Genomic DNA, 242,454 nt, shown 5'->3' with positions numbered 1-242,454 from the left:
CTCTTTACAATTTAGGCCCATTCTAGAGAATGGGGGCACTGATTTTCCCAATCCACAAAAACAGAATACCATAGTAAAACTATAATTTATTTATACAAATGGTGTGTTTTTACAAAGGCCATCTGTCAGTTGACTCTCTGATTTAAAACAAATCTGTTTGTTCCCCAGAAGAAATAACATGTCTGTTGAAAAAGGATTTATGGACGACAGGCTGCCCAATCCACCAGCCATTGGTAAAATAGTAACTATTTATGATATATTTACTTCTAAGCGAGTGCTGTGAGTGGAAACTATTACTTGTAAAGTATGGTAATTAATTTTTCATTACCTCAAAGCCAAGAAATGGAGCCCAGTTGCATTTAACATTGCTGCATGAGAAACATGTTTCTTCTGGAAAAAAATATGCAAATAAAAAAGCATTCCGAGAGCTATGGCCGTGTGGTAGCTCACTGCTCTGCTGGGTGGGGATAGGACCATGGGATTGAACTCAAGCCCTGGGTTCGTTTTTGGAGAACAGGAAGACAAATAACTATTGAATGACTCTGGCCATTTAATCTCTAGGCACCATTGATGGTCCTTATCGAAAATTAGATCTTACCATTAATACTGAAAGAAAAGAGGACTCTAGGCTGGGAGAAACAGAAATGAAAGAGAAAGGAAGACCCCTACACAAAGGGGACACTCGAGAGCATATTTATTTATATTTTAACATTTACTTTGGAATGCAATCTAATATTTCTTAATACGTATCCTCTTCAAGGAACTGGGCCAGGGACCACCCAGCTGCCGAGTGGTTAAGTTTGCATACTCCGCTTCAGCTGCCCAGGGTTCGCCGTTTCGGATCCTGGGTGTGAACCTAACACAGCTCTTTAAGCTATGCTGTGGCGGCATCCCACATATCACAACCAGAAGGACCTACAGCTAGAATATACAACTATGTACTGGGGCTTTAGGGAGAAAAAAAAAAGAGGAAGATTGGCAACAGATGTTAGCTCAGGGCCAATCTTCCTCACCAAAAAGCATACCTTGAAAAAAAAAAAAGAAAGAAAGAAACTGGGCTAGGTCACATGAGAGCTACAAAAGGCATGTTCTCTTCTCTCAGGAAGCTTGCAATCTACCTAAGTCGGAGCATGAGGATCGGTACAGACATTACCCTGACATTATCAGTGAAAAATGGTTACCAAGAGGCAGTGGTTAGCTTATCACCCAACATGTTTCTTAAGTTAACACCAATTCTTATATTTTTGTTTTCCAAAGCATTCTTAAAATCAGCCAAACCAGATTTCCCCCCAAATATTTTATTTTATTGACTTCCAATTAGTTTTTGTTTTTCAAACATTTTAAAAAAATAGGTAATAGTTGAATATGATACACAAATAAAAAGGTACAAAGGTAGACGATCCATGGGGTCCTTTGCCCCGTGTCACCCAGGCGGCCGGTTGCCCTCTCCAAAATAACCAAAAGTATTTCTTCTGTGTCCTTCCGAGCAAGTACTTTTCTCTCGTCTTTCTCTTTGTGGACAGAGGTCTTGTTTGTCTTTTCCAGGAGACACTGGAGGAGTCTTAATATTCAAATCCCAAAGGGGATAGATTCTAAGATGGCACCTGTGCTCCTGTCTGCTGAGGTCTCAGGCAGGGGAGGACCCAGAGGCTCAGAGGCAAGATGTCGGTGAGTGTCTTGATGCAGGATGCCCTGCTGGTGCAGTGGCAAAGTGAAAGGCCCCCGTCTCCAGATCTAGGAAAATCCCCACAGGACCTAAGTCAACGCCCAGGGACACGGCTGGCGCTGAAATACATTTTGTCTCTCAGGCTGACAGTCTAGGATCCCAGCTCTGAAGATAAGAGGACCCTCTCTTCACCCCTTGATGGATCCTTGAAGATGCTCAGATGCCACTCCCCTCTATTTCCCACAAGTACCTCCCAGTAGTGGGGCTAGAGATGAAGTGGGGACTACCCCCAGCCCCCATTATGTAGACAAATCTCTCAGGACAATTGGACTGAGCCTGTTTGCCCCCAAGCTCCACGCTGCAAAGGGCATCTGAAATGATGAGGTGGTTGTTGGCCGGGGTCACATCCAAGCTCATGTCTGCTTGGGAGCTCTGCAGCCTGGTCCGTGGACAGGGTCACCTTCAGCTGGGCCTGCTGCTCTCTGGTTTGGGCTATCGACCTTCCCATCTGGAGGCTGGGTCTCAGCTCAGCCTTGAGGGATCTGAGGGTGGTGGGCCAGGGCACAGCACTGCCCCGGGGCTGCATGGGAAGGAGGTTGTTATAGCCAAGGTGCTCAAGGAGCGTGGCTTTCGGGAATAGTATGGGAGGGGGAGCTCATGACTTCCTGCAGGCGTTCAGCTGTGGCCACCTCAGGTCTGGTTCTCAGCAACCCTCCTGCCTACCTCCTCCCCCTTTATAGACGAATTCTGATGTCCACTCCTGGGCCTCAACACACCACTCCCCACCTCACCTAATTATTCCTTCCATTTCATTTGGGTTGGGGAAAGGTACTCAGACTGAGAGGGTAGAGAGTTCACACCAAAGGAGACTCAGTCACTCACACCTTTGCTCTTAGAGGTTTCTGCCTTGATTTCTCTCCCTCTCTTTCTTTCTCCCTCTTTCCATTCCTTCCTTCCTCTTTGAAATTCTTAGCTTGGGTTCTTGGACATGCAAAGGTCCACCAAGAGCTGTTAGGGCTCTTGGAAGATACTGAGGTTCTGCAGCATTCTTTGCGTATGTGCATTTCTGTTGAGAAGTTCCATCTTATTTTTTTGGCAGATTCTCAAAGGGATTTCCACCACAAAAGATAGCTAATGCCGACTGTCTTTCATCTTGCCCCAGACTCCCGTCCTCAGCAGCTGAGCCCTGGTTCCTCTGTGATGTGCTGTGAGAAAATGTTACTCCTCCCTTTATAGTAGAGATTGGCACTTTTTCTATAAAAGGCCAGAGAGTAAATATCTTTGGCTTGTGGGCCAAGAGGCAAAATGGAGGATATTATGTAGGTACATATATAACAAGAGAGACAACAAGTTTCAACAACTTTTTTATTAATAAAATTCTAAATATAATAATAATAGTATATAATTTTTTTGGTAATATATGTCTACTCATGAGAATAATGGAATTCTGTCTTTTTTTTTTTGGAAGAAGATTAGCCCTGAGTTAACATCCGCCACCAATCCTCCTCCTTTTGCTGAGGAAGATTGGCCCTGAGCTAACATCCATATCCATCTTCCTCTACTTTATATGTGGGATGCCTCCCACAGCATGGCTTGATAAGCGGTGCATAGGTCCATGCCTGGGATCTGAACTCACAAACCCCAGGCTGCCGAAGCAGAGTGTGCAAACTTAGCTGCTGCACCATCAGGCCAGCCCCAACAATTCTCTTAATTGAGGTTAAAATTTAGTGTTCACTGTCATCAAAATGGATTGCAAGTGCTCATCTATCAATGCTGGTCTGTAATGAGATTTTAACATATTAAATCTAAAAAATAAAATTTGCGTATCATGTAATTTTCATGCACCACAAAATATTATTCTTTGTTTGATTTTTATGCAAACATTAAAAAATGTAAAAATCATTCTTAGCGTACGGGCTGTACAAAAACAGGGAGTGGGCTGGATTTGTTCTTAGGGCTGTGGTTTGCCCATTTCTGCTTTATAACACTCACACAGCTATGGTATACACCTTTGTTTCCTCCTCCATCTTGCTTTAAGCGCTCATGGTTAAAATGTTAAATAATCCTAAAAGTCTTTTAGTGAAAAACAGTATCGATCTGGTCTATTTCTCCCTACCCCACTGCTGCTCCCCAGAAGCAACTACTTTAAATTCTTAGCTGTTTTTTCTGATATTTATCTATATAGGTCTAGGAAGAAAGAAAGAAAGAAAAATAGAAGGAAGGACGGAAAGAAAGACAGAGAGAAAGAAAGAAAAGAGAAAAGGAAAACATTAAAATGAATATAGTGCTCTTTCTTGATTTTTCAATTTTAGACACTATACCTACTGACTTACTGTGGAGTGAGATTTTAGTTCTCTTACACTCCTTCTCTCCTCCCCAAGTCCTTTCCTCTCATCGTCTCACGATTTTTGGTTAAATTAATATTCAGTCTTTATATTATTGTGATCATAGAGCTATTACTCACAGCAGAGCCACGTAGTATACTATAACTACATTTCCTATTTTGCTCAACATTTGTTTTTCCTAAAGGTAGTACCTGCCCCTTTTTTGGCTTAATTGTCTTTGTACTTAATTGTTACAGTGTTGTAATGCAACTGCACGTGGGTGATGCCTAGTCATTTTCAGTATAACTCTGGATGGTATAGCAAGACATAGCTGGTGGTGTAATGTGACGGAATTGTACCTGCAGCCAGGATGTTAGCTCCTGTGGCTTGTGCAAGGTGGTTTTACAATCACGTGCAGTGATGATGTTGGGGTTCCAGGATGACAAGGATGGAGGCAGGAGAGACTTCGTCAGTGCCTATTTAGCTTCCTACAACTTGCAGGATGTCACTGTAAACAAGCAGAATGTCTGTACCACCTTGAGAACACCTGTGAGGACCTGGAGACTTGAGGAGCCACCCACACCCCACACCCCACACTCCAACCAGCCTGACACCCTCTTCCCTCCATTACCGGCGTGGTATTCTTTCAGCTTGCTGTAGTGAAGTGTTGCTTGTATAAGATTCCTGACTGAACATAACTGATCCCCCAAACTCACCACAGATCTCCAGACGTGCTCTCAATATGGCGAACCAAGTAGATAATCTAGCAGCTGTTGTTGTTGCTTCTCCTCCTCCTCCCCTCGCCCCTCTCCTCCCCTTCCTCCCGTCTTCCCCCTCCCCTTCTCTCTCTTCTCCTTCTTCTTCTTTTTCTCCTCCCCCTCCTCCGCCTCTCCCCTTTCTTCCTCTCTTAGACATTCCTCCTGGATTGCTCTCCTTACTTACTGCAGGGGGTGCAGGCTTTCTAGGATTTGCTATCTAATTATTTACCTTTTCCATCTTCTTAACTACCTTTACCTCTTTATTGTGTTGGATCCTCTGTCTTCCTCTTTCTTGATTGACTTCTTTGTTTTAGTGGGGCACATTTTTCAGGAACTTCCTGAGAAAGGGAGTATGGGAGGTAAAATATTTGCATGTCTAAAAATTTTTTTATTCTACCACCACATTTGATATCTTTCATCTGTGGTCGTTTCTCTTACTCTTTTTTCCTTAAAGGTTTATGTCTTTAAACTCTTGTACTGTCATTTTAATGGAGTTTTGGGAGGGAGTAGAAAGAAACATAGATAACAGAGTTAGATGATTTTCACCTGCTATTCAATGTCTTTTTCCTTTATTAATAGAACCCTCCCCCCCCCCCATTTAGCTAGACAGCCAGAATAACCACTGCATCTCCCAGCTTCCCTTGCAACTAGATTTGGATGCGTTGTTATATTCTGACCAGTTCTGCACACATTATATGTATAACTTCCAAGTCAGGCTATTAAAGGCAAGAGACAGGTCATCTCCTTCTCCACCTTGTTGCCTGGACCTGGTCATGGTGATAAACCATCCTCAATCTTACAGAAGAGGGTGGTGCTCTGGGAAGGCTGAGCATCAAGAGAGAAAGAATATGGGTCCCCAACATAGTATGACACCTTATCAGCCTTGGCCTCCTGAAGCTCCCTGTGATGTGGGAGAGAATTATATCTCTATCTTGTTTAAGTCATTATTAGTAGAACCTACATCCTAACTAATCCACTGCATGTGTTTGATCTGCCATGTTTAACTGGAGGAGATCCTTCATTACATGTAGAACAAATTTCTTCTCTTTTTCACAGAAGAGAAATAAAAGGCTCAGAAGTGGTAAGCAGTGGAGGAAGAAACACATGGCTCAGTTGGGTGAATAGATGAACCACTGGCATACTACCGCGCTCAAAACTTATTTCATTTTTATTCACATGGTTCATGCAAGGAAGAATGAGCTTAGAGATGAAAGATTTGGTTCAAGTTCTAGCTCCTCCACGATGTGACCTTGAAGGTAATAGAATCTCTTCAAATCTTAGTTTCTCCATCTATAAATTATAATAGTGGTTAAGAATTGGGGGGGGAGGTTTACCAAATTCTACTTGTCTAATTATGTCTTTAAATATTTGCTCTAAAGTGAATCTAAAATGAATGTTATTTAATATATAAGCTTAATGTATTATAGTATCAATAGCTGTTATTTATTTATTTAACTTTTTGAGGAAGATTAGCCCTGAGCTAACTACTGCTAATCCTCCTCTTTTTGCTGAGGAAGACTGGCCCTGAGCCAACACCCGTGCCCATCTTCCTTTACTTTATATGTGGGATGCCTACCACAGCATGGTTTTGCCAAGCAGTGCCATGTCGGTACCTGGGATCCAAACCGGTGAACCCCGGGCCCCCAAAGTGGAACGTGCACACTTAACTGCTGCACCACCAGGCCGGCCCCTCAGTAGCTGTATTAATTGAACATTTTCCATGTGCCTGTGACTACAAAGTGCTTTAATAATGGTACTGATGTTAATAATAATAAACTCACTGCATGCCTGCCAGGTGCCATATACTGCACTAACGCTTGTGTGTATTAGCTCACATACTCCTTACAACAACTGCTCAGGATAGTTCCATCATCAACCCGCTTTACAGAGAGGACAGTGAGACTTAACAGTTACGCAACTTGTCTAAGGAAAGGATTCATACCCATGTCTAGCCAACTCCAAAGTCTTTGCTTTTTTCTTTACTTCTTTCCACCTTTCGTAAAATGTTTTATCTGATTTTTTAAATAAAAAATTAAAACAGGCAGGTAAGATTAGAGAACCACAACCAGACCTTAAGCAAAGTTTGCCTCTAACTTGAAACACTGTTTTGAGCCCGTGGCCACAACACAACTTAGAATCATGGAAGGGGTGTGGAGTCGTCTGTCCACCCTGCCACCCAGCATGGGAATTCCCTCTGTGACAGCCTGGACAGATGGCCACCCAGCCTCTGTTTTCACACCTCAGTGGCTGCTTTATCAGCCTGGCTGTGCTGCTGTTAGGGAACCTCAGCAACACCAGTTTCCAGACTCGAGCCCCGATGTGTGCTGCCTTCGCAATGCTGAAGCCATCGAGTGCTGGCAAATCTCCCTCCGGCTCTCATCTCTCTCCCTTTTCCTCCAAAGTCTTTGATAGAGAATTTCATGAAGAAGATGGCATTTGAGCTGAATGTGGAAGGCTGTGTGAGATTTCAGCGGGTGAAAGTGACAGGAAGCAGAGGATAGAGGCGGAGGCTGGAGGTGGGCCAGGTGGGGCTGTGGTCAGTGTCCCAGCTTGGCAGGCCATTGGGTGCCCAGAGAGCAGCTTAAAAGGAAGGAATCTTGGGAAGGGCAGGTTGAGGCCTTAATGTGAGGAGCCTTGAAACCGAGGGTGAGGGCTTGCTGTTTACTATGGTAAGCAGTGAGATCTTGGAGCTTCTTATGAGGAGGAGAGCGGACAATCTGAGAGCCATGCTTTCAGGAGATTCCCCTGACAACTATGTGTGCACAGTGGCTTGGCAGAAGACCTTGGAGCAGAGACCAGCCCTTCCCAAGCCGCTGGGGCAGGCCCTCCTTGGCTCCACTCATCAGCATAATCACTTTTCTCTTTATACAGTAGCATTTTTCTTTCCCCTACTGTATAACAGAACAGCTGATTACATTTTTCAAAACTGAAGATGTGCCTTAAAACAAGCATTTTGAATGAGAAAAGACAGACAGCCTTTTGCAACAAATCATTGAAATTTACCTGGGGCACTTTCCTTTCTTCTTCTAGCCCTCTCTGAGAATATTTCTGACAAGAGGCACTCTTACTTCACAGCCGTGGAGAGACTTGTCTTCCAACCTTGTCTTGTGGACCCAAATTCTCATAGCCAGTTAGTGGCCCAGCAGGCATCAGAACTGGGGCTTTCCGATAGAGATTCCAAGGTTCTTTCCATTCCACCTCACTGCCCCAGTTAATCTCGCTTACCATCATTATGTATGTGTGTGTGTGTGTGTGTGTGTGTGTGTGTGTATGTATCAATCATATCATATCGTATCATAGGCTAGAATCTAAGGCTCCAAAATAATTCAACCAAAGAATTTTTGCAATTGGGTTTTATGTGGAGAAATGAGAAGGTTCCAATCTCTTTATTTACACATACTTATTTTCATAAAATGATACTCTTCAAAGAGACATTTGAAATATTTCTACCTAGAATCTTATGGCATATTGACAGATTTACGACTGATAGATTGTGCAGTCACCCACTTACTGATGAAGTTATCTTATCTGTACCAGGTGCCAGCAGCCTGCCCTCTGCGTCCAGTTTTGCCAGGAGGCCCAGTTCTCTTCCTAGTTCATGCTGCCTCTCTCTCTGTGGTTCCTTTCATCCAGCCCGTTAGATGAGGGTATTCTCCACTTCATTCTGTGCTGATGGTCGTGAAATTGAGTGCTCCTAAATAATATGACAAGTGAGCAAGAACAGCCTTACTTAGAGCCAGAGGGGATGGTCACAGTTAAGATCTATAAGAACTTTCAGAAAGATGTCCCTGCAGAGTGGCTGTGACAGCTGCTGCCCATAGAGATGAGGCACCGTTGGCTCAGAACCAGCTGGTTCTGAACAGCAGGGTTTCCTGTACTACTCCACGGTGTTTATTTCTTTCCACGGTGGCTGCTGAAATGCAGGCTCTAGGAATCCTTCTTTAAATGTGCAGCTGGGGACCCTGGGCTATTAAGGGTTATTGCTAGTGGTCCTCTAGCTAGGAAATCATTCTAGTTCTACATAATCCTTCTCTGAGTTGACTTAAGGGATTGCATGTATTAGTCCAGAGTGTTGTAGTGATATACATGCTAGCGTTGGTAACCCAGATAGTCATTTGTAATGAGAATTATGTTGAGGACATTATAGCGCATAACCCAAAGAAGCAAATGCTCACCCATCAGATGCTCTCGTTTTTTTTTAGAATAAACTCTGTAGACTAACCTTCACATGTATTTTTTAGAATAAACTCTGTAAACAGTAACATGTTTCTGTTTTCCAAGCAGAATGAGTGTTCAGATTACAATTAGCTCACACTTATATATCCTTAAAATGGTTATGTGTATTAATGGTTCAATTGAATTCATTTGGAACTATTTAAAATTTTCTTATATTGCTCCAAGGTTAGATAAAATTCCAATTTTTGAATTCTGTTATCATGAAATAAACCCTACGTTATACTTAGTGAGAAGAGCACGTGACATCTCATGGCCATACCATGTTCCTTTTCGCATTCGTAAATGTTTTTTAAAAATCAATAATCAAACGTGGCATTTTTTTTATTTTAAGTGCACTGTAGTCCCTTTGCTAATCTTTGAATGTGTGAGGCGTTTTCTTGGGAAATGCTATAAAGCTGATATTCTGTGTGGCTAATCTTACTTGACCCACCCCTAGTCATTCACAAACAACAGATGTTCATAGTATATTTTTCACTTTCCTGCTTGCTCTGTGAGCAATTAAGTTTGTAGTAGGCTGTGTGTTTGTCAGGCCCTCAGATTTCTGGTCAAAGCTGGTATTTTCCTCATGCTGAGTTTTCTTCCCTTGGGATATAGTCTTTCGGTGAGGTTAGAGGTTTGTGGCAGTCTTCATTTAGGTTTGTTCTTGTTTTTGGGTACAGCTAATTCAGGCATAAGATTTCTGTCAGATGAAATTTAGAAGCTCTCTATATTTCTGTTTGGAATACTGAAAACACAGGGATCTTTCTACAGAATTTGTAAATGCAGTACCTCAATCTGGTTGTTTATAAAACAATCACAGGATCTTTTGGACATGGCCACAGCCTCCCAGAGGAACCCTCAGGGTAGCTGACTGTCAGCTCTGGCCTCAGGATACCCCTTCTTCACGCCCCATCTCTCAGCCAAATCTTATTATTAATTAGAACAACAGATTCATAAAAGTGTGACTTTAGCTGCCTTTAATTCCGTTCTGTACATGAACGTTTTTGAATGCCTGCTCCTTACTAGATTCTTGTTCTTAGCACGAGCCACAAAGCAATTTGGACAGGAATGGACGGACTGATGGAATCATAGCAAAGAAGCAAAGACTGTCGAATGAGTCCAAAGGTACGACTTTTGTTCCCGAGGGTCATACATACAATTTGTGGATAAAGTATTTTCATTCAGAATATTTATTGGTTTTATTTATTTTTTCTTGATTACAAAAGTAAATACTGTTCATTGTAGGCATTTTGGAAAAAATAGAAAAGTAGTTATCATCCTTAATCTCAGCATCCATAAAATAACCATCAGTGACACTTTATTTCATATCCTTCCTTTCTTTTTTCTAAGCATGTCCATTCACTTTATATTGTTTTTACAATCTTTCTATTATAAAATAAAGCCTATATATAGAAAATGACACAAATGTATGGCGTAATATCTGTTATCACAAAGTGAATGTTCTTATAACCAATACTGAAATAAAGAAGTAAAACTGACAACAAAACCAGAAGTCCTTCAATCTACCCATTGCCATCTCACCCCCTTCGCTTCCCACGAAAGTAGCCACTATTCTGGCTTTTATCATGCGTAACATTTTATCATTTATAATTTCTACATACATTATAAGCTACATAATACATTGTTATTATCTTTGCATTAAACTGTCAATGATCTCTTAAAGAGACTTAAAATATAAGAAAAACACTTTTATATTTACCCCAATACTCACCATTTCTGGTGCTCTTCATTCCTTTGTATAGATGCAGACTTCCATCTGCTATAACTTTTCTTCTGCCTGCTGGACTTCCCTTAACATTTCCTGAAGTGCAGATCTGCAGCTAATAAATTCCTTCAGCTTGTTAATGCTTGAAAAAAATCTTTATTTCACTTTTATTTTTGAGAGATATTTTTTTCCAGGAATAAAATTATAAGATGACCTGTTTTTGTCATTGTTAAGTATTAAAAACGTTGCTCTGTGGTCTTCTGGCTTGCGTCTTTTCCATCTAGAAGTCAGTTGTATTCTTAGCTTTATTCTTCTCGCCGCTTGTAAGATTTTATCTTCATCACTGGTTTTAAGCAATTTGATTACGATATGCCTTGGTAGAGTTTTCTTCTTATTTCTTCTGCTTTGGGCTCATTGGACTTCTTGCATCTATGGTTTAATAATTTTGATAAAATTTGGAACAATTTCAGCGGTTATTTCTTCAATTAGTTTTTGACCGCCAAAACCCTCTTTTGTCTCCTTTGAGGACTCCAACTGCACATTTTTAGGCTGCTGGAAGTTAGCCTGCTGCTCGCTGATGCTTGGAGTTTTCTTCAGTCTTTTTTCTCTGTGTGTTTTTCATCTTGGGTAATTTCTATTGCTGAGTCTTCACATTCATTAATCTTTTCCTCTGCAGTGTCTAATATGCTGTCCTTCCTGTCCAGAGTGCTTTAAAAATCTTGAATGTTGCAGTTTTAATTTCTATAAGTTCATTTGTGTCTTTTAAAAGTATATCTTTCGTATCTCTACATGCTCAATCTTTCCTCTATTTTCTTGAATATATGGACTATAATTAGAACTGTTTTGTGTTGTTGTCTACTATTTCTATTTCTATCATTGCTGCATATCCTTATTATGGGTCATATTGTCCTGTACCTTGTTGAGCTTGGTAATTTTTTAATTCACTCCAGATATTGTATAATTTGACATGCCGAATATTTGGCATGTGTGCAGATGTTCTTGAGTTCATTCCTGAGAATCAGTGAAGTTCCTTGGAAACAGTCTGATCCTTGTGAGACTTGCTCTTAAGCATCGTCAGGTGGGACCAGAGCAGCTTTTGTTCCAGGGCTGATTTTGCCTCCCTACTTATTGCCTCATGAATTACTAGGTTCTTCCAGTCTAGCTGGTGAAACCATGGACTTCTGGTTCTATGTGAGCTCCAGAAATTGTTCACCTTGCTCCTTCTGAGTGGTTCTTTCCCCAGATTTGGGTGGTTTCCTTACATCTCTGTGCCGACCAGTGCTCAGGGTTGCCCTTTGCAGATCCCTGGAGCTCTCTGCGCACTCCTTTCCTCTCCTGTACTCTACCCTGGCGACCCTTGTCACATGGTCTCCTTGAACTCCTAGCTTTGTCTCCTCAACTCAGGAAGGCTGTTGGGTTACTTCTTTCTGAATTCTGGCTGGATGTTTTCTCCAGACAGTAAGCTGGGGCAATTTTAGAGTTGACTTCATTTGCCTCCCCTCTCTCAGGGATCGCTGTTCTGTGCAGCCAGATAACCAATGTCTAAAACTAATTTTCTTCCTTCATATATGTTGCCTCGTATTTTACTTATTTCAGGCAGGAGGGTAAATCTGGTCCCTGTTACTCCATCTTGATCAGAAGCAGAAGTCCCTTTCCTGACTTTTATAGTAATCACTTCCTTATGCTGCTTTGTACTTTTATCACCCATGTGCACATCTCTAGAAACTATAGTTTACTCTTGCCCTTTGAAAAATTATTATACATCTTTTAAGTCTTTTTTAATATACAGAATCCTTCTCCCTGCCTTTCTGTTCTTTTATCTGTGGAAGAACTGGCCTGTTTGAACTGCAGTTTCATGATGCATATTTGTGGTGCAGCTCATCACATTGCTCCAGTCCTTTGTCTTTCCTGCAAATGGGCAACAGATCCAGCGGTTTGCTCAGACCTGGGCTCAGTGTCTTTGGCAAGATTACAGGGCTGCTGTGCTCCTTCACCAGGAGGCACATAATGTCTGGTTGTCTCTCTTTTTGTGATATTAGCATTAATGCTTAATGCCTAAATTTATTAACTCATTGAGGATTGCAAAGTGATGGTATTCTAATTCTTTAATTTCTTTTTCGTTGATTAGATGGAGTACCTTTATAAAGAGATACATATCCTCATTACTATTTCATTACCCATAGTAGTTTATATGGGAAGGCAGAATAAATGATTCATTTAAGATAATGGATTGTTTCATATTATTCTTTCAAGATGACCCACTCGTTTTTTAAAAATCATTTTTAATATCATTATTAACTCAGTGATTGTTGGGTTTTAATCAATTGCAATTATTATTCTTTTTGAGGCTCAAATTGTCCCATCTCTGGCTGGGAGGAGCACTTCAAGTGGGCTCTGAGTCCTTTTAACACCTTAGTAGCTTGATAACTGCCTCTCTATGTAATGTGACAAGATATTCCAGGCTCATTTTGTGCAAATCTTGCCCCAAACCAGGAATAGTAACTTACCCAAGAAGTCCTAATTTCTTTTTGTGGAAAATGGTATTTCAAACAATCTGTGTGCTAGGGCTGATCGTAGCTATTAGGTTGATCTTGTTTTCAGGCTTCTTTACTGAAGAGAGCTAAGATTTTATGTGTGTGTGTATTTATTTTTTCTTTTAGAAGATAAATTATCTCATGAGTTCATATTGATGCTTCTAATTTATAACCACAGAGATATAAAATTCAGCTTCTTCTATATTGCCTCTCTGTCTCCTCTCCTCTATACCAAGAACCTTGATTCTCAAGGATGCAGAGATGGTAGAATTGGAATATCCCTTAATCACTCATTTACTTTACCCCTCACTCACACAAAGCATCCTCAGAATAATAACTGTACTACTACTACCACCAATGTTATTATTAAGAGCACTTAAAATACTTTTTTCCATATTTTCTCTCCATTCTACCCTCATTTAAAAGTAATTAACTGTATCTACCTTGTTTGAACCTCAGCCAATGCATACTATAAAACTCTCCCTTTTAGGCCTTGTTTAGTGTGATTTCTATAAATAATTGCATGTTTATTACTCATCATCAGTCCTTGTGTTAAATGTTTCTTTGGTCATTTTGCTTGACTGAAGCTCATTCTTCAGTATATTTCTCAAGGAGGGTTCATGGGACCAACATTCCCTACGTTTTTACGTGTTGATAACATTTTTTGCCCTTTATACTTGAAAGTCAATTTTGCTGCCTATGAAATCCTTGGCTCATATTTTCTTTCTTTGAGTATCTTAAAAATATTCTCAATTTGCATCTGAAGAAATATTAGTGTAGAACTCTTTCGTGATAATCTAATTTTCTTTCTCTTATAACTCATCTGCTGTTTTGACTAGATGCCCAAAGTATTTTTTCTGTTTTCTTTGAAGTTTAGTAATTTCATTAGACTATTTTGTGAAATAGGTCATTCTGGATTGGTAATCTTAGGTCCATGGTGTGTTCTTTTACTTGTATATATATTTTTTTGGTGAGGAAGAGTCGCCCATAGCTAACGTCTGTTGCCAATCTTCCTCTTTTTTTACCTTAAGGAAGATTAGCGCTGAGCTAACATCCATGCCAGTCTTCCTCTGCTTTGTGAATGGGAGCCTCCACAGCATGGCAGACAAGTGGAGTAGCTCCACGCCAGGGATCCAAACCTGCGAACCTGGGCCACCGAAGCGGAGCGGGGTGGAACCTTAACCACTCCACCACAGGGCTGGCCTCCATGGTGTGTTCTTTTAAAATGTAGTTTCAAAACGTTTTTTTTTTTTTCAAGAAAGTTTTCTTGAATTACGGTTTTTGGCATTCATTCTGTTCCCTTGCTTTAGAATTCTTCTTTGGAGACTTCTGTTACTCACATATTGAATCTGCCTATATTCAGTATTTGCTGCCTTTTCTCTAAACTTTTACGTCATTTCTGAGGTTTCTTTTTTTTTAATTAAGGTAAAAATTGGTGTATAACAATGTATAAGTTTCAGATGTACAACATTATAATTCGACATCTGTATACACTACAAGTGATCACCACCAAAAATCTAATTACCACCCATCACCATACACTTGATCCCCTTCACCCATTTCGCCCAACCCAACATCCCCTTCCCCTCTGGTAAACACCAATCTGTTCTCTGTATCTATGAGTTTGTTTTTGTTATGTTTTGTTTGTTTTTAGATTTCATATAAGTAAAATCATGTGATATTTGTCTTTCTCCGTCTGACTTATCTCTCTTAGCATAATACCCTCAAGGTCCATCCATGTTGTCTCAAATGGCAAGATTTCATTCTTTTTCATGGCTGAGTAGTATTCCGTTGTATAAATATACCACATCTTCTTTATCCGTTCATCCATCTATTTATCCTTTAGATGTTTCCATATCTTGGCTATTGTGAATAATGCTATCATGCATATATCTGTTTGAATTAAAGTTTTCATATTCTTCAGGTAAATACCCAGAAGTGGAATAGCTGGATCATATGGTAGTTCTATTCTTAATTTTTTGAGGAATCTCCATACTGTTTTCCACAGTGGCTGCACCAATCTACATTCCCACCAACAATGTATGAAGGTTCCCTTTTCTATACATCCTCTCCAACACTTTTTACTTCTTGTCTATTTGATAATAGTCATCCTAAAAGATGTGAGGTGATAGCTCATTGTGGATTTGGCTTTCATTTCCCTAATAATTAGTGATGTTGAATATATTCTCATGTGCCTGTTGGCCATCTGTATATCTTCTCTGGCAAAACGTCCATTCAGATCCTCTGCCTGTTTTTTAAATCAAGTTGTTTGGTTTCTTGCTGTTGAGTTGTGTGAACTCTTTACATATTTTGGGTAGTAACCCCTTGTCAAATATATGATTTGCAAATATCTTCTCTCATTCAGTAGGTTGCCTTTTTGTCTTTGTGATGGTTTCCTTCACTGTGCGGAAGCTTTTTAGTTTGCTGTAGTCTCATTTGTTTATTTTGCTTTTGTTTCCCTTGCCTTTGGAGTCATACCTACAAAGACATTGCTAAGACTGATGTCAAGGAGCTGACTAAGTTTTCTTCTAGGAATTTTATGGTTTCAGGTCTTACATTCAAATCTTTAATCTATTTTGAGTTAACTTTTGTGTATAGTGTATGATAGTTATCTAGTTTTATTCTTTTGCGTGTGGCTGTCCAGTTTTCCCAGCACCATTTATTGAAGAGACTGTCCTTTCTCCACTGTATGTTCTTAGCTCCTTTGTTGTACATTAATTGTCCATGTATGTGTGAGTTTATTTCTGGGGTCTCAGTTCTGTTCCATTGATCTGTGTATCTATTTTTAGAGTCAATTCCATACTGTTTTGATTACTATAGCTTTGTAGCATAGTTTGAAATCAGGGAATGTGATACCTCCAGCTTTGTTCTTTTTTTCTCAAAATTGCTTTGGCTATTCAGGATCTTTTGTGGTTCCATACAAGTTTTAGAATTATTTGTCATAGTTCTGTAAAAAATGCCATTGGAATTTTGATGAGGATTGCATTGAATCTGTAGACTTAATTCTTCTAATTCATGGGCACAGAATAGTTTTCCATTTATTTGTGTCTTCTTCAATTTCTTTCATCAGTGTCTTATTGTTTTCAGAGTATAGGTCTTTCACCTCCTTGGTTAATTATTATTTTTTTGCTTGAGGATGATTAGCCTTGAGCTAACATCTGTGCCAGTATTGCTCTGTTTTGTATGTGGGATGCCTCCACAGCATGGCTGATGAGTGGAGCAGGTCTGCGCCTGGGATCTGAACCCACAAACCTGGGTGAACGGATCTTTCACCACCCAGTCACTGGGTCGGCCCCTCTTGGTTAAATTTATTTCTAGGTATTTTGTTCTTTCTGATGCAATCGTAAATGGGATTGTTTTCTTAGTTTTTCTTTCTGATATTTCATTATTAGTGTATAGAAATGCCATTGATTTCTGTATATTGATTTTGTATCCTGCAACTTTACTGAATTCGTTTCTTAGTTCTAACAGCTTTTTGGTGGAGTCTTTAGGGTTTTCCATATATAGCATCATGTCATCTGCAAATAGTGACAGTTTTGTGTCTTCCTTTCCAATTTGGACACCTTTTATTTCTTTTTCTTGTTTAATTGCTGTGATTAGAATTTTCAATACTATGTTGAATAAAAGTGGTGAGAGTGGCCATCCTTGTCTTGTTCGTGGTCTTAGAGGAAAAAACTTTCAGCTTTTCACTGTTGAGTTTGATGTTGGCTGTCAATTTGTCATTTATGGCATTATTATGTTGAGGTACATTCCTTCTATCTCCAATTTCTTGAGAATTTTTGTCATAAATGGATGTTGAATTTTGTCAAATGCTTTTTCTGTGTCTACTAAGATGATCATATGATTCTTATCCTTCAGTGTGTTAATGTGGTGTATCACATTGATTGATTTGTGGATGTTGAATCATCCTTGCATCCTTGGGATAAATCACACTTGATCATAGTGTATGATCCTTTTATATATATTGCTGAATTTGCTTTGCTAGTATTTTGTTGAGGATCTTTTTTAGATAGACTTTATTTTTTAGAGCATTTTTAAGTTCACAGCAAAACTGGGTAGAAAGTAGTGTTCCCACATGTCCCCTCCCCCACTATTAGCATCCAACACTGACATGGTACGTCTGTTTCAACTGATGAAACTACATTGACATGTCATTATCCAAAGTCTGTAGTTTACATTGAAGTTCACTCTTGGAGTTATACATTCTATGGGTTTTGACAAGTGTATAATGATATGTATCTACCATTATAGTATCATGCAGAATAGTTTTATTGCCCTAATAATCTGTGCTGGCTATTCATTCTTTCCTCTCCCCTAACTCCTGGCAACCACTGAACTTTTTACTGTCTCCATAGTTTTACCTTTTCCAGAATATGATACAGTTGGGATAATACAATACATATCTTTTCAGATTGACTTCTTTCACTTAATTATATGCATTTAAGATTCCTCTGTGTCTTTTCATGGCTTTATAGCGCATTTCTTTTTAGTGCTGAATAATATCCTATTGTCTGGACGTACCACATCTCATCTATTCATTCACCTACTGAAGGACATCTTGGTTGTTTCCAAGTTGTGGTAATTATGAATAAAGCTGCTATAAACATTGGTCTGCACGTTTTTGTGTGGACATAAATTTTCAGCTTATTTGGGTGAATACCAAGGAGTGTAATAGCTGGATCATGTAGTAAGAGCATGTTTAGTTTTATAAGAAAGTGCCAAATTGTCTTCCAATGTATTTGCACAATTTTTCATTCCACCAGCCGTGAACAAGAGTTGCTGTTGCTCCACATCCCGGCCAGCATTTGGTGTTGTCAGTCGTTTGGATTTTTGCCATTCTAAAAGGTGTTTAGTAGTATCACATTGCTATTCTAATTTGTAATTCTCTAATAACGTATGATGTTGAACATCTTTTTATATGCCTGCCTGCCACCTGGATATCTTTGGTGAAGTGTGTGTTCAGATCTTTTGCCCATTTTTCAATCAGGTTGTTCATTTTCATTGAGTTTTTGTTGAGTTTTAAGAATTCTTTGTATATTTTGGGTAACATGCCTTAATTAGATGTATCTTTTGCAAATATTTTCTCCCAGTTAGTGGCTTGCCTTTTCATTCTCTTGATAGTGTCTTTCACAGAGCATAAAATTAAAGATGTCTTGGGGCTGGCCCCGTGGCCGAGTGGTTAAGTTCGCGCGCTCCGCTGCAGGTGGCCCAGTGTTTCGTTGGTTCGAATCCTGGGCGCGGACATGGCACTGCTCATCAAGCCACGCTGAGGCAGCGTCCCACATGCCACAACTAGAAGGACCCACAACAAAGAAGATACAACTATGTACCGGGGGACTTTGGGGAGAAAAAGGAAAAAATGAAATCTTTAAAAAAAAAAATGGTGATAAAAAAAATTAAAGATGTCTTTAATTTTAATGAAGTCCAGCTTGTCAATTATTTCTTTCGTGGATTGTGCCTTTGGTGTTGTATCTAAAAAGTCATTGCCATACCCAAGGTCATCTAGATTTTTTTCCTATGTTATCTTCTAGAAGTTTTATAGTCTTGTGTTTTACATTTAGGTCTATGATCTATTTTGACTTAATTTTTGTTATGGGTGTAAGGTCTCTGTCTAGATTCATTTTTTATTTTTGGCATGTGGATGTCCAGTTGTTCCACACTGTTTGTTGAAAAGATGATCTTTTTTCCATTGTATTACCTTTGTTTCTTTGTCAAAGATCAGTTGGCTGTATTTGTGTGGGTCTATTTTTTTGGTTCTCTATTCTGTTCCATTGATCTATTTGTTAATTTTTTCACCAATACCACTCTCTCTCTCTTTTTTTTTTTGCTGAGGAAGAGTGGCCCTGAGCTAACATCTGGGCCAATCTACCTCTATTTTTTTTTTTGAGAAAGATTAGCCCTGAGCCAACATCTGCTGCCAATCCTCCTCTTTTTGCTGAGGAAGACTGGCCCTGAGCTAACATCCATGCCCATCTTCCTCCACTTTATACTTGGGAAGCCTACCACAGCATGGCTTGCCAAGCAGTGCCATGTCCACACCTGGGATCCGAACCGGTGAACCCTGGGCTGCCGAAGCAGAATGTACATGCTCAACCACTGTGCCACCAGGCCAGACCCACCACTTGATTACTGTAGCTTTATAGTAAGTCTTGAAGTTGAATAGTGTCAGTATTCTGACTTTGTTCTTCAATATTGTATTGACTATTCTGGTTCTTTTGCTTCTCCTCATAAACTTTAGAATAAGTTTGTTGATCTCCACAAAATGGGATTTTGGTCAGGATTGCATTGAATCTGTAGATCAAGTTGAGAAAAACCTACATCTTGACAACATTGAGTCTTCCAATCTATGAACATGGAATATTTCCTCATTTATTTAGTTCTTCTTTGATATCTTTCATCAGAGTTTTAAAGTTTTCCTCAAATAGATCTTTTATATAGTTTGTTAGATTTATATCTAAGTATTTCAATTTTTGAGGTGCTAATATAAATGGTAATTTGTTTTAAAATTCAAATTCCACTTGTCCATCGTTGGTATGTAGGAAAATGATTGACTTTTGTATTTTAATCTCGTATCCTGCAACTTGCTGTAATAGCTTTTTAGTTCCAGAAGGTTTTTTGTCAGTTCTTTTGGATTTTCCACATAGACCATCATGTCATCTACAAACAAAAAGAGTTTTATTTCTTCCTTCCTGATCTGTATATCTTTTGTTTGCTTTTCTTATCTTACTGCATTAGCTAGGACTTCCAGTGTGATGTTGAAAAGCAGTGGTGAGAGGGGACATCCTTGCCTTGTTTCTGATCTTGGTGGGGAAACTTCAAGTTTCTGACCATGAAGTATGATGTTAGTGGTTGGTTTTTTGGTAGATGTTCTTTATTAAGTTGAGGAAATTCCCTCTATTCCTAGTTTGTTGAGAGTTTTTATCATGAATAGGCTTTGGATTTTGTCAACTGCTTTTTCTTCCATCTACTGATATGATCATGTGACTTTTCTTCTTTAGCCTGTTGATATGATGGATTACATTAATTGATTTTTGAATGTTGAATCAGCCTTGCATATCTGGAATAAAGCCCACTTGGTAATGATATATAATTCTTTTTATACATTGCTGGATTTGATTTGCTAATATTTTGTTGAGGATTTTTTGCATCTATGTCAATGAGATATATTGGTCTGTAGTATTCTTTTCTTGTAATGTCTTTGTCTGATTTTGTTAGGAGGGTAATGCTGGTCTCATACAATGAGTTCAGAAGTATTCCTTCTGCTTCTAACTTCTGAAAGAGGTTGTTGAGAATTGATATAATTTCTTCCTTAAATGTTTGGTAGAATTCACCAGTGAACCCATCTGGGCTTAGTGCTTTCTGTTTTGGAAGGTTGTTAATAATTAATTCAAGTTCTTTAATAGAGATAAGCCTATTCGAATTGTCTACTTCTTCCTCTGTGAATTTTGGCAGATTGTGTCTTTCAAGGAATTGGTCCGTTTATCTAGGTTATCAAATTTGTAGGCGTAGACTTGTTCATAATATTTCTTTATTATCCTTTTAATGTCCATGGATTCTGTAGTGATGTCTTCTCTTTCATTTCTAATATTACTAATCTGTATCTTCTCCTTTTTTTTCTTAGTTAGCCTGGCTGGAGGATTGTTGATTTTATTAATCTTTTCAAAGAATCAGCTTTTGGTCTTGTTGATTTTCTCTATTGATTTCCTGTTTTCAATTTCATTGATTCCTACCCTTTTAATATTATTATTTTTTCTCCTACTTAATTTGCTCTTTTTTTTTTTTAGTTTTCTGAGGTGGGAGCTTAAATCATTGATTTTACATCTTTCTTCTTTTCTAATATATGCATTAAATGCAAAAATTTCCCTCTAAGCATAGTTTTTGCCTCATTCCACAAATTTTGATGCATTGTATTTTTGTTTTCATTTAGTTCAAAATATTTTAAAATTTTCTTAAGATTTCCTCTTTGACTCCTGTGTTATTTAGAAGTGTGTTGTTTAATCTCCAAGCATTTGGGGATTTTCCAGCTATGTATCTGTTATCGATTTCCAGCTTAATTCCATTGTTTTTTGAGAGCAGACATTGTATGACTTCCTTTCTTTTGAATTTGTTAAGGTGTGTTTTATGGTCCCAAATGTGTTATGTCATGATTAATGCTCCATAAAAGCTTGAGAAGAGTGTGTAATCTGCTGTTGTTGGATGAAGGAGTCTATAGATATCAATGATATCCAACTGGTGTTGTTGAGTTCCCTTGTGTCCTTACTAATTTTCTGCCTGCTAGATCTGTCCATTTGTGATAAAAAAAGTGTTAAAGTCTCCAACTATAATAGTGGATTCATCTATTTCTCTTTTCTGTTCGATCAGTTTTTTTTTTTTAAAGATCTTTTTAGTTTTCCTTCTTCTCCCCAAAGCCCCCAGTACATAGTTGTATATTTTAGTTGTGACGCCTTCTAGTTGTGGCGTGTGGGACGCTGCCTCAGAATGGCCTGATGAGTGGTGCCATGTCCGTGCCCAGGATCTGAACCAGTGAAACCCTGGGCCACCAAAGCAGAGTGTGTGAGCTTAACCACTCGGCCACGGGGCAGGCTCCTATCAGTTTTTGACTGACGTATTTTGACACTCTGTTGTTAGTTGTATACACATTAAGGATTGTTGTGTCTTCTTGGAGTATTGACCCCTTTATCATAATGTAATACCACTCTTTATTCCTAAAAATTTTCCTTGCTCTGAAGTCTGCTTTGTCAGAAATTAATAGGGTTACTCTCGCTTTCTTTAGATTAGTGTTAGTATGATATAACTTTCTCCATGCCTTTACTTTTAATCTGTATGAGTCTTTACATATAAAGTGGATTTCTTATAGATAACATACAGTTAGGTCTTGTATTTTGATCCACCCTGATGATCTCTGTTTTTTCATTAGGGTATTTAGACAACCGATGTTAATATAGTTGGATTCGTATATACCATATTTATTACTGTTTTCTACTTGCCCTTGCTCTTTGTTCCCATTTTTGTCTTCCACATCTTTTCTGCTTTTTGTGTTTTTTTTTTAAGAATGGCACCTGAGCTAACAACAGTTGTCAATCTTTTTTTTTTTTTCTGCTTTATCTCCCCAAATCCCTCCAGTACACAGTTGTATATCTTAGTTGCAGATCCCCCTAGTTACCACATGTGGGACGCCACGTCAACATGGCCTGATAAGCGGTGCCATGTCTGTGCCCAGGATCCGAACTGGCCAAACCCTGGGCCACCACAGCTGAGCACACGAATTTAACCACTTGGCCATGGGGCCGGCCCCTGCTTTTTGTGGCTTTAAGTGAGCACTTTATATGATTCCGTTTTCTCTCCTGTCTTAGCACATCAGTTATACCTTTTTTTAAAAAGCCTTTTTTAGAAGTTGCTCTAGAGTTTAGAAGATACCTTCACAACTAATCCAAGTCCACTTTCAGCTTCATGAATAGTGCAAATAACTTATATGACAAAATAATCCTAATTCCTCCCTCCAGTCCCTTATGCCATTGCTGTTGTTCATTTCACTTATACATAAGCAGACATAAGCCATGTATATACACAGGTATCCATAATCCAATACATTGGTGCTATTATAATTTGAACAAACTGTTAGCTGTTAGATCAATTAAAAATAAGACAAATGAAAGTTTTTGTTTTACCTTCACTTGCTCATTCTCTGATATACTTTTCCTTTGTGTGTGTTTCTGACCTATATCATTTTCCTTCTCTCTGAAGAACTGTTAAAATTTCTAGCAAGGCAGGTCTACTAGCAACAAATTCCCTTAATTTTTGTCTTGTCTGAGAAAGTATTTCTCTTTCACTTTTGAAGGATAATTTTGCAGGGTATAGAATTCTAGGCTAATGTGTTTTTTTCTTTCAAGATTTTAAATATCTCACTCCACTCTCTTTGCTTGCATGGTTTCTGAGAAATCAGAAGCAATTCTTATCTTTGCTCCTCTATAAGTAAGGCATTTTTTCCGTCTGACTTCTTTCAAGATTTTTTTTCTTTCTTTGATTTTCTGAAGCTTAGATATGATATGCCTAGGTGTAGTGGTTTTTTTTTTTTTTGTTATTGTTTTTGCATTTGTTCTGCTTGGTGTTCTCTGAGTGTTCTGAATCTGTGGTTGGAGTCTGACATTAATTTGGGGGGAATTCTCAGTCGTTATTTCTTAAGATATTTTTTCTGTTCCTTTCACTGTTTCTTCTCCTTCTGTTATTCCTATTATGTGTATGTTACGTGTTTTGTAGTTGTCCAACAGCTCTTGCATATTCTTTTCTGTTTTTTCCTGTCTGTTTTCTCTTTGCTTTTCAGTTTTGGAAGTTTCTGCTGTCATATCTTTGAGCTCAGAGATTCTTTTCTCAGCTGTATCCAGTCTAAAATGAGTCCATCAAAGGTATTCTTCATTTCTATTACAGCATTTTTGATCTCTTGAATCATCTTTTTGATTCCTTCTTAGAATTTCCATCTCTCTGCTTACGTTATCCATCTGTTCTTGCATGTGTCTACTGTTCTTGTTAATGCCCTTAACGTATTGATCATAATTTTTAAAAAGTCCTGGTCTGATAATTCCAACATTTCCTGCCATATCTGATTCTGGTTCTGATGCTTGTTCAGTCTCTCCAAACTGGGCTTTCTGCCTTGTAAATTTTTGTTGAAAGGTGGACATGACGTGCTGGGGAAAGGGACTGCAGTCAATAGGCCTAGTGTTGAGATGTAGGGGAAGGGAAGCCTTCTGTAGTCTTATGATTTGGTCTCAACCTTTTGGGGAGCTCATGTCCCTGGACTGTGAACTTCACCAGTGCTTCCAGTGCTCCCAGCCCCTTAGGTGGGACAGGATGGCTAGAGGGGGCTGGAGCTAGGTATCTCCTTTCCCCCATGTGAAAGCCTAGAGAGAGCTGGGGTTGAGTATTCCCTTTCTCCAGGCCGGTTAGGCTCTGATAAAACCCTAGTGGGTTAGGCTACGATGAAATACTTCCTCCTGAGGGCAGGCTTTGTTAAGAAAAACAGAATGGTCTGACATATTTCAGAACATTTCTTTCCCTTCCCCTGCCAGACACACAGGTGGATTTTTCTCTGAAACTCATTTTGAGGACCTTGTAGGGCTCCTAGAGGTAAAGCTCACAAAAGTGTGGGGGTTGTCCTATGACTGGGTTCCCCTCGAGTTATTCACTCTCAGACTTGTCCACACTGAGCCTCCAGCAATTCATCAATTACAGTTCAGGTTTTCCCACCCCAGCACTCGTTCCCACAGAAGTTTCTACTTGGGGTTTCTGCTCTAGTACATTTGTGATTCTCTATATCCACCTGTCTGTGTCTCCAATTTGGGGGGGGGGGGGGCGTTCCCTCTTCCTTTTAGCCCCTCAGAGCCTCATTTGAAAAATCTTACATAAAGACGTAAACTCCAATTTTGGTGGCCTAAACTCTAATTTCTGTCCTTCCAGTCAACTGGGGGTCAGTGAGTCACCTGAGCAGCTCTGCTCCTCTTCTTAGCTATTGTTTTCAAATTAGCAGATAGTAAGGGGAAGTTGGGCCCAAGGGTTATATTCTCCTTTCTGGGCTTTCCTTTATTCTGAGTTCTTGGTTCTGTAAGTGCTAACTACTTTGATAGCTCTCCAACACCTTCAAATAGGTTAAAAAATATTTAGTCCAGCATTCATAGCTGTTTTCAATAGAACCAAACAAGCTAGCCTGTTGTTTTCAGAACAGAACTCACTTCACTGAGTTCTAATTTTGGCAAACATTTAAAATTTTTTTAAGGATTTCTAATGGCTTATTTTTAAAAATTGATCTGTTTCATAGTGTCATGTTTGTTCAGTATAGTTTCTGTGTCTAAAAAATAGCTCTTTAAACATTTTAAATATATGCTTTTTATTATATCTTTCAGAATGTTCTGTTGCCTTTCCTTCTTAGGATAGTATTTCTTGTTTATGGAGATTTGTGCCTCATTGTTTTATAATTTTTGATTGTGAACTAATTTTCACCAAGAGTCTTTTCGGTTGGAGTTCTGATATGGTTTGTAGAAGTTATCTAACAAAGAAGTTAGCATTTGCTTGTGGTAATACTCTAGGAGTTTCACTATCTCACACCAATTTTAAAGTTAATTCCAGATTTATAGGTGGAGGGGGAATGGAAATTACTGCTAATAGTAATGAGGTTTCTTTTTGGGGTGATGAAAATGTTCTGGATTAGATAGTGGTGATGCTTCCACAACTTTGTGAATAAGCTAAAAACCACTGAGTAGTGCTTTTTAAAGTGGTGTGAATTTTATTGTATGTGAACTATACAATAAAAACAAAATGTTTTTTAAGTTTCTGTACCATATAAGTAATGTAAATTCAGACTGCATATCCTTACAGAGGCCCAGGTGGACAACAAATTTCTTTGCTGCATCCTTAGCCTGTGGATAGTGATTTTTGGTCCCTATTTTAAAGACAAAGGAGCAGTTCAAGAGATTTTTATTTCAGCTCTTGCCTCACACAAACCTTAAACCTTTGTATCTGCCTTTGGTGGGTTTTAAAATCCGAACCTCAAGCTCTTATGTCTTAAATCTAATACCCCTTTAAGCCAAAATGATGTTTCTTCCTTCCTACCCTTCTAATTTGAATTCTCTTTTCATTTTTGGCCCTGGGGATTTTTTTTTTCTTGCTTTAGAGGTATCTCTCTGGGTTAGCTAATTGTTCTTGAAAGTTGGTTGATATATCATAGTATTACTATAATACATTTATATTTGCCACTGCTGATAACACTACAAGAAACGTCCTTGTACATATGTTATTATAGGATGATTCTTTTCATTTTTTGTAAGGTTGAGTCCCATAGGTGGGACTGTTGTGTCAAATGTGTATGCATTTTGAATGTCAATAGCTATTGCCAGATAACTTTTTAAAAATGTAGAATTCCCTGCTCCCACTAGCAACGTCTGAGACAACCCTAGCTAGTGTCGTAGAAGCTGCAGCCGCCTTCTCTCAGCTTGGCCTGAGGAGCAGGTTTGGAATGTCTTCATCTGAGTAAGCTTCCATGGAGTTTATGGGCGGTGAAGGTGGAGCAGATAGAGAGAGGATACCTCAAGAGGGGTATATTGGACTGCTTCTTATTGGGCAAGTTGTGGTCTGAATAATTAAATTTGAAAAGGGAGAGAGAGAAAATTTGTCAAATTTGTGGAGCAGGTCTTGTCAGCTGTAGAAGGTATACTTTGTACTGAATATTAGGCTTGTCCACGTTTTAAATCAGATGCTTTTAAGTCATGCCTCATGCACCAGTTGGCCCTTGAGGATAACTCCAGGCCCCTATGAAAGTGGTTCTAGCTTGTTCTGGAGCTGCTGGAGCTTCAGTTCAGTTTTATTAGTCTTACTCTTTAGATCTACCTCTCGATTTTTATCCCCAAAATGACTGACTTTAGCAACTATTATCTCTGGGCTAGGCTCCAGACTTCTCCCCCTCAAGGATGCTGGCTTTCTTTTTCTCTCCCAGTGTTTGACTGTCTTGGGATGTGACCTTTGCATACACTCCCTAGTATTCCACCCCTAAGTTACACCCCTGGCACACGTGGTGGGTTGGAGTTGGAAAAGAATAGCCATATAGTCATTAAAACTTGTGAATATTTCTGCTGCTATCATGGAAGATAGCATTGGGAGTTGCGGAGAAGACGAGTTATAAAGATGAGTGTCATCTTGAGAATATTCATATAGAAAACTAACATTGATGTTTTTGAATGAATGGTAAGGAAACAGAGAGAACTGGCTAATGACAAGTGTGATAATGAAGCTGTGAGTTTTAAGCACAGAGGGTTTATTAGAAAACAAAGTTATTGGGCAACATTTTGCAGCTCATTTCGATAGTTTTTAAATTAGAGGAGATGCAGTAGCTGTTATATGCATAAATGTTAGCAACACATTTCAGTGTTTGAAAATTTTGCTAGAAAAATTTAAGATGCCTTGGATTAGAAACACAGTCACATGGTTTGCAATCTGCTTGAAAGACTATAAATTAAAAAAATGGTATTGTTTAGTAGTTGGTTGAGAAGTTTAACAGAGGTTGTAGCATCTGAAAATTATTGGTGGAATCTATATTTCTTAAGAAAAATATCTGGGAATTTCAGGAGTTTCTGAGCAGTATATCTGTGGGAAAAGAAAGAATTTCAGTTCTATCCTCTTGGAAATCTTGAAGTGTTGGGAGAGCCAACTGTTGAACAAGGTGGCAGAGGTGGACAGTGCTTTATGGAAATGGGCATTTGATGTTCAGCTGGGGCAACCAGCATGGCCCAAGAGTTGCTCCACAGGGATTCATTCTCTGTGGTGGCTGATGGTTTCCTAATCTAACTGTTGTAGGGATTCAGAAAGATTATCCTATAGATGAGGATTGTTTGTATTCCAAATTGTTATCGTTTATTACATCCATTTTCTTGAATAACTTTTGGGGTTATTTGTCTGTTGTACTGATGTCATTTTTGATGATAAAAACCCCCAAATTTTGTTATTCAGGAATGGTCTGCATTCTGTTTTTAATTTCTTCCAGAAATGGAGATGTTTGACAGACTTCCTTTGGGAATGCAATTATCCAGTCAATCTTAGTGTGCTGTAGGAGGAGGTTACAAAGCTTTTCTAGGTCTTGCCTTAGTTAGCTTGGGCTGCTGTAACAAAATACCGTAGGTTGGGTGCCTTACACAACAGACTTTTATTTCTCACTGTTCTGAAGGCTGGATGTCTAAGATCAGGTGCTGGCAGATTCGGCTCCTGGTGAGAGTCCTCTTCCTGGCTTGTAGTCAGCTGTCTTCTCGCTGTGTCATCAAATGGCAGAGAGGAAAGAGAGAGCTGTGGTGTTTCTTCCTCTCCTTATAAGGACCCTCCCATCATGGGGACCCACCCTCATGACCTCATCTAAACTTAATTACCTCCCAAAGGCCCCCCCTCCAAATACCATCACATTTGAGAAGACGGCTTCAACATAGGAATTTTGAAAGGACACAAACATTCAGTCTATAACAGATCTCGTGCCTACAAATTTGATTCCAAGGAAACGCCCCCCAACTCCACACTTCTAATGGAAAAATAGTTATCTATCTATCTAATATTGATATGTGATATATAGAGAATACTAAAATATTTTGAAGTTGTACAAAGGGCAATTTCTGGAACCATTGATTAGAGTTTTTCTGTTTTTACTTGTAATAGACAATACCTGTCTTCCAGCGAAATTGTTTCCTATTTATTTTCTGCTCATTTCTTTTTCTCTTTCTTTCTTTTTTTTAGACTGGCACCTGAACTAACATCTGTTGCCAATCTCTTTTTTCTTCTTCTTTTCCCCAACGCCACCCCCAGCCCCCAGTACATAGTTGTATATTTGAGTTGTAGGTCCTTCTAGTTGTGCTATGTGGGATGCTGCCTCAGCATGGCTTGATGAGCAGTGCTAGGTCCACACCCAGGATCCCAACCGGTGAAACCCTAGGCCACTGAAGCAGAGGGCATGAACTTAATCATTCTGCCACAGAGCTGGTCCCCCATTTCTTTTTCTTCCCTGTGGTTTTAGCTATTGTTAGAATAATTTTAAAAGAAACATAAAAAAATCATTCGTAATCCTGTCGCTCTATCTCAGGACTTTTTTTGTTGGTAAGTTACATTTGCTAATTTTGTCCATATGTACTTGGTTCCTACCCTCTTGTTTCCTGTTTAATTTTATTCCACTTGAAACATCAAAAACATTTCCCTGTGTAGTTACACAGTTTTTCATTGTCATCTTTATCATTATCATATGGTTTTATGGCTGCATGATAATCTGAAAAGATAAAGTAGCAAATTTCCTTAACTGTTTTGATGGAAACCATTCTCAACTGCAATAGAGAGAGATGTCCCCACCCTTTTCCCTCAAAGATGCATGAGTCTTTTGGTCTCTATTCAAAACTACTAGGCTATTTTTGGGATATTAGTCTGAGAAATAGCAGGTGCTCAGAGATTTTACAGTCCAGCTCAGAGACAAGTTTTTAAACAGTTTTTCATTCTAAAAGCAAATCAGTTTTGTTACAAAAAACTTGGAGAGAAAAAAAGAGGAAAAATCAGGCTTAATTCCACCATTGATACCACTGTAGTATTTCCTCCCACTTTTGCTTTTTGTATTAGTACCTTTCCCCCTCAATTTGGTTTCTTTTCTTTCCTTGTCGTTCATCTTAAAAATACAGAACATGGGTACATCCTTACTGTAAAAGGTTAAAATAATTATTAAGTGGAGAGGAAGCAATAAGGCCCCCCTTCATTTTAGTTCACTAATCTCCCCTCACTCTAGCAGTAAATTACTGTTAAATGTTGGATGAGTATAATTCCAATTTTATTTCTTTGTAGCTACACACATATAAGTACACACATACAGTTATTTCTGTTATTTTACAAATAGGATAATTTCCATATTGTTCTGTATCTTGCTTTTTCAGTTTACAATGTATCACAGAGCTAGTTTCATGTTAGTACTACATTACTTTCTTTAACAGCCATTTAATATTCCATAGAAGGGATTAAGTCAGAATTTTTAAAATATTTCCTCTGCTGATGGACGTTTGGTTTTGTTCCTACTTCTTTTTTTCTATGCAGTGAATACTTCTGTGCTTTTTTGGAACATACGTGAGAATTTTTATGTGGTATGTCCCTTTAAGTTGAATTTCAAGTTCACATAGTACACGTTAAAACTTTGAGATGTTGCTGAACTGTCTTGAATTTATAATCTTTCTAATAGTATATTGGAATATCTGTTTCCTCTTATTTCAAATTTCACATTATAAACAAAATTTTTTTATTTATTATTTGATTAGGAATGCTTTATTCTTGTTTTAATTTATATTTCGTTGTGTTATGGCAGATCTGGCTTCTTTCAGTAGGCATAATGTTTTCAATATTCATCCATGTTGTAGCATGGATCAATACTTCACTCTTTTTTTTGGCTGCATAATATTCCATTGCATGGATATACCACAATTTGTTTATCTATTCATCAGTTGATAGACATTTGGGTTGTTTATACTTTTTTAATATTATGAATAATGCTACTATGAACATTAGTGTACACGTTTTTGTGTGAACATATATTTTCAGTTCTCTTAGGTCCATTCCTGGGAATGGAATTGCAAGGCCATGTGGTAACTCTGTGGTTAACTTTTTGAGCAGCTGCAAAACTGTTTTCCAAAGTGGCTGCACCATTTTGCATTCCCATCAGCTGTTTATTAGGCTTCCAAGTTTTCTAGATCCTTGTCAATACTTATAATTATCCATCTTTCTGATTATAGTCATCCTAGTGGGTATAAAGTGATATTTCATTGTGGATTTGATTTGCATTTTTAAGATAGCTAATGATGTTGATCGTCTTTTCATGTGCTTATTGGCCATTTGTACATCTTTGGAGAAATGTCTATTAAAATTCTTTACCCATTTTTAAATTGAGTCATTTGTCTCTTTACTGTTGAGTTGAAGAGTTCTTTACATATTGTAGATGTAAGTCCCTTATAGATACACATTTGCAAATATTTCCTCCAATTTTGTTGGTTGCCTTTTAACTCTCTTGATAGTGTCCTTTGAAGCACAAAAGTTTTTAATCCTGATGATGTTCAATATATCTTATTTTTTCTTTTGTAGCTTGTGCTTTTGATGTCACATCTATAAAGGCTTTGCCTAATCCAAGTTCATGAAGATTTTATCCTATATTTTCCTCTAAGACATTTATATTTTATGATCCATTTTGAGTTAATTTTTGTAGATGGTGTAAACTGAGGGTGCAAATTCATTCTTTCACGTGTATATATAACCATGGTTGCAACACTATTTGTTGAAAAGATCATTCTTTCCTCATTGAATTGTCTTGGTATCTTTGCTGAAAGTTAATTTATGTGAAGCTTTACTTCTGGACACTTACATTGATCTATTTGCCTACCCTTATATCAGTACTATATAGTCTTGATTACTGTAGCTTTGTGGTAAATTCTGAAATTGGGAACTGTGTGTTCAACTTTGTTCAAATGTTTTTTGTTGATTCCATGTTCCTTGAATTTCCATAGAATTTTAGTTTCAGTTTGTCAATTACTGTGAAAATAAAGCAGCTGGGATTTTGACAAGGGTTGCATTGAATATGCTGATCAATTTGGGGAGTATTGCCATCTTAACATTGTTAAGTCTTCTAATCTATGAACATCGTATGTATTTCCATTTATTTAGGTCTTCTTTAGTTTCTTTGAATGATGTTTTGCTGTTTTCAATGTATAAGTCTTGTACTTCTTTTGTTACATTTATTTCTAAGTATTTCATTCTGTTTGAGGCTAATATAAATGTAATTTTTTAAATTTTCTTTTCTTTTTATCTTGTAGTGAGTTAATGATAGGTTACAATCTTGTGAAATTTCAGTTGTACGTTATTGTCTGTCAGTCGTGTTGTAGGTGCACCCCTTCACCCTTTGTGCCCACCCCTCACCCCACCTTTCCCCTGGTAGGCACTAATCTGTTCTCTTTGTCCACATGTTTAAATTCCTCATATGAGTGGAGTCATACAGAGATTGTCCTTCTCTATCTGGCTTATTTCACTTAGCATAATTCTCTCAAGGTCCATCCATGTTGTTGCAAATTGGATGATTTTGTTCTTTTTCACGGCTGAGTAGTATTCCATTGTGTATATATACCACATCTTCTTTATCCAGTCATCTGTTGATGGGCACTTAGGTTGCTTCCACATCTTGGCTATTGTAAATAATGCTGCAATGAACATTGGGGTGCATGGGACTTTTTGGAATTGCTTCAAGCTCTTTGGATAGATACCCAGTAGTGGGATGGCTGGATTGTATGGTAGTTCTATTTTTAATTTTTTGAGGAATCTCCATACTGTTTTCCATAGTGGCTGCACCAGTTTGCATTCCCACCAGCAGTGTATGAGGGTTCCTTTTTCTCCACAACCTCTCCAACATTTGTTACTATTTGTTTTAGTTGTTTTTGTCATTCTAATGGGTGTAAGTTTTAATTTGTGTAGTTTTGATTTGCATTTCCCTGATGCACAGTGATGATGAACATCTTTTCATGTGTCTATTGGCCATCTGTACATCCTCTTCAGAGAAATGTCTGCTCATGTCTCCCGCCCATTTTTTGATTGGGTTGTTTGATTTTTTGTTGTTCAGTTGTGTGAGTTCCTTATATATTATGGATATTAAGCCTTTGTTAGATGTATTACTTGCAAATATTTTTTCCCATTTAGTGGGTTGTTTTTTAAATTTCAATCCTGTTTTCCTTTGCCTTGAAGAAACTACTTTTTGATTTCTTCTTTAATTTCTTCAATGATCCATTGCTTGTTCAATAGCATATTGTTTAGTCTCCACATCCTTGTGCCTTTCTCAGCTTTTTTCTTGTAATTAATTTCTAGCTTTATAGCATTATGACCAAAGGAGATGCTTGTTATTATTTCAATTTTTTTAAATTTGTAGAGGCTTGCCTTGTTTCCCAACATATGGTCTCTCCTTGAGAGTGTTCCATGTGCACTCGAGAAGGACATGTAGTCTGCTGTTTTTGGATGGAGTGTTCTATATATGTCTATTAAGTTCAAGTGTTTTAGCTTTTTTGTTTAGCTCCACTGTTTCCTTGTTGATTTTCTGTCTGGATGATCTGTCCATTGATGTGAGTGGGGTGTTGAGGTCCCCTACTATTATTGTGTTATTTTTGATATCTTCTTTTAGGTTTGTTAAAAGTTGTTTTATGAACTTTGGTGCTCCTGTGTTGGGTGCATAGATATTTATAAGTGTTATTTCTTCTTGATGAAGTGTCCCTTTGATCATTATATATTGGCCCTCTGTGTCTCTCTTTACCTGCCTTATCTTGAAGTCTGCTTTGTCTGATATACGTATTGTGACACCTGCTTTGTTTTGTTTGCTATTAGCTTGGATTATTGTCTTCCACCCCTTTACTCTGAGCCTGTGTTTGTCCTTGGAGCTGAGGTGTGTTTCCTGGAGGCAATAACTTGTTGGATCTTGTTCTTTAATCTATTTTGCCACTCTGTGTCTTTTTATTGGAGAGTTCAATCCGTTTACATTGAGGGTGATTATTGACGCATGAGGGCTTAATGCTGTCATTCTGTTGCTCGTTTTCTGGTTTTCCTGTGTTTCCTTTGTTTCTCATCCTGTGTGCTTTAGCCTACCCATTGACTTCTGCAATTTCTTATGCTGGGTTTCTTAGATTTTTCCTGGTTTATGTTTTGTGTCTCTGTTCTGTTCTTTAGTTTAGTGGCTACCCTGAAGTTTGTATTCAGAATCTCGTGTATAACAGTCCATTTTCTGGTGGTCTCTTACTTCCTTAGCCTAGACTGTTTTAGTCCCTTTCCTCCTCCCCTCCTAAATTATTATTTTCATCTCTTATTCCAACTTGTGTTGTGAGTTTGTGGTTAGAGTGATAAGATTGTCTTTGCTTTGGTGATTTACTTCCCTTTATCCTAATGCTATAGTTATATATTTGCTATCCTATTCCGATTCTATCTATTTGTCTGCCTACTCTGTGTTTTGTGACCCCTTTCTCCCTTTTTTTCTTTTTTCAGGTATGAGAGCCTTCTTGAGGATTTCTTGTAGTGGAAGTCTTGTGACTACGAAGTCTCTTAGCTTTTGTTTGTCTGGAAAAGATTTCATTTCTCCCTCATATCTGAAGGATATTTTTGCTGGATAGAGTATTCTTGGCTGAAGATTTTTATCCTTTAAGTTTTGAATATGTCACTCCAATCTCTCCTAGCTTGTAAGGTTTCTGTAGAGAAATCTGCTGAAAGTCTGATAGGGGTTCCTTTGTAGGTTATTTTCTTCTGCCTTGTTGCCCTGAGTATTCTTTATTTGTCATTCATTTTTGCCATTTTTACTTGCCTTGCAGTAGGTCTTTTTATATTGACATATCTAGGAGATCTGAAAGCTTCCTCCACACACATTTCTCTCTCTATCCCTAGATTTTGGAAGTTCTCTTCTATTAGTTCGTTGAGCACACTTTCTGCTCCATTTTCCTTTTCCACGCCCTCAGGAATTCCTTAATTATTCTTAAGTTGCATTTTCTCATTGAGTCAGCTATTTCTTGGAGATTTTCTTCAGTTTTCTTAATTCTTAGTCTCTTTCTTCCTCTGTCTGTAGTCATTCAACCTGTCTCTCCTCAATTGTGCTAATTTGCTCCTCTATGGTGTCTACACGTGCATTCAGGGAATCCATAGTCTGTCTTATCTGATCCATTGTATTTTTCATCTCTAGTGTTTCTGATTGATTCTTCTTTATTGTTTCAATCTTTTTTGTGAAGTAGCTCCAGAACTCATTGAGTTGTTTCTCTATATTTCCCTTTACCTCATTGAGTATTTTGATGATAGCTATTTTGAACTCATTTTCACTTAGTTTACCTATTTCCAAGTCCTCAGGACATACTTCCATGTTTTTATTGTTTTCATTATGGACTGGAGCTTTTATAAATTGCTGGATGGTAGAGGAGCAGTTTTTGCGCATGATGCTGTTAGTTGATTGCAGTTACAGCCTGTCGCCACTAGATGGGGGTCGAGAGCTGCATGTTCTGAGCCCTCCGCCTTCAGCTGCAATGGCAGCAGCGCAGTGTGGGTTGGGGGAGGAGGGGCACTTTCTCTTGCGTGCCGACCTGCGTTCAGATCAGCTCTCGCTCTCTGGTCTCCCTGGGCCCTGGCTTGATGGGGTTCCCCACGCGAAAGCTTTCGTCCATTAGAGGGTTTTCACTGCACAGGCGGTGGGAGTCCTGGAAGATCCGCGGAGGCGCAGCCCCTCCCCCACTCCTTCCCTCGCCCTTGGCAGCGATCCTAGTCTCTAGGGGAGGGAGCAAAGTTCTCTCCTACCCTGTTCCAGCTCCTCCAAGGGCGGCTCCAGCCTCTCCACCCTCCGTAGTTTGGCTGCTGTGGGTCTCTGACGATTTCTGTTATTAGCATTTTTTTTGGTTGGAAAGAAGTTGCTCTTTTTGGTTGTAATTTGGAGGGGAGAGAGTCGGGGGTGAGCTCACGCCACCATGTTGCTGACGTCACTCTGTAAATGTTTTCTTAATTTCACTTTCAGATTGTTCTTTGCTAGTGTATAGATATACAATTGGTATTTTATATTTGTCTTGGATCTTGCAAGCTTGGCAACCTCATTTTTTTTTTTTGGTGATGAAGGTTGGCCCTGAGCTAACATCTGTTGCCAATCTCCCTCTTTTTGCTTCAGGAAGATTGTCCCTGAGCTAACATCTGTCTCAATTTTCCTCTATTTTCTATGTGTGATGCTGCCACAGCCTGGCTTGATGAACAGTGTGTAGGTCTGAGCCCAGGATCTGAACCTGCAAACCCTGGGCCACCAAAGCAGAGCACACAAACTTGACCACTATGCCACCAGGTTGGTCCCACGAACTCATTTCTTAGCTCTAACAGTCTTTTGGCGATTCCTTACTATTTTCTGTACACAAGATCATTTCATATGCAAATAGAGACGGTTATACTCTGCCTTTCCGTTTCTTTCTTGCTTAATTGTTCTGGCTAGAACTTCCAGTAAAATGTTGAATAGAGGCGGTGAGAGCAGTCATCTTTGTTTTCTTATTGATCTTAGGGAGAAAGCTCTCAGTCTTTCATCATTAAGTATGATTTAACTGTTAGTTTTTCATAGAGGATCTTTATTAGGTTGAGGAGGTTTCCTTCTAAATAGTTTTTGAGTGTTTTTATTGTGAAAGAGAGTTGGGTTTTGTCAGTGCTTTTTCTGTGTCTATTGAGATGCTCATGTGTTTTGTGTCTTTTATTATAGTAACACAGTGTATTATATTAATTGATTTTCACATGTAGAATCAATGTCGTATTTCTAGAATAAATCCCACTTGGTCATGATATGTAATTCTTTTTACATGTTGCTGGATTCAGTTTGCTAGTATTTTGTTGAGAATTTTTGCATTTATGTTCATAAAGGATATTGGTTTTCTTTTCTAGTGATGTCTTTGCCTGGTTTTGGTATCAGGGTAACACTGGCCTCATCGAATGAGCTGGGAAGTGTTCCTTCCTCTTCTATTTTTTGAAAGAATTTGTGAAGGATTGGTATTGATTTTTCTTTAAAATTTCGATAGAATTCACCTGCGAAACCATCTGGTTCTGGGCTTTTCCTTTGGGGAAGTTGTAAAATTACTAATTTAATCTCTTTAATTGTTATGGGTATATTTGGATTTTCTCTTTCATCTTCAATTCGTTTTGATAGTTTGTGTCTTCAGATTTCTTCATTTAATTTAGGTTATCTAATTTGTTGGCATAATAGCTCATAGTATTCCCTTATAATTCCTTTGTTTCTATAAGGTCAGTAATAATGTCCCTCTTTCATTCTCATTTTAGTAAATTTGAGTTTTCTCTCTTTTTCTTTTGTCAGTGTAGCTAAATCATTTTTTTAAAAAAATTTTTGAAGAACAATTTTTATTTTCAATGATTTTCTCTTTTGTTTTTCTATTCTCGATTTCATTAATTTCTGATTGAGTCTTTATTATTTTCCTCCTTCTGCTTTCTTTGAGTTTAGTTTGCTTTCTTTTCTATTTTCTTAAGGCACAAATTAAGTTATTGATTTGAGATTTTTTTTCCTTTTCCTTTTTTTTTTTAAATAATATAGGCACTTGCAGCTGTAAATTACTCTCCAAGCACTGTTTTAGCTGCATCTTATATGTTTTGGTATGTTGTGTTTTCATTTTCATTCACTCAAAGTATTTTTTTTAAAGATTGGCACCTGAGCTAACAACTGTTGCCAATCTTCTTTTTTCTTTGTCTTCTCCCCAAAGCCCCCCAGTACATAGTTGAATATTCTAGTTGTGAGCGCCTCTGGTTGTGCTCAAAGTATTTTCAAATTTGCTTGTGATTTCTTCATTGACCCAGGGGTTATTTAGGAGTTGTGCTGTTTAATTTCCTCATATTTGTGAATTTTCCAAGTTTCCTTCTGTTACTGATTTTTAATTTCATTCCATTGTAGTCAGAGAACATAGTTTGTATCATTTCAATCTTTTCAAGTTTATTGACACTTGTTTTGTGGCTTGACATGCAGTCTATCCTCAAGACTGTCCTGTGTGGACTTGAGAGGAATGTGCATTCTGTTGTTCTTGGATGGAGTATTTCATAGATGTCTATTAGGTCTGGTTAGTTTGTAGATTACTCAAGTTGTCTAGTTTCTTGTTGACCTGCTGCCTTGTTGTTTTACTCATATTGAAAGTGGGGTCTCCAACTGTTGTTTTTTAGTAGTCTGCTTTTCCCTTCAATTCTGTCAGTTTTTAGTTTATGTATTTTGGGATTGGTTGTTAGGGGCATATATGTTTATAATTTTTATATCATCTTGCTGGATTGACCCTTTTATCATTATAAAATGATCTTCTTTATCTCTAGTAACAATTTTTGTCTTAAAGTTTATTTTATTTGATATTAGTATAGCTGCTCTACTTCTCTTTTGATTACTGTTTAGATGGTATATTTTTTCCATACTTTTACTTTCAACCCATTTGCATCTTTGAATTGAAAACGTGTCTCTTGGGGCTGGCTGGGTGGCATAGTGGTTAAGTTTGTGCACTCTGCTTAGGTTGTCCAGGGTTCTCAGGTTCAGATCCCAGGCTTGGAGCTATGCACTGCTCGTCAAGCCATGCTGTGGCGGCACACCACATACAAAATAGAGGAAGAGTAGTAGAGGTGTTAGCTTAGCAACAACCTTCTTCAGCAAAAAGAGGAAGGTTGGCAACAGATGTTAGCTCAGGGCCAATCTTCCTTACCAAACCAAACCAAACAAAATGTGTCTCTTGTGGATAGCATATATTTAGGTCATACTTTTAAAATCTATTCTGACAATCTCTGTGTTTTGATTGGCAAGGTTAACTCACTTACCTTTAATGTAATTATTGATAGGTTACTATTTACATCTGCCCTTTTGCCCATATTTCTTTGAATATTCTTTCTGTCCTTTTTACTCTCTCTTTTCCTTCTGAAACTCTCAATATTCACGTTAGTATGTCGATGGTGTCCCCCATGTCCTTGAGGCTTGTTTAGTTTTATTCCTCATTTTTTCTTTCTGTTCCTCAGACTGGATAATCTCAATTGACTTATCTTCAATTTTTCTAATTCTTCTGTACACTTAATTCTGCCATTGAATCCCTCTAATGAATTTTTCATTTCAGTTCTTTTTTTTTCTTGATGAGGAAGATTGACCCTGAGCTAACATCTGTGCCAATCTTCTTCTATTTTGTACAGGGGATGCTGCCACAGCATGGCTTGATGAGTGGTGTGTAGGTCTGCACCCGGGATCTGAACCCATGAACCCTGGGCCGCCAAAGTGGAGCACACGAACTTAACCACCATGCCACCAGGCTGGCCCTCAGTTCGAGTTTTTAACCTTAGAATTTCTTTTTGTTCTGTTTTATAATTTCAATAATTTTTTCATATTCTCTATGTGATGAGAGACTTTTTCATAGCTTCCTTTAGTACTTTAGCCACGGTTTGCTTTAGTTCTTTGAATATCCCTAATACAGTCATTTTAACATCTTTGTCTTGCAAGTCCAGTGTCTGGGCTTCTACAGGGACAGTTTCTAGTGCCCAATTTTTTCCTGTGCACGGGCTTGCTTTTTTTTTTTGCATATCTTTTCACTTTTTTTGAAACAGAACACTTTAAATAATATTATATGTCATCTCTGGGAATTGAATTCTCCCTCCTCCCAAGGATTTGCTGTTGCTGTTTCTTGTTGTTGCTGTTTGGGTTTTTATTAACTTTTCTTTTTTTTCTTTTTTTCCTGAGGAAGATTCATCCTGAGCTAACATTTGCTGCCAAACTTCCTTTATTTTGTAGTATGTGGACCACCAGCACAGCATGGCCACTGACAGAGCAGTGTAGGTCCGTGCCCAGGAACTGAACCTGGGCCACCGAAGCAGAGTGCACTGAACCTAACCAATAGGCCACCAGGGCTGGCCCTTTATTAACTTTTCTGGATAATTCTGTAAAGTCTGTATTCTTTGACATGGGTGGCCACTGAAGTCTCTGCTCAGTTAGCTCAAACGTAGCTAATGAATTGACAAAGATTTCCTCAAGTGGTTAGAACCAATAAGTCTCCCATTTTTTCCCAAGGGTCTCTGTGTATGTGTTGGGGCTTGCCTTCAAAACTCAGCCAGGTAGTTGACAACTCTGCCTTAGCCCTAACTTACTGCTGCACAGGGCCTCAAGGTCAGCCAGAGGCGATAGCCTAGGACCTTCTTAGGTCTTTCTTGAGCATGTGCACAGCCCCATGCATGTGTGGCCTTCTGCATTACTGGAATGATGTTAGAGCTTTTAGAAGTCCTCATGGACATCTTATTTCCCAGATTTTCTTTTAAAGCTTTTTAGTTAGACTGCTGTTTGTCCCAACAGTTATCCACCACCCAGGCAGCCTCAATGTTAAACAATCACTGCTGATGGTTTTGACAAATGTCCCTGGAGAAGAGGCTTTTTACACTGGGATAACTCTGAGTCAGGTCAAATAAAGATAGACCTCTGAATAAGGCCTTCCTGGGAATGACCAGACAGGTCAGAGAATGGCAATTCTCTGGAAATGTGTCCTTGAATGAGTTCCAACCTGGTTCTGCCTCCCAAACACCCTCCCCCCAGTCCCTCCCCTCAACACAAGTGGCTGCTGCACTGCCGGTTTTCATTGTGCTCTCAGGCTGTTCATTTTCAGTCCTCTGCTGAACTGGGGAGGGGGATACAGAAAGAGGGCAAGTCAAAGGTCAGCCAATTTTCTTTAATAAATGCTCTATGGATTGCTGCAAACTTTTCATGCATTTCTAGGGTTCTGAAAAAGTTGATTCTGATCATTTTTGCCATTGTTCTAGTTGCTTGTCCGTGGGAAAGGATTCTCAGCGCTCCCTACTCCACCAGCTCTCTGAGGATTCTACGGGTGCCTTTAAATTTCAGCACACAACATCTCCTGTGGACGTCCACAGTTACTAGTGTTTCTATCTTCTTCTTTATTCAGAGGAAAGAATAACCTGGGGATGATTTTACTTTCTGTTTCCCTAGGTCTCTGCCACTCTCTTTGTTGAGAAAAAAATTCTCAAAATTGGTAATTTTGTTTGTTCTAGATTGCTATCAATAAAACAACAATTATTTAGGCTTAACTATATATTTTATTTATTTCTATACACATACCAGTTTCTTATATCCCATATCACCCCTTTTTGCTGGAGCACACTTTCTAGTAATAATTTCAATAATAGTTCATAGTCTAAGAAATATTCTGAGTCCTGGATATCTGGACGTGTCTTTATGTTTTTCTAATGCTTGAATAATATTTTGATTGGATATAAAAATTTGCTTCAAAATTATTTTGTCTCAGAATTTTGAAATTGTTCCTGCATTGTTTTCTTTTTAAACATGTTTTTTGAAATAATTTCAAAGAAAGAAAAATTATAATAGTGCAAAGAACCCTGCATCTCCCTCACTCAAATTTACTGCTTGTTCACATTTTCTCACATTTGTTTTATTATTTTGTTTTTGTCTTTATCCCTTTCTACTTTTTTCTTAGTTAATATTTTTTATTGAGATAACATTAGTTTATAACATTATATGAGTTTCAGGTGGATATCATTATATTTTGACTTCTGAATATGCTACATTGTGCTCACCACCAAAAGTCTAGTTTCCATCCTTCACTGTACGCAGGTGCCACTTTACCCCTTTTGCTCTCCCCCCACCCTTTTCTCCTCTGGTAACCACCAATCTGTTGTCTGTCTCTAAGTGTTTGTTTGATATTGTTTCCTGTCTTCCACAGATGAGTGAAATCATATGATATTTGTCTTTCTTTGTCTGACTTCTTTTGCTTAGCATAATACCCTCGAGGTCCATCCATGTTGTTGCCAATGGCAAGATTTCATCATTTTTATGGCTGAGTAGTATTCCATTATATATATATACATCCTCTTTATCTGTTCTTCTGTTGATGGGCATTTATATTGTTTCCATGTCTCAGCTATGGTAAATAATGCTGCGACGAACATAGGGTATACATATCTTTTTGAATTAGTGTTTTTGTATTCTTTGAATAATAGCTGGACCATATGGTATTTCTATTTTTAATTTTTTGAGAAATCTCCCTACTCTTTTCCATAGTGGCTGCACCAGTTTGCACTCCCACCAGCTGTGTATAATGGTTTCCTTTTCTCAACAGCCTCTCCAACACTTGTTATTTCTTGTCTTTTTAATAATAGCCATTCTGATGGGCGTGAGGTGATATCTCCTTGTGGTTTTGATTTGCATTTCTCTAATAATTAATGATGTTGAACATCTTTTCATGTGCCTGTTGGCCACCTGTATATCTTCTTTGGAAAAATGTCTGTTCATATCCTCTACCCATCTTTTAGTTGTATCCCTTTCTATTTTTTCTGAACTATTTGAGAGCAAGTGGTAGATATCCTTCCTCTTTACTTCTAGATACTTCTGTGTGTATTTCTAAAGGTAAGACTATTCACTTATATAACCATAATATCATTATAAAAATAGGAAATTCAATGTTGATACAATACTACTATCTAATCCTCAGACCATGTTCAAGTGTTTGCCCTATAATTAATTTTATAACATTTTTTAAATCTGGCCCAGGATCCATTTAGTTCTCATGTCTCTTTAATCTTTGTTTTTTGTTAATCTGGATCAGTGCCTCAGTCTTTCCTTGTCTTTCAGACATTGATATTTTTGAAGAGTACAGGTCACTGTTTTTGTCGAATCTCCCTCCATTACGTTGTATCCTGCATCCAGGGTTGCTAGTGAGAATTGGGAGGTAAAGGGACTGGACAAGAGTGCATTTAACCCACTCTCACTCTTGAAAAGCCAGAGAGATAAACAATCGACTTTTGGAATATCCAGTACCAAACTCCTCAAGGCCTGTTCAAACTCAAGAATCCCTGGACATGCCATTTAATAGCTCATTTTGGGGAGTTTACTGCTCTCTCAAAGGGCGCATGTGCTGGGAAAGAGATCTCTGTGAGCTGGCTCTATCCAAGCCAGTCTCTCCTCAGCTGCAGCGTTACAAGTCTAATCTCTGAGAGGTTGTACAGTCTTTTCGACCACATTCACAGCTGTCAACAGCAACTATCGTCATATCATATTGAAAATACCAGTGGCCACAATGTATCTCCAGTTATCACTGCAGGCCACGATAGTATCAGAAGAGATTTAGAGTTCAATAACTCCACTTTATGAAGAAGTAGCGGCCTTGGGACATGAGGAGCTGGTGAAGGCCACGTAACTTGTTAGTGCCACAGCCACATTTTGAATTAATATTCCAATTTATTATTTAAACTTGAAATGATCCAACAATCCTAGAGAAACCACTGTTCAGCAGTGGCAAGGATACAAAGGCCACATTAATTAAATTAATACTGGAAAACGGGAGGAGGGACACATAGTTCCTGTCTCCGTGACTAAGATGCTGTGAATTTGCCATTCTGATTAAAGAGGCCAGGTGGGTGATATGCATAAAGTATCATTGGAGGGGGCTCTCTGAGGTCAAAAAAAGAGACTGCAATTCATTCTCCTAAGAGCATCTTAACTGTCGGCACATTGAATTAAGGGGCCAGTAGCAAAGAGGTTCTTCCCAGTTCACAGCCACAAATGTGAAGGGTCAGGGGTCTTTAATTCAGAGATTTACTGTTCACCCAGCAATGAGTGCAGTGGAATCCAGGGTCAACATCCTTCACTACATCTGCTTTTGATAAGCTCTGCGGAGTTAGTTACTTCTGTCAAGAGTTCTTAGCCCCAAGCAAAGTAGGGGTGGGGGAGGGGTGGACAGATGGTAAATGGAAGGGGGAAGGGCACAGAGCTACTGGGGTCAGGGGTTAATATTCACATACAGGGCTCCATCAATATCTATCTGCTCAAGGGTTTTCCTGATTACACTTTTACCAGCATAATGTATGAGTTGAAAATGATGATGGTTTTAATGTCTGTAAAACAAGTCTGGATATTAAATAAAGCAGACCATTGCTTTACCGTTGTACAAAATATTTTTATGTTTTCAATGGAAAACTTCATCTCAGCCTATTCTAGACCCGTTCATTGTCTTTGAACTATTTTACAACCCTTTGTAAATTGTAGGTAACTGATAAATATGTAAATTCTGTCCTGTCCGATCATGGTGATTGACTTTGTTCTATTTGCAATTCTCCTCAACATTCCTTTACTCTTTACAAATTTGTGCTTTTTAAACTTTTTCTCCTGACTAGTTAAAACATCTATCTGGTTCCTTCATCATGAGTCAAATAAAATCTTCAACACATGTTCATTTTTATATCTGTATGAGAGTCATGATTTTACCTGTTCCTGAGCATTATCTTTTCACACAGACCCTTCTGCAGCCTAACTGCTCCTGCAAAGCTCGGCTGCTCTCCTCCTCCTTGTCTTTCTGAGATTCCGTTAAGCAGATCAACTCTCCACAGACTTCTTCTCTGGAACTTTTAAACATCAGTCATTTAAAACAAAACATAGCAGCAAACCCCTTTTTTCTCTTTTGATGCTCTTTTCTGCACTGTTGGGTTTATTAGTTAGAAATCACAGGACTATGTGTCTGTAGTACTTGCCTGTTTTACCAATTTTGCATCAAGGAGCCGATAGCATTGGTGGGGGTGGGGGGACGACCTGAAAGAAAATGTCAGGAAACGGAAAACGGAAGAGGTACTTTTATCTGCCTCCCCCCCAGTGTGGGCATCTCAGAGCGGGAAGGGCTCCTGGTGGCGTTCAATGGCAGACTCAGCCCTGGAACCTACATCTCCTGGTTGCAGGTCTGCCCTGCTCTTCAGAAAAGGAGGACAGGAGGGGTAGAGGCCTTTACTTTTAGAAGCCCCTCATGCAGACCCCCAAACTGTACAGTGCAATGGCTGTATTTCTGACGCCCTAATCTGACGGTGGAGGGCCCGGAGGTGACTGGAAGATGGAGGCAGCACGCTTGCTTCCACCTGCCCTCCGTGCACATCATCCTGAACAGCAGGCAGAGAGGGCGGGGCTGCTCCAGAGAAGGGCCCGGGTGGTCCCTTCAACCTAGCTGTTCCTCTCATGCGCTGGAGGGAACGTGATGCTGTGACCTTGGTGGAGCCACCAAAGTTCTCAGTCTGTCATATACAAGATGAGGTGCAGATGGTCTCAAAGGCGTGTTTCTACTCGGACATGGTGAGAGTCCAAGGCCAAGCCTTTTTTTCTGTGAAGAGGGAAGCAACCTGCTCTTCCTCATGGCTTCCTCCTGAATTGTAGAGTTTCGGTTCGGTCATCCACAAAGGGTAAGAAGGTACTGCTCAGTCTGATGGACTTATATGCATGATTTCCTTGGCTCAACCATAGAGTCTGCCTGGGACATTCCATGAAATTCCTGCCCACTTTGGATGGACTGTCAATTCCAGGTCGTTTGGTTATATTTCTGCCTTGGTAAAAGTCTTCTTGATGGGGTATTAGACGCTGATGAAGAAACTTTCGTCAAACCAAGAACATAATCAAAGCTTGAGTATTTTGTTAAAAATTGTTGAAACAAGTCTTTCCTAAATCTTCTTAAAGCTAATAAAATAATTCCAGTTCTTAATCATGGGTCTTTAGAAGTACCAACAGGAAAAGTTAACTTCATACTCAATTTCTTTTGGGTTTTGTCCCAAAGTAGAATTTAAGCAAAATAAAATATTAAACGTAAATCTCCCTTATATAGAATGTCCATACTCCAACCAACTGACACGATTAAAATTAAGACTTAGTAATTCCATGTGCATCTGTTACCTTTCCAATTTTGAAACTGTGGCAGCTGTTTTTGTTTTTATTATTATTTTTCATTTTTTGATGAGGAAGTCTTGCTCTGGGCTAACACCTGTTGCCAATCTTCCTCTTTTTATTTTTCTTGAGGAAGATTGGCCCTGAGCTAACATCTGTGCCAGTTGTCCTCTCTTTTATACGTGGGTCACCACAACAGCATCGCTTGAGTGGTGTAGGTCCATGCCCAGGTTCCGAACCAGCAACCCCAGGCCTCTGAAGTGCAGTGTGCTGGACTTAACTGCTACACCATGGGGCTGGCTCCCGTTTTTATTTTTAGCTGAAGCTACAAAAGGTTAAGTGATTTAGTTTCACATCTGTTGATGAAGAGTCAGAACTAAAACCCACTCTCCTGACCCTTCATCTTTTCCTCTTTATACACCACCATCTTACTTCCATTACTTAGGAATGAAGGCTCCCTTTAATCATGAAACTCTCTTTCCCTTCTGAAATCTATTAAAGTAAAGGTATATAATTTCAAAAAAAAGAAAGGGACAAGATGTAGATGATTTGTAATTTATTACTTAGATCAACTTTCATTTTAGAAAAGAAGGAAACAAAATATATAATTCATATTTACATTTTTTACAATGGAAAGTATTTACACCATAGATATTAAGTACAAAATAGCATATAAAATTCTAGGAAGGCACAAAGTAAGGACCACAGTTTCAGCAGGAAATTTTCTGGCTGTCTTTTTCCTTACAAGTGGAAGTGCATTAGGCTAACTGTTGTGTAACCGTTTTGCTCATTTAGGCACTTAATTTAGGCCTTTTTAGCTTGATGGCCTCGTCAAAAGAGCCTTTGTTTAGTGTAATTAGTAATTGATTTTCCCACACCCCCTCTTGGGCTCACCTTTAAGCGTTAGGATACCTGTTCCATCATTGTGGTTCAGGCCATTGCCCCTTGTGGGTTTCCAGTGGCTAGGGCCTTCTGCTTAAAAGAGCAATTGACCCGTTTGCTAGAATCCTCCCCATCTGGGCTGCGGGGCGACATAGAACCAGCCATTCCTCTCAGTTTGTGTGCCAGGTAACAGCATATTTCTTGCCAATTGAAAGCTACATTTCAAGGAATAGGCTGCTTTTACAGCTACGTCTCATGCAGACTATTCGAGTTGCAAAGAATGTCCAGCTTTACCCTTCATAGAGCCAAGGACCAGAAAGGGCTGTCATGTAGCAAACCAGTGGCACAACTGGGACTAGACCCTGGGTTCTGACCCCCGTGCAGGACACTTACCCTGGCGTCACACTGGCTGGGATGGAGTTGTTCAGAATTACAGGTTGCAGCCTACCTAGATGTGTCAAAGTGGGAGGCAAAAAGTTTCAAACAGATGTGGGTATGGGTTAGCTAAGGGTTCTGCCCTCTACTTCAAAAACAATTGAGAAGCCATTTGTGAAGCCATCTGGTCATAGTCCTTAGGCAAACCCTGACCGCCTGGGATATTTTCCTTGTGGTTAGCATTTAGCCTGGAAGTTATTGGGATGGAGCAAAGGCCCCACCACTGAGGAAAAAACCCTATCTTTGTCCGAGTATATTTAGGTATTGGCAAATTGATTCACCACAAAGTCAGAAATAGGAAGAACAGAATATTCCAGCAGAGAAACAGGTTTTGTTGAAATAGGACCTGGCAATGAGAAGAAAACCAGATAGGTAGCATTTAAAAGGACTAACCTTTTAATGTCAATATCTGTTTATTGAAGAGCTTGCTCGCTACTTAAGCAAAGTGCTTTCCTACTACGTCCACTTACATAAATAACATATTTCTGAAATATCAAAGGTGATTAGAAAAATAAATTGAGTGCACCAGAAAAAATATCCAAAATTAAGCATGATAATAGAATAATAGTGATAATATCACAATAAAAAAAGAGACAGTGCTTAAAACACCGAGATATGTCAAAAGATATTTCCACATATGAACTTAGCAACAGCACAACATATATAAAATGGATGTGTAAGATTTAAACCTTTCTGAAATTATCTGAAGGCTGTGACAAGTGAGAGAAAATTTGTTCCTTTATCAAGCTCATTACGGAAATAAAGCAGTGTGCATATAAACATTGTACACCAAATGCACCAAATAAGAAGGAAAGAAAACTAAAATGAAAATAAAGGTAACAAATGCACAAAAGCCAATTGCTGCAGTAAACAGGCTGGAAAGATCAGCCTGAGATTGCCGTGGAAGTTTGTGGTGTGCAGGTGGGCAGAAAGGAAGTGTTGGGAATAAGGGAATCAGGCACCTTGCCCTTGGTATTGTTTTCCTTGTAAAATAACATTTTTACTGAATCACTGAAATATGAGATTCTATAGTCTTTCTTATAGAGGAAGCTCTCAAACTTACGGAGTAATTAAAATTCTTTGGAGCCCTTCTTAGATCATTAATGGAAGAGGCCACAGTGCTCGGTGGTCTGGTGTAACAGACAGGTTGCTGGAGAAAAGCCACAGTCTGAGGCTCAGGGATTCAGCCCAGAAGGGGTCCCTCTGGTCAGTAGTGGGAGGCCGAGGTGGAGGCTAGGGCCTGGAGAGGCCCATGAAGGCCGTCGTGCTCCTGGGTCACCACCATCCAGTGGGGTGACTTTCTGAGGCTGGTGGTAGAAGCCCAGGAGACCTGAGGTCCCCAGAAAGGCTTCTTCCGCCCACGGCGGGCACTCTGGTGTGGCTGTGCTGAGAGCGGCGAGCGTTGGCCTTCAGAGCCACACTCACTCTGAAGAGCCCAGTGTGAACGCCTCACGCCCTGGTGAGGGACACTCGCACGACGGCTGTTTCAGAAAAGAAAACTTTAACTGGGGAAACCAGACTTCATTCAGGACCCCGTTCCGAGTGAGGACACCCTCAGTTTATGATTAGGTTAATGTCTGGACTGGGGGACTGGAGGCTGCGCCCCAAGATGGAACCAGCCGGTTCCTCTGAGTCTGTGTGCCAGGTGACAGCATGTTTCTCAGCCAGTTGGTATAGCGGGACATTGCTCTGCTCTGCCTCTACGCCTGCTGGGCCAGGGCTCATACGACACGTGTTTTCACGTGGTCCATACACAATCACACCTTCAGAGGCAACTCTTCCTCCTGCACGAGCCTGCGGTAACACCTTCCAGTAGCACATGAAGCACAGGGCTTAATTCCTCTTAAGCACAGTTAGTATAAACCCTTTTGGCCATACGACAGTAATATCCACTTAGAGATTTACATTCTTACATTGATCATTCTAGAGCACACACACTGACCTCTAATGGCCGTGGTGACAGGAAGCCTGCAGACCGCTGCTCGCTCATGGGAGGACTGAGGGCCTTTCACCGGGGTCTTGCATACGGCCAGGGGACTGGCTTACTTATTTTCGGCTGAGCCATAAACCAAAGGGTTGGTTTGAAGAAAAAGATTAGCTGTTTTTAAAAAGTTAGCTCTGTTTTCTGCCATAAAATACCTGACATTAGGTTTCTCTGAACGTCCCATCACTGACAGGACCTCATCCCAGATTCCAGCAATCTATGCACTGAAGGGAACCAGGGGGCTCCCGAAGGACAAGGGCAGAGCCAGCCTGGGGGGTTAGCCCCTCCCTGTTCACTGCGGCTTCCCATCCAGGTTTGGTGGGGAAAGGGCTTTACCAACTCAGGCCTGAGCCAGAACACCTATTTAAATGAGAAACAATAGACACTATGTGGTAGAAAACAGAACAAATCCCTGATAGGCATGAAGAAAAGTGTGTTTGACCTGCTGAAGTCAATGAAAAAGCTATTGCATTACGGATTCACAAAATGATACGTCTAGTCTCACCCTTTCATTTTAAAGATGGGGAAACTGAAACTCTTTGCACCATAGCCTCTGCCCTCCTCTGGAGATGTGGCATGTCATAGGGCTGCACGAAGAAGTTTGCTGTGACATATTGAACTTAAAACCAACAGGAAACCCCAGAGACTTCACTAATGACCCTGAAACCAAAAATCAAAGAAACCAAAGCATTTTTTCATCAGCAGGTCCTAATAATAATGTTTTATCAGATTTAGAGTAGAAACTAAACTAAAATGAAAGTGTGTATTTCTCTTCTTATGAGGAACATAGTAAGATAAATGATACATTTGTTGAAGACTATTTAAATGAAAGTCACCAGGAGCACTTGGTAGGAAAACAAAACTGTCACACAAGTTGACCAGATTGCCAGTCTTTCTCCCCAGGGGACTGGCTTTGTAGAGGTAGCCATAGGGATGTGCAGTGACGCTCAGTGAACTGGGGGCAGAGTTGGAGAGCTCTGGGGGCAGAGGAAGGGAATGGAGACCGAAAGAAATGGGACGGGGACAGAGGAGGAAGCCAAGTGATCTGAGGGTGAGAAGTGAATGGAGAGAGAATGAAAAACAAAGAAAACAGAACAAGAGCAGATGCAAGAAATCCTTAGGGGGTGCCAAAGGGAGAGGGGACAGAGCGAGGAAGAGGGGCCAAGAAGACCATGTGTGCTGACGGGGTCAGAGGTTGCTGAGGGGCTCCGGGAACCATTTGGGAAGGTGCCAAGGCAACAAGAAGGTACAACCCCTCCAGGCTTTCCCCGTCTGCTTGGAGGAGAGGCAGGTGCTAGGGCACCAACTGGATGTAAAAACGGGGCCCATGGAGACCAGTGACGGCCTTGGAGCCCAGGAAAGGTCCTGCGTGTAGAAAAATGGTCTCTTTTTGATAAAAGGCACAAGGGTGTGAAAGGGGTTCTGGAGAGGGTCAGGAGGGGACAGCCGTGCGTGTTGCTCAGATACCTGGGGTGAGGGGCACATATGCCTCACTCCGGGGGGCATAGCACCAGGTTGCCTTCACAGGAGGCGCTTTTGACCCAAAGAAGAGCTCAGGAGAAATAACTTTTTAAAAGTCATAGCAAAAATACAGCAATTAGTAAGAAGAAGACATCTTGCCTGAACATCAAAACAGAAATGATAGAAATCTTAAACCAATAGCAAACTATATGCAGGTAAACGTTTTCTTCTTCCACGGAAAAGACCCGCTGCCTGCAGTGTGGACAGGTCCTTACCGAAATAATGACCACAAGGAAACAAAGTCATCAGTGCTTTTATCATCTAGGGATTACTCTTGAAAACCGCTTTTTCCTACCACGTGATCGGTGTATAATCAGTCGGATAAACTGTTGACCTTCATTGTGTACTTCTGAAAATTAGCTTCTGACTCACTTAAAAAAAATACATTAAATCCTCAATTAACTGTGCTGAAGTTTCCTGCAAAACACAATGAAATAGAACTTCTTCTACAGAAATACTGAGGTAATGATTGTGAAACTTAAGACGACAGACTGACCGCGTGGGGGTCTTGCCCACAGGGTCTAAAAGGGCACATGTTGGGGTGGAAGGAGGGCGGGAGGCTGATGGGAGGCGGAAGCAGCCAGGATCAATGGCCATCTCGGGGTGGAGCCAACAAAAGGGAAAATCCTCCTTCAACTAGGAATATGGGTAACTAGAATTTTAAAGAAAGATTTTTAAAAAATTGTTGATTTTTCTCTTTTAGGAAAAAAAAAAAAACCCCTATAAACATTTACAGAACTTAGTTTTAAAAAGCAACTTCCCAGGGGGCGGTCCACACCCATCTTCACGTCCCAGGCCCGGTCGGCCACAATTTCTACTCCTCCAGTACACAGCATCCACACTGTTTGTCAACCAGGCCCTCTGTGTGGACGCAAGAGGGCCTGTTTTGAACCTAACTTTGCCAGAAATTTTAATGAACCTTTCTCAAGTGACTCCAGCTAATTGAGGTCTGACTGAGAAACACAAGGGTTTTTCTGAACAGTGACCACTAACCATCGGATTGTCTGGCCTTGACACAGCTCTTCCTGGTGTCCCGAGTCCTTTCAGAGATGCTCCACCCATCACCTGTGAGGCAGGCAGCACCTGCCTCAGGTTACTGATGAGGGGAAGGAGGATCAGAGCGCAGGAGGTGCCTACCCAAGGTCGCCCAGCTGGCAAGCTGCTGTGGGGCCAGCTGCAAACCCCCTTCCTCCGGGCAGAGCACTTTCCCGTTGGCTGCGGGAGTTGAAGTCACATTTATTTTGGCGGCCATTTGCAATAAAACATTTTGTCTTTGGAATGAGTGGAGTGCAACAAAAATGTCTCTTAGCAGGTGGTTTCACTGCATTTCTCACTGGGAAGTGAGCCCAGGGACAGGCAGCTCCCTCTCATAGACGGAGGCCGGAAGGAGTCTGTCTCCCTTGACCGCTGCTGGTTCAGAGCAGGTGGTTTGCTGGCAGGCGAGGAAGACCATTCGACTATGTACAGTGTCCAGGATCCTGTGAGTCATCGAAAGTCCTCAAACCCACTCACTTAAGTGTCATGTCAGAGAGCGATGCTTTGTATTTCTCCCAGGACGCGGAGATGGCAGGAGCGTTGGGCAGCTGGTTCACTTGGCTGTAAAAACCCCGCGGTACCCACTGAGTCCAGGTCATGTCTGGATCACCTTCCGGGACCATTAGCTCTGATTTTGCCACATTCAGTTATGCACATGCGCCCTGACCCTGAAGGGGGCTGAGATGGACCCATGCCATTTGTCGCAGCCCTGGATGTGCTACTTCTATCAGGTAAGGAGGCCACTGTTCCTACTTGCAATAGGCATCCGGTGGAGCTCTCAGTGAAGGTCGAAACTGCGATTGACAGCTTTGTGGGCCAGACACTATGAATGGGAAAAAAAGTAAACTTGCTCTAAATGCGTTTTCTTTAACCCACAGGCTGACGGAAGATGTTGTTAGGATTTAAAGTCAGAATGCGTGTCCTGGTGATCCAGCCTCTCCATTTTGGAACTGCCTTGGGGAGGAATTCCTCTGAGATGTCAGTTTATTTAAGAAGACATTGCTTTCCTTTGAAGACCCACCACCCTTTGTTTCTGCCTCCCTAGGGCCTGCCCTCCCTCCTGAGGCAGGTGTCTTTGGGGTCTGCCCTGATCTTCCCATCAGAGGTGAGTGGAGGTAAGAACAGGGGCATTGACCCTTGCTCCCCAAACAATGTCCACCTGGCTCCCAGACACCTCAGGCCCTTGGTAAATGGCTGCAGCTCTAAGTTAACAGGAGGTGTCGAGTTGTTGCCAGAGCTTGACCTGGAAGGGCTGGGGATGACCTGTGGGCTGGGTCATGGACAGTGTGAGCCCACGTCCCGGTTTGCCAGGTGACATCTGTTGTTAGGGCATAATTATTAGCTGTGCTTTCCCTCCCCTGCAACGTGTCCTGGACTGAACAAGAGAATATGACCACCCTATTCATGGAAGAGGCAGAAAGCAGGGTGGTCTGCATATGGCGACCAAGGGAAAAGGCGGGCAGTGGGGGAGTAATTTCCAGGCCCCGTCCTTTCAACAATCTTGCTAAAGGAAGAGCTTATTTCAGATCCTCTTGAAAAATCTGTCGATGGCTGCGTCTCTCCGTCGTGGGCAGCTCGGGACTGGCTGGGGCCTCTCAGGGCCAGACCGGCTGCGTGAGGCCCTTGGCTCTGAGGGCCAGCCCAGGCATCCAACCTCAGCACTCAGTCTTGCTCGTGGGTTTCTCTCCTCTACTCCGTCGTCGTGCCTTCCTCCAGAAGACAAATGCTCTCTGCGTTTCCAGCTTGGTACACTCATCAGCTTTGGACATTTGAAAAAGCCCAGGAAGTAGAGGGCTTAACGGTGGCAGCACCAAAGGAAGTTACAGGAAATCTGTTGAGAAGGAGCTGGGAACGGTGACAGGTCCCTGGCCACAGCTTCTTGGGCAGGCTTTCCATGGTCAGAGCAGGACAGTGTTGGCAGCCCTTTCTGCAGAGAGGTTGCTCAAAGAACCTCAATTCTCCAGAGAAGGTAGCAGCCCGGAGCCCTTGCAGAGGCCCCTCTGCGGGCGCCACAGAAACCCCACAGGAGTGGGAGTGGCCAGTCTTCACTCTGGCTGGGCTCTGGACCCCGGAGAGGGCAGCCGGCCCACGCTCTCCTGTGGTCACCCTCTGGTCCTGCCCTCAAGCCAGGTCCCCGGGAAGGGTTCGCCCCGCGACCCACTGTCCAGGGGCAGCTCCATCTTCTCCCTCCTCCGGGGTGAGGTGCTTTCCCCAAGGCTCTGGGCTGGCTTCACTTCTTAGCCACTAACCATGGACTCTGGCCCTTGAAGAGGGATAGAGAAGATGTCTGAGAAGGAGCCTCGTTGGTGATTGGCACGTGGGAGCCCCCTGGGCTGAGGGGATCCCACAGACCCGCCGACCTTGGCAGACGCCCTGCGCCCTCCCAGTTTGGACCTGCCCTCTCTAACCCCTCTCTTCCACCCCAATCCCATTTGCCCTCCCCTGACTTGAGAAGCGAGCATGGCCCAGGATCACGCTCACTGGAAGATTCCAGCAGGGAAAGCAGACAAGGAAGGGAACCCCCTGTCTGTGGCGACTAGTCCTCCCTCTCTGCTTTGAATCCCTCCCCAGCCCACTCGGTCCTCTCTTCATTCCGCCATGCCAGCTGCCACAGCATCCTCTGGCTGCACCCTCATTTAGCACTTCGCACGTACGTCCTGGCACTGCTGGGTGTCCCTGTTAGCTCCTGGAGGACAGGCTGGGTCTTACAGTCTTTCGTAACCCCTCCTCTCCCTTCCCACTGCCTGCACGTAGTAGGTGCTTAATGAAGTAGGTTGATAACTCAGCAGGTCATAGATGTTTAGAAGCCCCAACCACTGCAGGGAGACACTGAGCTGGGACCCCCCCAGGAGCCTGACGGGTAAGAAAACCTCTCCCTCTGAGAGTTCACTGTCTAATGTGGGAGACCGATTTTCTGACTCTAACAAAAGGTGGAGGAAGAAAAGGACACAGAGTTCCAGGTCGTTCCAAGGAGGGAAGACTCATTCAACTGAGGAACCCAGAAAAGTCTTCCTGGGGCCATGGAGTCTGAGCTGGACCTTGAAAGGAGGGTAGAACTTAGGGGAGAAAGAACCGCATTCCAGGCCAGGGCCCAGCACGGGCAGGGGGATGGGGGGCAAGTGTGTGGAGTGAGGGGACCTTGGGAAGAAGGGGGCGTGTTGGGGAGGCACCCAGGGTGCTGAGGCTTTGTCCCGGGCTCAGCTCTGCTCCATCTGTCTGCTTTCCACAGCCGCGTGGCTGTTCATTGGAGGCAGGGCTTTTCCAGGAACGAGAGGGTCACTGTGTGCGTGGACTTCTGCTTCACTGTATGAAATCCAGCTCCCTTCCTGTGCCCTTCTCCCCAGGCCTCCAGCACAGCGGGGAGCAGGCCGCTTCAAGGACACTCCACCCTGGAAAATTCTGCCCCTTGGAGAAGTGAGCGGCTGGTTCCTCCCTTGTTCCTGCCTTCCTCCTCTGCTCTCCACCTCCGTGTGCATCTCCTCCTCTGTTCTGGTTCACTCACCAGGGGCCTGCCCTTCTCGTCTGTTGCAGTGGTGTGGAGTCTTAGGTGCTTGATGTCTCAAGTCCCCTGAAAATGTGTCAAGGTTTGGGCCCAGGCAGGGCCAGGCTGTGGAGTACGGGGTGGTGCACGGGGAGGGGCGCAGAGAGCCCGAGATGAGGGGAGGCCGGGGAGCTGACCACGGCATCACGGGGTCCTTGAACACTTGTGGGCTTTGGGGAGCCCCTGCGTGCTGAGTGCTTACACCTGCAGTGCTTAGTCTCTGAGGAATTCAGCAGCGTAGACACCAGTGTGAGAAGCACCCTCTGCGGCCAGGCCTCCCTGGGGAAGCTGGTCACACTCACCGCCTCCCGCGCAGCCCAGGGCCCCCTGGAGTCTTGTTATTCAGGGTTACAAAGCACACACATGCCGCACACAGTTTGCAATGCCAACTCCATGCATAACACCACTGCAGCCAAATAACCCCAGGGGGAGGGGCATGGAATGCTCCAGGGTCCCAATCCTCCCAGGAGCTGACCGGTCACTGGAATCAGAGGGTTTCTGGGTGTCAGATGTCACCCAAGTCAACTTCCTCATGTGACACTTTGGGAAAATGAGACCTGGAGTAAGTTGCCCCATGCCGGATAGTTAATGGTGGAGAAAGGACTGGAAGGTGAGCCTCCTGACTTGCTGGCTGGTGCCTTCCCCTTTCATGGGCTAACCCTATCCCTCCCCACGTCTGGAGCATTACATTCTCACAGGCGATGTCAGGGCTGCGGGGAAGGATGGCCAGCCCTCGGTCTGGCAGGGAGGAGGCATGGGGGAGGCTAATCTGGGGGTGTGGGCTGTGTGTGGAAGGGGCCCTCTCTTCCTTAGTGAGTGGGGTCCCTTTTGGCCCATGTGACAACAGAGGCACAAGTTGCTGACCTTGGTGACAGCCATCATTAGGGCCTAGATCACCTGTTACACTGTCACCCTTGGGGGCACAGGCTCAGTCTTTTGTCAAGCCAGGTGTTTGCAAGTCTCCAGGTAGACAATGCTGGACAACAGTGTGTCCCCTGTGCCAGAACACGGAGCACTGGACACCAGTGAAGCACAGAAGGCTATGGGCCTCAGGACCCAGTGCCCTACAGTTCAGACAGAACGTTCACCACTAGGACCGTGATGTGCCCTGTGGGGCAGGGCTGGGGCATCGCTGGCTCCCTGGGCGGGCAGTCCTCACCAGGAGGGGAGGGAGCGTCTCGAACCTCCCTCTGGCTGCCAGCCCCGCAGCGCTGCCCTTCCCAGAGCCATCTCTCCTGCATGCGCCTATGCCTCCCCTTCAGGCCCGATTACTCCTGTTCTCCTGTCTTCCAGCAGGAGTTCTCGTCCCAGCTACTCTGCAAACTTCTTGCCCATCTGTTCCCTGCTTCTCATCTCCCTGCAGCACATTTGACACGGAGTTGAGTTGAATTAAGGTCCAAGTGGAGAGGCCCAGGGGGCCCCGAGACCCGGGATGTGGGGTGTGCAGCTCGCAGCCCTGTGACGAAGGAGGCGGGTCCTGGCTGAGGATACACGAGGCACTCAACTACGTGGGGGGACAGTGTGTGCATGTGTGCGGGTCAAAGCTCGGTGAGATGGGAAACGTGCAGAGCACCGTCCCTGGTCTGCCCAGGGCTCTCCTGCCACCTCCTCTGTACTTATTTTTCGTTGACTCTGCCTTTTAAACTTTCTTTACAAATATTTCTATTTTATTATCTATATTCTTGCAAGGGACTCGGAATCCCTTAGGGTATTAGCTGAGGTGTAGTAAGTCAATGAATAACACCAGGACTGAAACAAAGTAAACGAGGTTTCTGTTTGCCCCAAGTTATCCAGGAGATTCAGCTAACACAGAACCTCAGCTTCCGGAGCTTTCCAGGTAATGTGACTATTTTGAGGCCATCAGTGGGTTCTGATTGCTGAACGAGAGCCTGAAAGGGAAGGAGGCAGTGCGTCTCGAAGAACCAGGTTACTCTGATTCCTCAGGGCCTCCGACGGGGTGGGAGGGGAGGAAGCAAAAGAAAACGGTGAAGAGGGTGGCGTTGGAGGCGGCCTTAGTCGGCGGAGTGGGGGGAGAGCCAATCTCAAGGAGCAGAGGGTGTGGGTAGGGCTGCACTGTGACCTTCGTGGGCTTCCTCCTCCATACAAAATGCAAGAAATATTTTATGACTGCTCTGGTAGAAGGATGAATAAGACCCTGGCTGGATTCATGATTATATATTCATTTTTTTCTTCTGAGTTTAATAGAAATGAAAATTAAGATGCTTTTGTGGCCCCTGAAAGTACCATGGGCATAGGCTTGTGTCCCTGCGCCTGATGGAGGTGGGCCCTGGACGGGGCCCTGGGAAGCTGGCTCTGGATCAGAAGCATCCCTGGGCTCAGGATTATTCGGAAAGTGCTACAACCTGGAACTCTCCCTCAGTAGGAAAAGCAACTTGTGCCAGCTGGTGGCTCGGGCCTGGGTCCCTCACGCTCCTGCCATGTGGGGAGGGGACAGATGAGCTCCATTCGATGACCACGAGATCAGTTCCAGTTCAACAGCTTCACTCTCCAAGCGCGGAAGCCAAGACTCAGGAGGAAGCTGTCTGATTTCCAAAGTGTCTGAGTGGATGTTCTGAGTAAGAAAGCCTGTGTGGTGCCCTTGGGTCTGGGCGGCATGTGGTCCATCGACACCGTGTGGCAGGGGTCTCCTGAACGCGGAGCCCGCTAGACTAGGGTGTGCGTGACTGTGTGCACAGGGTCTGGGTTTAGGTTTGCCATTGTACTGTCTATGGAGAAAGGATATATTAAGAAAAATTAAAATGTAAATAAAAGGAGGAGGGTGTTTACCCAAGCCGTTCACTGTTTTCAAGCTCTTTAGAAGCACCAATTCGTGTTGTAAAACATCTAACCATAAACCTGTATGCTGCCCCACAGGGAATGCCCACCTAGGCTTTAAAGCAGGTTTCCTGAGGCCTTTACCAAAGAGTGTACTATGACTAGAACTCTACAATTTATTAAAAATAAAAACAACTTCAGATCACCAATCTGGCCCAGATTTGTGAGTCTTTTCTGAGTGTTCTTTGCTGGCGTGGAATGGCAATGAGGCGAAATTTTCAGCTGCTAGTTGTGAGTGGACCTTGTAAATCTACATCAAAGGAATGACCAGCAATAGCTGTTACTAGGGACTGCAGTTCAAAAGGAAGAAAAACAAAAAAACCACCAAAAACACAAAAGCAGTAGCAAATAGCCCTTTGTAACCCTGGGGACCCCAGGGGGGTTTCAGCAAAACTGAACCTTCAATGCTCCACTGGCGCGGTAGTGAACTTGGGCCACGTTACAGTAGGCGTTGCTTCACAGAGTCCCCTCCGTCCCTCTGGTGGACTTAACATTTCAAAACCTTGCTCTCTACTTCTGAGGACCCCTGCTTTGGGGACTTCCTGCTTTCATGAGAAAGAATGTATTTAATTTAAGGATCAATCAGGATCATGAATTGCCATCTTTCTTTCTTTTTTTTAATGATGAAAATCCACAAGAGTGTAAAATATTCTTAGACACACCTAGCTTGGCAAATACCGCGGAACTCCACGTTTCTGTGAATTCACACACAAGCTAGCTGGCCCCTCAGTGCTGGCTGGCCCCCTTTGGCAGCGAAACACAATAATTTATTAAGCTTCAATACTTAATAAGTGTGCACAAATATCATGCAAACGTATGACCGTACTCAAAAACAAAAGTGTATTAGAGTCGTAGACTTATACAAAACATCTTGTAAACAAAAGGGAAGAGGTTGGTATTTTCTGTACAAAATAGGCAGGTTTTCCTTTTTTAATAATCTGTAAGATGCATCATACTTCTGGCAATTTCAAAAAGTGAAAACTGTATAAAAATAAATATTCTATGTACAAACACACACACAGGCCAGTCCCAGGTTAGAGGCATCACTGTAAGACAAAAACAAACACAAAACAACACAGAGTTAGCGTCGGAGGTCTGCGGGTGCTCATCTCCTTGGTGGGAAGGAGGTAGATGCTGTCGTGAGATGGATGGGGGCTCTGGATGGGGGACCTGGGGGAACCATGAGCCCAGAGATGGAAGAGCCTAGCGCTGACTGTCCATGCCACTTTCTCTTCCAGTCACTCCCCTTCCTGGCCACTAGAGGGCACTTGCTCTCTATGCTGCCCCGGGAGGCCTGGCAGTTGCTGAATTACTGCATCTTCCCAAACTGAACTTGACGGCGTGAACCAACTGACACGAGGCTCTCTAGTTGCTTCTCCAAGACATTGTAGCTCTCGACAGTGGCTGTTCTTCCCCTGCTAAGCTTAACCATTTCTATCTCCTAAGCATCAGTAGCAACCTTGAAGACGAAAATCTTTTTCTTCGAGGGCATGGGGTCTTTTTTGACACAACTCTCACCTGCGCCTATGGAGCCTTAACTGGGTGCAGGGGAGCTCACCAGGAGGATGAGGCTCGGCTGGAGGCACAGATCCTTGGGGAGGCATCTCCCTGAGGGCTGAACTTTTCCTTCTCTGGTTAGGCGTGCTCTAGGGACCCGGGTGAGCAGGCACTCCACCAGGGCCTGGGGTTTTGGTGGTTTCACTTTTACCCCATCCTGTGGACTAGTGAGTTCTGAGTGTTTAGCACAGAGGAGCTCCTCATCTCATTGTACGTGTACCTCTACTGCCCCGGGACAGGACTAGATTAGCTAGGCACGATCTCTTGGACAGCTTGGGGTCTCCAGCCCTTTTATGAGGATGAACCAATACCTTGAGACCGTGGTGGTGGAGGGCTGGTGAGAAGTCTTTGAGGGGAAGCAAGGTGGAGGGAGGCTGTGGGTGGACAGCATGGCAGCTAGCAAACCGAGGGCCCTGGTCAGGCTGGGGAGCCCTGCACTTTGGGGCCTGTGGCTGAGTGGGGTGATTGCGTGCCAGGGCACAGCCCAGTGGCATCAGATGGCTTTAATGGTGGCAATGCCAAGGCAAGTGCGGACAAATGAACGTTCATTGTTGGCAGGAATTCTGGACACCTGGAAGAGGTGGGGCTGCAGGTCTCCTGTGTGGAAGCATGAAGCTCTGATGGCTGAAGTTCAAGGGGAAGGGGAGAGTGGGGAGCCAGCCAGTCTCTATGAAGAGGTATAGAAGCCATGCGAGTTTATAGTTTAAGCATCTTAGATTTCCTCCATCTGGATAAATGTCATCATATGGCTTCAATGACCTCATATGAACCCTATGAGAACAGCTAATGATAACTGATTTTAAAACATGGTCTAGAACTCTTTGGAGGAAAGGTACTGTATATATTAATCACACAAAGCATAAAGATGTCATCTGTGTGGCTACATGGAAATTCCATACACTGAGATTTGCTGATGCCTTAAAAAGCATTTTTAAAGGTTCTCCAAGTGTGTGTGGTACGTGAGATGTGGAATGGGCACCCTGCCTTTGGTATCACCCCTTTTTGACCTATTTCTTGTTGCCTCATCTGCACAAAGGCCCGGAATGGAAATTGTGCATGCTTTATCACACATGTGGAGAAGGGAGCCCCAATACCTCTGTGCCCCCGAGGCACTTGCAACCCCCTGGGAAGCCTTACCTTGTTCCAGCAGCCCTGGACGGGTAAGCCGTCTTCGCCCTGCAGTGAGGAAGGAAGGCAGACGTTCAGACTCTCCAGGACGGCCCACCAAGGAGGCAGGACGGGGACAAGGGCCACACACATTGTGGCAGTTGATCAGCATGTGGCCCACCTGTTACTATTCCTTTTCTTATCCCAGGGCAGAGCCTTGGAAGCAAGCATGAAGTCAGTCGGCCTCTTTGCCCATCGGCCAGGATCACACGGAGTCACCGTGCAAGGCAAGGCCAAGAGGGACTCTCCTAGCCTGTGGGGTCAGCGAGCAGAGGCAACCTGAGTGTCCTGGAAGGACAGCCCAGAGACCCAGTGGTCTCTGCTCTAGCCATATTGAGGCTGGGTGCTCATGGGCAAGTCACTCAGTACTTGGTGGCCTTAGTCTCCTCCTCCGTAAAACCTGGGGGAGGTGTGGCAGTGTGAAAAGTCTGCTAAGGTGTCCCCCCACCCCAAGTTCTCCCATTCTTTTATTTTTCTCTCTTCCTTCACAATGGGATGAGGAAATCTAGGTGGTTCTTATCTGACAATTGATAAGGAGGAGGAGGAGCCTCAAAAGGACAGGCCCCTCACCCTCGTGCGTATTGCAGATGGCCCTCAGGTGCCGTCAGCAAGGAGACAGGGTTCCCGGCACAGCATCAGCCATTGCTGGGAATTCGGGGGGAAAAGGCAGCAAGATGGGAATTAACTGTGTGCCATTTGTCCCCTTTGCTGATGGCACCCACAGAGCGCCTGTAGCCTTCGGATGCCCCAAGTCTTGTCGGGCCCTGATCTGATATCCTGGCCTCTCTGCACACCCAGGGGGAATCTAGGAGTCTTCAAGAGACAGGTGGAGAGGGGGAGGCTGAACCATGGCAGAGATCTGGTTCCCAGTTACGTCTACTAGAATTGTAGCCCAGATTCCAGAATCCCAGACTCTAGAGCAGAGAAAGAGATGGACATAGGGTTTCAGGGGACTGGAGCAAGTGGTCAGCCCCAAGGAGGTTGAATGGGAGCCCCCATGCCCTGGACCAACTTCATCCACCGTGGCAGGCGCCTAACGCTCTCACCTGGTGTTCAGCAGGCAGCAGGCCCGACACGGAGGGCCGAAGAAGTCTAGTTATCTTGTACTAAAAATCATGATCAATAGCTCCCGTTGCCCCCATGCCCACAATAACACAGTGCAGGAGACAGGGAAAACAGCAACAATGAGAAACAAGACAGGGAAGACACGTACACTTCCACAGCAAAATTAATAGACAAATGACGCATCCATATGGGATGTTACTGGAAAAAATGCCACTTTGCATTAAGGGTCAAATAAAGATGACCTTTGTTGTCCCCTTTGGGTTGGGGAGGGGCTGCAGGGGGAGGCGGTGCCTTCCAGGCCTCAAGAAGACCTTCCGCCCCCTTCCCCAGCCCGCCACGGGGCGACACTTCACACGGACTCTGGAAGGGAGAGGAGCCTCCGCGGGCCATAGCGGCATTCCCATTGGCACATGGATGGTGGCAGAGGGGACAGAGGAAGGCGGGCAGGCAGAGGAGAATGGCCATGTGTGAGAGAGGAGCACGGCGGCCAGGGCTGCACCCGGCAGAACTCAAGGTGCTCAGACTGTGGAAGGGATGTGGCAGAGAGGAGACCTGGCCGACGGTTAATGGAGGCGCTTTGGAGGGACTGGGAAATTCCAGGGTTGAGAGAGGTGCCTGTGCATGCTGCATGCTCGGGGTTCAAGAGGCGGGGCCCGTGGGGGCTGGGGCAGCGAGTGAGGGGTTCAGTAGTGGGGGCAGGAAGCATGCTATTCTGCCCTCTCCTTTTGCTGCATATCCTGGTCCCCAAAAGTCCCTTCGAGGGGCTCTATGGTCACGTCTCAGGATCACACAGCATATTTTCTTATAACTTTTTCTCTTCTGTTCAAAGATAATTCCTGTGTGACCCGTGGGTGCGGATGTGGGGCCGGGAATTTTCATCTATTACTGGTATGAAAATGGGTCCCTGAACTGCAAAGCTGCTGCGGAAATTCAGGAGAGCAGGAACCTCATGAGTCTGCTGCTTTGGAATGAAGTGCCATCTTCTGCTTCCCTCGCCGTCAGCTGAAGAGATTGCTGCGAAGGCCTAGAAAGTTCCTGCCCGAGAGGGACTGGGTCCTGTGGGATCGGAACTGCTGCCACTCAGGCCGGGACATGCTTGGGAGGGGGGTTGTAAATGTCACCCCTCCTTCTCTGCCTTCCTGTGTCCTCCCTTTTCTTCCTTAACTACATTCTCAACCTTTCCATTCTCTTCCAGACTTTTTGGTGTGAACCATATAAAGATGAAAGAAAGGGAAACCAAGGGATGGTCCTGTAGTGCCTTTTGGGATTTAAGCAAAAAGGACGAACCCTTTAGGATCTAAAATCCTGATCTTGGACCACTCCCTAGTTCTGGTGGTGTCACCAGGGCAGCGACACCAGACCCAGTCTGGAAGAACAGTCAGGGTAGCCCCCCGCTCTGCCTCGGTTCTAGAACTCCTCAGTGTACCCCATGTTTATGAGCATGCCCGTCTGTCCCCTGCCAAATTGTGAGACGGCTGAGCGAGGAGGGATGTGGGCCCACTCAGGCATCTCATTTGAATGTTTTGCCAGACGCTCAGCCAATGCTTCCAAACTAACTGCAGTGTGAGAAGACAGGACGTCACAGTCCTAAGAAACCGTCCAGAAAACCCACTTTCCTTGTTTTCTTTCTGGTGGCTGATTTGTTTAGAAGCAGTTCTGAAAGGTGGGTCAGATGCAGCCAGAGCTGGCTTCAGGGTAGGAGAGATGGCTCACGTTAAGGTGATATGTTTTTGAAGCAGCTGCAGGGGGAAGCCAAGAAAACATCCTGGCGCACACTGCATGCAAGAGGGAGGCGTGGCAGGGGCCGAGGACCAGCCGGGCAGGTGGCACTTGGTGTCTACAGAGTGGAGAGGCAGGAAGTGGAAACTGGAGGGACGGAGAAGGAAGAGTGTGGAGAGGCACGCAGGCAGGAACCACACAGTGGGGAAGCCCAAGTCAGCCATGCAGGCAAGGGAAGGTGATGCCATACCAATGGGCACGGGGCATCCAGTCCGTCCAGCCCTGGTAACCCCGGCTCCCCTTTCTCTCCTTTAAAACCTCGGTGTCCCTGTTCACAAAACCAAGCACGATGATTATTTAGGTCAAGGCTGGCAGCTCCAACTGTGGAGTGGAGAGGTCCCGTCCTACCCTGGCCAGGATGTAGGTCCTTTGGGTCATATTGACAAGTAGAGCCCAAATCTCTGGTGACCACCATCTACCAAATTCAACCTCTGTGCTCTCTTTTGCTTCTAGGAGAGCTGAGCTTTGAAACCCCTACAACCAGCCCCCTGTCCACTTAAAGACTCACTTGGAGTAAACACAGATTAACTTCAACATTGGTGCATCACAATTTTCAGAACCTTCAGATGGCATGTGAAGGCACCTGAGGAGGCCAGCAGATGTGCCACAAATCAGTCCTTACTGGCTGGTTGGGGAAAGGTTCCTGGGGGTGTCTGTCTACTGATTCTGGTCTGCAGCTCTGCATGTTTAGCCGGATGGCCTTAGCGGGGACGCTAAGTCCCCTTGCTGGCTTCATTCTGCCCAGTTTTGGGCATAGGTGGCCCTCAGGAGACACTAACCCTGGCATCCTGCATCCTGACCAAGTGAGGATTCCGACAACTTGAACTGCTGGCCACAGAGGTGGCCACCAAACGAAGAAGGCAAATGCGTGGCTCACAAATGCTACACTGGCTTCCGAAGCCATCCTTGGCGCTAAGAGCCGAGTCCTTTTCCAAAATCGCTCTCCTCGCGGTTTTGCCATTCCCACACACCAATTGTTCTGCATCTTTAAAAGAAGGGGATTTAGCCAGAATTATGTGCAGCTGCGGTTTTAGGGCAACACCAACAGCAGGCAGAATTTCCCCGGCCGGATGAACAGACAGATTTTAGTAGCATCAGTGTAAGCATTCGGTTCTCATCTTATTTGCCTTCTTTGTTTCCAACTTGCAAACCTCAAGGAAAAAAACCAGAACAATACAAGTGACAAATGAAAACATACCAACGGACAGGGGGCATCTAATCCAGGCGCTCCTTGGTCTCCCTTATCCCCTTTAGGCCCTCTAGAGCCTTTCTTCCCCCTCTCCCCCTGTAAACAATGGATTAGTCCGAGAAAAAAAATATCAAAACTTTAGGATCATTCATGTGTTAAGGTCAGAGAAAAGGAAAAAGAAAACAAAATTAAAGAGGGAAATATAGATTATCTCAATTAGGATATTCTCCCCAATAGGATTTGGGGTCAGTACCCACCCCACCCTTCTAAGAACCTGAGAATCCAGCTAAGGCAAGGGGCAGGGAGCTGGAGGGCTAAGAGCTGGAAGCGGAGCGAGACGCAGGCGAAAGATACCGGTGGCCAGTTTTGCTAACACCGAGCCCGGAGTGGGTCTGTGATGAATGGGAGGACCCACTTTCTCTCTTTAAGGGTCCATTTTTGAAAGACTTTGGCTTGACAACTTTTGTCCCAATTGGCTGTCATCCTTTGATATTCTATCAGGAGGCAAGGTGATTTTGTTTAGAGCCCTGGGGTATGTGTTTGTTGGCAGGTGTGTGTGAACACAGCATGTATGAATGTGTGTACATACAAGGCTGTGCACATGAGTGTATAGTGTGTATGTGCTCCTGCACGTGCACGGGTGCATACATGAGTGTGTGTATGTGCATGTAGGAGTGTGTGCTTGTGCATGTGTGCACAAGTGCATATATGCACGTGTGTGTCCAGGGCTCATGGGTGGCCCTGGGTCCTCAGCTGGGTCCTCTCCTTCTATGTGTATCTCTGGCCCATCCTGGTTTGAAGTCATGGGCAGCTATTTGTATCTGGACACGCTGGTTCAAGGAACTCAATTGTTTCTGAAAAGCTTCAGTAAATATCATCTTTCTAAATTGAAATCCATTTTGTATGTGTCATCGTCTCTCTCTAACTAAAGAAGGGCTGTGGGGAGTTCTTTGTAATGAATTTGAGTTTGGATTTTCCTGTGCTGGGTTCCTTAGAAAGGGGCCCTGTGCCCCGGGGGAGTCTTCCCGGGAGCGCTTCTCCTCTCCAGCAGGCCCATTGTCCAATGCTGGGGGACTTCCACAGCGTTACTCCAGGCAACAAGACCTTGAAGGCGGCAGCACGTTGCTCAGGGCAAAGACTCAGAGTGAGAGCAGATTCTGCCCGCGATCAGAAGCGTGACTTTGGGAAATTACTGAACCTCTCCAAGCCTCAGTTTCTTCACCTGTAAAATGTGGATAATAACCCCTGCCTCAAAACCTTGCTGTGAGGTCTTCATGCACATTAAGTGCTTAAGACTGGCGTACAGTATGTGCTCAGTACACGAGAGCTGCCTCATAACGGGAACAGTAACGACGATCATTTCTTGTTAGCTAGTGTAGGATCCAAGGCTGCCACCGGAGGTGTGGTCTTGCCATGTCCCCGTGTCCCCGTAATGGAAGGGTGCAGGGTTCCTTAGAGGCAGGCAAAGGATAAGAATATTTTTGATGTTTCCCTGGATCTTTGGAAACTACTCAGATTTCTTGATTCCAGAGGTTTCCTGTAGTTGCCAATGCTTTGTTTTAAGTAAGTTTCCTAAAACGCAAATGTTTGCTTGGAAAATAATACGTTTTTAAGAGGAAATGTGCATGCATACTAGGTGTAATTTCATTGGCTCTGAGATACGTCCACCAATGAGAACATCATGGCGTGAATGATCCCCAAGCAGTGGACAAGCAAAACCAGGAGCTGTTGGCTGGGGAAGCCCTGGGGTAAACTTTCTCAGGAGTGTGGTCCCTCGTTCTCCTCGGGTCAGGCCAGTGTGAAAGTGAGCACAGTTTCCTAAGTTCAGAGGTTGGGCAAAGCTCCAGAATAGTGGGGGTCACAGGTCCTGGAGATTTGCCTGTGGGTGACAGAGGGTCTGCGTGGCCTTGACTTTGAGAATGGGTAACTCACACTATGGGGCTGTCTTGTTGTAAGGGCAGAGGAAATGGTCTTAAATTGGGTGTCCTTTGAAGACATTAGAGTGGAAGCTTTACCTACATCCTTCTTGCCTCCAACCCCAAAGAGTGACATGAAAGAGGCCCTGGGGAAGGGGGAGCTCTAGCTTGTACAGGGAAAGGGGCTCATAACATTGAAGTAGCAGAGAATTCTTTAAAAAAAAGTATAAAAATTGATTTTTGAGGAAATAAATTGAAGCTGGGGAGTGGAAGGGAAAGATGGAGGGACATGGGATATTATAATGGGGTGAACACATCTAGGGGGAGCAATGCTGAAGGAGTGAAGGAAGGAAGAGGAAGGCCAAGGCCAAAAAAGATGGGAGAGGAAGGAGAGGTAAGGAGGCGGGGGGGACCTGGAAGCAAGACACACACACACACCCCCACACTCACACACGTATGCACATGCCTGTGCACACACCCACTCCTGCCCATTCATGCATGCACACTTTCACACACACACACCCCCCATACTCACACATGTATGCACATGCCTGTGTGCACACCCACTCCTGCCCACTCATGCACATGCACTCTCACACACACACACTCTCACGCCCCGCAGCTGGCGCGTCTTGGAGAGGGACAGCGCCTCACTGCATCTACTTAGACCTTTCAGTTGGCTGGCTTGCAGGCAGCTCCACGGTGACACCCAATTTTCCTGATGCCCAAACTGCTAAATTCTTTCTACCCTTTATCCTTTGACCAATTTTTTCATCCTAAAAGTGGCTCCTGGGCCAGATTCATGGAGCTGCTAAGGGACAAGGGGGAGCCCTTAGTGACAAGGGCAGAACATTCTTTTCCCTGACGTGTCTCCCCTTAGAGAATTGCCTGTTTTGGGCTCTGGGGCTTGCCCAGCACTATGCGACCTCCCTCCTTCCATGGACAGGAGAAAGGCTCCACGGCGGTCCTTGGGTGGGACATGAAGAAGCACTATTTTCAGATTGTCTCAGTTCACTGTGAGATAGAACAGCAGGCTGGGGCGCACCTGCTGGAGCCCCTGGCGTGGGGCAAGGTTTGGGAGCGGCTGTGCAGGCAGCCCCCTCACACCTGGCGGGGGTGGCGGGCTTGAACTTCTCCAGCTTCACCTTCACAAGCAACAATGAAGCTTCTAACCAGAATGTCATCTAGGCCCTTCTGGCTTTTTACCTCGTCCAAGGTGTCAGTATTCTGAGCTTCCAGGCATCAGAAACAGGTGTCCATGGCAAAGCGCTGACTCTGCTTGGACCTTTCTTTGTTTTGGAGGCTTTCTTACCAAGCCCTCACATCTCCCCCCAAAAGCTGTGTTAGGGCTGCTAGTTAGAGAAGCCTGAATGAGGCGGGGACATGTAGGGGGACTCTTCCAGGACATCCTGGCATCTTCAGAGTCAAATCTCTTGGATAGAGAGAATAAACTGTTCCTTGATCCAGAAACCTGCTTTTTGGAATAAGTCAGCTGGTCTTTACGGTCTACTCAAAGAAAGAAGCTTCACGCAAATTGACTGCTTTCTGGACTCGACTTAAGAGACATATTGTTAATTTATATATGGGACGGGGAAAAGTACGTAAAACCTTAGAGAAGGAAAGTGGAGAAGAGATATTTCCCACTGATTCCTGGAGTGTTCCTGGCTGATTCCATGACCTCAGTTCCTTAAACATCAGAGCTTCCTGCTCCCCACCTCCCCACTGCCGGTGATAAGGGCACAGGCCTGCCCTGCCCCCACCTCTAGAGCAACACAGTGACCGTCACTGCAAGGGCTGGCCTTGCAGCCTGCAAATGGCTCAGTGCCTCAAGCCAACTGAAAAAGTCTTAAGAAATAGGTTTAAAAAGTATTAATTGAATATAATAAAATCAGAACACTAGAAATAAATTAGAAAGGAAGTTAGCATGCCAACTAAGAGGAGGAATGATCAATTTTTTTAGTGGCCTAAGTTCTTTGATGCCACAGTAAAGAAGGTGGGCTTCCCAGTCTGCCTTCACAGGCTGGTGCAGCTCTGGATGGAGGTCTGTTTAATGCCAGTGGTTTCCAGACTTGGTCTCCCACGGACGGTCTGGTGGGGGAGCTCTGCCTGCTCCTTCTTCTTTACAGAACATATGGGACAAACTGAATCACTTTTGACCAGCTTCCAGAAAGGAGAATTTAGGGATATAGAATTACCCAACAAATACATCTTAAATTGAAGACACTGGAACTAGTGCCAGATATAAGCATACAGATTCTGGCAATTTCTATTCATCAACATGGTTATCAATGTTCAAAGATCAGCCAGATGACCTGGGTTCTAGAAGCCACTGTTCTGCCTCCAACGCTCCGGGAAGCCAGTATATTTAACATCCATCTGGGCCTTGTTTCTCCATCTGTTTTTCCTGCCCCTTCTCTTCTACCTCTAAGGCCCTTGGATATTGTGACCCACTAGAAGACGCTCTTGCCCCTCTAGGGGGCGTGTGTTGTACTGTGCGGACCACTGTGATGAAGCGGCAGAGGAAACATTCTAGAAAGGCACACAAAGGTCATCTCTTGGTCAGATGTAGTTAAATGATCCCTGCTGGGCCCAAATATGTCATGTGTCATATACATGGCATGCGTCATATAGCACTGTGCTGTGGACATTCAATAACTGTGTCCTGGTGAAGATGGCAGAAACCAAAGGGAGAGCAAGGGGGCCTCGGAAGGCACAATTTGTTTTCCAGTCCTGCCGACTCTTTCCAAGAGAAATAGTGGCTGTGATTCTTTTTAAAGGATTGGCCGCTTGCAATAGTTGTCTTCTTGTTCTCAGAAATGAAATTTATTTTCTCTCTCACCAGTGGCCTGGAATGCCTGGTGAAACTAAGTTTCAGAAGGTAGGACTAGGTAATGATGGATTTAAAAATATCATTTAGGGGGCCATTATCAGGGCAATATAGAGAGAGCTGGGCACGTGACTCCCATTACTGGATGGCAATGCTAACCTGATGGTCACTGTGGGATTCAGTCTCCCCCCGTCATGCAGAAAAACACATGCTTCAATTTCGAGATTAGACCCCAGGCTCCCTGCATGCCATGGATTAAGCCCCTCACTATAAAGCCTTTTAATTTAGGATGATTTATCAGGAAAAACTGTATTTGCCGCGCTGGGTCAGGAATTACCAATTGATCATTCCACCACATCATGAAGGCATTAGTAACCAGAGCCAAAGTGCGGAGTTCAGACTCACCCGGTTTCCTTTGTCCCCGGGTGGTCCATGTAAACCCTGCAGTAAATCAGAGAAATGAAGACACGTTAATGAGAAAACGCAGGATGGCCATTCATTCCTTCCTTCCAGGCTCTTCACTGATGCCTAATTCATCGGAGACAGGTTTAATTATCCCCATTTCACAGAAGGGGGACAAAGCCGAAAGCTGCCCAAGGAATGTGACCGAGAGACACATAATGAGTTATGGGCCAAGCCCAGAACACAGTTCTGGTTTTCTTGCTGTGCAGCCAAGCCCTGGCCTGAGGCGGTGTCCTTCTAGAACACTCACACTGAGGAGCGACTGGTGCTGAGGACAAGGTCTGGGCGCCAAGAACTCTCCTGTCAGGGGAGGTGCTCATATGGCTCTCCGGCCAGGCTCTTGCTAGAAAAATGACTCCAAAGTTCCTCTTTTCAGGTACGGGCTGCTCTCCATGTCTTCGGCTTGGGGAATGAGCCTGAGGCAAAGACTGGCCAAGCTGCCTACTTAGCCAGAGCAAAGCCGCCCGGTCAGGAGAGCACAGACCAGAGAGCAGATGTACAGCCTGCAAGGTGTGGGAGACAAAAGTCCTGGCTTCTCAGGCCATCAACTTTGATAACCAAGCATTGGGAAAACCTGCTGCCGGTGGAAAGGTAGTCGCCTGGGAAAGCTGCTCCTCTCACGAGGCATCTCCGTCTTGCGTTACAGTGATCTGGACTGGATTTTGCCCCTCCTCGAGGGCAGGGGCAGTGGCGCATTCATTTGTGAGACCCTCACTGCACTGAACTCAGAGAGTTGCCGTGGAAGAGGCTCGGGCGTGTTTGCTACATCCCGTTAAGACGGTATGTACACTCAACTGAGGACCCAACCCCCCACAGGGGCCACGTGTCTCGGGGTTCTCTTGAGCGGTGCCCAGCAGGGAAGGTCCAGTGCCGTAGATCAGTGGGCTATATTGGCAGCTTCTGTCATAGAAACGAGAATCCTCCCTTGGCCCTAGATTTTTTGCTCCAGGCTTTGGGTACCCTGTTTTGACACTGCTTCTGTTGGGGGACGGGGGTTAGTAGAAAGAAACCTCTGATCCCAGGAGACTTACAGGAAGCCCAGCTGCTCCTGTTGGTCCTGTTATCCCAGGGTCACCTTTGCTGCCCTGAAATGGGAGAAAGAGACCCATGAGCCCTTCCTGACATGGTAACAACCTTCCATCAACCATTTTCTTTTTTTGTATGAAACCTGGGAAAAATTCTCCAGTCCCCTCCAGGAAGCAAGGGCTGAACAGAAAGTGGGGTGACTAGTGTGGACTTTGCCCTGGGGAGGGGGCTTGGAAGACCCCCTCACCCTCCCTCCAGCAGGGACTTTCCCCCAAGACCCTCTGGAAGGACTGGCAGTGTGCTGGGGACACTGGCTGGCTGGAGGCATAAACAGGAGAACAAGGAGGAGGAACTGGGCACGGACAGGAAGGAGAGAAAGGGAAGAGAAAGGCAGCTTTGATTTCTTCTTTGAAGCTGCAAGCGTCACCCCTCAGAGCTGCCATCCTGGTTCCCCAAGTGGCTGGTGACCTCCAGGATTTTATGCTCCCACACTCTTCAAAAGCTCCCCACTTGGCTGTGCGGTGTGGGAGCGAGGCGGGCAGTACCTGCCCTGGGCAGAGTCCGAAAGGTGGGCGGCCCGGGAGCAGGGAGAGGAGCTCGCACAGGCCAAGCTGGATGGCCGCCCACTCGGAGGGCCAGCACCAAGGCCATCCACGCCCTGAACATGTGGAAACCGGGCCAGCTGGGAGGAGTGGACATGCAGAGGACACGCAGCTCTCCCGTCTCCTCTGTGCTGCCGCCCGCACCCTCACCTTGCGTATACCGCACCCCGCGGCTGGAGCTCAGGGGACGGGGACCGCGGGGCCCGCCTAACGCCTGGCCTCCTGACTTCTTGGTGTCCCTAGGATTTTTCACACCACCTGGCACTCTCTCCATGCTGTCTCTAAATCATAGGCCTCTCTGGTGCCAACCGCGCCCAGGGCCTTGCCAGACTGAGCCTGTGACTGATGGCAGGTGACAGAAGCTGAGAGGAGGAAGCTCTCCAAGCCTCTGTCCACTCGTAGCTACAAAACGAACCCCCGGGCTGGCCGGCTCCCCCAAGGCTCTGGCGAGGATCATCAGGAGAGACGGATGGAGGTGTAGGAGACGCGGGCGAGGGCTGGGACTGGGGGCTGACGTGGTGACCTGAGGGTCACAGGCACCAGGGCTGAGGACGGGCCGCTTCCCTCCTCCTGGTCGCCCAGGCTCCAGCCCACTGAGCACTCACCCTCTCGCCCTTTGGTCCCGCCGGGCCTGGGACTCCGATTGGTCCTGGAGTACCCTGGGGAGGTGAGAGAAAGCAGAGGTGAGGGCCCTGACGCTGTAGGGAGCCCTGGGAGGCCCGCCCGACGCCTGGAGATGAGCAAGGTCCAGAGGCCCAGTTTTCAGGGTTGGCGAGGCCAGGCTTGTTCGGGGCGGTCATTCGACTGGGCCGCATTCCTGTTTGGGTTTGGGGGCCTCGGGAGAGAGTGCCTCTCCCCTCCCTCAGAGCCAGATTCGAGGAAGGAAACCCTTTTGCTTCACAACCAAGCTTGCCAAGGCTGAAAACGGTAGGAGAATGGTTGCTTGTTTTGCTCCCAGAAGCGCTTGGGAGGGAGTTGATGCCATCCCAGGGGTGGGGGCCGGGGGCTGGCACCCCTTTGCTGTCGCAGCTCCACATGCAGCAGGAGGGTCTTCATGCCACAGAGACCAATGCAGACGCACAAACAGAGGCAGGCGTGGGAGGGTCGTAAGCCATACCTCCCCCACTCCCACCGTGGCCTATCCCTGGCCTTCAGCCTCCGGCCGGGCCTTCCGTCCTCACTCCCAGGCCCTATGGAACAGGTGGACTGGACAGTGAATTAGCATGCCTTGGGGGGCTGCTGACACTGGCCTGGCAGGGAGGTGTGCCGTAAGTGCTCCTGACTAGGGACAGCGGGGGCGGGGGGCCGGGGTGGGTTGGGGCAGCTGGAGTGACAGGAGCTGCGTTGCTTAGAGACAAGCAGGGCTTCCTAAGCCACAATTAAACATCTTCCCCAGGTTCCCAATTTGTGGCCTCACGACATAGAGTCTGTATTTCAGAGCTTCCTATGGCTCTGCCTCAGTGTTTATATTTCCTGCTCAGATGGGGCCATGAAGACACGGGGCTGGGCCTATGGGCAGTGCGTGGTGGTGCTCCGCCACAGCTACGAAAGGCCGGGAAGGAGCAAGTGGGGAAATGCTGGTTTCCTTTACATGGAAGAAAAAAAGAGCAATAAGACGTTCTCGGTGCCCCCTCTACAACCACGAGAGAAAAAGGAAAGCTGTGGGCATCTGGGACACAAGAACATCAAAAACGAACGAGGCCAGATCAGGGTGACAGTTCAGAACTCCAGAGGCGCTGGTCACCTTCAAGTCCTGCCTCGAAGGCCTATAAACTCTGAGATACGGGAGAAGTTTCTCGGCCTTCCTGAGGGTCAGTTTTCCCACCTGTAAAATGGGGATGATAACAAGTGCCTACCTCCTAGGCTGCTGTCAGGTTAAAATGGGTGAATGCATGTCATGCGTTTGGCAATGGGCCTGACACCAAGGAAGTGCCCAGTAAACGTTAGTACTGGCAGGCAGGACTATTCTTCCCACAAACATTTTCCTTTAAGGTTGTGATATTGATCTTATGAGAAAAATAAAACCTCAGGTCCAAAGAGGACAGAATATATGAATTTTCACTGCTCTCCTCTGTCCAACATGAATGGAATAAGTAGTCGAGAGGAATGTCGTGTCTCTCTGATTCATCCCCTAGCCCTGACGGGCCACCTGGGAAAGGTGTGACAGGAGCGAGGAGGATGGAAAGGGGGGACTGTGATGGAGAAGCAAAGCCAAAATAATGTCTGCAAAATTGGTATCTTCTCTGTCGGTCAGAGTCTACAGCATCAACTCCATAAATGCGTGGGGAGAGGGGCTCAGAAAAAGATGTCACCTTGGGCAGCCACGTCCCCTCCTCTTCTTTATGATGGCACAGAACAGGCATGCAGTAGGACGAGGCCCTGAGTGGGGTCACTCTCGGTCATCTGACTTTGAGAGCTCTAGGCTTCTGCTGGTGTCAGTTCTGAGGCCCACCTCCAGGCCCCGGGACGTCCTGCCGCCACGGTGCTCTGACATCTCCCTCCGCCCTGTGTGCACGTCCTCCCCTCTGCAAACGAACCCCTGCAAGTTCTCATCTTCCCCGAGTGTCACTCCAGCCAGCTCATTAGAACCTCGTCTTCTAAGCAGACCAAGCATCTGTGGCCTCAAAAGTGCCCTGAAGGGGCAGAGCTGGGGCTCACCGGCTGACCAGGGCTGGGCACACGGACAGCTCTGGTTACGGCTCCCAAACAGGCAAGTCCAGCCTCCTGGCCATTGATGGCCAGTGATCCCTACATCATGGGAAGGTAACAGGCTTCCGTCAGGAATGCCACTGCCCTGAAGACCTCATGGGGTGCTCTGGGGGGACTGAAAGGTGGAGAAGAGGGACGTGCCTTTTGATGCTTCACTTGTTTCTCACAAGAAGGCCAGGTGCTTTTTAGTCATGAGTAGGTGATGCCTGTTTTCTGGAGTCAGGAAGAATGGAGAAAAAGGGGACCAAAGTGTCCCTCATTTGCTTTGTATAAACCCCTTTGTTGGGTTGCAGGGCAGCTGTGGCACCACAGGAAGTGAAAGGTCAAGTTGTAAGATGCGCATGGAACACTGAGCTGGGACTGGCCCATGTGCTCCCAAATGCTACACCTGCCCTCACCTTTCAGTGCTGTCCCCACCCATACACACCAGGCTGGTGGCTGCACAGGACTAGGAAGCCCTCACCGGCAGACAGGAGATGAACAGAGCTCACAGCATGAAGACAACACAGCACGACGGGCACATACAGAGACTGTTGTGTTTGGTGGGGATGTGTCATGGTCCAAACCCCCAGGGCTGGGCTCCCAGGCTGAACTCAGCATTCTTTTAGGAACAGAGGCTGGGCTGCTGGAGTGGCCTTCTACCCCCTGCCCAGCAGAGCGGAAATTCAGATTTGAGGACCTTGAGTGCATACTATGGACGGGCGAAGTCAGATGAAGGCCACTCTGTTTGGTCAAGAGGCCTGCATAAGCACTTCTGAACTGAGCAAAGCTGGTACCTTTGTGGTGTCAGTGGTGGGATAAGGCATGACTCACTGGGAAAAAAGGGCCACAGCGGGACAGACGAGAGGGATCACAGGCTGGGGGTGGGGTGGGGTGGAGTGAGGGGTAATGGAGAAGTGACACTCACCGGTGGCCCAGGCCTGCCGTCCAAACCTGAAGCTCCCTGGACGAAGGGAACAGTTTGACCAAAAGAAGGGGAGGGGAGGAATGGGAGGGAGAAAAAGGGACCGGGGAGGGAAGAGGTGAGTGAAGCAGTGACTCTGGACAGACATAAATGCTGGTAATCAAACAAAACGGGAGAAATAAGCTCAGGAGGACAGGTGATGGTATTCACATGGAAACCAACAAAAACACGGAGACGCTGAATGCAGTGTGGCCAACTCCTGAGCAGGCTGGGTCCTGATCAGTGCAGACGGCCGTTCTGATCCTCTGTGCCCCCTGCTCCGCTCTCTCCTTTTATCCCTTTTCAGAAATCCCCCTCCCAAGGGGTTGCAGGGCTCCGGGGAAAGGGATCAGAACGTTAACTCATGAGAGGAGTCTGGAACCAGAGGGAACACATCCTTCCCAGGACTAGTCTCCCTGGGGAGGGACAAGCCATGGAGGTGGGGCCCCGTGAGGGTGGTCTTCCCAATGTCTTTTGCATAGCTGTTGAGAATAGGCCACACTGGGGAACCCCAAGAGGATCAGCACTGGGGTACAGCACCTGGCTTTGAAACCTGGGTAGAAGCTGGCCCACTTCTGCTTCAGCCGGGTGGGAGGAGTGGGCCTTGAACGATAATACTAATGACGCCTGACATTTCCCTGGCCCTTCACAGTTTCCAAAGGTCAACACAAACTCAATCCACTTTTATTATCCCAGACAAGGGCTCTTCTATAGGAAAAGGCTTTGGGGGCAGCTGACTGGGACAGAGGTCTGGAGTAAACTGGCTGGCAGGCGGGATGCTATTAAGACCCACTCACTATGTGGCAGCCAGTGACATATGCAGTGGGAATGGGAGCTCTTGCTCCAGTGCTGGGCTATGAAGCGGCCCCTGTGACCCACCTAGGAGGTCGAGGGGGAAATAATCTGATGATTCCAACGTGACAAACCAGGGAGAAGGCAATGGGGGCCCTCTAGCCCAGAAAGGACTGAGTTTTTGAAAACTGCTTCTGACTGAGCCTCAGAAATGAGCTTAGGCCTCAGGATCTTAAAGGTGGGGCAATGCTTCCAGGAAAGGGAGGGCAGGGGGCTGCTCCCTCCTGGGGAGAGTGTGTTGGGTAGGAGGATCCTACAGGGCCTCGCTTCTCAGTTTTAGGACCACATAATTCGGGGACGATCTTGACTCATAGTCTAGAGAGCTGTGGTTCTCTCTTGGCTGCAACATCAGAGTTTTCTGGGGGTGATGTAATGTCATACAGATGCCTGGGCCCCACCCTGGCCCAATTTAACCAGAGTCTCCAACAATGAAGCCAGGGTAACGGCACGTTTGAAAGGCTCAGGTGACTCCGATGTGCAGCCAGTGTTGAGAGCCACTTGTGTGGGGCAAACAGGAACTCAACAGGCTATGCCAGGAAAAAGAGGCTGCTGCTATATGGAAGAAAATGTTGAGGTGAAGCCTAAAAATAGAACTGTAGCTAAATATCCACAAACTTTGTCTATGTAGCATTAATACTGAGTTATCTGGAGCACGGGGCACAACTGCAGGTTTTCAAGCCGTATGTGGGCCACTGACATTATTTCGGATGGTCTGCAGTGTTGCAAGTAATTTTGATTTAATGTTAGAAAATGAGAGAGATTTCACATAAAATGCCAGATTTCCAGCCTTCTTTGAAAAACTAGAAATTTTTCAGAAATATGGGACCTTCATTCCCCTAGGGCAACAGTGCGCTGAACTGAGAAGTGGCTGCTCTCTTAAAGAAGGGACACATGGTCTCCAGTGCGCCACAGTCCTCACCACTCCCTATTGTTCTCCAAAGTCCATGTTAGTTGCCTCCTAGGAATATGCTTGCTCTGTTGTTTTCTTAAGGTAGCAAAAGTATTTCTCTATAGCCATGTCTCTAACAAAAGCTGAAAAATTAAAGACAGACTGGATTCTTTGTCTTTCCTCTGGCACTTTCTCTGTTTATGTTACCTGTTTGGTCTCTGTGCTGTCTCCTTTTCAACCCCTGACTGAATTCTCCAATGTTCACCAGGGCTGTTGGGGCCATGAAGGTGGACAAGGAGAGAGTTGTGGTTGGGTGGGGGCAGAAGGCTCTTTATTAGTAAGGAGCACTTAATCATTCCTGACGCAGCCTAAGACGTGGGAAAATGCCTGCTAAAGTCATCAGTCCTCTGCAGTCTGTCAAGTGCATCAGCTCCTTCAACGGTCCGCATTTGACGCACTAACGTGGCTGTAACATACCTTCAGCTCTAGCTGTTCAGTTGTTGCGATGACATTAACCAGACCTTCAGGCTCTGCCAAGCTGGGGTAACTGGGCTTCCCATTGTTCCCCTGCTCTTTACAGCTTCCTGGGGTGGGAACTGGCCCGGTGCCCGGGATAGAGGAAGCCCCAGTGGCTGGAAGGAGCCCCTTTAGGAGGCCGTGGCCTCAGTGGATGAGCAGCCTGCAGCTTGGCCCAGCCACCGACTTCATGTATGACCTCAGGTGACTCACTGTCTTCTCTAGGCTTATCAGTAAAATGATTAACTGGATTGCTAAAGTCCCTTCCAGATCTTGAAAAACAAACCAAAAAGACTGCCCATCTCACTGGGGTGTGGTGAGGATGAGCCCAGGGCTCCAGGATGGCGTTGAGATACGCTCACCTAGACGCAGGTGAGGCCCTGATGAGGCCATCAGCCCAGGGGAGCTTGGGGCAAAGGATTCACCCAGGCTGCGCGTCTGGAAATGCGGCGCCTTCTGAGCAGCCCCCCACCCCTGCCCAACCTGGGGTCTCTAGCTGAGACTGAGGTCGGAGACCTCGTGGAACCGGGATCTGAGTGGCCTTAGCCCACTGGGACCAGAGAATCTGACTTTTTACAAGCTTTTCTGCCATGGCCAGTGCTTAAGAGCAAAGAGTGGGGGCTCTCTTGGGGTCCCTCAGGGAAAACAGGAGAGAGATGGCAAACACTCCATTGTCCCACTGCTCCCAAGTCCTCCAAGCCTGGCCCCTGCAAGGGCAGATTTTAATCAGCCACGAGAAGGGCCTGAGGCTGTTGTCAGGCCGCCTTTGACTCTCCAGCTGGGTGCTCCTTGGGGTGGGGGACCCTGTCCTTTTCCAGCTTTGACTTCCCCCCAGACCAGGGCCTGGCCCAGAGGAGGCCCTCAGTGAGAGGATTAGAGCCTACGGTCCTGCTCAGGTGGGAAAGTGAAACCACACAGAGCTTGGGGATGCTCAGAACTTTAGAACCTCGAGTTTTCCAGGGGCCTTCTCCCGGGGCCCTGCCCAGCCCCTCATCGGGATCACCCGTCTGGGCTCCTCACAAGAGTCCAGCTGGGTCCGCAATACTTACGGGTAATCCCAGAGGACCTCGGTCTCCTTTTTCTCCCTGGACGCCCTTCTCTCCTTTTGCTCCATCTAGTCCTGCTTCCCCCTGAAGGAAAGGGAGACAGGGGAGATCACAGGAGGGCATGTCCCAGACCACACTCATTCTTGCATTCTGGGGTCCCGGAGACAGGGGTGGGAGGTGATGGCGGGGCAGGTAGAGGAGGGAGGAAGGAGGAGGTGGAGGGGCCGGCACAGGGGTGGTAGGCTGGTCCTCCAAGAATCCTTGAATTCTTAGCCTGGCTCTGCCTCTGCTAGAGACCCCTGCATCCCTGTAGTAACTCTGAGGTCCCCAAAGGGAAAAAGGATGAGTGGAGTGGACACAAGCCGATGGTGCAGTTCCAGGTCAGGCTTTGGCGTAGGTGACCGTTTGCATGGCAGGTAAATTGGGACCCTGCAGAGATTGGCTGGCAGATGCTTGAAATGCTACCACTGGAGCTCTGAGGCTCCCAAATTATTTAGGAAAAGAAATTGTCTAATAGTCTCCTGAAGAATGTCAGGGCAGGAGGCAAGGGTCACTGTCATACCAGCAGCCTCCAGTCTCCCTTATTCATTTGAAATGCTTTGGGAGGTTGACTGCGAAAGCCCCAGGCCAGAGTCCAGCAGGCTTGGTCCCTGGGATGGGTCCCATGCTATGTCACTCTCTGTCTCCCACCAAACTTCACGGGGAGTGAAGGGTCTGGGGCAGGATACATGGTAAGAGGATTTCATCATTTGCTAAGACTCTAACCTGTCACTTGGTAGGGTCGATTGATGGATGGGAAAATTCTAAACCCAAAGCACACAAGGTGTCAATGATGGATGTTAAAGGGACCACAGGACTTCAGTCTATCCTGACCATAGCCTACTGGCTGGAGTGTCACATGATTCCACTTAGGGAAGGGGTCAGCTGGGCTGCCTGCCTCGGAAGCACCTTCCCTCTTTTCTGCCCTCACCAAGATGCAGCCCCCTCCGTACCCCTGGGCCAGCACCTGTCATAGGACCTCTTCTTACCTTTGGTCCAGGAACACCTTGGAGCCCCTGCATTTGGAATCAAAACAAGGCACCTCAGAACCGCATTTCTGTTTAAGTCAACTTCCTTGTCCACAAGTTGGACCATAAAACAGCAAGGGCTTGAGGCGCAGAGCCTGGCCAGGGGTCCCTGCTGGGGAGGTGGAAGTGGATTGAAGGGGGGCTGTGCTGGGGGCTCGCTGGGGTGGGGCTGAGCCAGGCTTCCCCAGCCTGGCACTGACTGGGAATCTCTCTGTGGCCCCCATGGCTGAACCAGAGTCTCATGATTTGCAGAGACCCCCAGGAAAAGTTAGAGAAATTAACATGTGCAAAGTGCTTACAGAAGAGTCTGGCACATAGCAAGTTTCAACACACATTGGCTTCTATCATTGTCACTACTACTGCTACTTCTACCAGTGACAACAGGTGACATAGTGTCACAGGGACCCTGAACTCTGCAGGGGCAAGGACCAGCATCTGTTGGTTTAGGATGCTTGGGGGCCCTCTAGGTGCAACACAAAGAGGTCCCTTTAAAGGCCTCATCTTATCATCTGTAACCATGGAGAGGCCAGTCCAGTGGGGCTGGTTCTAAATGGCCCACTTTCAGTTTTAATCCTGGTCTTCCTGCCAGCTGGTTAGCAGGAAGGAGGAAGAGAAGGAGCAGATGTCTGATGGCAAAGGGCAGAGTTTAGTGACAGAGCAACTCCTGCAGGGCTGTGGGACCAGACCCTGGGCTGTTGTGCCCCTCAACTGTTTCCAGCAAACTGGGCAAGGCCCAGGCTCCTCAGTGTCACCGAGAAGGTACCTGTTTAACGTGGGAGGGAAGAGGAGCTGGGAAGGATTTGTGGACGAGAAAATCCGCCCTGGGAGGAGAAGGTGGTATGAACCAAGGCTCAGGTTGAGCCCAGTGACTGCTGTGGGGAGGGGACATTAGGGACACAATCACAGTGGACTGAAACACTGACAAGCCCTCCAAACTTACCGGAGGTCCAGGAGGCCCCTCTGGCCCTGGTGGCCCAGGAACCTAGAAGCCAAAGGGAGATAGTTAGCCCATCCTCTGTCATACTCTCAGGGGTCCTCCCTTCTCACGTGGCCCAGGGTCCAGCTGGGGACTGCAAAACCAGAGGAGGACAGAACTGCCCAGCATACAGTCTCCAAATGAAGGCTTAGAACAGGTCAGAAACTCAAAGCAACTCCTGAGCCTGCACAATGTTGAAAAAAAAAACATTGCCAGGAAATGCCCTCAAAATGTCCATTCTTCCAGGTTTTCTTGAAAAACCAGAAAATATGGCAGCGCTATGTTCTTGTTCATGCATGGTCATAATTGCCTGGAGCTGAATAAGAGCTCTCCCCTCCAGGTGGGGCATGAGATCTTCAGTCTACCCCGGTCCCCACTACTCCCTATTGTCTTTTACCTAGACGTTTATATTCATTTGTTGCATGCCTGGCCCTTGTAGCCATTTGAATTTGAGACCTTTGGCTTAGAGGAGGAGAGATTGGTTATCTGGAATGGGAGGAGGCTGAGATGTTTCTAAAGAATATTCCTCAAGTCCCCTCAGGTTTGTAACAGAGACTACTGGTCTGTTTACCGTGAAGGCAGGCTGAAGTAGAAGAGATTCAGAGTGGACAGTGAAGACGGAGGAAGCCAGGGCACTCTTCCTCTCTGCGGAGGACGGTGTGCATTGCAGATTCTGTCTCTGACAAAGATGGACATCTATTTGTCCACACTCAGCCACCCAAGAGGCAGGAAGGAGAGCTGCCTGCTCCTTTCTGAGCTGTCAGCCCACTTCGGCTCCAGGGCTGTCCTCCGGCACCTCGCCTTCCCAGGGTCAGAATCCCCTCGAGAGTGGCCCGGGCGGGGATCCCTCGTCAGCCCGCCATAGAGGGAGCCCCCGCACTGGGCAGACAGGGCATCACTAACGTCCCTTGGAGCTGTGGCCTTCCAGGTCTGTAGTCCCACAGTCTCCTTGGAGGGAACTCAATCTGCAGAAATTCCACTTCCTTAAAAAAAAGTTCCCTGCTTTTTTTCTTACTATAAAGAATTCATTATCCTGACTGTGGAAGTAGTTATACAAATCTAAGCATGTATTAAAATTCACAGAACTGTACATTGCCCCCCCAAGTCAGTTTTACTGGATAATTTAAAAAATAAAAAATTTAAAAAGAATACAGACTCATTAGAATGTTTAATACATTCAAGAGAATTGAAAGAACACAAAAGAATAAATATCTCTGAGTAATGCTAATATTTTGCTGTATTTCCTTCCACTCTTTTTTGATGCATAAAATGTATTTAAATATGTCTACACTTTTGATGATATTAGGTATACAGCTTGGTTCTCTGCTCTTTTTCACTTAACTTGAAACCTATTTTTTCTGCTTTTTGTATGTTCCCCACAAGCCTCCTTTTAGGCCGATGTGCTGCTCGTGGGCGGAATGAATGTGCGTGGTTACCCAGCCAGGGCTGGGAGCAGATCTTGGCACCAGGGCAGCTCTCCAGCATGAGGACTATTATTACCATTAGTATTGTTGCCATAAGTTATTTATTCATTTCCGTCTTGTTAGAAATGTCGGCTGTTTCCAATTTTTACTTTAAATATTTCTGGAAGGAACGTTTTTGTGCATAATGCTTTTCCTGAATTTCAGAGCATTTCTTTAGGAGGCCATCCGTCTCCAAGTAAGTAACGCAGCGGTTATATGATCAGGTGTGTTTCACTAAGTGCAGACGGGGCTTGGTGACACTGAAGGTGACAGGGGCCAGGGAACCTCTCTGGGGACTGAGAAGATTTAGTGGTCTATCCCTTAGCTCTGTAGTGGGGTCTGGGGGAGCCCAGGCCCACCCACCAAACAGCCTCTCCCTTGTGCATCCTTGACCTCTTGCTTTCCTGGCTCTTTCCCCCAACCCTACAAATATGCCTGATTCCCTCCCACCTGATGATAACCTGGCCTCTATCCTGACTACCTCTCCTCTTCCCTTTACCATCACACTTCTCAAACGATAATGTCTCCCTCTGGAAATCCTACCTTGGGAGCTTCTAGGCAAACTCCTACAAAGTCTTCAAGACCCTGCTCAAATGACCCATCTTCTGGGGTCCTCACCTGACTCCTGAGCAGCTGCCATTCTAGCGTCCACTACTGGGGAAGTTGCTGCACAGGGCTGGTTCTGCTTATTTTCCTATCTCCAGGCTCTAGCACCGGGAATGAAATATGGCGGGGGCTCTGAGAATGCCGTTGAGGGATTTGCTTAATGGGGGAACTGGGGAGCAGCCCTGAGGTTCCATGGCTGACCCACGTGGTGCTCAGAAACCTTCAGCTTCTCGCCCCCTCCCCGAATCAGGCAGTGGCGAGTTTCATTCTAGAGTCAGGACACGCTGTGCCCACTGGAGAGACTGTGGTGGGATGAGGTCCCTGACACAGAAGGCAGAGCAGACACAACCTACCTCCACTCCCGGGTCTCCCTTCTCCCCGGCTTCTCCTTTCTCTCCCTGTGGGCACAAAACAGCATGGCGTGGGTGCCAGCACTCGGGGGAGCCTGGGACAGACACATCCTCAAATCTGTGGCAAATCAGACCTGGACTAGACTAGGCCTGGGTGTCAGCAAGGAACACCTTGGACGGAGGCTGTGGGGGTAGTCAACCTGAAGGACGAGGACCAGGGCAGGGCCCGTGATCACTGTCTTCAAGAACCTGAGGTTCCAGCACATGTGAGGAGAGGCTGATATTCTGCACGCACCCCGCAGGGCACAGAGCCTGGGGTGGACCTGTGACTTGTTTCTAACCAACAGAATTTGACATATGGCAAGTGTCGGGATGTCACTCCTGTGATTATGTTGCAAACTATAACGCACGTATGTTATATAAATGATACCATGTAACATAGGTGAAGATTATGTTACAGATATGTTACACACAAACACACACACACACACACACCACACACAAAGAACTTTGCCTTGCTAGCACACACTGAGAGACTCCTGCTGGCCACAGCCTTGAAGAAGCAGCTGCTATAATGTGAACCGCCTACAATGGGGGAGGCCATGCGGCAGGGAACGGTGGGCGGCCTCTGGGAGCTGAGGGACGCAGTCCCACTAGAGCAAGGAACAGAGTTATGCCAACCGCAGCAAGCCTGGAAGAGGACCCAGCTCCAGATGAGCATGCAGCTGGCCCACAGCTTGACTGCAGCTTGTGAGGCCCTGGGCAGAGGACCTAGCTGAGATGTGCCTGGACTCTTAATCCACAGAAACTATGAGATAATAAGTATGTGTTTTAAGCCATCAAATTTGTATGATTTGTTATCAGCCACAGAAAACAAATATGGCTCTAGAAGCAGAGTGAGGGCCAATGGGGGAGGTTGATGAGGAAGCTTCCACACCACATCCAGGAGCATCCCCCTGGCTTGGAGCTGCCCCACGGTGGAGGTGCCATGTCAGGAGGCCGTGAGCCGCCTGCCTGTCCCAGCTGAGGGGGGCAGCCACGGGCAGGGGCTCCTGAGAGATTCCAGCACCGGATCAGAGGTGGGACCGGCTGACCTCTGAGGTTCTTTGTACTTCTCAGAGAATTCTCGGTCTAAGATCCTAGCACCTTTGACCTGGATTGGCGCCTGACGACAGAGCCACCATGCTGTGAGCTGAAGAAGCTGGAGCCCCTGTTTACACTCAAATGCCCCCTAGGGAGCAGCTGCTCATCCAGAGGCACCCCTCTCCCCTCCAGGCCGGGCAGGCAGCCTAGGGGTTAGCGCAGCCTCACTGTGAGGCCAGGCACCCGCTGGGCTGGAGACCACACTGAGGGGCGCCCCTGCTCGTTTGCCCTCATCCACAGCTGCCTGCTGACAACCTTGACACCAGCCCTCTCGCCTTACTGTAAATCCCGGGAGCCCGATTGGGCCAGGCAATCCTGTTGTTCCAGGTCTCCCTTGGCCACCTGGTTCTCCTTTCTCCCCAGTTGGGCCGTCTAGACCCTACATATAGACAAAGATCTCTGTTAGTCAAGTGCAAGGTCGTCACGCTGAGCACCCGTGACCAACGGTGGCATGCACACATGGCTCCTTTCCTCCAAGGGCAGTGTCTGGGATGGTGCCCACACTGGAAACCACTGAGGCTCAGAGAAGGCTTCCAGGTCAAACCAGCAGCCTAACAGGACTGGGCTAAGGTCCTTTTTGTGTCCGTGCGACTTCTTCTGGTATAGAGATTCTGCATGCTTTCCTGAGAGGTAGATTTACACCCGTGACCTCATCGCCTTCCCAACAACCCAGCCTGGTACCCAGGAAGGCACTGTTCTCTCCGTTTTAGCGATGAGGAAACCGAGGCTCTGCCAGACTCACTGAATTCCCTTAGGACACAGACAGGAGGTGACAGAAGAGGACCCAGGAGTCTTAAAGTGGGAAACTGGCCTTCACGAGGTAAGCGGCTTGAGGGGAAACTGGGTGAATCCCTCGCCCCCAACTCTAGGCTCCAGGTTCCCAGCCCAAGCGGCAGCTGGCACCGGCACAGTGTGGCGCTCATGCTGGGGGTGGCGCATGCATCACAGGGCAGAGTTGTCTGGCAGCCAGCCCGGGCACTCACCGGGGGGCCTGCCTGCCCCGGCTCCCCTTTCTCCCCCTTCTCTCCCGGGCTCCCCGTGTGTCCGTCTTCTCCCTTCGTTCCTGCAGGCCCAGCCTTCCCAGGGGGGCCTTGGGGACCAGGAGGGCCCATGTCTCCTGGTTTGCCTCGAGGTCCCTTTAGAAAATATCAACCACACTTATTAGATACACTAATAGAGAAGAGAGGAGAGAGAACAGGAAAGAATGGGAGGTCCAGAGGACCCAGCTCCTCGTGCTTGAATGGACCAGGCAGAGAGCCCAGCCCAGCGAGGGTCAGCTGGCTCCCCTGGGCCAGCAGTGTGGGGATCAGCTGGACTTCTGCAGGGTCCGCCCCCACTCTCCTCCCCTTCTCCCTTCTCCAGGCTCACGCTGGGGCCTCTTCCAGGGCCTTCTGCCCCCTCCCGCCCTGAGCAAGGGCCATCCTGAGAGGTTTGTCTGAGTGTCTGTTCTTACCTTCTCCCCGTCGTGTCCTGGAGGGCCTGGCAGTCCAATCTCCCCCTGCAGCCAGAACGTGTAAAGGTCAGCCTCAGAGCAGAGCAGAGGGAAGCTGTCATGACGCAGCAGCACCGCCCACGGGCCAGCGCCTTCTCAGCGCTGTCCCAGGAGCTCTGTGCTTGCATTGTGTCCAGTTTACAGGTAAGGACGCCAGTGCAGAGCTGGGGGCCCAAGACCTGGGGTTGGTGAGGGGCAGAGCCAGATCCAAGCTGGGGCCTTCTGGCTCCACAGCCTCACACGGCTGCCTCTGAGGGCCCTGGGCATCCCCCGCTGCTCCACGGGAGGGGGTGCTTCCCTTCCTGCCCCCTCAAACCGCGCCCTCCTGTCCTGGCTGCCCCACAGGCAGCTCCCTTCATCTTCACATCAACTTGAGCCCCTTCTTAGTTCAGGAGGGAGATAAAGGAGGCAGGGCCTCTGAATGGGAGGCCAGGTAAACAACCAGCCGCATCCCCAAGGCAGAACGTTGTAGGTGCTGTGAGCGGAGCGGAGAGGAAAGGGCAGTGAACACTGCCTGATGCCCAGGGAAGCCTCAAGGAGGAGGGGCCTTTGAGTTGGGCTTGAATTGCAAGGACTTTGAAAGGTAAGGAAGAGGGGAAGGAACGTCAGGGCAGGGGCCTCAGAAGAAGAGGAGTGAGGGGCAAACATGAAGGGGCTTTTTTTTTTTTTTTTGAGGAAGACTGGCCCTGAGCTAACATCTGTGCCCACCTTCCGCTGCTTTATATGTGGGATGCCTATCACAGCATGGCTTGCTAAGCAGTGCCATGTCTGTACCTGGGATCCGAACTGGTGAACGCTGGGCCACCGAAGCGGAACGTGCGAACTTAACCACTGTGCCACTGGGCAGCCCCTTGAAGGACTTTTTGAGAAACTTCACAGGGGTGAGGGGCAGAGTATAAAACGAGCAGAGGCAGGGAGCGAGGGAGGGTGAGACTGGGGAGGAGCTCAAGTCCCTGATGGCGGGTTGGGGTCCCCGCTGTGGTCCGGGTGGGGCAAGGGCTCTTTTAGACCCAGGCTCCACCACAGAGGAGGGCCTGTGAATTCCAGGAGCCCCTGACGGAGAGCAAGGGAAGAACTGAGCCCAGGAGGAGAGGGAGCAGCTGGGATGTGGGTGAGCAGGGCTCGTGGGGCCTCGTGGAGCATCGGGAGGAACTACCGCTCAGAGTGCAGCGGGGGCTGTGGGAGGATGAGCGGGTCACAGGACAAGGGGCAGCCCTGAGGTCCTGTGCTCAGGACATACACAGACCTCTGCAGGGTCTGCATCCCTGTTGTCAAGACAAGTGTTACCTTCTGGCCTGGGATCCCTGGAGCTCCTGGTGGGCCGATCTGCCCGGGAAGACCAGGGGGCCCCTACGAAAGAAAAGAAAGATGTGTGGAAGAACTTTCTGACAGAGGAGAGGTGGCCTGTTGCCAGAGGAGTGTACGTGCAGGCTGGTTTATAGATATCAGTCATTTTCAAACTTTTCTTCCATGGCAGGAACACTTTTTTGCAAAGGAAATAACATGGAGACCCCACAGCAGAAAGCAGATAAGCACTGAGTATATTTGGGTTAAAGTGGGGGGTGGGGATCCTAGAGCCATGCCCAACAGCCTCTCCCCCTTCTTCCCTCTACAGCACCCATGGGGGCTCCTTGGGCTCCAAGAAGGCAAATCTGACCTTCCCTGACAGTGATTTAAAAACGTCTTTGGGAAACAACCCAAATGTCCATCAATAGGTGAAGATCTGGTACATCCATTCAATGGAATACTACTCAGCATTGAAAAAGGAAGCAGGCATTGGTACATGCCATGGTGTGGAGGAAACCCAGACCCATTACACTGAGCAAAAGAAGCCAGACACAGAAAACTACGTACTGTGTGATTCTATGCCTAGGAAACTCTGGAAAAGACAAATCTAATCTGTGATGACAGAAAGCAGATCAGTGGTGGCCTGGGGTTGGGGGTAGGTGTGGGATTGACTCCTCAGGCCATGAGGAAACTTTCTGGAGTACTGGGGTGGTGCATATGTGAGTATATACATTTGTCAAAACTCCTAGAATGGGTACATTTTATTGTATGTAAATTATACCTCCACGTTGATTAAAAAAAAAAAGAAAAGAAGTTTCCAGGCAGGTTTGGCTTCCAACACCTATTTCAAATAATATATTTTAATGTGCCCATTAAATGAAGCTCATTGATTCCAGAATCATGTGGTTCATACCACTTTCTGGGGTTGGGACGTCAGATGACTGGTGTTTGATTCTGGGTTTGCGTCATCCCTAAGTGTGTTCTGTGGCATGCAGCCACCAAAGATATTAAGTGAAATGAAATTCCAGTAGTTTGAGAACTTTGTGATTTCCCCTCTTCTCTCCACCTGGAAGTTAAACCTGGTGGCAGTCGTTTTAACTACAAATATTAACTGAGAGCCTGAAAAAAAAAGGCTTGGAAGTCACTGGCTTTCCAAATGCAGATAATGAAACTGATTTCTAGGGAAGGGGGAAATGTGGAAGGTTGCTACTGATTTTTTAAGTTGCTGGATTTTATTAGCTGAAGGTTGAGAAAAAGGAGAAACATGACACTATCCTCCCTTGTATCACTGTTTCCTCGACACAGCTGTCGACAGAACCCAGCATTTATGCTCTGACAAGAGAGCAGAGCTGAGTCGTGAAGAGCCGCTCCAGCAGACGGCCATGACCCAGGGGCGGGCAGCTCCTGAGACCCCCTGCTCCGGCTCACGTTGCCCTCTGCCCAGCACCATACGGTCGACCCTAAGCCAGAAGCCCCGTGTCTGCTTTCTGGAGGCGAGAGCTCAAGTCCTTGCTTCCAGGCTGCCTCCCCCAACCCTGGCCTGGGGCCCGAGGAGAGCACGCAAGGAGGAGGACTCACCATCAAGGCCAGCGTTCGGATCTCCTGAAAAACCAACACCACGCAGTCAGCTGAAGAGCGAGTCAAGAGTCGCCCACCGTGTCCCCTCAGCCCAGTCATGGAAACATGGCAGCAGGGCCCCTCCAGGAGCACAGCAGAGGTAGACGCTCTAGGTGGGCTCTGTGCCTCCCAGCCCCATGCCACCCCCACCTTTCCCAGAGGTTTGTAATCATTGGACAGAGAACACGCCACCTGTCACCAAATGCTGCTCTGAAGCTGTCCTACAACAGGCTCAGCCGTGCCCTCCAAGGACGGCAGCCTCTCCCTCACTCCACCAGAGACGGAGGGAAGCACTATCTCCTGTTCCTTCCAACTGCTGACGGGGACCCTCCCTGTTCTCTTGTCTTCTCCCAGAACCCAGCTCAAGGCTCTGACGTACTTCCTTTAAATAAACAGATGTAGTATAGCAAAATATGGAACCACTCAAAAGTAAATTACAGGGACAACTGTTAGCATTAAAAAAGAATTTACACCCTATAAGCGGATTCACACAGGTACAAAGATTCTTTAAAGGAGCGGGTCTCAACCTGGTGCAATTTTGTCCCCCAGGGGACATCTGGCAATGTCTGGAGACATATTTTGGTTGTTAGAACTGGGAGTGGGGTGCTACTGGCATCTAGTGGGTGGAGACCAGGTATGCTGCTAACTATCCTACAACAGCCAGGACAGCCTTCCCCACAGCCAAGATCATCCAGCCCCAAGTGTCAATGGTGCCAAGAAATCCCACTTTAAAGGGTGAGTACCATGTGAATGTGAAATATGACTAAATTGACACAAAGGGAGATATATTTCAGAAAGACAGATGCTACTATGTGCAAGGGGAATGTGTGCTGAAGAAATGGGGCCAGAACCCTGGATGGGCCAGCAGCCCACAGGGTGCCAGATGCTCCAGTTACGACTCTCAGTTATCCAGAGCCATAACGGGCCAACTGGGTCCAGACTGAGAGCCAGGTCACCTGGATGCCAAACGAGGGGGCTGTTTGCCTGAAGGCTGCGTGGTGGCAGGCCAAAGGAGAGAAAGCAAGGGAGAGACTGTCCTGGAAGCTCTGCCTGGTGGCCTGGCGTCAGGGACACTAATCAGTGCTGCAGTGCCCTTCGTCAGGGCCCGGTGCGGATCCCGGAGGCCCACGCACACCTCCAGGTCTCTGGTCTCTGGGCTGGCCCACTCACCTGGAGAGCCTCATTGATGTTTCCATTGTAATCCACCATCTCTTTCCCCGGTTCTCCCTTGGAACCCTACAAGACAATGGGATCTCAACGCAGGCCCGGGCCAGCAGGGACCTGAGGACCAGTGTCACCTGCTCTCCATCAAATGGGACCAGGGCCAACAGTGGCTGCACCTGGCTGCACACAGGTGGATGCAGAGTGGCAATAGAGGGAGCCTGTCAGGGGATTGCAAACACTCTCAGAGGATGCCCAGGGGTTCTACAGCAAACACAGAAGACACCATGTGAGAACTCTGGACTAGACAGACCTGCAGAGGACAGACCGATCACGGCTGCAGTGTCAGACCTCCCATCTGGGGCCAGAATGCTCTTCCTCTTCCTCCCCCTCAAGACCCCAGGGACAAGCCACTTCACGCTGAGACCCCAGGGCGGTGCTGTAACTCTGGGTGGGAGATGCACGTACCTTGGGGCCAGCTGGTCCCTCTTCTCCAGTTGCTCCAGGCTCCCCCTGTTGCATGACAAAATTGGAGTGAAATGGGGATAAAGCCGGGTATCAGAAAACGTGTCCCCAGATGGGTCACCTGTTAGGGGCTGTGGAGCGGCCAGGAGCCTTATCTTCCTCAGGAGCCCTGTGCATGAAGGGCAGGCTCCACCCCTCAGGAAGCACCTCCTCCTGCCCCTCCCTCCAGTCCTCTAAGTCAGCCCCCTCCTTGGGGGCAGGGACCAGGCCCTTTGCTTCCCTTCATTTCCAATCTGCTCAGGTAACAAGGGCTCAGTAACAGTTTGCCCATCGCCTGGGTGGTGAGTAACTGCCAGAGAGCCTCTGTGGTTCTCTCCGGGGCCTGTCGGCTTGCCAAAGACCCCAAATGCAGCGGAAACACGGGGCCAGTGTTGGGTATTAGGAACCAAGGCAGGGCGGGGCTGGGGGGACACCTGTTCCTGTGCAAACAGGACAGAACTATGGGGAATAAACGGAACAGTGGTGTAAATCGTGCAAAACAAACCACAGTTCCATTTGTTCTGGGATGATGGTAACACTGAAGACAATTTTTTAAAAACCAACATAGAAAGTAAAAATAAAAGAAAACAAACCCTTTCACATAACTCAACCCCTGGTGACCCTGCCGTTGGCCAGCTCACAGAGCGCTGAGCCACTGCCACCTCCAGTGAGCTGCCCCTACCTCCCCGCCCCCACAGCACTTCAGTCCAGGGGTGCCTGTGTGGGACCCAGCGGCACTGACCCGACCCTTCCATAGGGAGCACCTGGAGAAGTGGGAGCCCCGCCTTCACCAGCGGCTTGGAAGCTAACAGAACAGGGGTCTGTGTTACTCCCACCCAAGTGTCGCGCCCCTGGGCCAGCCTCTGCTTGGCTGCTGTCCCAGTGGAAGGTTCTCCAACCCCAGGCAACCAGGAGAGACGGCAGCCGGGAGCCACTGCCCATCAGCCTGTGCCCCAGGGGTCCAGCTGCAGGGACGGCCGGGGACTGCTTCTCTCTCTGAGCTGGGGCTTGAACTCCCAAGAAGACCCTTATTCTGCAGCTCTCAGATCTGCGGGCCTCTGTACCTTGTCTCCTTGCCGTCCTGGGGGCCCGGCCCGGCCTTCGACACCAGCTTCTCCCTGGGGAAGAGGAGGGGGATGGGGTGAGGGCACGCAAGGCAGCTGAGACAGCTGCTTAAGGGGGCAAATATGGTCTTGCTCTTGATGTCCTGGTAGTACGTGTCTTTCGGCCTCTGTCTTCTTCCCCGCTGGCTTCTACCAACTCACCCAATTCTACCTATCTGACTCCTACCCACCCCTGGGCCCGGCCCGGGTCTCACCTCTTCCTGGCTGCCCTCCCTGTCTACTCCCTTTCTCCCCTGAGTTCTGCACTACTTGCTGATGTCCACCCGGCACGGCCAGGCCCTCCTGGGTTCTCGGTTAACACACAAGCCCAGCTCCATTGCAGCATCTGTGGACTGCCATCAGCCCCTGGCTGTGGGAAGGCAGGTCATTTTGGAGCCTGGAACACCTGTCAAGGCACCTCAACAGGTCCTGCCTGGGAGCCAGAGGGGAGAGTGAAGGCCCTGGGCAGGTGGGGAGGCCCCAGGAGGCCTCGGACAGGAGGGGCAGGGAGAGGCAGGAGGAGGCCCTTCCAAATACCTCACTTCCTCAACATCTGCCTCGTCCTGGAAAGAGGACACAAGTTTCTTCCAGCTTTCCTTCCCTTTTGTCCCAGGATGCAGGTTTCCCCAACCCCAAATCAAGACCCAAGATGTGCCAGGTATCCGTGCCCTGAAGGGTTGGCTGAGGGTATCCTAGAGCCCAGGGGCAGGGCGTCTTTGGCAAAGCGGGTGCTCATGCCTGGGCAGCTCTATTCCCGCCCTGGCAGGTGGGCATGGGGGGCTGGGTATCCCGAGGCCCTTCCCACCACTTCTTCTCATCTGTCTATAGGGCTCGCTGTGGCTCCCTACACTATATGCCTGTGAGCTGTGGGTTGGTTTGTCCTGCCAGATCGTGGGCAAACCGAGGGCGGGCTCTCTGCAGCCCCACTGCCGGTGCAGGGCCCAGGCCACAGCAGGCCCTGGGTAAATGCCAGTGGAATGAATGCATCTATTGCCTCAAATCCCATGGAGTAATGACTCCTCCCCTTACAAGCTAAGAAAGAGACCCCTCACTTCCCTGCACTGCTAAAATAGACCAAGCAACACAGGAGGTGTCTGCTTTGGGAAACAAATCTCACCACTGCGTTTCCACCCAGTGCAAAGAAGTGCGGGCAGTCCACTGCAGCTGTCCTCTGCTGCGACCCCCTCCCCCATGTGCCAGCACGGGGGGCCCAGCTGACCACTGACCTGCCACCTACTCAGGGCCTAGGCGAGGGGCCTTGCTGGCTGTCCTAAGCCTTGTATCCATTGGGCCCTGACTCAGATACACCACAGCCATTTGAACCAATGGGACCATCCATCTGCCCCAGGGGGGACATCTCTCCTGGACGGTCAAATCGTCACTGCTTAGAAGCAGATGCTCAGTACAAATGACCTTTCTGGAATCCACTGGAAAAACTACAAATCTGGAATAGAAGACTAGAGAAGGCAAGGTGTCCAGGACACAGAGTGCCCAACAATGGGCTGAGGATAAAGGCCACAGGCGACCGTGTCCCATGAGAACTGATCCCAGGGAAAGACTCACCTTCGGCCCTGGGGGTCCAGGGAGCCCTGCGGGGCCAGGCTCCCCTCTGCTTCCTCCAATGGAGTTGCCAGCATCACCCTTCTCTCCCTGGGGGCAGAAGGCAGAGTTACCAGCTCTGGAGGGAGGCGGTTGACCCTTTCCTTCCGATCCTCTGTCTTTCCCCCCTCACAGGTCAAAGGAATGGAGGCAGTGGTCTCAGTCCAGGCTGAATGGGGGGACGTTCAGAGGTCTGTGGGGTCCAGGATGGCTGGGGACCAGAGGCCTTCAGAAGCCAGGCCTGGTCTGATCCGGCCGTGGGATATGAAGGGAGAATGGAGCTGGTTGCTGAAGGGGAACACGTGTAGGGCTGAAACAAGAGACCATCAGGACCTGGGTCCTCAGCAGTGTTTCTCAAGGCGTGTCCCACGGGACACTCCTCAGGGGCTTGGGAATATGTGAAACGTGACAAAGGGTCTGGCGGCCAAACAATAGTAGGAAACGCAGAGTGAGATGAAGCTTGCCAGCTCCTCCCACACAGGTGCCCAGACTCGGACAGGCTGAGGTGCCGGTGACCCTCCAAGGGGTCCTGTCTTACACAGCCCTCCCCAAACTGACTTGACCTCAAGGCGTTTTTTTTTTTAAATGGAATATCTTTTAAAAATAGAGTATCTCATGCACTGTAGAGCACATTTTCAAAGCTGGTGACTAGGTCATAACTACTGAGTTCGTTGAATTTGGGCACTGGGGACAATGAGGGCCTCCCATGTGGTACCCCAAGTGTCCCTCCCCTGAAACAGAATCCAGCTGTGTTCCAGCTGCTTTCCCCCCAGTCTGGGAGGGACGTCTCCAATGCTGGGGTCCATGTGAGTGTGCAGGGCCGATAATGTGGGTGGGGTTGGACGCAGAACCCACTGTTCAGAGCTCATCGATACTCACCTTGTGCCCCAGGAGGCCGAGTGGCCCAGGGGGGCCTGCAGCCCCCTTCTCACCCTGTGGAGGAAATGCAGACAGTGAGGCGTTAGGAACTTTCTCCCCAGGGTGTCCAAAGGCACCAGCCCCACCAGCACAGGGCCTTGGATTCTCTCTCCTGCCTCCCTGCCCCTCATGGGCTGCTTTCTGAAGGAATCTACTTTCTGCCAAACCTACAGTCTGCATCATTGTTCTCCTGTCCCCATGGGGGCTGGGCCCTCACCACTCACGCAGGCAGAGGAGTGACACTGCCACACGTCGTAGCCAAGGCCAAGAGCCTGTAGTCCCATTTGGGGGTCTCCTGGGGTGAGGCCAGCAGTGTGAAATGACAGTAAAAGCTCTTCTTTTTAACCACTATGCTCTTTTCCGTGTTTGTGATGCCTAGTAATTAGAGGCCCGGTCTCTGGGGAGAGCTTTCTGCCCTCCTCCTCTCTGCCTCCAGGGAAGACGAAACCATCCATGCCTTCTCCCCCAGAGGGATATTCTAAGAAGTTTGCCTCCTGTTATGGGTTGAATTGTGTCCCCTCAAAATTTGTATGTCAAAGGCCTAAGTCCCAGTATCTCATAATGTGACCTTATTTGGAAATAGGGTCGCTGGAGACATAATTAGCTATGTTATGAGGTCACACTGGAGTAGGTGGGCCCCTAATCCACTATGACTGGTGTCCTTATAAAAAGGGGAAATTTGGACACCGACACACATGTGGGGAGAACACCAGCGAAGATGAAGGCAGAGGTTGGAGTGATGCTTGTACAAGCCAAGAACAGCAAGGATGCCAGCAAACTGCCAGAAACTAGGAGGGAGGTGTGGAACAGATTGTCCTTCTCAGCTCTCGGAGGGAACCAACCCTGCCGACACCTTGATCTCAGACTTCGGGCCTCCATACTGTGGGACAATAAATTTCCATTGTGTAAGCCACACACTTTGTGGTCCTTTGTTAGAGTGGTCCTAGCAAACTAATACTTGCCCCTAACCAGCTGCTTCCATGACTGAAGAACTCTTTTTCTCCCCTGTGATGTGGACACAGTCCCCTAGAGATCCCCCAGCCCAGTGGTCACTGCACATGACAAGGGTTGTGACCATGGACCACTCTCACCGCCACAGTGGCAGAGCCAGGCCTAGCACCTGGCTCTCCTGATGCTCCGTCATCTAAGACACGAAGACTTCACTTGGCATTCACAGAGTGTCTCATATCAGGAGAGCCCCCAAGAGCACCCCGCCAGGCCTGCACGAGAAGCTCCACTCTATATAGACTGATGGCTGGTGCTTCTTGTATGTAATAACATAAATCGAGGGCCCTGGGGTCATAATTTGCTCAGATGTCTCAATGAACTTTCCAGCTGCAGCCACAAAAGAGGCCACACCAACTCTTTGGGTGTCATCCCCTTGTTACCTGCCCTTGGGTAAAAGCTGAATGACAAAATGGCCTGAAGCTGGCCCAGGGAGGGGAGGAAGCTGGGTAAGGGCCGAGGTGCTGGGTGGGAAGGGAGTCCGGGGCCCCAGCGGCCCCGCTTTGCCTGAGCTGCACCTAGGGTGTGTCTTAGCTGGGGCCTGCCCTGACACCAGAGGCTGGGTCTACAGGGAAAGGACCCGCTGCGGCCCTGCAGAGGCCCTGGGGGAGTGGGGACAGAGGGAGGGAGGGCGGGCCTGCCTGCCGTCTGCTGGGCTTTCCTCCTGGATAACTGATGGCTTTCAGGGAGGGAGGGTGCGCTCAAGAGTGTGAATTTCTGAAGTTTTTCAGGCCATCCCGGCACTCCCCTCTTCCTGGAGACACATGCACCCACAGCACACTGCAGGCAGCACACCAGCCACAGGGGTGGGCAAGGAGTGGGGACCCGCGGAGGCCAGGATGAAGGGGGCACACACTCAAAGACACAATATCCTACCCTCTGCCCCCTCTTTCCCGGCAAACCTGGGGGCCCCGGCTTCCCTGCTGCTCCTGGGTCTCCCTTTGGAGTAAGAAGAGAAAGTCACTGATAAGAGGATGGGGTGCGGTGAGGGGCTGGTGGACAGTGATCAAAGACCAGTGTTTCCAGAATACTAGTCCCATAAGATGCTCCTCTTGAAAAAGCATGCCCTGGTCAAAAAGTTTGAAAATGCTGCACAGCATATTTCTTTCTAGAACTTCCCAGTGCACATTTGGCATTTTAAAGGCTCTGAGCAGGCCTGCAGTAAAGAAATCTGTGTAATATTTTAAACCCTGTATTTCTCAAACACATTTGACCACAGAAACTTTTTTTCATGTTACATCTCCTATTGTCCTAGATGAGAGAGACAGAGCCCTGGAGGTAGGGGGACAGCAGCTACTGCCCGCTGGAGCTGACGTGCAGGCAAACTGGCCAGCTGCCCAGCTCGGGATCCAGCGAGGGGGAGGCACTCGCAGTGTATTTCCGACAAGCAGGCCCTCCCCGGCGGGGCCCTCCCCTGCTCAGTCAGGTCCCCAGCCCCAGGCCAGCCTCAGGGGGACCAAGATGAAACAGCAGCAGCCACTCCCAACTCCACCCCGTGCCTGATGCTCCAGGCAGCCCAGAACATTCCCTCTGTATCCGTACCTTGGCTCCTGGGGTCCCTGGCTCACCCTGTGTGGAAAAAAAGAAGACTCAGGCAAAGAAATGGGAGAGAGGGAGCGAGCGAGAGTGAGGGAGAGCAGGAGAGAAGGTGCTCTGGGGGGAGGCGAAGGATCCGGCCAGCCCAGGGCTTTCCTCTGCCTCGGCCTCAGGCCCCAGGCCCCAGGCCCAAGCAGGCTCCCAACTGTTTCTTATTCTTCCCCTAGGTGAGGAGGGTGGCAGGTGTGAGCATCAGCAAGGCACCCCAGGAGGAGGGCGAGGAAGGAAAGGGCATTTGCTTTGGACACGATGCCCCATGCAGGTGGACCTGCTTGGGGATCCACCCATCTGCCTGCCAACCAATGGGTGGTTAGGGCTGGGTCCAGGAGAAGGACCCTTGTTCTCCTCTCTGCAGGCATGTGGCGTCCAGGAGGAGGACCCCTGCCCTCCTCTCTGCAGGCACACAGCCGCTGAGTCCTAGAGGGTAAAGGAAAGCCCTGGGCCCCCTTGCACATGGCAGCCTGGCGAGAGCCTCAGTTGAGGCTGGTAAACACTTGCTACTTACTTGCAAGGCTTAGTGCAACATCTGTTGTTCAAGTTGTGCATCTGGCATAAATGTTGCTTTAAGAGAAAGGTTTCCGAATCCCGTCTGTCCCTCCCTATTCCAGTGGCCACCCCACTGAGCCCCTGCAGCCCCAGCTCTGTCCTCCGCTCTCCATCTCTCCTATCCTGCCCCTCATTTGTTGAGTTACGACGTTCCACTGACCTTCATCCCAGCCACAGCGATTCCAGGAGCACCCTGGCAGAGAGAGGAAAAGACGTGGAGACTTCCTGTGGTCAGGGGGAAGCACGAGGAAGCGGCCAGCCTCCCCTTGGGGAGATGTGAAGGCTGACTGCTCACTTCTGTCAGCCGCCCAGACCCACAGGACAGGTGGGTTGCTGAGCTGGGCGGAGGGAGAGTGGGCTCCGAGGAAGAGGCTCTATGCAGCACACATACCCACCCGCTCAGCTCCCGCGCCCTCCTGGGGGACATAGTGGGCACCTTGGCAGGGAGCCCACGGGTGGGCTAGATGGGGGCATCCCTGGTGGAAAGGGGGGAGAGCTTCCCTGGGATAGGAAAGAAGAGGAAGAGGTGGGAGGGGAAGGCGGAGTAGTGGGAGAGCTGTGGGAAGGGACGAACAGTAGACGGCTGCACAGTCGTCCCCCGAGCGTGCAAGTGGGATTCTCCTCACAGGGCACTCTCTGGACCTATGTCCTCGTGGACTGGGGAGCAGCTGGGAGTGAACCCCATCTCTACATCAGCCCAAGAACCACCTACTTTGAAGTACATAGGGCACCAAACTCACCACTTAGTAAATCCCAAGTAAAGGCAAGTTTTGGGGGTCCCTACTCCCCATGTGGGTCTCAGGACTGCAGCCAGAGGGAAAGTTACCTGAAAAGCTTTTTATGACCCAGAGATGCCCAGGAGGTGGCCTGGCCACGTCAGGAGGGCACTGGTGAGTGACGGCTCATGGGACAAACAGGAGCACCTCTGCCTGGAAGGACAGGCCGGTGTAGCAAGGGGAGGGGCAGGGGAGGAGATGAGCACCCTGTCTTCACAGCAGGACACGGGATGGAGAAGGAGCTGGGCTGCAGGGTGTCCCAGAGCTTGGGACAGAGCGCTAGGGGCTGGAAGGGGGCTGCCCAGGACATAGCGAGGGCCCGGTACCTTGGCTCCCTGTTTGCCTGGCATCCCTGGCATGCCCCGTTCTCCCTGCGGGAAGAAACAAGAGGATGATGAGAGGAGGACCCAACTCAGCACCCCGAGGCCTCAGCCCCTGAAGCGTGGCCTGCAAGGACGTCCGTGAGAAGGTTGGTCTGGAAGCTTGGGAAGGCCGTCCAGCTCATGGTGAGCTTTGAGGACCTTGCCATCGCTGGCAGCCACCGTGGGCCACTCTTCTCAGCCATGTGCACTCATAGAAGGGCCCAAGTCACAGAGCCTGAGACCTGGGGGGCAGGGGTGTTGCTCAAGATCCACCGCCAGCCGGGGGCCCGGCCGGCTTGAAACTCAGCACTGCAGGCTAGGCCAGGGGTGGAAGCGGCCCACTTGGCCGCTGACCTACAGCACACCACCCCCCTCCCATCCCCGTCTGGTACTTCCTGCCCCGTTTCCACTCCAGCAGGTATGCTCAGGTGGTAGTGCTGGCTAAGCCAGGCACCGCTCCTAGCTCTCCTCTTCACGCAGGCTTCCTTCTCCTCTCAGGTTCCTTGGGTCTAACTCTTCCTGAGGGCACGTGGGCCTTGGCCCCACATGGTGGAGGGTCAGCCTGTGCTTTGGGTCGTGGGGACTGTGGATGGAGGCAGGGCGCTGCCCAGAGCCCCCAAGCCCACCCATTTCTCCACACCGCATCCCAGACCCTGCCCATCCAGAGACACAGGTGAGCTGTTGCCTCTCTGGGATATCGTGGGGTTTGCTCTACCATCTGGCCAGTATCCCGTCTTTTTCTTCAAGCTCTAAAGAAACCTCTGTGTGAAAACGCCAAACCTATGGGTGTGAAGACGACCTCAGGAAGGACAGGGAGTATACTCTTCCCTCCTTGGAAGGATGCCCCAGAGGAGAAAGGGTTGGAGGGGACAGCCAGTGACAAACGGGGCTGAGAGGAGGTGAGTCAGGATGAACCTGCCATGTCAGAGAGGGAGGGGCTCAGGGGAAAATGGAGGCAGCTCTGGTTTCCATGAGTCAAACTCCAAATGAAGGCCCAGCCAGGGCCCAGGATGCTGGGCAGCACAGGTGACAGCAGCCAGCCTGCATCTGAAGGCCAGTGCTGTGGATGGCAATACGGAGCCCTGACAGACCTGTGGACTCAGGAAGTGACCACAGCAGACAAGCCTGTGCCCCAGGCCTGGCTCAGCCACTAAATTCTGGGAAATCCCTCTTGCGGGAAAGAGCAGAGAAAGGCACGGCCATTTACCGCGCCTGCCACGTGTCTGGCCCTGGGCTACGGGCTTTACATCCTTCCTCTATTCAATCTCCAAGAATGCCCTGCAGCGCAAGAGTGGAGGTTATTCCTGCTTCACAGGTGAGCAAACTGTGGCTCAGAGAGGTCAGGTACGGTTGCCAAGGTCATGGGGAGCAGGGATCTGAACACAGGTCTTTTGGCCGCCAAAGCCCTGGTACCCATTTCTCTCTGCCAGCCCTAAGCATCGGATGGGCTGGTGTTCTATCCGCTCCATGAAATATCCTTTGCTGTCTGAAAGCAAGGCACAGCCCTCTGTGGAGGGCCCTCAGGCTATGCCCCTCGGGTGCCAAGGAGCCAGAGTGCGGGCAGCTCAGCCCAGGGCTGGGTCTTTAACCAAGGGCACCAGAGAAAAGAGGTGGGCCGACCCTGACTGCCAGCACAGGTCCACCCTGTGGCCAGCAGAGGGCGCCACAGGACCTCGTCAGAAGTCTGGCAACTGTGACCACATGGGTCTCAAGGCGCCCATCCCCAGAGCACAAGCCCAGGGTCTCTGTCACCCTCTCCTTCCGAGGACCAGGACCCCTGCTAACATTCCAAACAGCCCCCTGGGTTGACTCAGCCCCCAGGACACCAGATAGAGCCCCTTGGAGTAGGGGGTACAGGTGGGAGGTCAGCTTGGGAGTCCTGGTGGACTGTTCAGGGACCTCCCGTTTGTCCCGCTCCTCCTCTTCCATCCTCTTCCCATCTCTCCGTCAGTGCTCCTGCCCTCCTCTGCCCGCTTCCGTTTTGGGGAGCTGGGCTGGTAGTCAGGATAGACTGTGTGATCCTGGATAGCCACTTTCTCTCTCTGGGTCCAGGATCCTATCTGTAAAGTGAGATTAGACTAGATAGGCCTTTAGGAGGGAGAGGCCAGAGCTGGGGAAGTGACACTGGGTGCGTTGGCAACTTCGTAAGGAGGCTCTGTGGGGGAAGGAGTTTAGCTCTGGGTGAAAATGCGGCTCTGGGAGGGGTCTCAGCAGGTCTCTGCTTTCCCTCCTCCTACTCTGAGGCTTCAGCACGGAAGGAGGGCGGGGGCTGCTCAGGCTCCATCTCTGGGCTCCTGCCTCCTGTCTCTGCAGGAGCTTGCAGAGCGGCCCCGGGAGTGAGGGTTTCTGGCTAATTGGGGCTGTCTTCAGCCACGCTGGTCTGAGTATATAGACACAACCACGCATCCAGGGAAATCTGGGCCCCTCGGAGCCCCCAGGGGAGGCAGCCCTCCTCGTTAGGGAGGCTGACCTTCGCCCCTTCCCTCCCCCTGGGTCAAGTCTCTTAATTCTGCAAATGACCCAGGCTTCCTTGATCCCCACCCCAGGGCCTCCCTCCCTTGTGGCCCTCTGCTGGGCAGGAAACAGGGCTGCCCCCGGCTGACCCCCCTGCAGGCCCATTCCCCTTTCATCAGTCTCCTTCTCCAGAGCTTGTCTCATGGGCCTGCCCCAGCCTGACCTCTGAACGGGGGCTGGGCTCGTCCTACACCAGACAACACTGACTCCTGGACGTGGGTGAGGGGAGAGGGCTGAGAGTCACTGTCAAGGACCCCAGGGTGGCCGTGGGCACGGGCACTCCTGTGCAGGGAGCGAGGGCGAGGCTGCTTCTGGCAGCTGTTGATAGAGGAGCACGAGCACACACTGCTGCTCAGGGAGCTCTTCCCTGGGGCACATCTGCGAGAGCACATCTAGAGCATCCTTCTCTCCCTTCTCCCTCCCTAAAGCCTTTCCTATTTAAACAGCTTAAGTTTGGAGCTGTGCTGAATTTAGATCCACTAACCCACTAATGGTTTCGCCCTAAGAGGGGAGGGAGCTCTCAGTCTGTCAAAGCCGGAGGGCCCCAATTTATATTCCCTACCTCTGCCTTCCCTTCTCCTCCCAGTGGGACCCCGGAGGCTCCTCTGGGGGGCTCTCAGTTCCCCGATCTGGGCCATTGTGCAGGTGCTGCTGCTCTGAGCATTACAGAGTCTCAGCCTAGGAGCACAGAGCATGGAAGGCAGTAGCTGCTGTGGAAGCAAGCCTGTGGCCCCCAGGCCAGGTCCTGGCCCACCATCTGGGAGGCTGGCTCTTTACCCTTGGTGCCAAGAACCAACGCCTGATTGTTGGCCCAGGAGGGGTGGATCCCAGTCATCGTGTCTAAGAAAGCTCTGGGTGGGCACAGATGGCTAGAAAGGGGGCTGCCCTGAATGACCTTGAAGGCCTGTCCCAAGCCCAACTTTTCCCATGCCACTGACCCTCCAGCGGGGCCACTGCACGTGAGTGCATTACAGCATCAATAGGTTCTCTATTCCAGTCCCTGCTTCCAGGTGGGAGGACCCATCCTTTTACTGAGATGACAGAATGGAAGCAGACCCCTTGTAGCACAAACCAGTAGTGCTCCTGTGTTGTGGAAGTGGCCCCTTAATTAGTGATTTACTGTTGATTGAACAAGCAGGCCAGGAACTTGGCAAGAAGACATAGTGTGGAAGGAGGTGGGGGGCTCAAGGTCAGCTCCCCAGCCAAGCAAAGGTCAGGCGGAGAAGCAGGGGGGTTGAATGGACCTCCCGAACTGAGGCTCCCACGGCAGCCCAGCCCTGGGTTGGGAGGGCCTGGCCTGAAGCAGCTCCACACACAGACTCTTTGTTCTCTGCAGGGAAGGAGGAAGGCCTGCGTGAGTGTGGGGAGTGGAGGGCTTGGGGAGGCCAGGCGCAGGCCTCAGGCCTGGACCAGGGCCCTTTCCTGGGCTGGAAAAGTTGGGGGAGGAGGGCTAATGTCTTTCTCTCCCCCAAAGAGTTCCTGGGACTCCCTTCCGGGAAAAAGGCAGCTCAGTTCCTTTTTCCCCTGCCCCAGCCAGCTCCAGACTGGAGAGGGCTGGAACCACGGAAACACCAGGCCCTCCGGTAATTAGGGCCGGCAGGAAGTGATCTGGGGAATTACCGGGGTCAGGCACCCCATCGAAGGCCAGGGCTTTGCAAGGGCGGCTGGCTTGTAATCTCGATTTGAGATCAGTTGATTTTGTAGTTAGTTCCAAAAAGGAAAGTCAGCTCTAATTAATCTGTGGACTTTGGAGTTCAGGAGAGACAGGGCCCAGAGCGCACAGGCTGGGGCTGGAGTCCCCTCAGCCCCGACGAGGCCTCAGATCTGGGGCCTGTGTCTCAGCTCCCTGATCTGTTTTAATTTAAATGGTCTGGACGTCCCCACTGGGATTTCATGGCTCGGAAAGAAAGCGCTGTCCCCACTTCCATGTGCATGGAGTGCTCTGCTGTGAGGGCTGAGAGAGGCCTGGGGCTGCTCAGGTCGGGCTGCAGGAAGGTTTGGGGAACAGCTGTGGTGGAGGCGGAGGCAAGCTGCCTTCTCCTGGTTTTACTGCAGTCCTGGGACCATCCCCACTCCCTGGGAGAATCGTTCAGCTGGAATCAGTGCCAACACGCAAAGCACCCTTCTTCCTTGGGTCTTTGACTAAAACACACCAAGTACCCCACTTCTGCTCACAGAGAGCCTGGGAGGTCAGGGAAAGGCCTGGATCCAGCCACAACCTTCTTCTCACAGGAGGAAAACAGCTCAACTCTCCCCTCCTTTCCTGCTAGTGGAGGAGAACGGGGGAAGGCATGTCGCGGGGTCGCCCAGGGCTCATAAGACCCAGGTAGTACAGTTGCTCAGAGCAAGGCTTTGGGGTCAGACAGACCTGGCGTCACTACTTCCTAGCTGTGGACCTTCAGGGAGTCACCTCTGTGAACCTCAGTCTGCTCATCTGTAAACTGGGGATAAGAATAAAACCTTTACAAGAATCCTGCAGGATGATGTGGGCAAAGTGCTCCGACGAGGCCCCGTAGGGTAGATGTAACGATAGTGGCTGTCATTCTACAGAAGCGTGTCCACCATGTGGCTCTGACCAGCGGAGCAGAATGGTTGCGCCCTTTTGTAGGGGATTAAGGAGAACTGAGGAGGCCCGGCATGGCCAGACAAGAAAGGCCGAGATGGGCCCGGGGAGTTTCCGCTCCTCACGCCTTCACCCCAGGGCCCTAGCCGTCGGTCATAGGGCCCAGGGGATCTCCTCCCCCTGGGAGTCCCTGTTGCTGGGGAGCCCCTCAGCCCCCCCGGAGGAGTGACGGCAGTGCGAAACTGCTCCCGCACGAGGCTCCCACCTCCCCCTCCTCTGGTCTGGAAGCACATGGTCCAGCTCCTGCAGGAGGGGCACGTGTCCTTAAGGCAAACCGGAGACCTGATGCCCCGGCCGCCGCACGTGTCAAATGCACCCCCACTGCAGAGACAGACGGACCAGCCCCGACGCGCTCAAAGATAAGCTCTCACCAGGTTCTGTGATCCACACAGTCTGACAATACTCGTCAATCCTCTTGAAAGAGAGCCAAGGTTGTAATGTTTTAAACACACTTTGCCTCTTGCAACATATTTAAAGTAGATCGGTATCATAAATTTGGATCAAATAGGTACCACATGGGTACACAACAATAGTTGCAGTGTCTAGGCAGCAGAGTTGGCCCCCGGGGGGCTGGGGGCGGCACAGGGCCCACTGGCCATGCTGGGCTTTGATCCCAAGGAGCTGATGGAGCAGCCTGCTCTGCTGGCCTCACTGGCCTTTGAGGCCAGGCCGGGTCTGGCTGCTGGGGGGAGGGCAGGGCGGGTGCTGGTGGTGGTGGAAGGAACTAACTCTTAGCAAACTTCAGTGGCAGAGAAGCGTCCTTGCTGAGGGTAAAACTCCACCCCCGCTGAAAGACAGGCCCCCTGCCTGCATGTCAGGTCGCTGGACAGAGCAATTGAAGCCGACGGGGAGCGTCATCGGTCACCCCTCAGGTGCCCTCACTCCCTGAACACAAGGGGCAGTCCTATGGCCCTGTCCCAGCTCTGTGTTCCGCCCCCGCTGGTGCCCGCTCCTCCCTGGGGTGGTGGGCTGGGAGCAAACTCATTTCCCCAGCATCTGTAGTCAAGCCACCCTTCACGTTAGTTACTCATTCCGAGCAGAGAGCAGAGAGAGGGGAGAGAGAAAAAGAACCGATGGACAAGAGAAGGGAGCTGGAGGGATAACACTCCACATCCCAGAGAGACCACAGGGGAGAGTGGTCTGTACACAGTTAGCTCAGCTGGGGTGAGATGCCCACAGCAGACGTTCACTTCTGCGCCAGGGCGAGAACACCAGCCTCTGGGCTTGGACTCATGGCACCAAGCCTCCAATTCCAGCATGATTGTTCACTAGCTGTGCAACCTTGGGCTGGGTATTAACCTCTCTGAGCTTCTCATCTGTATAGTGGGGATAATGAGCTCTAAGTACTGGGCCTGGGAAGGACCCAGTGAGATGGGGAGTGAATGAACTTTGGCTAAACCAGACATGTGAAGTATTTCTGCACTTGTCCTTGAGCACCACCCTCTTCATCTCAGAGTTCTGACGGGAAGCAAACTTCTGCCTGGCATGGTGATCACTGGGGTCCGGGTGCTCACTGCCTCAATGGGCTGGGTCAGGCGGACGGGTACTGGCAGCCTCCTGAGAGTCACTTGACCTTGAGGAATGACCCTAACTCCTTGGGGGTGGACCTTCTACCACTGGTCGTCAGCCCCCAGTGCCCGCCCCCTGGCCTCTGTTGGACTACGAGGCTGTGGCTGAGGTGATGGCAGGACAAGGGTCCAGCAGACTAAGGGCCAGCACAGACACAAGGGTGCTGAGACCACCTGCGGCCCGGGGGGTTTTTGGGGGCTGGTAGCTCCAGGACTGAAAAGACTCAAGACAGGCAGGGAGAACGGGAGGCAGCAGGAGCCTTCCAGAGACCCAGAGAGGCAGTGAGGGGGAGCCAGCAGCCTCACAGCCCCTCCAGATTCCCTGGGAAGAGGCCGTTGGGAAGGGGGAGGGAGTGGTCTGGAGAGAAAGAAAGGGTGGGGAGCAGGAGTCGAGCACAAAGGACAAGGGTCTTCTGGGTTCCTCATGAGATCTAAGACTGGCGATGATTCCAACAAGCCCCGGATGGGGATGAAGAAAGACCCAGACAAAGACTCAGGGAGCAGACTCCCCACAAAGCCAGGGGTCTGTTCCTCTCCAGAGGCTGTGGAGCCAACTCTGTGCCCAGGAAGCTCTAGCTTACCTGAGCTGGAAAGGCTTTTAATCCAGTCTCTCATTTGATATGAAAGCTTCTCTTAAGACATCCCAGATCTCTAGTTATCCAGCCTCTACTTGGACACCTCTGGTGATGGGGAGCTCCCTCCCTCCCAAGTTACCCATCAGCACTTGCTCTACCCCTAGTCGTGCGAAAGAAGTACGTTCCCCCTTCCATGCTAGAGCCTCCTCTTCCCAGAGCAGGCTTCCTCAGCATCAGGAGCTGCCCCTCTGTCAGCAGGACCATGCTGGTGTTCTCTGCAAAGTCAATGCAGCCTGGGTTGAATGATTCTTCCCACAACCTGAGTGCAGGATTGCTACACTCATGGGACCAGGTCCTCTATCATCATGAAACCCCAGCCCTAAGCTGATGCCTCTCCACCCTCAGGACAATAGACCCCCAAGCTCCTGTCTGGAAGAACCAGACTTTAGGCTGGTAGGAGAATGCAGACGCCCACCATGGCATGGATTCAGCCGCGGGCATCCTCGTGGCCCCACGGAAACCCCTGCTGGCCCCACAGTTTCTTCACAGCTTGAAAGAGCTGGTCCAGCTGCTAATGGGAAACCCTACCCTGCGCTGCTCCAGGAGGCAGTAAATTTTCTGAGTCTGCATAAGTGGATGGAGGCAACCGCGGGGGCTATAATTTCCACTTCCTGACACAATACAAACTTCTCAGTTTATGCAGAACTAATTAAAGGTCTCTGGGGTCTCTCCGTTTCACCTGCTGAGCACCCATAAAACAGTGCGATGATGGCAGCCGCCTGGTTACCCAGCATGCGGGATGTGCATCTCTAAGGGGTTCTTCCCGTTCCAATGCCCACCCACCACCCCCGCCCCTGTGTCCTCCTCTTCCCTCGTGCCTCTTGTCTTTTCCTGGAAGCTTCCGGATGCTTCCCCAGCTGGGGTCTGGAGGGCAGGATGGGCCCCTTGCAGCAGGTGGTACCATGGGGAGGACGCAGACCTCGACGTGAATTCCTGCTCTGCCACTTGGGAGCCAGGAGACTTTGTGCGTGCCTCAGTTTCCTCATTTGTTAAGTAGGAGAAGAATAGTGCCAGCCTCATAGGGTGGTCTTAGGATTACAAATCGTGCAGGTCGCATTAAAGGACGGACTGGCACACAGTACGCATTCAGGAAGTGGTGACTTTTATCAAAATTATTTTTATGTTATGATAATTATTGTAATGACCACCTCTGGGCCTTGGCTCAAATTGGTTCCCTGTCTAAAATGCCATTTCCCTTGAAATGTGCTCGTTGAAGGCCCACAGCGGTGGATCAAAAATGACCACAAATGCTTTGCTAGTCTTTCCACAAGAATAGGTGGAAGCTGGATCCCCCAACCCCACTCACTCACAAGGCTTGGCCATTTGACTTGCTTTGACCAACATGACCTCAGAAAATGTGACGCAGGGGAATGCTTTGGAAAGCCACCTGTGCAGTGGACTTGCCCACTTTGAACACCACCTTGGGCCGACCACGCTGTAAGGAAACCTGGTAAGCCTGCTGGGGGCTGAGAGGCCACATGGGAGGAACAGAGGCACCCAGCCCACAACCAGTGCCAATCACCAGACATGTGGATGCAGCTGTCTTGGCCCCTCCGGCCTTTCCAGCCACTGTCCAACGGGACTGCATGAGTAAGCCCAGGGGAGACCAGCAGAACTCCCAGCTAGCCAATCCGCAGAATCATGAGAAATAAATCATCATTTTAAGCCAGTAAGTTTGTGATGGTTTGTTACATGGCAATAGATAACGGGTATTCCTCCTCATTCACCAGGACTGAGCTCACAGGCTGTCTTCTCCCAGAAGACTTCCCAAACTCCTCCCAACCTGGAATTAATCTCTCCACCCCCTGTATTCACACAGCTCTGGAATGGTGGCAGTTAGCACAGCTGGCCTTCGCCAGGGTTATCTGTGCAGGAATCCCATCTCTCTGGCCTGTGAGCTGCCGGACAGCAAGGCTGGGGCCCTAGCCCACCATGCTCAGCACGGAGCTCTGCCCAGCTCCCACTTACCAGGTGCTCAGGGGGCCAGTGAGAACCCAGCCCTCCTCGGTACAGACACAGCTGCTCAGGTCGGTGAGGGAGACCCCTCCTGGGTCTGAGGTCCAGCTGGGCCACTGACTTGCTCAAGGCCCTGCCCCCTCTGAGTCTCCTTTTCCCCCACTTGGAGACATGAACCCCTGTCCAGCCAACCTCACAAGCATTGTGAGGTACACGCTGTGTGAGAGTGTGGGCAAAAGTGCATGTGCACAACCAAGTCTGGACACTGTGCAGCATGGTGAAGCCTGACTTGGGTTTCCTCTCCCCCTCCTTCTTACCTTCCGGCCGTGGTAGCCCTGGATCCCCGGGTCTCCCTGCGGGAACAAAGAGACCGTCAGAGGGGTTCCCAGTGCCAAACTCTGGCTCATGCTCTTCCTCTCACATCACCACCCTCTTCCTCCTAATGACCCCACATCCTCTGACCTCTGCCTCCAGCCATCCCTGGAACAACAGAGCCTGCTCTACTCTTCGGAACAAGTCCCTGCCTGGCTGAGGCAGAGGGATGGTGGGAAGCATCAACTAGGCAGGGACTCAGGAGACCCGAGTTTCAGTTCTGGTTCCACCACTGACTCTCTGTCAAACTTGGACAAGTCTCTTTTCCCCAGGGCTCCCAGCTTCCACACTGTGAATGGTTGGGCTTTGCAACTTCTCATCCCCATAGCCCCAGGGCCCCCAGCTTCAAAGGGAGAGTCTGTTTGACATTGTGGCTTCTAGATAAGGTTTTGCAAGAGACCGATGACCCCGAAGGTCCCTTCTAGTTCTGACCCCTTATGAAACACTATTTCATTAGGATGTTGTGACAGTGTCTTGGGCATCAATCTTGAGTTGCAACTAGAATATAAACTCCTTGGAGGATGGGACTGCACCTTCCATACCAGCCATACCATTTTCTTGGCCTGAGCACACAAAAGTGCAGTCCTTGTGGGCCCCATCAATTCCCATGAGGAGGGCGTTTGGAATTGAGCCACACATGAGCCTCCTCTCAGCTGAGATCCATCTCAGCTCCTTACTCAGTAACCCTCAGTGCTGCCTCTCCTTCCTCTCTCCTGCAGGGAACTCTCCCACCCACTCAGTGCATCACCCAGGAGAGCCCTCACCTTCGGTCCAGGAGGCCCAGGTAAGCCCTGTGGAAGCAAGGAAAAGGTGAGTGGAGATGGATCCCACTGGCAAATGGTTGGGGCTAGTCCTGTTTACAGTGGAGGCTAGAGGAGCAGAGTAGCCCCCGAATAACTGTAACGGGTTCTGGATGTGCTAGAGAACAGATCTAAAGGACCCTGGAAGGGTATGTGGAACCTGCTGAGGGTATGTGGGGACAACAGGGTCATGTCCCTCTTTGGAGCCATGTGGGCACCATGGGCATCTCCGTTGTGCTCACCCACTGGAAAACAGGTCAGTGGCATCATGTTAAATTGACAATGTGGTTTGGTCCAGATCCCCACCCACCCACCTCTTAAATGGGACTCCTCCTTAGAAAGCCAACCTTGCCCAGCAGAAGCCTGCCAGCCTGCAGGGGAGCCTTCTGTCTCCTTCCTCTTGGGGCACTGTGACCATGCAGCCAGCCGCAGGGAGGTGGCGTGGGCCCAGCGCCTGCGGGAGCCCGAGAAAGGAGAGGCAAGGCTGGCTCCACCACGGTCTCGGGCAAACACAGGCTGGTGAAAACCATGATGCCCGAGTCTGGTCTGTTTCCATTGGTTTAAAACCACACCCCCTGGGTTTTTTTCTTTATAAACAGCCTAACAAAGAAAACCACCTGGCATGGATTCAGTGAGTGGGAGCCCAGTGTGTTTGGGGAAGAGTGGTGAGCAAAGAAGTGGATTTTGAGCACTTTTTTGGTTTTCTTGGCTTGGTTTGGTTTAATTCCCTAAATTTAACTTCCTTTCAGGTTTTCCATTTTCCCCATCTAGAAACCACGGAAGTAAGACTAATCTTCCTCCCTCAGATCCTGGGGCAAAAAACCACAGAAATATTTAAAATCTGCCGAGGCGGTCAAGCTGGGCAGGAGAGCTGGCAAGTTAGGTTTTCACACTGCTGTGCCACCTTCTGGCCAAGCTGGGCGTCCTGATCGGCCGGAGCTGTCGCCCAGCCTAGAGGGACCCTATACTGAGCCTCAGCATTGGCAGCTGGAGCAGCTGAGGAGCCCAGATGTGAAGCCGATTGACCTGGAATGTGGCCGTCCTCATCAAGGGCTATTTGGCAGGGACATGCCTGACCTAGCAATTCCACCTTTGGGAATCTATTGCAGTGGAAGAACCAGAAATGTGCATAAACATTGATGTGCAAGGATGTACATCACAGACGGGAACTCATTAACTACCCTGTAAATAGGCTGAGCAGCCCTAAAAGCCACATCCCAGGACACGCCTGACGTAGGAAGGGCGTGGGTGATGATGTTACGTGAAAAACGTAACAGGATACAAACTGGTATGTTTTCAGGACATTACCAACCTGGAGAATGTCCCTGTGCAGGTATGTTTAAGGAGAAAATGGAAGAACTCTCCAAAATGGTAATGACAGTGAACTCCGGATATGGGAAAATAGACAACTTAAAACTTTTTCTTTGTTTATGTCCCAAATTTTTCACAGTGAATGTCCAATGTTTTTGTCATAAGAAAGAAATCAGTTCTTTTGCTTTTATCCATGTGGGAAAAACCATTATTACACAGACTTTGTCCCTAACCCCAGGCCTCCAGTAGCATATGCTGCTAGTCAGCTCCGGGTGGAGAAGTCTTTCCTCCAAAGCCCAGCTGTCCGCTGAGCTGTCCTGCCCTGGTGCTTCCTTGCACTAAATTGGACTGAGAGAGTCAGGTCTTGGCCAGAGCTTGGAAACGGGTGACTTGGTGGAGCCTGGGCCTGACCTGTTGCCTGAGTGTGGTCTCACTTGGAGGGAGGAGCCTGCTGGCCTCCCTAGGCCCCTCCTAGCAGAGGTCCAATCCTCAGGCTCGAAGCAGGACCCCCCGGCCAACCAGGCACCCAGCTTGGCTGGAAGGTGGCCCAGGAGTGTGAAACCCACCTACTCCAGCAATGGCGTTTTTGTTAGGGGTGCCAGGTGGTCTGACACCCTCTTGCTACCTCCTTCAGAGCCCACTGCCCCAAACTCAGGTTTTCCTATACCCAGGGGTCAGGGGACAAGCACCAAAGGTGGCCCTGCAAACTTTCTTTCCAAGCTCCTCTCTGCTGAGGGTGGGATAGGAGTAGCCTGGTAGTGACTCCCTCCCTGGAAGGCAATGACTGGCGCTGGGGACACGGCCCCAGGAGGTGTGCTTTCAGAACCAGAGTGCAGCAGGTGAGTGTGACAGGGAGGGGCAGCTCCTTGCAGGGCCACCCATGTCTAATGGCCTTGCCAAGGTGTTTCTGCCACTTGGTTGGGACCCAGGTTCCTGAAGTCATGAAAGGTTTGGTTGCTTCCAGAGGAATTTCTGGGACAAATCTTGAAGAAGAGGTAGCAATGTAGAGAGGAAGGGGTACTTACTGGTGGCCCCATGGGCCCTGGCAGTCCCGGGTGCCCCAGAGGTCCACTCGGTCCAGGGGGCCCTGGTGGCCCTGGTGGGCCTTGGATGCCGGCCTGGCCCTGCTCACCCTGAGGTTCATGGAAACACGTGTTAGAGAGAGACCCCCAGCTATAGAGCGGTTCCCGCCCCAGTGCCATGCACCCAGTGAAGGCCCGCCATGGGCTCTGGTGGCGAGGCGGTGGTGGCGTGACGCTGATGATGCTGTGGTGGTGACTACATGCAGGGACTGGTGACAGCGAGGAGATGGCCAAGACATTAGGCCCCCAAGAGGAGGGGCTTCGAGGAGGACTTGCTGCACAAGCAGCTGGTCCCGAGGGCAAGAGCTCTGCTGTGAGGGGCAGAGGCAGAGGAACGAGCGGGATGACCCCCCAGCCAGACCAAAGGCCTGCTCCCTGCCTGGCCGGATGGCTGGAGTCCAGCCCAGGTGGTGTGCGACCTGGGCCTGCCTCAGCTCCCCCCTGTGTGGCGAGTCCCATCATCTCTGCACCCCGGCCTCTCGGCCATCCATTGGGAACAGCAAGCAATGCCTTGTTCCTCTCACAGCTTTGACCCTCTCTGATTCCAGCCCAGAGGGTCAAAGGAGATCCTTAGGTCAGAGCCACAGAATTTTGTTTGGCTCACTAAACAATTGGGCAAGAAATTTTACGCAAAAAATTTGGATTAGTGGCTTCTGATGAGTAACTGAGAGCCCTGGCAAGCTAGGCCCACGTGCCTAGAAGCAACCATTGGCTGGGCGAGGGGAGCAGCGCCCCTTCAGGCGGGGCATGAGTTCTCCAGTTGCCTCAGTCCCATCCTCCCTATTTTTTCCATGTGCACCTGCTTCTGTCACCTATGTGAACATGCCCGGCCTCAGAGGACAGTTGAGTTTGCAAACCTTAGCTCACTTGAGCTCTGACACTGTAAAGTGCTTTGTGCCTGCATGTGGTGCTACTATTACTCTTTTCCCTGACCCCATTCCTGAGCTGGCTGCTCTGAGCCCAGCCTTTGTCACCCACCCACCATGCCTGTGCTCCACATGGACCAAGGGCTCAGGGAGGCAGGGGTGGTATTGTGTCCCCTCAGGAGCAGGAGAGAGCCTGGCCCACAGGACCCAGATCTTGGGGCTGGGGGCTGGAGGCATCCTGGGTCTAGACTTGTGCCATTGTGTTATTTTCTAAGTGACCACTCCAGAAACCATCTAGGCTCTGCTCTTATGAGAAGGGGCCTGTCCCTGCAGACAGACTACAGCAGCACAGCCTGGCAGGTGTGTGAGCTCCAGGCTGGGACTCAGGGCGACACGGGTGGCCGGAACTCCAGGCCAGCCCACTGCTCTCAGTATGATCTCAGCAGGCCTCTGTGACACTCTGGCTTCCTCAGCTGGAAAAGGAGCCGAGGAGGCTTGCTGCAGACTCTACAGAGGAAGTGATGACGACAAATAGGAGGACACAACCTCTCAATGAGGACTGTAGAATTTTAGCAGCACCTGCTGGAACCATCTCTTAGCTGGGACATCCCAGGGCAGATGGCACCCAGCAGTGTCACCTGGGGCCTGGACTTCCTCCTGCTACACCCTCTGAGAAGCAGCTTGAGGGCTCAGAGTGTCCCTGGGGGAGGAGACAGGTGCAGAAACGGGTCACAAGTCCCCTTTTACAGAGAAGAAAACTGAGGCTCAGAGAAGGTGAGGCCCCCCTCAAGGTCACATGGAGAATTCAGGGGCAGCCAGGACCCACACTCGGAAGTCCAGACTGTTGCTCTTCATTCCAAATAAGCCCCCAGTGAAACCTGCTCACCGTCCAACTTTCTGCACTTGGGAAATGACCTCCAACACCATCTGCTAAGCCCATCATAGCTCATACAGTTTCCTCTTTCAACTAATGTTAGACCTGATGTTTAAGCATCTTACAGAGCCTGTAAAATCAATATTGGTTTATTGGTAGGAAATGGACAAGCCTTTTTATGTGCCATGATGACTGACAGCATAACAACCTTATTCTCCAGGCAGAGTCTGCAGCAGGCAGAATAGGGGTCCCTATTCTTCTCTCTACTTTGGAAGCCAAGTCGGGGCAGCACAGTTAAACTCTGGCTCGCCCACCCCTTGCTCTTGAAAAGGAAGGCAGGAACACGCCTGGGCCCCCTCCATTTCTTCAGCTGTAAGGTGGGCTGATGATGATGGCCCCTCCACTGCCGTGTGGCTGGCGTGGGATTACACGAGATAATCCATGTAGAATTCTTACACCACCACCTGGAACCCAGCGAGGGCTGAGCCAACAGCAGTGACTGCAACTGAGGCCAGGAGGTGGCTCTTGGGGATTGAGGAGAATGGCCGCTGTGAGAGCAAGGACTCTGCTCTCCTGGCGGGGTCTGACATGGGTAGGAGTGGGTGACAGTGGGGTGGGCCTGGTGCTGCTCTGGGCCACCAGTGGGCCCCCTGAATAGCTATGCTTGGGGTAGGCGCTCGGAGCACACGGGCTCTGGAGGACCTGGCTGGTGTGAGGGGGCACGCAGGCTCTGGCAGCACGTGCCTCATTTGTCCCTCTGTATTTTTAGCTATTAATCGGAGTGATATTTCAGCCTTGCTCAATCAGGTGCCTAAACATGCAAGCCCCTGGGCTCCTGACTCCTGAGTCAGGACAGACGGGAGCTCCAGGCCCTGCTGTCAGGCTCTCAGAGAGCATCTCGGAGCCTTGCTGCTTCCAGCATCCCTGTGGCCTGGGGGAGACCCCTGTGCAGTGGAAGGCAGGCTGGGGGCCTGGGTGGTGGCCACGGGCTGTCTGGCCTGGAATCAAGCTACACTGCCTGTGCCTGGACCCCAAGTCTGTGGTCTCTTGTTCTTTGTTCTTTGTCATCTGGTCCTACCCTGGCCTCCCTGGTTAGTAAGGCAGGAAGAAGGAAGCAGTGCTCACAATGGTTACACCTGTTGGCTACCGGCTACATTTTCCTCTGTGAATTCCCTCACTCCTCACACTCAGGTTACAAGCAATCAGATGCTAAGCAATCTGCATTTCTAAATATAAAGGGTGTAGGTCCAGCTGGAGAGCCCCGGACGCGGGGTCTGAAGACCTGGCTGCCAGTTCCCATTCTGCTTCTTGCTGTTTGTGCGACCTTGGGCACAAATTCACTTCTCTGAGCCTCAATTTAATTATAGCACCTAAACTGTGCCAGGAATTATTGCAAGTGCTCTGTATACACAACAGCCCAATGCAGTAAGAACTGCTATTACCCTCCTTCCACAAGTGAGAAAGCTGAGACACAGAGAGGTTCAGTTTCTTGCCCCAAATCACACAGCTAGTTAAGAGGCAGAGAACCTGAGTGCCAACAGCAATTTACTTAACCTCTCTGAGCCTTGATTTCCTCATCTGTGAAATGAGGATGATCATGCCTAATTCCTAAAGCTGTTAAGAGAATTAAATGAAATCAGGCCTGTAAAATGTGTGGCACAATGGCCGGCACACGGCGATGGCCGATGTGAGTGGTAACGGTGTGGTAGTAGTTGTGGATCTCCCGGGCCTGGGTGCTGTGTATTTCCACATCTATGGCATTCATGGGTCTATTTTTGCCTGATTTAATTTAACTGAAGAAGAGTGAGGTTCTGGCTCTGTCTGCAGCCCCAGCTGGCCTGTCAGGGCCCGGAGGCTTGCTGAACTCCTCGGGAAGGCCCTTGGGGAAGTCACGTGTAGTCTGCGCAGAGGGAAGGTGTCTACCTGGAAGGTCCGCCTTTTTATGACTGGGGGTGGAGCCAGTCGCACTGAATTGAGGAGAGGCAGCAGCTGAGGAGAAAGGTGAGTTGGAAGGCCAGAGGGCAAAGGCCGGAGATCGCGGGTGTTGAGAAGGATGCCAGGAAAGTCGCCAGGAAGGCAGGATGGCCAAGAGGGAGGGGAGGAGAGGAAGAGAGAAGAGAGATTAGCGAGCACGAGGCACAGGGAGGGAGGGCGTGGATGGGGCACTCTCTTGGCTTGGGGGGCACAGTGCCGAGCCTGCCCTGGGATGGCACACTACCCCCAGAAGGAGGAGTGGCCCTCAGGGTGTTGGCCAGCAGCACCCCCAACTGGGAGAGTGGCCCTCCTTGGCCAGGCCTGCCCTCCATGGCCATGCTGGGCCGCAGAGGCCGCCTGACACGCGGCCCAACATTGCACTGTGGGCCCCACCCATCCCTGGTCATGGAGAGAGGCTGCTGGGCTGAGGGTAGCCAACTCTGAGGCTCTGGCTAGGGAGCCACAGGACCAGCTAGGTTGGTACTTGAAGCCAGGCTGGTGTGTGGCAACCTCTGTGTTCTTTTTTTGGTTGAACGAGGAAGGCTGATGTCAGGGAATCTGGGGAGGATGGTCAAGGGCAGTGCCAAGCTGGGCTCCTGGGGGCTGAGCGGCAGAGGGTGTGGCCAGTGTGGGCACAAGCTAAACGCAACTGAGGTCTCCCCCGGGGCTGGTGGGCTTGGAAAAAAGAGGCTGGGCAAAGATGTCTCCGGCAAGTTCAACCACTCTTTTGGGGGGAGGCAACTTGCACTCACATCATCTAATGTGATTTCCATTTCTGGAAATTCTTGCTGCTTCCAGTTCCTCTACCCATTGAAGTTGGGCACCCCATGGCTTTAGAAGCAGCCAGAACCCAAGTGAAAACAAAGATGGCATGTAATCAATCTCTTGTTTTTCAAAGTATTTTAACTGACGCAAGGCCTCTGGGATGAGCGTTAAGAACCAGGGCCCCCTGAGCCGAGAATGCGCCCAGCTGGGGACCTGGGAGCCCAATCGTGACCCTTCCAGGTCCTCGCTGCCTTCAGGGGCAGCTGCTGCCCCAAGAGCCCCACCCCTCCCCCATGGGGCCTGGGGCTGTGCAATGTTGGCCCTGCGTCCAGGGAGCCTCTCAGCAGAGAGGGGCCCAGAGACCTTCCGAGCCTACAAACCTTCAGGGTAATTATCTGGTTGGAGCGCAGAGCTGCAAAAGAGCTGCTTAGGTGCTCCTGGAGCGGAGGCAGAGGTGGCAGACGGGTGACAGGGAGAGTGAGTGCTGGAGCCCACAGACACCGCTCCCCTGCTCCCCGTCCCGGGCGCTCCATCCCACCCACTCCCACTCCTCCCCCTCCTCCCTCCCTGAGGATGCTGCAGGCTGGAACAGAGGCGGGGACAGCCTGGATCTCCTGGTATCTCGCGGGTATGGAGGCCAGCCACCCCCACCGTGCCCACAAGCCCCTCCGAAAGCCAACAGACCACCTGTCCTAGAAGCCCCTGCTTTCCTACCCACTTCCAAATAGACAGAGGGTGCCCCCTGCCTTGCCCTGCCCATCAGCTGGGTTTCCAAATCCGCTCTCACCTCTGCCTGACCTGTTCCCTACACTGCTGCAGTCATAACGCCAGGCTTCGCTGCACCCTCTGGCCAAGGTGCTTCTGGAGCCTTCTATCCCCGCCCTCCCCCTCTTCCTGTGTTGGGCTGAGGGGCAGAGAGCCTTCTCCTCCACCAGCCCCATGTGTCGGCTGAGGACGGATGACACACCGCCAGAGCGCCTGCGGTTGTGCTGTCTCTCGTGCTGGGGGATGCTATCTTTCTTTCGGGTGACATAACAATCCTGTGAGCCCATCGTTTCAAATAAACACAGCTGACCTTCTATTATTGTATCAGGATCAGGCTGGCCGGAACACCAGGGCCCCTGCGTCCCTGGAGCACATGCCACTGACTGGCCCGCTCTGTGCTCCTGCCGGCCTGCGCCCCTGCCCGGGCCCAGCCCAGCCTTGGCCTCAAACCCACCCCAGCCGCTCATGGTCTAGGCCCCTGCGGCCTCTCCCTGGCCCAGGAACCCAGGGGTCAGAGTCGGAGTACCTGGATCCTGCTAGTAAGGCCCTCCCAGTGGCCTTCTGGAGCCAGGTTGACTCTGAACCTGGCTTGTGCTTGTCTCTGCTCCCTCAATCCCTCTGCCTGGCAGGGGTGGGCGGCCAGGGAACCCACCCTGTGGGCGTATGTCTGGGCACAGCGAGGCCCCTGACAGGGGAATGCTCCCCTACTGGCCGGCTGTGAGAGCGGCAGGGCAGATCCATAATGAGGGGCATGTTTCTGGTCCCCGCCCACCGGGGCTCCTGCTGGAGGAAGCAGTGTACCCCTGGGCCCTCCCTGTCCCAACAATGGCAACCTGCTCACAGGTTGGGAGGTTCCTAATAGGCCTACGCAGGCTTTGGGCTCTGTATCCTGGGGTGGAGCAAGGAAATGGAAGGAGCTGGGTGGGACGTGGTGGGGGGGCACAGTAGGAGACCATCCCAGCCCTGAAACCCCCCACTCTGCTTGGAGGGGGCTTCCTCTACTCTTGAAGAGGCAGAGCAGAGACTTTCGCCTTGAATTGAGACAGTCAGTCCCCAGTTATCTCCCACCCTCAAGGTTGGGTCATCTGAAACAATGACTAACCCAAAAGTCCCTCTGGTGTGGCCAGGGCAGGCAGCCAGACAGGCGCACACAGTCATGCACGCACTGGGTAGGGAGTCAGACACACAGACTTGCACAAGTCTCACGGCCTTCCAGAGAAGGCGATGTGCGAAGGAGACACACAGCTCGGCCCATGAGTCCCAGACACACACATGCTGGAGGCTGAAGGCCCAGCCAGCACAGGGAGGGGACACAGACACGCATAGGTGGGCAGACACGAGCTCTGGTGCTGGCTCTGCACCAGTGGACCTACTGAGCACCAGGCGCACACCCCGGCCGGCCAAACACCCCCCACCACGGCCACTGCTCCGGCTACTGAGCACAGAGGGGGCTGTTTGCTCCTGTCCCCCAAGATCTGGAGGGGGTGGGGCCCCTGGGAGACGAGGCTGAGCTAGGGGCTGTGCCCCAGGGATGGATCCGTTTTAGGGGTTCACTTACCCGGTGTGGGTACTCTCCACACTGACCCTAGGGAAGGGAGGGAAGGGAGGGAGGGTGTTAGGCAGTTGTTGTGGGGACTGTCACCTAGGGATCCCCTCAGGACTTGCGGACACACGACACATACTCATCACCTGCCAGCTCTGGTCCTGGACTGAGCTCTCTGAGGCAGGAGAACTAATTCCCTCCCTCGTCCCTGGCTGGCAGCAGGGGAGAAACCCCCAGGGCCTGCCTGGACGTGGCCGCACGGAGCCTAGGACAGGACTCCACTGCCATGTACCACTTGCCATGACACCAGTCAGGAGTTGTGCTCTATGCCTGGCTGGAGGTATCTACTGGAAAGGTTGACCCTCTGGGTGGGTCCACCCAATGACCTTGAACAGGAGCCCCCGAAGGGAAAGAGCAGACACTGAGGCAGGTTGTAGGCAATGGGGGCCCTCGGAGATGCCTTCTCTGAGCCGGGGGTGCAGATTCCTGTATCATCTACCTGGGCGCAAGCCCAGCACAGCCTCCAACAGACAGTCAAGGAGACAGAGAATCCAGGAGGTCGGGAAGGGGCCAGGACACCTCCACATCCTAGAGGCTCACGGAGGTGGGTGGAGAAACACCATGGGAGCGGCAGGAGTAGGGGCTGAGAAGCAGACCAAGAAGGGCCAGGCTCCAGGCGGCCCTTCCCCTAAGAAAAGAACATCACCCAGGGCAGCTTCCCTTCTCTCTCATGCCGCAGGACACGGGGAAGTCCTGCTTCCGCTGATAGAAACTAAAATTTGGAAATAATCACTCTGGACCCCTTTCTACCTGCTGGGAGGCTATTTCCTGAGATGAAAATTCTAGAAAATCTCCATCAGGCTTACCTTTTCTCCTTTTTGTCCTTGAGGTCCCTACAAAGAGATGGAAATGAGAGAGTTAGAAACAGAAGCTAAGGACACAGTGGCCCGAAGCCCCTTTGCTGGGGAACATTAGGGCGAGGTACCAACCGGCTGTCCTCGGGGACCCATCAGGCCCTGTGGGGAGGAAACACACACAGGTCAGTGGGTGCACAGCAGGCAGGCGGAATCAGAGGTGTGGGCCTCGGTGGGGACTGTGCTAGAAACCAGGGCTGCCAGGTGCTTTTCGGAATGCCCAGAGTCCCAAAGGCTGGGCTCCACCCCCTACGGCCTGGTGTTCCTGTGCCCGAGACGTTCCAGGGGATGTGGCCTGTGTACCACGGCTCAGGGGGCGTGACTAGGTGTGCCTGCCCCCTGCATGCGGCCGTGATGAAGGAGGAGTGCCATCCTTCATGCATTCCTCCAACCACCATCATCTCATGGGCCCACCAGGAAGGAGGCTGCCTCCACGTGTCAGGCGACACCCTGCTACCGTGGGCTGCCTGGCCTCAGCCCTGCCCATCTCCTCACGGAGCCAAGAAGGAGGCGGTCAAAAGCCTCCAGGAGACTCTGGCACGTTCTGTCTTCTTCCCTCTGCGGCCTCAGCATGAAACCCACCGAAACACACGGGCTTCTGGGGACATGGGGCTGGCGCCAACGCTGGGGGCTTTGGAGAAACCTTTGGCAACAGAGAGGAAGCAGGAAGTTGGTGACTACAGTCATGTTCTAGCCCCCTCAGAGGAACAGAATGGCCTTGGGGTTTGCAGGGCGTCTGTCAAGTTTGCAGGGCTGAGAAGGGAGCGAGTTCAGAGCAAACCCTAGTTCTCTGAGGAGAACACAGCGTGCAGCTGGCTCTCTCGGGAGCCAGAGCTGAGGCCGGTGTGGAGGAGGCCTCCCGGCTGGCTGGAGGGATGAGAGGAAGGACACACGCCTCAGGCTCTGAGGAGCCACTCTGAGGCAGGCTTTCCGTATGTGCTGAGCTCACACCCGTCAGCCCCATCTGCCAGACGAGGTGATGGAGACAAGGCCCTGCGGCTCAGTGAGTGGTGGCACTGGGACGTGAGCCCAGGTTTGTCTGACCTTGAAGATCCAGCTGTTCGCACTCTGCCACACTTTGAACTGGGTTGGACCTCAGGAGGCAGGGCTTCCAGACTCAGCTAGAGCCACAGGCATTGCCCCAGCCCCTGGAGCCCTGAAGTCCCTTCCAGCCAACATCCTGAGGGCCTGTGACGACCCACCCGCTGGACCAGTCCCTTTGGGACTTGAAGAACTCAGGATCTCCAGGGACAGACCCATCTGAGTGGGAGAAGAGCCTTCTGTTGCTCCTGACTGCCTGGACCAACTACGAAACTGCTAAATTCCCAGGAGGTTTGTGGGGGGCGGGGGAGACAAGTGGCCTTTGGGACAACCCATGTAGCACCCCAGCCCATGCGGCTGACCAGGTATTTAGTATCAAGTTCAGCAGAATATGATGCATGTGGCAGGGAACCAGACTGCAGGTGACCAGGCCACCCTCTCTCAGGACAGAGAGAGGGTGTGAGGAGAGAGGGGAGGGCCAGGGGCCAAGAAAAATGACACAAAGGTTTGGGGCTGCAGAAGCGTGGAGGATGGAGTCCAGATGTCCCAAATGGTGGCCCACAGGACAATCATGGTCCCCAGAGGTATTTTGTTGATCCTACACAGTTTTGTTTCAATTAATTGCCATCACTTAAGAGCAAGGAGAGTACAACAAAAATCTGGATTTCAAGTTTTTCTTGGATATGTCAAGGCCCAACAACACGGGCACCAATTAGCTCTAGCTGAATAGTGGCTGCCCCTTTAAGACACGTCATGGGGACGTGCTAGCTAAGGCGCTTCTCGGGTGTCTATGTGCCAGGCACTGTTCTCAGCACTCGGTGGGAACGAGCTCCTCCCACCCTTATGACAGTCGTGTGAGTGGTGGGCTAAGATACGAAATCAGAGTCCCAGCTCTCCTTTACAGCACTCATAGGACCCCTGATCCTGTCTACACCTTACATCAGGTTCTCAGGGCTACTGTTAGGGGGTGGGGCTGAGGTGACCCCCTTTTGACAGGTGAGGACACAGATTGAGCATGTGAGGGTGAGTCCCAGGTCCCCACGTTGGACGCCCAGCAGAGGGGACACCATCTGGGTAGGGAGGCGAGTGGGAGACGGACAGACAATAAGCAGGCCAAGATAATTACGCTGGACGGCGTGCTGAATTAATAGCTCAGGGTCCCCGTGCCAAGCCAAACAGGAGCCTAATGGCTCTGTGGCCTGTCGGATGTAGATGGATGACTAGGAGGCAGACAGGGGATCTATCACGCTGATGTGGGCTCATGGGAGGTGGGATGGCCCCACCCTTTCCCCCAAGTTAGCTGTGACCCCCAAACAGACAGGGAAGACTCATGGGTGGTTAAGTGGGGGAGCGGAGGAACGGCAGGAAGAGGAGCCCCACGGAAGGGTTCCTTCCTTCAGAACAAAGAGCCCCAGCAGCAGAAAGGAGGCGCGGGGGAGGGGTGGACCCCGCCACATGGGTCTCAGTCCCAGCTGTTATTTAGGAGCAGCACAGCAACACATCAGTCACTCTGTGCTGCCATCTCCCCTTCTGTAGAGTGGGGATAATAAGCTGTTATGAGGATGACAGAACTGTGCCCAGTTGATGACCATCATTACTGCTTCTGGGCTGTGATGGACTACCTTACAGTAGCGTCAGGCCACCAGGAAGGGGAATAAGGTAGTGGGGAGGGGGCTGAGGGGATAAGCACCCAAACTCCTGGCATTCAAACTTCTTTCTCTATAACAATGGCAGCATGGAAGTTTCTTCCTGCCTCAGTCTCCACTGCCTCATGCATGTGCACAGCATGCTTGGGAACAGGGTAGGAGCAACAAGAAATGCATTTGCAGTGGAGGCGGCTGTGATGGGGAGGAAAGCTGACTAGGGGACCTGGATTCTAATGCTAGATCTTCCACCCATGGCCTCCAGTGTCTCTCTGCCCTTCCAGTGCTCCAGCTATTTTAAGGACTTCCCTGCCTCAGGGCCTTCGCACATGCTGTTCTCCAGAGTCCAGAATGCTCCTTCCCATCCCCTTTTCTCTTAGTTAAATCCTCATCCCTCAGGCTCCAGTTCAAGTCCCTTTCTCAGGAAAGCCTCTCTGACCCTCAGCCTCGGTGAGGTGCTGTTCTCTCGATGTTTCGCAGGGTAACGGGACCGCCTTTTCATAGCCCTGATTGCAAAGGCCATTTGTTAATTACATGAGTGATTATTTAAATGCATGTCTCCCCGACTAGGCTGTGAGCTATGGGATGGCGAGGACAGTGTCTTTCCTGCTCCTGTCTGTATCCCTGGCCCTGGCACAGGGCCCAGCATATGGTAGATACTCAATAAAAGTGCGTTAAAGGGAGGAAGGAGGCAGGGACATAGGGAAGGAGAGAGGAGAATAAGGAGGGAGAACAGCAATAAAATGTGGGGGGACGGAATTTGACAACTGGGTTTGGATCCTGTTTTGGATGCTCCCTAGCTGTGTGACTTCAGGCAAGTTATTTAGACTCTCTGAGCTTTGGTTTCCACAGCTGGCAAGGGGGATACCGATAGGCCCTGGAGCACAGGGTTATGCTGAAGGTTAAGTGAGTTAATATACGTACAGCACTTAGCCATGTGCCCACCACACAGAAAATCCCCGTAACGTTAGTCTGAGTCAAGCTAAAGCCAAGGCTCCCAGCCGACACTCCCCTGTCTCCTTCTCCATCCACAGGTTATCCACGTCCCTCAGGGGCAGGAGTCTGGCCTCCATGCCCTGGCAGTGCCCCGTTGTGGGTGGACAGTGTCCTCGCACCAGCACTTGGAGCAAGGCAGGAGCCAGAGCCCACTGGAGAGGAGACGGAGCCTGCCCGCCGCTCACCACCCACACAAACTCCAGGTCGGCCGGCAGCAGGTCCCGCACAGCGTGGACGTGACCGACCTGGGAGGCGGGAATGCATCCCGGCCCCGGGCGGCCCACTGCCCTTAACGGCCCATCGGTCCCGCTGAGAACTGGCCCTCTCCCCAGAGTGGACCGCCCTTGACAGGGGAGGCCTTTCCCTTCTGGAAGGAGGGACCTGGGGGAGACCGTAGAGAGGAAACCCCTTTACAAAGCTCTGCGAGGGTGGGAGGGACTGGGAGGAAGGTGGGGGCAGCCGCCTGCTTCTCCACGTCTGCTCTGGCCCAGCTGGGGCAGGAGTGCGTGGAGTCCTCCCCATGCTCCCAGAGTGAGTCTGAACGGAAGCCTGTCCCCGAGGTACAGGCGAGTGGCAGTTCAGGAGCGCCAGCCTCTCACTCCCTGTGACACTGGCCAAGCGTAGACTCTCTCTGGACCACCTTTTCCTCCTTTTTCAGGTGGAGAGGCCCCCTGCCCGCTCTCCTCCCTGCGTGATGTGAGGACCTGGGGGGGATGTGTTGTACACAGCTGGCGAGTGACTGTAGGGGCAGCCACTTCCCCCGTCCCTGTTGGCCCCTTTGCTGGGCAGTGCTTGGCTGTGGCCCACGAGGGCCAGGCCGACCCCCCACCCCTTGAAGGAAGGCAGAAAAGCTGGGGTCTTACCATCTCCCCTTTCGGTCCGGGGTGGCCCTGGAAGGAGAAGAGCATGAATGCCAGAAGGCCCCTTGCCTGCCACCCGCGGCTCCTCCCTCCATTGCTGGTTGCTCATTTTACACATTTCTTTCTTTTCTCACACATTCACTCGCTCACTCACTCATCCACCCAGTCCTTGACCCGCTGACCAGCCGTGGTCATTTCCCTGCGGCCCTTGGCTGGGTGTTATTTAGCAGCTGCTGGCCCTTCGAGGATAGACGCATGAGGATGGTCTCTCTGGACCCCAGTCCCTGCCCCATCCACACACATGGGCAGCTTTGAGGGATGCTGGGTTCTGTGAGAAGAGCGGACATGATCACCACAGCCCCCGGCTGTGCCTAGCTCTGGTCTGCAGTGGGGCAGTGACTAGGCGGGCGGCCGGGCCCCCATCTGAGAGGACGCCAGCTGCCCAGGGGACAGGTGAGTGGGTGGGGCTGGGGTTGGCACCCACTGCCTTCACTTGTGGGGGGGATCTCTGAGGGCATTGGAGGGGTGAGCTCGCCCCAGCTCACTCCTTCCTAGGAGTGGGGAGGGGCCTCCTTTCCCCCAGAACATTTGTGTCTGGGGCAAGTCAAAAGGATTGAAATGAACCAAGAGAGGAGCTATGGATGGGGAAGCAGCTCCATGAGGCCTTGGGCGTGTGTGGCGTCTCCACCGGTACGAGAGACCCTGACGAGTGAGACACAGAGGCAGCCTGGTGGGGCTGGAAGCCAGCGCGTGACTGCACGCCCAGGCTCCTGTAGAATTAGCCTTTGAGCTCTCCAGCCCTCCTCACCCCCTGCTGCCTCCTTGCCTCTCTCCCCACCCCAGGTCCCTGCCTGGAGCGCCCCAGGATCACCACATTCTAGGGATGGCTCTCGCTCTGGAAGCCAAGAGCCCAGCTAGGAGGCCCACTGGCACTGGGTCAGGGGCATCTTATTCTAAGGGCCCCTGCCCTTCCCACTGGCCACGACTTTCTGCCCCAGCTTCTTCCAAGGAGTCAGGGTCTTGCAGAAGGACTGAGAGACCCAGGTTAGTGACCTGGACCGAGTGAGGGGGAGGGGGGGAGGAGCCACAGCCCAAGAGGGTCCACTTACCGGTCTGCCGTCCAGCCCAATGGGACCCTGCAAGCAGAGAGAGGCCAGAGGTAAAGACCAAGCCCCTCAGTGTCTGCCACACGGGCTTAAGGCTCCAGCAAGTTAGGGTTCAAGTCTCTGCTTGACCACTTGCTGGCTCTGTGACCATCGGTAAGCCTCAGCCTCGGTTTTCCACCCTAGCATGGAGATGAGAACAAGAGAACCTTCCACAAAGGGTCCTTGTGAGGAGTGAGTGGAATGCATCTGCCAGGGGCCAGGCAGGATGGAGAACCGATGTGGCCATTGCCCTTGCTATCACAGACCCTCTTTACCCCGAGTGGACAGCGGACACTGTGCCCCTAGAGAGGCAGGGGTTGGCCAGCACTGAGGCCTGTGGAGGAGGGGAGCTCGCTGCTCCTCTGCCCTCCCTCTTAGAACATGTCTTGGTCCCCTTAGGCAGGGGTCAAAGGACATCCAGACGGCCACCTCACTGCCCCGTCCTGGTGGATCTCCCCTCAAAGCTGGGTGGGAGGCTGCTTCCCTGCGGTCATCATCCATTTCTCATTCCAGTGTCCCACTGGGTCTATCAACCTGCGACGTCACTTGCCTATTCCTGTCCTGCTGCCCCTTTATTTCTATATTTATTTCCCTGTCCTTTCTTGCACTATGAGTCATGCGCCCAGCTACTCTCCTTGGTTGTTCTCCATGAAAGGCTGTGGGAGAGGGTCCTCAATGACCGGAGTTTGGAAGGGCAAGAACAGCTTGAGGGCTGGCCCTGCATGAAGTTTCACCCAGCCAGGCCCAGGGGTCACCGGGGACCCAGCGAACCTCAACCTCCCCACTTACCGGAAATCCAGGAAAACCTCGAGTGCCCGGCTGACCCTGAAAAGAATAGAGAGGAGAGAGGATGGGTGAGGGGGAGATGAAGCTAATCCTCAGTCCCCTGGTTCACCTTTGCTCCAAGAGCGTCCGTGGGTTCCTTCCCATTCCTCTGTGATCATCTGGGAGAGACCCTTGCCATGGTGAGCTGGCTGGGAGGGAGGATGGAGAAAGATGGAAGCAGAACATCATAGGAAATCTCCTCCAAGGACTGGGAGTGGAGAAGGGAAAGGGGGCGCCAGCATCCCTTGAGTCTTCCTGGGACATAGCCTCCGAGAGCTCCTTGTTGCCTGGATGCCCTGAACCCCAGCATGTAAACAGGCGGATGGAGAGCAAGGACGTGGGGACTCAGCTCACAGCACACTGAACTCCTGGACTGCGGTTCTCTAAGTCCCTTTTATTTATACAGGCATTGCTCACGGCCACTTATCCAAGGATGGTTTGGCTATCAGAACCTGACCTTCAGAATGTGTGTTTTCAGGCCAGAATAGGTCAACTTGCTCACTTTCCTCTACCCTGGCTGGCAGGCCTCTCCTAGCTGGGCAGTCTCTGGATCCCCTACTCTTTGTGGGATGCAGGTCACTCATGTCCATTTTCCTGGAAGTGGAGTGCAACGTAGACAGGTATTCAGGTGGGAGACTAGAAGCAGGTTCACTGGTCACAGCCCAGTGGTTTATGGTCAAGATTCAAGACAAAAGAGATGTGCCAAGGTTACAAGCAGCACGAGGCTGTGCAGATCCAGGGCTGGTAACAGAGCGCTGAGAAACATGAGGCCTATCACTTCCCTTCTCAAGAACCGGCAAGGGTTCTCTTCTACTCACACACGATTCAAGGTCATCCCCAGTCTCATCCCCAACCACCATTCTAGCTCCTTTCCTGCCCCACCTCCCCACCTGCTCTTTGCTAGGCACACTGGCTCACTCGCTTTTCCCTGGACCACCACACCTTTCCCATGTTCAGCCCTCAGCTTGGAGGCTCCCCTTGACTGAGGTGGTCACAATTTCTACCCATTTTTGGGCTTTTGAGTCTGGCTGCATCTATCACCAATGGCTGTGTGACTGAGCAAGTTGTCTAGCCTCTCTGTGCTTGTTTCCTCATCTATAGGATGGAGATGACAGTATAACCTCATAGAGTCATTAAACTACATTCAGTTATACAGATCTTCCTCTGCTTATGATGGGGTTACATCCCTACAAACCCATTGTAAACTAAAAATATCCTAAGTTGAAAATGCATTTAATACCCCTAACCCATCAGACACCATAGCTTAGCCAAGTCCACCTTAAACGTGCTCGGAACACTTACATTAATCTACAGCTGGGCAAAATCATCTAACACAAGCTTATTTAATAATAAAGTGTTGCATGCTCATGTAATTTATTGCATCCTGTACCGAAAGTGAAGAACAGGACGGTTAAGTGTATCGATCGTTTACTCTGGTGATCGCGCGGCTCGCTGGCAGCCGCGGCTCGCTGCTGCCGCCAGCACCGCAGAGACTATGGTACTGCGTATCACTAGCCCTGGAAAAGATCAAAATTCAAAACTCGAAGTACGGTTTCCACCGAAAGCATATCACTTTCGCACCATCGTAAAGTCAAAAAATCACAAGTCCAGCCATGGTAGATCCGGGATGGTCTGTATTTGTAAAGACTTTTGAAATGGCAGCTGCCATCATCAGATGTTAGTTGGACTGAACCGAATCAGGAGCGCCAGAATAAAGCAAGGCTGCTTTTGAGCCCAATACATCTTAGGATCAATGGAGGTTTGTCCTTGCCAAGCAGTACTTTCAGAGTCAGATCCCATCCAGAGGAAGATTTCTCTGCTGTGATCCATCTGCTGTGAAGCTGAAACATTTCTGGGTTGCTGGGGTCCTCCTTGCAACTGTGGACATAAGTGCCCAGAGGCCTCTGCTCAGGAGACATGCTCAGGGGACAAGGCTGGGTGGGACGGGGACCCTGCCATGAGGGTGGGTGACCTGGTCAGGCAGGGAGCAAGCTGGAGAATGCTGCAGGCTCAGGATGGGCTTGTGGCAGGCATCCAAAACGCCTGAAGGAGGAGATGCCATTCATAGATCAGAAGAGCCCCGGGCTTCTCTCCTCTCGGGGATAAGTGATGCTAAGAATAGCACTAAGGAGAAAACCCGGAAACCGTGCAAAGTAACCCCTGAAACCTCCCAGTGTAAACTTTCAACTACTCTGAATGCTGAGACGCCTGAAGAAAAGGTCAGCAGGAGAGGATTCCAAGAAACATCTTCAAGTCCTGCTCCGGATGATGTTTACACGGCAGGGATAATCACATGGTTTGCTAATTACAGAGCCTGCCCTGGGAGCAGGACGCCTCTCTCCAACTCAGAGCCAAATCCAGGGCGAACGAGGGCTTTTTCAGGGATCTTGGAGGAATGTTGTCGACCAAATGGAAACTGGGACTCTGCTTCCTGGAGAGGCTGGGCCTGGGTAAGGCACTCGGAGGGGCCTGGAACTGGCTTCTAATTTACATCTCCTCCGCTACATGCTGAGGCTGGACATCTCCTCCCATGAGCACTGGCCGGTCCTATTTATTCGTGAACTGCTGGTCTGTATTCTTTACCAGTAATTTCTACTACGTTATTTGTCTTTGTCCTATTGGTTTGAGTAAAGCTCTCTGTCAAGAACTGTAACTCCTTGAGAGTCAGAGGTGTTGCTGCAAATATTCTTTCCAATTTGGCATCTGTCTTTTTTTATGGTATATTTTCTGCCATGTGGAAGTTTTACATTTATGTCAACAAACTGATCGGTCTTTTCCTGGGGCTGCTGGGTCTTACGTCACGTTTCAAAGGGCCTTCGCGGGTTCAGGATTATAAATGTCTGCTCGTGCTTCGTCCTTTATTTTATGGTCTCATGGTTGACGTCTGAGGATTTTATTCATTGGAAATTCATTCTGATATAACAAGTGAGGGAGAGATTCAGCTTTTTTTTTTTTTAAGCTTTTTTTGGGTTTACCTTTTTCTAAACGGCTTGTCAGTTGTCCCAGCCTCATTTCCTGAACAATCTATTTTTCTCTTCCTATTGTGAAATGAAGCCTTTATCATGGACCAAATTCCCCTACGTATATGACTTTAATTCTGGCCTCCTCACTCTGTTCTATTTGTTGTTTTAATTGCTCTGTTTTTGACATACACTTTGATATCTGGCAGAACAATTAGTCCTGTCCCCCAGCCCCCTCACTCTATTTTTCAGAATTTTCCTGAAATTTTTGCAAGCTTATTTTTTTCCAAATGAAATTGAATATTGTTTTGTTGGACTCTGAGCCGCATAAAAATTCACTGGAATTAGAATCATATTACTATTATGGATTATAGACTTATTTGTAGATTAATTTATGGATCAATATTATGTCCTTCTATACAAAAAGAAGAGAAATAAGCTTTGCATCGCTCCCAAATGTCCTCCCTAACTCAAGGCCAGGCCGGAGAGGGAACTGGGGGGTCCCTGCTGTTCTGAAGCAGACCCCTGCATCTACTGCTCCCTGCCTTCCTTCTACCTGCAACTCGTGCAGGGTAAAGCAACATAGATAGAAAGAAGGTCCTGGGTGGAAAGAGTCTACCAGGAAGTCTCCCTTTCCTCTCATCTAATCCTGAAAGAGGCTCAGTCATGCATCTGCCTGAAGCCTGCCTCGTTTTACCGCCCCCCCTCCAAGCCGGTGCTGACCATCTTTCCAACAAGACTCTGTGCTGGTAAATGTCTAATCGCTGGCTGGGGTGGGGGACAGTGGGAGAGGAGAGCTGTATTCTGTACAGCACTTGCCAATTTCTGTGTATACATACTCCCTCCACGGCCGATTGCAAGCTACCAGTGTGATGTCACTGAACAGAGTTGGGAGTGGTGTGCACGACCTGCTCTCGCAAGCCAGTGTGAGCCAGCTCCAGCACCCCGCCTGCTGTGACCTCCAGCAGCAGATGGAGTACCAAACGTGCCCCCTTGGATGTCACCAGGACATCTCAAATTCATCACGTTCAGATTAAACTCATCCGCCCTGGCAAAATCTGCTTCTCCCTCTGGGGAAGGCATCACCGTCCCTCTGTTACTCAAGTCAGAAATGTGGGGTCACCTTGTATCCCTCCTTGTCCTTTAATCCCCATCTTTATCATCACTAAATCCTGCCAATTCTACCTCCCAAACATCTCAAAGGTCTAGCCCTGCCACCAGCCCCACTGACTGCTCCGCTCCGGGCCTGGATTATTGCAGGTGCCTCCCAGCCAGGCCCCCACCTGCAGCCTCTTCTAAAGATGCTCCGTGCCAGAGGGGGGAGCACAGATCTTTTTAAACTGCAAATCTGATTGTGTCCTCCTCAGCTGAACACAACCCAAGGGCTCCCCACTGCCCTCAGGATGAAATCCTGACCCCTGAACGTCATGTCCAGGTCCTTCATGATCCGGCCCTTGCTCACCTCGCCAGCCTCGCCTCTCACCATCCTTGCCCTTGTTTTACTCTGGGAAGAACTTTCTCCCTTTACCAATAAATAGCCTATGGAAACCTCTCCTGCCTCAGGGTCTCAGTGCGCAACCCCAGCCTGGTTACCTGGGTAACCTCTGCTCCGCCTTGATCACAGTTTAGTTATCTCTTCCCCCAGGAAGCCTTCCCTGCCTGACCCCACCCCAAGTCAGGTGCCTCCTCCGTGTGCCCACAGCTCCCTAACCGTCCCTGGAGGAACACTGACTGTCTCTATTGTAATCACTATGGGGTTGCTGGTCTCTCTGCAAAGGGGCAAGAGGCCTCGGTAAGGTTTCCATTGTCTACCCACCATCTAGCAATATTTGCCTAACAAATACTAATGGGATGAATAAACAAAGAAACACTCAATAGGTGTGTTGACCTGGTGTGGGGTGTCTCCTTGTGAATGAGGGCTGGAAGTTCAGAGAGCTCCTCCAGGCCCCCGAAGGGAAGCTGGGGGCCTCAAGCAGGGAATGAACTCCCCTTGAGATGGGGTTATTTCCTAGCCTGGCAGATGACCTTCCCAGCGCCTGCTGGGCCAGCCAGGTCTGGAGGTCCCAGCCTCCCCTCTGTTTAATGGGGCACCCGCTCTAGCATCTTCCCGCGTCGGAATGTGAACCAACCTTCCCCACAGTGCCTGGGTGGTTCTCCCTTTGATCAGACCATTTCTGAAGCTTCAAGAGAGGGGGCAGGTGGCCCCTGAGAGCGGCAAGGCTGGTTTTTATTAGCAGCATTTATTCTGGGCCCTTCCTGGCCGAGCTGAAAGCCACATGTTCCCCATCATCCCCGGCCACAGAGGGCTTGCCCACTTGACCTCCACCCCTTAATGACAAACAGCCCCTTTGTCTTCCCCGTCCCCTGCTCTCACCAGCTCGGGTGGCTTCCCAGGAGGAGCTGAGGTGGTTGCCCTGGTGTCTAGTGAGGACCAGCAGGGGCAGCCCCTGTCATCTGTGTGATGGTCACCTACACAGGCCAAAGTCCGAGGACACTGGGCTTGGTCAAGCCTCCTGGTGCCATAAAACTTCTCCTAGCACCAACACAGCACTCAGAGGGAGAAGTTTTTTCTCCTTAAGGTAAATATCCTTTGTAAACAGTAGAGCTTAAAACATGGATGTTGGGGAAAGAATGCTGGCTGTGGAATGAGGCCGACCTGGCCCAACCCCAGCTCCAGCATGGACTAGCTGGGGGACCACAGGCGAGTTATGACACTCAGCATCCTTCTCTGTGAAAGGGGCTGGCAGGCCTGCCTCACAGCTTCGTCAGGAGGACTGAAGGAGACTGGCGCAGACCCAGGCTTTCAGCACAGGACCCAGGATGCGAAAGGTGACCAGGACATGGAAGCTATCACTTGCTACCTGGACAGAAGGTACTTTTCACCACTGGAATCAAATCCATTGCAGGAGGTGTGTTCCTGATTAGGTTGATGCACGCCGGGCGGAAGCCGCGGGGGCTGAGGCAGACACCACCCGGGGCATGTTCTCCCTAAGTGAGGCCTCTCAACAACTTATAGGTAGCCTGTTGACAAACTGCTGCTGAAAGATGCTGCTAAAAGGGTGCTAGAGGACCAGCATGACCGACACAATGGAACATCTGAGGTCAGACTGGGAGGCAGGCAGAGACGGTAGCCAAAGGGTAGGACTTGTGTTCAGTGTTACTGCTAACAGGTCCTCCCAGGCTCGGCCTCCCCTTGCCCTTAGAACCTGGGCACTGTCTTTCCCCGTGACCTTCCATCTCCTAGTCATCCTGGCTGGGCAGCACCTTCTCCAGGAACAACCGGGCTCAGGGCATCCATGCTGTGGCTCCCCCAATACACCAGGAGGCTTACAGCCCATCAGGGCAGTGGCCAGGCAAGCCCAGAAGCACAGAGGAGGGTAACCCCCCAGGCTGGCCATCTGCTACAGCACTGGGGCTTCAAAGTGCAGACTGAGCCACACGGCCTGGGCTGAGTGATCAAATCCCAGTGTGGCCACACTCTAGTGTATGACCTCGGGCAAGTCAACCTCTCTGTGCCTCACTGTTCTCATCCATAGAATGGAGGTGCTAACAGTACCTACCTGTGGGGTTCTTGTGAGGATGGAGTGGGTTACCGTGCATAAAGGCCTTAGGATGCTGCCTGCCACAGAGTAAGTGCCCACGGTCAGTCCTTAGCATTACCGCTGGGCTCTGAGCCAGAGGAAACCTTGCCGAGAAGGCAGTGTCTATGCAGCCCAGGCCCTGACCTGCCTGCCAGCCCTGCTCCGCAGCACCATCCTTCAGCTCCTTCTCTGACCGCCCCCAGTCTCCCAGCAGCCCGAAGTGTCTCAACCTCTGAGCTCCCAGCTCTCGCCACAGCCCCTCCCTAGCTGCATGGATCATCGGGACCGCTCCCTTGGACGTGACTTAGCAATTTGCTCTCCGACCCTCTCCCTAGACTGCGGGTGGGAGAGACTCCTGCTTCCTGCTGGCTTTCCCCATTAAAGGCAGGGAAATGGGCAGTCTGGGCTTCATCCATCCACTAGGCTAGCCTCAGACTCCTAGAGGCTAGCCCTCTGCTCCCCTCACTGTCTCACGGTGCATAGCAGGTCAGGAAAAGGACACAGCAGAGTGTGAGACAGCAGCCTGTTGCTGTGGTAGAAGCCTGGGTGCCAGGGGTCCTGGGTGCTAATGCCGCCCCAGCCTCTATGTGGGCGCGGCCTAGCAAACCCCTTCCCCTCTCTGGGCCTCAGTTTCCCCTTCTAAGAGGGCTGTGCTAGACCATCACTGAGCTCCCTTCCACCCTGACATTGTGGTGATTTTATTGAAGTCCTATGGTTCGGGCACTCTTTGAGAAAAACAGCCAGTCCTCCTTCCCATAGTCACAATATCTTCCTGCATCATCGCCCACGTCCCCCTTTTGGTCCCTAAGGGAGCATATCAGAGGGGAAGCCTCTCTGATTTTCCCAAGCCCCTGCCACCAGGGGAAGGTACTAAGGCACAGAACCCAGCAGAACACAGAAATGAGCCTTCGAGGGTGAGCGGTGGGTTGGGTCTCTGCAAGACCAGGAGTGGGTGCCTGGGTCAGGGAACCAGGACTCCGGCTATCTGCTGCGTGGGCTCCGGAAATAAGGCTTGTCCTCTGGAAAGCTGGAGCAGCCCCTCGGGAGAGGCAAGCATTCTCCCCTCTGCCTGTGAGCAGCAGGGCGGCCTCACAGCTGCTGTGGTGTGGGGCTAGAGGGCAGACCCCGCGCCCCTCTCCCGAGAGGCTGCAGTTGAAGTATATTTAGTCAGGCCACTTTCCTTAACACCAACAGCAGTACCGAGCAGACCACATCACACGCAGCGGCCGCCACCCCCGAGGCACAGCCGGGACTTGTGCTCCCTCCACCCCCAAGCCCTTTTCATTAACTCATCCTGCCCCCCACCCCGAAGAAGAGCAAAAACCACTTACAGGGGGGCCACGGGGACCGATGATGGACATGCCGGCATCTCCTGGGGCCCCCTGTGGGAGAGAGAAAGAGAGAGGAGAGGGCGAGGGAGCAAGGGGCAGGGACAGGGGAGCGGGGAAAGAGAAAAAGGAGGAGCTGGAAGGTGGGAAGCAGGAGCAGACGAGGGTGGGGGCCTAACCAGGGGACAAGGGGGGCCTAGGACAAGGGGGGCCAGAGGATGGGGAGGAAGATGACGGCATCAGAGGAGAGGAAACTCGAAGGGGATGAATGGAGCATTCAGGAGGGAATGAGAAGGGCGGCAGGGAAGCAGGAGGAACGCAGAGAGGAGATGTGAGCGACAGCATGAGGTGTGGGGACCAGGGAAAGAGCGTGGTAGGATCCCAGGCCAGGGAGGGGAGGGAAGAGGACTCAGTGCAGTGATGGGCAAGAGGGTGGCACAGGGAGGGAGGGGACACTCAGCTCAGCCAGGGCTGCCCAGGCCCAGAGGCCTGCCCCCGAGGCCCTGCTTAGGATGCTCTCCAGCCTGCCTCAGCCCCACCCAAGTTTCTAAACCCCTGAGGTCTTCTCCTGCCCCTAGCCCCGAATACCCATGCGGCTGCCCACCCTGCATGGTGAACAGGCTTGCCCCGTGGGTGGAGTTGCTGAAAACAGACAATGGGGATCAGGCACACACTCACTGTGTGGGCCCAGCAGCCCTGAGCCTAAAGGCTGGAGATACCTCAAACTTCCTAGTCCTGGTCTGAGAATGCTACCGAGGGGTTAAGTCCGGGGCAGAATGTTCAGCCCTGAGAGGATGGTGGTTGCTGCTGTGCTGGGAGCTCAAGTGCTATCCAAGGACGGCTGAGCTGCCCAGATAATCCGGGTGTGTGTGGACTGATGGGGAGGGGAGACAGAAAGAGGATGAAGGGTGTATGGAACACAGATGAGGATGAGAGGCGATGCTCTGGCAGGACTGAGACTCGGCCCTGCTTGGAGGAGGGGAGGATGCTGCTTCTCACCGGGAATCCACTCCTCCTGGCAGAGGAGACACCCAGGCCCTCACTTGCAGGTCTTGTTCTGCCAGGCAAGTCACGGAACCTCTCTGAGCCCACACACCTCCTCTGTGCACCAGGGTGCTAAGAGCTGCTCTGCTGCCCTCAGAGGGCAAGGGACATACACACATTTGTAAGATGTCATGCCTCACACCCAGATGAGGAGCGATTTCAAATTCGTAACTGTCGATGCCATCACAGTTATACAGTAATTTTTATACAAGGTAGCATCGTGTGATGGCTAAGAGCCAGGAGGCTTGGGTTTGAAGCCCAGCTCTGCTCCCTTCCAGCTGTGACCTTGGGCTGCTTAACTTCCCTCTGCCTCAGTTTCCCTGTTTGTAAGGCAGGAATAGTAGCACCTGTTCATAGGGTAGATGTGAAAGGTTCAGGAGATAAGGTTGTCAAGTGCTGAGAAGAAAGCCTGGGATCTGTGGGGCTGGCAAGTGTTGGCTATTGCCCATGGACAGTGATGTGTCCTGCCTTTCTCCTGGGCAGTTGAGACCCCTGAGAGGGTGGGACCAACAGTCTTTGTTCCATTTGGAGGAAACCAGACATGGTGGTTGCGGCCCCAACCTTGGAGTCAGACACGCCAGGGCTCCTGTCCAGCTCTATGACTTCCCGCTCTGTGACTGCCTCTCTGTGCTTCACTTCCTGCTCATGTAAATGGGAACAGTGAGGCCCCTGGAAGGGCTGTGTCGGTGTTAACTGGGAGAACAGAGACAAAACAATTAAAACTGCACCTGCTGCAGTTTGTGCTCTATACTCGGTGGCTGCTATTATTATTGTTGTCATTGTTATTATTTTGGAGTCAGGGAGATTCTACTGCAGAGACACACTGCAGCGATGCACAGGCAAGGAAGTAGAGAGCTGGGCACCAGGCGGTCTGGCTTCTAGCCCCTGCTCATCACTATTGCTGTGGGGACTTGGGCAAGCCCCACCCCCTCTCCGGGCCTCAGTTTCCTCATCCGTAAAGTGAGCTGGTTAGATGTGTTGCTCTGTGTAATCTCTCAGAACCCACCAGGTCTGGGGTTCCAGGGGCTCCACTCTACAACCCTGGGAGTCTCTCTGGGCATTTCCCTGGGGGACTCTGAGGCAGCACAGAGAGAGTTTCTGAGGGCACCAGTGGGCTGGGGGAGGGGCTAGAATCAGCTACACAAAACAGCGATTGGTACTCTCCCTGCCTCCAGGAAGGGTGACCGCCTAAGGCTGGGAATGAGTGATGAGGCCACGTGCAGCCTCAGCAGGCGGGGGAGGCCCACTCAGCCAGGGAAGCTGGGACCTCAGCCCAGGAATCCAAGACTTCTGCCGGATGGTGTGGAAGCTGTTAGGAAACTGGGCCATGAGAGGCTGCGAGGGCAGAGCAGGCCTGGCTGGCACGCTGAGCTGGGGCCTGCACGCTGAGAGGAGGGCTGAGATGGGCGCCTCTGAAAGCAACCCCAGGAGTCCGTGGGGTGGAAGCCAGGCTGGGGCGGAAGGGCAGAGGGGAAAGCACACACTCACCTTCTCGCCTGGTTGGCCCTTTACGCCCTGGGGCAGCCACATGCAACACAGGGTGCAGGAAAGAGAGAGGGAGGGAGAGAAAAAAGAGAGGATGAGGGAAGCACACACACAAGAATCTGTGTTAATGGCACAATGACCAAACAAAAGAAATGACCGTGAAACAAGAAACTGAACCAAACACAGATGCTGGCACGTGGTGGCTCCGTGTCCAACAGGCACAGTGTGTGGACAGCTGTCTCACCCTGTGGTCCGGCCCCAGCTGGCCCTTCCAGATAACTGAGAGAGAAGCACGGTCTGGGGCCTTAAGAAGCCCTGTCTGAAACAGATTAGTGGCTACAGGGGAAAAGGGGTGAGGGGTGGGCACAAAGGGGGAAGTGGTGCACCTACCACACGACTGACAAACAATAATGTACAACTGAAATTTCACAAGATTGTAAGCTATCATAAACTCAACAAAAATTAACTTTAAAAAAGAAACAAAAAGAAAAAGAAGCTCCTCTGTGAGTGTGTGTGTGTATGTGTGTGAAGAGAGAGAGACAGGCAGACAGACAGAGACAGAGAGAAAAGGAGAACCCACCCAGGTCAGAACATCTACCTGAGCAGCCATGGCCCCAGCTGGCGGAGTCGTTTGAGGTGGGGGTGGGCGTGGGGGAGACTTCCCCAAGGACTGCATTGTGGAGTGGGGTCTGCTTGGTTTGAAGGTCCTGATGAGCACCAAGCACAAAGCTTTGCCAAGCTAAACACATGAGGAGTTGTGAGGGCTGGCCAGGCAAGACGGCGGGAGGGGGCATGGAGGAACGTGGGAGGACAGATAGTAATGCCCACACATCTGGGAGGACCGAGGACGAGTCCCTGTAACCACAGTGACCAGCGGTGGACAGCTCCAATCCACCCTAATCTGCAGAAGCCAGTGGCGCCACCTCTGGTGAACTATGGGAACAACTCAGGCATTTCACACCCACTGGCCGCTCTAATCCTTATCAGGCGGCTCATGCCAGGACACCTACTGGGTAGCCAAATGGGTCCATTGACACATTTAAAATAGCACAAGCAGCATGGAAGCCCCAAAGTGGCTTGAAAATAGCCTGAGGTAGAAGGAAATGGAAAGACCTCCTGTGGCTCTTCCTCCTGCCCCCACCCCTGTGGGTCAGAACCTGGATCCAATGGCCACTTTCCAGGGGGTCATGTCCACAGAGCCCAAGAAGGAGGGTGGGAGGCGGCAGCCCACCCGAAGGCTGGCCGCTGCACTCAGCGTGGAGACTCCTGAAGCTCACCCATTAGGAGCAAGGACTTTGGGGTCTGGGAGTCAGCTGGGGTACGAAACCCAACTCCATTGCTATCCTGGGCAAACTGAGTCTCAACACGCTCATCAACAAAACGAGACCTTGGAGGGTGATGGTGGAGAGCATGCCTGGCTCAGGTCCACCCACAGCGAGCCCCTGAGAAAGGCTGGATGAACGTCGTGTGCCTGCTCTACACAGGGAAGGACCCAGTGACAGCTTAGGAGACTTGGGGTTTGGAGCTGGAGAAGTGAAGTGGAGCAGGAACCCCACAGGGCTGTGGTCTGGGAAGTGGCGGGAGAGCCCGCCAAGGGGTGGCCCAGGGCTCCAGCCCCCATGTCTTGATAGAAAGCCCTTGGCTGAGCCCTGGGGAGCTCAAAGCTCTGTGACATGGAACACTTGTCCTGAACCTCTGAAATGTCCCAGGTCCCAGGCCTAGGCACTGTGGCTTCACCCTAAGGATCAGCCCCTCCTTAGAGCTGTGATGCCAATGAGGGAGATGGAGAGAAGCAATGTCAGGGTCAAGGGCACAGGTCTGGAGTCAGGCTGCCTGGATTAAAGTCCCTGATCAGCCACCTCCCAAGGCCATGTGACCTTGGGAAAGACACTTAACATCTGAGCCTCAGTTTCCTCATCTGAAAAATGGGGGTGGGAGCCGTGACTACCTTGTGCAGTTCTCGTGAGCTCCTGTGGGCAAGGTCTCAGCACAGTGCCCAGCACATGGTTAGCACTCTCAAGTGTCAGCTCTGATCTGGATGCCTTTTCTCCAAGCACCACACCAGGCACGCAAACTCACACAAGGATGCCACACCCAGGCTGAAGGCCAACCAGCCAGGAGGTGAGGTTAGGAGGCAAAGCATGTGAGTGACATGGAAGGATGGCGTGGGGGTAGTCAGGGGCATGGGGAGCCGGGTGGAGGCGGAGGCTGATGGCTGGTGGGCAGGCAGTCAGGGGTCAGATGGGAGCGTAGCTTGGGCCATGTCCTAGAGGAAGCTGGGGGTGAGGCCGGCACGAGACCACCACAGCCTCAGGCTGCCACCAGGTGCCTGTGCTGCCCTCTCTAGGCCCCTCGGAGGCTGGAAGCCACCAGGAAACACTGGTGCTGGGCCTCAAGGCCTATTGCCGGCCTTCCCATTTCTGAGACGCGCTCTCCCTGTCAAGCCTTCTCCTTCTCCTTTTGCCACCTTAATTTTTCAGCAGGAAACATTAAATGCTTTAACTCCCAGCCTCCTGGTGAGGATTTGGAGGCACAGCCTGGAAGCAAGCCCGTCTGAGCTGAGCCGGCTCCACCGCAGTTCCCCTAGAGCATTTCATGGTTGCAATTCTCGCCATCTTTCGCTGCTCTTGCTGGGGATAGCGGCAGGAGCAGCCGTAAATCTGAGGGTGGGCCGGTGGAGCAGGTGGGAGTCCTCTCGATGGCGAGAGGAGCTCAGGCCTCACCCTGTCACCCAGTAGGTGATCGGCAAAGGGCTTTATTCATGCAACTTCTTGGATTTTTGCTTTGCCATGGCAGCTCTCTGGAGAGGAAAGCCATATTTCAAGATCTGAAGGACTGCAATAAACTTCCTCCCTTCTCCTCACCTGTCCCTTTCTGAAGCAGACTTGGGTGGGGGAAGGGAGTGGTCTGGCTCCCTCCTCGGGGCTGGAGTAGGCAACACCTTGCCATGGCTTGGAGGACAGGCCAGCATAGAGAAGCAAGCAATGGCCACCCAAGCAGGTACAAATGCACCAACTCACCACACGTCCAGGCATCCCAATGGCACCTTTGTCTCCCTGATGAAGGAGGCAGAAACAATTAGACGTGGCTGAGCCGGGCCAGCAGGCAGAGGACCTCATGTGCTAGCTGTGTGCTCGAGACCTGGTTTGCACGGCCAGCTGGGATGATGCCCAGGTGTTGTGTGGGTGAACTTGCCCACTCAGCACCCACAGACGGTTTGGCAAGCAGCCACCCCTATCACTATCCACACTCAGCCATGGTGCTGTGGAAAGAGCACTACCATAGGAGCCTGGTCACCAGCCTGGGCCTCAGTTTCCCTATGTGTTTCATAAGGAGTCCAAGGCCCTTTCTCCCTTAGACTGCTGTTGCCACAATCCATCCCAACTATGGCTAGGATGTGCCGAATCCTTGCCACGCTTGACTTCAAGGCACAGAGCAGGGTGAGTGGCAGCTCCCATGTGACAGATGGGTGAATCACTTCCCTAGGTCTGTCTTGCCAGATTGGGGAGCAGTGCCCACACTCCCTGGCCTCTCCCTGGACCCTCTGTCTGAGAGGGCTGTGGACAGAGCCCTTCTCCACCCTCCCTCCTCTCGGCCACCCCTGGCACCCACAGGAAGGACCGTGAGCCATGTGGATTCAGCTGCATCACGAGTTTCAGACGCTCAGAAGGAACCACTTTGTTTTATAGCCAGGGGTTACATCTTCTCACTCCGGAAATCTGCTTATTAAGTTTTGTTCCTCCCCCTTTTGGTAGAAAATATTTTTTTGCAATCATATGTGTGCAGACATCATAAAACCTGGGGTGGGGCCTGGGGTTTGCTAGGAGCCTGGGAGGACGGGAAGCAATGGGGGTGGAACATCAGATGATGTTTGTCCTACCCCGCTGGGCAGGAGAGAGCTGGGTTCGTGGGTTCCCATGAAGGGTGTGGGCATTTCTGGGGTGATTCTGTATTTACTGACCCCACTGAAGCAAAATGCCTTGAGGGACAATTAGCATCTCAAGATGTATGTGGATACACCAGAGAACAGCAATTGGCTCTGAAATTAGGCACTTGTTACCGTACATTGTCAAGACTGACGGCATCTTTAGTAAAAAGTTCAGGCTTTGTGAAAGAGTGGCAGGGCAGCAGCATTGGCTATAAGCATCGATCTGTGTCCTTAACCTCCCTGAGCATCCGCATCTCTCTCCCGGGGCTGCTGGGAGGATGCCATGAGATGATGTTTCTGGAAAGCTTACCCCTAGCGCCTGGCACCTGGTGAGTGCTGCGTACATAGCATCTATGGGTACTAAGACCAGGAAGGCCACGGGCAAGTCAGGTTTATAAGTCTGTTGGTACTTCACACAACAAGGGACCAGCATCAGCAAATCTTTCCGTGGGTCACTCCCAGGTCCCTTCATGTGGAAGCATGAGCAGGACCAGGACCCGTGGATCGGTGGTCTGCCCTTCCTGCTGAGGCCACCAGGCCTGCTGGACATGGGCTGTGACATCCCCATGGCCCACTCACTCTCGGGCTTTTGAATGATATTGCAGGATGGGTGTTTTGGTTGCTTCTCGTTTCTTTTTTAAAACTAATGTTCTTTGCAGTCCTGGCCATAAAATGTTCAGGGTAGGGACAGGCATGGAATGGCCAGGGACTGGAAACCACGCGTAGCAGCCCCTGTTCTGTGAATTGCCCCCAAATGCTTTTTAAAGGTGGACGTTGTCAGAAAAAAACAAAGTCTGCCCACGTTCCCACATCATCTGATTTTTCACCTCCTTGGATTTCATGGGACCTATTTACCCATCCTCCTTCACTTCGGGGCTCATACTTACTAGGAGAATTTCCATTTTCAAAGGCTAAACATTCTCCCACATGCCTTTCCTTAAGAAAGTCGCTGTTGGACTTGAATTCTGGAAGCTGTTGGATTAGTCAAGAGGTTACAGTATAATTCACATCTAAAAGGTGAGTAATTGGGATAAGAGGGATGCACAGAAGGGTCTGGAATCGAATGGATGTGGCCTTCAGTTCAGGGAGACAGGGCAGCCTGGTGCCAGCCCCGGCTCACCCTCCACACCCCACCTCCTCCTCTGACTGACTACAGCATCTTGCCTGAGTCATTACCTGTCCAAGGGCCCATGGGATCCAGTACTCAACACATCCATGCCCCAGGCCACACCCCACAGAGCAATGTCTTTGAAGACTTTAAAGATGGTTCTCAAATGTCGAGCGTGGGCCACAGGAAACGGCAGCATGGAACGGTGTGTGATAACACAGGCCTCCAGCAGGTCTACACTGAAGCTTGGACAACTGGGCAAGGCGTTTTACCTCTCTGAGTCTCAGTATCCTCATCTATAAAATGGGCATAATAACACCCACTTCCCTGAGTTGTTGAACAAATCAGACGTATGAAGAGTGATGAGCACAGTGCCTGGCATGCATTAAGGTCTCAGTAAGAAATGGCTATTCGTATTATTTCTATTTTTGTCCCAAAGCCTCCGTGGTTACCTGTCATAGCCTCTCTAGAATTCAGAAATGGTAACCGGGAGGAAAACAAAGGTTTTGAGTCTACTCTTATGAAGGCATAGGCCGAAGTGGGGATAGTGGTCTTAATCTAGGCTGGTATGCAGAAGGATACCCAGTAAGCCAGTGGGCTAGCTCCCCTTCCAGCCCCCCATTGTAGGGTCACCAGTCTGGAAGTCAGGTCCAGCACTGGAAGGGCCTGCCTGGGGCCCCAGGAGGGGCACCAAGAAGCTTCACCCTCAGCTATAGGTCAGAGACGCTGGAGAGAGGCCTCTCACCCAGGTGCACCTGGAGAAAAGCAGCCACCCAACCTGGCCAGTCCTTGGATTGAGAAAGAGCTCACGAGAGGCGCAAAGGAAGGAAGAAATGAAAACTTACCGGGAGGCCAGGCCTTCCAGTGGGACCCTGAAAGAAAGGGGGAAAGAGTGAAATTTATGAAGGTCAGGGTATCATAACACCTGCGGGATCCGCACTCCTAGCCAGCTGTGTGACCTTAGAGCCACATGCGCTCTATGAGCCTCTGTTATGTTATGAAGAAAATGAAGGGAGGGCCTTGATCACTAGGCTTCCTTTCAGTTCTAGCATTCATTCATTCATTCATTCACTCATTCAGAAAAGCAGTTGGTGGGGGAGTTTCCTCCAAGCCAGGCCCAGGGTAGCTGCAGGGAACAGAAAGATGAGAAAGTCTCCTCCCATGTTCCTGTCCCTCATGACTGAAGGATCATTAGGGCTGCAGGCCTCACCAGCACATCCCCTCTCTCTGGGCCTTTCTGCCTCACTCACTGCAATATTCTGTCCACCACTCATGTGTGCTGGCCCTGACCTGGGAAAGGGCCCGAGGGGGTCAGGGCTTGGTCTTCCCTGTCCTGCCACACAGGAGATGCCTGCTCTGATGAAGCAGGTCTGCCACGGGACGCCTCTGCTGGACCTGCCACATCTGAGCTGTTGGAACACGACCATGGAGCAGGGGGTGGTAGAGGGTGGGGGCATCCCCAGGGGGCCTCTTCCCTTCCGTTGAGATGGTGAGGGAGGCAGTGGGACTTCCTTCCTTTGACCCCTCCAACCAGCTTCAGATCATGCTCTCCACGATGAGTCAGCACTGGGCGAGAGCAGGAGGCTGGACCCCATCCTAGCGCCCTGCGTGGCTCCAGGAGCTTGTCTTCACCAACCATGGTGATATCTTTCTCAAACCCTTGATTCGTAACTCTGGTATTCCTGGCTAGTACAATTCTGGGCATAAACTAATGACTCCATATAACGGATCTGAAATCCCACTGAAAAGAGGAAAATATTTAACAAAATGTACCATTAGTACTAATAATTATCATCATAGCAACATGCATAGGAGAGCTCAGGAAACAAGCAAATTCTGAGAAAGTCATGTCTTTTTAGCACTGGCCCCCAACTTCCAGATGGATCTGATACAAGAGGGAGGCTGGGAAACCGCTCTAAGAGCTGCCTCACAGGGCGCCATGGAGCACCTTGCAGAGGCGGAGGAAACACCTGGAGAGAGCTTCTAGAGCCGAGCCCCAACCCTGGCCTGGCCTGGGCACGAGGTCCAGGAGAGATGGGGGTCTTGGAAAGGGAGACAAGAGGATTTAGCTAAGAGCGCAGGCTCTGGAGTCAGCTGGCCTGGGCTCGGATCCCGGCTCTGCCACTTACTAGTCTGTGACTTTAAGCAAGTTGCTTGGCCTCCCTGTATCTCAGTTTCCTCATCTTGCAAATGGGAGAACAATCATATCTATCTCCTAGGATTAAATGAGATAATGTATGGAAAGCACTCAGCACAGGGGCTGGCATACAGCAAGTGCTAGATAAATGCTAGCTATTACGATTCTTAGAAGAGAGGAGGACTGGCCGAGGGGCACAGAGCCGGTCTCGGTCTCTCCCTCCAGAGACTGTGCTATTGGGTGTGGTTTGTCTCCTTCCAGACATCCTGCTCTTCCCATAAACCCAGGGCAGAGCCAGGGTGGGTTTCGGTGTTCGCAGGAGAGAGGCCAGCTGCTGCAAGGCTGCTGCGGCAAATGCGGGCAGCCCAGGAATCAGTCACTCCCTCTCTCCCTGGTCCTGAGCATCCCTGAGGCGGTGGTGCAGGACTCCCCCAGAGAACCAAGCTCGGGCTCAGTCAGGGATCCTTGGGGAATGCTGAGCACTGGCCCTCGGGTGTGCCTTCACTCTGCTGGACTTTGCCCCCACATCACCAGGACATGAACTCCCGAGGCAGGGATCTTTCCGTTTTGTTCATGGATGTGCTCCCAGTGCCTTGAGGAGTGCTGAGCCCTAAGGAGTTCCTTAATTCCTATTTGTGAATGAATGAACTGAGGGTGATGCCATGAACCTGGGGCTGGGCCTCCTTCTTTCCCAGGCCCCCCAAAGATAGCTCAGCACTGAGGATCCCCCTTAAACCAGAGCTTTAGCGCTGAGCCAACACCCTGTTCCTGTCACTTCTAAACTGCCCGGCCCTGACGCCACCAGGGAGCAAGCCAAGAAGTAGGGCAGCCTCCTCCCTCCATCCCAGGGAAGGGGACGGGCCTGCGAGGGATCCCAACCCAACATGGTGGGTCTACCTCGCATAGGGACAGAAGGGACGTTTACCTACATCACCCGCACAGGAGGAACTTCTCTGGGGTCTCAGTCCCAGAAAAAGCTGTGCTTCGCCCAAAGGCCAGGGGCACTCCTATCTTCCTGCAGCCTGACTCTCGCAACAGCCCTGCTTTCCTCTTTGCTCTGACCACCAGGAAGCTCGAAGCCAAGGCCGTGGCTCTTCTGCTAGGATGTCATTGTGTATCAGTCTGAATTCCCCTTGTTTTCCTATCTCTGCTTTCCACCCCCTCCACTGTTTCCTTACCTAGTTTGTAAATCATCCCAAAATGTTTCTTGGAATAAGGTGGGGTAGAAATAAATGAAATAATAAATTAATTAGTGAAAATTCAGAGAATAATAATTTCCTCCTTAAAATTAAAGGCTTGTCAGAATCTTTGGGGATCATCTAGGGGAAGCCTTCTGTTTTTAGGATTTAAATGAGTTAATATATTCTAAACAGAAAAAATTATAGACATATATACACAAATTTGTGTGTATACATATACACAAATATAACTATATATATATATTCCCCACAACACCTGGATGAGGCAGATACTATTACTATCCCCATTTTACAGATGAGGAAACTGAGGCATGGAGCTAGAAGAGCACACAGCCAGAAGGGGCAGAACCAGGATTTGGACCCAGGTGGTCTGGCTTGTAGTCATGCTATGACATCACCTCCACAGAAACACAATGGTGCCTGACACATAATCAGTGTTAGCTAGGATTTCAGCAAGGGTCACATTCAACCTGGCAGCTGGACATCATGTGTTCCCCTGTATTCCGCTGGAGAAAGAGACATCCCGAGTTCCCTTGGTCACCTGTTTCAGTCTCACAGTTCCCATGATTAAGAAACTCTCCCTTAAATCTAGTGCAGGGACGGCCAACAGCTTGAGTGCTGACTCCAGTGGATTGGCAGCAACTGAGTAAAGCATTACGTTAAGAACCCTCCTAATTGATTAGCACTGTCTGCCAGGGGCTTGAGGTGTGGGGCAGTGGTGCCCACAAATTTTCTACCATTTAAATGATGCTTGCTGCCACATACATCCACCTCCCTGGTTGTGTTCTCTAGGCACTGGCTGTCCTTGTGCCCATAGGACCCTAGGTCTTCCAACTGGAGGACAGAATTGCCTCAGAAGGAGCCCCTGAGCTACACCCAGAGGAAAACAGACAGGCATTGCCACCAGCTGCCATCTGTCCGTCCCTCACCTCTGGCCAAGAGCATTCTTACTTTGCAGGAAGCAGAGAGAACAGGGCTAGAAGATGAGTCCCACCCTGGCCAGCTGCCCGTTTGCTCCTCCTCCTGCCTTGTGATTTCTGCCTTCACTCCATGGCTGGGCGGTGGCCAGGTGGGCAGCATGGTGAGGAGAGGCTCATGTCCTTCGCCTCTCATTTGCTCCTGCACTGCAGAGCTCCCAGCACGGTCCTGGGTGAGGCCAGCAGAAGCTCTCAGAACACGACGTCCTTGGTGAGGGCAGACCCTCAACTCAGGCAGGGACCTAGAGCTGGTGGTGCCGGGTTATCCCAGAAGCCCGGCTGTGGGGACGAGGTGTATGGGAGTGGTGGGGGGTGGTTCTCAGTGAGGGAGGTGAGGACTCTTTTTGGCTTTGTCAGAAAAGAAGGGGAAAAGCAGACCATTTGCAGCAGGTGGTCTGTCGAAGTTCCCCGTGATGGAGTTTATTTTGGAAGATGGATGACAGGAATTGAGAGCTGACATCCCAAACATGTCATGATAAATCATCCGCCCTCCTTTCAGGCAGTGACATGATCTTCCTCTCTCTGTAAGTTCGCAGTTGGGCAGCTGGGCAGGACCAACGGCATGGGGTCAACAGACCTTTCAGGACACGGATGGAATAGTAAAGACTGGTCTCGTTACAGATTGGGCTGCTGCTCTCGCAGGTACAGATCAGGAGGAAAACGACTAAGGAAACGACTTCTCTGAGGACGGGATGATGACAGGCTGCTTTTGGGAACCTGAGAAAGATCTGATGCAGAGGGCTGGGCCTTTCAACTCCAGTCCCAGCTCCCGCGGCGACCTCCGGGTCTTTTGTTGGGATATCAAATGCTGTCCTCAAAGAAGAGGCGCTCCCGCTCTCTGGACCCATTACCTCAGGGAGACAGTCCTCGGGCTCTTCTCAGGTTCTCTGGAAACGACTTGGCTCCTGCCCCACCCTGGACTGTAGGCGACGCCGGGGAAAGGAGCCTCTCGTGCTGCCTGTAATTTGTGTTGTCTCCCAGTTTAACCCGCTGACACTTCTCTCTTACATTAAACCACCACCAATAACAACAACAATCACCTACCCCAAGTGACTTGGCCGGAACGGAGCTGCCTACACAGCAGTGTGGACATCATGTTCTCAGGAGCAGTCCACACCTGGACCCGCTCACTGACCTGTTTACTGAATGGCAGGAGACCTCTCAAGGACCAGAACTGAGTACAGATGATCTCTTCCTTCTTTCTAATACCTGGTGCTTCTTTGACTCCAGTTGCTTCTTTGGGGGACAAAGGAGCTGGGCTAACAAAGCGGCGAGCCAGCCTTTCAGATTGAAATCGGACCTGCTTTGCCCTGGGAATAGCTGTTGTCTGGCCCTGGAGGGGTGCAGAGGTGGGTGGAAAGCAAAATCGCAGCCTCCGTCCTCACGCCAACATTCTGGGGGGAGCCCGCAGCCTTCTGCGGAGGATGCGGGGCTCCCCGGGAAGACAGTGGGGCCAGTCGTCAGCCCCCCACCCAGGGCCCGTTACCAGCAGGGAGCAAGGCCTTTCAGACGTGGGAGACCGGGCTGCACTGGAGTTACTTACAGGAGGTCCTGAAAGAGAGAGAGAAAATGCCAGGGTCAGAGAGGACGAGGGGGCTGCCTGAGAAGCAGCGTCCAAGAATTCTTCAGCTGAGGGGTTTCCATCTGTCTTCGAAGTTTGTATTTTCTTGGCCCACTTTCACCAATATAATCTCTTCCCCCTTTATTTCATCTCCATATTTTCATTATTGGATGAGAAATCCAGAGGTCTGGGCCCCAGGCGCAGCCCAGCTGCGGCCCCAGCCTCCCCGACAATGCCCTCCACGCCTCAGCTTCCCGCCCCACGAGACGGGCTCTTGGGGACCCACCCAGCTGGGGTACATGGTTGCTTTGCAGAACGGGGGGCAGGGGGCGCCAAGGCATGTGGCGAAAGCTCAAAAGGGTCACAGAAGCTAAAGGGATGTTGATGGTGAGCAGGCTCGCGGCCCGCTCACGCTTTCACGAGATGAGATGCAGTGGGAAACAGGCAGGAAGCAGAGGGGACAGAGTGAGCTTTCTCACGGGGTCCCCGCCCAAGGTCTCCAGGCCTGTCCTGGTTTCTGTTAAGCTGTGAGTCAGGCATTTCTGCCCTCCCCGTCTGCTGCCCCTACCTCTCCTCACGGCCACCGGCCACCACTGCGTGCCGGCTCCCCTCCCTCCACGCCTGTCTCTCCTTTTCTCCTGGTGCGTCCACTCTCCCCTCTCCCTCCCAGAGGCCTCAGCAACAGCCCCATCTCATTACTGACAACAGCCAAATTCAAATGTTCTGCAAAAGGGGCTGGAGGACGGGTGGGAGGGAGGTAGAGTGTGACAGTGCAGTGTGTGGAGGTCTGCAGAGCGTGAGTCACGGAGCCCGGCCGCGGGATTCCCAGCTGGGCCCGGTGCGTCCGCCCAGCCCCCCGCGACCTGGCCGCGTTAACACAGCTGCTCCTCCTGTTGCTTCTTTCATGCTCGGCCAATAAAGACTCCTCCTGTTTCCCCTCGCCCCTCACGTTCCCAAAGCCAGCTTCCTTCTCCCCGCCTTCCTCTGCCTGCTTCGCTGTCCTGGTCCCAATCCAGGAGGAAACGGCCTCTTTCATGCTGGCCTCTGTCAAGCCATCCCATTAAGGGGGAACAAAATGTTTTAAATTAAAAAAAAATAAGTCAAGAGGTGTAGTGACTGGGCGAGGAGGCCCCAGGCGGGCCGCAGGCCTGTACACAGGGTTTCAGAACAGCGAGAGGGAGGGAGGCTGAGGGAAGAGGGGAGCATCTGGGACCCATTAGGCTGAGCGGCAGGGGAATGTCACCCAGAATCTGAAAATATCCCCCCAGTGCAGCTTGCCCGAGGCCAGTCCAGCTGGCAAGTCTGTGCCTCCGGCTGGGGGAAGTGTCCTTGTGAGAAGCAGGCTGGTGACAAAATTCAGCCCATGGCAACTTTTGGATGGTTCAGCCACATAGAGGGCAGATGCCCCCACCCGCCGCCTGACAGGGCCCTGGCTCCCAGTGCTGCAGGCTTGGGGGGGCTCCTGTGCCATAGTGGAGCTCTGGTGACGGCCCTGCCTGCTGTTGGCTGTCTCGGTTGCATGAGGAACCCCAGACGCAGGTGGGCAGCTGACAAGGGACAAGCCACTCAGCAGGGTCCCCAGAAAGCCATCTGCCGGGTCCACCCCTAAGTGATATAAATTCTACTGGAGATTTCAAGGGTTTTATGTCATCACCACCATCATCGCCACTGCACACACCTCTGACGTCTTCACTGCACGCCAGGCACAATTCTAAGTGTTTTCCATTATGGACAAGGTTCTACCATCTGCACTTTGCAGATGAAGAAACTGAGGCACAGGAAGCCTGAGCTACTCCCCCAAGGCTCTTCACTACAGAGCCTCGGCTCATGCCTCTCACTCACAAAGCAACTCACCCCACCCTGAAATCGCCCGCAGACCCGCTGCCTCTCCACGCCTCTCTCGGAGGCTCGGACGCCTGTGTTTCAGCCTCTGGCTCCTCTCTTGAGACACAACCCTCCCACCTCTCTTTTAGGAGCTCCTCTTTCTTATGCAAGGGAATCAGGCTCTGTCAAGCTTTTCTAGGCTAGCATCCCCCACCTGTCACTCACACAGACTTCAGCAACTGGAAAGCGCCCCTATCTGTTAGCTGATTCTGTGCTTAGAAAGGGGAAGAGAAATGGGGGAGTCAGGAAAAAAAGACTTTTTCTATCACATTCTCCCTCTGTCAACGATGATCCTCAGGAGTCCCCTGGAAAACCTTCAGGCCCCTTGGAACAGTGACTGTTGCCCTGCCCTGCCAGCTCTCAGCAGGCCTCTGTATTTCAGACCAGGCGCTTCACCAGACACTGTGTTCAATGCCCAGTGGCTCTCAGGCGGCTAGAGAGCTGATGGTTTTGTGAAATCCAGCAGTGCCTTGATGTCATTGGTTGGTCTCCTGTGTGGGCCACTTGGTTATGCTCAGGAACATGGCTGTTGACTGATTTGTTGCCCTGGCCAGGCACCAAAGGACAGAGTCACCCCAAGGCATAACCAAGTCCCCACTGTACAGATGGGGAAACAGAGGCCCAGGGAGGGTAGTGAACACACAGGGCCACTGTGTGGTGGGTGACAGGGATGGGCCAGAACCCAGGACTCCTGCTGACTCCCCAGCCATGGGTCTTCCTAACAAACCCCTCTGTCTCTCGTGGCCTACATACTTGACCCCTGCAGAGGTGCAGCCCACACCGTCAACCCTGAGGGTAGAGGAAAACACCTCGACTCCACCCCCGGCCGCCACAACAGGGAGAATTATGGAGACCATCCCAGTCCTTGCGGTGAGCAGAGCACACTACAGCACAGCTCCCAGGGAAGGGCCTCACAGCGGCCCAGGGTGCAGAGGTTCTCCCTGAGACCTTCTTCCTTCTGCCTGACGTCTGTCACCCACTGCCTCTGTGAAGAGACTGCTATCCTTCCCGGGGTTTGGTTGACCTCCTCTGAGTGGCCGGCCATGTTCCTCCTAACAGGATGCGTAGGAATGGGCTCCTAGGAGGAGTCCTGGGGCCATGTTCTGGGCCATGCCTTTCTTCACCGTTTTTTGGATGTTCATTCATTCATTCATTCAACAAACACTTAACGATTGCCTGCAGTGTGCCAGCCGCTGTGCTGGGCTATGGCTATACAGAGGTGAATAAGGCACAGTCATTGCCCTCTGAGGAAGGAAAACTGAATTTTTTAAGCACCTCATATCTACCAGGCCTCATGCTCACTTCTAGTGACACAGAGCTGAATAACTCATTTCCTCCCGTTGAGAAGTCAACAGCTTCCTATGTTAGAAAGCTGGAGAAATTCCAGAGAAGAGAAATAAAACGGACAAAAGGATTTAAGGGAGAAAGGTTTGCTACAGGAGGACCCATTCATTCAATCAACCAACAGCATTCACAGAGGGCTGATATGCGGCAGGGGGCATGCCAAGTGCAGGCACTGTAACAGCGCATTTAATCCTGCAACAGTCACGTGAGGCGGGCATTGTCACCCTGGTATCACAGATGAGGAACCTGAGCTCAGAGGTTAAGCAACCTGCCTAAGGCGGTCTCCCCATCTTAAATGGCAGCATCCTGGGTTTTTTAGGTTTGATTTCCATATAGCAGAGCCTGGATTTGATCCAGGGCTCTCTTATCTGGAAGCCTGTGTACTCCAGCTAGAGGTCATGAAGGTCATCAGGGGTGGAGTGCAGCCTGGCCCTCAGGCCCACACCCTTCTAATGTGGGCAGAGAACCCCCCTCCCCCAGCCCTGGAGGGCTCGGCCTTGTCCAGACCCTGGATCCAGTCCTGGTCCTGGACAGGGAAGTAAAGAGCCACAGGGTATGATGGGTTCAACACTATGTGAGCCGTGATCTGACCCTGCGTGACTGCTGGGCTTCCAGCAGCTGGGGTCCTAGCCCCCACCCACGCCTCCTGGTGCCTGCTGCCAGGCCGCCTGCAGCTGACCGCCTGTCACTTGGCTCTGCCACGTGCCAACCCACCCATTCTGCCAGGACAGATGCTGTGCATCCCAGGCTCTCCTCGGAGCTGGGGTGACTAACAGTGACTGTCACTCTGTCCCTGCTGGAACAGGGTTTCTCAACCGGGGGCCATTCTGCGCCCCCAAGGGATGGTTGGCAATATCTGGAGACATTTTTTTAAAGATTTTTTTATTTTTCCTTTTTCTCCCCAAAGCCCCCCTGTACATAGTTGTGTGTTTTTAGTTGTGGGTCCTTCTAGTTGTGGCATATGGGATGCCGCCTCAGCATGGCTTGATGAGCAGTGCCATGTCCGTGCCCAGGATCCAAACCGGTGAAACCCTGGGCCACTGAAGCGGAGCGCGCGAACTTAACCACTCAGCCACTGGGCCGGCCCCTGGAGACATTTTTGACTGTTCCAACTGGGAGGCCACTTCTGGTCTCTAGTGAGTAGAGGCTAGAGATGCTGCTGAACACCCTACAATGCACAGGCAGCTTCGTACAACAAGGAATTATCCGACCCAAATGTCAATCATGCCGAGGATGAGAAACCCTGTGCAGGACTAACGGGACCAGTCCTGCCTCCCGGCTCCCCGTGCGCCTCCGGTACTGCCGGTGCCCCTCGGGGGAGGCTCCAGCCCTCACTCGACCCTGCGGTTTGCCAGCTGTGGGGATCTCATTCTTCTACAGGGTGGCCTGTTCTACCTCTGCCTGAGACCTGGTGAAGACAAATAATGCATTTATCGAGCATCTATTTTGAGCCCAACACTATGCAGGGAACTTTATGTACCTTATTTCCCTCAGTCCACCCAACAACCCAGTGAAGTAGCTGCTACTATTATTGTTCTACAGATGAAGAGGCTGAGGCCCAGAGAGTTTGCGGCATGTGCTCACGATCACAGGGCGCGCGCGCCTGAGCTGGAACTCGAACCCAGACCTGCCTGACACCACAGTGGCAGGAACACAGCTTGCACAGCCTCCCAGGACCACGGGGTCCCCAGAGCTTGAAGGAGGCACATGAAGGAGAAGCAAAGGGAGCAACCTCTGCCTTAAGGAATGAAGGAGGGGAACAAGAGTAGCTCCAAAAACCAACGAGAGGACTTTGTCAGAGATGGGTGCGATGGCCCCTTAGGGAAACCCAACGAGCTTCGAGGCAGCCCCTGTCTTTTAAAGCTGACATCAAAGAGAACCAGCCCTTCTCCCTTGCAGCCCCGTGGCAGGAACGCTGACTGTAGAGGGACAGCCAAGGCAGACTGCTGGGCAGACCATCTGCATGTGGTGCCTGGGGAGCATGTCTGGCCAATCACGCTTTGTGGCCGGCAGACACTTCCCCATTGGGCTCATGAGCTCATTGAGCTTCACCACAACCTGACTCCCAGTTTACAGAGGAGGAAACTGAGGCTCAGAAGGGATGTAACTTGCTGTGGTAAGTGATCCTGAATCCTAGTCCAGTGCTCTTCCCAGAACAGTCCCCCACTGGATGCAGCTTTGAGTGGAGGCCGGAGGCTTTACATTTCTTAGAAAAAACATCCAACTACTCAGACGGTGGAGTGCTTGAGCCAGCTCATCCTACTGTCTTGTGAGAGCTGAGTCTATGCCTCTCTTCCCAACTCTTGTTCAGTGATTTCCCATTGGCAGCTGGAAGTCAGCCGTGGTGGGAGTATTCACACCACAGAAATTGGTAAAAGCTACAAAGCAGCCCCACTCTACCCCAAGAGCCAACTGTTCACCATTTCCCAGCACACTGCCGCTCAGATCTGTCCCACGATGATGTCTCTCAGCCACAAGACATCCTCAGGCCTTTCCAGTTCACGCTGATGGAGAGTAATAATAGGACTTGAGAAGAGTGGGAAGCACTTAAAACCATACAACCACATTCTCTACTCCTGTACTCATGGTAGACATTGCTAATCAATCACAGCTAGTCCTCCTCCAACGAGCCCTGACAAGGCTTCACAATTCTTTCCAACACAGCCACTATCAATCAGCAGGAACTGGCACACGAGATGGAAGCTATTAGTCATCTTGGAACTAGAGCCATCTGGTTGGTGAGACACAGGAAGAAAGTCGGTGAAGCATGAGGGTCCTTTTCTAACTTAAGAAGGGCTGGGTCTAGCCTTGGGGAGCAGCAGAGATGGAGGAGGAGAGGCCAGGTACCCAGGACTCCCCAGACACACCTCATACCAGGGGTAGGGACTAGCATTAATTGCAGCCCTCTTCCCCCAGCCCCAGCCAGCTGTCAAGACTGGCAGAGGGACTAGGAGGTGTGAGCAGGGAAGGGACAGGACCAAGCGAGATCCCTTCCAGTTTAGTTCATGGCTTGGCCCCAAAAGGTTCCCTGATGACCCACATTCTTCGAAGGCCATGACTGGGCTGCTGCCACATCTGGAGCCACCAGAAGGCAACCTGAGTGGCCACCTTCCTGCAGACATCATGGAAGTGGCCTTCTCACCTGGTGGGGCCTTGAGCTAGTTCTGGGGCTCCTGGACCACTCTGCCCTTGACAAACCCCTCCCATCAATCTAGTGGTTGTGCTTCTTTATGTCCTTGCTCCCCATCTTATTTGGCGAGTGTCTGGGGACAGGCGGGGCTGGTGGGATGGAGGGAGCCTCAGATGCCTCACCCGACACTTCTAGACCTGAGGGTGTGCCTGGAGATCAGTCTCTCGGCTGCCTCCCCAGCACCTGTTCTCCCTTCCTCCTTCCTAACAGCCCTGATTTTATTCCAGTCTCCACCCATTCTCCACACAGCCCTGTGTCTCCAGGGAAGCCCATCCCAGGCCCAGCAGGCGTAGGCAAGGGCAAGTGTCTGTGGCCAGGAACCCTTGTGAAGATGGCTTCGGTGGGGCGGTTTGAGCAGGCGAAGGGGGAAAGCCCACAGCCAAGGACACTGAGGGATGGGAGATCCCATTCCAATGACCGCAGCTCCTACAGCCCCAGACCCCCACATCCCCTGTAACTGGGGAAGCTGCTCCAAGGCTCCAGGATGCGGCCACGAGGGCTGCTGGCCAGTAGAAGACCACAGGCAGAGAGGAGGAGAACAGCGTGGGGCCCTGCCCAGAGACAGAGGGCAATGCCCAGCCCCTGGCAGGAAGGACAACAGCTCAGACCAAAGGTGGCCACAGCCATACCTGTGTCCCCTCTCCAACACCATGACAGCTGTAAGCCCAGGAGAATGAGCGAGAAGGAGAGTGAGCCCGGGGGCTAATATGAAAGGGGAAGCAGCTGAGTTACCCTGGGGTATTTTTCTTACCCTGCAACAGAGGCAGGGGCTGGAGAGCGAAGCTGAGCACAGTAGTCAGAGGGTGAAGAAACTGTGTCTTTGCGCCCTCAGCTGTGCCCCTTCATGCTCACTTCACAAGTGTTTATTATAAACGTCTGCTCAGCGCCAGCCATGGAGGGCTGCAGGCTGGATGCTGTGAAGTCAGACGCTGTCCTTGTTCTTAGGTGCTTCTTCTCTAGTTCAGGAGATGCCTCCCCACTCCCAGTGACCCTGACACTCTGTCCCTAGGCTCAGGCTTCTGGCCAGCTTCTTCCCTGAGCTGGTTGCCTCACTACTGCCTCCTGTAGACCTCCAGACTGAGGCCAGGAACCCCCAGAGCCAGACTGTGACCCCACGCTGCCCCCAGGTTTAGGTCCCCGACCCTGACTGCAGTCCAGATTAGAGCCAGTTTGCCGCGGGTCTTTGAGTGACGCTGTCCTCTGTCCCTCAGGGCCTCCACACATCTGGGTCCCCAGCTCCCCAGCAAGCTCCTGTCGAGGGTGTTATGTGGCTGGATGGCCCGGTCCCAGGGACTCTCAGCCCTCTGCCTTCTCCAGGTTCTTGTTTTACCTTCCCTCACCTGGTCCCCAAAACAAGCCAACAAGCAGAGAGGCTACAGCAGGCCTCAGCAGCCCCTGCACGGGGGCGGGGCCGAAGCACAGGCAGGGAACTGCTGCCTAGAAGCTCCTGGGGAGCCCAGCACATGCAGGTCTCCGCCTGGGGCTCCAGCCTCTGGGCAGTCAGCGCCCACCTGCAGCCCCAGCCCAGGGCCTGCACTGTAAGGGCAAGTGGTCTTAACCAGACCCTCGACTGCCACTCCCGGCCCTCCAGCCCCAAGCCAGGGTTTGCTTTTTTCCTTCAGGTGTCACATGGGCCCCTGCAGGAGGAGAAGCCTTGAGGCACCACACCTCTGACCTCAGACCTCCTTCCTGACACGGATCCTGCCACCACATCCGATGTTCCCGCAGAAGGCCCTGCTTGGGGCAGCTCAGACGTCACAGCTCTGCGGGCAGGGCCCCACCAGGCCACTGCTGGAGGGGGAGAGGGCAGGGGGTTGGGGGGCCCTTAGACCCACACAGGATGTGACCGATCAGAGGCCTGGGAGAGGCCGCAGGCCTGTACCTCCCAAGGATGGGCTTTTTTATTTTAAAGCCACATTTCTTGATAACCCATTACGGGGCTGGCATCCTGAGCCTCTGTCTCCTCGCTGTCATAAACACTAATATTTCTTGAGCACTCACCAACCTCCAACAAGGGCCAAGCGCCTTATACATTATCTCATTCGCTCTTCACAGTGGCCCTATGAGGTAACACCACTATTCTCCACACCAAACACATGAGGAAACTGAGGCACCGAGGTCTAGTTGCTGGCCCATGGTCATAGAGCTGGAACCCACGCACGCCCTCAGCCACAAAGCTATGCGTTACCTCGCTGAACAGCCACAATCCTGACAGGCAGGTTCATACTGTGGCTCCATTTTACAGAGGGAGCTCTGGAGGCACAGAGAAGCTGAATAATTTGTCCAAGGTCACAAAGCTGGTACACGGCAGAGCTAGCATTTGGAATCAGCTACACTCTAGAGTTTTCCTTTTTAACCCTCACATTTATTGCTTCAGCTGTGAAACCAAACTAAGAGTCAACAAGACTCAGGTGGTGGGGCGAGAGGGCGAGACTGTCGAGAAAGAAAATCCGCAGGAAGTCCTTTCCAGTCCTTTTGAGGGCCGCGGGGCCTCATCCATGGGCTAACTCTATCTCTTTCCTAAAGCCGGCCCCCTGAGCGCCCACACTAAGGATCGACTGCTAACCCTACCCAGACACCACCTATCTGAGCAGGAACTACAACTGGCCACACGCACACACAGTCTCATGGTTTCATCGTTCTTCCCTTTACTTAGAAGTAATGGAATAGAAATATGACTTGACAACTGTGACCTTTTGCTTATCAAACTAGGCTCCTGCCCAGACTCATGGGTAAGAGCATGGGCTTTGGAGACAAACAGCCATAGGCTCACGTCCCAACTTTGCTACTTACTAGCTATGTGCCTTGGGCAAGTCGCTTAACCTCTCTGAGTTCCAGTGTCCTTTTCTGTAAAATGGGGGTAATGATAGTATCTACCTCATTGGGTTCTGAGGAGTAAATGAGAGAATACAGGTAAGATGTTCAGCACTGTTCCTGGCTTAGGGTAAACAGTCAATAAACGATAGCTATGAAAGTTACAGTTATGAAGTTGGAAATAATGACATCCTGTCCCAGAAGGGCATGATACCTTCCTCTGTGTTCTAGCCAGACGAACGGCCAACACTTAGTGAGCTCCTTCTATGTGCCAGCATCGTTCTTAATGTTGATGGATAGTGATGTGGATTAAGGCTGCCCCAGGTAGAGAAGCCCAAGGTTACCTGGCCTACATGCCAAACTATATGACTCGGTGGATTTTTATGATATGAATTAGGGCTGCCCCAGGGAGAGAAGCCCAGGGCATCCTCACCTACATGCCGATCTATATGACCAGATTCGTATCTAAAGTTATATGACTGCACAATAACCAGACCCCCATCTGCACTGAAATCATTTAATGACTTTTTACATCATCTTTTCTTTTTCCAGTAAAAATAAGTCACGTACCCATGCCTTATAAATTTAGCCCTAACTCTCAACTCGGGGCAGCAGCAGGAGCTCTGACTGCCCGTGGGTCCTGTCCCCAGGCAGCAGCTCTTTACTGCCCATGGGTCCTGTCCCCATGCTATTCCGTACTATTCTCTAAATAAAAGAGCACCACTGCCAGACCTTGAGAGTCCAAGAAATCTTTCTTTCGACTCTTCGGCTTGCCATCCCCGCATCAGATAGCACCATATTTAACCCTTACGGGCCTTATAACATGGACTCCTTTGTGACTCTCATTTTACAAATGAGACAACGGAGGCACAGAGAGAGGGTGTCTCCTGCTTGGGGTCACCAGCTAGGGCAGGCTGACTCCAGGGTGCAGGCCGTTGGCCTCCCTGCTGCACTGCTCTCAGATGAGTCCTGGAAGCCCTGGAAGGCACGAAGCAGCACCAGGCGGGGGTCAGGGCGCTGAGACGAGCAGAGCAGGGAAGATGGGGTGGGCGGCCACCAGAATGAAATCAGACAGACTGAACTGGCCAGACAAATCACGCATTTTCTTACTTCCGTGGGCCCCTGACACTTCCCGGCTGGGGTCAGAATCAGAAGTCCCGAGGGAGGAAATCTCAGGGTAGGTCTTGCTGGGGGAGATTACAGGCCGGTCCTGCAGATTCAGGCCAAGGGCAGGCATTGTTCTCAGGCCGCCAGTTTCCTGGAACGGCCAGGGCACAGGGCAGAGCGGCTGGGCTGTGGGAGCACAGATGGGGCGGTGGGCCCGGGGAGTGGGCAGAGGGTCTCTCTCAGGTCGCCCCCCATGTGGTCAAGGTGGAAATAGATCAGGCTGGGGCGCCCATCAGACTCTCTGATAAGGATCTGGAGTCTCACTTGAGCTTGTCACCCTCGACTGAATCTCTAAGAAGCAGTGAGATCCTCCCACAGGACCCGGAGATGTTGCCCAAGGAGAGTGACTTCCTGTTCCACCCCTACCCCCACCTCAGGTCCTTCCCAGGAAGTCAGCAGTTGAGCAAGTGGTGCTCCCTTGCCACATCCAAAAGGCACAAACAGTTCTCCAGTAAAGGTCACGGCATGAATGCCGCAGCTCCACACCACCTCCTCCAGGTGGTTGGCTTTGATTTACCACAACACCATGGTACCAGGCTCAGGTCTCTCCCAAGCTGTTAAAATACTCAGTTAGCTATCATTCTCATTTCTATGTATGGATGCCAACTCCATGTTTTTCTGCCTTGTCTTTTCTGTTAGATTGTTAAGATTTCCAATGGGTGTAGTCAGTTTTTCTTTAGTTGCTGCTCCAAGAGGAGTTGAGGGAGATTAGATGTTGCAAACTCCAATGCCTACAAGGAGCCAGGCAAGTAACATAAACAAATGAAGCAGCCAGGTATAGGGCGATAGGGAATGGTAGAGACTGTGGCAACGTGCTAAGGGCTTGCTTGTGTGCCTAAAACGGAATTACCACTCATTAGCTCCAACCAAGTACTGCCAGGTGGGCATGCAGACTCACGATGGTCAGATCTTGAAAATATTCAAGAAAAACCCAAAATTCATATTTTATGTAAAACTTTCTGACTTCTAAATGTTGATATCAATTTAAGAAATTTAAAAACTATTCTGCAAGGCAAAAAAAGCTGTATTTGGTTTTCAAGTTGCTAATTCACAACACACAGTCTCCTGGGACCTTCCAGGCCTGATCTGTTGCAGCCCAGAACCGCTGACCCAGAACGTGTGTTCAGTAAAGGCTTGCTGAAACATGAATGAGTGTATGGGTGTGTCCATCGGCCATCGCCTGCACTAGGGATCTGTGAAGAAGCAGGATCATAGCAGTGTCTGGAAACTGACCTTGTGTTTGGGGGTTAGCTTTAAGCAAGTGTGGAGCTGTGTGTGGTTACGCCCCCTTCAAGTGCGTTTACATCTGTGCCCATCTGCCTCCCTCCTTCTGCTTGGCATGGCGGTCCAGGACTGAAAGCTAGCCCTGAACACAGCCTGAGCCTCAGCATGTCAGTGACTTACAAAGCTGAGTTTTACTGAAGTTTACCTGAAGGTAAAACAGGGATATGCTGAGCAGTGATTCAGCTTAATTAGTAATTAGGGAGGTACTTAACTGCCCCTGGGTATCTATTTTTCTTAAATCTTACTTTAAATTGTAGATAATTAAAAACACATATCATGATGAGTAATTAATAAATGTTAATGCTAGGCCCTAACACAGAGTGTTTTAACTTACAGTAGCATAATCAAGTGAAAAATCTGCTTGCCTTTGTTCCTCCCTTAGCCATGTCTCAAGCAGCTGAGTAACCTGCCCACAAGGCCTGGGTTAAGGTGGGCATATGGAACTGTGGGCCAGGGAACCACAAAGAAACACAGCCTCCCGGGCAGCAGCCGGCGACTCCACATGGCTTTCCTCCACACTAGCAGCCTCAACAGCACCACCAACCCTCTGAATCGCATGGGGGCCCAGAATAATAGCTCCTCTATGCCAGGTAGCAGACAGGGTACTCCCTAGTCACTATTTCTAATCTTTTTTTTTCCCCCCAGGGGAAGATTTGCCCTAAGTGAACATCTGTTGCCAATCTTCCTCCTTTTTTCTTCCTTTTCCCTCCATAAACCCTCAGTACATAGTTGTGTATAGTTGCAAGTTGTGAGTTGCCACCACAGCATGGCCACTGACAGGCAAGTGGTATAGGTCCACACCTGGGAACGAAACTCAGGCCGCCTGAATGGAGCGCTCCAAACTTTAACCACCAGGCCATCAGGGCCGGCTCATTACTATTTCTAATCTTTATAACACAACTCATCTGCAAGTATGCTAATTTACAGATGAAAACACCAAGGCCCAATAAGGTTAAATAGATCATCCAAGGTCATACAGCTAATAAAATGATGGAGCTGGGATTCTGACCTGGGTCCATCTGTGGCAAAGTCCATCCTGTTTCCACACTAGCACACTGCCTGGAGAACTGGGCACACCCACCCTTCCTTGCACAAGACAGAGTTGCACAGCACCTGAGATTCTCCAGGGCAGCGCCAGCAAGGTTGAGAAGAAAGCCCTGGTGTCAGAGCCCTACTTTTAGTATCAGACTACTGTGGGAGAGCAAACGCCCAGGGGACATGTACCACTACCCCTCTATCCTACACCCACAGCAGACGTAACTAATCTATTTCAGTGCTGCTTCTTGTGCTTTTGGCAGCCACAACCAACCAATCAGAATGACACTTGTTGTTTGATGTGCCATCCTTGGCCAGCTCTCTGAGCACAATGGCCTGTGCAAGAACTTTCATAACGGAGGTTGTAGAAACTTTAATCAGAGTCTGGCGGCAAGCACAGATAGATGGAAAATACCTTTTGAACTGAAAAGGCCTTAAACATGTGACAGGAGAAAGGGCAGAAGGAAAAGGATGAACCTAAGCTGTGTGGTCTTGTATACCAGCCCAGACAGGCTGGGGACGGGGGCCCCGTTTGCAAAGCTAGCGTGTGACTTCAGGCGTACGTGTTGGGGCCTGGGGTGCTGGGGTGAATGAGAAGCTGAGGAACTGGAGACATCATCTGAGCTGAGGACAGTAAAAAAACACTGGATCTTACATTTGGCTTTGCTTTCTAAAAAAACTTTGGTTTGTTTTTCTGACATTTATTTATTGTTAAAACAGCTCTTTAAGAACATTAAAGGACATTTTGTGAAAGAAAAGCGTCATGCCTAATCCCCCAGGCCCCTGTTCTCACACAACTGTTTCCATTTTCTCTTGGGTCCTCTGATCCTCGTCCACACGCATACCCACGTCTGCAGAGCAGAAATCAGCGCGCATGTAACATGGTACCTGCTTCTTTCGCTGAACGTGACAAGGTGAACACTCTCCCACACTTGCACAGCCTTCCAGATGACGCTGTTTAAATGGCTGCACAGTATACTATGATCTACCTAGATCTGTTAGTCGCTAGATCTGGAAGTTTCTCTGTTTTTTATACTTTATGCTACAATGAATATCTTTGTGCACTTGGCACTTTTGTTTTGATAAGTTATTTTCTTAGGCTAAGCAGGCGGGACATCAGGTCCGTGTGAACGTTTGTACGACCATAGTCAGACCTTGCTGCAACGACCTCACATACATAAACTGGAGAGCACTGCGCTTCAGCTCGGAGGCTGAGCAGCTCACCCAGGGCCCCAGCAGAAGAGAGTCCTGCCTGGAACCAGCGCTTGGGTTTCAGGCTCCTCGTCCAGACCTGCTCCACGCCTCTGAGCCTGGCGCGGGGGCGGGGGAGCAGGGGGTGGGATGCAGAGCCCACAGGAAATGGGGACGGCAGCACGAAGAGGAGGGTGAAGCCACTCTTGTGGCCACCAGCATCCCCTCCTTATGGAATGTCCTTTCCCAACAGGAGGCCCTGCCTGACTTTTTAATTAAGAGAAGATGCTGTTTAGAGGGGGCGGGGCACCCCGGGAGAGCAGGCTGTGTTATCAGGTGCCGATTCACACGAAGGAGCTCACAGCAGAGGAGCCACTCCCCTGCAGCTCTGCACAGAGCCCCTCCATGCCCACCCACCCTGCGGCTGGACAGCCCGAGGCAGGGCTTTGGTGGGGAGCGCAGACTGCGGTGAGAATCTCTGCAGAGGAAAAGGCTGGGTGGTCTCCAAAGCTCTGGTCCCTTTCTGCCCAAGGCGTGGGGAAAGCACAATAAACACGGGCTGAGCAGCCCCTGCCCCTGCCCCAGCCCCTGAGAGTCCACCTTGGCTGAGAGCATCACTTCACTGCCCAGAAGAGAGGCTTGCCAGTTTAGCCCAGCCAGGCCCACTCCTCCTCCCACGCAGCCAGCTGGGGTCTTCCAGGATGCAGCGGGTGTGACTGCAGGCCACACTCAACACCACCTCAGCCCTCCCCACCATTCCAGCCTGTGGTTCTGCAGAGCTGCAGGGCCGGGGCTAACACGCAGGGCTAAAGGCCTTCCCAGGCCCACACCAGCCCAGCCTCCGCACCCAGCAGAGTCCGAGCCAGCCCATGGTCAGCGTCACTTATGGATCCCTTGCATTATGTGTCTGGCACTGTTCCAAGTCGGTGCTGGGGCCACAGAGGTGACAGAGACACAGCGAGCCCCAGCGCATGACTGTGGCCAAGTCAACCTCTGAGCTTCAGCATCCTCGTCTGTAAAACACGGATAAAGTGACGCTCACCCCATTGGGCCACTGTGAGGATTAAATGAGGTAGTACATGCCCCGTGCTTGAACCAGCACCTGACGCACAGTGAGTGCCACGTAACAGGAGAGTTTACGTGGCTGATATTCTTTCTAGTTGCGGGCAACAGACAATCAACAGAAATAAATGAGAAAAGTTCAGGCATTGCTACCTGTTCTGCAGAAGTTAAAACATGACCATGTAGTGGAGGCGGGCTGGAATTTGACAAAATGCTTTAGCTTAGGTGGGAGAGGATGGCCTTTCTGAGGAGGTGATGTTGGTGTCAGAACTTAAAAAATGAGGAGCCTGAGTGAGGGGATCCAAAGGACAGTCATTCCACACAAGCAACAGCAAGTGCAAATGCCCTGAGGTGAGCACAAGCTTGGGTGTCCAGGAAACAGAAAAAAGGCCTGGAAAACAGAAAAAAGGCTCCAGAAAATGGCTGGCGCTGCGACGTCTAATATAGCAGCCACGAGCTACCTGTCGCCATTTAAGTTTAAGTTAAATTAAATTAAAAATTCAGTTTCCCAGTTTCACTAGCTACATTTCAGATGTTCAAGAGCCACATGTGCGGGGCCAGCCAGGTGGCTCAGCAGTTCAGTTCACATGTTCCGCTTCAGCGGCCCGGGGTTCGCCAGTTTGGATCCCGGGTGCGGACATGGCACCGTTTGGCAAGCCATGCTGTGGTAGGCGTCTCACATATAAAGTAGAGGAAGACGGGCATGAATGTTAGCTCAGGGCCGGTCTTCCTCAAAAAAATAAATAAAAATAAAATAAACAAAGCAAATAACAAGAGCCACATGTGGCTGGGGGCTACTGCATTGGACAAGAGAGATGCAGAATATTTTCATCCTTGTAGGAAGTTCTATCAAGACGCACTGCCCTAGAGCTCTGGGGGAAAAGAAGAGGCTGGCACGAGATGAGGCAGCAAAGGCAGGCAGCGCCGGACTCAGGGTCCTGCAGGGTCTTGAAGCAAGGAGCTTGGCCTTTGTCCTGACTGCCCTGGGAAACCTTTGGGGTGTCCGGAGGAGCCCCCTCTTTGACTCACTAACTTCTCGGAACCTGAGGAGTCCCGAAGAGTCAGAGCTGAAGGGGAACAGATGTGTTCACTGAGGTTCTGCAGCCTGCACGGCAATGCCACAGAGACGTCCAGGGACCTAGTTTTCCTGGGGGATGCGTGGCTCCCTTAGTGAATGCAGACGTGGAGCTCCTGGTCCTGAGGCCATCGGCCCATGTTCTGTCACCTGTGGAAAGGCCCTGGTGGTGGATGCTGTGCTGTGTCCTCAGACCCCCCTCTGGGGACAAAGGATGTAATCTCCCGATGCTTGGAGTGCTGCCAGCACACAGCCCTCACTATCAGCTCCCTTCAGGAGTTGCCTTGGCTGAAGAGACCACCTTGTCCAAGAGCCTCCTTAGTGGCCTGGCCCCCACGTCCAATATGGCACATCTCTGAAGGGCCATCACTGCTCCAGAGCTACCTGGGGTCAGCTGAGGCCTTCCTCAAGGCTGCAGCAGAGCTCAAGGTCTCCCTTTGCCCAGTCCTGCTTCCTTCTCACGTTTCCAAGCCAGCCTCCTAGGGCAGCCAGTCTGCCTCAGCCCCCCAGCAGCATGGGAGAGCAGCTTGTCCTTTTGCCACTGGTGGGAGACGGTCGAGGAGTCAGGGATAAAGTGGTCACCATGATGACAGCACTGAGTCAAGCACTGCCCTGACCAGAGGGCAGCTCCCTCTGAGTGGGCGTGGCCACCAGAAGGCCCCCACATTGAACACACCCCTTGGGGTAAGAAACCATATTGACTGAGTGTCCCCTGTGCCGGGCGGCTTACATGTGTGGTCCCAGGGCCCCTCACCAGGCCTTAAGAGCTGGGTTGTAATCCTCATCCTCCCGGAAGCAGAGCCCAGGTTTTGGAAAGTTTATGATGAGCTCAGTTTTCCACAGCTCCCAGGTGCCAAAACTGGGTTTTGAACCCAGATCTTGTTGATTTCAGAATCCACTGTTTTCGCCCTGTGCCACGCTGCGCTGTGCAGCCTATGCTCACAGGGGTCCAAATGCAAGGACTCCAGGAACTAACGCACAAAGACATCTTAAGGAATGTGGACATTTGGATCGCATCTTGCCCTGGCTGGAGCCAAGAACTAGAGTGACGATCTCCTCCCTCCCCGCCTCCTGAGCCAGTGGGGCTTCATGGCAGAGCCGCAGCTGCTGTCGGGTGTCTGTCATAGTCACTGCCATTCCAGTTTCTGCAAATACTGCTTTGATGTGCTAACAGCCCCTAATGGAGACAATGGCTAATAAATCATTTGGTGGAGCCCAGGACTAAGCTACTCTCCTGACCTCTGACCTCCTTCGGGAGCCGGCTGTGGACCACTCCATATCCCAGGCACTGGGGCAAGACAAGTCAGGGAAGCTGAAGTCCCCCAGCAGCTCGGAGAGGGCAAGGCCTGGCAGGAGGCCAGGGATACTGTGACTTCAGCCAATGGGAGAAACACCCATGAAAGAGTCACTTGGGGGTGACCTGCCCTGGGGACAGGTTGAGGCAGTCTGGGAAGATGCCAGGAGATGCCATGCTTGTCGCCAGCCCCTGAGCATGACACAAGATGACACAGTTGGCTTCTGAAGAAACAGTCCCCTATGCTACTAGGGTCAGAAAGTCCACAGAACTGGGGCCAGGGGAAGGCTGGAGCCGGGATCAAAAGGATATGTGAAAAAGAGAGAAACAACATCCTCTCCTGGTATTAAAAATAAATAAGAATAGAAACCTGCCGTCGTGAGGGAATAATCCCACAACACTTCCCAAAGACAAGGCAGGAGGGCTGCCAGCCTGTCCGACCGTGGGTCTCCGTGGTGGGCGGAGGGAAATGATGAGGATGGTGTTGTTGCCCGAGGCCTCCATGAGCGCCTGGCTAGGTGGCCAGGGCGTCTCCACCGGCCCCGAGCCCCTCCTGGGGAAGTGGGAAAGGGATTCAAGGAGAGGGAAATCCCATCTTGTCTCTAGGGGGACCAGAGAATGCGGCCAAGGCCTGGAAGTGACCTTCCGTCAGTTTAGGGTCAGAAACCTCTTCCTTGTAAGCACTGTGATTAAAGAACCTTTTAAAATTCTAAGGCATTTAAAGTAATGGTTTTAATATTTCTCTTTGTTTTTGGTAAAATTCTTAAGGCAATTCCAGTCCATCTGAGCTGGAGAAGAATACAGAGACAAATTGCCCGCATGGCTCAGGCAGAGAAGGGGTCAAGGTAACTTGGGTGGCTGGGGACAGTGGCAACAGCAGGAAATCCAATGGGGACAGTGTTGGCTGGATGTGGCGGCCTTTGGCTGTACCAATGTCCACACTGCCTGCAACACATAAGGAGAAGGCGGGCTGCTGGAGGGAATACTGGGGCGATGGTGGAGCCTTGCCTGTCCTTACCCCCCTCGTGCCGGCTGGTTCTTCTGTGGGGGGTGCTTCACTCTGTTTTCATAAGGAGAAGGGGGTCCAATGAAACATCTTGTCCATCTGTCCCCAGAAAGACAACTGAAGTCTGGGGCAGGGAGACAGGTGAATCAGATGCTGTCCAAGAGAGCCAGCCAGCCAGTCCACACCTGTCGGGCTGTTCGCTCACGGAGTGGGGTTTGTTTATGCTCCCGGCATTCCTCATAACACCCAATCAGAAGTTTTCTCAGAGGTACCATTGTGCATGAGCTTTGGAGCCAAACACACCTGGGTTCAAACCCCAGTGACTCTCTTCCTTGCAAGCACTGTGATTAAAGAAACTTTTAAAATTCTAAGACATTTAAAATAATGGTTTTAATATTTCTCTTTGTTTTTGGTAAAATTCTTAAGGCAATTCCAGTCCATCTGAGCTGGAGGAGAATACAGAGAGTAGCTATGGAGCCCCCAGCAAGTTTCTTTTCATTTCTCTGAGCCTCAGTCTCCTTATTTATCAGATGAACTAACAGGACCAGCTTGTAAGTCTGCTGCGAGGGCAGGACAGATGGGCGTGAGGGTCTTACACTCAGTAAGCACTCAGTAGATGGCAGCTTTGCTTCTCGTGACTCGGCCATCAGGTGGGTTTCAGATGTTTGCCACAGGGTGACTTTAATTCATTTCAGCACACAGTTTGCTCACACTTTGTCAGCAGCCTGAGCTGTATGCCTTCGGTGACATGCGGCCATCTGATCCATCTTCCTGGCAACCTCTGCGTTTGTCCTGCCCCCTACTCCAGAGCCTCTTGACTCAGCTGGTCCTAGCGGCTTCCTCACCTCTGCAACTTGGAGGACTTGAGCAAGTGACCCCAGAATCCACTGGGCCCAGACAGCCCCGCTGTAGGAGCCCAGACTAGCTGGGAAGTGGAAGGGGGGTGGAGCCAGGGGGCAAGATGGACATTGGGTCTCAGAGGTGCTCTCACTCCTTCAGGTCAGGATCCAGCTGTTTGCAGGGAGAGGGGCCCCTCCTGGCTTCCCAGTTGGCCAGTCCCACCCACACTGGGGACCTTGGTGGCAAGAACTTACTGAACTTTCTTTAAGTTTCTTGGCTGATTTTTGTGTGGCCCGCCTGATTGCTTATGGGTCACAGATGAGGAGGGTAAAGGGAGACGGCTTAAGAGCCCCTCCCCCCTTGGCCGGAGGCCCCGTCCCTCCCTCCCAGGGCTCCTAATCCCTCCGCCTGCAGACGCCTGTCCTCCCAGGCTGAGATGCTGCAGACCCAGAGGTTTAGACACAGAGCCGTTATTTATTGGGAGGCTCAGGGCCAGGACGAGGTCGGGGCCACATTCTCTTCTGTCCTGGCTCTTCTCACCTGCGTTGTAAGCAGGGAGGGAAGGAGAAAGGAGAGAGAGAGAGATGAGGGGATGGGAGAGAGGAAGGAGCTCTCATATGCTGAGGGCCTACTACGTGCCTGGTCCTGTGCAAGGTATTTACAGGCGTGACTTCACTGAACAGATTGCAGTGGGTCACTTTTACCTGACGTGTGTGTGCATATGAGCAGTACAGGCATGTGTGGTTGGAGAGAGGATGGTACAGTGGTCAACAGCATGTCTGCTGGGTCAGGCCTGGGTCCAAACTCCAGCCTTGACTCTTACGGGGTGACCTCATACACACAGACACATTCTTTCACTTCTTTAAGCCACTGTTTTCTCATCTGTAACATGAGGATAAGAATTTCTGCTTCCTCAAGTTCTAGAGGAGCCGGCGTCAAGCCCCAAGCATGGTGCCTGGCACACTGTTAATGCATGCAATAGATGTTGCTATTGTGAGGGGAAGAGGAGGGTGAGGCCAGGAGAGAAGGGGGACAGAGGAGATGAGAAAATAGGAGAGGGGTAAGGAGGAAGGTCTGAGCAAGAGAACCCCTCTGCTTATCTCCTCCTGGGATTTGGCCAGGTTCAGTCTCCTAGCAGCACCCCAGGCGTGAGCCCCTAATGAGGACCGCAGCTCCCAGTGGGAAGCCCTGGCTAAGGATGATGGAGGGGGAGCCAGAGGGTTCCAAGTGGCAGAGCTGCAGCTGCTGCCCCCACCCCGAATGCCTGCACACTTGCTCCCACCAGCAGCCACTGCACAGAGGAGGGACCTTCAGGGGGTGGGGATTTGGGCCCCCCTGGGGCTCCTTGCTGAGAATCAAAAAAGTGTCCTGTGTCTTTAAGGAGACGCCTGTGGGGGGCGCAGGAGGGAGGAAGGTTAAGATGATTAGCTGGTGCTAACAAATTTAGGATGTGGAAGAAGTCTTTTCTTGGCTGTCCATCAAAGGAAGGATTGAATGTCCCTGAGCTTGGAGAGAGCAGAAGGAGGGGAGGCAAGGGCTGGGGGAGGGGAGTGGGAGGGCATTATGTGCTTCCAGCTGAGCCTTCTCCCTGGACAGGCTTCCCAGGGCACTGGGGGTGTGTGGGTGTCGGGCAGGCACGCGGGGCCAAGCAGCTGTCTGTCCAGATGCTGGCCTCCCCATCAGCCTGTCTGTCTGTCGTCGCCCCTCTCCCACAGCCCCAACCCCAGCTCAGGTTATGTCCGAGCAGCTGGGCTGAAAAATGATCCAGGAGGAAGAAGGCCCTTCCTGTTGATTAGAAACCAGGACACAACTCCCCTGCAGGCCGACCAGACCCCCTCCTCATCCAGGCTCCCTGTCCCAACGGCCACCTCAGGCCCCTTGTCACCAAGCGCTGGGCCACTCCTCATCTAGGTTCCCCTGTAACAAGGGAAACAGGCACAGCCTCCCAGAGAGATCTCAAACTACTTGCAAAAGGCTTTATAAAAGGTGATTTCCGGCACAGGCTGGAAGGAGCGGCATGGGAACCGTGCCACGTCCAGGAATCGTTCATTCAGAACGGCCTGGGCACCAGCTCTGTGCCAGGCCCTGGGCCGGGCGCTGGAGAAACAGAGAGCAAGGCACCGTTCCTGTCCCTGGCTCAGCACCCGCCCCTAGGAACTGGCCGTCCAGTGGGGCAAAGAGAGATGAGAACAAAAAGATGCGCTAAGATGAAACGTACATCTAGTGGTGGCTTTCAGAACTCAAAGGGAGAAGGATGACCTGGCGGGCTTATTATCTAAATGCAGATTTCTAGGCCACACCCTTGGAGATTCTGATGCTGCAGATCTGGGGTGGGGCCTGGGCGTCTCCATTCTAAAGCAGAGCGGGCGATTCTGATGCAGGTGGACGTTGGAGTTGATGTGGAGGAAGATTTGGAGATGTACAGAGCAGGCGTGGTGCCAAGAAGGGGTGTATGGCCGGCTGCAGGAGGCAGGCAAAGCTTTCCAGAGGAGATGACCTAAGGCCGATTCCTGCCGGGGAGGGTGCGCAGGCTGAGGGAGACGAAGGGGTGAAGCGGGCTCACAGGTTGGGGGATGCCTAGGTTGGTGTGGCTAGAACATAGGAAAAGACCAGCTGAGCAAGCAGTGAGGTCTTGGAGGCACCCCGGGGGAGTGAAATGTCTCCAGCAAGGGAGGTCTAGACTAGGTTTGTAGTCTTGACACTGTTCTAGCTGCAAAGTGGAGGGGACCAGAACAGAGGAGGGGGCAGTTGTTAGGCGGCTGCGGCAAGAGTCTGTCTGAGGGCTGGTGATGGGTGGGAGCAAGATGATAGCAGGAAGTGGGGAGGAGGGGACAGACGTGGAGAATACCAAGGAGCTAGAGTCAGACACGGTGCCTGGTAGACGAGGGGTGAGGGAGAGGGAGGAAGCAGCGATGATTCTCATGTTTCTAGTCTTGGTAGCGAGTGGAGAGGGCTGCTTCTCCCCGAGCTGGGAGTGCTGGGGATACAGGAGAAATGAGCTGGTTCAAGAGGAGACGGGGCATTTAGTTTTGGAGTCCCCGGGGGGCCATCCTAGTACAGATGGGCAGTGGGTAACTGGACATATAGCTCCAGAGTTCAGGGAAGAAAAATGGGCTGAAGACGTAGATTTGGGAGATGGCAGGACCCAAGTCTGTGGCTTTCAAATTTTTGACTAACCTAGCATAAGAAATCATAATCGGGAATACACCCACAGACGCGAAAAGCTCCCTGAAACAGTAGTTCCCTCACTATGTGCAATGCACTTGGTATCTTCTACTTCGCTTTTCTGTATTCGATCTCATTTAAGTAAAAGCAAAAGGCTGGTCGTGGCCCACTAAATTGATTTCACAACCTGATAGGTTGTGACCTGCAAACTGAAAACCAGTGATCTCCACGGAAAGTCATCGGAGTGAATGAGATCACTAGCGAGAGGCTTTAGGTACAAATGTGGTTCAAGGAACCCCAACACTGAAAGGACTGGTAGGAGATGAGGGGCAGTCTAGATGACTGTGAAGGAAGGCAAAACAAAACCTAGGACAGACAGTATCTTGGAAGAAAGGAGAACATTTCAGGAAGAAATGGGGTTAGCAGAGAGATTTCCCATAGCAAGAAGCTTGAGGAGTACACAGGACCCAGCAGGCCACGGCCTGGTGGTCAAAGATCACCCAGAGCCCTCACCCTGGACCAGACTCAGAGAAGGTCAGCAAAGAAGAGGCCTCAGAGGTACTCCGGGCCACGCTACAGAAAGGGAAATGGAGTCCCACAGAGGGGCGGGGACTTGCCCAAGGAGACCTGGGGCTCTCTCCTTTCATCTTAGCCCCCTCATCCCCTGGCCTGTGAGGGGCTGCCAGCCCACCCTCTGTCAGCCCATCTCCACAGAGCATAGGGTCTTAGGAGAGATGTGTGTCTTCATCCTTGCTCATGTTCAAGGCCAGCTTGGAGCTGAGTAGAGCATGTGTGATGAGGAGTGAGGGCCTTTGTCCCTCAGCTGAGGCACTCATCACATGCTGAAGGCCTACTGTATGCCAAGCGCAGAACCTAGGGGGACCTAACCTAGTCTGGGCCGGGGGTTAGAGACAGTTTCCCTTGGATGGAAGGTGCCATGTGAGACCTGAAGAGTAAGTAGAAGAGAGCTTGGCCACAAGACAAGACAGACTGGATCGGGAGTCTGGGAAGGCCTAATGCTACTTCCCACACATCCTCTGGGACTGAGTGGGTGTGGAGTGCAGAAATCCGGGGCAACGTCCTAGGCTCTGCATGCTGGGAAGGTGTGGGGAGCTGGAGACCGAAGGTGCTCAGTGGCTCAGAGGCTGCCAGAGCTCCAAAGACCTGGGCAAGGGCCCCTTCTGCAGAGGCCACATCCTTCCCAACTCAGGCCCAGACTGCCCCTTCTGTGGGTTGGCCATCCTCTGCGGTGCCCACACATCGCTGGATACAGGAGTCACGGGAGGCTGGAGAAAGCCTATGGTCTGCCACAGGCTGGCATCTTCCAGAAGACCTCCAGAGACATCCTAAGCCTTTCATGGAACAAACCAGAAGACACTACTTGGAAAGGATCTTAGGCACCATCCAACCAACTGTCCCATTTTGCAAATAGGGAAGCTGAGGGAAAGAGAATGAAATAACTAATTAGGCAAAAGACCTTCATATAATATGGTTCTCTCGCAGGCCTCCCCAGTAAACTCCTACTCATCTCTCAAGACCCTTATGAAATTGCCTCCCTTGAGATTCCCAAAATGGAGCCCAGGCCCTCCAGAACAAAACCACTGTAGACAGTAAGTCAACTGGGGAGCTGAGGCTCAGTCCCTTCTACCTGCCCAGCGCTGCCCTAAGTGACAGTCTGGGGTGCCCCCCGCTCCGGGGTGCATTCCCCAGGCATATGTACTCCACGGTTTCAACATCCTTTAAGGTAGGCAAGGCACGGCTGGCCATGATTTTAGGAACCTTTAAGTCACACTCGAATGATCCACCAGATCTGCCCACTCTTCCCTTCTCAAGACAAAAACAACGACGTCTGTCATCACCAGCAGCATGGAGAGCTGGCCCTTCTAGACTGCTCACTTTGTGCCTGCTACTGTTCTATGCACGTCTCACGCACTAACTCGCTTAACCCTCGTGCTGACCCACTGAAGCGGCTGCCACCGTTTTCCCAGGGCACAGACGGGGGCTGAGGCACATCAGACCACCTTTTGTCGTGATGGGACGATCTTGACGGCAGGATGATCTCACCTCATCTCACCGGGTATCGTCATGGGGTTTCTGGGGGTTGAGGTAGAGAACAGAGTGGAACTGGGGCAGATGTGAGGCATGGGGAGGGAGGACACAGTCACAAGTTTCACTCAGGTCCCTGAGTATGTGGCACGTGCAGAGCACGGGGCCTGTGCCCATGCCCTCTGCACCAGCCACGCTGAGTCGTCCATCATTTCCACAGCACACAGAGCTTTTCATGCCCCATGTGTCAGCACACACTCTTCCCTTGTCTGGGGTGCCCTCCTGACCACCCAGCTCAAACTCTACTCCTCCTCCAAGATCTAGGTCAAATGACACCTCCTCTGGGAAGCCCTCAGTGTTTGCTATTCCTTTCCTTTTGCTTCTGACTCTCTTTGGGTGCTTTTACATTCTGCACTTTATTTGTGGGCCTCTCTCCTGAAGGATGAGGACCATGTCTCATTCGAATTTCTGACTTGTCACAAACCTGTCACAGCGCCTAGCCCAGAGCAGACACTCAGCACCTTTTTATTGATAAGTAAGTTCAGGGTTATTGATGTCTAGCTCCAGCACCTTTTTACCGGAGGGCAGCACCTCTCCTGGTGGATGCCAAAGGCCACTGAGAATGTACATAGAGGTGAATGGACTGTCACCAACCCCGTCACCATCCTCACCATCATAGGAAACATTAGTTGACACTTACTATAAGCTGGGGGCTGTGCAGGTTGCTTTACAGCCATTATCTCATTTAATCCTCATCACAGTCCATAGAATGTCCTCTCATGATCTTCATTTTATAGATCGAAACTGCCCAATAGAACATTTTGCAATAATGGAATGTTCTATATCTGTGCTGTCCAATACAATCGCCACCAGCCACATGAGTACTTGAAATATGGCTGCTGTGACCTCGGAACTGAATTTGAAACTTTATTTAATTTTGATTAATTTAAACATAGAGTGACATGTGGCTAAAGGCAGTGCAGACGAAGAAGGACCAAGAGCTGAAATAACTTGCCCCAGACCCCACAGCCGACAGGTGACACGGGTAAGACTGGCACAGGATTTCTGGCCTGAAACCCAGACTTTGAACCACATGCTTTAACTCCATCTGCTTTTCTCACCCCCGATTGTGGATGCGGTGGGGAGGAGTTTAACATCATTACCCCAGCCTCAGCGCAGGCTGGTGACCTGCACAGCCACCAGTTGAGTCCTCTGACATGCTGTGCAGGGTGACTGACCTGTGTGGGAATCTGGCCCTCCCTGGGTGCCTCGCCTGCTCTGACAGTGGGCGCCCAAGGAGATGATCCCTCGTCCTCCAGCAGTGACATCCCGTGAGCCACAGTTTCTGTGCAGAGGCCTCTGGTCACAGGCCCTGCAGCCGGAGAACATAAACAGTTTACTCTCCCTGCGCTTCTGCAGCCCAGGCAATGGGGAAGATGTAACTGTGCTTAGTGCTGGCACAACTTCCACACGTGCGGACTGACGCATGTGAGAGCCGCTGCTCTGGCATAGACACTGCTGCCCACCCACTGCTGGGCCCCTGTCCGAAACCCCCATGCAGTAAGGCCCAATGGGCTTACAGGGAGCTGGGGTCCCCCCCTCAAAGGAGCAAGCCGAGAGAAGTCGTCCTCGCCCAGCAGGTGCTGCTGCTGACACTGCCCCTGGCAGCATGCTGGACGACCACGGCCTGTCCTGGCTGCTGGAGACACAGTGTAGAGAAGACTATGGCAGCATGGAAAGCCAACATTCGGAGTGGGGATGTTAGTGTCCCAATGAGCATTGGCAGACGAATGCTTGACGCAGGGGAGCCAGGAGGGGGAAGGGGTCCTTAGAGAGATGCAGGGACCCGGCGTGGGGTGGAGGCCTACAGAATATGAACATCACCTGGGGGCTGGGTGTGAGGACACCTGGGTTCTGATCCCTGCTCTGTACAGAAGCCAGTGAGCTTTTCACGACACCAATCTGATTAGGTCACAGCTCTGCTCGATGCCTGCTGCTCTCAAGAGAGAGCCCCAAACCTTAACACAGTCCACAAAGTCCTGAGAGTTCCAGCTCCTGCTGACCTTCCTGACCTCATCTCACACCACTCTGTCCCCCGAGCTCTCTGCTCTGGCCACACTGCTCTTCCTTCCAGCCTCATTCGTGCCATGCTCCTTTCTACCTCAGGGTCCTTGCACATGCTGTTCCCTTGGCCAGGAACGCTCTCTATCCCTCTTTGCCTGGTCAGTTTCTGCTCCTCAAGGATCACGTCCTCAGGTCCAGGACCCTTCCTGGAGCTCCCCAACCCTGAGCACTTGTTCTGGTTTTTCAGGAGACCTCATATTTCCCTTTGGTAAGGCTGGTCATGACTGCAACTTCACATTTGTTAGTGCCATCGATGAAGGGTGCCTCCCTCACTAAACTGTAAGTTCCGTGAGGGCGGGGGTCATGTTTTACTCACCCTTGGGTCCCTAGCACCTACCAAGGTCTGGCAGAGAGTGGGCGCTCAATAATACAGCTGAATGCATGCATGCATAAATGAATGAATGAAAAGATGCTATTCTGATTTTGTGCAAGGCAATTCCCTTCTCTGGGCCTGACATCTTAAATGATGATTTGAGGAGTGTCCACTCCATGCCAGGTGCTGGGGAGGACACAGAGCTGACGGGCTAGAGGGGACACAGATGTGTAAACAGGCCAGGACGACACAGCGGGATGAGATTACACTCAGAGGACGGGGCCGGCTAAAAGGAAGATTTTAGCAGAGGCATTTGGTGGGGGTGGGGCTGGGAATCGGGGAGGATTCCCCCAGACTACAACTAAGACCCACTCTGAAGGGTAACTGAGGGTTAACAGGCAAAGAGAGGGTGTTCCTGGCAGAGGCACGTGTGGGGGCCTGGCAGGGAGAGAGCCCTAGGAAGGCCGTGCTGCAGCGAGGCCGCGAGGTGGGCCAGGCGGTGGGCAGAGTCGAGGCCAGACGCTGGGTTGAAATTCATCGTGAAGGCGCTGGCGTCACTGTGGGGTTTCAGGCAGCAGGGCGACAGAGGAATGTCCTCCTGGGTAAAAGGAGAGGGGCAGAGTCTGGGGCCCTCCAGCTCTGGCGCCCGGGGGTATGAGATGCAGGGCGGACGATGCACAAGGTTAGGAGGGCTCCCGACTCCACTGCCAGAGGAGCCTCAAGGGACTGGTTTCCTCCCTGACGTCAACTTAAAGGTCACACAGATCCCAGGTTTCCTCTCAGGAGCCATGTAGGGCTCCGCGTTTTGTCCTTTTATTCCGATCCCTTTGGGATCCTGTGACATTCCCAGCTTGGACCACCTCGCAGGGTAACCAGTCCCCTGAGCCCCCAGTCGCTGTGAGAAGCGGGACTTCCTTTAATTTGTCCTAAACTTACCTCGCTCAAGTTTCAAAGGGGGGCCCATCATCCTAGGATTTCAGGAGTCAGGAAATGCACCCTGAGCTGCTGTGGCAGGAAGGGGAACTCAGGACATCTTTGACTCCGGGGCCACTTGCATCCCACCAGCCCACAAACTGAAGTCCCACAACCACACAGACAGGCCGCCCGTCTCTCCCCGCTGCCCTGCGCGCCTGTCGAAGCCGGGCATGCGCTGAGGAACTGCGAGCGAAACGAGGCCACTCACCCGACTTCTCACTCTAGCAAACAGAAGCTACAGTGGCGGGGCATGCAAATCGCAGGACCCCTAAGTAACCAGGCTCCTCCAGTGACTGTCCCTCCAGCTTCTCCTTCCAGTCCTGTCCCCGCCCCTCCAGGAAACCTGCCCCTACTCAGCACCGTGGGCTGAAGCCATTCTCCAGCTCCAGCCCCTTCATAGCCCAGCCTGGGCCACAGCTGCAGACAAAAACTTCTAGTCCTGCTTGGCTTCTCTTGGTCTCCCACCCCGACAGGCAGCCGGTCAGCAAGCCTGCCAATGTCGCCTCCAAACCTCTCCCAAATCTGTCCACCCTTCTCCTCTGTCACCACTGCCTCTCGCCTGGACACCCACAACAGGCCTTCCCTCCCTGCCTCTCCACCCCACCTCTGTAATCCATTCTCTACCAGTGCCAAGAGGAATGTAAAATGTAACCCGAGCAGCGTGTGGCTGCCCCTCTTAAAACCCTCCAGTGGCTTCCCAGTGCACTGAGGGCGAAATTTATAAACCCCACAGGCCAGAGTCATGCAAGGTGCCACGGGACTGGCCCCACAACCTCTCTGAGCTCCCTCTCTTCTCTTGCCTTTTCCCTCATTCCATCAGGCCACTCTGACCTTCCTTCTCTTCTTCAGACACACCAAGCTCATCTCCACCTCAGGGCCTTTGCACACACTATTCTTGCTGGCTGGCTGGGATGCTCACTCCCCATTCTCTGACTTAATTATTTAATTTATTGAAGAGATGCTTTTACAGTGCTTTATTCTACACCAGCCTTAGTCTAAGCATTTTCAAGTTCTGAATCACTGGTTCACTCTTTGCATGGCTGGTTCCCTCTTGTGAGTTCAAATGTCCCCATCTCCTGGGGGCCCTCCCTGACCACCATCAAACACAGAAACCACTGCCTTCACCCACCAGACTCTGCAGCAAATACGCCCTTGATTCATTTGGTCATAACCATCAATGGGTATTTTCGTCTTTATTTCTTTATGTGCTTACTGGTGATCTCTTCCACAAGACTGGGCGCTCCGGGAGGGCAGGACCCATCTGTCAGGTTGATCCTTGTATCCCTGGGCCGAGCACCGAGCCTGCCCACGAGAATGAGCGAAGGAAGGGGTCACCTGCCCCGAGGGGCTTCTAAGACCGCCATGCTCTCTGAGCTCCACAGCGGGGGAAACTGCAGGATATGAGTGGTGAAATGTGTCCTGTGGACGCTGCTCAGAGACCCAGTCAGGGGGTGGGGCTCCTAGAAGGAGGGGGGTAGGTTGTCCATCTTTGCGTAAATATGAAAAGAACAACTGGCATGTTTGTAGCAAACGAATGGCATGAAATGGGAGTCCATTTCAGAGCGTTCAGCAGACCTGCATACCCAGGAACTCACCAGCCTCTCCCAGCCGCTCAGTGAGGCTGCCAGAGCCCCATTTTACAGATGCAGAGGCTGAGGCCCAGAGTCAGAGCCACACGGTGGGCACAGGGCCAGGGCTCCCCCATCTCCCAGTGCAGATCTGAAGCCTTTACAAAGGCCTGTGTCCACCTGAGCGCCCGGTGCTCTATAGACAGCAGGGGCTCAGTGGACATGTCTGCATTTGCTGCAGCCAACAGCCTGATTAGAGGTGCTCCCGTTCAAATTCCTCTGGAAGCGCTGGTCCCCAGGGCAGAGGTGTTTGAGAGGCCTGGGAGGAGAGGCAATGTGGGCAGTCAAAAGAGCACTGGGCTGGGGTTCAGGATTGCTGGGTAACAGCAGCTCAGGACCATCTAGGAGGCCCCTCCCCTGTGCCAGGCACTGCACCAAGCACTTTACATGCATCTCCTTAATGGCCATGACCGTGCAATGAGGAAGATGCTGTCTTTACCCCATTTTACAGATGAGAAAGCTGAGGCTCAGAGAGATTGGATCCAGGAACTCAGCCAGCAGACAGTCCTGACACTCATTAGTCCAGGCACTTCCAGAAATGACTCTTGCCTTCTTTGGGTCTTAGATTCTGTCTGTAAAGCCCAGGTTCATACTAGACCCCGTGGAGGTCTGTCTGACTCTGACACGAGTCAGGGAGGGACAAGGGCAGGATGTGTGGCTGCTGCTGTCTCCTGTGGCCCCTTGCAACCTGAGGAAGGGGCTGCCTGGTCCCTGGAGCAGAGGCAGACCCCACCCCACCCAGGGCACCATGGATGGAGTGTCCAGGGATAACCAACCCATAGGGCCCCGGCCTGCCGTGCTGGCTGGATGACAATGCCCAGGGTCCCACGGAAATGGAGAAGGGTTGGGAGGTCTTGGAGCTTCCCAAGGCCAAGGAAGTGACTCAACATATCCACAGGGGATTTTAAGGTGGGCAAATGCTGTGAGTTACATCCAGCCCCACTACAGAGCTGCTAAATGAACATCAGGAATGGGCTCCCAGCCTGAGCTTCCCCGGATAATAAAATCTGGTCCCTTCTCTGTATTTCTTTTCTGTATTTCTATTTCTCTCTTTCTTTCTTCCTTTTTTTTTTTAGCAGAATCTTTGGGTCTGCTGTTGCACAGAAACATGATCCTACTGCCCCTAAGTGTCCACCCTGAAAGGAGGATGGGCAAGGAGGACGGAGGAGAAGTGAGAGGCAAGGCTGATTTCTAATTCTCCAGGGAATCCACTACCCTCCCCAGAAGCCTGGAGAAGGGTGAGTGAGAGTCTGCCCAGGGAGAGCAGAGAAGACTGGGTCTCACTTCATCCCTAGAAATAGCCGTGTGGTGGCTTCAGGGCCAATCAGTTTCAGGGATGTGGCAGCATTTTTTGTTCTGTCAGGAAGGATGGGCTGTCTAATGGACAGAAGAATCCGGAACCAGATACCCCACTTGGCTGGAGCTCTTGGCCGCAGGAGGCATCAGGGACCCACGGTGCTGGCTGACACTGGCCACTGGGCTGTTTTACATCCCTCTGCCTTGCCTCAGTTTTCATAAAACTCCTGCCTCTCTGCATCCCCAGTAGTGGCTCTGGGGACCCACCTAGGGGTCAAGCCATGGTGGAAAGAGGCTTTTTTCCTCTTAGAGCCTCATTTTCCCCAACAGCAAAATGAATGGATTAGATGACACCAGTGGATTTTACATCCTGCTCCTAGAGCCCTGGGGTGCCTGGAGGGGCCACCAGTGGGACACGGCCTGGCACCCACATCCCGCCTTGTAAGAATGTACATTCATTTGTATGTGTACACACACATGCATACATTACAGACAAGATGCAAGATTCCCTTCAAAGAAAGGGTTTGCCGCTGCCCGCCTGGCCAAGGTGACCTCTGCCATCTCGTCGGGGTTGCAGTCTAGCTTGGGCAGCTGTGAGGAGGAGACACGTGCCCCACTCCATTCCCAGGACTGGGCGGGGTAGAAGCTGCCTCCTCCGTGCCTGGTCGGAGGGGTTGTTCGGGTCCAGAATTAGGCTAGCATCGCCCCACAGCTCGAAGCTCCTCACGCTCCCTCTCTTCACGCACAGCTCTGTCCTCAGCTAAGTTGGGAGCACTTGGTAGAGGCCGGTGTTAACAAGTGTTAACGGTTGGGAGCTGGATTCTTCTAGAGTTGAAGAGACTTTCCGAAGTCAAATTCTCTCTCATGGTTGGTGGAGAGGGAACTAAGGGCTGAGGTGGGGATGGGGAATGAATAACCCGTATCAACAAAAAGTTAGGCACAATGAGCATCTTTGACAAGTATAACCTCGATTAACCAGAAAGGAACCTTGGTTATCCAGAATACTGTATTTTTAGGAGAAAGGGGCACATGACTTCAAAATAATAATATAGTAGAGATTAAAAAAAAATCTCTGTGGAATTCCAGTGTTGTCTATCAGAGTCAGTGCACATTTAGTCCACTGACTCATCTACCCCTCTCTCATGTCCATTCCCTGAGGTAAACAGAACGTCAGGCACTGGTCAATGCCTCTGAGCACCGATCAGCAAGGAACGACACAGCCAGGGGTGACGCTGTCAAGCATGTAGAACTAGGAGGACACCGGACCCGCCCCCAGAACCAACACCAGCTGTGATGAACGGGGAAGGCGGCCACGGAACGGCAACGTGGCCACAATGTCCCGACTCACGAGCACCGTGAGAGAAAGGAAATCTTCGTTGGAGAAGGGCTGGCACCAGGTTCTAAGCTTACAGAGTGATGAAGAAGACATTCAGGCTGCCAAAGCCCTGGGGCCCCGGCGTCCCAGAGCCTGGAGGCCCGGCCAGCAGAGCCCTCCATGCACCCCGCAGGCAGGTCTGGGAGCACAGAGCCACTCTGCCCTCTGGCCTCTCAGTGTGCCAGGCCACCTATGCATAACTATGTGGGGAGTTGGTGTCCGCTTATATACCCGCCGCCTGCTGGGCACTTTCCTGCAGCTCCATGCCAGGCTGGCTCACTGCATTTCCTCCCGACTTGGGTGGGTTGAAGTGGCCAGCACTGCTGGAGCCCCGTGACCAGGCTCGACCCTCATTCCAGCCTCCAGGGGCCTCCCCAGGGTCTCCACTGGGTTGCCAAAGGACGTAGATCCACGTGGGCCAGACCGGCCATCTCCAGCTCCTTTAGGTGCCCCTCAGCCCCCACCACTCCACTGGAGACATTCCTGCAATGCCCTGCCTGGCATACCTGCCACATGCAGACAGACGGCAGGGGCTGGAGCGGGTGGGAAGAACCAACAATCAGAAAACGAGTTTGTGAAGTGAGCTGGAAAGAACGACAGGCAGGCCTCGCGCCAGCCCTGCCCCCACTCAGCTCCTGGAGGATCTGACCCTTTTGTAATCCTCTCCTCCCTCCCCTGCCTGCCCTGCGCCCACCAACCTCTGCCACACTCCCACAGGCAGAGCCAGCTCCCCTCTGTGTTGGGGCCTCTCCTGCTTCTCACCAAGGAGCTGAGCGCATCTCGTCTCTGGGGTCCCTTGACCCCGAAGGCTGGTGCCCTAGGTACAAATGCCAGCTGTGCAGGCCATTATCAACAGTGCAATTCTCGACTGGTTTCCCTGCTTTGGTCCTATCTTGCTTGTGGCCCACTTCACAGAGGCTGGGATCCCAGGGGCTGGGGACCCAGGACAGCAGCCAGACTGCCCCAGGCAGGGAGCCACCTGTGGACCTGCCCTGACCTGAGCCCTTGGTCTCTGCAGCAGCCACTGCTTTACCTGTGCATCCCTTTACCTGGACCATGAGCTCCTCTTAGTCTCCTAAGGACAGAGCATGGCATGGAGCCAATGCTCAAGAACTGTTTGTTGAGTGAGTGAGTGAAAGCCAGAGACAGAGAGACAGAGGGAGGGAGGGTGAGTCTGCATTCTGACAGTGTTCTGGTTTGCTCTGAGCCGGACCACTGGGGTGTCAATAATTCTGGCTCCAGCACTCACTAGCTCTGCGACCGTGGCCACATTACATAACCTCTTCAGGCCTCAGTCTTCGCATACACAAAATGGAGATGGTAATAGGACCTGCTACATAAGGTAATCACGAGGATTAAATGAGATAGTGAGATAAAGTGCCTACAACAGTGGCTGGCACAGAGTAAACCCTCAAGACATGCAGTTGTTGCTCTCACTACTAATGAATGTCCTCCAGCCTTGTATGACACCACCTCCCTGCATAAGCATCATGATCACTGCCGAGGCCTCGGTTTCCCTGCCGCGCTCCCTGGCAGCACGGGGCTGCTGTAGGGTATACATGAGAAGGATGGATCTTCTGATGTCTCAGAGCTGGTTTTCAGTCCCAGCCCTGCCACTTCCTAACCCTGTTTCCTTGAGAGAAGTACTCTGGGCTTCAGGGTCCTCATGTGGAAAAGGTGCTAATGGGAGTCTTAACCCCAGAGAGAGGTCAGGAGGGCGAGGTGAGGTGTGCACGGTGCAAAGTGGGCACTCCCGCTCGCTGTGTCAGAGACCATCCAAGCCCTCTCAACGGTGGAACAGGATCTGCCGGGGAGGAACCGAGGGGAGGGCTGGCTGGGCCCTCAGCCCTTCCATGGAGACATGCTGCATCTCACCCAGCCTCCCCAGCTTGTCCAGAATAGAGCTCTGCAGTGTTCCTTCACCCCACTCCCCTTCTGCTCTGTCCTGAGGGCAAAGGCGCTGGCATTCAAAGCCTCGGGCTTGAGTCCTGGCTCTGTCTCCTAGCCACAGACCTTGGGCGATCCCTGAATATCTCTGAGCCTCAGTTTCCTCATCTTCGAACTGGGGATGACCACAGCCCTACATCAGAGAGTGCTTGATGGACATACAAGCAATGCTGTATTTACAACATGAGACAAGACGCCCTCTCCTAATATAAGCATGTGCCGTGACTGTTAGTGGCTACCTGGGCTCACAGGCCCACCTCTGCCTGGACCCCTCCCTGCCCACACTGAACAGGTGGCCGACACTTCCCAATCCTCCCTCGGCAATTCCCCCACTCCCCTCGGCCCCTTCCACACGCTGCTGCAGGTATTCTGTCAGAGGGACCACTGCAGCCTCTTCCTGGCTCCTCTCCTTGCCGCACCTGAGGCTTCGCACGGCTGGATCGCACCACACCCTTTCTGAGAAACCTGCCACAGCACCTCCAGGGGGATGTCCAACCACCTCCATGGTCTACCGCCCCCACCCCAACTGTTCTTCCCAGCCTTATCTCTTATTCCATCCCCCCATGCTACAGCCATTCCTGCTTATTCCTCCTTTCCCAGAGTGCGGAGGGGAGAAAGTATGTTCCTTAGGTCTCTCCACTTTGATTACACTGTTTCCTTCGCTTACAATGTCCTTACACGTGTTTTCATTCACTGACATCTTACTTGTCTTTCAAGGCTTGCTTCAAGTGCCACTTCTTCCATGAAGCCTTTCTTGATTCCTCCCCTTAAAATAATCATTCCTTCTCTTGCCTTTTCCAGATGTGATGCTTATGCTTCTGCGTAGCACTTACCTAACCCTGGATAGGAGTGACTGTGTCTGACTCACTTTGTATCCCCAGGCGCTGAGCACAGGGCCTGGAGCAGCTGTTAACCCGCACTGGGCCAAGGTCACTTGCTGATGTAGCCCACAAATAGCCTGGAGCCCTAAAGGGCACAAAGCCAGTCCAGCAGGCTGGCTACTGATCCCTGGCCTGCCTCTGCTGGGCTGGGGTAGGGGTGGGAAGTGGGGGCTCACTTCACTCCTCTGGCCACAGTTCCCACCCTCATAGGGCAGGTTCTAAGGGAAAGGCTCTGACAGGTGAGCATGTGATACGGACGTGTAGAATCATCGCAGGAGAGGACGATCCTCCTGGCACCCGGGCAGAATGATCTTTCTCCTCTCTCCTCTACCGGCCTCTCTGAGGGAGGGGGCTGGATAGACAGGGAGAAATGGACACACAGCGGGGGCTGCTGTCTACCTGCAAGTCCACCCAGCCAGACAGCTATCCCTTGTTTTTTGGAGTTCCTGCAAAATTCCAGGGTCACCCGCACCCCAATCAACAGCTGCTACAAAGGAGGCCTGTTCCCTCTCAGGACACAGAGTGAGGCCATTGCTTTGCTCTGTAGGGATAAGGGGCATGAACACAGCCCTTTGGAAAAGCCGCACTGCCCTCGGCTCCCGCTCCAGGTCATGGCTGGAGACAGTGGCGTGCAGGGAGGCCCCGTCTGCCTTGACAGACCAGGGCTCCAAGGTCCTCTGGCACTAAGCATCACCAGGATCTTAAACATCCTCTGCAAGGAGCCAATCGTCACCCCACTTGTAATTAACCCTCCCTCTGCCACAACCCATGGCCCTTTGCTTATATCCCACAGCACTCAACACAGCCTACCTGCTACTAAATTAACTGGATTGTGGGCAAGTCTAATTCCTGTCCCCCTACTTTCATTTGTGTAGTACTCCACAGTAATAACCTTTTTGCAATAACCCTGTAAGAACATTATTTATATGGAAGAGGCTCACTAACAGAAACTCAGAGAGGTTCAGTGCCTTTCCAACGCTGGGATTCAAACCGCAGGCTCCCACCCCACCATAAATGCTACTGTCACATCTTTGAGGGCAGACACGAGTCTCACTCATCTTGCAGTGCATTGCATACTGTCCTTTAAATTTTTCATAGTGTCAGAATGATCTGGCCTCCAATAGGGCAGACAGGGAAGCAGGAGTGAGCTGACATCTTCTGCAGCTTAAGTCATATTTCCCATTGCATTCAGTGGGATGACGTGACATTCTCTTCCAGAACCTCACATGGATGGATGCAATTGGATGAAGGCTATAACTTCTGCTCATGACCCCATCTCACCAGAACTCTTTTCCACTCAACACAATCATCATCATCACGCAACTAACAATCATTTATAACCAAGTATGTGTCAGGCCCCATGTTGAGCCCACTAAGATGGATGCTGTCATTATCCCCATTTTACATGAGGTCGAGAGAGTAACTCATCCAGAGTCCCATGACTAATACAGAACAGAATGGGATTACTAGGATTTGAATCCAGGGTTGGTGGAAGTAACCACTGAGTTAGCCTGCCTCTCGCTGGGCAGGTCAGCTGGGGACCACTGCTACTGAAGCCAGGCAACCGCTCCTCCCTACAAACAGCACAGCCCTGCCTAGGACCAGATTCCTGTAATGGGGGAGTCAGAGTCATAAAAGCAGATCCTAAACAAGACAAGACTATGGCTAACAGTAGGTAACTTATTTCACTGAACATTCATCTCCAGTTTATCGGGCAGGCACCGGCACCTTCAGTTTGCAGGGTGGCAGCAATACTCAGAGAAGTTAAAGACCTTGCAGGGCTATCAACTCTCAATGCCTGGCTGCTGCTCCCTCACCATAGGGCCAAACAGCTGTCAGAGCACAACGCTGGGGGAGCTTAGAAGGAAGGGCCACAGTCCTGAGAGTCCTGGGGGATATCTCAGAGGTGGTGAGGCTGAGCGGGGCAGAGGCGGCGCACAGCATCTGGAGGAGACTGGATGTGAGAGTCCAGTTGAGCAGGGCTTGGGCCCCCTGGACCTGGGTCCCGTTAGGGCTGGCATTATTGCTGCCAGACCACAGGTGGCTGAAGGCCCCACACACAGGATCTAAGCTCTAAGCAATGACACATCCTTATTGGTGGAGAAAGCCAATTAGTTAAAGAGTCAGGCCTGAAGGGTTCCTTCAGCATCCTCTAATCCAACAACATCCTCTCTTCAGCCTCATGATTAAAAAATGTTGTATCTTGAAATATTTCCAATATTCAAAGAAGCAAAAACATAATATAATGTATTATTCGGCAATAAAAAGGAGTAAGTACTGAAATATGTTACATCATGGATGAGCCTTGAAGACATCACACTAAGTCCGTAGAAACAGAAAGCAGATGAGTGGTTGCTGGGGCTGGGGCTGTTCCGGGGAAATGGGGTTTGACTGCTATACTGGGTTTCTTCCTGGGGTGATGAAAATGTTCTCAGCTTGATTGTGGTGATGGCTGCTCACCTCTGTGAATATACTAGAAACCATTGAATTGTACACTTTAAATGGATCAATGGTATACGCGAATTATATCTCAATAAAGTTGCTACAAGACAATACAATGAACCTGGCATACCCACCATCCAGCTTAATAGTTATCAGTATAGCCAACCCCCCATGGACCCCAATCTCCAGCTTTTCCCTCCTCCCCCCTGAATTTGATGTTCATCACTCCCTTGCATTTCTTTATATACTTATTGCTTAGGTATATATTCCTTAATGATGTATCGTGTTGTTTCATACGTTTTTAACTTGAAATAAATGAATTATAGTGTAAATAGGCTCTCATAATTTGCTTTTTTCCCTCAATAGGATGAGCTTCATCCATGGCATTGCCTGGTCTGGAGGTCAAGTTCCTCCCCACTTACTGTGTATGGCATTTCAGTGGTGAAAGTACCGCTATGTAGTGTCCCGCAGCGTGCCTCCACTCTACTCCAGACACATATCCAGGTTTTCTTTCCCTCTTTCAGGACTACACTCAGCGCACAGAGAACGCTCTTCCCTGTCCTACACACATGCCACTGTTTCTCCAGGACGTGCCCAGGAGGGAAGCGGCACCGCGGGGCCATTCCACGCTTTACCCTATCCTGCCAGATTATTCTCGAGGTCCTTCCCTCTCTTTACCAGTGAGAAACCGAGGCCCAGAGAGAGGGCAGTGACCTGCTCGGCGTCCCTGAGGGTCTGGGGCCGAGTCCCAGCCAGGGGTTCTCCTGGCTGTAGCACACGCCTGTCCTGCCTGGAGCCATCCACTTCCTTATTTTCATTTCTCTACAAATCTCTGCGACCACCTGGGCGTGTGATCAGAGCCTGTCTAGGAGAAACACGTTATCAGCGTCATCCAGGAGGGCTGGGGATCTGGAAATGCTTTCGGGAGGAAATGGGGAAGAAATTAACTCTAGAGAATTCCCCAGGAGGCTCTAAAACTTGGAGCAGACGGCCTTGAGGGAAGGGGTGCTCCCAGGGGCGGGGGGGGGGGGGGGGGGGGCAGTGCCTGCTGGTAGCCGTGGGTCCCCATGGCCCTTCCCATGCCCACGCCCTGACCCCCCTTCACGAGGACTGGGGCCTACCTTACGTCCAGGCACCCTCTCCAAAGCAACAGCCAGCCCTCCTTCTGGGGAGAGGCGGTTGCCCGAAATGGGCCATAAAGGCTACAGGAAGTGCCTTTGTTTGGAGCCCAGGGTCAGAGCTTCAGTGACTGGTCGTCTGATTTCCAAAGCAGGGCATCCCAGCCCTGGTTGGCCCACGGCTCCCTTCACCCACAGCCTCTCCATCCAAGTGTCGTCAGAGACCAGCACCACTGGGGTCACCAGGGAGCCTGGTGGGCATGCAGAAGGGATAATGGCGGGAGGAGAGGCTGGAGGGGGACAGCAGGCCACATTAAGGAATCGAGCCTTTATCCTAAGGGAGACAGAAAGCGCTGAAGTGCTTTAACTGGGGTTATGCAATAATTTTAAAAGGCCATTCGGGTTTCTGGGTGAAGAAGGGATTGGAGGGGGCCGGTTAGGGGCTACAGCCGTGAATAAGGTGAGTGACGGTGGCAGTCTCAACAAGGGTAGTAGTGGCGGAGATGGAGGGAGTCAGTGGAGCGGGGTCAGTGAGGCTCAGTGATCGATGGGATGTGAGGGAAAAGGTGGTGTCCAGGCTGATGCCCAGCCCCCAGCCCAGGTGCTGGGCATGTGTGGTGACGGCGCCATTCCCCGCGGGTGGGAATGTTGGGAGAGGGCCAAGTGTGGGGGAAGATGCTGGCTCTAGCTGTGTGCCCTTTGAGGACGAGCGACCTATGACGCAGCCAGGTGGAGACGTCAAGGAGGCTGCCTGGTGGGCTTCGTAGGCAGGGAAGCTTCTCTCTGGCTGGAAACCCACAGAGGCTCCTCTCACCGGCTAAGAGCCTCATACTAAAAGCACTGCTGTCAAGCGCCTGCAGAATCCCAGGCAAATGGTTAGTGATCGCGGCCAAGGAGAAGCCTTCACAGGTGTACACATCTTGGTCTGTTTTTACTTCTCACTGGAAGGCAAATTACTCGTCCCAGTATGTGGTTTTGCCTGGATTATGCATTGAGCACACACCGGGCATTATGTTAACATGGTAACCAAATAGCAAAACTAACGGGCGAGGCTGTGGTGGGAGAGAAGGATGGAAGAAGCCCCAGGAATGCTGTAGCAGGCCTGGAGGGGTGAAAAGTTCACCAGGTAGAAACAGAGAACAAAGAGGTCAGGATAGCACGAGGGGATGTGCCCAGCTGAGACACTCGTGGACGGGCAGGGCAGGAGTACCGCACAGTGGGACTCTGGTCAGGGACTGGGCTGGAGAGGTGAGGTGGGCTTATCATTGGGGTGGGGATATGTATGGGCACTAGGGAGCCATGGATGGCTTCTGAGCAGAGGAATGGAATTGACAGAAACCAGTAACTGATGGAGTACAATGGGTGAGGGAGAAGGAGGCATTGACGCAGCCACTATGGGTTGGAGCCTGGGTATCTGGGAAGCCAGATGGGCAATGAGACAGGACTGCAAAGTCAGGAGGAGGAGGTGGGTGATGGAGGGGGAATGAAGCTGACATATCAGGGGAAAGCCCATCCCTCTGGCTGAAGCAGAACAAGGGAGAATCTGAATGGAATAGGAGGGTCTCTTCCCAGGCTGGCCCTCAGGAATGTGCCTTAAGGAATAGCCAAGAATGACTCAGAATTAACCCGTCAATTATTTGTACGTAAAGCAGGGTTCTGAGGTACCTGAAAACAGAATGTCTTTAGTTAAATATTCTCCCCCAAATAACCATCAGCTCTGCAATCCTTTCTCCATTAATGGCACCAAGGGACACTTTGGTCTGAATTCTCTCTTTTCTGGGTTAGCCAAGGCTGAAGTGAGGAGAACCATAAAGAAAGGGGGGGTGGGGGGTCACTGTGGGTCTGCCCTGCTGCAGCCCAGGGGGTGAGAGGGCCCAGTTCCGGTGGAAGCTCCTGCCATGGGCCCTGCCCATGTAAATGCCATGAGGCTAGTGGGGGCGAAATCTGTGCCAGGACAAACAGGGCAAGGCCGGACAAAAGAGAGGCTTCAGGACATGTGGACACCAGCTCTCCCTACTCGTGGAAGATAACCAAGCTGGAGAGGCGGTTCCAACCTGAGCACAGATGGCAGCACAGGAGAAAATAGAGCCCTGTTCATAGAATCACAGACTTCTGTTGCTGGAAGGGCCTTCTTTCCCCTCCAAGCCATCCTCTGCATCATTGCTAGTTATTGCTCTGGAATACAAATTGGATCAGGTCACATCCCTGCGCCCCAAACCAACTCTGAGGCCACATCTCCCGTGGGGTAACAAAGCCAGGGCACAAGTGTTACTGCCCAATCTCCTACACCCACGGCAGACATCATTAAGCAACTGCCATTCTGCTGAGCCTGGATGGAATCTCAGAATCTGATTCAGCACAGCCCTCCAGGCAGCCATTACCAATCAATCACCCTCAGGATGAAACCATTTCTGTCCTGTTGAACAAAGAGAGCTGGAACTCCTCAGCCTCCTCCTTGGCTACCTTTTTCCACCCTTATTTCCCATAGCTGCTTCAATGCTCCAGCTTCCTTCAACTGCTTGCCATTCCCAAACATCCCTGCCTTTTTCTCCCTCTCAGAGCCTGTGTCTGTGCCAGCGCCTCAGCCTGGAGAGGCCTCTGTGCAGACTGCTGGTTGTTCCTCAGCATCTGTTCCTCCACCTCCCACAGTAATAGAGTTGCATCTGGGTGTACAGCTGCCTGGCCCAAAGCGCTGCCTGGCCTCCCTTGGACCCAGGGTTAACACGTGACTCAGTGCTGGCCAATGGGACCTGAGCAGAGGTGATGCAGCTCAGGTTTTTTTCTTCAAGTTTTGCTCCTAAGGGTTTGGGCACATACTCCCTTTGGCCTCTTCCCCTTTCACACTGGCCGAGGGATGGTGAGAATTAAGCAGCTGCCAGGGGCCCGGAGATGGAAGCCACATGATGAAGATGGCAAGGCCACCCTCCCAGCCCTGGACCAGTGCCCCCTGGCCTGCTAAGGAAGAGCCCTCCCCCTCTACTTTGTTGGAGTCCCTGTATTTGGGGGTCTGTTGTTACGGTGGCAGCGGAGTCTATATCCTAATGATATGCTCTCCCACCTACTCCTTTGTTCCTTACAACCAACCTCCAGTGCCACCCCCTCAGTGAAGTTTTCTTGGAGTCCCAAGCACCTCTGGGAGCCCCAGCACTTTGTACACATCTCTTATTAGCACCCTGTAAACTAGAGGATGGCCGTGGCCTCTCTCGCTAGCCAGGCTGAAGGCAACTTCTTTCCCCTTCGCCCATCCTCTGTAGCAGAGCTGGCTATAGTGCTAATGCACAAGCCTGATCATATTGCCCCTCGCCCCGACTACTGTAGTCCAGACCTCTTGGCCTAGTGGCCAATACATCATCCGGCCTACTCGTCTCCTTCGAGATGAGGCCCAGATAGCAAGAGACCTGCTCCAGCAGCCCAGCTGGCCATGGCTCCCTGTGTGTGCTCAACCACACACCACCCCTCACACTGCCAGCCCCACCCAGCCCCAGCATGGCGGGCCTGAAGTAGCTGCTTCCTTGCCGGCTGGAGCCTATATTGTCCTGCTCCTCATTAGTTACTAAGAACAGGGACAAAGAGTGGGAGAATTTCCCTGATCTTTGTATTCTTCTCAAGTGTCCTAGGAAGTCCCACGGTCTGTATATCTGTTCCCGAGCCCCTTCTCCCGTTGCACCAGGCCACATGCTTTGCACACAGCCCACACCTATTCCTCTGAACTCCTGGCCACTGTGACCCTCCTACTGGGGCCTGACCTTTGGCATCCCGTCCCAGGCCTGCAGGCCCCTCACTGCCCTGGCAAACAGTGCATGTAGCCCAGAAGCAGGATGCAGCCAGATCTCAGCCAGTAGATGGCTATTTTGGGACAGGGAGGGTCCTGGGAGGATGCTGGCGAGGTCAGAGTAGGAAGGGAGGGAGGTAGGTTTTCTACCCATGATTATGTGTCCCAAGCCCTCTGGATGCCGCCCAGGGGCCCAGGGCCGCCACAAGGAAGGACACACCCACCACAGGACTCCGGCCTCAGCCCAGCCAGCCGCAGAGGCAAACTAGAGGCAGGCATGGGTTTGGGGCTGTATGCTCCGATCCCAGTGGCCACAGTGGGCAGGAAGAGTGTGTGATGTTTGCTGTGTCCCAACAGTGGTGATTTCAGCATCAGGCAAGACTCAGAGCAGTCTTGGGGCAGGGCAGGGGGTGGGACGTGCGGTATGTGGAGGCGGGGAGGGGTCAGAAACCAACAGAGGGCAGATGGAGAACAGGAGAAAGAATCCAATTGACGAAAATTGATTGAGCATTCATTGAGCATCTACCACGTATGGGGCACAACATTAGATTCTGGCAAGACAAAAGTGAATGATGCTTTGACTTTGTCTGTAGCACCTTACAACTGTCAAGTCCTCCTGCGAGTATTAGCAGCCTTAGAGCGGTTCATAAAGTGGTTTATAAACTCTGACTCTAAGGAAATAACCTAAGATGCATCACTTAGGTGCAAGAATGAGAGTGGTATTTTACTTATGAGTATGGAGATTTGCAAATATTGCAGAATGTCAGAGCTCCACTCTGCCCGTCTCAAGGGCTCTGGGGAAGGTCACCCATCCATACGAAGTGCTCAGGGCTGTGCCTGGCACGTAGAGGGTACACATAGGGGCAGTCACTGCTGTTACTCACAGCAGGTTGGCAGGCACACGGCCAGCAGGCTTCAGTGTGAAGGCCATAACTTTACTACAGGGTGGGAAGCCTCAGGCTGGGCAGAGGGGGCGGGTCCAGGGACCCAGCAGGACCCAGCCCTCCCAGCAGACGCATTCTACTGCATGGTTCCGTTGTCTGAGACGCCCCGTGCAGCCCTTCCAGCCCTTTTCTGCTGACTCTCCAAAAAGCTGGGAGAGCATCTTAGTCTCCTTCCAATTTGCCTCAATTTGGGGTCTTCTCTTTAAATTCTCCTGGTTTTACCCACCTGGCTCTGATCTATACTTCGGGCCAAACTGCCCTTGGGGGAATTCTCTAACATCTGGGACGTTGCTCCCAGGAGCTCCTACTCTCTCTGCTCCCGTCTCCCGGCCACATCAGTCCCTACTGGCGGTCCCACCCACAGACGACCCGCATCCAGTCCTTCCTTCTCCAACTGCACCCCTCCTCTCCACCACTCCTGAGCCGTTCATGCTGCTGCACAGCTTCCTCCTCATCATCCAAGAGCCCTGGTCCCACACAGACTCCCAGGGGTGAGAGGTGCTGAAACACTCCTCCAAACCCTTCCTCCCTCCTGCCCCATCCTGTCCCAGCCCCCAGCCTCCAGGACCACCTGAGCCAGACTCTCCCAAGCACGAAACTGATACCTGTTGGCGAGGCACCCATGATGATGCTGGGCAGGGCATGTGACACCCAACCAGGCAGGAGGGGAGAAGGGCCATCCTCTGTCTTGCCATAAATGAGCAGCCCACATTGCCCCCAACACCAGGACATGGAGTTTGACAAGGATTTCTGGCATTTTTAAAGTGCAAGAGGAACTGAGGGAAAAAAAATAGCAATAATGCTTACTGGGAATCAGGAAACGTGCTAAGAACTTTCCAAAATTATCTCACTGACTCTCCACCATGTCTCTGCAAGGTGGGTATTATCCCCATTTTTCAGACAAGGCAACTGAGGCAGAGAGAGGTTAAAGAACTCTGAAGGTCACACAGCCGGTAAATGTCGGAACTGGGATTCAAACCTGTATTTCCGTGGTTCCAAATCTCCTGCCCTTCACCAGCATTCTACACTTTGAGCAAAAAACAACGGCAACTGACCAAGAGTTATGGGGACAACAGACACGATTATCTGAAATCTGCCCTCAAAATCCTGATGCTATAGTTGCTCTGCCCAGGCCCCATCACCCCACCCTCGCCTTCATCTCATCTCATTAATCTTAGCATTCTTTTCCCAATGGCTTTCCCAGATCCCTGGGCTCAATCTCCTGGTCTCCGAGGGAGGGAGGGTGCTTCCCAGGGTTCCTGGACACCCTTTTAATTAACCTGGATGACCCTCTTCTGACTGGGGCCAGCTGAATCCCGTCACGGTCTCAACGTCTCCCGTGGCAGCACCCCTGAACTGTGACTCCCACCTCAGCCCACTCACTCTTCGGAGAATGCGGTCCCTCCATTTCCCATATGCTCAACATCTGCTGGCCTCTCCTCTCAGGCTTGGGGACCCTGAGTGAGGGCTATTAGGGACCCTCGGCTCCTGTGTCCAGTAGAGGGCCTGCAGAGAGCCCAGGGAGTGACCTGCCCATGCCACCTGCCCACCGCAGGTATCGAGGGGCCACGCTGTGAGCTGGCAGAGGGCGAGAGCAGGGCAAAGCCTCTGTGATTACCCCTGTTACTTTGTCTCCCCTAAACCTTTCTGGGAGCGTCCTTCCTCACCCCCAAGGAGTCCAGCCCATTCCAGTTTCTCATGGGAACCGTGAAACTGGCTCATCTGTCATTCTCACAGCCTAATAACAATGGTCAGCAACCTAGAAAAGTCCTCCTGAACCATGACTTCTCATTACTATTAATTGTGGACAATGCCCTGCACGGTGCAGGAAGTCAGCACGTGACTGTGACGAGATGAGCAGACCCAGTGAGGAGCACAGATGGCACTAGAACAGGCGTCCTCGGTGGTGATCTGCCCCCACGGGGCGAGCAAATAGCAATGGCGGAATCTGAATCCAGATGAGACTGGCCGACCTTTTCCACCACATCACCTTGCAGCCGTTAGCTCGCAGGCGAGTGTGTGCGTGCGCCTAGCCTGGTTACCACACAGTGGACATGCAACACCCTAAGCCACCCAGCTAGGGCCGGCAAGGTTTTCCAGTTCTGGGGTAATTCACCATCCGGGTAAGAAACACTTGTGTACACCTACTATGTGTCAGGAGTGGAAGGCACAATAGTGAACACGATGAGCCAGGTCTCTGCCCTCCTGGGTTTAACTTCCCTTTGACTCTGCACCGCGCTTCATGATCTCATCAGATGGCACACCCTGGTGTGCACCGTGTCAGGCCCACAGAAGAGTTTATGAACGAATGAATGCTGGAATGAATGGATTATGAGGGGGATGGGTGGGCTGGTCACTGGGTAGACAGAAAGTGACCATCACAGATATCATCATTCCCATCTTTCAAATGAAAAGTGGTGCTCTGAGCAGGGTGTGGCTGGAGCAGAACTGCTGACAGAGCCTCTGGCGTGTCCCCATTCTAGTCACCATTCGCAGGGCTCCTTACCTGGCGGGCAGTGACACCCTGGAGACGTCTTCGGGGCCTCCCGGCGCCTCCGAGAGTGGAGCTTCCATTTCTGCACAAGGAGAGAGAGAAGAGGAGTCACCGGGAGCCTTAACCACCAAGTCCTGGAAAGCGTCTGTGGGCTGGCGGGAGGCAGGGGGAGAAGGGGTGCTGGGGGGCTGGCAGGAGGACTGTTCCTGCATCAAAGACTGGCCACTGGGCATCTGGATAATAAGAAGCAGACGGAGAAGGTCTCGTCTAGGTAATCTCAGTGTCTGATGTCTTCCCAGGGCTCTTGAAGAAATCAACCCCAACCACAGAGCCTATAAACCAGCTGGGGGCTCCCGCACCCCACACTCATGGCACAGCAACCTGCTTCTCGCGGCTCTCTGCTAATTGTTTCCTGTCTGGGTCTGGGCTCTGATGGACCCCAGAGGCAGGGACTGTGGCTTCTGTTCTGGTGTCTCTCACAGAGCCAGGCACAGGCAGCCCTGGGCAGGCGGGGAGTAGGGGGCTGGGCAGGCCCTCGGCCCCTCCACCAAACCTCTTCCTCACCAGCTTGCAAATCACTCAGCCAATCCAGAGGACTCTGCAGAAGTGGCAACAAGTAGACTGAGACACCTCCTGCCCTCCAAGAGCTCAATCCCCAAAACTGCCCCGGCCACAGGCACACAGACTTAACTGAGAAGCCTCTGGGGCCACACTGCCCGGGTTCACACGCAGGTCTGGGACCCGAGCTGATATAAATCCCTACCTCACTGGGTTACCAAGAGGATGGAAAAGGTTGATGCTAGAAAGAAAGGGGCTGGACGCCCCGGGGTACACAGTAACCTCAGCTGTTGTTACACTCATGTTTCAGGTAAGGGGCCTGTGGCCAGAGAGGAGGCTGACCCCGGCCGAGGGCAGGGCCAGAAGAGGGCACGGAGCCATGATTTGAACCCACACTCTCTGCTGCCAGCGCGACAGTGAGAAGCTGGTAGCCCCAGGACCACATTGGCCTTTAGATATATTTTATTTTGTTCCCATGGTGATGTTTTTCCCCTTGAATTTGCTGCCAGTATTTTGAAGTGGCTGATTTCACACGCAAATCTGCATTTCTAATTTCTCTTGAAAAACTGGAAGATCTAGCCACAGGTCCCGTCCCACGGCTGGCAGTGGCTGACTGTGTCCAGTGCACTGCAGTCCCTGACGTGTGACCCCGTGAGGAGGCCAGCTGGCCCCTCAGGAGCATTCCTCCAGGATTCATCTCCTCACTAGCGTGTAATCCTGCACTCGGGATGGGCGGCGAAAGAGGCAGAGAAAGTTGCATGGGAGGTGTCATAGGATTTGGTGTCACCTCTGGTTTGGTGGTGGGGAGGGAAGGCCAAAAAGGCTCCACAAGGACCCCCATCAAACCCGCACTACGTACTGGCACTAAGCTGGGCGCTTTTATACAGAGAATCACATCATTCTTCACAATCCAACTCTAAGGTTGGTGTAATAGTGATCTCATTTTCTACTTAAAGAAACAGAGGCTCAGAGAGGCTGAGTGATGTGCTGAAGGTCACACAGCTAGTATGTGGTGGGTCTAGGATGAGAACTCAGGTCTTTTGATGCAAAGTCCACTCTATCCCACTGGAGAAAGGTGTGTACAAATGCCCCTGGAGAGGGAGTATATCAGTAGACGTGGGTGGGGGGGCTCTGAGGGCAGAATCGGGTGGAAGGTCAAAGCAGGCACAGGGGAGGAAGGAAGGAATGTCCCAAAGGGGAGCCCCTCACTCGATAGGGGAGGCTGGCACACAAATCTTCAGTGGATGGATGCTGAGGCCAGGCTCCAGGTGGGCCTAGAAGGGCCACTCAGCAAACAAATGAGCTCCCTGGATGGAGTCTGCTGGAAGGCCAGGGATGCCCAGCTCGGGGCCCGTGCACCAGGACCACCTCCCAGTGGGAGACCACACATCTCTACTCTACATCCCTTCCCACCGATACCCTGTGGGCTCCAGGCACACAGTGGACGTGTGACACAAGTGTGCTAAATGGCAGAGTCAGTCAACGCCTGACAAGCCAAGGCCAGCTGAGTTGGCACCATTTGGGCTACAGGTTGCATTCAACAACAGCAAGATGCCAAGCACAAGTTGGGCCCTGGAGAGAGAAAATGCAGCACAAGACAGACAGGTGCCTTGCCCTCCTGAGGGTCACCTTCTATGGGAGTAGACAGACAACCAACAGAGAAACAAGTGAATGCCTAAGTCAGGCAGTGCACAGGGCTGCAGAGAAAAGCAAGCAGCGTAAGGGGACTGAGTGATGGAAGGTGGCATTTTACACCAGGGGTCAGGGAAGGTCTCTTTGCGGAGGGGACGTTTGAGCAGAGAGCTGGCGGAAGAAAGGAAATGAGCTCAGTGTGTCCCAGGCGGAGGGAACAGCAGAGGCGAAGGCCCTGAGACAGGCCTGTGCGTGGAGTGTTGGAGGAGGAGGAAAGGGGCCCGTGTGGCTGGAGTGACGCAGGGGAGGAGGGCGGGACAGGAGTGTGGTAGGAGGGCAGATCATGAGGGCACTGGCAGACTGTGAATTTAGAACGACTCGGGCCCCTGATGTTTCCGTGGCTTATTGACAGCCGTAAACTCCAGGGCCAGTGTGGGTGCTGCGGTGCCATCCAGGACACCTGTCAGGATCAGGCCACTCGTCCTTAGCCGCTCAGTGTGTTGGCTGCTGATGGCCTGGTCCTTCTCCAGGAACTGCTCTCTGCTGAAGGGAGCTGCTGACGGGGTCCACTCACTGTCCCAGGCAACGTGTATCCAGTTACTCAGAGACACAGGTACCGACACCAGCCCCTTTGCCTCAACTCAGGATGACTCTGAGGGCTGTCCCGTCTGCGGAGCCCCTGAGGACCAGCTGAGGCCTCGGTCCCAACTACACGGCAGCTCACCTCCTCCCTCTGCCTGACCCTGCTTCCCTCACCGCTCCAGTGTTGACCCTAGCAAGACTCCTACTCACAAACCTCCACCTCAGAGCCTGTTTCCTTGGGAACCTGACCTGAGACAGACCTGGAAGTGACCTTCCTGAGCTGTCACCTGACCCTCACCATCATCCTGTGGAATAGGCCGGAAATCAGCCCATTTTATAATCAAGGAAACTGAGACTCAGAGAGAGAAAGGGAACTGCCTTGAACAAGTGAGCCACAGAGGGCTTCATTTCCGGGTTCTCCACCTTCAAGTTCAGTACTTTCGTTCAATCAATTCAATATACCTGGAGCTCCTACTAATTGTGAGACTGTGCAAAATGAGAACAAGACACAGTCCCCGTCAACATCGGAGTTTGAGCCTCGTGTGGGAGAAGCGTGTTGAGATGTGTCCAGGTGACTGCAGACTTTGAGTGCTGAGTGGGAGACGGGGTCCTGTGTGCCAGGTAAGGTGTCTAGCACTGAGGGGCCGTGCGAGGATCTGAAGCAGAGGAGGCACGTGGTCAAATCTGGCTTATAGAAGGGCACTCCAGCAGCGTGCTGAGAAAAGACCAGGCAGCGAGAAGGATGCAGGCTGAGGTTCCTCCTGAGGCTGTCACTGTCATCCATCCGACCCAGAGATGCTGGAGGCCTGGGCTTTTGCACGGCAGCATGACAAGGGGAAGGGACATGCAGGACAGGAATGGACAGGGCACAGGACAGACTTGGTGTGGGGCAGGGCCCAGGCTCTGCTGCGGGCAGCCGAGGAGACAGGACAGGGGCAAGAGTAGGCTTGTGGGCAGATGATGAGTTTCGTTGGGGACAAGCTGAATTAGTGGAAGGTCCAGGTGGGGAGAGGCACGTGTGGCTCTGGTGCTCAGGAAAGGCCTGGGTGAGGAAGGTGGATCCGGGAGCCAGTGGCATACATCAGGAGGGGAAGGAGACATCTGAGGGGCAAGGGCCCCAGGGGCACAGAGGTGGGAAACTGGCTTAATTCAGGGTATGGTGTGTTTTCTTGACCCACCCAGTGTTTATTTTAGAAAAGTATTTAATTCCAAGATCACTACAACCTTTCCAGAGTCTGGGCTTCGACCCCACCCATGGACCTTCGTCTGCTGCTCACCTTCTAACACCCCACCCGAGGGGTCCTCCAGCCCGCGGGACCTTCAATCCACCGGTCCTTCCACTTTTTAATATCCCTCGAGGGCCATCTTTCACTTCCCTCCCGGCCCAGCTCAAATGCTGTGGTCAGCGATCATAACCGCCCCCTGGCTGCACCCTCAGCTGCCCTGATGCCCTCCCCCTTCGGAACATTCTCTCGGCTAAGCCACAAACCTGGTAGATCCAGCGACTCCACCTCCCACGAGGGCACCCAAGTCGAGGAATGACGCCAGAGAAAGCACACTACCTCCCTCAAATTCACGATCATTATCTCAGATGAAAGCCCAGTTCTCACCCGTGCTCTCTCCCCAACCCCCACCCCACACCCCCAACGTCACTATCACCTGATGACCCTGAGGAAACAGAAGCTGGCAGAAGAGGCTTTCCAGAGGCTCTCGCCACCACGCATACCCGCCCATCTGCGTCTCTGCCTGCACACTCTCTCCTCCCGCATGCCCCACCTGCGCTTCCAGGTATGGAGGACCTGCGCGAGGATGTCACGCCAGCAAGGCCCCCCCTCCCACCTGCATCACCAACTCCTCCTCTGGCCTGGATCACTTACTGCAGGGGTCAGCACGCGTTTTCCATAAAGGGCCAGCTACTAAATATTTCACACTGTGTGCGCCATATGATCTCTGTCACAACCACGTAACTCCACCGTCGTGGGTGAAAAGCACGGCTGTGTCCCATAAAAATCAATTTACAGAAACAGGCTTCCAGTGGGAGTTAGCTGTCATTCGCCCGGCCTGGATGTAATCATTACACAAACAGGCTGTCGTTCCTCCCATCACAAAAAGGGAAAAGAAAAATCTTCTCTTGACCCTGTTTAGCTCTTTCCTGGAACAGCTCCCTGATGAAGGTGTCCTGCTGCTGTCCTGGACCGCTCCGGTCAGGCTCCCACCCGCTCCCAGCCCTGCGGGCGGCTCTCCTCGCAGTCACCAAGGCCTCTGTGTTACTGAGTCCAGCGGACGGTCCGCCGCTCCCTCTTGGCTATCACAGCCTGTGCTCGCTCCTCCTTCTCCTGGACAAGCTTTCTTCACTGGGCCCCCAGGACTCTCCCAGTTTCCCTCCAACCACTCCTGGGCTCCTTCTCAGTCTCCTTGGCTGGTGCCTTCTATCTATTTGACATGTTCTATCTATTCGAAATGTTAGAGGGCGGCCTGGTCTCACCTCTTTTCTTTCCGCACTGGCTCCTGGGGACTCCCAGCCGGTCTTATGTCTTCTGCCTACTTGACATCTCCACCAATAGGCATCCCGCAATTAGCCCGGCAAAACTTTGCTCCTCATATTCTGCCCACTCCCCATACCTGCCCCTCCCCCCATCTTCCTCCTCCCAGGGAATGGCAACTCCATCTTGCCAGGTGCTCAAAACCTCGAGATCATCAGTGATGCCCTTTCTCCCTCCCTCCACAGCCATTCAGTCAGCAACTCCTGTTCTCAGACACACCCAGCATCTGACCCCTTCTCACCACCTCCCCCACTACCACTTGGGCCAAGCCTCATCATCTCTGGCCCAATTACTGCCATCACCTCCGCATGGATCCCCCTGCCTCTGCCCTTGCCCCACAGACTATTCTCTACACAGCAGCCACGGTGACCACGCAGGCCTCCTTGATGTTCCTGCACATGCCAGGCTTTCTCTCACCTCAGGGCCTTTGCACTGGCTGACCTCTCTGCCTGGGATGTTCTTTTCCTAGCTAACCACCCGGCTCACTCACCCTGAGGCCTTCCTTGCCCCTGGTGGCCTCCCATGATATACTTACTATCCCCTCTTCCCTGTTTCATTTTGTCCTTCAGAGTTGGTTGTGGCTGTTGCCTTGTTTATCTTGCTTATTGTCCTCCCACAACTAGAAGTAAGCTCCACGAGGACATGGATATTTTGGTCTGTTTTATTTACTGCCATGTCCCCAGTGCCTAGAACAGGGCCTGGTATACAGTATGCGCTCAATAAGTATTGGGTGCTTAAGAATCAGGAGATTCCACGTAGAGGTCTGAATTTCTGGTCTCTCTCATATGATGGGAGGATCTTGCAATACCGGGCCTTGGTACTGATCAGGTGGTGCTGAGTGGTGGCTGCCCCTCTGAGGTGGGCATGTGTTGTCCAGGTCACCACAGTCCCCTCCCCCTGGCCAGCTTCACCTACTTAGGCCACCAGCCTGGCCCCCTTAGGCATCTGAGTTTGAGACCTGGTTGGTGAGAAAGTCCCCGGCTGAGGCCCAGGAGCTGGTGGAGAACTTCCTGCGGCCCTGGGTGGATGGACACCCGCCGCCCTGGACACAGAAGCCTTCCTGCTTCGCCCCCGCTGGCAGCCAGGGCCTCCTGGAATGCCTGCACCCCGGCCAGAGCTGAAACAGCACCGCTGACCATCGAGGCTATTAAAATGCCTGTGTCAGGATCAAAGGAAAGCGCCGAGCTCCCGGGAGTGCGCTCCAGCTCCAGCTCCAGCTCCCTCCCCATGCTCAGCCCCAGGGCTGTGAAGGGGCTCAGGCTCAGCCTGGGCCTCTGTGACATGGGGGCCCCAAGCCACGCCATCGCCATTGGGAGGCCAGGTGAGCTCTGCATGCCAGGCTGCAACCATGGGCCTGGCACCTACCCTCTGTGGAGTCTGCAACCACCTCAGTGCTGCTGCGGAAAGAGCCCTGGAAACCATGAAGCACTTACCAGGTGGAATATTAAATAAGAATTAACGTTAACAGTAATGGCTATCCATACTGAGCAGTATATACCGGGCACTGTGCTGCATGCTTTAGGTGGAAAATGCCATTGAACAATTAAATCTGGTACAACTGACATACGACTCCTATTAGAACCCCCTGCTCTTGGAGGCTGCCATGGGACTGAATTTTGGGTTAGCACAGACAGCCCCCAAACTCCGACGGAGCACCCACTGCATGCGGAGCTCAGCAGACAGTGTGGACATAGGCTTGAGCCACACTGGGGAGCACCAGGACCTCGGGGTCAAGTCCCAGCCCTCCCACTAACTGTGTGTTAAGCATGGGATATAAGCCCCCTGGACCTCGGCTTCCTCATCTGTAAGGTGGGGATAATATTAGTTATCCGCTGGGCTACACAGCACGGCTGGAGGGGTAAAATGAGATGGGATCAGAAAACAAAAGGAGGTGTCCAGATGTGAAGAAGGGTGGGCACCTGCTGTGCCAGCTTGTTTTTCTCAGTGGCCAGATCAAGGCCACTTCTCTCTTGAGCTGGTGCCAGGCCTGCCTCCTTCCACCTGCCACAGTGAGGCTGCCTGGCCTCAAGCAATGCTGCAGACACGTGGTCAAGGTCCCTGTCATGCCCCTCCCCCTCTTCCTGCAGAGAGTGGTGAGTGAGGGTTCTGCCTGCAGCCCTGCCTCTTGGCCCTGAGAACTACAGGTTGAAAGAAGGAGCTGCCCATTGAAATGGCCACCCTGGGCAAAGCTCTGGCCTGTGCCAGCATCTGATTACAGTGCTGGCACACAACGGGCACACCAATCTCATCTGCTGGAGCCCTTCTCGTTACCCTGCACCAGAACAGTTACCGGACCGGTGCCCGGTTGCAGACTAAGCCAGCCCTTTGAGGGCAGGGCCTGGTCTGCTGTCCCTGATCCACACTTGAACTGAATTACTTACTTTTCGGTCTGCCCCCCAGGATCCATCCCTGCGGTCCCAGGAGGACGTGGGCTTGGGTCTGGGCTTCAGCAGAATTTGGACAGATGGAGATAGGGGAGGGAGGGCATTTTGGGGAGAAGCAAAGGCACAGAGGCAGGCCCCAAGCTGCGCAGTGCTGGGTCCCGGGCCTAATTCCAGCGACCGCAGGAGAGGGCAGGCCCCACAGACGGGCTATGTTAAGGAGACAGGCCCATGTGCGGCTGCGTGCCCCGGAGTACAGGCGGCTCAGTAGGGTGAAATCAAAGCAGAGGAAATTGAGACACTCAACCCACACCCACTGGCACTGCACTCACCCGCTCTGTTCTGGGGGCCCATGTGCTGGGGCCTGGGCAGGGGTGCCATGGGGGTGCCTGAGGAGCTGTGCCCTCCCTTCCTCCACAGCACTCTGTGCAATGGACTTGGCACCTGATCACAGACTCCTAGGGCCATGAAACAGGGGCCCGAGAGTCCACAGGATGCCACGGGCTGCCTCTGCCTCCTTGTTTCAGCTGAACCACAGAGATGTTCCAGGCTCCGCAGAGCAGAAAAAGTCAGGGGGAGGAGGTGTGCACCCTGTGTGAGCCTTCCAGCCTTCACTGAGGAGGTCCTTCCTTCCACCAACCTAAGGCCCTGCGGACACCTCACGGGAGTCCAGGAGCTGGGCCCTGGAATGAGGCGGATGTGAACGGGAGCCCGGTTGGCGTGGGCATAGGACCTCAGGGGTTTCAGGGAGTCTGGGGTCATCTCCAGGCCTGGTGCAGAATGGAGCTGGGGCCCCTACAACAGAGCAGGGAGGTGCTGGGGTGAGTGGCTGGGATGGAAATGGGGAGCGTCTTCCCTCCTCCTTCCCTTCCGCAAAGGATGTGGAGCATCTCTGTGTGCCAGAGCCGTGCCCAGTGCCGGGACACGTTCGAGCAAAGCAGACACGGAGGCTGCCCTCACAGAGCTTACTCTCTAGGGGGCCACATGAGAGTCTACCATCCACACTCCTCGACGGGGGCACCCACTGTCATCAGAGCCGTGGCCAGGACGGCCAGGTGCTGAGAGCCGGTCCTGGGCGTGGACTTGGCAGTTCATCATGGGGACGTGATAGCTGGGCTGAGGTCTGAGGAGGAGCAGCAACTCCCCAGGTGAGGGGCCGAGGGCCTGGGGGCAGGGGAAATGGCCCAGATCTCACACAGTAATGTGCTTCTTATGAGCCAGGCAGAGGTCTTACATATGTAAATCAGTCAGCACTCACAGCAACCCATTCATGAACAAGGAAACTGAGCCAGGGAGAGGTGAATTAACTTGCGTGATGGCATACAGCCAAGAAGGGCAGAGGCAGGATTCGAACCTGGCTCCGAGCCCACGTCTCTCCTCTCTATGCCTGTGACCGGCGGGTTGAGGAGGGGCGGTTGGCTCTTTCCAGGAGATTGCAATACCTTTAGTGGAGTGCCAGGCACTGCTCAAAGCATTGGTTTTAACATTTTTTGTTTTTGTTTTTGAGGACAATTAGCCCTGAGCTAACTGCTGCCAATCCTCCTCTTTTTGTTGAGGAAGACTGGCCCTGAGCTAACATCCATGCCCATCTTCCTCTACTTTATACATGGGATGCCTACCACAGCATGGCTTTTGCCAAGCGGTGCCACAGCTGAACCCGGGATCCGAACCGGCGACCCCCAGGCCGCCGAGAAGCGGAACATCTGAACTTAACCGCTGTGCCACTGGGCCAGCCCCTGTTTTAACTTTTTTTTTAATAATTGTTTTCCCTGAGCATTTTTCTCCCTTACCTTCAATTTTTTTTTTAATTTTTAATTTAATTTAATTTAACTTTTTTCCTTTTTCTCCCCAAAGCCCCCTGGTACATAGTTGTATACTCTTAGTTGTGGGTCCCTCTAGTCGTGGCATGTGGGATGCCGCCTCAGCATAGCTCGATGAGCAGTGCCATGTCCTTGCCCAGGATTCGAACCGACAAAACACTGGGGCCGGCCCTGTTTTAACTTTTTTAATCCTAACAACAACACGCATAAGAGGGAGATACTCTTACTATCATCACCCTCATTTTACAGAAGTACAACCCAAAGCACAGAGAGTTAAACAACTTGCCCAACATCACACAGCCAGTAATTAGCAGGGCTGGACTTGAACCCAGCAATCTGGCTCCAGATTCTGTGCCCTTAGCCATGACAGTGTACAGCTAGGCATTGGACTTGGAAACTGAGGGAAGGGGAGCCATGAGACTAGAGAGGGTGGCAAAGGCCACGTCATGGACCACACTGAGGAATTTATCATCTGGCCTGAGAGCAATAGGAAGTCACTGAAGGGTTGCAATCAGAGAAATGTAGCGATCGTTTTCAGACATTTTAAAAGCTCACCCTGGCTGCCGTGTGGATGGTGAAAGGGGCAGGGCAGAGGGAAGGGGAGCAGGTGAGGTAGCAGGCTCCTGCCATGGCCTGGGAGAGCCGAGGACAGCGCAGGTGGGGAAAGGCAGGCAGTGATGGACAGAAGAGGACAGGTGTGTGGGAGGCTGAGAAGGTGCGGTCAGGAGGGCCTGGAGTGGGTGCAGCTGGAGGCCAGTGCATTCACAGATGAAGGGGTGCTGGGGAGGGCCGGACTTCCTGCTCAGTTTAGACATATTGAGTTTGAGGTGCTCTCAAGACATGCCAGAGTCGGGGATGGTAGGTGTAGAGATGGGTCTGGAGCTCTGAAGAGATGAAGAATGTGCAGGACATTACAGTCAGACATGTCCAATCAAGGAACAGGCAGCTGCGTAAGGTAGTGAGCTCCCCCATCACCTAGGACATGTAAGCCTGAAAACCAGGGATGTTGTGGGGGATCCCCGGTATAGTGCAGAGCTCCCTTCTGTCCAACACTCTAATTCTACGGAGTGGGGAGAGGCTGGAGGTGGCAGGACCACCCTCTGACCTCCCATGTCATCGAGACTCCCCCTATCCCCAGGAGACCCCAACTGCCAGCTCACAGGGAAGTGGACTAAGGCTGTTCCTGGAAGAGCCCCAGTTGATGCCCCTTTAACCAGTCCCCTTTCTGCAACCCTGTCCCCAGAGGGCACCCCTCCTGTCCTGCCCTGCAGGCCACCCTGTCGAAGCGTGATGATGCAGAAAACCTCAACGCGATGGCTTAGGAGGCACCTTCGCGGGGCATCTGCAGGGTAATGGGGGACTGGAAGAGTGAAGCCCCTTGGGCAGTGGAAGCCCAGGCCCTGTGACAGCCTTTTTGGGGGTAGATGTGTCTTTGCGGGGCAGGCAGGCCGCCCTGCTGAAACTTAAAGAACAGACAAGAATGAGCAGCCTGCCGGGAGGGTGGGTGGACAGGGAGGGCCTGCGGGGAGGATGGGTGGACAGGAGGGAAAGGCCGGAGCAGAAGACAGATGGGGATAGACTGCAGGCCTCCAGGAGGCCGTGAGACTGGGTGGGGATGGGCTGTGAGCGGAAGAAACAGGGCTGAGGAGGCGGCAGAGGCCCAGAGCATGTGGGCTCTTGCCATGTAGGGTTTTGGGAAAACCCACGGTAGCCTCCAGGAGGGGAGACAGGGGCCCCGTGTCCCCGGGAAGGCCGTGCCCAGCCTCCCCGGTAGGCAGTTCTGCCCTTCTGTACCCACTTGCCCTTTGAGGAGGTCCCAGAGGCGCCCCCGCTGCCAGCAGCCCCGCCCCACCCTTGTGTCCACAGTTTTCTACAGGGAGCCCCGGCCAGGGCCTGCAGATGGGAGAGGGGGTGTCAGCGTGGAGCTGCTGCAGGGCCTGCTGGCAGTCCAGATGACACCCAGGAGAGCCGGGGACCCTAGCCTGCCCTGGGCCTCAGTTTCCCTGGAAGAGCCTGCTAACTTCTTTCACTTACTGAGGACTCAACAAGCTGCTTCAGGGAGGGGCTGAGTCCAACAGAAGCCACGGGAGCAGGATTCCCGAGCCTCATCCTGAGGCCTGCTCTCCCTCAGATGGCAAACCCTCAGCTGATTTATTTTTTGAAACAACAAACAACAACAAAAACTAAATCCCAAACCAACCCCCCACCTCCACCCCCACAAAAGAAAACCCCGCTGCTCCCAGACTTTCAAGCTGTGCAGGACATGGTAGGACTCTTAATGACATCCCACTGTGACCCCATCACTGCCACCATCAGCCCCTCAAGCCCTGCTGGGGACCCAGGTGAGGGGTCTGGGTCACACTGCACAGGAGGCACCAGGCCTGGGGCACAGATAGATCCCCTCTCTCTGTCTCAAGGATTGCCAGCCACGGAGCCAGGTAAACACCCCACAGCCAGACCCTCCCCACAGGGCCACCCATCAGCCTTCTGGGAAGGATCAGCCTCGGCTGCTGCCCATCACCGCCCAGGGGCAGGTCTTTGAGGCACGCAGATGCAACGAGAAGGAGGGAGAGTAAGTTTAAAAAGCGTAGTTACTACAGAACTTACACCCCTCTCTTGCTTTAAAAGGGGACATTCAGGCGCCTGAACAGACATAAAGACAGACACACATTATGCAGGAAGGCAGCAGGAGGGAAGAGAAAAGCAGGGCCAGGGTGAGCAAACAGACCTGGGAATGGGGCCGACACAGAAACTTCTGCCCCAAAGACTATGCTAGGTCATGGGTGCCCCCGAGGCTTGGGGCTAAGCCTCCTAGAGGACAGTTCAGTGTCCAAGAGACAAGGGCCAACCCCTTCCTCCCAGGACCCAAGCATTCTGGAAGCCAAGGCTGGACAGGGCCCTTTCTAAGAGTCCTCATCGCCAAGGCCTGCTGTAACGAAGGGCACCCTCAGCGTCATTCTTTTTTTTTTTCAGTGCGGTGAGGAAGATAGTCGCTGAGCTAACATCTGTGCCAGTCTTCTTCAGTGTTGTGTGTGGGACGTTGCCACAGCATTGGCTTGATGAGTGGTGTGTAGGTCTGCACCCAGGATCCGAACCTGCGAACCGCAGACTGCTCAAGCAGAGTGCATGACCGGCCCTCAATGTCATTCTTATAACAAAGGGGTTGATGCGGGCCTGAGGCCAAGTCAGTAAATACCACCTCTGTGGGAGCCAAACCAAACTGAACCGGTCCCTAGCCCCTGGCCCATGTGACCTGCCTCAGCTGGCTTAGTGGGGGGTGGTCCTTCAAACGCATGGTGTATACTGGTGGCTCAGAATACCAGCTCTGGGGCCAGAGTCCCTGCATTCAAGGCCTGGATCTGCTACTGACTAGCCATGTGACCTTGGGAAAGTTACTTAATTTCTCCGGGCCTTCATTTTCTCTTCTGTAAGAAGGGAATAGTAAGAATATAGCCACTTCATTGGGTTATTGTGAGAATCAACTGGATTAATGATGAAAAGCTCTCTGAACAGTATTCATAAATATTAGCTATTAGTAAAAGTTGTGGACATGGGACGGCCCCATCTCAGCTCCTCTGACGAGGAGGGAGGTAGTAATGGTTACAGACAATTCTTACTAATTGAATGATGTCATTCAATCCTGCAACAACCCTGTGAGGAAGGTATTGTCATCCCTGTTTTTCAGACGGGACACTGAGACTCAGGTCACACAACTGGTTAGTCACAGAGGTCCCGGTGACATCAGATGCTGGGGGCTTGCCCACTTTACTGTTTTGCCCCAACCAGAAACATGCCAGGCAGCTCGGCCAGGTGAAGATGAAGCTCCTGACCCTTGGGAGTGGGGGACAGGAGAGTAGGGGTGCCCCCAGCTGTTCTGTCCAGGTGGGAGCACATCACGCTGAGCTGTCCCCACTCTCCCAGTCAGGACCGGGGGCGCAGCCCTGACTTAGGAGCAGCTGATCACGTCCTCCTCTGCTAGTTGCTGTGAAACACCACCTCCGGGGCACGTCCCCCGAGCAAATGCTGAGCACACAGCTGGGTCTGCGGTTGCAGCTGACGTCGATGGCTTCACTAGCCTCCAGCAGGAGGACCTTAAATCAGCAACTAATCGGTGAGGGCTGCCTACTGGGTGCAAAGTCCCAGACTAGACTCAGCAAGGACCCAGAGACCAGTGAGCTCCTACCCCTGCCATTGGGTAGCGTGCGAGCACACGAAGAGACAAGACATTTAAAGGCAACAGAAAGGAGGGCACACTGCACAATGTGTTTGAGGCTGGGCCATGGGTGGTAAACAGATTTTATTGTGTGCATTGACTCCCTAATAGACTGGGAGTGGCAGCCTGGAGCACCATGTTGAGAAGGATTCTGAGGTCTATCTTGAGTCCCTGGGAGTGTGCTGAATGATTATTATGAGTAGCTGCCACGGTTCTGGGGTAAGAGAAGTCAGCACGGGCCGTGTCTATCTATTTCCCTTCTCTGAGCTGGAGGTGCCAAGCTTCCTTAGCATGACCAGGAAGTTCTGTGGAAGTCAGAGCAGGGAGAGAGCCCATTTTGGTGAGGGTGGTTGGGAAGGCTTCCCAGAGGGCATTGGGGCAAGTCTAGAATGATTAGGAATAAGGGAAAAAGGCATCTTTCTGACAGTGTCAAATCGTGAAACTGCTTAAGACAGGCAGCATTTCTGCAGATGCTCTGACCTTTTCCATCACCTTCCTATGAGAGCAGGCTCCTTTATGAGGTCCTCAGTCTGGCTGGGAGCTAGCGCTAGTTTTCAGGCTATTGGAGAAGCTGCGAAACTTTTAACAACTCTCCCTGGCTTTATCTATAGTGAATATTGCCCTGTACCTTTTTTTTTTTAAACTTAATTAGAGTCATGAAATAGCTCTTTATTTTGAACACCAACTCTCACGAGTTAGCGGTAGCTTCCCGGAATAGTGCTGAAAAGGATTCTGAGACTGTTTGTAAGCTCAACGGCAAAGTGGGCTGCACTTGATTAACAATGTCTGCTGAGGGCCAGGGAATGAGGAGTGGAGCACACACATGCTGTGTCTTTGCCACCACTTGGCCAGACATTAACTAGTGTCTAAGGAGAAGGAGAAGGTGTGGCGTGGAGGAGAGACGCCTGCCGGAGACGGGGATCCTACCTCTGGCTCCTCTGAGACCTGGCTGTGCAGCCTTCGGACCTGTTTTCTCATCTGTAGAGTGTGGGGACAGGACTGGAGGGGCTCTGAGGATCTCCCCTGTTAACTCCCACAAGACTGCTCATTTACGTACTGCGTGAAAAGAGGAGGCGCTTTAGGACCGACACAGTGGAGCGCGGGCTGCGGACGATGGCACCTGGGTCTAGGGTCTGTCCCCTTACTGAGGCCAGGCTGCTGTGATCCACACAGGACACTCAACACTGGCCATGCCCCGCCACGCGCATACTTTCCCTCTAAGAGCCTGCTCCCCTCCTCATTCCAGCATTTCCATCCCGGGGTGCCCCATCCAGAGCCCCAATCCTTCAGCCACTGCTTTGAGCTCTCCCCTAATGGCTCCTCTGGAAAAGACCCAACAAAGGCCCCTTACACACCCTATAAATGTGAGACATTCCTGTTACAATGGTTGTGTTTGTTACTTTTAGGGACTAGGGAGTCTGCTGGGGTTCCTAAACATTTTAGCCTGGAAGTTTCAACCCCTTCCTCTCCCAGGGAATTCCAGGAGGTGGAAAACTTTCTCAACATGCAAAGGACTGGCTCACAGATAGCAGGATGGAGGTGGAGAGACATCAGTCTTCTCCCCTGTAAAATGGGGTAATGACAGTGCCAGTCCCTTAGGGAGGCTGTGAGGATTGAAAGAGGGAACATACGTAACCGGCCGCCATATGTGCCCTATAAATGTGAGACACTCCTATTCCAGCCGCTGCTGTTCTTGTTAGGGACGGGGAGTTGGCCTGGTCCCTAGACATTCACCTTGAAGGGGGCTGCTGACGCTCCCTGCTCCCTTGGGCCTACAGGGTAGATTTGGCTGTTTTAAATTCCTGTCCCTTTTCTTTCACTGCACACTCTCTGCCCAGCTCTAGGTGACATCTGATTTCCTCCATTTGGGACATTCCAGTTTCTCTCTACACAGCAAGCTAGTCAAGTAACAGGCAGCTGGAGTGCTCATTAAGGGTCCCAGACCAGCAGAGAGGCGCTGATGGGGGAGAGTTGGGGCCTGAGGTCTGGAAGCCACACTCCCAGCTCCCCACGAGCTGGCTCCCCGCCCCCACCCTCCTGTCCTGGCTCTGACCCTCCCCTCCCAGTGGCTTGGCCCCTCAGATCTGGGCCTTCTGCTCACATCTGCCCCTGGCTTGCCTCACACCAGGCTCCTCTCCCACCGGATGCCCTCAGCCTGGCCTTCCCTGCCAGCTACCCCTTCCTCCAGCCTCACAGATACAGTCTCGCCCCCAGCACGCCACTTTCCCCACTGGGATGGGTGGTGTGCACGTATGTGCCCCTGGATTCCTGCCTCCAGGCCACTGCGCAGGCTCTGTGCCTCACCAGGACTGCCCTGCCCAGGGCCCTTCTTCCATCCTCTCATCCTTCAGGGAGTGGCCCAGGGCCACCTGCTCCAGGACAGATTCCCTGTGCCAGGTTCCCAGGAGCCCTCTGGAAGCACTCACGGGGTCCTGAGCATGGCTTTTGGTGGTGGCACATTTTAGCGCATTCTGCCATCTGCCATCTCCTGAGAGCCTCACAGCAACCCCAAGGGAAGCAGGGCCTGGGCTTAACAGCGGCGGAAGCTGAGGTTCGGGGGGCGGTGTGCCTTGCCCGAGGCTTTGCCATGTGCCTAGAATCCTGGTTTTGGGCCCCTACGCTCACCAGGTGCCTGTGTGCCCCTTGAGAGCAGGAGTCCTCCACGTATCATGTCACAGACCCTCTCTGTAACACAACCGCTCCCCTCTCCTCTGCCTTTTCTTTTCACCGGGGTTTCCTCTGGTCCCAGTTCTTCCTTCTCTGCCTCACCCCTTCCTCACTTTTGCCCTTTGCTCAGACCTGGGAGAACTTTCCTAGGACAGGAAGGGCCAAGGGTGGCAGAGAGACCTTAACGTGCTCCGGGGCACCTTTGCTGACCCAGAAGCATCTTGCTCCTAGCACAGCCCTGTCCCATAGAACTTTCTGCGATGATGTATATGTTCTATATCTGTGCTGTCCAAAGTGGCAGCCACCAGCTACAGCTGCTATTGAGCACCTGCTTGAAATGTGGCTAGTGTGACTAAGGAGCCATATTTTAAATTTTATTTAATTTTAGTTAGCTTAAATATAATGAGTCACACATGATCAGTGGTTGCCGTATTGGACAGTGTAACCCTTACAGCGTCCCCTCCGGAGCCCCTGTCCACCCAGGGGATGCCTCCAGGGGGCCATTTCCACACAAACTAGGCCACCTACCCCGCCACCCCCAGGACAGCTCCCTCCCTCTGGCTCCAATGCCCCCCCACTGACCTCAGGTCCCATCACTGCAGCCACCATTTCCACTCACTCCTCTCTGTCCCCAGATGCACCCCTAGTCCGGGTCACAGTCCCCTCTGGCCTGTACTAGCCTCTTGTTTGGCCTCCCTCCTCTGGCTTAAGCTCCCACTCCAGGGACATCACTGCCCTCAAGACCCTTCTGTGGCTCCCCACTGCTCTGACATAGATCTAACTGTCTCTAAGGTCCTCTTGACCTAGGCTACCTGTCTCTCTCCAGCTAGGTCCTCCACAGCTCCACCCTCCCAGCCCTCCAGCATCTGGGACTTCCTTCAGTTCCCCAAGGCAAACCCTTCCCTCTGGCTTCTAGCCTCCAGAAGCTGTTCCCTTTGCCCCTTAGAACAAGGCCCTGACACTCATCTCCTTTTGCGTGGAAAACTCCTATTCACCCTTTAAGTCTTTGCTTGAAAACCATCTTCCCAGGAAGCCGCCACCATCAGGCTGTGATGCACATTAACACATTCCCAGGCCTCCTGTGCTGCCACTATCGCAGCATTTTTCACACGACACAGTCACTGCTGATTTTCTTCTTTGTGTCCTATTTGCCTGTAGGTTTAGGAGGGCAGAAGTGCATCCCCCACAATGCCTGAACCACAGCTGGCTCTCAGGAAACATATGCAGAGTGAATGAATGAGAACGGACAAAGGAAGGAGGGGGGACCTGGTGAAAAGAGCACTGGAAACTGGCTCAGGAGCCTCAGGTTCAAGTCCTGGATCTCACTATGCAGCTCTGGGTAACCTACGCCCCTCTCTGGGCCTTATTTCCCCCATCTGCAAAATGGGTTTCAGTTCAGATGCTCTGCAGACAAGAGGTTTAGAAGGCCGTAAAGCTGCACATGAAGGTGCAGTTTGAAGAGAAGGAACCAGCATGTCAGGTCACACTGTCAGCCCAAGGGCTCTGAGGCCATGAGACTTGGCCTGGCTACTCTTAAGCAGAGAAAGCAAGGATCTGGGAAAGGGCTCGGCACCCTCAGGCCAGCAGGAGGGGTTGGGAAGGGAGAGGAGGGCGAGAGGAACCAGAGAAACTCCCATGGTCAGATGCTTGTCCCTCAGCAGCAAGGGCCCCTGAGATACCTGGGGGAGCCCTCACTGCCCTCACACCCTCTCGAGCACCCTGCCAATCCCACTCTCAGCCAGCAAAGGCCACCTGCTCACACTGCTGAGCCTAGAGGGCCCTCACCCCATCAGGCCTAGAGGCCCCCCAACCCCACCAGGCCCAGGGGACAGAGCCCTCTGGATTCCCTGGGGCCTGGCAGGGCATTGGGCATGAGCTGAGGTCAGCAGTCATGGGGCACCACCAGCACCAGTAACCTTGCCCGGTGACCTATCTCTCCTTGACCACCCTGGAGAGCTACTTTGGCAGGTACCGGCTCTGCCTGGCAGAAGCACCAGAGAGAACCCTGGCTGCAGGGAACAAGGGCATCATTCCAGAATGGCCGGAGCACCCACTACAGGTAGAGCTGGCTCCACTGCTTGCCATCATCACCGCCGCTGTGCAAGCGGGCAGGCATGAGGGTATTCACCCCAGATTACATAGCTTCTAAGCAGCAGGGTGGGGCCAAAACCCAGGCCTGCTGGACTCCACCACGCTGCTCTTCACTGTTCTACACACCACCTCTTACTAAGAGGCCCTCTTCCAGTTTTTCCCATGGGAACATTCCATGTCCTGTTCCTGTTCCAGACTGCAGCCCTCACCTGTGGGTCCTCTCCTTCATCTGGGCCCTGGATGCCCTGTGCTGTCCAGACTCCCGTAAGCCACCAGGCCTCAAGCTCTCACTGACCAGCCTTTCCTCTGCTGGCACCAGGGAGACTGCAGGTCCCTCCTTCCTGGGGAGGGTGGGGTCTTTTCATGTGCCTCCAAGATTGCCACGCCTAAGAGACACTAATGGCTTTTAATTCACTTGTGTTCAAGGATATTTCAGGAATGGGAAAAAGCTCAGCATCCTTTTTCCAGAAAAACACACAGACACAAAAGGTTGGGGACCATTCCAAGGAGCAGGCAATAAAACACTCGCCTCAAGAACAAGAGGGTATGGGCTAATTCGTGCCAAGGACAGCAGAGCCAGGGCGACTCACACCAAGGCCCTAGCCTTCTGGGGCAGTGGGCAGGGACAAAGACACTAACCCCAGAAAGGACTGCCCTCTCTGGTCTCCTCAGCCCCGTGGATGACTCAGTCCCTCAACTCTCTTCCCAAAGGAAGGTGGCAATAAAAGTCAGGCAGCACTGACCCCCAGGGATGACGGATGGGGAGGGCCGCGGGCACACGTCCCGCCGCGTGGGCGCTGAGCGGCTGGCTCTCACACTGCCCTGGCGGGATGTCGGGAGGGAAAAGCGGAGCCCGGCCGCCTCCGCGCACCTCCGCACGCTTTGCCTTTCGCCACCTGCCCGGCGCGCCCAGGGCGCTCCCAGTGTGGGACGGACGTGGGGGCGCCTGCCGCAGGCGGGAGCTGAGGGTCCTCGCGCAAGCCACTCGGATCCTTCGTGTCCCTGGCAGGGCAGCGTCCGTCCCTGTCCCCTATCCCGCCCGCAGACTTGTGCGAGTCCCGCGGCGCACCGCGCGGCGTGGAGAGCCAGCGCCAGAGGGCACCGGCTGGTGGAGAGTTTGGAGGCTGCGCGAGGGGGCGCCGCGGGGAGGGATAAAAGCCAGCAACAAAGAGCACAGACCTCGTCCAGCAGTTGGTTGACTCGTCCCAAAATAGCCGTCTCCATCTGCTGCTCCCCTCGCTCCGCTTCCAGGCGCAGCACCCGGGCCTGCAGCTCGGCCGTCCGAAAGTGGGCGAGCAGGCTGAGCGCCAGCGAGCAGACGGCCAGGACTAGCAGCCCGCACGACCCCGGGCTCGGCAGCCGCGCGCAGCGCTCCGCCGGCGCCACCGCTAGCGCCACCGTCTCGGGCGTGCCCAACTCTCCAGGGCCGCGGGCACCGGCGGCTGCCGCTTTGCTGGCGCGCTCCACTACCATCCCCTCGCTTCTCGAGAACCAATAAATAAATAAATAGAATAAATAAAGGCGAGAACCGCTGCCCAAAGGTGCGATCCAAGCCGCGGGGCAGGGGGAAAGGGGTTATGTCGCTGGAACAAGTCCCTTTCCTTTGCTCCCGGCAAAGAGGATGGAAAAATTAGCAGCAGGAGAGGGAAAGCCGAAAAAGCACAACCAGCGGTAATCGGGGTACACTCGGGTGAGAAAAAAGTTACTTCGAAGTACGTTCCAAGTCCAGGAAAGTTAGGGGAATCTGGCCGACTCTCCTCTCCGCCCCGTGTTTCCCTTCAAGTATCTGCAGAGTCCTCGAGTTGGTTCTGCGCTGTCGGTCCTTCTTGGTGTCTCGCGGCCCCCGGGCGAGCCGGTTTCAGTCGCGGGGCGAAGGGGCGCACATGGAGGGCCCCATAGGCAGAGGTGGGTCGTGGCCGCTGCCGAGGAGCGCTGGGGCCGATTCCGGCGCCTCTGTAACTTGACACACTGGCCGCGCCGCACGGATCGGATGAGCAGTCCGCGCTACTTCCCAAACTAATCTCTCCCGCCCCCTCCCTCCTCCTCCTCCCCCCGCCCCTCCCCTCCCCTCCCCTCCCCCAGCTCCTGAGGGCCGGCTGCTTGGGTTTGTTTATTTATGCAAACTCGCCAGGGGTGCGGGGCGTGGTGTGTAGGGCCCGCTGCCCCAACCGGCCGGCCCCGGGAGCCCCTCTCCCGCGTTCCCTGTTCCCTTTGAAGTGACACTCGGGGTTATTTATAGGCAGGAAGGGCGCTGGGGCTTCACTTCTCTCCCTTTCTCCATTCACACCGAGGGTCCACTTCGCCTTCCGCCGCATGGGGCCAGGCATCACTGCCTTTGGGATCCTCCAAAGTGCCCGACTGAGTTCTTGTCCGGCATCTAGAAGGATCTCCACGTCCTGCGCAGGAAGATCTGAATCCCTTTGGCGGCCATTGCGACCCCATCCCCCCCCCCCCCCCATCTCATCCTCTTCCTTTCTCCTCAAACCCGCTCCACCTTGGGCTCTGTATCCCCTGAGTTCTGCAGCTCCCCCAGGGCCTTTGCTGCGACTCCTCCGCCAACCACACCTTTCCTCCGGGGAGAAAAGTCAGCCCTCTAGGGGGCAGCAGAACTGGCATCCTTTTCTCTCTTTCAGGACCAAGACATAACAAGATACAGGAGAATAAAAGATGAACAGAAGCCTTATTCCAGGGTGTCGGATAGGCAGGTCAGTCTTGCTGCCTGCCAGGCCCGATCTCTTCCCTTCTAGCCCACCATTGATCTGAGACCCATTCCATCCCTCTGCTGTCAGACCAGCCCAACCCTCCCAGCCATCAAAGGCGAGCAATTCTCACACACACTCATACTCCATCCTCCTTCCTTAGGGCTAACTCTGCTCCCTCCTGCTGTCACTTCCTATGCTCCAGTAGAGAAAAGCTGCCCCGAGGGCATTTTGTAGTTTCCTCTCTTCTCTTGTCACCTCTCCCACTTTAAGTAACATTTGTATCCCAAGAGACTTTATCTCCTGTGCCTCTTGACATTCCTGCAAATGAGGTGGTGGGACTGAGTTTACAGAGAAAGCCTGCTTCCTGGGAGCCGCCAGCAGGGGATAAGACTGGCCTTGAAATGTGCAGTGGGGGTGGGAGCAATAGGAGTGTTGTGATTCCATTTTATAATAGCAGGGTGGGCCAACTTCACATTTTATATATTGACCTGATTTGGCTTAATATATAATAATGTGTCACATTTAATAGAGTCGCATAGTAACACAGTACTTTTATCACAAATAATAAATGTCATAATATTGCCTGCTGGGTCAGTCAGCCACTAGGGAGGACGACAGGGATAGAAGGTGATGCTGAGGAAAAGGCTGGTGGCCAGGGGTTCTGGGTCAGTCCCAGCCCTAGTATTTCCTTGGTATTGGCCGTTGGGTAAGTGTGCCTCTGTTTCCCTACCCTGTGATGGGATGTCTCATTTGGGCTGAACAGACGTTCCTGAGAGAACACGGTCGTGTTGAAGACCACCAGGGGGCGCCGGAGAATTTCTGCACTGAGAGGTATCCGCCAGGGGATTCAGGGACTTTGGGCGTCCTCCCCCGCGCCCCAGGCTAGTGAGAATGGAGGAACTGAAGTGGGGGTTGGTTTCATTCCTTCCTTGTTCCACAAGCTAATCTTTTGCCTTTCAGCACTTTAGGGGTCCTCAGGAATGCTAAGGCAGCAAAACCTAAGAGGTTTGGGGATGCAGGATCTTCTGTGACTGGGAACTGAAGGCAAGGATGCTGCACTAGCCTGACCCCAGCATCAGAAACTCCATGTCCCAACCCCAGGGGCTTCCAGGGGGACTCTGGAGTCAGAGAAGCCCGGGCATAAATCACAGCATCTCTGAGCCTCCATTTTCTCATTTATAAAATGGGAGAACTTAAGCTTGGGAGAACTTAATGAGGTAGTGTGTGTAAAGCATTTGACACAGTGTCTGGTGCATAGTAGGCACTCAATAAATGGTATCTGCTTCCTCCTTTAGGAGTCCATGGCTGCTAGTGCCAGCTAAGATACAGCCACCTCAGGGCTCCCAGTTGTGAAACAGGAAGAAAGTTCAATCCTAAGAAGAGGCAAATGCGTCACCACAGGTTCCCTTTCCCGCAGCGGGTAGCTGGGGCAGCAGCTTGCGGGAGGCAGGCCTTAGCCTCAGTGGGGGCCTCTCCCCAGAGGTCCCTTCCTTTCTTCATGCACTGCCTGAAATTCTTACCCTGGGGAATTCCCCCTTCCAGTTAAGCATTGCCCACCCCAGCAGTTGTTACAGAGTAACTGGGCTCATCTTGAACCCTCTTTCTGCAGAAGTGGAGGCTGTGACCTTGGAACATGGGGTGAAAAGACCCAGCTTTCCAGGGTCTCAAAGCCCAGTAGGGAAGATAAGATATATTCAGAAACAACTGCCACATAAGGCAGAATAGCGAAAATCCACAAAACAGCGTAAAGGCCACAAGAAGGTGCTTTGGGGGTTCCCAGGAAGAAGGGCAGGGGTTCGGTGGCTCAGGAGGAATTTCTTGTTTGTAGCAAGAAGATAGAGGGCTTTTGATGCTAACCCGAAGAGTTTGACTTTTATCTGAGGCCATGGTTACACTCCTAGATAAAAACAGGTACTCCGGGTACCAGGATGGAAGCTAAGAAAAAAATGTCCCTATGCATACAGGCTGTACTGCTCCTAAAATATCTTCTGTGTTTTTCTGCTTCCATATATTTGCTCTTGCTGGACCCTCTGCCAGGAAGTCCCCCTTCACTCACCTGTTCTCTGAACCTTAAAATCCTGCCCCTCGCTCCAAGCCCAGTTTTATGGAGCGAACCCCACTTCTCTTCTTCTCTCTCATGGCTTTGACAGTGTCGACTTCCCTCTTCCTGAAACCCTCACCATCCCAGCTCCTGAGACTCCACGGTCTCTCTGGCCTGATTTTCAGTCCTCCCTGAAGACTCCTTTTCCTCTCCCTGTGTCAAAAATGGTGCTCACATCTCCTGGACTCTGTCTCGGGTCTCTGCTGGACAGTTCCACCCACGACTCTTAACCTGGCTGCACATCAGAATCACCTGTGGAGGCCACAGGCACGCAGACACCTGTCATTTTATCTTCCCTGAGCCTATTACCACTTCTCCTCATAACTCTGACTCACTTTCCTTTAGGGGAACTTCTTACTCTCAATCCATGTGGCTCTGATGGGTTGACCCCACACCTGGCTCTAGGGTCTGTGAATTAGTCTAACCAATTAGCGTCTCCATCTCCCCTGGCTACAGTGATTGAGACAGAGATGGGCATTTGGCCTAGTTCAGGCTAATGAGAAGCAGGCTGGAATGATCTGGAAGACGCAGTTATTTCTTTGCAAAGGGCTTTCTAAAAGAATATCAGCTGGAGCTGCAGGGGGCATCTTGCCACTGTTGGTAAAGGTCTTGCCTGAGAATGAAGCCAACACGGAGGCAAGCAGAGGTGGAGAGAGACTGAGTCCTGAAGACATTATTTAAACTCTTGGATCAAACTGTGCCTGAAGCTCATCCATGCCTGCACTTTTCAATTATAGGAGGTATTTTTGCTCAAGGCAGTTTGAGTTGGGTTTCTTCTCTTGCAAGTAAAAGAGCCCAGAGTCACAGATAGAGCCTCACCCCATCTTACAGAGTCAGAATCTCTTTGTGGTGGGAGTAAGGGGCACAAGGAGGCCCACGTTCCTGTCCTGTTCATAGAAGTTCCCCAAGGGATTGAGACGTACAACCGCGGTAGAGGGTCACAGCACTGAGCAGCCCCCTGGGTGAACTCGTCCCTCCCAACTCCAGTTTCTGTCTCTCTGAAGATGAGTCCCCCATACAAACCCACAGCCCCGTCTCCCGTCTCCCGACACTCCTCACCGTCTCTAGCTGCTTCCTGGCAGCACGGTTTGGAGCTCCCCTCCCCCACCCCGGCTCTGCCTCCCTTTCCTCCCCTTGGTGTGTGGCATGGGGATCATCCTGTGGCTCAGCCTGGATGCCTGCCTTCTCACTCACCCTCACCTCCTTTATCCAGTTGGGACCAAGTCTTGTAGGTTCCACTGCCTCCGTTTCCTTCACATCTGTTCCTCCTCTCAGGTTTCTCCCTCCTGCTGCCTGCCCCATGCCTAGCATTTAAACAGACCCAACTTTTCTATGTAGTAGCCCTGACTGTGGGAAACCTAACCCAAGGAGGCCTGGCCCAGGGACCTGCCAGGATGTCCCCCATGCACCCCACACTCTGTGTTCCTTCTTTCTCTCCCAGGCTTTATGATCACTAGCATGACAGCCCATTTTCCCTGTTCTGCTGCTGGCTCTTACATGTAGTGAGCAACAAGATAGAAGGGACCTGGGCCCCTGGTGGCTTTGTGGGGATGAGTTGCCAGATAAGTTGAGACTTTCATGTGAGTGAGAAGTAGCCTATCTCATTTGAGCCCTTGTTATTCTGGTCTGTCTTGTGTAGCCTAAACCATGTCCTAACTAGGACCTGTGTCTGTCCCCTCCCCGAGGCTGTGAGTTTCTAGAGAGCAGGGGATGACTGTGTTCATCTCTCTATCCTCAGCACTCAGCACAGCGTAGATGCCCAAGAAATGGCGGTTTGGATGAATGAGTGAGCCAATGAATGAGTGGATGGATGATTTCCAGTTCTGGCTGTCTCTCAGCTATACTACTTAAACTGTGCGTCTACTTCCTTTTATGTAAGATTTAGAGATTGATTGGCAAGGAAGGGAAAAGAGATCTGGAACAGATAAGGAAGTTCTCAGCTCAAAAATTCATCCATTCAGCATATCTTTATGGAGCACTTTCTAGTGTCAGGCCCTAGCTGAGCTGGCATTGGGGCCACAGCCGTGAACAAGGCAGGCTAGAGGTGGGGACCCACAGAGATAAGTGCTGCCATGCGGGACAGAGAGGGTGCTTGGGGAGTGCAGAAGAAGACTCCCTACTGGCCTTGGGGGATGAGACCTGAGAGAGTTAGTCAGGAAAGGGCTGCAGGGAGGGCATGCCAAACAGAGGGCTCTGCCTGTGCAGAGGCCTGGAGACGAGGAACGGCATGGTGCTTTGAGGAAATTGTGAGTGGCTCACGGTGGCTGAAATATGGAGAGCAAGGGGAAGGGGGTGGGGGCTTATGCTGAAGTGGGCAGAGCCGGGCAGGATGAAGGGTTTGTTCTTTGTCCTGAGGGTGAAGGGAGCTGCTGAAGGGGCTATGCTCCTATGCTGGCTGTTGGGAGCTCCTGACCTGTACCAGGCAGGGACCCCAGAGAGAGGCAACTGAGCTTAGGCTCGGAGTACAGATAGGATGAGCAAGGCAGGCATTCTCTTGGGCTCAAGCTCTCAATCTTGCCTTTGTCCAGGCTCTAAAATAACTGTTTACCCCAGGTGAGAGGATGGTAGCATGCAGTGTCTCTGGGGAGACTGCTTTGGGGTTTGGGGGCCAGCCCGAGGCTCCTGCTTGGAGCTACAGATCAGACATTTGGAAATGCCTTTTCCTGAGCCCCCATTTCCTTCCCACACAGCCACGCCAATCAGTTCACTGGCTGTGACTCTGCAGAGCAGGGGATGGGGGTCAAGGGGCAGGGGCTGCAGATGTGCGGGGGAGGGCCAGCCTGCCCAGGAGGCCCTGGGAGCCTTGTTAACTGGGGCCAAAACAAACTCGCTCATTTAGTAGAGAGCAGAGCCAAGTGCAGAGGCTACGCTGATGAAAATGCTGGGGGAGCCTCTTCAGCAGGCTTAAGGGCTTGGGGGAGTTTGGGTGCTTCTGGTTTCAGGCCATGAGTGATTGTGTGCACGTGTAGGGGTTTGTGGGCCCAGCTGCCATCTATCTAGCGTCTTACCATGTGTACTTGCCTTTATCTGCTCTTATGTTTTCGAATACATGAGATGGTGCACATTTCTGCACACAGATACAAGCAGGCACATCAAGGGCGGTGCCAATGCTGTGGGTGACAGAGCTGCCCTACAGCACAAGTGGGCTGTCTCTGAGCCACTCCCAGTGTGTGTGTGGGTGTGTACCCACACATGTGTCCAGAAAGGGGTGTGTGCTGACTTATATGTGTGTGATCTGCTTTGATCTAGATGTGTGTGCAAGAACATGTGCATGCTTCTGAGTAGTCAGGACCTCAACTGTGTCTAGAGGTGACAGTGGCAGTAACCAGGGACAGTATTTCAGTCATCGATAGCTACATAACAAACTGCTCCAAAACTTAGTGGCTTAAGCAGAATGATTTATTATTTCTCACAATTCTGTGAGTTGACAGGGCTCAGCGGAGTGGTTCTTTGGCTCCAAGTAGCGTGGCTGAGGTCACTCATGTGGCTGCATTGTGGGAGCTTGGCCGGGCACTCGGCTAGGGCTGGAGCATTCAGCCTCCAGGGGTTACTCTAGGTGGCGTCTCATCATCCCACAGTCTGTCCTGAGCTTCTTTACAGCATGGGGGCTGGCCTCAAAGGGAGAGTTCCAAGAGGACGAGCCCCAGTGGGCAAGACCTTATGATGCCCCTGCTTGTGTGACATTGCTAATGTCACATTGGCCAAAAAGTCACATGGTCATGGCTGGATTCACGTGGGAGGGAATTACCCAAGTATCTGATTCCAGGACGTGTGTTCCATCCGAAGAAATGTAACTTCTGTCCTGGCCTGGGAAGAATGCCTGGGAGGGTGGACTAGTGGACCTGTCTACAGGATTATTTGGCCCTGAAAAGTAGGATTTGCGGAATATTGTGGTTAGCAAAGCCCATGCTCAACTGTCAACCCTACTGCCCAGACCCCTCTCAACCCAGCTTTCTCCTGATGACCACTTCTAGGAGCAGCTGGAGGCCCCAAGAGCCCACGTCCCTCTGCTCTCAAGTGGTTCAAGAATCGTCCAGTGGAAGTTGCCTACCTGCCTCATTACAAGGTCAGGCAAGGGCAGCCCTGGGACTTGTTTTCTGCTCACTTGGAGGCTGTTCTGAGGGTTTCAGGGACTGGCTCCACTGTTTACTAGCCATGTGACCTTGAGGCAATAATGTCGCCTCTGTGCACCTGTTTTTTAAATCTGAAACATGGGGAGAACAGTTCCTATCTCCTAGGGCCACTGTGAGGAGTGGCTGTGGTGGTGCCTGCTAAGTGCTGTGCCAGCGCTCAACGTGATCTCATCGCCTTTATAACAACTACAGAGACTGGGACCTGCAGCAGAGACCCAGCGAGCGTCCACACCTCCTCTCCAGGCCTGTGCTCCTGCAGCTGGGAGCAGGGACAGTGCAGCTCACTGAGCCATCAGGCAGTCCGCACCTGTTACTGAGCTCCTGTGGGAGCAAAACCCACAGTCAGGCGCTCACAGAGCTGGCAGTCCCAGGGGGCCTGTGCACGGGCCTATATGTGTAGGAGAGAGAACAGCAGTGCCAGGCAGCACGAGCTGAGGGCCGAACAAACAGGCAGATGAGTAGGGACTCCGGACTTGGAGAAGGGGAGATGGGTGGAGACTTGGAGATGAGGTGAAGATACAGGAAGGCTTCCTGGAAGAGCAGAGCCCTGGAGCATGGCAGGATCCAGACAGAAGAGAGGACTGGGAAACGAGAGCAGAAATTTCAAACGTTTGTGGCCCATCCTTGCTAGGGATGCATCATGTGACTACTTGACCCTCTACAGCCCCAATCATCTGTCACTTCCGTTCCTCTCCTCTCAGGTGGCATGGTCTGGTTATTTTGACATACTCGTCAACACTCCCATTCCTATACCATTGGCAGACATCACTAATCAACTACAGAACACAACTAAATCCACCCCTCTCACACACACAGACACACACACCCCCCCCCCACACGCTACTTATGCGTCTCAAAGCAGGAAGCTATTATTAACCTATTGTGGTTAGCAGTTGGGGTGAAACCATTTTGCTGACTCAGGTTGGGTTGAAATAAAGCACCGTCTTTGAAACCTAGAAACTCCGAGTCCCAGCCTCTCCATCTGCAAACCGTGTGCCTTTCAGGAAGGGTCTTAACCTCTCCGGATCTCAGCCTCCTGCCGGGGGCAGGAGAATGTTAATTCCTACTCAGGGGAACACTGAGAAACTCCAATGAGATCATGTGTGCAAAGCTCTAATAAAGGACAAAATCCAGAGGAGATGACGGTGCTGCTCATGCTGCAGCCAGCCGTCAGAAACCACGAGCAAAGCCCTCCATTAGGGCCCCATTTGCAGCTTCTTGGAGGGAGAACAGTCAGCTGAGGAGTGAGAGTAAGATGCAGACCTTCCGAGCTGTCAGCCCGTGGAAACAGGGCTCGGAATCTGGGCTCAGCACAGAGGTGGTGGACTGGCGCCTGGAGCATGTGCTCAGAGGAGAGGCCCAGGATTTGAGCTCTGCCTTACGGGGGAAGAGCTGTCAGAAAGGCAGGCGGCTGCGGGTTGGGAGACAGATGTTTTCGCTTGATGACAGACGGGTAATGAAGAGCACAATTAGTTTACTGAAGCAGATCCCTGTTTCCCAGCATCTGGGAACTGCAAGTTACAGTGTTGTGTCTCTGCCTGCTCCCCTGGCCCGGCCCTCTGCTCACCCCCACCACTGTGGAACTCTGTGTCCTGACTGGGAAGCTCACTCTTCAAGCCTCATATTAGGAGTGGCTCTGCTGGTTTGAAGTGGGGAGAATCCCTACCCTTTGCCCAGAAGAAACTTCATAAATCCTCCAAGGCTCCACTGGCATATGACACCTGCAGAAATTGAGCACGGAGAGGTCAGAGTGTGGCCCAAGGTCACACAGCATACTCGTGGCAGAGCCAGATCTGGGCCAGGTCTCTTCCCTGCCAGGCACTGCACAGCCCCCAGGTTCAAGCCTAGCCCAGTATCTGGACTGCAGCTCATGGCCACTAAGTCCACAGGAGGCTCTGCCCTCCCCAGAGAGCTCTCCTCCCTCTAGTTCCCTCCCCGGTAGTAGCTGTGAAAGCAGAACCTCCTGGAACGTTTGTTTCTGTAAACCTCATTACAAAGGCCTTTTTTTTCTTTCTCTTTTTCCTAAAGGCTGTGGCTTTGTTAAGGTCATTTCTGAAGTTGGGGCAAATGCTCTGTTTGTCTTTCCTATCCCCCCCGGCCCACAAGGAAAGGAGGGGTCTTGCTTTCCTCGAGTGATCCGTTCCTGACATCAGCTTGCTGCCGACAGTGGGATCTGCTGTAGATATATTAACTCGAGTCTTCCCTGGGCTTTCTAAGGCTCTGGGACAACATCTGGAAACAGATGTTTGCTTGGAGATGGAGCAGGAGCAGGAGGCCTGGGGCCAAAAGTAAGCCCAGCCCCCTGGGAAGGGGGCAGATGTGCTGAGGGCTCGGCAGGCTTCGGGAGATGGGCTGGTGTGGGAGCTTTGGTATTTGAAAGAACAGCTCCCGTCTGGGCTGGGCCCAGGTGGCTGTCGTGCTGGGCCTGCCCAAGGATTAGGGCCAGTGCTGCAGAGGTGCTGGACTCTGTCCCCACAGCCTCCCTCTTTACTCCTATCCTGTGCCCAAGGACTAGGAGTCCTGCCCCTTGAACATGTCAGCTTTCTTGTTTCCTAGAGACGGAAAATTCCTGAAGGGCTGGAGACTTCATCAAACTCAAATTTGTTGAAGTTCTAAATGTGAAGCTCAGGGCTCTGCACATTATAATTCTCAGGAAAAGAGTGATAATGGTGGTGGTGGAGGTGTTGGTGGTGACGCTGGTTGTGGGGGTAGTGGTGGTGGTGGTGGTGGCGGTGGTGGTGGTGGTAGCAGTAGATGGGGTGGGTGAATGTGGATAGAAACTAGGCTACCCACCTGCTCACCAAGTTTTTCGCAGTTGCCATGTCTGCGCTTGTCACGTGACCAAGCTGGGCCAATCACAAGAACACACATATCTAGCCATTGTGATTGGCCCAAGGGGTGACCAAGCTGCACCAATCAGGGACTTTCCTTAGGATTTTTCAGTCTGAACTTGTGAGATGAAAATTCTTTTTCTTTGGGTCACTATGCAGCCAGGATGTAAATCCCTGGCTCATATAGACAGGGGTCTGTCTATGAAAGGAGAGAATTAAATGAACAGCAGAGAGAAGCAGAGATAAGAGATGGAGAGAAAGATGCAGAGAAAGAGATGGAGAGATGCCGCCTCTGTCACTAGCAGCACCATCACATCATCATAACCACCTCTATCACTGATGTTGCCTTTACCATTTTCATTTTTATCTCTACTCTCATCATCGTTAGGGTCCCTCTCACATCTTTACACTTCCATGATCGCCTTCTACTAAAGGTCTGTCAGAACCCTTTGGTAGCAAGTGACGGAAACCCGAGTCAAATAGCTCAAGAAAAAAAAGAGATTGGGGTTTATGGTTCACACACCTGAACTGGAAAGGGCAAGACCATTCTGGGGATGACTATGCCCAAGGGACTTAAACACCCAAACACCAAAAGGATTCTTCCAGAATGTCAAATTCTTCCAGAATGTCAGTTGCTGTCCTTTTTCTTAGCTAGATAAATCCTAGCTGAACCTGGACCTGGAGAGGAGGGTCACAGATGGCATCCCATAGAACTTCATAACAGAAAGACCCAGGGTCCCCAACCCAAACAGGTCCTTTTGAGAACTCCAGATGCCTCCAGGGGTTCAAACATCAGGCAAGCTGAAGTTGGGGTGGAACAGCGCACAGTAAAAGGCACTGCATCTTGTGTCTGACCACTTACAGGTTAACTGTGTTCATCGTGCTCCACTTGGTGAAAATGAGTTACTCCTGGAGGATAATAGCAAATAATTTTTGTCAAGCGTTTACTGTGGGCTTGGGACTGTCCTAAGTGCTTTATATGCATCACCTTGAGTGATGAAATCCTCACAACTGTAGGTATTTCTATTCCCCATTTAACAAATGAGGAAACTGAGGTAGAGAGAGGTTATGTAATTCACCCCAGGTCACACTGTTAGGAAGGCAGAGTGGGAAGCCAGGGGGTCTGGGCTCCGGGGCCCATCCCTGACTCATCATACCCTACTTATAATGTGCTCAGGGTGGAACTGCCTTCCCCTGATCCCCCAGCAATGCTCTGATCCAGTCCTTTGCCCAGGTGCCTCTCCTGTCACGCCCTTCTACTCAAGCAGGCATTTCCAGAGGGAGGGCCCGAGGCCAAGGGGGAGGACATGAACCTCCGTGGGTACCATGGAAGAGGCCACCTGCCCTTCACCCTAAACGGAGCTGACTGGTGGGGCCGTCCCGCGTGGGGAAGGGCTCTGACAGAGGAGGGCAGGGTTATGGCGGAGGCCTGCCCCTTCCTCGGGCTTCGGTTCCTTCTCCCAGACCCAGCTCTGGGCTGCAGGAGACAGCCCTGTGTCTGACACAGACGTGAGACTATAGGTGTGGCTTTGGGGTCAGACAAGCCTGTGTATGATTCTCACTTCATCACTTTGGGCTGGGAACTACTTCACTGAGCCTCGATTTTCTCCCCTCTAAGGTGCAGCGAATACTTCCTATTTCCCAGGGTTGTTGGGGCATTCAACGTGGAAGGCGCCCAGTCCAGGGTCCTGCACACAGTAAGCCCTCAGCCAATGTCAGCCAGTTGTTAAAGTGGGATTTTAATTCCCTGGACTTCAGTCCTTTTCTTTTTCATTCTCCTTCTCATCCATGAGTAGGACTTCTGTTCTGCTAAGAGGAGAGAGGCCTAGGAAGGAAGAATCCAGTGGCTCAAGAAACCCAGACTGACTTGAACACGGGGGGTCAGTTTTGGCCCTCCAGTTATAGGTCCCTGTGGCTGGATTTCTAAAAATAAACACATGCCATTTCCACAACGGAAAATTTTCTTTAACAAAAAGAAAGTAAAACATTCTCCTGTCGTCTCTCGTGGCCAAAGAGAACTTAAGAAAGATAAATGAAGCCTTTCACACGGGCGCAGGAACTTCCAGCTCCGGGCTCCACGCTGACAGGGTTCTGGCGTTGCTGCAGGGTCCGCAGCCTTGGGAGCGCCGTCCCCAGGGCCCTGGCGAGGCCTGTGGAGACTCCACAGTGGGAACGACGTCTTTGCCAGGGTAGTGGGGTCCCACTTCCCTCCTTTTAGCTTTTTCTTCTCAGTGGTGCCCCCTACAGGTGGCCTGAGCTGCTGCGCTCCCTAACCCTATCCATTTACGTATAGTTGGCCACACGTTGGCTCCCCACACTGAGGCCCATCAGGTGAAAATACTTGCCCAAGGTCACCCAGCAAATGAAAGGCAGAGCCGGGATGAGAAGGAAGCCTTCAGTTTCTTGGGCTGAGAACGGTCTTCCACACCAGCCACTCTCTGCCCCATGAAAGCACGCGCTCCAGACATCAGTTTGTTGGTCCGGGGCGAGGTGGGGAAACCTGAATGTGGAGTTAGAAGCCACAGGCTCTATGGCCCCACTTTTCGCCCTCTGGGTAACCCTGGAAGTCACTCCTCAGCTGGAGTCTCCACTGTCTGTTCTGCGGAAGGGGGTCAGGAGGCTGACCGCAGGGAGCTGTTGGGAGCGGGAACGCCCAGCAGAGAAAGGACTCAACGCAAACTCTCAAATTCAAACCGCAAGCGACGCCATTGTTTCTCATGGAAAGATTGGGGGGTATTAATTAGTTAATTTGGCCATTCTGAATTTTCCAGTTTTTCTACAATGAGCATAGATTGCTTCTCTAACAAGAAAAAAAATCTGTTTTAAATAAAACACAAACAAGATGTCTGCTTTTCCACTACATTTCCTTCCCCAGCGCTATTACCGTCAATCCAGGGAAAGACATATTTGGGACCAGGGCTCCAATATCACGCCATGTAGACACCCACCTACCTCACCTAGTGTCATTTGTTGGGTCAGGTCCCTGAGGAGATGGACTCTGAGACAGATGTGCACGCAGAGGTGTACTGAGGAGTGAGGGCAGTGGGACTGGGCAGGGGCAGCAGTCTAATCGCAATGCAGTGGCAAGAAGGCTCAGGTGACGCCATGGGGAGCTTGGAGGTGTGGTGCCCTGCAGAGTTGCCCTGAACTGAGAGGGGCCAGTCTCTGTGCCTCCCTCTCCTTTAAGTCCTAGGATTCGGGCTTCCCCAGGGAGGGAGCGTGACCTCGGGAGAGGCTGCTCCTGTCAGCCTAGTGTGAGCCACCAGCAGCAACAGCCCCTGCAGCCTGGGGAGCTGGTGCCTCCGCCAAGGTGGAAGCTGGCGCTGTTGGAGGCGGACTTTGATGAAAAGATCCCAGTTCCTCTCTGAGCTGTCAACCCAGCATGCACCTGACCGTTGCCCTCACCTACATGGCCACCCGAGATTAGGAAATTAGGAGTGGGGGCATTTCAGTGGTTGCATCTAAGCTCCTCCCTTCCATTCCTCCCCCACCTGAGTCCAGACGCTCCATCCACGGGGCACCTGGAGGTGCGGGCACACAGCTGCCTAACGAGAAACTTAACCCCCTTGCCAGGCCACCACACCTCGAAAGAGCTCTGCCTGTGGAGCATCCTCCCATATGCCCAGGAGCACTAGGGCTCTAAAAGAAAGGCTGCCTCTCCCACACCTGCCGAGCCTCCCAGGCACTCTGACGGGGCGGCTCTCCCCCTTCTGTCTGTCGTGACACCTGGGGCAGACGTGCCTGTAAAGACCCTTCCACGGGCTGCTCAGGTGTGGAAACAGCTCGAAAATGTGAATGAATCAGTCAGAATGCTTTGGGTTGCAGGGAAGAGAAAGTCTGACCCAAACTGGCTGGAACAATAAAGTGAAAATATTGACTCACATAAGGGCAAAATCCATAGGCAAGGCTGGCTTCAGGCGATGTTTGCTCTAGAGTTCAACAGCGTCACTAAGGACTCAGTTTCTTCCTTCCCTCCCTCTCTCCCTCCATCCTTCCCTTCTCTCTCTCTCTTTCTTTTCCTTTCTTTCTCCCTCCCCCACACTGCTTGTTCTGCTATGGCACCCTGAGCCTCACTTCCCTTGTGCTCCCAAGGCAGCCGCCCACAGCCCAGGGCTACATGCTTTCTCATTCCTATTCTGCCAAAGAGAAAGAGCATCTTATCTAAGCATTACCAGTGAAGGTCCTGAGATTCGTTCCAACTGGACTAGCTCAGGTCACATGCTCCCCGGACCAGTCCCGGTGGGCAGGAGGAGGGAACGTACTGATTGGCTTCACCCGGGGTGTGGAGTGAGGGTAGAGTGCCGCTTCCTGAACCACCATCCCCAAGCAGAAAACAGGGCTCCTGGGAGGCAACCAGCAGATGTGCACGTGGTTCACGGTGCTGTGGACCCCACAACCTCTTTATCAGTAAAAATGCATTTAAGTATTTTATAGCACAAAAAGTTTTGTGATTCCTCACAACTGATGCGGAGATGTGGGTGTTCCTAGGACGCCGACTGTTCACCAGGCAGCATGGATTCGGGGCTGCTGCTAGTGCTGTTCTCTCCTTGGTTGTGTGGTGGATACTTGCTTTTATTACAGCTCATGATCTCTTCACCATCCTCTGGGACCAGCACCCCAGATTTCCTTTGGGAACCATCTGTCCTTCCCTCTCTCTGTCCATGTGATTTGAATGGGACGGTGTGACCGAGGATTAGCCAGTTATTGCAGTTCCACTCTCCTGTGGAGAACCAGTGACTGGTTCAGGGATAGACACACGACCTATCTGGGCCAATGACAGCCAGGTCCAAGAGTTCATTTCCCATAATTGGGAGAGGAAAAGCTCCTCTTTTCTGCTGACTTTGAATCTGGGAGGATGTAGCCTGGAGCTGCAGACAGCCATTTTACCTCAACCTGGAGCCTGAAAGTAAAGATACCCAGAAAAGAGCAGGGCTGAGAAATGTATCAAGACTGCTTCCTAGGGACAATTTGAAACCCTGGAACAAGCTGTACCTGAAGCCAGAGCTATCTTGGATTTTTCAGGAATGTGTTCCAATAATTCTCTTTTTTGCTCAAGCCTGATGAGTGGGTTTTCTGTCACTGGCCCCCTGAAGTGTCCTAACTGATAGAGCGTGTGTTTGCCTTCCCCAACCCCCACCACCCTGGGCTGAAAGCTCCTGGTTCATCTTGTGCAGAACCCAGGCTTTCAATGAGGAAACTGTTGCTCTGCCAAAAGCTTCTACTTGGAGGCTTCGAAACATGGGGCTTCTTGAGAAGAAAAACCGTTTGCCTACAGTGGGTCAAAGTCCCACTGTCAGGCCATCGTTGCTGTGAACTGTTGGAGAAAGAGGTGCTCCAAAGGGAGCAGAAGGGAAAGGTCCACCCTGACGAAGGCATCGCAGGGGGAGCCGCCGGTCGCTCCCCAGGGAGATGAAGCCTGGCTGTTGGAATGTTTCCCAGGAGAACGGGCACGGCTTTGCTGAGAATTCCCACTCAAGGCCTTCCTCAAATGGCTAAATAATCTGAAGAGTTTTTCTATGTATTTTCCATTCCACATACTGTTTGCTCTGCCCGCCTGTCCCAGCCGGCTAAGTTTAACCCAGTAGAGACATTCTTCTTGTGGAATTCAAGTTAATGGAATCCCGTACCCCCTGGGACCCTGTGTCAACTGTCCCACCATGTAGCTTTGATTGTGTCCAATTCAGCAGGTGTCACGGAGCATCTTCTCCTGCCAGCCCAGGTTTGGCAGGGCCCTCCGTGCACACTGACATGAGTTAGATGCAACCCTGCTCCTCAGAGAGCTCAGAGCTGGGGGAGGTAAGATGGGAAAAAGACAAGCCATTACACAGGGCTGAAAGAAAGAAGGAAGGGCACGTGAGAGCCGGAGCTGGAGGCCTGGGTTTTGAGAATGTCAGGGAGGAGGGCTGCAGGGGGTGGGCGTGGCAGGGTCTCAGGGCTGACCCTTCAGCGGTGGGGCACGTCACTCCCAGGAGAGCGGGGAAGGCGTCTGGGCCCGGGGAACCATGGAGCAGAGACACGAGTGATGCAAGTCCACGGGTTCCTCTTCCCTCCTGTCTTCCTGCAACCGTGTGTCCACATCTGAGCTCAAAAGGGGTTATGAAAACATGTCCTCAAGGGGTTAACTGTTGAAACTGAGGCTTCATGGTCTCAGTGTGGCCCTTACCCTTAATTAAGTTCTTGCTTTTTTGGCCAAGACACTCCTTTCTTTGAGCCAATCTGACAAGCTCAAAGCAAAGCCTAGAATTGTATGTCTTGCAGCGTCATGGTGGTTTCTAAACCAGCCTACTACCTGAGAACCCACTGGCAAATATTGTAGCCACAAACTCTGTCTGTCACAAATTGGCCACATTCAGTTGTGAGCGGGGGGTGGTCACCATTTCCACATTGTATGGAGTTGGTTTGTGGGCACAAAGGATTTGAGAAGAGAGGAGGGACGAGTCCGTTTCCCAAAAGAGGTGGTGATGGTGGGGGTGGGCATGGGCTAAATGAAGACATGGCCCAGAAGGAGAGAGGCAGGTCAGAGGGGTGGAGCAAAGGCAGGAGCTCTATCTGGGAGCAAAGACACTGAATATTTCTTGGAAGCTTGGTAGCTCTGCTGTGTGGTTTGAGAACACCACTCAACCTCTCTGTGCTTCATTTAGAAGAGTTACAAACAGTGGAACTTCTGATAGTGGGTAATGATGTATTAGTGACCAAATACTGCATAACAAGTGGTTTAAAATGACAGTAATCACCTATCAGCTCTCACAGTTTCTGTGGCTCAGGAATTCAGGAGTGCCTTGGCTAGGCAGGTCTAGCTTGCGGTCTCCTGTGAGGTTGCAGTCAGATGTTGGTTGGGCCATACTCATATGAAGGCTGGACTGGGGCTTGAAGATCCAGTTTCAAGGTGGCTCAATGGCTTTTGGTGGCAGGTCCCAGCTCCTCTCCACGTGGGTGTCTCCACGAGGCTGCTTGAGCATCCACAGGACATGGCTGCTGGCTTCCCCCAGGGCAAGGGATTCAAGAGGCCAAGGCAGAGGCAGCAATGCCTATGATGCTCTACCCTTGGAAGTCACATCCTATCACTTCTGCTGTTTTGTCACAAGGGTCAGTCCTCATTCAATGTGTGAGGGGACTAGCCAGGGCACGACGATCAGGAGGCGAGAGGCTAACACCTACAGCGCTCCCTCCTCCCCCGATGATGTGTGACCCTCCCACGTGCAGAAACACACTCCCCCTCCCCAAGGCCCCCAAAGGCTCATCCCACTGCAGCATCAGCTCCAAGTGCAGAGACTCATCATGGAAAGCAAGTGCAGGAGCGGATGCGGCTCCTCTCCTCAGGTGCAGCTGGGCAGGAACAGTTCAGCTGATGATGCCGGAGCCAAGCAGCCAAGAGGGACGTGGAACGGGGTGGGGTGGGGAGCAAAGGATGGGGGATGATCGTCACGTAGAGCATGATTGGGCCGAGGAGCTTGCTCTGCGCCGGAGCTGAGAGGTGGGATGGCCGGGCGTGACCCAGGAGGGGGAGCTTGCAGAACTGAAATGAACTGAAAGATGGGGTGCTCCAGCCCTCTCAGAGCCCTGACCTCCTCATCCCTGAAATCCAGAAAGACCTCCTTTGTGCCTCCAAATGTACCTTTCAATTAACTTGTGTTTATTTCAAATCCTCTTTAGGAGAAGGAGAAAAAGAAAACAATAACTGAAAGTTGTTACTATGAATCCAGGACAAAATTGTCCCCGACCCACAAATGCCCTGAGTTGCCTGGGATCAGACGTGCTGAGCCTCGTGTCTGTACCCACAGGGCGAACGGAGGGTCCCAGAGCAATTCTTCAGTGTCAAAAACAAGTCATCACGTTTTGCTAATTAAGGCAGGAAAATGGGCTCAGACGTGACAAAAAGCATTTCACAGTACAGATGGGAGCAGAAAGGCCCAGAACTTTCAGACAAGTCTGGGGTCCCTTATCTAGCTACAAGTGGTTGGCTAGGAGCCAAAGAACAGCAACGTGGGGACTAGTCCCCTGGGCTGTTTCCTACTGACAGAGATGAGGCGGGAAGTGCAAAGGACTTGGTGAGCACTGGTGCTCCTGTTTACTTGCTGTGTGACCTTGACACATCTCTGGGCCCCAGTTTTCTCCTCATCAAAATGGAGCAACAGTATCCGCCCTGCTTGTCTCATAAGGCTTCCTGTGAGACTCAGATAAAGACAATGTCTGTGGTCACAGCTGCCATGTATGGTTGGGCTGATTGTTCACTGAACAAGTGTGCCTGGCCCAAAGGGTCAGTAGAAGCTGAAAGTCAATCCATGCTCCACTTAACAAGTTGTGAGATTGTGGGGCTGCTCAGCCCAGAGGGGCATCTTTTTCAGACCCCCAAAGAGGCCATGTGAGCCAAGTTGTATGAGGTATGGAGGGGAAGGGCCACCTGCATCGTCCTGGCTAGCTTTGCCCCTGCTCAGAGGTCCTGAGTTGTCTCTCTGCAAGGCAAACAGAAGGAAAGAGAAAGGGAGCTGGATCTTGACCTGCAATCATTGTTCCCCCCAGCCCCAGTAAGTGGAGGAGGGAGAGCCAGCACAGAAAATGCAAAGGCGCGTCCACCAAGGGCCTCCATCCGGCTGCCTCTCTCGTGCAGATGTGGGTGGTTTCCTGGACCCCCAGGCTACAGCCCCACCACGCAGGCTGTTGGGGATGAGGGCAGGGTGAGGCCAGACACAGTCAGGCAGGCTGGAAGGCCCTGTGAAAGGAGGGGCTGGGCAGTGCCGTCCCGTCCTGTAGGAAGGAGAGTGGGGCCCTCAACGGGAGCAGCCTCCATGCAACCATCCCAGAGTTCCCATAGCCTCAGCTGCCCCTGGGGGAGGGGGCTGGGGTGACCTGGGAGAAACCATCCGGGTGGGGGAAGCGGCTGGAGGAGAAGCAGAAGCCAGAGGATGGAGAGGAAAAGAGGCTTGACCCCCTCACACACCCCTTCCCCTCCCTCCCAGCACCCCTGCCCTCTGAGCTCTCTCCTCCCCGCGGGGCTGGCCCCATCCAGAGCCCCTTATCCTCAGCTCCTGGAGAGGCTTCAGCAGAACTCCCACCACCCTGGAAGGCCAGGGCTCTCGCCAGCTCTGTCCGCAGCCTGCTCTGCCCTGACTGGCCCCTGATTTCTGCTTCTCTCCTCACTCCTTGGGGGTGACCCACACATTGTATAACTATAGGAGGTCCCCACCTGGGTCCTTACTCTCTCCTGCCCACTCCTGCAGAAGACTGTGGAACCACAGCCCCTCCCGGACCCTGCCAGCTGACGTGCTCATTTGTGCAGGGGTGTGGGGGGAGTGGAATGACGGGAACCACATTGTGGGCTAAGTATGAATTCCAGGTCACCAACTAGGGATGACAGAGGCAGAGCTGTCTCTATCCTTTGCCATTCCTGTCTATTTCAAGGCCTGCCCCTGCCACAGCTGTAGAGGTGTACTCACAGCCAATCTGGAGTCCTCACCTTTTCCATGGTGGCATCTAATTTCCTGGAAGCTTAAATGGTGTCCAGGTATCTGGTCTTCAATGTCATTTGTGATGTCCATCACTATGCTTGTCCTTGTTCATTGTCCAGGCAGGTTGTGGTGGAGACGGCCTTTCTCCCCTTGCTGGTCTCTCTTCTTCTCTAGCCTCCTGTTGCTCTTGGGAATGGCGGGGTGATTTTTATTCTTCGGGGCCATCCTGGTGTGTGGGAAATCTCTGTAAGGCTGGCTAAGACCTTGCTGCTGGAACATTCCATGAAGCCATTTCCCTTCCTTGGAGTCTTGCCACTTCCCAGGGCTCTCTGTAATGGGACCCAGATCCCCTCTGCTCGGAGGTCCCCAAAGCTCTCTGTGTCCCTCTGTGAAACCACCGCTGTGTGTGCTCTTGTGGCTCCTGACTCTCTCCTCAGCTTCCCACCCACACCCGTCAGACGGAGCCTTCCCTTCAAATTGGAGGGATGGAGTCATTGCTCTTGCTCTTGTTGTCTTCCAGATTTCACTAGCGTGGCCCTTGCTGCAGCCTTACGGCCCAGGAGTTTTCAACTCAAAGCCGGGAATCTCCTCCTTCTGCTCTGAGGTCATACCCCTCCCCTGAGACAATGACACAGGGCAGAATTTGGGTGCAGGAGAAGGAAAGCGACAAAGTATGGAAGGAGGAAATGCTAGGGGGAAAAGTGTTGGTTAATAGTCCAAAATACTGACCTGAGGTGTTGTCAAGGCTCCCCTGAAATTTGGAGAGATTTAAGTGACCTGTAGAGACAATGCCAAAATGAGAATCTGGAACCTCTTTCTGCATGCCAAAATACAGTATTTGATCATGCTGAGGGATGAAGAGAAAACCTGTAAGACTGCCAGTGTGATTGGACCATCCTGGGAAGAAGGTTCATCAATTACTGAAGGAGTTTCCACGAGTTACCCACACGCCTGGCAGCCTTCTAAGCACTTTGGGTGCTCAGAAGAAAGCCACTGAGCCAGGTCCCAGCTGAATCTTGAGGACCACTGTTTTCTTGGAGGAAATCTGGAGGAGAAGGCAGTCCTGCTGAGGGGTCAGAAAACACTGTCATGTGAGGGAGGGTAGAAGGAACAAGGGACATTTATTCTAGAGGAGAAACAACTCCAAAGGGCAGTTTGGTGGGAGGACTTGTTCTGGGACTCCCTGTAGGACCCGAGGGACACAGGGAGTCAGACTTCAGCCCTGCTGAAGGGAAGACCTAAGGATTTGTTTGAAAATGGAAAGACTCTACTTAGAAATAGTGAGTTCCCAGTTGGTGGGATGTGGAAGTAGAGGATAGACAAACCCTTGATGATGACACAACCCACGAATGGAATGTCCAATGATACCTCGGAGGCTCCTGCCCCACAGAGATGTCACGATTCTTTACACCCACTGAGTGCTGGTATCTCCCATCCTCATTCATTTCAATCCCACTAATCCAGACCTCGTGGTAACTCAGACAAGTGTTGTCTTGAAGACATCACCAACCATGAAAAATGAGTTTGCTGAGAGAGTGCGATTAGATCACGAGGGAAAGGCTTGCCTTGCCTGTGAAAACAGACTGTTTCCAAGCCTTCCTTCATATGTAAGCAATCTCCATGGTAATTGACATCACCGTTCACTCTCTGCTCACTGTGACCTTGCCTCCTGCTCTTTCTGAGAAGATTGAGGCCATTAGGTATGAGTTCTCAGTTCCCAGGCATCCTCCCACTCAGGTCTTGTGCCAGCCAGACTCATCCTGCCTCTCTCACCGCAGCCTCAGAGGATGAGGTGTCTCTGTTCAAAGCCAGCCACCCCACCTGCATCTTTGACCTCCAATTCTCCTGCCTCCTCTGAGAAGCCACTCCATCAGTCATTTTTCCTTTCCCAGATCTTCACCTCTGCCAGTCCACTGGCTGCTTCTCCTCTCCCTAAAAATATACTCAGGCCTCTCATATCCAAAAACTCCACTAATCCTCCCATGTCCCCCTCTAGCTTCTGTCCAACTTTCTCTTCCAACCTTCTTGAAAAAGTAGTCCATACTTGCTGTTGTCCTCTTGCTCACCACCCATTCAAACCTCAGTCCACCGCAAACTGCTCAAGTGACATTGCTCTTAATTGGTCTTAATATTCCTAATGACCCTGATTGACAAATCCAATGGACATTTCTCAGTCCTTAGCTACTAGTTCTCACTGTTGTATTGAAAACTATTGGACACTTCTGTTCTGGAACCCTCTCCCCTTGGCCTCTGTGATATCACCTCATATCTCTTGCTGTCTTCTTCTCTGTCTCCTTCAAAGGCTCTGTGGTAGCCAGTCTTCAAGACGGCCCCCAAGGATTCCCACTTCCTGGAGCTTACCTTGCATGTCACCTCCCACATCGTACCAGAGTTGGACAGTGTGACCAATAGAAATGACCGAAGTGATGGTATGTCACTTCTGAGACTAGGTTATAAAAGACAGTGCAGCTTCATTTTGGACTTTCTCTCACTCTCTCTCGGGTCGCTTACCCTGGGAGAAGCCAGCTGCCATATATTGAGGACCCTCAGGCAGCCTGTGGAGAGTTCCACTTGGCAAGGAACTGAGGCTTCCAGTCAAAAGCCAGAGAGGAGCTGAGGACTCCAACCCATAGACATATGAGTGAGCCTTCTTGGAAGTAGATCCTCCAACCCAAAGGAAGGCTTTGGATAATGCAGCCCTAGCCAACAGCTTGACTGTGCCCTCACGAGAGACTCTAAGACAGAACCACCAGCAAAGCTATTCCCAGGTTCCCAACCCTCAGAAATTATGAGAAAATAAATGTTTGTTGCTTTAAGCTACTAAGTCTCGGGGCAACTTGTTACTCAGAAACTAATAAGGCTCCCTTTCCTTGACCCCATATGTGTAGCTCCCTGAAATGTTGTTGTTCCCAGGATCTCACTCTGGACGATCTCATTTCTCACTCTCGGCACCCTTGGGGTGGGGCAAACACTATGGGTCGCCTATCCAGCAGGCATCCCACACCTCCTGTTACTCCCCTGCTGGCGGAATCCACCTCCTGTAATCAAGGCTGAAAGTACCAGATGCCTGCTTTACCAGCCCCCCTTGCAGCTAGGGTGAGGGCACAGGATTCAGCCCTGGCCCTCAGGACCTGAGCAGTAGTCTGCTTGGTGTTCTGAGAAAGGTTTCTCGCCCCACAAGAAGAGGGAGATTGGTGAGACACCCCTTTTGCTTTCCAGCTTTTAAATGCCGTCACGGGAAGCATGATCCTTGGAGCTAGAGCATCTCCTGCTCTGAGAAGTGCCTTTCTCCCCATGGCCCTCCTTGGCCACATCTACTGTGAGCGCTGGAGAACAGGCCTCCCTTGAGAGCTGAGCAGTTTCCTCAGTCTGTTTCCTGCCTGTAGAATTTTGCAAGCCCAAGAAGAGCTAAACCTCAAACAGTCAGAGGTCTTTTCAGTCCAGGATTGTGATTTTTTGGGGGCAGTACAACTCATTTAAAGATGGAGCAGTCTTCTTATCTGTTTGATTCTAGATGACTCTATGTACCAATAGCCACATTCATAGTTTTTTAGACATATCTTTTACCTTTGCTGAACTTCCTTCCTCTCTTGCCCCCAGTGCCCCCCACTTCCTTCAAGCCTCTGTGTTTTGGGGGAATGACTCACAGGTAAGTTGGGTCTATCAGACTTAGATGGGCAAACACTCCTTCAAGTCTCTGTTTCCTGAGTCAGTTGGCCCAGTGGGGAAGATTCCCCTCTTAGCCCACTCAGAGTTTCCCACGATGGATGTGACAGCCATACCACCGATTTGATCCTTGCCACAGGCTAAAATTTTTCTCTGGCTTCATTTAAGGATTTTTTGCTTCACCATTGGTTTTCAGCAATTTGATTGTGATGTGCCTTAGTGTGGTTTTGTGTGTGTATTTATCCTGGTTGAAATTCATGGAGTTCCTTGGATCTATGGGATTATATTTTTAATCAAATTTGGGAAATGTTTGGTCAATGTTTTTTTTCAAATATCCGCACTCCTCCTACTCTTTTTCTCGGATTCTAATTACATGCATATAAGACCATTTGTCCAACAGGTCCCTAAAACTCTGTCACTGTTTTCTTTGATTTTTTTTTTTCTCTCTGTGGTTCAGTTTATCCTGTCTTCAAGTTCACTTATCTTTTTCTGCCATGTCTACTTTGTTATTTAGCCTAAATATTTGGTGAATTTTTTATTTTATATACTGTATGTATTAGAGTTCTCCAGAGGAGCAAAACCAATAGGATATATACCTGTATTGTTATATCTATCTATCTACTAGGAATTGGCTCATGCAATTATGAAGGCTGAGAAGTCCAATGATCTGCCATCTACAAGCTGGGGAAACCCAGTGGCCTGAGACCCAGGAGCACTGATGGTGTAAGTCCCAGTCCAAGGACAGGAGAAGAGAGATGTCTCAGCTCAAACAGTCAGGCAAGGGAGAGAACGCAACCTTCTTTTGTCTTTTTATGCTATTTGGGCCCTGAATGGGTTGGATGATGCCCACCCACACTGGGGAGAGTGATCTGCTTTACTCAGCCCACTAATTCAAACACTAATTTCTTCTAGAAACACCCCCACATACTCAGAAATAATATTTAACAAGATATCCCGGAGTCCCATGGCTCAGTCAAGTTAACACATAAAATTAACCATCACAGTATATTTTTCAACTCTAAAGTTCCACTTGGTGCTTTTCTTTATATGTTCCATTTCCTTCCTCATTATTTCCACGTTTTTCTTTAAATTCTTGAATCTACTTATCGTTGCTTAAAATTCTTGTCTGCTAATTCCATCACGCTTGTCATGTCTGAGTTGGTTTCTATTGACGGATTTTTTTCTCTTGGTTGTGAGTGTCATTTCTTTGCTTCTCATATCTAACGATTTTTGATTGGGAGATGGAGATTTCACATGTTACATTATTGAGTGCTGAATTTTGTTATCATTCTCCAAACAGTGTTGAGTTTTGTTTTGGCAATTTCCTTGGCAATCAGCTTGATCCTTTCAAGGCTTGTCTCTAAGTTTTGTTAGGAAGGGTCTATAACAGCCTTCATGTTAGGCCTTGCTAGTTCAGCTCTACTTCTAAGATCTAGTCTTTTGAAGTTACACCACGTATTCTGGGTGCTCAGTGAGGTCTCTCCCCCTTGGTTGGCCTGAACTGGAATATCTCTCAACTCTGTTGAGTTCAGAGAGTTGTTCAGCTTGCAACTCCTCGATAATTATTCTTTCTCCAGTATTTGTTCTTTGTCTAACCTCATGAAGACACATCATACACATGCATGGTTTAGTATTTAGCCAAAGACTCAAAAGGACTCCTGTGCAATTTTCTGAATTTCATTCTCTGCATAGCTCTCTCCTTCTAGTATTCTGTTCTGCAAATTCCAGCTGCATCAGTTCTCTGAATTCTGATCTCTGTCTCCTCAAAACAGTGAGATTTCTGTGCTCTGCTTGGGTTTCCAGGGCCATGGTCTGGTAAATTCCTCCAGGCAGAAAGTCAGGTTGATCATAGAATGCATCTTATTTGCTTTCCTCCCCTCAGGGAACACAGTCTTGTTCTGTGGTTATCCAATGTCTGAAAACATATGTTTCATATATTTTATCCAGTTTTCTACTAGTTTTTGGTGGGTAGGGGCTAGTCTAGTATCTGTTACTCCATCATAGCCCAAAGCAGAAGTCTACACAGAGTAAGTTTTCATTAGCCTTTCTTATTGAAAGCATTTCTCAATTTTACCTTTTACAATTTAGAATTACAATAAGAAGTTGCCTTTTCCAAGCCACAAGTACTAATTAGTGGACCTTTAATTCCCTCTCATTCCTGCTTGTCAACCAGCCAGTTCTTTCCTGAGCCTATCCTTTTCTTGTCTCTTGCCAAATACAGCCAAAGGCAGGCATCACATCTACTAACCAGTTGTTTTCTCTCCTCTTTCCCTGGGGTCACAAGTCCTGTAGGTACCTCACCTGTCTTCATGGTATTGCAGGGCATACACTCTTGGAGGAACAGAAGTGGCGGAGCTAAATTCTATAAAGATCTGAGTCCTTGATGACATATCAAGATGAAGAAGCAGCCCAGGGCTACCTCCAAACTTACTAAGCAAAATAAACAAATGCCTTTATTTGTCTTAGCCACTGTTAGGTGGGTAGTCTGTTCCCTGCAGCCTAAAGCATCCTGGTGAACACGGGGTGGGGGGAGGGGGTCCCAGCCCCTTCTGTGGTTTCTCATGCTCAAGCCTCTCAGACCTTGGTCTCCAGCTCAGATCTGCCTCCATGGGGACAAGCTCAAATATCGCCTGCCTGCTGGTCATCTCCACTGGGTGTCCCACTCGCAAGTTCCTATCCAAAATAGATCCTAGCTTTCCTCCTCCTAAACTGCCTTCCCTCAGAATCCTCAATCTCAGTTGAACGTACCACCATCTACTTTGTAACCCAAGCTGTAAGCCTGGCTGTCATTCTGGAATTCTCCCTCTCCGTCTTCTCCTTATATCCATAAATCAACAGGTCCTACTAATTTTGTACCCTAAGCATTTCTCAAATATATCCCCTCCTTTCTATTCCTGTCCTCGTAGGATAGGCCCCTGCTGTGTCTCTCCCAGGCTGCTCCCAGGCGATCCCCCTACATCCAGTCCTCCACACTGCTGCTTTCTCCTGAAACACAGATTTGTCTGCATCACTGCCCTGCTTAGGTCCTTTCGATGCCCCCCTTGTGTATATGAGGAAGTCCAAACTCTTACCATGCCTTACAGGCCTCCGGGGTCTGGCCCTGCTGACTGTTCCAGCCTATCTTGCTACTCCCTGTCTTCATGTTACAGCCCAGCAATACCAGTTTGTGGTTGGTTTCTCTAGCCGTCCTGCTTCCGTTCCCCTGTGAGCATTTGTGCATGCTGGGCCCTGCCTGAGGTGTCCCCTGCCGACTCTATCTCATCTCCCTGCTTTTCTCCTGCCAGCATCTGTTCATCCCCCCTGAGTAGGGGGTCCCCCTTTCCTCCCTGCAGGAATCTTCCCTGGTGACCCCAATCTCCAATCGTGTTTGGTTACCCTTCCTGTGCTCCAGTAATGCTCATAGACCTCGCTCTTCCCACACCTGCCTCTTGGCTTTATAATCGTGGCTGTGCATCTATCTCCCCTCCAGACTGAGCTCCTGACACTGGGACCTACTTGGCCTCGACTCCCCAGCCTCTGCCCCATAGTGGCTGTGCAATGAATGTTTCGTGACTGAACGGATCGCCCAGTAAACCCCTTACAGCAGATCCCGTACAGACCATCTCTGTGGAATGCTTAGTGGTTAGCTCACTCAAGTAAGTGGATTAACTTAAAAATAATAAAACTGCATTTCCTTCAAATCATTTTTCCACCAGTGCCTTCCTTTAATTAGTGCAATCAGGGACGGGAGCATATTTGTGGTAAGGTTTCCATAGCACTTCTCTCAGAAGGGGTATTATGTTTCCAGAAGCAAAGAATCACAGCTTAGGAAGAGAAAATGGGAAAAGAGCCTGGCGTGGATCTGAGAAGCTGCGGGAAAACTTTTCTAGGCCATGAAAATCAGGATGGGCCTTGAGCATCCAAGAGGGGGTGACTACGGATGTGGGTGACTTTGTGGGTATCTGACAGGCCGTTCTCCCTCAGTCACCACACTTACGAAAATTCCACCATTAGAGAGTCACTCCTTTTGACTATCCATCACCCTTTCCTGTGGAACTCTTACAAGCCAAGTTTCCTGTGGAAGGAAGTCCCTCCTTCCTTCCAGGGATTGCTTTCTTCTGCCTGGAAAGCATCCACCTCATCCTCTGTCTACCCCAATTTTTCCTGTTATTTAAAATGTAGATGAAATCCCTTCCTCCCTGAAGCCTCCTCAGATCTTTCTGTTAAGATTGTGAATGCCTCAAGGGCAGAAACCGCGTCTCATTTAGCATTGTCTGCCGGTGCCTGTTACAGAGCCTGGCGCATGGCAGAGGTTGAGTAAATGCGGGTGAACTGGCCTGAACTCACTCAAGCCAGTCATCTCTCCATCCTTGTGCGTTCTGGATGCTCCCGTCAGTGCTGGTGCTCTGGTACCCTGCTGCTCACTTGAGCCTCGTGCGAGGTCTTCGGTTGCTCTACTGAGACGTTCTTTTGATGTGCCTTTTTAAAATAACGCTTCCTGAGTGCAGGCTGGTTTTCTTAGCCAGCAGTGACTCTGAGCAGGCAGAAGCTACGCCTCTGCTTCCTGGGCTCCCCTGTGGGTGGGGACTGAAGGCACCTTGTGGACAGAGTTTTCCCAGCTTGGATCAGGGTGAGGAGAAAACTTCTGGCCTATGGTATGTGGGACAGCATTTGTACTCTTCTTCTGGACGCAAAACGATAGAGTGACCTGTTCGTGGGTCCCTGGGTGATGGGATCTTCTACGGATCATCCGATGGGGCTCAGCGAAGTCCAGTGGCTCTGGGGTTGCTTCTCTCTCGCCTGATTACTTCACGAGGGGTAAGTGGAGTCACGGGTCAACCAGTGCTGGCCTGTGCACACGCCATGGAAATTTCTTGTTCTTGGGCGGCGGACGGTGACTCAGAGCCTGCGTGGCTCCTGGGCCCTCAAGCACAGCTCTTCAACGAGACCTCTTGTCAGATCAGCCACTTGACTCTTCTTGGGCACCCTTCCCACACTCAGGTCCCAAACGTCCCCCCATTTATACCTTCCCCCCAGCCTCATGGGAGACTCTGGGGGAACCCCTCTCCCACCCCTATCCTGGTCTTAGACCCTATTCTCTTCAGGTTCTTTCGCCTAATGACCCATCCAACCAGCTCCCTTTGCCTGATGGTAGGGAGGCCTTGACGATCAAATCTGCAATCCTTACATGAGGAAGTCAGGGGAAGTATTTGTATGTAACCCCTTCTACTGCGACAGAGGAAGAGGACAAAAGAACACTTTCACCTCCCTACTCGAAGAGGCTGGATCATTCCCATTGTGGCGGACTGGATGATGGCCCCATTTCTTCACCCCTTTTGGCAGCCATGCCTCGCCACAGCTCAGGCACGGTGGAGCCGGTTTCTCTGCCTCTTCTCTCTGCACAAGGCCAAGAGACTTGCTTTGACCAACGGCCTAGGGCAGAAGTGAAAATGCACTGGCTCCTTAGGGGGCTTCGTGTGTTTCTGCTTCCCTCTTACCCCTCTGTCACTGCCTTGGGAGGAACATGCCCTGGCCACCCCTTTGTCCCAGGAGAATGAGAGACGCAAGGAGCAGAACCTCCCCAGCTGACCCACAGACCTGCAATGAGAAGTAGTGTGAGGCAGAGCTGAATCTCAGCCAACCTCCCTGAAAATAAGTGACTATTGGGCTTTGGGGTTGTTTGTTATGCAGCCTTCTTGTGGCAATAGCTAACTGATATACCTGTCCTTCCAGAGACCAGGGTAAAGCACTGAGCACTCGGTAGGTGCACAAAACATGGCGAGTGCTTACTGTTTGGTTACCAGTTGGGCCTTGCTGGCAGGCACCATAAAAAATTCGAGAATATCAGACCTGGAAGAGCCTTTGAAGGAGTATGGAGGGACAAACTACCCAGACTGGAGCTGTGACTTGCCCGCGGTCACATGGGGAATTTGTGGCAGAGTTTAGACTAACACTCAGGGCGGGTGGCTCCCCAACACAGTGAGCTGACTTCCCCGCTTCCTGTGGGCCAGCCCCATGATAACCACTGCTTCCTCCTGCTCCTGCCCTGGCCACATGTGTGAGCTCTGTGTCACTGTGCTGGGATTTTGATGGATGTGAAGTGGTGGAAAGGGAGGAGAGGCAGGAAGGCAAGGCAGGAAGAAGGTTCAGCCAGAGACAAGACCCCAGATGCAAGCGGGGGTGTTCCATTTGCACCCTTGTCTCCCTCTGGTGCCAAATGCCCTGTGGTGGGACCCACAGGCCAGGCCCCAGGCTGTGGGCCAGCTTCTGCAGCCTGGTCTGGGAGGGGAGCTTGTTCTCAGGTGCAGGAGGCCTGAAGACTGCCTCACCTGTCATCATTAACCTCTGGCTCCCCACATGCCCCTGGGAACCCAGTACAGACAGCCATGGGCTGGAGGAAGTCTGGGAAAAGGATGAGAGCCAGGGTTCAAGGGAGTGGGGGGGGCCTGCTCTTCTTTGATCTTTGCGTCCCAGTGATGTCACTCCCAGCTACAGGGCCTGGAGAGGCACGTCTGCACACTGCAGGGCCCCTTGGCTCAGAGTGGAACCCGCTTCTGAGATTCTTGCTAGGGGACAGCCCATGAATCTCCCCATGTGGCAGGAGCTGGAGAAGAAGGGAGGGCTGGGACAAGGATTGAAGGGGCTCCTGAGTCCACTCCAGAGAAAAGCTGGGCAGAAGAGAGTGGAAAGCGCACCAATCGGGTAGTCAGCAGACTGGGATTCGGCACCAACTTTGCATTTTATTAGTAACCGATAATAAGTCACTTGCTGTTGCTGGGCCTCAGTCTCATTCCGTCAAATGGCCGTGTGGGAAGAACTGCCATAGAGGGTGCCTCCAGCCTTGATATCCCGGATAGTATTGGGGTTGGGCATTTCCTGCATTCCTATGGAATAATAACAACAATAGTTCCCATTTATCCAGCCCTCAGCATGTGCCAGACCCTGAACCGAGCTCCTGCCGTGTTAGCTCAGCCCAGGCTCACAGCCATTCTATGAGGTAGGTCCTCTTACTGTCTCCATTTGACTGAAGAGGACACTGAGGCTCAGCAAGACTCAGTAACTCCCTTGTGTCCACACCGCTTGTCCCCGTGGAGCCGTGGTTGGAGCCCGGGCTGTCTGGCTTCAGAGCCCGCACTCCTGACCTCTCTGCTGTGTCTCCAGGGAGACACTCAGCTCCTCCCTGGTCTCTTCCTCCCAGGACCCCTCCTGGTACACCTCCTCCATCAAACACCTCCAGGCTCCAGTCTGCAAGAACCCCGGATGCCTGGAAGAAATCCCTTCAACCACGGGGATGAACACACTCTAACCACCATCCTCCCTGGGCTCGGCCCCCCACGATGCCACCTGCCTCTGGTGTGTGATCTTGGGAGAAATGGAATGTCCCACTGTCAGGAGGACAACGTGACAGCCTGGCTGGGGACCTAAGACCAACTCAGCACAGTCTGATGCCTTCTTCATCCTCGGATTTGTGGGGCCCAGCCCAGTGCCTGCCATGCAGTGGACGCTCTGTGAGTACTTGCTGATTGCATGCTGGGGTGATGGAGTAGCAGATACAGCAGGCAAAGGCCCACGGGTGCCCTCACTAGGCCGGAAACTGCTGCTTTATTCCTGTCCCTGAGCTCCCATAATTCAGGAGACAGGGAGCTACCAAGACCACAGAGATGAAGTGCCTCTGGGCCTCCACCCCACTGGAGGTCAGTCACAAACGTGGGAGAA

At 51.1% G+C, this 242,454-nt stretch overlaps 1 protein-coding gene and 1 long non-coding RNA gene across 2 annotated transcripts in view; both read right to left on the bottom strand.

Annotated features, from left to right (window-relative positions):
* Positions 1 to 57,786: 57,786 nt before the first annotated feature.
* Positions 57,787 to 211,898, bottom strand: COL13A1 (collagen type XIII alpha 1 chain). Its single transcript, XM_023644199.2, has 42 exons — positions 211,060 to 211,898; positions 191,406 to 191,475; positions 145,670 to 145,677; positions 140,659 to 140,685; positions 137,798 to 137,833; positions 134,781 to 134,807; positions 132,252 to 132,302; positions 124,344 to 124,379; positions 123,519 to 123,545; positions 122,413 to 122,439; positions 117,945 to 117,971; positions 117,822 to 117,848; positions 116,971 to 116,997; positions 113,832 to 113,897; positions 110,112 to 110,219; positions 107,740 to 107,766; positions 106,921 to 106,956; positions 97,272 to 97,316; positions 96,330 to 96,362; positions 95,570 to 95,596; positions 94,904 to 94,966; positions 92,984 to 93,037; positions 92,069 to 92,155; positions 90,467 to 90,520; positions 89,367 to 89,411; positions 88,908 to 88,973; positions 87,699 to 87,722; positions 86,121 to 86,183; positions 84,795 to 84,839; positions 84,325 to 84,477; positions 83,622 to 83,720; positions 82,202 to 82,246; positions 79,744 to 79,785; positions 78,765 to 78,791; positions 77,740 to 77,820; positions 74,398 to 74,433; positions 71,387 to 71,440; positions 70,185 to 70,238; positions 69,097 to 69,132; positions 62,950 to 63,027; positions 59,886 to 59,924; positions 57,787 to 58,237 (listed from the first exon to the last, which is right to left on the bottom strand). Exons 1-42 carry the CDS (start codon positions 211,351 to 211,353, stop codon positions 58,235 to 58,237), a joined length of 2,274 nt encoding a protein of 757 aa, XP_023499967.2. The 5' UTR covers positions 211,354 to 211,898; the 3' UTR covers positions 57,787 to 58,234.
* Positions 211,899 to 240,759: 28,861 nt separating this feature from the next.
* LOC111774112 (uncharacterized) overlaps positions 240,760 to 242,454 on the bottom strand; it is a 6,957-nt gene continuing 5,262 nt past the window's right edge. The window contains exon 3 of the long non-coding RNA XR_011437359.1: positions 240,760 to 241,622. This is a non-coding gene — a long non-coding RNA (uncharacterized lncRNA). The remainder of the gene's footprint in view (positions 241,623 to 242,454) is intronic.

This window comes from Equus caballus, chromosome 1, assembly GCF_041296265.1.
Source record: "Equus caballus isolate H_3958 breed thoroughbred chromosome 1, TB-T2T, whole genome shotgun sequence".
NCBI classification, from domain to species: domain Eukaryota; kingdom Metazoa; phylum Chordata; class Mammalia; order Perissodactyla; family Equidae; genus Equus; species Equus caballus.
The sequence above is the reverse complement of the archived record's forward strand: the minus strand, read 5'-3'. Positions and strand labels throughout refer to the sequence as shown.

Coding starts and splice junctions, on each gene's coding strand:
- COL13A1 (XM_023644199.2), bottom strand. CDS start 211,353: ATGGTAGTGGAGCGCGCCAGCAAAGCGGCAGCCGCCGGTGCCCGCGGC. Junction 113,898..116,970: donor GTGGAGAGTACCCACACCGG/GTAAGTGAACCC, acceptor CTTTCTCCTCAG/CTGCTGCCTCTCCTCAATTC. Junction 110,220..113,831: donor TAAAAAGGCGGACCTTCCAG/GTAGACACCTTC, acceptor CATGAACCTCAG/GGTGAGCAGGGCCAGGCCGG.